Source organism: Serpula lacrymans, assembly GCF_000218685.1.
Source record: "Serpula lacrymans var. lacrymans S7.9 unplaced genomic scaffold SERLAscaffold_6, whole genome shotgun sequence".
NCBI lineage: Eukaryota > Fungi > Basidiomycota > Agaricomycetes > Boletales > Serpulaceae > Serpula > Serpula lacrymans.
This window is the reverse complement of record NW_006763295.1, coordinates 1-265,857: the sequence shown is the minus strand read 5'-3', so window position 1 is coordinate 265,857 and position 265,857 is coordinate 1. Positions and strand designations below refer to the sequence as shown.

General features: G+C 46.8%; 96 protein-coding genes across 96 annotated transcripts in view; 50 read left to right on the top strand and 46 right to left on the bottom strand.

Annotated features, from left to right (window-relative positions):
- Positions 1–2,030, bottom strand: part of SERLADRAFT_464956 (uncharacterized protein) — a gene marked incomplete at both ends in the record, with an annotated part of 2,982 nt that extends 952 nt beyond the window's left edge. The window contains 8 exons of the mRNA XM_007317243.1: positions 1–13; positions 75–193; positions 248–382; positions 436–629; positions 682–1,490; positions 1,552–1,616; positions 1,672–1,700; positions 1,760–2,030. The exon at positions 1–13 is cut by the window's left edge and continues 952 nt beyond it. Of these exons, the coding sequence (XP_007317305.1) occupies positions 1–13; positions 75–193; positions 248–382; positions 436–629; positions 682–1,490; positions 1,552–1,616; positions 1,672–1,700; positions 1,760–2,003 (1,608 nt within the window). The remainder of the gene's footprint in view (positions 14–74; positions 194–247; positions 383–435; positions 630–681; positions 1,491–1,551; positions 1,617–1,671; positions 1,701–1,759) is intronic.
- A 503-nt stretch (positions 2,031–2,533) lies between these two features.
- Positions 2,534–4,682, bottom strand: SERLADRAFT_464950 (uncharacterized protein; the record flags this gene model as incomplete). The annotated part of the gene is made up of 12 exons (XM_007317242.1): positions 2,534–2,838; positions 2,910–2,923; positions 2,985–3,112; positions 3,183–3,437; positions 3,516–3,564; positions 3,634–3,687; positions 3,746–3,867; positions 3,928–3,996; positions 4,052–4,070; positions 4,125–4,210; positions 4,264–4,310; positions 4,388–4,682. The coding sequence occupies 12 exons, from the start codon at positions 4,503–4,505 to the stop codon at positions 2,639–2,641; spliced, it is 1,161 nt and encodes a 386-aa protein (XP_007317304.1).
- Positions 4,683–4,824: 142 nt separating this feature from the next.
- SERLADRAFT_386684 (uncharacterized protein) lies at positions 4,825–6,801 on the top strand (the record flags this gene model as incomplete). Its single annotated transcript, XM_007317241.1, has 9 exons — positions 4,825–5,027; positions 5,097–5,246; positions 5,302–5,339; positions 5,447–5,554; positions 5,606–5,693; positions 5,752–5,834; positions 5,894–6,010; positions 6,065–6,141; positions 6,213–6,801. 9 exons carry the CDS (start codon positions 4,940–4,942, stop codon positions 6,508–6,510), a joined length of 1,047 nt encoding a protein of 348 aa, XP_007317303.1.
- A 360-nt stretch (positions 6,802–7,161) lies between these two features.
- Positions 7,162–8,066, top strand: SERLADRAFT_464941 (uncharacterized protein; the record flags this gene model as incomplete). The annotated part of the gene is made up of 2 exons (XM_007317240.1): positions 7,162–7,814; positions 7,871–8,066. 2 exons carry the CDS (start codon positions 7,239–7,241, stop codon positions 8,012–8,014), a joined length of 720 nt encoding a protein of 239 aa, XP_007317302.1.
- Positions 8,067–8,685: 619 nt separating this feature from the next.
- SERLADRAFT_464937 (uncharacterized protein) lies at positions 8,686–9,183 on the top strand (the record flags this gene model as incomplete). The annotated part of the gene is made up of 1 exon (XM_007317239.1): positions 8,686–9,183. The coding sequence occupies one exon, from the start codon at positions 8,797–8,799 to the stop codon at positions 9,079–9,081; it is 285 nt and encodes a 94-aa protein (XP_007317301.1).
- Positions 9,184–10,147: 964 nt separating this feature from the next.
- On the top strand, positions 10,148–13,683 carry SERLADRAFT_464936 (uncharacterized protein; the record flags this gene model as incomplete). Its single annotated transcript, XM_007317238.1, has 8 exons — positions 10,148–10,337; positions 10,395–10,503; positions 10,559–10,706; positions 10,769–11,073; positions 11,130–11,355; positions 11,405–11,952; positions 12,011–12,073; positions 12,099–13,683. 7 exons carry the CDS (start codon positions 10,409–10,411, stop codon positions 12,220–12,222), a joined length of 1,509 nt encoding a protein of 502 aa, XP_007317300.1.
- Positions 13,684–15,721: 2,038 nt separating this feature from the next.
- Positions 15,722–18,330, top strand: SERLADRAFT_464925 (uncharacterized protein; the record flags this gene model as incomplete). The annotated part of the gene is made up of 9 exons (XM_007317237.1): positions 15,722–16,097; positions 16,189–16,355; positions 16,693–16,756; positions 17,423–17,434; positions 17,502–17,650; positions 17,709–17,788; positions 17,844–17,910; positions 17,975–18,028; positions 18,078–18,330. 2 exons carry the CDS (start codon positions 15,728–15,730, stop codon positions 16,239–16,241), a joined length of 423 nt encoding a protein of 140 aa, XP_007317299.1.
- Positions 18,331–18,667: 337 nt separating this feature from the next.
- SERLADRAFT_464924 (uncharacterized protein) lies at positions 18,668–21,113 on the bottom strand (the record flags this gene model as incomplete). Its single annotated transcript, XM_007317236.1, has 12 exons — positions 18,668–18,713; positions 18,795–19,502; positions 19,555–19,606; positions 19,656–19,665; positions 19,724–19,779; positions 19,837–20,013; positions 20,075–20,109; positions 20,165–20,265; positions 20,319–20,532; positions 20,590–20,748; positions 20,805–20,924; positions 20,982–21,113. The coding sequence occupies 11 exons, from the start codon at positions 21,003–21,005 to the stop codon at positions 18,807–18,809; spliced, it is 1,644 nt and encodes a 547-aa protein (XP_007317298.1).
- Positions 21,114–21,843: 730 nt separating this feature from the next.
- On the bottom strand, positions 21,844–24,075 carry SERLADRAFT_368585 (uncharacterized protein; the record flags this gene model as incomplete). Its single annotated transcript, XM_007317235.1, has 11 exons — positions 21,844–22,064; positions 22,092–22,202; positions 22,260–22,413; positions 22,473–22,750; positions 22,815–22,895; positions 22,948–22,994; positions 23,061–23,151; positions 23,216–23,401; positions 23,462–23,686; positions 23,848–24,000; positions 24,060–24,075. 11 exons carry the CDS (start codon positions 24,073–24,075, stop codon positions 21,844–21,846), a joined length of 1,563 nt encoding a protein of 520 aa, XP_007317297.1.
- SERLADRAFT_386655 (uncharacterized protein) lies at positions 24,067–24,353 on the bottom strand (the record flags this gene model as incomplete). Its single annotated transcript, XM_007317234.1, has 1 exon — positions 24,067–24,353. A coding segment is annotated over one exon (219 nt), but the record flags the coding sequence as incomplete, so codon positions are not given.
- Positions 24,354–24,641: 288 nt separating this feature from the next.
- SERLADRAFT_436932 (uncharacterized protein) lies at positions 24,642–25,879 on the top strand (the record flags this gene model as incomplete). The annotated part of the gene is made up of 6 exons (XM_007317233.1): positions 24,642–24,894; positions 24,956–24,992; positions 25,051–25,247; positions 25,301–25,388; positions 25,457–25,766; positions 25,823–25,879. The coding sequence occupies 6 exons, from the start codon at positions 24,642–24,644 to the stop codon at positions 25,877–25,879; spliced, it is 942 nt and encodes a 313-aa protein (XP_007317295.1).
- Positions 25,880–26,115: 236 nt separating this feature from the next.
- On the bottom strand, positions 26,116–28,367 carry SERLADRAFT_436931 (uncharacterized protein; the record flags this gene model as incomplete). The annotated part of the gene is made up of 12 exons (XM_007317232.1): positions 26,116–26,808; positions 26,858–26,884; positions 26,938–26,962; positions 27,014–27,023; positions 27,078–27,133; positions 27,195–27,371; positions 27,436–27,470; positions 27,523–27,629; positions 27,681–27,875; positions 27,949–28,111; positions 28,165–28,284; positions 28,335–28,367. 12 exons carry the CDS (start codon positions 28,365–28,367, stop codon positions 26,116–26,118), a joined length of 1,641 nt encoding a protein of 546 aa, XP_007317294.1.
- A 545-nt stretch (positions 28,368–28,912) lies between these two features.
- On the bottom strand, positions 28,913–31,178 carry SERLADRAFT_436930 (uncharacterized protein; the record flags this gene model as incomplete). Its single annotated transcript, XM_007317231.1, has 12 exons — positions 28,913–29,614; positions 29,668–29,694; positions 29,749–29,773; positions 29,831–29,840; positions 29,894–29,949; positions 30,005–30,181; positions 30,234–30,268; positions 30,321–30,427; positions 30,490–30,703; positions 30,758–30,916; positions 30,972–31,091; positions 31,143–31,178. 12 exons carry the CDS (start codon positions 31,176–31,178, stop codon positions 28,913–28,915), a joined length of 1,668 nt encoding a protein of 555 aa, XP_007317293.1.
- Positions 31,179–32,143: 965 nt separating this feature from the next.
- SERLADRAFT_464914 (uncharacterized protein) lies at positions 32,144–34,427 on the bottom strand (the record flags this gene model as incomplete). Its single annotated transcript, XM_007317230.1, has 5 exons — positions 32,144–32,667; positions 32,734–32,823; positions 32,876–33,896; positions 34,093–34,182; positions 34,244–34,427. 5 exons carry the CDS (start codon positions 34,355–34,357, stop codon positions 32,477–32,479), a joined length of 1,506 nt encoding a protein of 501 aa, XP_007317292.1.
- A 154-nt stretch (positions 34,428–34,581) lies between these two features.
- Positions 34,582–35,845, bottom strand: SERLADRAFT_464909 (uncharacterized protein; the record flags this gene model as incomplete). Its single annotated transcript, XM_007317229.1, has 6 exons — positions 34,582–34,880; positions 34,945–35,088; positions 35,149–35,245; positions 35,299–35,397; positions 35,455–35,571; positions 35,639–35,845. The coding sequence occupies 6 exons, from the start codon at positions 35,828–35,830 to the stop codon at positions 34,774–34,776; spliced, it is 756 nt and encodes a 251-aa protein (XP_007317291.1).
- A 503-nt stretch (positions 35,846–36,348) lies between these two features.
- SERLADRAFT_436927 (uncharacterized protein) lies at positions 36,349–39,066 on the bottom strand (the record flags this gene model as incomplete). The annotated part of the gene is made up of 14 exons (XM_007317228.1): positions 36,349–36,605; positions 36,666–36,753; positions 36,808–36,887; positions 36,942–37,011; positions 37,077–37,135; positions 37,189–37,383; positions 37,447–37,734; positions 37,791–37,873; positions 37,930–38,041; positions 38,116–38,311; positions 38,366–38,471; positions 38,520–38,533; positions 38,592–38,684; positions 38,746–39,066. The coding sequence occupies 14 exons, from the start codon at positions 39,064–39,066 to the stop codon at positions 36,349–36,351; spliced, it is 1,962 nt and encodes a 653-aa protein (XP_007317290.1).
- Positions 39,067–39,878: 812 nt separating this feature from the next.
- On the bottom strand, positions 39,879–41,086 carry SERLADRAFT_348296 (uncharacterized protein; the record flags this gene model as incomplete). The annotated part of the gene is made up of 8 exons (XM_007317227.1): positions 39,879–40,035; positions 40,103–40,152; positions 40,217–40,345; positions 40,402–40,468; positions 40,526–40,649; positions 40,706–40,786; positions 40,858–40,949; positions 41,007–41,086. The coding sequence occupies 8 exons, from the start codon at positions 41,084–41,086 to the stop codon at positions 39,879–39,881; spliced, it is 780 nt and encodes a 259-aa protein (XP_007317289.1).
- Positions 41,087–41,867: 781 nt separating this feature from the next.
- SERLADRAFT_464899 (uncharacterized protein) lies at positions 41,868–43,299 on the bottom strand (the record flags this gene model as incomplete). The annotated part of the gene is made up of 5 exons (XM_007317226.1): positions 41,868–42,195; positions 42,260–42,409; positions 42,476–42,518; positions 42,589–43,140; positions 43,198–43,299. 5 exons carry the CDS (start codon positions 43,257–43,259, stop codon positions 42,031–42,033), a joined length of 972 nt encoding a protein of 323 aa, XP_007317288.1.
- Positions 43,300–43,401: 102 nt separating this feature from the next.
- Positions 43,402–43,965, top strand: SERLADRAFT_355573 (uncharacterized protein; the record flags this gene model as incomplete). The annotated part of the gene is made up of 3 exons (XM_007317225.1): positions 43,402–43,653; positions 43,714–43,833; positions 43,884–43,965. The coding sequence occupies 3 exons, from the start codon at positions 43,433–43,435 to the stop codon at positions 43,960–43,962; spliced, it is 420 nt and encodes a 139-aa protein (XP_007317287.1).
- A 410-nt stretch (positions 43,966–44,375) lies between these two features.
- On the top strand, positions 44,376–46,698 carry SERLADRAFT_355572 (uncharacterized protein; the record flags this gene model as incomplete). The annotated part of the gene is made up of 8 exons (XM_007317224.1): positions 44,376–44,574; positions 44,683–44,871; positions 45,156–45,244; positions 45,431–45,869; positions 45,955–46,094; positions 46,159–46,331; positions 46,391–46,589; positions 46,646–46,698. The coding sequence occupies 7 exons, from the start codon at positions 44,384–44,386 to the stop codon at positions 46,574–46,576; spliced, it is 1,407 nt and encodes a 468-aa protein (XP_007317286.1).
- An 810-nt stretch (positions 46,699–47,508) lies between these two features.
- On the top strand, positions 47,509–50,239 carry SERLADRAFT_464891 (uncharacterized protein; the record flags this gene model as incomplete). The annotated part of the gene is made up of 10 exons (XM_007317223.1): positions 47,509–47,686; positions 47,740–47,821; positions 47,875–48,315; positions 48,375–48,692; positions 48,743–48,815; positions 48,868–48,964; positions 49,018–49,037; positions 49,102–49,231; positions 49,289–49,363; positions 49,420–50,239. 7 exons carry the CDS (start codon positions 48,041–48,043, stop codon positions 49,297–49,299), a joined length of 924 nt encoding a protein of 307 aa, XP_007317285.1.
- A 2,283-nt stretch (positions 50,240–52,522) lies between these two features.
- Positions 52,523–53,974, bottom strand: ATG5 (autophagy-related protein; the record flags this gene model as incomplete). The annotated part of the gene is made up of 4 exons (XM_007317222.1): positions 52,523–52,824; positions 52,915–53,151; positions 53,238–53,530; positions 53,620–53,974. The coding sequence occupies 4 exons, from the start codon at positions 53,934–53,936 to the stop codon at positions 52,625–52,627; spliced, it is 1,047 nt and encodes a 348-aa protein (XP_007317284.1).
- Positions 53,975–54,221: 247 nt separating this feature from the next.
- Positions 54,222–56,859, bottom strand: SERLADRAFT_360995 (glycoside hydrolase family 89 protein; the record flags this gene model as incomplete). Its single annotated transcript, XM_007317221.1, has 2 exons — positions 54,222–56,467; positions 56,526–56,859. 2 exons carry the CDS (start codon positions 56,798–56,800, stop codon positions 54,457–54,459), a joined length of 2,286 nt encoding a protein of 761 aa, XP_007317283.1.
- A 239-nt stretch (positions 56,860–57,098) lies between these two features.
- On the top strand, positions 57,099–58,062 carry SERLADRAFT_386618 (uncharacterized protein; the record flags this gene model as incomplete). Its single annotated transcript, XM_007317220.1, has 3 exons — positions 57,099–57,215; positions 57,267–57,575; positions 57,635–58,062. 2 exons carry the CDS (start codon positions 57,483–57,485, stop codon positions 57,974–57,976), a joined length of 435 nt encoding a protein of 144 aa, XP_007317282.1.
- Positions 58,063–58,107: 45 nt separating this feature from the next.
- SERLADRAFT_464880 (uncharacterized protein) lies at positions 58,108–59,799 on the top strand (the record flags this gene model as incomplete). The annotated part of the gene is made up of 8 exons (XM_007317219.1): positions 58,108–58,207; positions 58,265–58,310; positions 58,360–58,438; positions 58,516–58,597; positions 58,666–58,674; positions 58,732–59,031; positions 59,090–59,186; positions 59,395–59,799. The coding sequence occupies 6 exons, from the start codon at positions 58,371–58,373 to the stop codon at positions 59,625–59,627; spliced, it is 789 nt and encodes a 262-aa protein (XP_007317281.1).
- Positions 59,800–60,063: 264 nt separating this feature from the next.
- SERLADRAFT_386609 (uncharacterized protein) lies at positions 60,064–62,419 on the top strand (the record flags this gene model as incomplete). The annotated part of the gene is made up of 8 exons (XM_007317218.1): positions 60,064–60,229; positions 60,280–60,400; positions 60,456–60,623; positions 60,683–61,201; positions 61,254–61,460; positions 61,516–61,995; positions 62,050–62,142; positions 62,198–62,419. The coding sequence occupies 8 exons, from the start codon at positions 60,129–60,131 to the stop codon at positions 62,246–62,248; spliced, it is 1,740 nt and encodes a 579-aa protein (XP_007317280.1).
- A 74-nt stretch (positions 62,420–62,493) lies between these two features.
- Positions 62,494–64,694, top strand: SERLADRAFT_464871 (uncharacterized protein; the record flags this gene model as incomplete). Its single annotated transcript, XM_007317217.1, has 11 exons — positions 62,494–62,825; positions 62,890–62,902; positions 62,967–63,090; positions 63,154–63,225; positions 63,296–63,350; positions 63,408–63,490; positions 63,544–63,693; positions 63,750–63,975; positions 64,030–64,129; positions 64,195–64,277; positions 64,327–64,694. 11 exons carry the CDS (start codon positions 62,559–62,561, stop codon positions 64,510–64,512), a joined length of 1,359 nt encoding a protein of 452 aa, XP_007317279.1.
- Positions 64,695–65,533: 839 nt separating this feature from the next.
- On the top strand, positions 65,534–65,831 carry SERLADRAFT_386605 (uncharacterized protein; the record flags this gene model as incomplete). Its single annotated transcript, XM_007317216.1, has 1 exon — positions 65,534–65,831. A coding segment is annotated over one exon (182 nt), but the record flags the coding sequence as incomplete, so codon positions are not given.
- Positions 65,832–66,487: 656 nt separating this feature from the next.
- SERLADRAFT_464869 (uncharacterized protein) lies at positions 66,488–67,680 on the top strand (the record flags this gene model as incomplete). Its single annotated transcript, XM_007317215.1, has 2 exons — positions 66,488–66,615; positions 66,678–67,680. One exon carries the CDS (start codon positions 66,834–66,836, stop codon positions 67,410–67,412), a length of 579 nt encoding a protein of 192 aa, XP_007317277.1.
- Positions 67,681–70,744: 3,064 nt separating this feature from the next.
- On the bottom strand, positions 70,745–73,108 carry SERLADRAFT_360991 (uncharacterized protein; the record flags this gene model as incomplete). Its single annotated transcript, XM_007317214.1, has 2 exons — positions 70,745–72,186; positions 72,241–73,108. 2 exons carry the CDS (start codon positions 72,956–72,958, stop codon positions 71,339–71,341), a joined length of 1,566 nt encoding a protein of 521 aa, XP_007317276.1.
- Positions 73,109–73,459: 351 nt separating this feature from the next.
- SERLADRAFT_464864 (uncharacterized protein) lies at positions 73,460–73,886 on the top strand (the record flags this gene model as incomplete). The annotated part of the gene is made up of 1 exon (XM_007317213.1): positions 73,460–73,886. One exon carries the CDS (start codon positions 73,724–73,726, stop codon positions 73,880–73,882), a length of 159 nt encoding a protein of 52 aa, XP_007317275.1.
- Positions 73,887–74,025: 139 nt separating this feature from the next.
- Positions 74,026–76,228, top strand: SERLADRAFT_436915 (uncharacterized protein; the record flags this gene model as incomplete). The annotated part of the gene is made up of 11 exons (XM_007317212.1): positions 74,026–74,058; positions 74,109–74,228; positions 74,288–74,446; positions 74,502–74,715; positions 74,770–74,870; positions 74,923–74,957; positions 75,020–75,193; positions 75,251–75,306; positions 75,365–75,374; positions 75,426–75,477; positions 75,530–76,228. The coding sequence occupies 11 exons, from the start codon at positions 74,026–74,028 to the stop codon at positions 76,226–76,228; spliced, it is 1,653 nt and encodes a 550-aa protein (XP_007317274.1).
- An 11,010-nt stretch (positions 76,229–87,238) lies between these two features.
- On the bottom strand, positions 87,239–88,357 carry SERLADRAFT_436910 (uncharacterized protein; the record flags this gene model as incomplete). Its single annotated transcript, XM_007317211.1, has 1 exon — positions 87,239–88,357. The coding sequence occupies one exon, from the start codon at positions 88,355–88,357 to the stop codon at positions 87,239–87,241; it is 1,119 nt and encodes a 372-aa protein (XP_007317273.1).
- Positions 88,358–90,181: 1,824 nt separating this feature from the next.
- SERLADRAFT_436909 (uncharacterized protein) lies at positions 90,182–91,024 on the bottom strand (the record flags this gene model as incomplete). Its single annotated transcript, XM_007317210.1, has 2 exons — positions 90,182–90,588; positions 90,655–91,024. The coding sequence occupies 2 exons, from the start codon at positions 91,022–91,024 to the stop codon at positions 90,182–90,184; spliced, it is 777 nt and encodes a 258-aa protein (XP_007317272.1).
- A 2,036-nt stretch (positions 91,025–93,060) lies between these two features.
- Positions 93,061–95,630, top strand: SERLADRAFT_355563 (uncharacterized protein; the record flags this gene model as incomplete). Its single annotated transcript, XM_007317209.1, has 11 exons — positions 93,061–93,366; positions 93,418–93,537; positions 93,594–93,752; positions 93,807–94,020; positions 94,075–94,172; positions 94,225–94,259; positions 94,322–94,498; positions 94,556–94,611; positions 94,670–94,679; positions 94,731–94,770; positions 94,819–95,630. 11 exons carry the CDS (start codon positions 93,334–93,336, stop codon positions 95,524–95,526), a joined length of 1,650 nt encoding a protein of 549 aa, XP_007317271.1.
- Positions 95,631–95,735: 105 nt separating this feature from the next.
- On the bottom strand, positions 95,736–96,795 carry SERLADRAFT_464859 (uncharacterized protein; the record flags this gene model as incomplete). The annotated part of the gene is made up of 3 exons (XM_007317208.1): positions 95,736–96,230; positions 96,293–96,478; positions 96,531–96,795. 3 exons carry the CDS (start codon positions 96,661–96,663, stop codon positions 95,989–95,991), a joined length of 561 nt encoding a protein of 186 aa, XP_007317270.1.
- Positions 96,796–97,364: 569 nt separating this feature from the next.
- Positions 97,365–100,309, top strand: SERLADRAFT_355562 (uncharacterized protein; the record flags this gene model as incomplete). The annotated part of the gene is made up of 9 exons (XM_007317207.1): positions 97,365–97,449; positions 97,509–97,769; positions 97,817–97,899; positions 97,949–98,014; positions 98,074–98,286; positions 98,345–98,862; positions 98,924–99,008; positions 99,063–100,185; positions 100,250–100,309. 8 exons carry the CDS (start codon positions 97,365–97,367, stop codon positions 99,441–99,443), a joined length of 1,692 nt encoding a protein of 563 aa, XP_007317269.1.
- Positions 100,269–101,198, bottom strand: SERLADRAFT_436907 (uncharacterized protein; the record flags this gene model as incomplete). The annotated part of the gene is made up of 6 exons (XM_007317206.1): positions 100,269–100,526; positions 100,576–100,706; positions 100,782–100,898; positions 100,958–101,014; positions 101,081–101,093; positions 101,145–101,198. 6 exons carry the CDS (start codon positions 101,196–101,198, stop codon positions 100,269–100,271), a joined length of 630 nt encoding a protein of 209 aa, XP_007317268.1.
- Positions 101,199–102,101: 903 nt separating this feature from the next.
- Positions 102,102–102,829, top strand: SERLADRAFT_414853 (uncharacterized protein; the record flags this gene model as incomplete). The annotated part of the gene is made up of 2 exons (XM_007317205.1): positions 102,102–102,252; positions 102,311–102,829. 2 exons carry the CDS (start codon positions 102,184–102,186, stop codon positions 102,827–102,829), a joined length of 588 nt encoding a protein of 195 aa, XP_007317267.1.
- An 821-nt stretch (positions 102,830–103,650) lies between these two features.
- On the bottom strand, positions 103,651–103,803 carry SERLADRAFT_386589 (uncharacterized protein; the record flags this gene model as incomplete). The annotated part of the gene is made up of 1 exon (XM_007317204.1): positions 103,651–103,803. A coding segment is annotated over one exon (153 nt), but the record flags the coding sequence as incomplete, so codon positions are not given.
- A 117-nt stretch (positions 103,804–103,920) lies between these two features.
- Positions 103,921–104,709, top strand: SERLADRAFT_436905 (uncharacterized protein; the record flags this gene model as incomplete). The annotated part of the gene is made up of 1 exon (XM_007317203.1): positions 103,921–104,709. The coding sequence occupies one exon, from the start codon at positions 103,921–103,923 to the stop codon at positions 104,707–104,709; it is 789 nt and encodes a 262-aa protein (XP_007317265.1).
- Positions 104,710–105,298: 589 nt separating this feature from the next.
- Positions 105,299–108,523, bottom strand: SERLADRAFT_448148 (uncharacterized protein; the record flags this gene model as incomplete). Its single annotated transcript, XM_007317202.1, has 9 exons — positions 105,299–105,390; positions 105,436–105,817; positions 105,850–105,930; positions 105,979–106,160; positions 106,189–106,757; positions 106,918–107,360; positions 107,437–107,699; positions 107,756–107,971; positions 108,217–108,523. The coding sequence occupies 9 exons, from the start codon at positions 108,521–108,523 to the stop codon at positions 105,299–105,301; spliced, it is 2,535 nt and encodes an 844-aa protein (XP_007317264.1).
- A 982-nt stretch (positions 108,524–109,505) lies between these two features.
- On the top strand, positions 109,506–111,456 carry SERLADRAFT_436903 (uncharacterized protein; the record flags this gene model as incomplete). The annotated part of the gene is made up of 5 exons (XM_007317201.1): positions 109,506–109,614; positions 109,666–110,201; positions 110,250–110,387; positions 110,439–110,616; positions 110,675–111,456. 5 exons carry the CDS (start codon positions 109,506–109,508, stop codon positions 111,454–111,456), a joined length of 1,743 nt encoding a protein of 580 aa, XP_007317263.1.
- Positions 111,152–116,355, bottom strand: SERLADRAFT_414850 (uncharacterized protein; the record flags this gene model as incomplete). Its single annotated transcript, XM_007317200.1, has 18 exons — positions 111,152–112,118; positions 112,180–112,595; positions 112,652–112,737; positions 112,789–113,249; positions 113,302–113,349; positions 113,409–113,751; positions 113,810–113,888; positions 113,943–114,145; positions 114,199–114,349; positions 114,412–114,724; positions 114,775–114,916; positions 115,017–115,202; positions 115,259–115,399; positions 115,458–115,590; positions 115,651–115,729; positions 115,788–115,879; positions 115,933–116,065; positions 116,126–116,355. 18 exons carry the CDS (start codon positions 116,353–116,355, stop codon positions 111,794–111,796), a joined length of 3,561 nt encoding a protein of 1,186 aa, XP_007317262.1.
- A 328-nt stretch (positions 116,356–116,683) lies between these two features.
- Positions 116,684–120,114, top strand: SERLADRAFT_436901 (uncharacterized protein; the record flags this gene model as incomplete). Its single annotated transcript, XM_007317199.1, has 14 exons — positions 116,684–116,821; positions 116,875–117,144; positions 117,201–117,347; positions 117,400–117,479; positions 117,528–117,866; positions 117,942–118,239; positions 118,291–118,365; positions 118,418–118,719; positions 118,781–118,853; positions 118,904–119,041; positions 119,096–119,453; positions 119,526–119,642; positions 119,694–119,995; positions 120,061–120,114. 14 exons carry the CDS (start codon positions 116,684–116,686, stop codon positions 120,112–120,114), a joined length of 2,691 nt encoding a protein of 896 aa, XP_007317261.1.
- An 814-nt stretch (positions 120,115–120,928) lies between these two features.
- Positions 120,929–121,451, bottom strand: SERLADRAFT_386581 (uncharacterized protein; the record flags this gene model as incomplete). The annotated part of the gene is made up of 1 exon (XM_007317198.1): positions 120,929–121,451. A coding segment is annotated over one exon (156 nt), but the record flags the coding sequence as incomplete, so codon positions are not given.
- Positions 121,452–127,163: 5,712 nt separating this feature from the next.
- Positions 127,164–127,756, top strand: SERLADRAFT_386580 (uncharacterized protein; the record flags this gene model as incomplete). The annotated part of the gene is made up of 1 exon (XM_007317197.1): positions 127,164–127,756. One exon carries the CDS (start codon positions 127,193–127,195, stop codon positions 127,427–127,429), a length of 237 nt encoding a protein of 78 aa, XP_007317259.1.
- A 4,980-nt stretch (positions 127,757–132,736) lies between these two features.
- On the top strand, positions 132,737–133,180 carry SERLADRAFT_436899 (uncharacterized protein; the record flags this gene model as incomplete). Its single annotated transcript, XM_007317196.1, has 1 exon — positions 132,737–133,180. One exon carries the CDS (start codon positions 132,737–132,739, stop codon positions 133,178–133,180), a length of 444 nt encoding a protein of 147 aa, XP_007317258.1.
- Positions 133,181–136,971: 3,791 nt separating this feature from the next.
- On the top strand, positions 136,972–138,746 carry SERLADRAFT_407639 (uncharacterized protein; the record flags this gene model as incomplete). Its single annotated transcript, XM_007317195.1, has 5 exons — positions 136,972–137,055; positions 137,120–137,538; positions 137,599–137,839; positions 137,904–138,644; positions 138,693–138,746. The coding sequence occupies 5 exons, from the start codon at positions 136,972–136,974 to the stop codon at positions 138,744–138,746; spliced, it is 1,539 nt and encodes a 512-aa protein (XP_007317257.1).
- A 1,158-nt stretch (positions 138,747–139,904) lies between these two features.
- On the bottom strand, positions 139,905–140,228 carry SERLADRAFT_386575 (uncharacterized protein; the record flags this gene model as incomplete). The annotated part of the gene is given in 2 exon segments (XM_007317194.1): positions 139,905–140,178; positions 140,192–140,228. 1 exon segment carries the CDS (start codon positions 140,142–140,144, stop codon positions 139,935–139,937), a length of 210 nt encoding a protein of 69 aa, XP_007317256.1.
- A 199-nt stretch (positions 140,229–140,427) lies between these two features.
- On the bottom strand, positions 140,428–141,095 carry SERLADRAFT_464843 (uncharacterized protein; the record flags this gene model as incomplete). The annotated part of the gene is made up of 5 exons (XM_007317193.1): positions 140,428–140,662; positions 140,713–140,731; positions 140,780–140,842; positions 140,906–140,977; positions 141,037–141,095. Coding segments are annotated over 5 exons (363 nt in total), but the record flags the coding sequence as incomplete, so codon positions are not given.
- A 760-nt stretch (positions 141,096–141,855) lies between these two features.
- SERLADRAFT_355557 (uncharacterized protein) lies at positions 141,856–145,417 on the bottom strand (the record flags this gene model as incomplete). Its single annotated transcript, XM_007317192.1, has 14 exons — positions 141,856–143,050; positions 143,105–143,124; positions 143,184–143,277; positions 143,340–143,549; positions 143,607–143,889; positions 143,943–144,102; positions 144,155–144,256; positions 144,308–144,348; positions 144,399–144,531; positions 144,588–144,655; positions 144,709–144,948; positions 145,012–145,048; positions 145,099–145,278; positions 145,334–145,417. 14 exons carry the CDS (start codon positions 145,403–145,405, stop codon positions 142,177–142,179), a joined length of 2,514 nt encoding a protein of 837 aa, XP_007317254.1.
- Positions 145,418–146,026: 609 nt separating this feature from the next.
- On the top strand, positions 146,027–146,484 carry SERLADRAFT_464840 (uncharacterized protein; the record flags this gene model as incomplete). Its single annotated transcript, XM_007317191.1, has 1 exon — positions 146,027–146,484. A coding segment is annotated over one exon (219 nt), but the record flags the coding sequence as incomplete, so codon positions are not given.
- An 830-nt stretch (positions 146,485–147,314) lies between these two features.
- Positions 147,315–151,630, top strand: SERLADRAFT_414844 (uncharacterized protein; the record flags this gene model as incomplete). Its single annotated transcript, XM_007317190.1, has 6 exons — positions 147,315–147,781; positions 147,845–147,899; positions 147,950–148,295; positions 148,549–149,144; positions 149,488–151,578; positions 151,625–151,630. The coding sequence occupies 6 exons, from the start codon at positions 147,720–147,722 to the stop codon at positions 151,628–151,630; spliced, it is 3,156 nt and encodes a 1,051-aa protein (XP_007317252.1).
- A 110-nt stretch (positions 151,631–151,740) lies between these two features.
- SERLADRAFT_464836 (uncharacterized protein) lies at positions 151,741–152,356 on the bottom strand (the record flags this gene model as incomplete). The annotated part of the gene is made up of 3 exons (XM_007317189.1): positions 151,741–151,770; positions 151,836–151,907; positions 151,961–152,356. One exon carries the CDS (start codon positions 152,344–152,346, stop codon positions 152,014–152,016), a length of 333 nt encoding a protein of 110 aa, XP_007317251.1.
- Positions 152,357–152,765: 409 nt separating this feature from the next.
- On the top strand, positions 152,766–155,079 carry SERLADRAFT_414842 (uncharacterized protein; the record flags this gene model as incomplete). The annotated part of the gene is made up of 5 exons (XM_007317188.1): positions 152,766–153,735; positions 154,172–154,241; positions 154,289–154,328; positions 154,725–154,882; positions 155,013–155,079. 5 exons carry the CDS (start codon positions 153,648–153,650, stop codon positions 155,077–155,079), a joined length of 423 nt encoding a protein of 140 aa, XP_007317250.1.
- Positions 155,080–156,217: 1,138 nt separating this feature from the next.
- Positions 156,218–157,891, top strand: SERLADRAFT_348624 (uncharacterized protein; the record flags this gene model as incomplete). Its single annotated transcript, XM_007317187.1, has 6 exons — positions 156,218–156,839; positions 156,893–156,991; positions 157,051–157,121; positions 157,177–157,239; positions 157,300–157,577; positions 157,630–157,891. The coding sequence occupies 6 exons, from the start codon at positions 156,218–156,220 to the stop codon at positions 157,889–157,891; spliced, it is 1,395 nt and encodes a 464-aa protein (XP_007317249.1).
- A 44-nt stretch (positions 157,892–157,935) lies between these two features.
- SERLADRAFT_464835 (uncharacterized protein) lies at positions 157,936–158,928 on the bottom strand (the record flags this gene model as incomplete). The annotated part of the gene is made up of 3 exons (XM_007317186.1): positions 157,936–158,352; positions 158,386–158,634; positions 158,726–158,928. The coding sequence occupies 3 exons, from the start codon at positions 158,819–158,821 to the stop codon at positions 158,005–158,007; spliced, it is 693 nt and encodes a 230-aa protein (XP_007317248.1).
- Positions 158,929–159,430: 502 nt separating this feature from the next.
- SERLADRAFT_464834 (uncharacterized protein) lies at positions 159,431–160,430 on the top strand (the record flags this gene model as incomplete). The annotated part of the gene is made up of 1 exon (XM_007317185.1): positions 159,431–160,430. A coding segment is annotated over one exon (825 nt), but the record flags the coding sequence as incomplete, so codon positions are not given.
- A 381-nt stretch (positions 160,431–160,811) lies between these two features.
- On the bottom strand, positions 160,812–161,805 carry SERLADRAFT_464832 (uncharacterized protein; the record flags this gene model as incomplete). The annotated part of the gene is made up of 5 exons (XM_007317184.1): positions 160,812–161,279; positions 161,339–161,441; positions 161,496–161,556; positions 161,619–161,716; positions 161,776–161,805. 5 exons carry the CDS (start codon positions 161,776–161,778, stop codon positions 161,254–161,256), a joined length of 291 nt encoding a protein of 96 aa, XP_007317246.1.
- Positions 161,806–166,123: 4,318 nt separating this feature from the next.
- SERLADRAFT_464830 (uncharacterized protein) lies at positions 166,124–167,680 on the top strand (the record flags this gene model as incomplete). The annotated part of the gene is made up of 2 exons (XM_007317183.1): positions 166,124–166,746; positions 166,795–167,680. The coding sequence occupies 2 exons, from the start codon at positions 166,186–166,188 to the stop codon at positions 167,221–167,223; spliced, it is 990 nt and encodes a 329-aa protein (XP_007317245.1).
- A 165-nt stretch (positions 167,681–167,845) lies between these two features.
- SERLADRAFT_464825 (uncharacterized protein) lies at positions 167,846–168,776 on the bottom strand (the record flags this gene model as incomplete). Its single annotated transcript, XM_007317182.1, has 4 exons — positions 167,846–167,877; positions 167,939–168,038; positions 168,108–168,421; positions 168,471–168,776. 4 exons carry the CDS (start codon positions 168,756–168,758, stop codon positions 167,851–167,853), a joined length of 729 nt encoding a protein of 242 aa, XP_007317244.1.
- A 506-nt stretch (positions 168,777–169,282) lies between these two features.
- On the bottom strand, positions 169,283–170,153 carry SERLADRAFT_360978 (uncharacterized protein; the record flags this gene model as incomplete). The annotated part of the gene is made up of 2 exons (XM_007317181.1): positions 169,283–169,973; positions 170,041–170,153. The coding sequence occupies 2 exons, from the start codon at positions 170,118–170,120 to the stop codon at positions 169,283–169,285; spliced, it is 771 nt and encodes a 256-aa protein (XP_007317243.1).
- Positions 170,154–171,105: 952 nt separating this feature from the next.
- On the top strand, positions 171,106–176,348 carry SERLADRAFT_448135 (superkiller protein 3; the record flags this gene model as incomplete). Its single annotated transcript, XM_007317180.1, has 15 exons — positions 171,106–171,227; positions 171,279–171,336; positions 171,394–171,444; positions 171,500–171,585; positions 171,639–171,714; positions 171,774–172,058; positions 172,111–172,596; positions 172,655–172,812; positions 172,862–173,199; positions 173,318–173,685; positions 173,738–174,643; positions 174,696–174,906; positions 175,015–175,564; positions 175,620–175,806; positions 175,884–176,348. The coding sequence occupies 15 exons, from the start codon at positions 171,106–171,108 to the stop codon at positions 176,235–176,237; spliced, it is 4,236 nt and encodes a 1,411-aa protein (XP_007317242.1).
- A 96-nt stretch (positions 176,349–176,444) lies between these two features.
- On the bottom strand, positions 176,445–178,264 carry SERLADRAFT_464816 (uncharacterized protein; the record flags this gene model as incomplete). The annotated part of the gene is made up of 5 exons (XM_007317179.1): positions 176,445–176,774; positions 176,829–177,254; positions 177,322–177,464; positions 177,650–178,094; positions 178,151–178,264. 5 exons carry the CDS (start codon positions 178,186–178,188, stop codon positions 176,624–176,626), a joined length of 1,203 nt encoding a protein of 400 aa, XP_007317241.1.
- Positions 178,265–178,699: 435 nt separating this feature from the next.
- slh9 (hydrophobin) lies at positions 178,700–179,675 on the bottom strand (the record flags this gene model as incomplete). Its single annotated transcript, XM_007317178.1, has 4 exons — positions 178,700–178,888; positions 178,944–179,105; positions 179,160–179,436; positions 179,492–179,675. 3 exons carry the CDS (start codon positions 179,298–179,300, stop codon positions 178,841–178,843), a joined length of 351 nt encoding a protein of 116 aa, XP_007317240.1.
- Positions 179,676–181,691: 2,016 nt separating this feature from the next.
- On the top strand, positions 181,692–182,665 carry SERLADRAFT_464808 (uncharacterized protein; the record flags this gene model as incomplete). Its single annotated transcript, XM_007317177.1, has 2 exons — positions 181,692–182,193; positions 182,302–182,665. The coding sequence occupies 2 exons, from the start codon at positions 181,744–181,746 to the stop codon at positions 182,575–182,577; spliced, it is 726 nt and encodes a 241-aa protein (XP_007317239.1).
- Positions 182,666–182,915: 250 nt separating this feature from the next.
- Positions 182,916–183,429, bottom strand: SERLADRAFT_386535 (uncharacterized protein; the record flags this gene model as incomplete). Its single annotated transcript, XM_007317176.1, has 2 exons — positions 182,916–182,977; positions 183,040–183,429. 2 exons carry the CDS (start codon positions 183,167–183,169, stop codon positions 182,949–182,951), a joined length of 159 nt encoding a protein of 52 aa, XP_007317238.1.
- Positions 183,430–183,678: 249 nt separating this feature from the next.
- SERLADRAFT_386532 (uncharacterized protein) lies at positions 183,679–184,871 on the top strand (the record flags this gene model as incomplete). Its single annotated transcript, XM_007317175.1, has 3 exons — positions 183,679–184,194; positions 184,286–184,390; positions 184,462–184,871. 3 exons carry the CDS (start codon positions 183,961–183,963, stop codon positions 184,768–184,770), a joined length of 648 nt encoding a protein of 215 aa, XP_007317237.1.
- Positions 184,872–186,152: 1,281 nt separating this feature from the next.
- SERLADRAFT_436880 (uncharacterized protein) lies at positions 186,153–186,401 on the top strand (the record flags this gene model as incomplete). The annotated part of the gene is made up of 2 exons (XM_007317174.1): positions 186,153–186,225; positions 186,280–186,401. The coding sequence occupies 2 exons, from the start codon at positions 186,153–186,155 to the stop codon at positions 186,399–186,401; spliced, it is 195 nt and encodes a 64-aa protein (XP_007317236.1).
- Positions 186,402–187,439: 1,038 nt separating this feature from the next.
- SERLADRAFT_339494 (uncharacterized protein) lies at positions 187,440–187,883 on the top strand (the record flags this gene model as incomplete). The annotated part of the gene is made up of 1 exon (XM_007317173.1): positions 187,440–187,883. A coding segment is annotated over one exon (444 nt), but the record flags the coding sequence as incomplete, so codon positions are not given.
- Positions 187,884–187,935: 52 nt separating this feature from the next.
- Positions 187,936–196,198, bottom strand: SERLADRAFT_360974 (uncharacterized protein; the record flags this gene model as incomplete). The annotated part of the gene is made up of 13 exons (XM_007317172.1): positions 187,936–189,613; positions 189,672–190,092; positions 190,151–190,377; positions 190,428–190,566; positions 190,622–190,700; positions 190,754–190,928; positions 190,977–191,051; positions 191,103–191,492; positions 191,549–191,680; positions 191,734–192,316; positions 192,372–194,177; positions 194,234–195,856; positions 195,930–196,198. The coding sequence occupies 13 exons, from the start codon at positions 196,196–196,198 to the stop codon at positions 188,975–188,977; spliced, it is 6,558 nt and encodes a 2,185-aa protein (XP_007317234.1).
- Positions 196,199–196,585: 387 nt separating this feature from the next.
- SERLADRAFT_464795 (uncharacterized protein) lies at positions 196,586–197,582 on the bottom strand (the record flags this gene model as incomplete). The annotated part of the gene is made up of 3 exons (XM_007317171.1): positions 196,586–196,885; positions 196,935–197,250; positions 197,442–197,582. 2 exons carry the CDS (start codon positions 197,071–197,073, stop codon positions 196,836–196,838), a joined length of 189 nt encoding a protein of 62 aa, XP_007317233.1.
- A 72-nt stretch (positions 197,583–197,654) lies between these two features.
- SERLADRAFT_414831 (uncharacterized protein) lies at positions 197,655–200,139 on the top strand (the record flags this gene model as incomplete). Its single annotated transcript, XM_007317170.1, has 7 exons — positions 197,655–197,969; positions 198,019–198,364; positions 198,472–198,580; positions 198,666–198,776; positions 198,828–199,439; positions 199,511–199,614; positions 199,663–200,139. 7 exons carry the CDS (start codon positions 197,882–197,884, stop codon positions 199,997–199,999), a joined length of 1,707 nt encoding a protein of 568 aa, XP_007317232.1.
- Positions 200,140–201,998: 1,859 nt separating this feature from the next.
- SERLADRAFT_464793 (uncharacterized protein) lies at positions 201,999–202,629 on the bottom strand (the record flags this gene model as incomplete). The annotated part of the gene is made up of 2 exons (XM_007317169.1): positions 201,999–202,265; positions 202,324–202,629. 2 exons carry the CDS (start codon positions 202,493–202,495, stop codon positions 202,246–202,248), a joined length of 192 nt encoding a protein of 63 aa, XP_007317231.1.
- Positions 202,630–203,254: 625 nt separating this feature from the next.
- On the top strand, positions 203,255–204,425 carry SERLADRAFT_464790 (uncharacterized protein; the record flags this gene model as incomplete). The annotated part of the gene is made up of 6 exons (XM_007317168.1): positions 203,255–203,380; positions 203,446–203,499; positions 203,575–203,776; positions 203,831–203,981; positions 204,037–204,219; positions 204,290–204,425. The coding sequence occupies 3 exons, from the start codon at positions 203,583–203,585 to the stop codon at positions 204,046–204,048; spliced, it is 357 nt and encodes a 118-aa protein (XP_007317230.1).
- Positions 204,426–204,845: 420 nt separating this feature from the next.
- SERLADRAFT_386516 (uncharacterized protein) lies at positions 204,846–205,682 on the top strand (the record flags this gene model as incomplete). Its single annotated transcript, XM_007317167.1, has 6 exons — positions 204,846–204,903; positions 205,004–205,005; positions 205,059–205,189; positions 205,244–205,304; positions 205,356–205,414; positions 205,466–205,682. The coding sequence occupies 6 exons, from the start codon at positions 204,846–204,848 to the stop codon at positions 205,680–205,682; spliced, it is 528 nt and encodes a 175-aa protein (XP_007317229.1).
- Positions 205,683–208,634: 2,952 nt separating this feature from the next.
- On the bottom strand, positions 208,635–209,269 carry SERLADRAFT_464788 (uncharacterized protein; the record flags this gene model as incomplete). The annotated part of the gene is made up of 1 exon (XM_007317166.1): positions 208,635–209,269. One exon carries the CDS (start codon positions 209,043–209,045, stop codon positions 208,845–208,847), a length of 201 nt encoding a protein of 66 aa, XP_007317228.1.
- A 397-nt stretch (positions 209,270–209,666) lies between these two features.
- On the top strand, positions 209,667–214,721 carry SERLADRAFT_414828 (uncharacterized protein; the record flags this gene model as incomplete). The annotated part of the gene is made up of 28 exons (XM_007317165.1): positions 209,667–209,864; positions 209,919–209,975; positions 210,025–210,321; positions 210,385–210,529; positions 210,578–210,827; positions 210,883–210,908; positions 210,957–211,024; positions 211,113–211,190; positions 211,245–211,328; positions 211,391–211,476; positions 211,530–211,698; positions 211,765–211,798; positions 211,857–211,900; positions 211,950–211,997; positions 212,049–212,114; positions 212,175–212,319; positions 212,371–212,427; positions 212,486–212,717; positions 212,768–212,789; positions 212,851–212,948; positions 212,999–213,086; positions 213,136–213,216; positions 213,518–213,686; positions 213,742–213,873; positions 213,931–213,944; positions 214,003–214,122; positions 214,181–214,468; positions 214,525–214,721. The coding sequence occupies 28 exons, from the start codon at positions 209,667–209,669 to the stop codon at positions 214,534–214,536; spliced, it is 3,108 nt and encodes a 1,035-aa protein (XP_007317227.1).
- A 533-nt stretch (positions 214,722–215,254) lies between these two features.
- On the top strand, positions 215,255–217,976 carry SERLADRAFT_491425 (uncharacterized protein; the record flags this gene model as incomplete). The annotated part of the gene is made up of 16 exons (XM_007318116.1): positions 215,255–215,300; positions 215,354–215,611; positions 215,659–215,762; positions 215,823–215,983; positions 216,042–216,080; positions 216,132–216,251; positions 216,307–216,533; positions 216,612–216,701; positions 216,766–216,805; positions 216,864–217,001; positions 217,084–217,144; positions 217,199–217,287; positions 217,346–217,589; positions 217,645–217,735; positions 217,792–217,823; positions 217,896–217,976. 16 exons carry the CDS (start codon positions 215,255–215,257, stop codon positions 217,974–217,976), a joined length of 1,821 nt encoding a protein of 606 aa, XP_007318178.1.
- A 1,112-nt stretch (positions 217,977–219,088) lies between these two features.
- On the top strand, positions 219,089–221,836 carry SERLADRAFT_464779 (uncharacterized protein; the record flags this gene model as incomplete). Its single annotated transcript, XM_007317164.1, has 12 exons — positions 219,089–219,401; positions 219,461–219,515; positions 219,579–219,777; positions 219,836–219,902; positions 219,984–220,082; positions 220,184–220,457; positions 220,512–220,609; positions 220,689–220,765; positions 220,829–220,866; positions 220,963–221,351; positions 221,432–221,574; positions 221,634–221,836. The coding sequence occupies 10 exons, from the start codon at positions 219,186–219,188 to the stop codon at positions 221,106–221,108; spliced, it is 1,269 nt and encodes a 422-aa protein (XP_007317226.1).
- Positions 221,837–223,847: 2,011 nt separating this feature from the next.
- Positions 223,848–225,530, top strand: SERLADRAFT_368530 (uncharacterized protein; the record flags this gene model as incomplete). Its single annotated transcript, XM_007317163.1, has 11 exons — positions 223,848–223,868; positions 223,916–223,981; positions 224,045–224,155; positions 224,208–224,302; positions 224,361–224,458; positions 224,534–224,715; positions 224,788–224,924; positions 224,983–225,151; positions 225,226–225,300; positions 225,353–225,430; positions 225,492–225,530. The coding sequence occupies 11 exons, from the start codon at positions 223,848–223,850 to the stop codon at positions 225,528–225,530; spliced, it is 1,071 nt and encodes a 356-aa protein (XP_007317225.1).
- Positions 225,531–225,825: 295 nt separating this feature from the next.
- Positions 225,826–227,793, bottom strand: SERLADRAFT_436868 (uncharacterized protein; the record flags this gene model as incomplete). Its single annotated transcript, XM_007317162.1, has 3 exons — positions 225,826–227,186; positions 227,236–227,407; positions 227,575–227,793. 3 exons carry the CDS (start codon positions 227,791–227,793, stop codon positions 225,826–225,828), a joined length of 1,752 nt encoding a protein of 583 aa, XP_007317224.1.
- Positions 227,794–228,009: 216 nt separating this feature from the next.
- Positions 228,010–229,492, top strand: SERLADRAFT_464773 (uncharacterized protein; the record flags this gene model as incomplete). Its single annotated transcript, XM_007317161.1, has 6 exons — positions 228,010–228,288; positions 228,390–228,544; positions 228,610–228,646; positions 228,705–228,862; positions 228,935–229,158; positions 229,218–229,492. The coding sequence occupies 6 exons, from the start codon at positions 228,071–228,073 to the stop codon at positions 229,368–229,370; spliced, it is 945 nt and encodes a 314-aa protein (XP_007317223.1).
- Positions 229,493–231,379: 1,887 nt separating this feature from the next.
- Positions 231,380–233,099, bottom strand: SERLADRAFT_414821 (uncharacterized protein; the record flags this gene model as incomplete). The annotated part of the gene is made up of 9 exons (XM_007317160.1): positions 231,380–231,487; positions 231,539–231,616; positions 231,842–231,933; positions 232,024–232,114; positions 232,164–232,188; positions 232,294–232,480; positions 232,623–232,657; positions 232,717–232,858; positions 232,965–233,099. The coding sequence occupies 6 exons, from the start codon at positions 233,097–233,099 to the stop codon at positions 232,030–232,032; spliced, it is 609 nt and encodes a 202-aa protein (XP_007317222.1).
- Positions 233,100–233,760: 661 nt separating this feature from the next.
- SERLADRAFT_436866 (uncharacterized protein) lies at positions 233,761–238,655 on the bottom strand (the record flags this gene model as incomplete). The annotated part of the gene is made up of 29 exons (XM_007317159.1): positions 233,761–234,117; positions 234,171–234,389; positions 234,438–234,479; positions 234,536–234,549; positions 234,605–234,649; positions 234,720–234,766; positions 234,833–234,865; positions 234,918–235,011; positions 235,074–235,141; positions 235,191–235,294; positions 235,346–235,389; positions 235,440–235,718; positions 235,770–235,842; positions 235,899–236,005; positions 236,063–236,260; positions 236,316–236,347; positions 236,398–236,418; positions 236,466–236,645; positions 236,701–236,726; positions 236,802–236,875; positions 236,931–236,958; positions 237,014–237,035; positions 237,085–237,160; positions 237,212–237,282; positions 237,344–237,418; positions 237,470–237,796; positions 237,849–237,947; positions 237,993–238,331; positions 238,384–238,655. The coding sequence occupies 29 exons, from the start codon at positions 238,653–238,655 to the stop codon at positions 233,761–233,763; spliced, it is 3,366 nt and encodes a 1,121-aa protein (XP_007317221.1).
- Positions 238,656–239,408: 753 nt separating this feature from the next.
- Positions 239,409–242,145, bottom strand: SERLADRAFT_464765 (uncharacterized protein; the record flags this gene model as incomplete). The annotated part of the gene is made up of 16 exons (XM_007317158.1): positions 239,409–239,710; positions 239,759–239,799; positions 239,860–240,032; positions 240,095–240,128; positions 240,194–240,221; positions 240,283–240,436; positions 240,496–240,603; positions 240,657–240,682; positions 240,738–240,861; positions 240,910–240,934; positions 240,985–241,147; positions 241,197–241,362; positions 241,420–241,544; positions 241,600–241,671; positions 241,728–241,826; positions 241,882–242,145. 16 exons carry the CDS (start codon positions 241,922–241,924, stop codon positions 239,526–239,528), a joined length of 1,566 nt encoding a protein of 521 aa, XP_007317220.1.
- A 3,649-nt stretch (positions 242,146–245,794) lies between these two features.
- SERLADRAFT_407608 (uncharacterized protein) lies at positions 245,795–246,613 on the bottom strand (the record flags this gene model as incomplete). Its single annotated transcript, XM_007317157.1, has 4 exons — positions 245,795–246,082; positions 246,172–246,270; positions 246,434–246,502; positions 246,557–246,613. The coding sequence occupies 4 exons, from the start codon at positions 246,611–246,613 to the stop codon at positions 245,795–245,797; spliced, it is 513 nt and encodes a 170-aa protein (XP_007317219.1).
- A 218-nt stretch (positions 246,614–246,831) lies between these two features.
- On the top strand, positions 246,832–249,536 carry SERLADRAFT_464751 (uncharacterized protein; the record flags this gene model as incomplete). The annotated part of the gene is made up of 9 exons (XM_007317156.1): positions 246,832–246,914; positions 246,963–247,114; positions 247,174–247,281; positions 247,587–248,153; positions 248,210–248,261; positions 248,322–248,896; positions 248,960–249,005; positions 249,069–249,132; positions 249,157–249,536. 4 exons carry the CDS (start codon positions 247,180–247,182, stop codon positions 248,855–248,857), a joined length of 1,257 nt encoding a protein of 418 aa, XP_007317218.1.
- A 311-nt stretch (positions 249,537–249,847) lies between these two features.
- On the top strand, positions 249,848–254,182 carry SERLADRAFT_448113 (uncharacterized protein; the record flags this gene model as incomplete). Its single annotated transcript, XM_007317155.1, has 10 exons — positions 249,848–250,451; positions 250,513–250,651; positions 250,707–250,950; positions 251,009–251,471; positions 251,528–251,604; positions 251,664–251,853; positions 251,910–253,414; positions 253,466–253,782; positions 253,843–254,062; positions 254,122–254,182. 7 exons carry the CDS (start codon positions 249,848–249,850, stop codon positions 252,818–252,820), a joined length of 2,628 nt encoding a protein of 875 aa, XP_007317217.1.
- A 257-nt stretch (positions 254,183–254,439) lies between these two features.
- Positions 254,440–254,591, bottom strand: SERLADRAFT_386471 (uncharacterized protein; the record flags this gene model as incomplete). The annotated part of the gene is made up of 1 exon (XM_007317154.1): positions 254,440–254,591. A coding segment is annotated over one exon (152 nt), but the record flags the coding sequence as incomplete, so codon positions are not given.
- An 821-nt stretch (positions 254,592–255,412) lies between these two features.
- Positions 255,413–255,679, bottom strand: SERLADRAFT_386469 (uncharacterized protein; the record flags this gene model as incomplete). The annotated part of the gene is made up of 1 exon (XM_007317153.1): positions 255,413–255,679. One exon carries the CDS (start codon positions 255,677–255,679, stop codon positions 255,413–255,415), a length of 267 nt encoding a protein of 88 aa, XP_007317215.1.
- A 193-nt stretch (positions 255,680–255,872) lies between these two features.
- On the top strand, positions 255,873–257,191 carry SERLADRAFT_464742 (uncharacterized protein; the record flags this gene model as incomplete). Its single annotated transcript, XM_007317152.1, has 3 exons — positions 255,873–255,950; positions 256,005–256,995; positions 257,072–257,191. One exon carries the CDS (start codon positions 256,103–256,105, stop codon positions 256,982–256,984), a length of 882 nt encoding a protein of 293 aa, XP_007317214.1.
- A 31-nt stretch (positions 257,192–257,222) lies between these two features.
- Positions 257,223–258,593, top strand: SERLADRAFT_386462 (uncharacterized protein; the record flags this gene model as incomplete). The annotated part of the gene is made up of 4 exons (XM_007317151.1): positions 257,223–257,638; positions 257,696–257,773; positions 257,827–257,894; positions 257,948–258,593. 4 exons carry the CDS (start codon positions 257,300–257,302, stop codon positions 258,363–258,365), a joined length of 903 nt encoding a protein of 300 aa, XP_007317213.1.
- SERLADRAFT_368519 (uncharacterized protein) lies at positions 258,569–264,368 on the bottom strand (the record flags this gene model as incomplete). Its single annotated transcript, XM_007317150.1, has 18 exons — positions 258,569–259,440; positions 259,499–259,574; positions 259,627–260,028; positions 260,081–260,312; positions 260,425–261,293; positions 261,348–261,614; positions 261,669–261,768; positions 261,837–261,960; positions 262,014–262,194; positions 262,258–262,665; positions 262,718–262,972; positions 263,035–263,100; positions 263,153–263,357; positions 263,410–263,615; positions 263,668–263,887; positions 263,940–264,076; positions 264,126–264,223; positions 264,275–264,368. The coding sequence occupies 18 exons, from the start codon at positions 264,366–264,368 to the stop codon at positions 258,569–258,571; spliced, it is 4,812 nt and encodes a 1,603-aa protein (XP_007317212.1).
- Positions 264,369–264,724: 356 nt separating this feature from the next.
- SERLADRAFT_386457 (uncharacterized protein) lies at positions 264,725–265,486 on the top strand (the record flags this gene model as incomplete). Its single annotated transcript, XM_007317149.1, has 3 exons — positions 264,725–264,959; positions 265,014–265,070; positions 265,120–265,486. The coding sequence occupies 3 exons, from the start codon at positions 264,755–264,757 to the stop codon at positions 265,236–265,238; spliced, it is 381 nt and encodes a 126-aa protein (XP_007317211.1).
- Positions 265,487–265,857: the final 371 nt, after the last annotated feature.

The window sequence follows — 265,857 nt, the reverse complement described above, 5'->3', positions numbered from 1 at the left end:
GAGTAAAAACCCCCTGTAATGTTAACGACGTAAATCATGATAGGTCAGATACATGAAGTAATGTGGTGACAAACCTTTTGGTTGCCTCATGACAAGTCCAATCTCTCCACTCTATGTCGTACATCGACGGGTTAGTTGCAATTGACGGTTCCCAGGAAGCATTCCTTGCAATGAGTCTTGAACGACGAATCATCTGCCACGGAACTGAATTAGAACACAAAGACGTGTTGTTGAATTTTGTACTAACCAGAATTAACATATCGTGGTAAAGGCCCGAACACGCCCGTTCTTCCGCATTCTGATGGAACAATCCAACGGCTTGTATGAGGACCACCGCCAGCACGAGATGTGTTTGCGCCCGAATATCCGTAGAACTTTTCGCCTGTGAGACTCAAGTTAGCTTTTGCATATGACCATATATAATTGTATACGCACAAACTCCTGGAACAACAACTCTCGAGCCTCGGCCAACGTTTTCATGATGAAGCTGGATGCCGTTCGAGTCTTCACGTAGAGGGCGCCACACACCTGCATAGCTTTCACTAGCACCGGCGATTTTGCTCCCATTGTGAAGGTATACGCATGAATCAAGGGCATCTGAACCAGGAAAGCCGAAAAGAACAAGTAAACTTCAATAGGCAGTGAGAACTGAAAGATATGGTGTAATTTGAAGGAACTCACGATAGTGTTGTTGTTCTACTAAAGCTGGCCCTTGAAGCCCTGTAAGGCTATCAATCACATTGGCGTAAGATCCATGCTGGAATTCGTCACGATCTTGTTGAGGCACAACGAACATAGAAGGTTCATCAAATACCGTGGTCCCATCTGCCGATGGGACCACGGGAGGTTGATTGGTGATGGATATATGGTGAGTTGAAAAGGGGAAAGTCTCTTCCACAGACGAAGAGGAATCCGGAGAAGGGGTGTTGTTGATATCACCCATGTGCGACGAGTCCACTCGATTTGGATGATAATTAGAGAAGATGTCGTTGAAGAATGGTGCAAGGACATCACTTGAGTACAGAGAATGCAAGTGACTCTGCACTGGAACTGGTCCAGAAACCACAGAAGAGCCGAAATTGGTTGTAGAATCTACCGTCTCTGTAACAGATGGCGAATAAACAGTGCTCCTTCGATTAAAATCGACGGGTTGGGGGATTTCTGGCTGAGAAGAATTCCATAAGAATGACTCCTGTGAAGTGGCTATGTCCTGAGCACGATCAGGTAAAAGGGTCGAACTTGAGCGACTCGGAGGCCCAGAAGCAGGAGCATCGCCAAATAAGTTCGATAGATCGTCTGTTTGATACCGATCATTGGCGATAGGGTTACCTGGTATTTTTGACCTCGTCGACAAGCGAGACGTTCGAGCGACGAAGACACACTCTTTTCCTCGTGATATACATTTCCCACAGGGTTGCTGAAGATCACACTTGATTTTGGAGTCAGCACAAGCTTGACATGATCGCCTTCGTGAACGATTTGTATGAGAACTACAGGAAAATCCCACCGTCAAACCTAGGTTTGGATATATTTAAGTATTGGGATACTCACGAGTCACCGCATGTCTTTTTGTGCCTCGTCAGGAGGTCACTGCGAGTGAATTGAGCATCGCATGTCTTGAAACGGGGTGTCAGTACAGGAACATCGAATCCACCATCATGCAAGACTCACATCACAACGATGGAGCCTCTCTCCTGTATCTGTAATATTTTGGATCTACATAAGCGATATTCTACAAAGCCAATAATTAGAAACGTACGAGTGCGTAAGTGACGATTCAAATGGGTAGTGCGCGTAAACTTGGCTGGACAATATGGGCAAAGTTTTGTCTGTGGGAGAACAGGGATGTTCCCTCTGTGTGCACGCATTTTGGATATGGCCCCATCCTTTCTATATTCAACCAAAGAAGCATGGCTCGCGTCAGTGGAAGATCCGGGATGGGTGTTATTTTTTTCAGGCTGATGGTCCTCGTAGTGTTGGATTGAGCTGGAGTTGGAAGTCATGGCGAAGCAATAGGCACGACCGGCGGTACCCAGAAATGGGACGCAGAAACATATCGCGTGCTTTTATACTGCTTACATTCTGGAGAACTCCTTTGGTAAGAGGTCGCGATATAGTAACGCCCGCCCTTGACGGAGCGTCTGACCTTCATGTACAGCTAACCTAAAATCTGCAAATTCCCAAGGATTGATAGAAATAGCCAAGAAAGGCAATGATAAGCGTTGTTTGCAGATCGATCATACAACAGCTTTTGGGACGAGAGGACCCATGAAATATCTTTTTTTCTGAGACAAAAGCAGCGGCCCATCATACGCTTTAGAGCCTCGCATCCTCGGACTTACAGGCCAAGATCATTTCCTGCTATACCAGTTCTGTATAGTTACGCGTTAGCTGCCGAAAGTACAGCTCATTCCCAGTGGGTACTCCGATTGCTGACTGAGCCCCCCGGGGAGGACGAATATTACGCCACGTGGCTGATCGATGCTCTTTCAAGATCCTACACCGCATTCAGATCTAAAGCTGCATAGCCGCCGCATGGCAAAATTGAGACACGATGCACACGCCTCCCCAGTTAATACGTCTAGAGCCTCGCTCAATTCTATCTACCGATGCGCTTCGTACGTCTGTAGGTAGGACGCTAACCAGTCCAAGCATCTGGCTTCCTGCCTGTCCCCAGCTCTTGATCGAGGGCCATATTAACAGCTTCTGCCACGTCCGAAGCTTCGTAAGTCGGTTTATGGCTAGGGGGGCCCATCTGTGGATCGTACACCCCTGTATGAACCAGAATGGATTTCCACCGAGCGGCGTTGGCCCCTGCTATGTCGGATTCTGGATTATCTGCGGAATAACGAGTTTCGACATCCAGTCAGGATCATCACATCCGAAGACCGATCCGTTCGCAAACTCACCTCCAATCATGTATCTGCCAGTATGTGAGATATCAAAAATTGTCACGAGGACGACAAAATGGAATTTATACAAACACCGACGGAAACTGCCTATGCCCCCACAGCTTCTGTGATTGATCTTGAAGCACGTTCTCTGCGAATGCGTATGTGGCCTCGGTGGGCTTTCCGAATTGAACGTGAGGATATGTCGATCCTGTCAACGACTGAAGTAAGTTTCAGTCAGGGGCGCCTAGAGGTTAGCTTCCATTTGACACATAGTCAATGTAATTTTACCTTGAAAACGGCCTGGAAGGCATCTTTAAAAGCCCCTTGACCCAGCCTCGGTCTCTCGAAATCAGAACGCCACACCAAATCAGGATTGCAGAATACCAGGTCAATTGGCTTTCGCCTGAGATAAGGAACATGGGGACCACCAATGATGCCTCCTGATTGAATCACGTCACAGATAATCTGAATATCAAGCGCCCAGTCGCGAGGGTCGTGAAAGACAAAAACGGCAGCGATCGGAACCTGAGCGAAATCTACTTCCTGGACGAAAATAATCAGAAAAAGGTCAAGTAATGGGACCAAAAGGATAGATTATGGAGCTGCTTTGAAACACCGAACCTTGGCCGATGCGCGTTCTTCCGGAGTCAGGTCATGAAAAGGCCAGGCCCTGAAAATTATAAACGCGGTGCCCATGAGTACCTCAGCACCATAATGAGAAATCGAGATATCAGCTCACGACGGTTTCCAGGCGAGAACGTCAAGAGTGTTGTAAACCTGCTTGAAACCGTACCTCCACATACCGTCAGCTGATCGGTTAATATGAAGTGCTGCGGAAATAATTGATTCACCCTTCAGCTACTTTACGCACTGCGTCGTTTTTGCCACCCAATACCAACACTGGTTGGTTGACGTATTTACTGACGATATTCTTGAGGACTGTATGGGCTTGAATGTATTGTTCTGGTTTTATCTTCAATGAAGCCAAGGAAGTTAGTCGATATCAATTTCATGATTTCGGTCGAGTATGAACCTGAAATCCAAGCTGTGCACTGAGTTTCTGACAGCGGGTTTCTTCACTAACACCACCGCCATTCGTTAACTAGTATGCACTGTTAGTGACGCAGGATAGAGAGAAATAACAGGTATGTTTTCACTAGGATAAATGGTATCTCACTTCAGGCAGACAATCAAAACCGTGGCTATGATGAACGAAACGGAACAACATACACTCCCAATGGATTGTCTCCATGCAAGACTGAGAATGCCTTTTTCGCGGCTGGCAAGGCTTCTTCGCCTCGTATGAGAACACCATCCTGAAGGCCGAACAGTTGAAGTCAAGCGAGATAACTCGGGAACCTTCACATACGATGTCAAAAGCAAACGCCAAGGGCAAGTTATTGGGCCGCTGTGAGTCTTCTCAAATTTAGGTATGTGATCAGCTGTCTGGTCGTAGAATACTGAAACATGCCAGACATCCTGACGACACTCACGAGTCTGGATGTATCGACGTGAGCACTGGGTAAATCCAGTGTTTGTGGTTGACTTGAGGCCTATTTGACCAGTACGATAGACATGGAATGCTAGTTTCAGTGTGCTTGCCCGGGCCATAGATTCAGCAGAGTGCCGTTTCACGTTTCTGTTCGTAAAAACACTTGATTGGAAGTGAAACCAATTGTTGCCAAAAGGACGAGCAGGCAAAATCCGCCGCTCTAGTAATAGAAACAAGCTTTCCGTTGCAAGTGTAGATTTTTTTTCTTCTGTGAGTGTACTAATCTCAGACTGCGCAAACCGCACTAAGGGTGGCTCCATTCAGCTGGCACGTGCGATGCCGGCGGTTGCCATCAAGGTACTTATGGACTCGACTGCTTAAAATAGTAAGTAACGTAGATGCTTGATGCGAGTGCCATAGCCACTCTATGATCCTCTTGATCCTGATGCGCGTTGCGCTATTTGACGCCTCGAGTTCGGCGTCTAACCGCTCACAATAGGTCTCCTTCTTTCTTTCCATCTTCTCTGGTTTGTATTCACTGTGTATCCATTGCATGGCCTCACCTGTATATCTACCTCCCGCTACCATCTCGCTCTTGCAGGCCACACAGGGAGATGCAGACGTTGTGAGATATTTGAGTGGTAGGTGACAAGCTGGCTTTATCAGTGGCGGGTTCGTCCTTTGCTGACGTAGGGCGCTTCATTTTGTAGCTGCAGGCCTTGTTATTCTGCTTTATGACCATTTACTTACGTTCGCAGATGAGGTGGCCCTCATCTGGACGAGTTCACGATCCTTTGCCAAGTACCTCTACCTAATGAATCGTTATCTTGTTCCGCAGGTTCTTATCGTTACCGCGTACCGTATGTTCAGTGTTTGTGGTCATGTTTCTGGATACTCATTTGGCTTTGTCGTTAGAAATGTGTGGCTTTTCCGGATATCAATTCACCGACGAAGTGAGTTCATGCCTAAAACTCTGTCAAACTTGCAATAACTGTTCGTAGGGGTACAGTGCTGTTTTAAATCATCGTTCATGTGTTTTCTTTACAATTTTTTTTTACGTAGATGTCGCGTACTCCTATCAATAAGCTCGATTTTGGCCATCATTTCCATTAGCATAGCCAACCTGCTCGTCCTTATCCGGGTGGCTATGCTCTGGGATAACGACCGTGTTCGTTTAGCTTTCTTTACCTTGTTTTACATATGGCTAAAACCTCTACAGAGTATCGTCTTTCTGTTGTCAGCCGGATTCCTCGCAAGTTTCAGTGTCACCATTTCAATGATGGCACTCACTCTGTATCGAACTTGGTGTAAGTAGGGGGTTCTCCGGACAGCCTGAGGTTCTGAAACATGTTTCGTTTTCAACAGATGGAATAGAGTATTCGACGATAGCGAAGATGTGTGCCGTCACTAATACTTCTCCTGCTCTCATCGCGGTTTGGGCCGCACCAGTACGTTTTCGGGTTGACCACGCTTATGCTTTATTTCCTGATGGCATCATCTATTGCAGTTACTTTTTGAGTTGGTTGTTCTCGCATTCACGGTCGTCAACGCTATCGCTCGTCCTAGGAGAGCCAACCTGATGCTGGTAAAGGCTCTTCGGAGAGATGGCATCATGTTTTTCATAGTAAGCGTCCGTCGTTATATCGCAAGTCGCCTCGGTCCTCATTTACTACCGTAGGCAATCGCATGTTTGAGAATACTGAATCTAGCTCTGGCTGCGACTCGAAAGTCTGCACTTGTGCTCCTTGCTGTTTAGTACGTCTCAGTGGTCTTTATATTCCTTATCATCTGCTTATCATATTGATCGACTGATATCGTTTGTACAGCTTTGTCTGGTCCATGGTCACGCTCATCCTCAACCGCTCGTTATTGAACCTGAGACGTGCTGATGTACTGGAAGCACTCAGGCAAGCACCACCCCTCGACCCTCGATCGATGTCACCGTTTGGCGCGCTCCCTAATGCCGATGAATTGCCTGACGTCGAATACGAGCTCGAGGAACGCAGGGTGCCAAAGGCGTCGTGGCTGGATTCCAAAAGAAAACCAAACCCACCCTCCCGAGGGCCTCAACGCACTCAATCCGACGACGCCCTTCAGTGGGATTGGAAAGCGAATTATACTTAGCATCTGTGATGTCCTTTTTTCTCTGTTGTAATGGTGTTTATGATGTTATTTATAAGTTACATTCTTTCGCAAGGTCTCTGTCATATATCCTTCATGCTTGGTAGCAGCACGCAAAGATAGACCCAAACATAACTTGTACCAAGCCAACCTAATAACTTACATAGCTGTTTATTTGCGCGCAGATTAGAATGTTTTCGATATCTCCTCTACCACTCCTATACCCCTCGTTTACGAGAATCCCCTGTTGTTTGTGCTAATATATACACGTCCTAACTATGCCTCGAAGTTTTTCTCGCTCGATGAAGTTTCCTTCTTGACAACAGCTGAGCCTGAGATCTAGTCGCAGTCGAGGTGAGCAGTTCCACTCAGGGTCACTCATCGGGCATTATAATCTCGATGGCAGACGGCATTTTCCGAGAGATCTATATCGGCGACTCGTAAGTAAGCAAGCACTCCAACTTCTTTGAACTTGACCCATACGGTTCCCTGAGCTCACTGGCAGTACTCCACACTCGTAAATGCTGTCATTATCATCTCAATACTGAAGCTGCACCTGAGTATTCGGTGTATTTCATGCATGGCCCAGTGCAATCGCTATACATAAACAAAACTTATCAGGTGGTTAAGATCATGATAGGTCCTGAAATAACCAAAACCGTGACCTTCATCAGTGGCACCTTATCTTTGGTGAACGACGATACGTATTCCCGACGTCTTCTTTAACTCTCATGTCGACTGCAGCGATACCTCGCATTGCTGTTGTAGCAGCAGGGGCCATGGGCTCTGCTGTCGCCAAAAGACTTACCAAGGCTGGTTGTACAGTCTACACCAACATGGACGGTCGGTCCGATGCCAGCCGCCAAAGGGCCCTCGACGCAGGGATGATTGACGTTCCTCTGTCCGACATCGTGCGCAAGGCCAGCTGGATACTGAGCATACTTCCGCCCCGCGATGCATTCTCATTCGCTGAGAAGATCCGCGCTGAAACAAACTCGCTAATCGGTGATAATGGACATCTCACCGAATCTCTTGTGTTCGCTGATTGCAACGCTGTAAGCCCGGCCACGGTTAAACGTATAGCTGGGCTTTTCGAATCGACGAGTATCAAGTTTATTGATGCTGGCATCATCGGGGGCCCACCAACCGAAAACTATAACCCCACTTTTTATGCATCAGTTGACCCCAAAGATGAGAAAGTGTTGGATGAATTTACTGCCCTATCAAAGTACGGGTTAAAGGTCGCGCCTTTGAAAGGTGAGGGTGCGGGCATAGGCGATGCCAGTGCGTTGAAGATGTCTTACGCCGTACGTGATTCATCTTAACGAGTTACTTCCCCACTTACCTTATATCGCTACTATAGGGAATATCAAAAGGCACGACTGGGCTTCTGACGGCCATGGTGTTGGGTGAGTTTTGCACTTTTGGTCTGCAAATTTACGAGATCGCCGACCATGGAGAACAGCTGCGCATGCGTCGTCGCCGGCAACGGCTGATGCGCTGCTAAATGAACTAAACATATCCCAGTCGGTTCTTCTAAACCGACTTGCGAAGAGTATACCTCCCATGCTTCCGAAGGCGTACCGCTGGGTTGGTGAGATGGAGGAGATTGGAGACTTTATGGGTGGAGAGGAAGGAGATATCTATCGAGGGATGGCGAAGTTGTACGACCGGATTGAGCGGTCCGTGAGCGGGGACCAGGAAGATGTGGACGTACTGAAGAAATTTGTGGACGGCGCCAAAGAATTGATCGAGAAGAAGTAATGCCGTGGTCGCCCTTTTCTCTATTCCTTACCCATTGATGTTTGTCTGCATAAACTTTGCAAGTGCACCTCAGCAGACGCAGCACGAATCATGGGCATGTCATATTGATAGGTTATATGTCTTGTCACGGTGAAACCCTGTAAAAACTGTATGATAAGAACGAGAAAGCACCCGATACGATGAGATCTTCTGGTACGATGACCTTTTACAGGTTCACAATAATGATTACGGCCTGTTTTGGTAAGCCGCGAGGGCCAAAGAGCCCTTACGGCGGATAGCACTTCGCTACAGTTTTTCCCCCAACAAACCTGCCAGTCTGCAAGGATCCCAGCTTTATTCTGCCTGAAAGCACTGCAAATACGCCCTGAAAGCATTCAAATCCATCTGATTGCAGGTTAATCCAAGCGCAGCCAGTGCCTTTGTATTCCTGGCATTCCCCTTTGTCTCGTTCCGCCACACGCCCTTCATTCACGCCAGACATCGATATAGACTTTAGGCTATCTTCCCTTTGTCGAAACCTAAACGATGTCCGTAACTATTGAAAACATTCCTGTCGATGCCAATTCCCGGTCACCTTTGCCTCGATCATCTGCTACACACGAGGAGCATCCACAGGCCTCTTCAGCTGACCCCAGTTCTCCAAAGCCCGACGAAAAGGCGTCGCCAACAACGACAGTGCCCGAGGTGAACGTCAATGGCGAGCCAATACACAGTCCAAGGCCTTCGACAGGCTCGAACGGGACAGATGATGAAACAGTGTGGGGATCCAACTTCTGGGTCACTTTGGTTGATCCACAGGTGCGCATATAGCCAGCTTATTTCTGAATGACAAAGAACTGAAGCTATCTATCAAAGACTAGCGCACTGTTCTTTGCATGTCCTGCAACTGGTCAAGTCAGTTGGGATCCCCCTGTTGGAACGTTTGTGTGAGTGATGTCAGCATTTCAAATATGTTTTTTCCACCATTTTTGACATCGATCGTTGTCCAGATTGCCCCCCAACGCGGAGGGAGAATGGTGGGAACTCAGCGACGAGTCTCGGGGCGGCATCCCATATTACTACCAAACAAAATCCGGTGAGACGGTTTGGGAGCGTCCAGAAGGATTTGTAATTCCTCTTGGAATAATACAAGCAAGTCTCCACTTCCTCAACTGAGACATGTCACTTCCATGGCGCGCTAATATTTCCTTATTTGCCTTTCCAGCAAACTGCTTTAGGACGTCGACTGTCGCAGACTGGAATGCGTAAAGATCCGGTGAATGGAAAAAAGTCTCTCCAGAACCCCGACTCGCCTGACAAACCAGGGTACAGACGTTCACGCTCATACACGAACGATAAGGACGCACGGAATGGTTCTCCTCGTCTTGGCGAACCAGAGCCGATCCAGCCACGGCATTCCCAATCATCCACACGCAGCTCGCCAGCTAGGATAGCTGATAAAGGTTCAAGTTCCCCTAAGAAACAATCACCTTCTGTAGTCCGACGATCTTTCACGAGTGACCAGTACGGCCCCCTGGCTTCTCCGCGAACTTGGTCAAACGGCCACCAGCTACCCACTATACCCGCATCTCCCCACGGAACAGAGGTATCTTCACCACCCTCACCTACATCTCGTCAATCCATGTCATCCACTCCCGCTAATGGAAGATCAAGTCACAAAGATAAAGAAAAACATGTTGGAAATGGGAAACTAGATGACGAGGATCCAGCACTTTCACGCACTCGGTCAAAGTCATCTTCGTACGTATCGCACAAATCTCCACCTCCTCAGAGTTTGAATGCTGCTGTGGAGCTACTATCCAAGTCAGAAAAGCGTCCAAAGTCTGATCACGGTCATGGAACGCAGTCATCTTCCCCTTTACAGCCCAAGAGCATAGATGTCTCCAGAGCTCGGCTGACCATCAACCCCTCGAGTCCTACCAAGGATAAATTCAGGAATAAGCTAGATGTACCATCTTCACCACGTAGGCCTTTGACTCCGGGTAGTGGGGGATTTTGGTCAGCGAGGAGTACCTCGGCGCCTAATATCTCGGGAAAGGAAATCGGCAGTCCAGTCTTGAATCAAGGTCTGATTCATCATTGGTGACGACGGATTGCATTCACTAACGCACGTCTCGCAACAGAGGCTACCTTCAGTATGAGTCCTGTCAAAAATAGAGCAGCTGGAAAACCTATACCGGTGAATCACAAGTCAAAACAACCGTCGAGCCCAACGGCAACTCTGGCCTCTGGGTATGCAATTAGCATTCGTAGGTCACGCTTAAACTAAGGGTAACTGTCTCTTTAGAACATACCCTGTCCTCCCGCAAGACTTGGCTTCAGACATTCAACAATTTGTCGAGTCTGACTATGCAAGGCAATACTTCTCAATTCATAGAACGGGCTTCATTTTCAGACGTAAGGTTCCAGTAGCGCAGATGATGACATGGCAAAAAGTGAGTGTTACTAGTAAGGGCTTATTATATGTTGCATGTATAGCTAATGTATCCAAACAAAGGCACCACTTAGTTCGCCACTACTCACATTGAACCGCTCTTTGAAGCAAGACGCGGTGAAGATCTTCCGAGTCATACAGCACATTATGGGCGATCGCGAACGAGACAGATCCATCGGGGTACGGGTGCAACACTCTGATTCTCACATCTCATCTATTGCAAATGGGTCGACGAGTTCTTTAATAGGCGGGACGGTTGGTTTACTAGAGGAAGAGCGTTGGCTTCTGAGCGAAGGATTGACTCACGGAGAATTGCGAGACGAAATATATTGCCAGCTGATGAAGCAGCTGAATAAGAATCCTAACCCGTACGTGATTACATATATCTGCGTTCGTTCGAGCTTTGATATGGAGGCTCGTTCAGTGAAAGTGTGTTCAAGGGCTGGCAGATGCTCTGCGTACTCTTGGTGGCCTTCCCTCCTTCCAAAAATTTCGAAACATATCTGCGTTCTTTCATGCAACAGCGATTGACTATGCAAGAGGGAAGAGTAGATGTCATGGCCAAACATTGTTTGCGTAGATTAGCAGCAATCTCAAAGAAAGGGCCGAGAGGCAAACCACCTACTATTGCTGAGATAGAGACAGCATCCGTGCGTCCTTTACTATATGCGAAGTTATTGATACTGACGGACAGCTCAGGACGCTGCTTTCAATCCTTCAACTTTCGGAGAGTCCCTCGACGCGACTGTTAGGTTACAAGAGAGGAACTACCCTCACGAGAAAGTTCCTATCATTCTACCTTTCCTTGCAGATGGTATTCTCGCTCTCGGTGGTACCAAAGCCGAAGGCATTTTTCGTGTGCCAGGAGACGGTGATTCCGTTTCGGAGCTTAAACTGCGAATCGACCGCGGTTACTACACCTTGGATGGCGTTGACGACCCACACGTTCTTGCCTCGTTGTTGAAGCTCTGGTTGAGGGAGCTATGTGATCCGCTCGTGCCAGAGGAGATGTATAATGACTGTATTACCAAATCAAAGGAGCCAGAGGCGTGCATTGAGCTAGTTCGCCGACTTCCCACCATCAATAGACGGGTCGTGCTGTTCATCATTAGCTTCCTGCAGCACTTCCTGGAAGATAAAGTTCAAGTAATCACGAAGATGACTTCCGCCAATCTAGCACTGGTCATGGCTCCCAATTTGCTGCGCTGTAATTCGGAGTCGATGGCAATCGTGTTCACGAACGCACAGTAAGTTTTGGTTTTTGAGTTTTGGTGGTTCTTACCTTCTGATCTCTGGTACTTCTAGGTATGAACAGATATTCGTGCATAATCTTCTTTTGCATCTCAAATGCAATGAACTGGATCCGGATTATATACCCATGCATGGTCTTGGTGCAAGTCCACCGACATCTCCCCATGCACGAACTTCCAAGTCTCGCACTCGTCGTCAAACCTGATAATCGGTGCTATTTCTCGTGCTCCACCGTTGTTCAAAAGTCTCGTCTTGGATATCACTGACTTCTCACTGCTATTCGTCCATCTCTTTTCTTGTACTGTTATGTATATGCCTGGATCTTTTACATGAACCTCAATCTGCTTATATTCCCCATTTCATAGTGCATTATATGGTCACCTTTTCACCTACTTTACGCATAAACATTAGACGTACGTTTGCTACAAGCCTGGAATAATTACAAAAACATATGCTTATTGTTCTATCTGAAATCAAGCTTATCCTCTGTCTGTTTCAAGTTCAGCCAACCGTCCATTCCCTGTTTACTAACATTGCTCGATGTTGTCGATAGTTGTTTGACTTGGTCAGAGTCCCACTGGTCAAATTCCCAACCGTCAGCTTTGTCTGGGTTCAAAGCAGCATTCTTCCAGGCTTCGTCGTCATTGACCCATTTCTTTCTCCTTAAGCTCTGTTTCGTCGCCCTCTTCTTTGATTCCCTGCGAACTAGCTGTTCGATCTTGCTGAGCATTGACCACATGCCTCCACTACCCAGGCTGCTCTCCTCTTCCCACAAATTACGCTCTCCCACTTCTCGTCGCAATGCTTCAACCAGTTTCCGTGTGCGGTTGTCAGGCTCAATACCGTTGACACGCATTTCTTCCAAAGCATCGTGGACGCCTTTCAAATCACGGAAACACGTCCACCGTGTCTCGATAAGCTCGTTGTAGGCTGGGGTAGTGCACCCAAAGACATAAGAGGGGATAGACAGATGACGGGCGTACTCAAATATAGATAGAGCAAGATGGGGGTCATGGTATTTGTCGCGGAAAGACCGTATGAGAAGAGCGACAAGATGAGGATATGTCGACGATTGTAGCATTGGTGGTGATTCCTGTTCTCCAGATGAGATAGCCTTTCGAGCGGCTTCCTCATACCTCTTAGACTCTCCAAACACTTCCGCCAAAGCCCACTCAAGAAGCTGATGGTCTGTGTCACACAGATCCATTTCTTCCTTTTTGCGGTCCAACTCCTCATCCGACTCCGAAGTCCATTTCAGCCGCTTCGAGTGTCGTCGAAGTTTCCCCAGCAAATCACCCATTTGGCCACTTTGTGGACTTCTTCCAATGCCAAAAGTCGACAGTGGATCCGGTGCCTTGCTTCCGTCGCCCGAGTGAGCTTTTTGCTCGGAAACGGCGTTGAAAATGGTGTTGAACATGTCGTCAAAGGCGCTGATTTCTCGAGCTGTCATGGCTTGGCGCCTTGTCCGACCTGATGCAGGTGACTCTGAGGCGTTTGCACGTAGAGGATTTCTTACAGTGGATGGGAGAAGGGGAGGCATTTCCTTGATGTCACTGAAGACATGGTCCCATGCAGATTCCGATTTTGAGAAAATTGAGTCTGGACGCTGCGAAGAACTGGGGATTCCGGAAGGTGCATTGGTAGAGCTTGCACGCTGAAAGGACCTTTCAAGGAAAGAAGTATATGGTAGGAGACGACGACAGGCAAGCATGGAAGGAGGTCGATACGAGAAAGTACTGCTCAAAAGTAAACTTTACCTATGTAACTTTAGTGACAATATTACGCTCTATATTTAACAAATTCATAAGGCGCTATAGCCAAGTGGTTACGGCGACAGATTAGAAATCTGTTCCTCTTTGAGGGCGCAGGTTCGAATCCTGCTGGCGTCGGTTTATTTTGCTCCATCCATCCTTGATGGCATTGTATATCTCACGATTTGAATATTATTTATTGGTCTGGAGTGAATAAAATATAGATATTATTTTTCGTCGGTTCAACATTCTGGTGGTGCAGATTTTCGCTGGAAGTAATTATAACCTCGCTTGTAACTGAACCATTTAGGATTTCTGTCAAGATTTCTGTAGTGACTTAACAGGACTTTTGCATCTACAACCTAATATATTGCTGAGGTGGTCAGTTTTCGATCTTCATCGCAAGCTGTGTACTGACATTGGAGAATCTTGCTTATGCCACAGAATACTTGTGTGTCTTATACTGTACGAAGAACTACATATCGGGGTTTGGGTTTCAAGTTGTACGCTCCGTCGTACACTATTGTTTGCCAGTGGTATCATGCACCAAGGCGTGTGCCATCTGTGAAATCGAACCAGTGAGTGCAGTGTGAGCGCTTGTTGGTGCCATGCATATGTCATTGTTATTTCGGTCGACTCCACTTCAAGTGGAGACGTTCATCGTCTCTTTCCCCCCACCATCCTCTTTCACCATCTCTAATGTCCACTAACGAGCAACCCAATTTCAATAACACACAGGTCTATAATAGCACTTCCAATACAACCTCGGGAGGTCTTCACCGTATCGCAGAACATGCCGCCCCCGCGCCTACTACTGGCATACTAAACAATGCCCATAACACCCAGGCTCAACATAGCAACTTTGCTGATTTTTCTGGGTGTGTTCTACCCTCTGTAAACCTGCATGCTAGTCACGTCGTCAACTATGGCGCGGTCGGCGGTGAGTGACTTTTATCAACCTTTTAACTTTAAAACACAATTATAGATGTTCGGCTATGCCGGGCTTATACGAGTTGCTGCGGCCAGTCAATGCCTCATACGAGAATCGCACTGGCAATGTTGCCCGTTGTTTGGTAGGCACTCGAAAGAAAGTGCTCAGAAAGATCAAAAAATGGGCCAATGGTTCTCGCCCAATTTGTTGGCTTAATGGTTCAGCTGGATCTGGAAAGTCGACTATTGCACAGACCATAGCGGAGTGGTGTGCAGAACGGGAGAGACTTGCCGCCAGTTTCTTCTTCTTCAGGGGAACAGGAGACCGAGAGGATATCTCCCACTTGATCCCCACGCTTGCCTTCCAGCTCTCGTCGACAGTCAAGGGAATGGAACTTTCGATAAAAGATGTCCTCCGAAAAGAATCATCCATCACCACCCAGAGTATTCACTATCAGTTAAAAAAACTAATCATAGAACCCATTCTCGCCGCTCCTCGTTCAAAGTCTATACAGGATCTTTTGAGGCCTAAACGTATGGTGATAGTCATAGATGCACTAGATGAGTGCGGATATGAGGACGGCGGTCCTTCTATGGACGATTTTATTTTATTGATGCTATTATTGATGAATGCGAGGCCAAGAAAGGCGAGATCCCGTTTCGTCTATTCATCACGAGTAGGATCGAAGAACACCTTCGCATCAGACTAGAAACGTCAAACGCCAGAAGGGTTACTCTTCAGTTGAAACTACAAAAATTCCAAGCTGCAAAGGACGTTCGCTTATTTTTCCGGTCCGAATTCAAAGGAATATATGATGCCCATCGCCTTTCCTTGACCGCTGAAGGCATACGAGAGCCTTGGCCTTCACCTGACGTCCTCAATATCCTCGTCGGAGAAGCTGCGGGATTTTACATTTACGCGTCCATGTTTGTGAACTTCGTTCGTCAAGCTGAGGGCATGCCGCATCAAAAACTTCTCGACGCGTTGAAGGCACATGGCTTGGACGATGTGTATACCCAGGTGTTCTCAAATTCCAAACCCCCAGCAGAAGTATCTGTATCTGGTGAGACGGTTGACCTCAAACTGATAATGGGCGTCCTCCTACCTCTCAAATATCCACTATCCATCAAGCATCTCGCTGCCTTGTTAAATCTTCCTCCACGAATCCTTGTGAAGTCTTTCCTTAGCATTCAGCCCATCCTCCTCATTCCTGAATCTGATGACGAACCCGTGCACGTGGTCCACACGTCTTTGCGTGATTTCCTGATAAATCCGACCCGTTCTGGAAGCTATTTTATTAACCCTCCTACTTGCCACCTCTCCATCGCCATCGCTTGTCTGCAAATCATGAAAAAAAATCAGGATGAGTTCTGGTTCATAGAAGATGAACCGCTGTCGTATGTCTGCCGAGAGTGGTGGGGTCATATTCACGAGGCGTTGTCTGACGGGAAGGCATATTGTATGGACGCATCTTTATTTGTCTCACTTAAAGATTCTCTGACTAACTTCGCTTCTAACTCATTTGATCCTTATCTGCATTCCATCATTAGGGCTGGCCATAAAAATTATGGTTATCTTGTATCACGCTTTTCACTACAAATAAGTTACAAATGCAGCACGAAATATATTTGACACAGCTCTACAGGATCTCTCGCAATATCCTCGAGATTTACGACCGACGCTAACCAGCCTAAATAATATGCAGGACCATTCAAATGTGCGAATTTTTCTCATCTTATATGGTACATGACTCAGAGACAAATCAAACCTTTGCCATATCGGGATTGAAATCAGAAAGTACGCACAGTCTTCATAAAGCATGAGTCTCACTCGAACTTTTTTTCATGTTAACAGCCGGTGCGTTATCATGGTTTGCAAAAGAAGGCTATTTAACCTTACGAATCTGTGTGATGGCACTTTGGTCAACAGAGAGTAAGTCGATTCAAAACAACATAGTCTAAAGTTGATCCCATGCATCTACCCATAAACATAGGAAGTACGTGTGATGATTATAGTTTGCCCTTGAAGATGTTGAAACTCACCTAGGATGTAAGTAATGAACTATCCTAGAGGCAATCTCTGAAAGACCGTTGATTGATCCAATCAATGGATCAGTTTGTGCGTTGCTTGTTCTTTCACCATACTACCTACTGGCTCATGAACTTCTGTGTCTTTTCTCCAAATTTCTTAGGATGTGAGTTCTTGAGACTTCTTACCACAGATCAATTGCTGAGGGTATCTTACTTCGTGTTTCTTCAGAGTGTAAGCTCATACGTCCCCACACCACTCTGCTAACTGCCTGCTGATACATTATTTTGGGAATCTGCTTTCTGATTACCGCAACTTTATTGCATACTCAGTATGTACGTCGCTCTCGTCCCTGTCTGCGCGAGACATCTGGCTGACTGTCATGACGTTACTGACATTTCAGAAAGTACGTTGCTCTCGTCCCTTTTTGCGCCAGACATTTGGCTGATTGCCATGTCCTTTGTAATATTCTTAGAGTGTATGTTGCTCTCATTCCTTGCATACCAGACTTTTAATCGACTGTCATACTTGCCGTGATATTGTCAGGATGTATGTCCTCCTGATCCTTTCGCATTTGCCACGTTTATTTTTGATCGATCTTGTATTCATATTTTAGGATGTTCGTCACTCTCATCCTTCTTATTGGCAATTTTTGACTAATTTTCCTGTTTATTTTACGTCTTCAACATGTTAGGCGCTACTATTATCCTTTATTATTTTGTCTACTGATCGTTGTACACCTTTTGCTTTTGCCAGGTACTACGTGAGGTATGTCTTATTGTTTTATGCTCTTTCCGTGACATACTTACAACACTCTTTGACTTTCCTTTACTAGAATGTAAGCATTTTCTTTGATCGCATGTTAATCTCTGATGTTCTATTCTTTCTGTTTGCATAATTATTCTTGTTGGAGTCGACTTGTGACCTTTTATGCGTTGTAGGAATTGAAATCTTTGCTGACCATGTTTAATTACATCGTAGGAAGTACGTGTGTCCTGCTAAAATACATTTTCCAACTACTCATTGTTCCATTCAATGTTAGTGGGTATGTTCCTACCGTCTAACCTAGAGGACAGTGGCTTAAAATTGCGCATGCTCTAATTTTTTCTCTATCACCAGCGAGTATGTGATCTACGAATTTTGTTTGATACATCCTTATACTTTTCTACCATTTCAGGCATATCTAAAGAAACGAGGACGAGATGTTGGTTTCTGTTTTCAGACGGAAGAATCAGCCATCCAAGGTTAGATCTAGTGTTAATCGTGCCATGTCCATGCTAAACGCAATATGTGGCGCCTTTTTCATAGAAGTGCCGTGAATCTCATGCGTTCGTCCTTTACATGCTCGGGTTTCTACACAAGGTGCATACTCAGTGTGGATGACAGTATCTGTTTTACGAGTTCTCTTTAGTCAGTTCCGGGTTACCTATTTTCAATGTCATGCTGGAGGTCGTCTGGTTTCCAGAAGTTTGTGCGAGATGGGCCGAGGTTAGATCGCGAGAGGGTGAAGAGGGAGGAGGAACGAGAGGACATATGTGAGAGCTGGAAGGAAGGAATCTCGTTTGGGGCGCAAATTCTCTCATGGGGTTCTGGGATCCTTTCACCATGCTTACTTGTATCTATTCTGATTATTGCCAATTTTGTCAAATGCTTGGACTCGAATATTGTCCTTGGTTTAGCGATAATAAGTGTCCGACAATCTCAACATTCAGGCCGTCTTTATCTTGTCTCAGAGGCGGCAAGTAGTATGTATAGAAGAAAAGAGAGTGAGGGATCATTGTGTCTTGTAAGCTTCAGCTTTCTTCGTCTTCCCAAGTTGGATGTCGTAGGACGCAGGTGCTGTATAATTCCAACCCAAGTCTCGTCACACTATCGCCTAACACTTGAGCTTGGGACGCTAAGGTTTGGTACTCGAGGAAGGGCCTTTAAATGGACGGAACAACATCAAGTACTTTACTCTCAAGTCGCTACTCTCGCCTGAGGCGTGGTGGCAGTGGTCCAGAGTTCTTACAGCCTAAGGATCATTCTGCACGTTCATAATGAAGACCTTGCAAGCAATGTAACACGATAGATTGAGTGGGGGGATGGGTATAATGACAAATACAAAAAATAAAAGATAAGTACTCACAAGTATACTACATTACGACCGAGAAACGAAAACTCCATCAAAGTACCGTACCATGCCTTCTGCGCCATGTACGATAGCGCCTACCACGCCGTCCGGCCTCACCACCACCACTCTCGTCTCATCCCCTACCAAATAATGTTTGTATGCATACCCCTCCTTGTCTTCTAGCACTATATCGGCCGCAGCAGAGTCTGCTTGGGCGGAAGACCCAGCAGGAAGCACGATGACAGAGCGCAAGACGCTCGGCTCATAGCGACTGAGCTCAGAAATAATCGGAGAAGCCTTGGCAGCGTCCGAAGCAAAGATGAGCACGGTATGATATCTTGGACGGAATATATCAAAGAACCGCGTCGCTTCGCCGCTCTTCACAGTTACCAAACCAGACGCTTCCGGCGCGCGATCACCAGCCTGCAGTGATCCATCCTGGATGAGCCCATATGCGTCTACAGGCACGGCCTCAGACGGCGGCACCACCTCGTCAATCACGATCGGGCTTCCACGGTAGTTGACGCCGAGCATAAATAGCTTCTGGCTGCGTTCGAACGCCTCTTCTACGCTGGCTTTGCCTGAGGTCGTTTTGTTGAGCAGCGTGGTAGTGATGTTGAGCATCTCGGCGATAACGGGGAGGCGCTCTGCGGTGTAGGTCTCGAGGAGCGACGCTGGAGCTAGGCCTTTTTGGACTAGTGCTAGTTTCCAGGCGAGGTTGAACTATAGAGTAATGAGCTATAGTTCATGGGGGGGTAAGAAGGTTTATGCTTACTGCGTCCTGAACACTTGAGTTGAGTCCCTGGCCACCAGCAGGGCTATGGACGCTGAAAAGGGATCAGAAGGCTACCAAAGATAGAGAAAAATAGCACAAACTGTGCGGCATCTGTAACAACAGAGTCATGTCAATAATTGAGTTTGGGATGCAACACCACATAACTGACCTCCCGAAACAAAGACTCTGCCTTCTCCAAACTTGTTCACCATCCGGATATTGGCCCTGGAGGAGCAATATCAATCAGCAAGGATATATGTAGAGCGCAGATCCAACACGAACCGGAATTCGGAAATCCAAATCAGCTCCTCAAAAGTCAGTTCGGTGGGGATCAGCGAAGCTATGTACTTGTAGACCTCCTCCTCACTTGACTGTATTTTTGCAAACCCGACGTTCGGCCCGGTTATGATAAACTGAAAGCCATTGGGGCCAACCTCCTCCGTGGGCCGCAAAGCAACGCTGCAAGGACCGTTGTAATCAGTTTGGTGGGTATAGTATGCACAAATGCATGGATACGCACCCATTTTTCCCCAGTTCGCCGAAGATATGCCAATGCTAGAGTGCACGGTCGTTTGAGTCAGGTATAAGGACAAAGACATAAAGTGCAAACCTCTCTGTCGAGACCCCCTATACGGATATCTCCGGTGATCAATCGTACGTCCTCCTTAGTTTCTCCAAGGAATGTCAATCCGAGTTGCTTGCGGACGACGCCTGTGAATCGGGTGTGAATAAAGGTTGGATTACAGTTATGAGGAGAAACATACCCTTTGCTCCATCGGCTCCGATGAGCCATTTTGCTTTGATAGTTTCTGGCACGTCTTCGCCGGTTTGTTTATTTACTACATGGGCTAATACATGGTCAGGGAACTGTTCAATTGAGCAAAGTTCGACGCCAGTCTCTACAAAACACGATAGCTCCTCGAGGTGGGCACGTAAGATCCCTTCGAGAGTTTGCTGTCCAAGTAAACGGGGGTTGAACTGTAGGACATGTATACATCAGAAGTCAAGTCTCAATTTGGCGTAAAGTGTACGCACGTAAGGAAAAGCAGGTTTTGGATCCTGGTATGGTGTCATCGGGAACGTGTTAAGGGGCTCCAGCGTTCCAGGCTTGTATGTACGGATGAATGGCAATGGCTTCGCTCTTTGATCGACTTCGGGGACGTCAAGGAAATTAAACAATTCCAACGAGCGGGGCTGAGCAAAGTCGCGGTTCAGACTATGCACTAGAGGGTGATTGATTCTCAACGTACGAATAATCCAGCACCACGCTGTCCAAGACGAAATTTGGTCTCTTTCTCGATGATGCGGACAGGTATATCATTGCGGAGAAGAGTGAGAGCCGCGACCAGCGCCGAAGGACCAGCACCGGCCTGTAAACAAGAGGTTTAGGGGCGAGGGTTATGCAATGGTTAATGACGGACACTCACTATGAGGACAGGGACTACAGCCATTATTGTAGACGGTATTCAACGATGAAACTATGCAAGTGTGATAATCTGATAGAGGCGATGGCTTTGTCTGGGTAAAGTCGGAGAGCTTTTATACGACAAGTATACACCGCCGTAATAACCTGAATGAGCATCACCAGCTCTAATACTAATACGTATACGGCCGACCTGGACTGAATCCGAGTCATAATCATGGACGCGATGGTGACGGAACACGCGTGTCTTCGGCACAACACGATTCTGGTGGGATTTCTGACATTTACATTCTGAAGCTGACATGTGTTTATAATGACATTGCATGGAAAACTCGTCAATGTTCGATCTTCCTCACAACCTGGATTTATCAGATGTATTTGCGTGTCTTATCGGCCAATTTTCAAGATGGCGTGGTGGGTGAAAGTGAGATATTAGCCCATAAGTTTGGGAAAGAATGGATGAATCTAAGAGATAGGAGAATGCGACAATGCGACAGGAAGATCCCGGCTCAGAGGCACCGGCTAACACTGGCTTGGCCCCGAAACTCCCCGGTCCTGACTCTTTGTCGGCGTTGCTAATCCGACTCCCCTCCAGCCAGCCTATGTTCGTACCCCTCAAAACCAACTCGCTGAAACATACGTCGGAACTGATAATATTATTGATACGTTGCACACCCCCTAAACTGAGTCATATTCCATACATCTTCATTCCAGCGCCATTCGAAGAAATAGTACACCGATAGTTTTCTCTAAGACTTTCCTAGACATGCTCGTTAGAAAACAATGATGCGCTCCTCCCATGAGACAAAATATACCCGATGATCAAACCGCAGCAGCGTGGCGGTCGGCACCATGGGAATGCTATATTATATGATCCAATAATACAATCTCCAAGCAAGCCCAGCTCTACTCCGCAGCCTTCTTTCCCTCTCTTCATCGTCAGCCCCTTCAACGGCCTCTTCTTCATATTCGTCTTTGAACAGGTCCACAGTCCGTACGTCGACCATGTCACTGTGCCACCACCGGATTCTTTGGCCTTGAGTACGTATTAGAGGAGTCCCTTCGTCGATGGAGTCACAGGCATTACCTGAGCTTGTCGGTACACATGTGGGACGTCTAGTCAGCATCCAAACAATATACATGACGACCATAACCGGTATCTCGACGTAGAACGACACGAAATCGACAGCTGAGAAGATAGGGAATATCGATGACCAGCCTTGGACTGGTGGTATTTGTTTTTTAATAGCAGTACTAGGCTTACACGGAGTAAGACACATACTGATGATTAAGGCAGTAACCGTCAATACTACAAACGGTGGTCCCCAGGGCCAGGTCCATGCTGCACGGAACTTGATCTCGTGCAGCGGACGTCCTTGCTTGATCCAAGCTTTCCTAAATCTCCAACTAGCTATCCCGATAGATAGCCAAGCAATCTTCGCCAGTCACACGTTATCAAAATTGGTTCTATCGAGAGGGAACAGCCAGCACCAACCTGATTAGACACACCAACAATATTTTGCAGCCAACCCCACAGGACACCGCTGCCAATAAAGCTACTGCCGAAACAGAGCGCGCTGATGCTACTTGTGGCGAGTAAAGCGGGCAATGGAACACCCGAAGCCGTGGTGCGCGAGAATATTCGTGGTGCTTGCGCACGGGGTTCAACTACAGAGAGACCGTACAGAACACGAGTTCCGGCGAAAAGAGCATGATTCCCTGCTGATAAAACCGATGTCAAGATGACGGTATTCATGAAAGATGCGGCCACAGCTAGATGCAGAAAAATGTTAAGTATGAAGCATGGCAAAATATTTCGTTATCGAATAGGACATACTAGATCCAGCTTCCTGGAAGACAATCGTGAACGGGGAAGTCGTAGTTTCTTTGTTTGACAAATTAGGATAGTCCCAAGGTACTACGGTCCTGTCAATCAGCCTTAGTTCTGAGACAAGAAATTATGAACTCACCATTCAAACCTATAAGTAGGATACTAAGGATATAAAAAAGTAGAATTCTATCGGTTCATCAAATATATGAGATACTAAATATTGGGGAAAGAGGAACACTGGAAGTGACACACCGCCAGAAAACGAATTTCACAACTCTAGGCATATTTCGTGAAGGATTTTTCGTTTCCCCCGCAGTGATACCCAAACTTTCAGTTCCACCATCTATAAGCAAGGTCAACCTAGGAATTAGCATACGTTCGATCAGCATAGAACTTGCGCTACTCACACGCAAAGCTAGCGGTAACAAACACTCTCGCGAATCCACCAAAGCCGCCCACGAAAGGAGCACCAGGTATATGCCAGTTGTGTGTACCAATGTACGTATGCGAACTGTTCACCCCCACGTTGACCAGGATACCGACAATGATGAAGACCAGAATTGTCGCCACTTTCAATGAAGAAAGCCAATATTCTATTTACGTGGATACTTGTCGGTAAATGGAGGACAGGCGACAGATAAGAAGGACCTCACCTAATTCTCCATACGCTTTGACATGAGTAGCATTGATTAGAACTAGGAATACCCAGAATACAACACTAATAACCCATGGGTTCCATGTTGTCCAATACTGAAGAACTAGCTGGGCAGCGGTGAGGTCGGAAGCGACAGACACGGCGTCGTTAAACCAATAGTTCCACGACAGTGCGAATCCATAAGACGGTGAGAAAAAACGCGTGGCGTAGGCGTTGAAAGATCCTGTCACACATGATTAAAGTCGTGTTAGAAGTGAAACGAGATGTGCATAATTGTGCGACTCGATGAGAATCGCACATCAACTTTTTTCTTGGGACAGGATGAAGTCATATATCCTGACACTGATAGTCCTTTGAGAAGGCGAATGATCGAAGTTTACTTACCTGCAACCGGATACTGCGTAGCCATCTCTCCAAGAAGTAAAAGCGTCACGTAGACCACGAAGGCAACAATGCCATAACAAATCAACATGCTAGCTGGGCCTCCCTGCGCCAGTGAGCGTCCCGTACCGAGGAACAAGCCAGTTCCAATGGTACCTATTAATATTAACACACGAGCGTAAGTAAAGCTGAATGTAACCGTAAACTTTACTTACCAGCTATTGCGATCATCTGGACCTGCCGAGCGGACAGCCCTCGATGGAGACGTCCATGCGAATCCACATGTATCTTATCTATTGGTGGGACGGGGAGAGCACCGTGAGGACTGTTAGATTGCACGTCCTCGCCTGGGCAGGCTGGTATGTTTCTAGTAGATCCATACGCTTTTGTAGCTGTTTGGGATGATGATTGCGGCTGGTCGTCAGAGCCTTGAATACTCATTGATTTGAATGCTTAACGCGCTGTCGAAAAGCGCGAAACGAGGATGGAGGCAAGAAGAAAGCGAGAATAGCATTGAGTGATGGCTTGCTGCATTACACACCTGAATTGCTTCTTCGGAGCATAGACAGACACTATTGCGCAATATTAGAAATGGCAGAATAGAGCCCATGGACCGTGTATTCACATGACCGTGGACCAACGGACCACCAAATCGGGTTTAAGCAGGCAATTATTATTTACCAAGTGACTGGCTTCAGCTTGAAATACTATTGCGTTTTTCTCAGACTCGCCATATGTTACTCAGGCAGCTGCTGAATTGTGCCAAAAGGAGCTCGTTATCCGTATCTACGAGATCGATGTCGTCCTCAACGCCTGCACCGTACTTGATATCCCCTTCACACCTTCGCGAACTCTTATCCTCCAATGGCGCCGTGTCAATCCTCGATGCAAGCTGGTTCATGCCCAATTCTCCTCGCAATCCTCAAGAAGAATTCTCAAAGAAACGTATCGCTGGCGCCAACTATCTTAGCCTTGATGAAGTAGCTAGCCCAAACGAGCTCGGTCTGAAGCACATGATGCCCACTGAGCGCATTTTCGCGGACGCATGTGGTATGATCTTGCTTCCGTACGAAAAGCCCAATTTCACAAGATACTGTACCTTGAACTACAGAACGTTTTGGAATTGACCCCTCGTCTCACGTCGTTATGTGCGCCGCTATACTGTATTTCCATTCATGAAATAAGGACACTGAATTATCTACTTAGCTATGACACACAAGGCGTATTTTCGTCTCCTCGCGCGCTTTTCATGTTCAGAGCATTTGGACATCAACGATCCAGCGTCCTTGACGGTGGCTTACCTCGCTGGGAGGCTGAAGGCTTCTCCGTGGAGAGTGCACCTCCCGCACAAGTCCCGAAATCGACATATCCTTCCCCCGTTTATGATAAGGACGTGATAAAGAGTAAGCCAATACTTTCGCGTCATGCCTTTTCTATCCTTATTGCTTTATTCCAGGCTACGACCAGATGGTTTCCAACTCAAATCTCACTCCTTCCTCAGACCCGAGTGCTGAGCTAGTGTTGGACGCACGATCTCGCGGAAGGTACGTGTATTTCGTGTATCTCGTATCAATCTGCCAGTGATAGCTTATAATTCAATTCACAAACACAGGTACCTTGGAACGGACCCCGAGCCCCGTCCTGGGCTCTCTTCAGGCCACATCCCACACTCATTCTCTCTCCCATTCAACACATTCCTACAAACTAACACCCCTCTCAACTCTTCTGCATCATACACCACCTTCCTCCCCATCCCCGAGCTGCGCCAAACTCTCGTGAACGCCGTAGGACCTGAAAACGCGGAACTGATCATCAACGGCGAGCGCCCGGTCACTACCTCTTGTGGGAGCGGTATGACCGCAGGTGTGTTGTGGCTCGGCTTGAAGTTGCTAGGAACACCAAAGGTCGCCATTTACGACGAAGTGAGTACCCTCGGCCCTAGGAAGTGCTGTGTACTCATGACTATATACTATGTCAGTCTTGGACTGGATATGCAGCTAGGGCATCGAGTAAAATTGAAAAGTCTGCAGATTAAATGTATATCAGTCATTGTAATTCTACCCATGTGGGCCTCTGGTGCGTCGTGGGCTCCGTAACTACTGATTTAAGAAGGGTGTCTGAAGGAACCATACCCAAGTCGATGGCTATGAATCTCTCCAACATGGATAAACCAAAACCTATATATTTGTGAGGCTATAATTACACTGTGGATCAACTGCAATCGAGCAAAAAGAAAGGAAAACCCAATAATCATACAGCACTATAATGCCACTAGGAAGTGAAAATGATACCAAAGTATCGCTTCACACCTTCCACTCCATGTACGATCGCACCTACTACGCTGTCTGGCCTTACGACTACAACTCTTGTTTCGCCTCCTATCAAATAATTCTTATACGCATGCCCTTCCTTATCCTCCAAAATAACATCAGCCGAAGTCGACTCTGCTTGTACAGATGCCCCAGCAGGGAGAACAATGATGGAGCGCACAACACTATTGTCGTAGTGACCAAGTTCAGATATGATGGGAGCAGCATCGGAAGCGTTCGAAGTAAAGATGAGGACGGTATGGTATCGCGGACGGAAAATGTCAAAGAACCGCGCGGCCTCACCACTCTTCACATCCACCAAACCGGGCGCATCGGGCGCACGATCACCAGCCTGCAACGACCCGTCCTGAATAGATCCATACGCGTCCACAGGTTCCGCCTCAGACGGCTGCACCACCTCATCGACCACAATCGGGCTGTTGCGGTAGTTCACGCCCAGCATATATAGCTTCTGACTACGCTTGAGTGCTGCCTCCGCCGTGGAAGTATTCGCAGCGTTCGTTCTCTTGAGCAGGGAAGAGGTGATGTCGAGCATCTCGGCGATGACGGGAAGACGTTCGGTGGTGTAGGTGTCGAGCAGTGAGGGCAGTGCAAGGCCTTTCTGAACGAGCGCTAGTTTCCAGCCGAGGTTGAACTGACAAGAACATGGTAAGATAGTAATGATGGGTGCTAGTAAAACTTACAGCATCTTGAACACTTGAATTGAGACCCTAAAAGAAAAGGTGAGAAAGTGAATGCTGACTGCAACAAGCTTCACCCGTACCTGGGCACCTGTAGGGCTATGAACACTGGCAAAAGGATTAGCAGGTTATACCGACGACAGAAGGAATTATGCGAACTGTGCAGCATCTGCAACCAAGTCAAAAACTGAGCTGTGTGATGAAAAAAAAACATGCAACGCACCTCCTGAAATGAAAACTCTGCCCTCTCCGAACTTATTCACCATCCGAACGTTGGCCCTGGAGAAGAAACCGCATGTTTAAAACAATGACATTTAGATATCGCAGATATAATGCGCACCGGTACTCGGAAGCCCAAATAAGCTCCTCAAATGTTAAATCCGCGTGAACCATAGAAGCAATGTACTTAAAGAGCTCATCTTTACTTGATTGTAGTTTTGGGATATCGACCCCTGGACCGAACATGACGAACTGATAACCATCAGGGGCAATCTCGTCTGTGGGCCGCAAGATAATCCTGTAATAGACCATTATTATTAAGCCAGAGCGTACAGCACGTTAAAATCTATCCAGATACGTACGCAGTAGCTCCCATCTCCCCAAATATGTGCCAATGCTAGAGCATGTAGCGGTTAGCTTCAAATTTCCGGACAGATTGTGACACGGACCTTTCTATCAATCCCTGGGCCTGTAAGACGGATGTCACCAGTGATCGAACACACATCATCTCGAGTCTCTCCTAAAAATGTGAGTCCTAATTCTTTCCGCACGACACCTACATAGGGAACATGAACAAGGACCAATTATCGAAGAAGACGGAACGTACTTTTAGACCCGTCAGCTCCGATGAGCCATTTGGCTTTGATTGTCTCTTGTACTTCTTCGCCATTACGCCTTCGCAGTACGCGTGCGACCACATAATCAGGAAATTGTTCGAGTGAGCGGAGCTCAGTCCCAGTTTCGACGAAACACGACAGGTTCTCAAGATGAGAGCGTAAAATCCCTTCTAGCTTCTGCTGCCCTAGTAGACGAGGGTTGAACTGTAGTTTAGATACACATGAGTGACTGGAGAGTTCAATCTAGGCGAGGTAGACGTGCATAAGGAAGCGCAGGAGTCGGATCCTGGTAAGGCGACATCATGAACGTTTTAAGAGGTTCGACACTTCCAGGCTTGTATAAGCGCATGGGGAACACTTCTGTGGCATTCTCATCCACTTCTGGGACATCGAGGAATCTGAAAAGCTCCAGCGAGCGAGGCTAAAGAGAGGATGAGTTCTGTACTAGGGTTGTAGTACTATGTATTAACGCACGATCAATCCAGAACCGCGTTGCCCAAGGCGATAGGTGTCCTCTTTCTCGATGACACGGACGGGTATTCCGTTACGCAGTAGGGTAAGAGCTGCAACTAGCGCTGAGGGACCAGCACCAACCTATGAATGCAAGGTCAGCAGATGATGCTCATATGAAGGTCAACGCTTACGATGAGGACAGGGATTGTATCTATTGCAGCCATTTGTTGATGATGATACTGATCTGAGACAACGTTATAGGATTGACCAAGACGATACCGGTACCGTTACTTCAACAGATAAAGCAACTTTTAGTAATTGTACCGCCACGTAGATCAAGCATAGCATCATCGTCTGTCAGTTGTGCGCGACACATTAATGGACTTGCTCAGAGTACAACTGCGTGTTTTGTGGACCAAAATTGATAGAGACCGCGACAAAGTGACTCGAGTTAGAAATTTTGAAAAAGTGAGTGCCGCGCCGGAACAATCGACATGGAGATATTGGTGTCAAAACTAAAAATCAAAAATATTTGATGAAAGTGAGATTCGAACTCACGCCCCCGAAGAGACCAGATTAACTTGTCATCTGATGACATGATCTCCTTAGTCTGGCGCCTTAGACCGCTCGGCCATTTCACCATATATGATGTTCGAATAAAATTAAATATGCTGGCCTCCTCCTTGCTGCCAATATATGCCCTGCCAACGTTCCAAATCAACCAAACTCTATATTTCTTACATCACATAGCTAATACTAACATGCTCCTTCAAACCCCAAAGACTCCTCCAAAGTATTTAACCATCCCTTCCGCTCCTCGCACGATAGCACCAACCACACCGTCCGGCCTAACAGCGACAACTTTAGTTTCTCCTTCGTTTACCAGGTAACCTTTGTACGCATGCCCATCCCGATCAACCAACAAATTATCGGCACTTGGGTTGGGTTGCAAAGAAGTTACAGAAGGAACTATAATAATAGAGCGCACAAGACCGGGTTGATAGCGCTCAAGGGCAGAAATAAACGAGGTTGACTTTTCAACGTCTGGGACGAAGATCAGGAGAGTGTGATACCACGGCCGAAAGATAGTGAAGAGACGTGTGGTTCCACTGGTTACGGTCGCCGCGTGATCAATGGCCATCAAGCCTGGAGCATCGGGAGCCCTATCACCAGCTTGGAGACAACCATCCTGAATATTCCCATAGGCATCCGCCGGCTTGAATTCCGTCACGAACTCGTCAACAACAATAGGACTGTTCCGGTAGTTCACGCCAAGCATGTACATCTTCTGGCCACGCTGAAAAGCCGATTCTGCAGTCGATCGTGTAGCAGCAGTTGTCTTGTCTAAGATGGTGGTGGTGATATTGAGCATCTCCGCGATAACGGGCAGGCGTTCAGCGGTGTATGTATCCATTAATGAGATCGGAGCAAAGCCTTTCTCCACCAGCGCGATCTTCCAACCTAAGTTGAACTGAATATGTGTAAATTAAGGGCAAATGCAACTACAAACGGCCGAATGCTCACAGAGTCCTGGATACTGGAATTAAGACCCTAGAAGTAGAGTTTAACTAAGTTTCAAAATATACGCCCAGAAATAGCACTTACTTGGCCACCAGTAGGACTATGGACACTATGAATGAACGTCAGTGAGAACAAAACTTGAGTATATCAATGTAACAAGACGAACTGTGCCGCATCTAATCCAAGATAAATCAACACCCAAAATATGCCCACTGAAAACCCTACTAACCTCCAGCAACAAAAACTCTGCCCTCTCCGAATGTATTCACCATGCGAATATTGGGTCTACATTAGATTATGTTAGATGTATTAGAAAACCAAACGTCGACAGAGGACGAACCGAAATTCGGAAACCCAACGAAGTTCGCCGAATGTAATGTCCGTGCCAACGATAGCAGACATACATTTAAAAAGTTCATCTTTATTCCCAGCCAAAAGAGTGGTATCGAGATCCGGGCCAGCCATGATGAATTGATATCCATCAGGACCAAATTCATCTGTAGGCCGTAAAATGACACTTCGGGGAAAGATAAGCCTAATCAATAGCAAGAGACGAAGAAAGCACGCACGCCCTTGTTCCCATTTCTCCAAAAACATGCCTATGCTATACCAAGCCATTAACCCAGTTTCCATCTCTCATACCCGACCCTACGCACTTCTCTGTCAACTCCTTTCGCCGCGAGATAGATATCTCCCGTGACTATGCGCATATCTTCTCGAGTTTCTCCTAAGAATGTCAGGCCCAAGTGCTTGCGTACAATACCTGCGCATATATACATATCAACGACGACGACGAGAGTGGTATAACTTTAGGATGGCACTTACCTTTGGCTCCATCAGCCCCAACTAGCCAGTTAGCTCTGATCGTTTCATGTACTACTTCACCATGTTTCTCTTTCGTGACATGGGCCACTACATGGTCAGAAAACTGCTCAAAAGAACAAAGCTCTGTGCCTAGTTCAACAGTGCAAGATAGTTTCTCGACATGAGAACGTAAAATGCCTTCAAGAGTTTCCTGGCCTATAACAACCAGATTATACTGAAAAAAAGCATAAGGAAAGAAAAAAGAACTGTAAAACAATGCAATCCGTACGTAGGGAATGGCGGGCGTAGGCTCTGTGTACGGTGACATGGGGAAGGTCTTGAGAAGTTCAACACCTCCTAATTTGTACGTTCGCATTTGAGGTGCCAGTTTCGCTGTCTGAGCAATTTCAGGGACTTCAAGATGGTGAAAAAGTTCCAATGCACGAGGCTACCACAGCCAAAGTTAATGACCACATCACTAGAAAGAAGCGCTCCGAACATACGAAAATTCCAGGACCTCGTTGACCCACACGATATTTTGCCTCCTTTTCGATAATCCGGACAGAAATACCATTCCGCAGGAGCGTTAAAGCTGCTACAAGGCCTGCAGGACCTGCACCTGCCTGAAACACGCATAAGCCAACACGTTGACATGTAAAGAGAAAAACGCTCACAATCAACACTGGAGTAGAGGTTGGAATATTAGACATTGTGCTTGTGCTTGTCGATCTTACAGGAAGAAAAGGATAGCTCAAAAATAGTGAAGATTAACCCATTATATAGACTTTTCCTCATAGGTACCGCAGCGTTTATCAGCCAGAAATAGTCCACTACTGACTCACATCCTTACAGCCGAATGGGAACGGCTTCGACTGACTCCAATACTGACTCCAACACACAAGCAACGCCCAGAACACCTCACAACCGCATGGTATACGCTTCACCGCAGCACCCTAACACTTGAGCGCCAAAAATAGCGGGGGGGAAAGATAGATAGCACCGAAGCCACGTACCAGTAGCCTGTTCTAAATTCAAGAACGGCTCCCTCAACTTAGCACTCTCAAACTCCCGATATTCGGACTCTCATTCCCTGATCACGCTATTCGACTATCTCATATATCTCCTGGAAGTACCTCGCTGGGTCCAAGGGAGCTAATTGGAAAAGAAGAAAGAAATGTGGGTCAAAAACAGAGTAGAGAGTTGGCGTTCGTGTAACTCGATTCAAATACCTTGGAAATCTGTATTCTGTATTGCTATCCAAGCATACCCTATTACACATCCTTATCTTTCGAACACATCGCTCATGTAATTTGTTGACTGGAAGACGCTGTGGAGCAGTTGTCATGTTCTTGCTGATGTTTCACCGCAAGTATTCATGATCCATGGACATCTTCATATATTGGTTGATTCTTAATTTGAAGAACAAGATACTCTGACTAGGGCAGACAGAAAAGGAGCATGGATGCTCGTTAGTCTACAGTTATTAGTCGACAACAAAAAGGACAGCTTACAAATTTGTACACCCCGTATTATGGGAGGCCCATCCAGCCCAGAATAACAACATGGCGATGAACAAGATGCACTTGTGACAGAAGATGTCGTTTCATCATGCGTTTCATGCAGTTATGTCTTGGTCGCCGGAATCAAGAAGAGGAGAAATCCGAAGATGCAAAGATAGAGGTGACCCTAACCCAGGTCCAGGATATATTACAGACATGGTCACAAATTGAAACAACTCGCAAGGCCAGTCCGAAAGTATCAGTACGAATAAATAATACGGACAGCAGGAAAGATAAAAGACAGAAGAAAGAACACTATCAGTATCACTAAGTCACCGGTATGTACGCTGCACGAATATCCAACCAACACCACCAGCTTGAAATTGAACCACACACGTTGGTATTGCAATTAAAAAAAGTCATTTGCCGCAACTCCAAGGAGAAAATATACAAATAAACCAATGTCTAGAAATCTTGTGGGGTTATCAAACGTACAATTGGATAAAGACTTATAGCAGCTCTTTCCAACCAGCATCCCGACACTTCTTGACCAGTCTCTTGACTTCTTGAGAACGTGCACGAGTTGTAACGAGGAGAGTATCAGGCATATCCACGATGACCAGATCGTCCACTCCCAGGCAGGTAATAAGTCGCCCCGATCCGGGCACCACGATCCCACCAGCCACTTGTTCGGTGAGGACTAGAAAGCCAAAGGACATCATCATCAGAAAAATTTTCACATCTCGAAACAGCACAAAGAACTAACCCAAATTGGTATCGCCCAGGACACGAGGTTGGTTGGACTCTGCAGGCAGAAGGTCTGCAAGCGATGAAAAATCACCAACATCATCCCAACCTGAAGATACGTTAGATCGCACCCTGATGTCGTCATACCGTCGTACACTTACCGAACGTAGCAGGGACAACAGCAACTTTTCCTTCGGCCGCAGCTGGCTCTGCTACAGCGTTGTCAATAGGAATCTTCTCCAAGCCAGGCCAAACTTCGTTCAAGGTTTTTTGACGTAAAGTCTCGTCATCCCAAGCAGCCGCAATCTTCTGTAAACCATCGTACAAGTCGGGTTTGTACTCTTTCAATAGTTCTATCAAGAATGTGGCCTTCGTGACGAACATTCCAGCGTTCCATCGGTAGTTACCCGTTCCGATATATGCAGCAGCAGTGCGTGCATCAGGCTTTTCCTTGAAGCTAGATACGAGCCTAGAGTTAGGCGCTTCCTTCAGTCCTAGTTTGTCTCCCAGGCGTATGTAACCGAACCCTGTCGAAGGGTGCGAAGGTGCGATTCCAATGGTGACGAGATAGTCCTTCTTCGCGACTTCGACTGCCTCAGCGACGGCAGAAAGGAAGGCATCATCGCCAGAAATCATATGATCCGCGGCAAAAGAGCCAATCACAGCATCGGGATCGCGGCGGGCAAGAACCGCCGCAGCCAGTCCAATGGCGGCCATAGAGTCCTTGGGACCGGGCTCGCAAAAAAGATTGTGAACGAGAAGATCCGGTAACTGGTCTCGAATCGACTTGATATGCCCAGGACCAGCGACAACAGTAGTTCGCGAGGCAGAAGACAAAGGAAGGAGACGATCCCATGTAGCCTGAATTAGAGAGCGACCTTTCAAAGTGAGGTCGAGGAGGAATTTCGGGTGCTCCTCGCGTGAAAGAGGCCACAAGCGGGTACCTGCACCTCCAGCAGGAATTACAACGTAGAAACCTGGTATATCACGTGTTCCAAAAGGAAAGGCAGTAAGGGCGTTGTCACCGAGTGGGGAGGGGACGTGGATAGATGGAGGCACTGCCAGAGCTGGAATACTATGCGGAGATAGGAAGGGAGATTTTGCGCGAAGTTGTGGGCTGCCTGGCGCTGGTGTTGTAAAACCTGGAGTCCCCATCCGAGAACTACCATAATAATTGCCATTCTGTCGAAAGAAGGAATGAGTACGAGTATCAAAGGAAGAAATGCTTATAGCGACTGTATCACAGAAAATGCAAATGCTTTTTTCTGTTTCATATGCCCAAAACAATCATGTCTCGCCACCAAAATCAAAAGCAAGCTAAAGCTTTGTGCTCTAAACGCTCATATTATAATGAGTGACTTTGACGGCAAACATTCACCTGGAGGCCTTCTCGTATCTGACGTTCCAAGCTGGAATTAGCCTGCCTCAGTTCTGAGCATTCCTGACGAAGATCAGCTATTTCTGATTGCTGTTATGTGGATCTATGAGTATATTCTTTATGTTTCGCGAAAAAGAAAAAAAAGACACACCGATTTCTGGACAGCATTCATGATCTGTGTAAACATGTACTCGACACCGAGCGCGTTTGGACCCTCACTAGCCTGCCCAGCAGACTTTGCGGCGAATCCAGCATTGTAGGTCATGGTGGAGGGAGAGATAGAAGTCCTGAGGCTATGTTGTTTCAAGGAGTTTGAAAGAGTGTCGTGTAAAGTGCAAACGTGTAACGGGGATGCTTATAATGAAGAAATTGCTATTACTATTTTTGGTGGGTCTCGGTCACTCGGATTCTAATTCTGGGTCTAATCCGAATCCTTCACACAAAGTCAAAGGCATGTGGCATCAAGGGCTGATGCAACGTTGATGCAGGAGCTATCTATACGAATAAGCCATATGTGTTACGCTCCATGTTTTTATGGACGCGAAATCCAGCCGAAATTACACTACTACCTTGGAGACAACTCGGGAGGATCTAGAGATAAACATCGGATCCAACCGACATGACAGTCATTAATCGACCTCGAGAAGAGCATTGTTACTATTATCAAGTCAACATGTAACTTTATTCTTCGTCGCTCTCAAATTCGAGGGCTTGGTACTTGCGTGCTTTCTTGTTTGGGTTTGCAAGTGATGCACCTTTCGGAGGCCGAACAGCTGTGGTAGAGGGTTCTACACAACGCCCAGATCGTGAGCAGACGATAGGAATTCAGATGCAAGAATATGTCAGACTTACTCGAACCGGATTCGTTGGGGGGAGACTTGCCCTTCTTTTCTTTACTGAGGGCCAGCTCGGTTTCTAATGTTTTAATTCTCCGTTGTGATTCCAGATCGGGTGACGAGGCCGCAGCGACTCGTGATCTACTCATGCTCACAGGTGCTATCGTCACGTTCACTCTTGGAAGACTGTTAGTGGTAGAAATAAATCAGGTATTCTTACCTGCAGTAGCCGTGTGAGATGCTTCTGAAACTGCGGATACAGATGCAAATGGAGAAGGATTTAAACGACACTTTCGCGATTGTGCTTCGAGGGCAATCTTGACGTTTCTTAAACATTTCAGCAGAAATATACGAAGGCCACTATTCCTACTTCAATGAAGATGGTGCTGGCAAAGACTGCCACCTCTTGTGGTTTTAGCTCGACGAGAGGAACTTGGAGAGGTGTCTTGGATTTAGCCCCGAATATGAGCTAACAAAGGAACCCATGGTTGGTTGTATACCAAGTCAGAAGATACGAGCAAATCACGTTTAAATTTGTAACTTTGTTGGAAGCCCAGTTCCCAATACTCAGGTCGCCCTGAATGAACGCTTGTGCAAGTTTATCCGCGAAGGCTTCTAATACAATGAGAGTCGAACCGGATCCCTGTCAGGAATTGACCAAACTAGATGCTTCATACGACTCCCAAGTAACTGGTAAAATGAACACGAACGGCAATATGCAAGATATCCTTTGCGGACCACGATCCTCGCCACCACGATCCTGAACCTTTAAGGCCCACATACGTCGTCCAGTTGGAATCATCTACTTTGGATAGAATAACAAAACGGTCAAATCCTTGGTAGATGACCTGTATCAAGTCGTCGAGTACTCCAAAATGTGATAGGACTTCGTCTGAGGACATGGTCAAGTTAAAGTCAGGCTGACCGCCACAGCTGAAACGGGCGATGCGAGGTTCTCACGCACGGGCCACCCAGGAAAAGTACATAAACCTCGCATCCTACACTCTTGTTTCCTCAGAACATACTCAGCTAGGATCTATTTTATAGAAACTAACTCGAGTCTCGCATGTTTACTCATGCCGCATCCTTCAAATCCAGTCGATGATATAAGCGCTACCTCGTTCAACAGAGAACATGGCCTTTTCTTTGCAAAGGGTCTCGAGGACGTTTGGTTTGTTCTGTTGTCTGACTGCTTTTGCAGTTTTGATAATGACAAGCCAGCGGGGATAGCGTCTGTCTGATGGATTAATTATAATACTATTTATGTAGCATGTTTGTAGTGTTAATACAAATTATTTGGATGTCTCAATCATCATTGTGATCATTCTTTTACAACTACAACTGAAAAACCTATAGAACGGTATGCATGTGGTGCAATGGGACAACAGCCCTATCGTCGATCTGTCACTATACTTACAATTTATAACAAGCCTGCTGCCGATGCTTTCCTTCGTAAACGCGTGAAAGGACCTTGCGTTGATTTGGATTCGTCCTTGGTGTCGATGGTTTCCAACGCAACATCCTCATGCTCAATGCCTCCTTTGTACTTCCTTGTCCATTGCCAGTCCACGAATCCTTGATCCCGAATTTGTTGCGAAGCCTTGAAAACGTTCCAAGACGTTGCATTGCTGAAGAAGTCATCAATCTGTTCCAAAGGTCTTCCAGAAGTTTCAGGGTCTGCAGAAGATTGCCGGTGTAGTTAGCCCAAGTTGAGAACGAAAGGCACCGAGAACTTACACATAAAGATGATGAAGGGAATCACGAAGATGTTCAACCCGAAAAGAAGCAACATGACACCATACCCAATGGCTTGGAATAGGAAAGGCTAAAGTTTCGGTCATGAGTAAAAACCGGACCATGCAAACCATCTCGTACTGACAGTAATCATGGTGACAACACCATTTCCTATCGACCAACCGACGACCGACCATGCACCACCTTTGGCACGCACATATGTGGCTGTCGGTATTGTTAACTTTGTGCTCTGCTAACCGAATCGAGGAGTGTACTCACGGAAAAGCTCCGTAGGGTATAACCATGGTGTGACCAGCCATGTCGCGCCGAAAGTACCGGTGTATAGGAACTGATCGTAGGTGTCGGGGGGAAACTTCAGCGAGAGCAATAGAAGCATTAGATAAAAAGAATTACCGTGAATGCAACAACTGCGCCACCAAACATTCTTTTATTGGGTCCCTCTGCTTGAGCATCTATACAAACGATGTTCAGGCTCAGTCTTACAATGCACTGATGCTTAACTCACATTTATCTAGGATACCTCCGATAAGCAGGAATAATGCCATGGCTACGGCACCCCAAACCATCGTACTTCGCCTACCGCAACGATCGAGTGTGAATACCGCAAAAAGAACACAAAACATATAGGATATATCGTTGAAGCCTGCAAGGAGCTTGGACTCTGACAAACTGAATCCAGCGCCTTGGATGAGGTCGATAGCTGACGAGAACGACTATAGGTCAATATACGGATTAACCACGGTAGTTGGCGATTGACACCTACCATATACTGTGATGACACCAATTCCAACCAACTCCTGCATGATCTGCAACCACACGCTAAGTACGACTCTCCATCGTAGTTCTCGCTGAGTCTTTGTTTTAGCGAAGATCATACTCGTGTAGTGATTGTCATGTGCATTCTGGCGGTCATGCATGACACTGCGAACGATTAGTCGAAGTTCGGCCTCCACATCACCAGAACGAGTAGCTTGAAGAACAGCTCGTGCTTCCGAAACACGGCCTACTTTGGCTAGATAACGGGGCGACTCGGGGAAGAATGGAATTAAAACTGCGAGTGAAACCTGGTTTAGCCTTTGTCAAGGGGCACGGAAGGCCGTTGCATACCGAGTATGGTGAGTAAAAATACAATCTGCAAAGCGATCGGAGTACGCCACGCCATTACTTTGTTAGAGTTCAAACCAGCGAAACTAGTGAAGTTGCCTGATCAGCGCGCAAATGCAAAGGCCAAAGACAAAACACATACATTTCTATCCAGTAGGCGAGTGCTAAACCCCCTATGTTGAGGAAGAACTCAACCGCAAGAAAGCTACCCCGAGCTTGATGGGATGAAACTTCGCTACTCCATACGGGAATGACTAAAATATTTGAAACATTAACGATGTTCTCACCACGCTACAGATAGAAGCCAGGATGGTCGCTATAAACATACCAGCATCAATAGCACCAACGCCTAGACCCGTAACTACCCGTGCACAGCACATCCATGTGATATTCATTGCTGACGACTGGAAAACAGCACCGATGATGGATGTGAGCACGCCTAGTATTATGGCGGTGATACGACCTGAACGGTCAGCGATAGTTCCGCCGATGAGGGCCCCGATAAGTGACCCTCCGTAGTAAACCTATAAATGTTTCGTGGGCAATTGCACATGTTATGTTGGGTATACTGGACGTACAGAAACTATGCCCCCAAGTGCAGCGAGGTTACGGGAGTTGCCTGTTGTGGGATAGATTCCCATTAACTGAAGATAGTTGTCGTTGAGATTGACTTGCGACATGACTCTATCATATTATGAGCAACCACGCCGCTCGGAAAACGTGGAACATTACCCTTGGTCATAGCCCTGTATATGAGTCAGAATGGTTTGTTTGACAGAAATTTCTCTTCATGTCATGACGTACATAAAACAATATCGCGAGACCTGCAAGCAGATTTATCGCCCAGTAGTATGTATGAGGTTTCTTGAACTTTAGCATCCTCTTGGATGAATAACCCTAAGCAACGTAGATTAGCATGGATATCGATGTCATAAGGCAGTAAACATCGTCGACGTACCGGAAGATATTTGCTTAACCACCATTCTGGCAATGGGGGGATCTCCTCTGTGTGTTCTATTTCGCCAGCTTCGTTAGCGAGGTCATTGTGAGCTTTCTCGTTGGGACGACTTGATGGTATCGTTATCGATCTAGAGGAATTGACAGACGAAAAATGTTCGCGATGCTCCGTATCCGTCTTCCCGGACAACTCTGACATGTCGATCTTTTCGTTCTGCGACATATCTTCCCCGGAGCGTGACGATGTGGAGGAGTGAGTAACTTGGAGGTTAGAGGGGAAGTTTGCGATAGGGATGATGGGTGGTAGTGGGGTTAAATGCATTAGCTAACCTTTACAAATTTCTTATATGATCCAAAACTTCGATCTCGCCGGGGGGCCGTTGGAGTTTGGACCGCGCATCGGTATCCGGCACTCCGAGCTTTGAGCTTCTATGATTGCGCTGGGCCATCGGAACGAAACCAGTTGCTGTGCGTTTGCGGGGGGGTCAGGCTGTGTCTCACACAATACCCTACAAACCGCGAGGAATGGGCGGTTGGAGTTGATGCTGAGAACTTCCCGGGGCGCCATGTCTTGGAGCCCCTATGACGCACCTTACGTGTTAATCCAGTACCGTCGCTTGAGACGAAACCTATGCCCCAAAGTCAGCGAAGAACTTCTAAGATTGATACTGATACTATCTATACCTTTGATTGGTGATAATGCATGCTCCTGCCATTATTGTCTCTCTCTCGCTGGAAAGTACTTGGCTGGTTCGAACTTGAAAACTGTCTGTATATGGGAGATCGCTGATCGGAGTGATCGGCTAACCACGTGCTTGCACATGACTAGTATGACGCGCCATGACGTCATTCCATCACCTCTTCTGTTCGATACCGTATTCACTGGTGGCTAGTGGTTGTCGTCGCAGCTGCAAGTGTCAGATGCCTGAGGCGTCTTCCACACCCGTGGCGCCACAAAAGAGTCCGCGAGCGAAACTAACCGAGAAAAAGTGCTCCGATGTGTGCTGCACTTTTTAGACCACTTATCAGTTCTGCCGCATCAGCATCATATGGCTCGGCTACATTTCTTACATGCGATGTACTTACAGTAATATGCTACATCACAGTATCATGTCTAGTACGATGACAGACAACCTAAAGATGGTTCACGGGGTTCCAGCTGATAGCACCTGTGTCTCCTTCATCTAAGGCATCAAGCTTGGCCATATCTTCTGCATCGAGTGCAAAGTCGTACAGCTGGGCATTGGATTCAATCCGAGATGGCGTGGCCGATTTCGGCAGCGGCACGAACCTAAAGTACCAGAGGGAACATCAGAGGGCGGTTGGAAAGGACAAAAAAGTAGGAAAGCTTGTCGCACTCATTCTGGAGGGACCAACGGAGAAGGACTTGAGCGGGGTCTCTGCCATGCTACGTCCAGCCATAAACCAGTCAGCTTGGTTCATCCTGGGAGAAAAGTGAGGCCTATTTATACCTTCCTAGACACAGCCTGAATAGCGGGGTGGTCCATTTTACCACGAATAATCGGGCAATACGCTTGCACGATGATTGAATTTTCACGGCAGTAATTAACTATGGGCTTTTGTTGACAAAGAGGATGCAACTTTGCGGTAATCGTTGTAGTTATTGAATGTTATCGAGAGGGATACTAGAACACACCTCTATTTGATTTACCGTTGGCAATTCAAGTCCAGCATTCTTGATTTCTTCGAGATGTTTGACCCCACTAATGGCACGGAAGGTTCAAGGTATACCGCCAGCCGCGAATGCAGTGCCGACTCACTAGTTGGAGACACCCACGGAACGTATCTTTCCGGCTTTCTGACATTCTAGAAGTGCCTTGTAGGTAGCCAATCGTTTCTCAGTTCCAGACATGGGGTCATGGATCAAAAATAAATCAATGTAATCTATTGGGGGGAGCAAATGGTAATACCGACGGGGGATTAGAAGGAACATAGCTCACCAAAGCCGAATTTGACGAGGGACTGATCGACTCCTTTCAGTGTGGTCTCGTAACCGTGATTTTGGCTGACACATTTGGAGGCTACAAATGAAGCCGGACGGCAAAGCACAACAGTGAGCGACGAGATCGCGCACCGTGCGTAGAAGACGCACTAATGAACAGTTCATGCCTATCGATGCCACTCTCTTTGACAGCTTCTCCCACCGCTGCCTCATTCCGGTAGACTTGTGCGGAGTCTACATGCCTGCATGTACGATTTGATGCATAAGGACCATATTTTAGTTATCGACGTGATGCTTACCTATAACCCGCTTTGAATGCTTCTAGGACAGACGCCTTGGCTGTGTAATTCTGATACACGCCGAAGCCAAGAAGGGGCATAGCATGACCTGGAGATAGGCCAGTTAGCTTCACTGACGCGATCATTCACATCTGTATACCTGAGGCTAAGCGAACAGTTGAGTTGATTGTGAAATTAGACATGACCGCCGAAGACAATGAGAACAAGGTCAAGTTGGATGACGGTGATTGATACGTGCCGATAGATCACGTTATAACGGCACCCGCTTGGTCACGTGCCAATCACGCACAAGGCGACTCGCAGAACGCAATGTTGCGTTACGGTAAACTGCGTAAAAGCATCGCCATTTGACTGAACTAAATTACACTTCAAGCTGTTTGCTGCCGACATTGTGCTGTAGGCCCCGCCAAGTCACCTATCTGAGATTGTCCGCTTTCGACACGGCTTTTTGACAGATTGATATTAATGTCAATAAAGGAAAAGATGCTGCCAGAGGCCAAAAAGGTGAAACTCACAAGGACCTTGATCAAACTGGATTTCCTTGTATGTGTTAGGCTGCCTAGACTATATCCCGGTCATTGGCAAGTGTCAATGGCTTTTCCGCGGAGGTGCTAGCCAGAGTTGACACACTGGCATGTCGTACAAGACAAGTGATGCTGTCCAGTGAGCTTAAATACAGTCAACAACGCCCCAACCAGAACTTCTGATCGAACCTGACAATCATGGCAACTGCGCTTCAAAAACATTTGTCAGTGCGCACGCAGCCCTTTCCCTGGACTGGTTGATCATTCTATTAACAGCAGGAACCAGTATAATGGAATCCTACTTCTGATAAATCTTTTCTGGAAGGCCACACCGGCGAAAGTCCAAAAAACAATTGTCCAGTTCATGCATGGGTACAAGGATAAATCCGACAGTTGTGTTTTTGTAATGAACATGGAGCGAAAGGGGTGACGAGCCACATCCAATAGGCCGATTTTAGCGCAACTGACCTGCTGAATAAATGAGTAATCTGCATTACATGCTAATCCTCATCCATGTCCCCAATCTCTTTGCGCCTTTCAATGCGGTCCTTCATTACCTGTTTCGCAACTTCCTTCGCAGAATCAAGTTTGCCAGCTTTGGCAAGAGCAACGAGCAACGCATGGGCCAAGCCAACGTGATTATGTCGACGAAGGCTGTTCTCGAACTGTCAAATGCACAATGACGTGAGTATCGGGCAACTGCCGATTCTTGATAATTATTCCACTCACCGCCCACCGCTCTCGTTTGGAAGTCTCGTTTGTGAGCTTTACAATGATCTCCGCAGCTTCAGATTCTCTTCTGGAATCCTGCAAGTGTTTCAGCTGCATTTGCATAGACGGCAATGGATCATTCCGAAGCGCGAGAAGACTGAATTCAAGCTGCATGAATGATCCTTCCTTAGTTCTGGTAACAAAATAGCCCGTTATAGAGAAAAAATAACATACTGCACCGGTTGGATAGGTGGCTATCCGGGATTCGATGACTTCCCTGTAGATCTTCGTAGTAAGTACCGTGTAAAACCATGGGACATTATGTGCCCTTTATAGAATCAGCGTACCTGGCTCGCTTGACCCACCCTTCACCGGATTCTTCGTAGGCGCCGTGCTGCACAGGACATCTCTTCAGTCCGTCCAGTTCGTACAGACTGCCCATTACTGGAAGATAGACGACAAAGTGGTAGGCCTCCTCAGATTTACTTGGCAAGCCCAGGCCATCCAATGAGATAGCACTGGGCGGTGACAGGGAGTTATGAGCCTCTCTAAGCCAATCGGCGCTTGTAATGGCCATCCCGCATGTCTGTGGATCCATCCCAGTGGTGAAACTAAGAAGGTCACTCAACTGAGACCCACAAGGGATCTCGGGGATATTTCCCAAGGCATTAATGACAGCGAGAGTTGCGCAAGCATTATTGACAGTTTGGTGAGCGAAAAAACCGGGAAATTCTGCGTCATAGTGGCCTGCGTTCACAGCAGGCTCATCTGAAGACGACGGAAGCCATTTAAAAAGAAATATCAGCGCATGCAAAGGCTGCAGAGAAGCAAGAGATTCGGGATCAAGGGAGTACAGATCGTCGACTATGTAAGGCACCCCAAGGGTTTTTAGCAGCTCACTGACACAAGTACATTTAATTCCAAGCTAACTGCAACAAAAGTTGACGGATACTCACGTAAATACACCTGGGTCAGACTCTGTCAGCTGCCAACCACTGGACTCATCGTCGCCAGACATTGATAGTTGATGGGAACGAGGACACGAAATGGATTAAAGCAGGAGCTGAGATGAACTGTAGTTCGGATTTAGAGCAGAACGCGTAACACGCCACGTGCCATTGTTTGGCAACAGCCTGGGATCCTAACAATACTCATTCTTTGCAAACTACCATTTCGTTTTTGCGCATTACCATGATGGCAGAAGCCACTCCAGCCATTCCAGCCGTTGATGCAGAGACAAGAGCCGCTAATCGTGCAAGGTTCGAACTAGAGCTTGAATTTGTACAGTCCCTTGCCAACCCGTACTATCTCCACTCGCTTGCACAACAAAATATTCTCGACCAACCCGCCTTTATCAACTACTTGAATTATCTGCAGTACTGGAAGGAGAAAGACTACGCTCGCTTTATTCAGTATGCTGTCCTTTATTTCTGAGATATTTCGGTGTGAGTGCGAATTCGATCCACCTGCAGTTATCCCCATGCCTTGCATCACCTGGAGCTGCTACAACATGCCCGGTTCAGGTCAGAGATGAAGAAGGACGAGTGGCGGGAGTACTTGAATCAAAAGCAATTTGATCACTGGCGGACATGGTGAGCTTATCCTTTCTTGGGCGCCCTGTCACTGAACCTATTCGTGTCAGGCGAAATCCACCGCCGGCCACATCGTCTGATACAGTTGCAGAGGACAGGCGCCAAGAACAGGAAACGAAAGGATCTTGACTTAGTGACAGTAAATCTGGCTTTCAAATGCTACCGTATCTGCCACGTATATCGTGACAATGCTGGCCTTTCATAAGGGGCATTCGAGGCGACGACGGTTCGCGAGGACGTTTCCGCAAGGGGTAAAGAAAGCTTAATAGTTTGTCCTGCGATCGCGATCCTGACTAGACTATGAATGGTATGACCCCATATACACCTACAATACGAAGTGTAGAGACTTGTCTAAACCGTTCTGACAACGCTGGTATGAATGAGGCATGGTAATGGATGATATTGCTTGATGGTGCTCTGGGTGGTGTGCGATAGTCAGCTTGGATTCGGTCAAGGCTCGGTCATGACAAAGATTTCCATATATGGTAGTGTTCCACGCCACTTCGTTGCTGGTGTTAGCCGTGACATGCGTTTCCTTCACTGGCACTTCATGGCTCCAGCTCATAACCTCGGTCCGGACGCAGATACCTTAGAGTCTGCTGAATACCAGCCTATACACAGAACAAACGACGACCAAGAGCACGAAGAAGATGTTCCACCAGCTCACATTGCGTCTTTCGCTGAGAAAAAGCGGATTTGGTGGCGAAACGCTGCCATAAATGCTCTTTTCATTGCTTCGTGGTACGTTTTAAAGTTTCCCTACGCGTTCCACAAGCTTACCGTGTTCTATTTTGTTTCATTCTTGACTTGTAATGAATTTGCTATTCCTTTGCTTGTTTGGGGTCACAGGTTCCTTTTTGCAACAGTTCTATCCGTATACAACAAGTGGATGTTCTCACCAGAACACTTTGGTTTTCCTTTCCCTCTTTTTGTGACCACCCTCCACATGATCGTGCAGTTTTTGTTAGCGGCATCTATCAGAGCACTCTTCCCGCGAACTTTTCGACCTGAACGGAGTCCGACGATGGCGGATTATGGGTGAGTTTTGCTGGTTCCATGATTGGTTCGATAGCAAGGAATCGCGGGGTCGGAAGATCATTTTGTGACATCGCTCGGAACACACTTACACGGCCCCCCTGGCCTTACACACTACAAACTTAGCATTGTATTACAAGCGTCTCGTGTTGACCGCTTGACAACATGCTTCTCGCAGGTGTCAAGTCATGGGGCACTCAGGTGCTAAAACGTGGTTATTGCCGCACCTCAAAACTAGTCATCATATCAGATTGTAGATTATGCTGACGAACTCCCCGCTTTTCTAGTAAGAAGGCAGTTCCAACTGCTATCACAACGGGACTTGACATTGGCCTGTCGAACCTGTCCCTCAAGACCATTACGTTATCGTTCTATAGTGAGTCTCAAATGTTCCTTCTAACAGCTCAAACCACGTCGTATGCCATTGTATCTTTATCCTTGAGTTGCCGAAATTAACAGGCACCCGACGTGGCTCATAGAGAGGTTATAGAATTACGGCGAACCACGAACTGACGACTTTGTCTAATTTCCTGATTCGTCTCGCTAATTGTTTCTTTCACAGCCATGTGCAAGTCATCTTCCCTCGTGTTTGTGCTTCTCTTTGCTTTCCTATTCAGACTTGAAGTCTACTCGTTCCGCCTTATCGGAGTCATCCTTCTCATATTTGGTGGGGTGCTTCTAATGGTGGCCACAGAAACATCCTTTGTCTTGTCTGGCTTCATCTTGGTGCTAACTGCCAGTGCGCTCGGTGGTCTTCGATGGAGTCTTACTCAGCTACTTCTCAAGAACAAGACCATGGGGATGGACAATCCTGCTGCAACTGTGTACTGGCTAGCGCCTATGATGGGCGTCACCCTCGCTGTCATCAGCGCAATTTGGGAGGGCTGGGGCAATGTCTTCAAGTCCTCTTACTTCCACGATACCGCCTCAAGTTTGAATACTGCGTTATTTCTGGTCTCTCCTGGTTTCCTGGCCTTTTGTATGGTTCTCAGTGAATTCTAGTACGTCGCGGGGACCGCTATTTCAGATGTGGTACAAAATTCGCATGACAGGCTGATCCTGAACGTGTTATTCTGGGCTCAACAGCATCATTCAACGTGCAGGTGTTGTGCCGATGTCCATTGCAGGAATTGCTAAAGAAGTCACAACTATTACTATCTCGGCGTGGTTCTTTGGTGATGAACTCACACCCCTAAACATCACCGGCGTCGGAATAACTGTTTGCGGTACGTCAGATATCGGCTCTTCCTATTCATCGATGCATTATTCACACCTAATATCCCTTTGTAGGAATCGCACTTTTTACGTATCACAAATACCGCAAGTCTGTTGATTCCAATGTGGCTCTCGACGCTCATGGAAATCCGATACCAATTCGTAATGACATCAATGGAGATTTCTCTGTTAACGACTATGATGGAGTAGAACTCGAAACAGACATACGCCGCGATGATCGCTCAGCAGTGAGCAACTTTTTTTATTAACATGTAGACGTGATGTGATCTAACGCCGCGCCACGAAGCCTCATCGGGATGATCAGTTAGTCAATCAACATCTACTCTTCTCTGCTGATGACCTTGAAGAAGGCGAAGAAGATGCGGAAGAGGTCCGAAGTGTGAGGTCTTCAAAGATTAGATGGATTGCCCAAGATGGTAATATGGAGGGAAGAAGGGAAAGTAACGAGGAGAGTACAGTACATCAATATTAATCGGATCGGAACAGTTGAGTTACTCTAGTCCTACAATCGTTAGTAGGTATGCTCTGACACTGCAGTCAGGCTAAAGCATTTCGAACGAAATGATTCAAATAGACACGAAAAGCTTCCCAGGGAAGCTTTCTTAGGCCGAAGGCCAGTCATGGCAATCGCTGAGCCAAAAATGAGAAGGGGCATGCAGTGCTACTGTCCCTTGGGAAGCACAATGGAATAGGGAATTTACGTGGGGGAAGTGACTGAGTATGCGATCGGGTATGATCGAAAGTTGATCCGAGGAAAACGCTTAGCATTGTTTGCTACAGTCCTTCGCCGTTATGGACGGAAGAACACGCTGCACCCACTTTCGTGGACAGACAAGAGTAAAGAAATACATAGACTGGAGCCAGGAAGAGTTCTTGAGGAAGGCCGGGATTAATAATGGTTTACCGAGCTCGGTATACGTAGTGGTAATGACATCGGCATGATGCTTGCCGAGAGTTAGAAAAGGACTTTAGTCAGCGCAGCGGGAGTGCAGCGGACAAGCGGGCAGATTATTGGGCGCTCTGAGGCGATGGCAACGGTGTGAATTTAGTGACAGATACGAACAGGTATCCACCTGCGGGGAAGGTGTTAAGCCTGTCTTTTCTGGAACTAGGCCAAGAAAAATATAGCTGGGATCGAAGAAGGTTGTCTACACGAGGATGCTACCTGTGACAACTTGGCAACACCGGTGTCGAATGGTCTACAGTAGTAGGACACAACTAAACATTGTCATATGTTTTCTGAACGCTTACCTAATTTTATAGGCCACACACCGCAGCAGAAGATCAGAGAGATTGGCCAGAAACTGTTTACGGCATGCATGAAACAGACAGATGCGATTCGGAAATTGACGGCTTGACCGGCGGCTTGGGAGAGTCAATGGGTGTTGCCCTGAGCCCTCGGTCACTTGTAGAACGGGTGCGACGGCAGGTTCTTTGGGTGTGATTTCCAACTCGCTGACCTCAACTTGAGATCGCATGTCTGACTCATTATTCGCGGCTTATTCTGCATTAGAATGTACATATCGTTACGCCGTGACCATACATACTACCGCCTCGAGGTGCAGCCTTGCGTAGTATAAAAGTCAGCCGATCGCTCCTTTCTCAGCTAATACTCTTACTTATCCCCCATGGAAGACTTTCAGTTCATCATCGAGTCCCCCCAATCCACCCAGGGCCATAAGAAGCGCCCTCGCCTTGTCACGTCCTGCGATAACTGGTACGTACTGTGGCACTCCCTTTCATCACACTACTTATCGCCCACTGATCCAGCCGTCTCAAGAAAATAAAATGTCTGCAGTCCACGCCCGAAACTCAATGTGAAGCTTGCAAAGTTGCTAAAATACCATGTCGCTTTCGCGATAGAGAACGATACTTTGCGGAGCGCAGTCGCGCTATTGCTGGCCCTTTGGCTGGCCCAACATCCCAGCCCTACGAAATGAACAAAGGCTTACCTGTACAGCACCTCAGTGATCGGCTACCAGGCTCCACTCCAGATCCGTATAAACGTCTTGAAGGCAGCATTTCATCGACCAGCAACTTTTCGCTTCCCCCTACACCATACAGTGCAACACCGTCATATCCACATCCACATCCTTCATTCCATCGTTCATCATCCTATTCTCCAGCATCTTCCGGTTATGAATCAGAAAACCATGCACGATATCAGACATACGCTTCAGAACAGCGTCGTACCATTCCAGCTCATCAAAGGTGTGCCTTTCTTTGCCTTTATGGCGTTCATCGTTAACTTGAAGCATCCAATTCTGCAGACACTCTCCTTCGGATTCTATTGTAAGCTCGGAAGACGACTCTCCTTATAGCAATTCATCCCCTGGATCAACAGTGTACCGGGCCTCTAACCATTCTACACCAATTAACGCCCACGTGCCTCGTCGATCACTTCAATTATTTGACCCAGCGCACCTCCAATGCCCTCATCGAAACCTAATGCCTCACTTCATCCAACTGTTCTTTCAACATATGGGAACGCAGTGTACTTTCATTGTCCACGACGAGATATTGGAGAAATTCACCAATGGGAGCTTGACGGCACTGTTATCGAGCTGCATAGCCAGCATAGCTGTGAGGTACGAATCTTCACCGTAGCTTTGATCCAACTTTCCAATGCGTAGATTAGGTTTTCAAATGTCCCAGAATTGACGTCAAGAGGACTTCATAGTATTGCCGAGGCTTACGGTGATAATGCCAAAGTACTGGCCTTTTTGGGTACCCGTGTCTACTAAATCTGACCCTTCCTGGTAGAACATACTTTCCGCAGTTGTCCATCAGCCATCTCTTGATAGCCTCCATGCTTTGATGGTCCTTGCCTGGTCTGAATATAAGAACGGTAGAGCTCTTGGTACGTTGCAATGGGTGATCAATCTCACATACGTTTCCTAATGATTTGTCCAGGTTTTCGTGGTTATTGCGAGGTCGGGCTTCCTGTTTTTGAGCGCTTGTGGTGTGCATGCATATACTAAAAAAAACTTTTCACAGATGGCCATGACGATGGCCGTTGATCTAGGATTATCCGAAGCAGGCGCTGTAAACTCATATGGTACTGACCAAGATCACTTGCGTGTGACATGGTCGAGCCTCGTTCAGCTTCATTACTACGCTTCTTCCAGTATGGACTACTATCTCCCAAAGAGGCACACCCAATAAACTGATAATCTATCTATAGTGAACCCATAGACTATTATAATATCCCTTCATATCAACATTAATAGTAATCGAGCACGATAGCGGACACTAGCACGTGAGTATACACGGCTTCGTTTATTGTTATTCCGTATGTCTTATGTGTGTATGTAGATGCCATCTACACACCCTGTATCTCATGCTGCTGCTTCACACCCTCAGCGGTCTTTAGACGTGAATGGAACATTCAGATGGAACCTACGCAGTGGAAACACCAAGGGCCTCGGTCTCGTCCTATATACAGAAATACAGAAAGCCGTCCGGCCATATGCAGGAACCGGTCGCAGAAGTTGCTACGGTTCATGTACATATGCAGTCTTCTCTGAATATACTGTTTCTGCCCGTTACGAGATCTAAGACTCCACTGGACTGGTTGCACCTCATCGAGGAAGAGAAAGCCGTGCTATCTGAATGTGCTGCGTTCCCCATTCAATGGGTTCTATTAGATACATATCGCTCGCAAGTTCTTTGTAACAGTGCTTTGAAGTTATCACTATCTATCCTGTGTCCGTGGTATCAAGTAAAGTTTTGGTCTTTAGGCATGTGGAGTGAGGAAACGGATCTTGTTATGATTATGCTGTGCTATGCAGTGAGTGATATTCAGGGCTTCGCGGTCCTCCCCGGGTTATTTTAGTGTCTTCGCCTATCAGGCTATCTTTCTATTGGCACTGTTTGCGGCTTCCGGGGAATGCACTCACGTTAAGTCTAGCTACTTAGTATTGGTTGTTCATTGCCACGATGCAGTACCGCCGCATCACGGACGAAAACTGTCATGAAACGCCCAGCGCCCCTAGACTCGTCATGATGGGGATGATCCTTAGAAGGTGAGATGTTCATTCCGGTACCGCAGCATCGTCTGTGAACGGTTCGTTCTTCTATGTGGGCCACGACACTCTCCTTGTGGGTCCATCCTGTAACATACCTCCAATTACCGAATGGCCGCATCCGAGTCGGTGCCATAATCCCAGAACACCTCTCCTCCAAGTGGCAACAAATCACTGTCAGACGACCATCCAAATACAGCACCGATTAAGGCCGTTAGTCAGGGGTTTGGTTGGTTATAGCAGTGCAAGTCCACACTACATTTCGAGCCACCTCGGGTTTGATAAGTTTAGTTATTGTGCTTGTTGTGTAGAGGCGTATTAACCAGTATTTGATGGACGACGAGCCATGGGGATTATCTGATCATCGGCCCTGCGTCCGAATCTCGTACATTTGAAGCAACTTCGAATTGTTCTTCTTTTTGGTATGCGTCCGTATGGCTAATACAGTCGAAAATACTTGCCCGGTGTGACTGACTGCCTATTGAAATTCCTTGGATTCGGCAATGAGCTGGCGAGGCATCGGCGGGTTTTGTGCGCTTCAAACGAAGGTAGCTTGATATCAGACAACGATGACAAGTAGGTCACGGTGTATAATTGCAGAGGCTTCGGGAGCCTGAAAGACGGTCATCGCCGGCAGTGATGGGCGCATTATCGACGGTCGACTCTCATGCCGCTAGCCTTCCTGTAAAAACTAGGCAAGAAAATCTCAAACACTGATTGATCGTTACCGTAGCTATTTTAGAGAGGTCAACATGTGGGAGGCATACATACTGAAACGAAGTAAGGCGTACCGTAACTTTCGGACGCCTGTCAGAAGTACCTTCGCAATTCAGTATCCTGTTTTCGCTTCTGACAGTTGAACCAGGGAGAACATAGTTCGTGAAAATGCATAGCCCAGCGTCCTCGTTGATTGGTGGACCAACGCAACTTTCCTATTCCCTTTTGCGAAGTTGGTAATCCTGGGTGAACTGGTTGAAATGTATCACTTGGCTCTCCATCACGATGCTGTATACATGTGATACAAGAAGGCAATTACGAAGAACACGCCATTCAATACAGTCTTGATACTCGTAACAAAAAAAAAAGCTCACTTGTAAGCCAGGTGTAAGTTGCGAATTGTGCTGTCATGGAAAGCGCTAAGCGCCCAGCATCGGAGTTGAATAAGGTGCTCGGTATCGTAGCCTGAGTCTAGCCTGAGAGCGTGGAGTTAATCCCATGTTCGACCTTTGATTCACCGCACTAACTTGTAAGAAAGATACCAGATACTTATCGACTTACCTGGATTAAATTCGCCGCTCTTTCAGTGCACGCAATGTTGAGTGCTGTCCACATATTATTTTTCCTTTGGGACTAGCTTCGCTAAGCATACCTAGGTCCTTATATAGAAATTCTTAAGGATCGCATATGGCACTGGCGTTTTCAGCGGTCCCTCGCAATTAAAAGATAACACTGCGACAGAACAGTGTTAGGTGCATAACAGCTATGGTAATGCAGAGAGCTGTCACTCTGTGCCATGGAAGTGATACGGTTCTCTAGTTCCAGTTTCCTTATGCTTGTCCTGGCATAGCGCCGATGACAGCCCTACTATCTTTTCATCAGGGGCAAATCGTAGGTACAGCTCTACTCATTTCGTAAATTTTCAGGGGGCTCTGCCAGATTTAACGTCAAGAACGAATACTTTGTTTTTGACCCTAAGATGGAATTTCGATGAACACCACCAGGATCCAGGAGGCTCAGTTCGGGTTCAGTTCTCACCGGCGCGCCCTCTTCTCCTTCAAGTTAGTCATTTCGGTGGCAAGCCTTGCGATTGGGATGCGCAGCTCCTACCAAGTTGCTGGATTCCTGAACCTTACCTCGCCAAGTGCAGGCGCCAAAAGTCCGAATCGTCAGGAGCCCCTTAAACTACTGGCATTGCTGTGAATTGGCTGTGAGCCTTACCAGCGTCTTCGCACCAGGCGGCCACGATCGTGATGGCACTAGATTGAAGCGCGCGTTCTTTGTTTTCTGCCCCTGCGCCTGCTCCAAATCGTACAATTTGAATTGGCACTCATCCGCTTGGTGGAGATATCTACAGCATTATCCATCGGTGGACAGTTTTAAGAGTCACCTTTGTCTTGACCCGTTCGACTCTAAGGCGGATATCTCAATGGACAAATAATTTTTCTTCATGTTGTTTCAGCATTATAGAAAGTAATTATCTTTATCTTTTAATATCATACGGATTTATATATTGCTGTGAAGGTGATATCTTTTTTGAACTCATACACAGGCTGGCTACAGCAGTATTTTATCGTTAGGGAATATCTTCATTTTCTCCAAGGCGTGCGGTCATTGTGTTTTAGTTATCGCGGTACTCCGGTCTGCGCAGCACGCACGGACCAATCAAGTCGAGAAAAACGGGTATACTTATCCATTAGAGTTATCAAAACAACACCACTATTATGAACAGCGAGAAGTAAACTAACTGGAGAGAACAAATATCTAAGATGTCCATCTTATTGAGCAATACCTACACAAACATTGATCCACCCGTCAGCTCCTGGCATGCAAGCCCCAAGCCATGCCATTTCAGCTTCAGATGGCGCGAGAACACCGTGAATCAGTGCGAAAGCGAGATCCGAGTCGGAAGAAGACGAAGGGGGGAAAAGCAGGGGAATGTGCGTGGATAAATAATGCCCGAGGGTATGCGGAGATCCTACGATTTATCAATTAGTATATAGATGACACGTAAGAAAAGGAAGATCGCGCGATAAAGCCTAAGGTACTGGGAAACACGAGCACATACCATCTTCGAGCATGGGTGGGACGAGATCCTGTAATACCGGACCATCAGGCAAGTATAGCCTTACCGGTACACTTCGGACATTGTAGGCGCCGTCTCTGTCAGGTGCCACCTGAGGGTCGGCGGAAGGAGGGCGAGTGTGCATGGATCCCGATGGCGGAGGTGGGGGCGAGTTCGGTCGAGCAGGTGCGATCGTCGGTGTTACTTTGGCTGCAACACGCCAGTAATCATCGAAATTATCTGCGGGAAAAAGTGAGATCAAAGCGGATCAGAGATAAGAGTAATATTGAAACAAAAAAAAGGTTAAACATAGCATTGAAACTCACGTTCTTTAACGCCTTCCCAAATACCGTCTTGCTCAGCCTTCCTTAAGCTGGTCATTCTCTTCGTGTTTCCCCACCTGAGGAAGTCGGCTTCCTTCAGCTGACCCATGAACGCCTGCTTACATGCCTCGGCACTAGGTGACAGGAGGAGCTTATCTGTAGGAGGCGATGCGAGATGCAGGATGAGTTTGAGGGGCGTGACCTGCATGTTCAAATAGGATGTAGACCCTTGAGCGGATGGTTTGATCGAAGATGAAATAATATGGTTATCATAAATGAGGCCTATCGGCCAGTGCCTATGTAAAACAAAACGCGGTTGGTGATATTTACCATATTAATGACCGCACGCGATGTGGATTGCACGGGCCAAGAGGAAAAAGCTCACCATTTGATCAATGTGCGCGATTCACTCTCAAACCACCAGTCCTCCTCCTTGAGCATCTTGGATGCAGCCTCGTCAAAGACGACATCCATCAGAAACCGACGTATTTCAGGCACCAAGAGAGGCAGATAGCTGACTCTTGGTGCTTGCATGTAGTAGCATTCGAGACCACGGTCTGAATTGGCTGGGAGTTCATTTGGATCGACACGAATCTCGAGAGGAACGGTGCCCTCCCATGTCAGACGACGATATAATGTTGTCGATGCTGAAGCTGAGAATGCTGAGGGCGAGTGATGTCGCGTAGTAGCGTATGCAGACATTTTTGTTAGCCAGAGTGCCCACTGACAACCTCACGCCCAATTCTGGCTGCCTCACGGAAACTAAAGTAAAGCCACGTGCTCTTGCACCACGTGCGGAGGCTGTAATACATCCAAGTGCCTATGCGCTAGAACATGACTGGCAACACACATATAAGTATACTATGGACCAGAGAAGTCCGTATGAAATCCAGAAAAGATAACAACTGAAAAAAAATGGAAGCAGACGTCGCATTACCCATCCTCCGTCTTCGAGGGACTCGGCAAGGAACAATACATCATCGTGGCAAGCTAAATCATAATTTATTATAGGGTACAAGGTCCACTACTTTGAGCGCAAAAACAGAGTTAAATAACACTATAACAAGTTAGGGTCATCAATCGGTATGAAAACGATCCCGAATGGATTGCAACGAGTCATGTCAAGAATGTTGTAAGCCACAAGAGGGGCGATTAGAATGACTTCTGTTCCACACGTAAAATCACAACGCGTGGTTGATGAACTTGTGATTACATCATAGAATCAAATGTACTTGTCCACGAGTTGCTGTACGACATCCCAGGTATTACCCACAGTCCCCCAGGTCTCGTTCGCCGCTTGCCCCCATGTCTCGTTGTCCCAGGCAAGGCCAATATTGAACATCACATCGGCGACGGCAGTGCCATTGTACGCTGTCCCGTTTGCTTTGCTCCCTGAGAGATACGACACGAATTCCTCCCAGCGCTGGACATAATACGTGCCAACGAGCCCACCCCATTGCTTAGATGCGTAGTCGTGGACCTCTCCTCTTGGGCCCCAGAGTGTGATCTGATTGCGGGCGTTGTACTCGAGGTATGCAGCGTAGGTTGAGTTATCGTGTGCCCAGTTCCGAGCGGCACTGATCCAATTTGAGAGGAGAAAATGTGTATCTGTGAGCAGAACCGAGTCAACGTCCTTCAAGAGTGTGATGAGTGGTGCACCAGCTGTGGAAACATCAGAGCTGCTTGAGGTCGTCGAATTATATGTATCAACGAGTGAGGTATAGAGATCGATGAAACGATTTGCAAGCAGCTGACGGATAATGTAAACAACGTCGTACTGGAATTCCGGGACCTCATCGAGCGCGCTACTCTCTTGGCGTGCCTGCAACAATGATTGAAGAGCGGGGACAATAGTCGTATTCGTGTCATAAAAAAGCCCAGTTGGAATCCCCTGCAGGACCGTGAGATTGACGAGTCCGTTGATCGCGGGCTCAAGCTCGAATATACTTTTAATTGTAGCCTGAAGCAACGGGTCTTGATTGTTGTAAACGGTCGAAGCAAGGATCTCCCATGCTTCAGTAGCAGCGGTAGGAAGATTGGGGACATTGTACCGACGCGACGTCCATGCTGAGACATACGATGTTCTGTTGATTGGCGTGGGTGACCACGCCTGGTCAAAGAGGACATCATACATGATCTCGTTCCCTTCTTGACCCTCCATCGTCAACCCCATGCCGACCATCGTGTTCCCAGGTGTAGCCAGAGCCTTGACGGGCTGCGTGGTGACATTCTCAAAGTTCCCTTCGAATCCCATGTTACCACCAAAGTCGTGCAGCTCGCACCATATCCACTGTTTGCCAAAGTACGAGTTCAGACGTTGCCATTGAGGGTATGCCTCGCTGAACAGGTCAAGGATGATCATGCTGTCGTTCCCTGGAACGCCTCCCAGGTAAGCCTCTACACGCTCGTCGGTCCAGAACGAAGCATAAATGTAGAACAGCCAGCCTTGCATCATCCACACCGCTTCGGGGTCAGTTGCGCGCAAGCTGGCGAACGTAGCTGACGAGATGCTTGAAAGGTATGATGTGTTTCCACTATAAGGCATCATTTCGTTGTACTGATCGAGGGTATAGATGTGAGATACGTTTCCGTATGCAGCCGCATATTTAGTCATGAAAGACGTTTGTAGGGTGCTGAACAAAGGATCGAACGGTTCAAGGAAAGAATCGTTGGTATGCTGTATCGTAAAGGTACTCCACTGACTTCCGTTAACAATGGAAGCGTTGGGGTAGAGGGTGTGCATAGCACGGGGAACGAAGCCGGTAAAGGAGGGCAAGACAGGCGTCATGCCAAGCTCAACCATTCGCGCGAGGATCTGCTTTTGCAGAACGAATTGATCATTGATCCATTGTTCGGGCAAGTCGCCACCCCAGCTGCCTTGAATGTTTCCAAACCTGTTCCACGCCTGGAACGCTGGGCCGGAGAGGAAAGTCGCGATATCCGCGTCGGTGAGACCTGCCTCGCGGAAGACTTGGACGAGAACGTACTCGTTCCCGACCCATGCTAGGGGCAGGTTCACACCACGCAGGGCGAGCCAATCGAGTAGAAAAGACCAGTCGTCGAAATCATAGAAGGACGCGGTGTAGCTGAAGGTGACTGTGTTGAAATGATAGCGATATGGCACGAGCGATGTGCGAGTGACTGGCTCTCCGATTTCTGGAAGCTGAGATGGCAGCTCATTGAGCCGCGAGCCTGTCCACCAGATGTCTACGCCTCCAAACTCGGTCACGTAGCTGTTCTCATGGCAGATGAGATGGCTGCAGGTACGATGAACGAGGATGGGAGACTTACGTGTATAATCCACGAGCACAAGCACTGATTGTAGAGCACTCGATGAGTATCGTGGCATTCCCTGTAGCATTTTTTCCGATATCACTCAAAGTGAATGTATCTGTAGCATTCGTGGTATTTGCAGCAGAGAGTTCGAAGGTGAAGGCGCCTGCGTGAGCTGGAATTTGTCTCTTGACAAGACTGTAGAGACCCTCGAGCTGGCTTGAAGCTGCAGCTGCACCAGCGACATTCGCTACGACTGCGACAGCCAATCCTACGAAACCGAACAACATCATGGTTAGTTACACACCACTCGAGCCCAAGATTGTTTGTTCATCTTGGCTTTCACATCATCAATGATGGTCTATGTAGTTGCGGCGAAGCTATACCGTATTATGTGCGAACCATGCCGAACCACGCGAACCACTTGTGTCGGCTCGGTATGGGCACGCACGTGACCTGTGAGACGGTGTGTTCACGTGACATGACCCGACGTCATAGCCGTACACCTGTCGTCATTGAAGCAGCAAGTTATAAGAAACACACCTCAAGAGTCTGTAATATAAAAGCCAGTCGCATCTGAACACGCTGTAATCAAAACCCACTTATCAATTTCTTATTCCCATAAAACATACAATGTTCCGCTCACAAGCATTTCGCCTCACCGCACTCTCCAGACCAAGCTCAGTGTCTAGACTCTCCGTGCCAGTCGTCAGTACACGTTTTATCCATGATGCATCTCACCCTCACCATTTTATACAGGCATCTCGCACATTTGCAACCGTACCTCCCCCTCCGTCAGGTCAAAGCGCCCCAAACCCACAATCGAAGTTAGGTTCCACTCCACCAGGTGGAAGCAGCAGCAACAATGTATGGCTCATAACAGGAGGTCTCGCTGCTGCCATCGGCGGGGTGTATTATTACTATTCTCGTGCAGATGTGGATCTCAATGAACGAAAGAAGAGGGAGGAGCGAGAAATGAAACAGAAGGCGCGAGAAGTCACCGATGCAGGCAAGTCCAGAGCAGAAGAGGCTCTCAAAGAGGGTCAGAAAACATATGATGAAACCAAGGTAGGTTTCGTCCGCTGTACGAAACACAATGAACGATTGTTGAAACGATCATATTGCAGGCCTCTGCGCAGGAGAAATATGCTGCCTCAAAGGGGCGCGCCGAAGATACTACCAATGAGCTATCCGAACGAGCTCGTTCGGCTGCCAATGAAGCACAAGGAAAACTTGGCAGTTACAAGAGTGCTGCAGAACAGTCCATAGCAGATGCAAGAAACAAGTCGGAGAAAACGTACGAAGAAACCAAGGACTCGATGGCTGAAAGAGCAGAGCAGGCGAAGAACTCTGGATGGAATGTGTTAGGGTGGGGAAAGAATAAGGCTGACGAGTCCAAGAGAAACGGAGCAGAGAAAGTTGCAGAAACAGCAGACGATGTAAAGAAGAGAGCAGAGAAACATACATGACCGCACAAATAATTGCATGACCACGTATTCTTATCTCCTGTACGTTGATTCGATTATCTGTCAACATATCCCGATATTTCAGGCTGCAGTCGCGATAAACCTCACAGAAAACTCGTAAAAGCTTGGGTTTCGCCCATTCGAGAGTTTGGTCGACATCCTGTCTGAAGAAGTCGACATCGATGAAGAGAACATGAAGAAATGGAGAGTGGCGCGGAGTTTGCGCAAATTTCCGTCGGTCTTATCTTATCTCAGTACTGTCACGGTGACTAACTTGAAAGAGCTCTAAAGAGTCATCTCTCCTTGTCTTCCTGTGTAGACTCGCACGAGCGTTAATGTAAGTCCCAGACCACTTCAGAGACGCCTAAAACCAACTCGATAATCAGAGAATATACAAATGGCAGGAGACGTGGCGAGTGAGCAAGCTGAAAACAAAAAAACTAGAGTCATCCTTGTTGGGGTTGGGTAAGAAATATTTCTGCGGTGTATCATGATCATGGGTGTCCCACAGGCAATTTTAACGCTTATCTTCTTATCATCAGAGGGGCCTCATGTTCTGGGAAGACGACTCTGGCAAAACATTTGAAACGAATATTACCCAATAGCGTGATCATACACCAGGACGTGCGTAACGAAGTTTACTCTGCTTTCACGCGATGCTTTTGTGTATTGATAGTGGTTTTTGAAAATAGGATTTTGCTGTCAGTGAGATAACTTTCCTGAAAAATAATTGATCAGGTTTGACAAGCACGCACCAGCCTCAACAAGGCTCGCTTCCCATTCACCCCATATATCAAGTTGAAGATTGGGATTCTGCCGCAGGAGCAATCGAATGGCCAAGACTCGCTTCTGTTCTAAAAGAAGTCAAACGTTCAGGGAAGATCCCGCCCGATTACCAGAGTCACGATCACTTGAACGAACAGCGGGACGTATCTGTTTCGGACGAGACGTTCTCCAAGTGGAAGAAAGTCTTCGAGAATGTACAAAATCAGAAGGAAGCAGAAGGCGAGGAAGTAGTTTGGGGATTAGTAGATGGATTTCTACTGTATTGGGATCAAGTAAGATCAAAGGACTCGGATTCAATTGACGGCGAGCTGCTGAACTGTTCGATTGCAGGACGTGATAGATCAATTCGATATTCGTTTCATGTTACGGGTTCCACGTGACTTACTGAAAAGCCGTAGAGAAGAGCGCTCTGGGTACTTCACTGCAGGTGAGAATGATCAAAAAACATTTACTTGCTCCGCTCTATTTTCGAATATCATTCGACGGCTGACTCGCTCTCCTCTCCGTTCCCTCCATGTTCACTGTGCACTTCTAATTCCCTTGCTCCACCAATTGAATTGTTGCGTACCCACCTTAACCCCACAACGCCCACTCTTTGTCCACACGCCCATCTCTCCACGGCTGCCCGCTTGGAGAGTCACTTGTTACACTAGAGGGTACGCTCTGGAAGGATCCGCCATTTTACTGGGACGGCATCGCCTACCCGGCGTATGTGGATGCTCACCAGCACATTTTCGAGAATGGGGACGTGGAAAAAGGAAAGCTAAAGGGGACGGTGGATAAACTAATCCTGTTAGAAGGTGCTCAGATGTCTATGTCTGAAATTGTAGAAAGATGCCTCGAAGAATTACTGGCATACGGAGTGTAGTTTTTGGCTGTGGTCGAAATAGACCTCGAGAGCGGATCAGGGGAAAGAGCCTTTGAGAAAGCTCTTCTCACACGCACTGTGTAATTACTGCATTATACCATTCATGTCCTGTGGAGTACCACCAACAAGCTCTATACATGGGGAAGCTAATAGAAAGTATATTTCCTTGATGTAGCTTTTGAGACATTGAAGTGAATAACATATGGTAAAGACAGTGAACACCAAATACGGACGGACGGAGCGGGGGGACATTGACGGCAAGACTAACGGAGGACAGCGATTCCACCCCGCGAACGCCGGCCGAGCAGGTGGGATAACCGGCGATGTCCGGTGCCGTCCCAAGCGGCGTGATAAAGATATCACATGCCTAAGTCCGGCAACCCTAACCTTGTGATTGGCTGTCGGTATAAGTATTTCTCTCGGGAGACGCTCGCCCGACGCGGTCCCATCTTCCTTCCTTACCTCCACTACTTCCCAATCTTTGTTTTCTATCATACCCAAATGGCTCAGGTCATCGTCGTAGGTGGCGGTCTCGCCGGTCTCTCTGCTGCTCACACCCTTCTTGAGCGTGGTGCAAATGTTTTGCTCCTAGACAAACAAGGGTGCGTGGCAATGTGGTCGAGTGATATCAGTTTCTAATCTCCGTCTTCAGTTTCATGGGCGGTAACTCCACAAAGGCTACCTCTGGTATTAACGGTGCCGGAACCCAAACTCAGGTAGAGAATGGCATCCCAGACAATGCCAAAATCTTCTTCGAAGATACAAAGAAATCTGTATGTGACTGCGCTCATTTATGACACACTTGTGATATTCATCTCATTTCCACAGGCTCGTGATCTCGCTCGGGATGATCTCATTCGTGTATTGACCGGTCGCTCCGGTGATGCCGTCAACTGGCTGCAAGACAAGTTTGGTCTTGATCTTTCCAAGGTTGCTCGTCTTGGTGGTCACAGCCAACCTCGTACGCATCGTGGTAATGCCCAATTCCCGGGTATGGTACGTGTCTGGAGATAATATATCTGTAAGGTATACTTACAATGTACAACGACTTCTAGGTTATCACCTACGCTCAGATGGAGCGTCTTGAGGATTTGTCCGTTAGCGACCCCGAGCGCGTAAAGATTTACAAGAAGTCTCGTGTCACCAAGCTCGTGAAAGATGAGAGCGGCGGCGTTATTGGTGCTGAGTACGAGCGTAATGGAAAGATTGAGACTGCTTACGGTCCCGTCATCCTTGCTACCGGTGGTTATGCTGCCGACTTCACCTCTGATTCCCTATTGAAGAAACATCGTCCTGAATACTACGCGCTTCCCACCACTAACGGTGACCATTGTACCGGTGATGGCCAAAAGATGGCCATGGCCATTGGTGCTAGCGCAATCGATCTGGAGAAGGTTCAGGTTCACCCTACCGGTCTCGTGGACCCCAACGAGCCAGATGCAAAGGTCAAGTTCTTGGCTGCAGAGGCACTCCGTGGTGTCGGTGGTCTGCTTCTCGATAACGAAGGCCAGCGTTTCGTTGACGAGTTGCAGCACCGTGACTTCGTCACTGGAAAGATCTGGGAGAACGGCAAGGTAAGGTTTACAATCTTTGCCATTGTAGTTTGTGTATTGACTTTGCGCCTAGTACCCCGTCAGACTTATCTTGAACGGTCAAGCTTCGAGCGAGATTGAATGGCACTGCAAGCACTACGTTGGCCGTGGTCTCATGAAGAGGTTTGAGAGCGGTGAAGCTTTGGCGAAGGATATGGGCTTGAAGCCAGAAGTTCTTAAGAAAACCTTCGACACCTACAATGCCGGCGTCAAGGCTAAGAAAGATCCTTTCGGAAAGAAGGTAATATATCTTGTTCTATATACTCGATCCAGGAATTTAAGTCTATTGCGTTTAGTTCTTCTCATCAGGAGAGTGGAGTATGAACGACTACTTCAACGTTGCCGTGATGACCCCTGTACTCCATTACACCATGGGTGGTCTTGAAATTGACCCAGAATCCCGAGTCGTTGACTCGAAGGGCAAGCCTATACCTGGTCTTTTCGCTTCTGGCGAGGTTGCTGGTGGTGTACATGGTGCCAACCGTCTTGGAGGATCATCACTATTGGGTTGTGTAGTATTTGGACGAGTATCAGGCGATTCTGCTGCTGCATACCTCCTGCAAACAACTGCCGCTGCTGTCGAAAAGGCGGGAGGCCGCTTGGGTTCTCTTGCTGGTCACCTGGAGTCGAAGCCAGCATCTTCACAACCAGCGCCGAAACCAGCCAGCAGTTCTTCCGCACCATCGAAGGAGTTCACGTCAGCTGATGTTGCTAAGCACAACAAGAAGGAGGATATCTGGGTCATTGTTAACGGCCAGGTGTTAGATGTCACCAACGTAAGTTGTGCATCCTCCAGCTCAAAAGAGACTTTGTCTCACCTTCATGTTTAGTTCTTGCCAGACCACCCTGGAGGAGAGAAAGCTATCATCCTCTATGCCGGTCGTGATGCTACCGAGGAATTCAACATGTTGCACGATCCTAAGGTGAGCATTATGGAGCGTGCTCAATCGTATCATTCTGAAATATACCACGTTACAGGTCATCCCAAGATATGCACCAGATGCTGTCATTGGCACGCTGAAGAAGTAGACCACTTCCCGTGTACGTACCTCGGGCGCCAAAAGTAGGAAGTTGTACAGCATTGATTCATTTTCGCATATCTATATATCTCATTACCTACCTGTTGTGTTCGGCGTGTTTGTGAACCATGTATTGTAATTCTTCTCTCTAGGCAATTCAAATACTGGAGGTTTCCTCTGCGCCAGGCAGCAAGCTTAAAAGCCGCACTAACGTGATCATGAGCCTACGCGCAAGGGCTCCGATTCCCGATTTGTAAGGACGCAGAGACCTCCTGAAGTCAACCACCATAGTCTCAGCTGGCTCTTCGCTATCAGCTAACATGGAAAGCGAAACAGACCCGCTTATTCAAAATGGTAGCCAACGGAACTATGCTCACGACGACGACGAACATGAAGCGTACAAAACACGTTCTCGTGCTCTGATAGTCCGTGCCACGGTTTGGAGTGTGTTGATACTTCTCTTCGTGGCCGGTCTCGTGCTTGTCTTCGCATTCAGTGACTTCCTTTCGCACTTCCCGTGGTCAGGAGGATTGCCCAAGGATCCGGAGCTGGCTGCCAGGAGAATCATGAGGTCCGCTCCGGTTATTGTACGTCGACCCTATCACCTTGATATCTTTGTGTTCTTTAATCAACTCCCCCCTTTTTTTCTAGGATGGTCACATTGGTATGTTGTATCGAAATGAGGTCTATTCTAGTAGTTGTAATTTCATGCTGTTGCTTCTTTGCAGATTTACCCTATGTCGTTCGCCTCGGTTACCGCAACAATGTTTCTGCCGTAGACCTCGAAGCCCCTATGCCTTTGCAAGTCGACATTCCACGTTTGAGAAAAGGCATGGTCGGGGGATTTTTCTGGTTAGCTTTTTGTTGCTTCGCTAGTGCTTACAATCAAGTTAATCTGTGTGTTCATGATTACAGGTCAGTATTTGTTGAATGTCCAAAAGATAGCAAGGACGACGACGACTTCCTTACTTCCAGTTGGCGTGTTCGGTGCGTATTGTCCCGACGAATAATAAGGTATAGTATTCTGCAACTGACATACATATATGCCATACTCTAGGGACACACTCGAGCAAATCGATTCTGCTAAGCTCCTAATCCAAAAATATCCCGATGTTAGTCTTTGGACTGGATTCATGTGTTGTATTGTTAACTTTGTAATTCGATTTCAGACATTCCAGTTCGCGACAGGCACGGAGGACATCAGGTCGTCTATCCGCGATGGCAAGATTGCCAGTCTCATGGGTGTTGAAGGGTAAGAGATCGAACCAGCTATTGCATCAAGGTCGCTCTGACCAGTATATTCAGGGGCCATCAACTGGGTAATTCTATCGCTGTGCTTCGCCAGTACCATGCCCTGGGGGTTCGCTACGTCACTCTGACTCACAGCTGCCACAATGCGTTTGCCGACTCGTGTGGGATGATGGACGGTATAGAGCCTCTACACTGGGGTCTAAGGTCTGTATCTCCTGTAAACAGTATCATATGTGACCTGATCACCGGTCAATTTGCAGTGCTTTAGGGAGAAAATTGATTGACGAGATGAACCGACTTGGTGTCCTGGTTGATCTCTCGCATACATCGGACGACACTGCTGCCCAGGCCCTGACGTATTCTAAAGCTCCTGTTATCTGGTCCCATTCTTCCGCGCGAGCTGTTCATAACGTCCCTCGTAATGTCCCTGATTATGTACTGAGGCTTATCGGTACAGGGAAAGGTCAACGGGATGGTGTTGTCATGGTCTGTATCTGATAGCCATTTCCTGACGTATTCTGACATTATAATTTGGTGCAGGTCAACTTTGCTCCCGGTTTTGTCGCTCCTGAAGGAAAAGCAACCGTGAAGGCTGTCGCCAACCATGTTGAACATATAGCGAATGTTGCCGGGAAGAAACAGTCAGTCAGACCACGCAGCGTACCTTGATCAAATTTAACCTTTTTACTTTTCCTCCGTGCGACAGCGTTGGCATTGGAAGCGACTATGATGGAATTGGTACCGAAGTGCCGAAGGGCTTGGAAGATGTGTCAAAGTATCCAGCACTGGTAATTCATTTGATTTCGTTTAGGGGTTCCGGGTACTAACGCCTCGTAGATCGCCGAATTGTACAGTCGTGGGTGGAACAAGTATGAGCTTGCGGGCCTTACTGGAGGGAACCTCTTGCGGGTCTTTGCTGGTGCCGAGCAAGTGTCGAGAGAACTACAAGAGTCCGGGGCTGCTCCGGTGTATGACTTGTATGACCAGAGAAAGGACATTCCTCCTTGGAGGCAAGAGCTGTAGTTGCTGAGCTAGGCCAGAGTTTCATTCACGACAATCTTTCATTGTTTTTCTACTAGCCACTTTGTTGTTCTTATCCGCATTGCTGTACACATGTAGGGCTACCAGCATATGTTATATTTTGTTTGTTTTAGTATGTTAGGGACCTAACCCTAATCAGGGGTATATGCCGTACAACACAAGTTCGGATTTGTATGTAACGTAACTGGGAAGATTCACTTTTCTCCCATTGTATGGGCTTTTGAGTCAAGGCCATTCTTCAGAAAGCATTTCAGTCTGGAGAACTGTCTGTTCTCTTTCTATTATAACCCACCGCATTCCGGAAACTGTAGGGGGATAATACCAGCAGGACTGTCTTTTTCTTAGATATTTTGTGTATTACGTCTGATCCTCCATTCTCACCGCATCAATCAAGAAGACACTGGTGAGTGCGATACTCGTGTCCTACGCATTCCAGGGTATTAATGTTCCCAGCTGCAAGCGCTGAGAACACATGGATGTCTCTGACTCACCCTCTAGTCCTCCGCCTTTACCAAAGGCTGCCCACGATTCAGATCTAGCGGATAGCCCGCTAGAGAGTCCGTTAGATGGCCCTTTGGATAAGGCCTCCGTCAGGTCTTCGGTCCGTCGTTCCAAAGCTCGCGAACGCGATGCCACAGCGACCTCAAGTCGGGAGCTGGCACGCCTCTTGTTACTCGAAGAATCTCAGACAAAAGAACTCCAGCGGATGTTGTACAACGCGACAGACCAGCTTCACAGCGAAAGAAGACGTGCAGACGATGCTGAACGCAAAGCCCTCGAAGCGACGGCCCGCTTCAAGGACGCCAACGACGCTAGAATAGTAGCGCAGCAGGACTGCACACGTGTAAAGGGAGAGCTTGAGTTGTACAAGATTGCGCTGGAGAATGCACAGAAGGAGATTTTTAGGGCTCAGACGGTCTTGGATGCGGTCGAGGGGAGGAGGCGCGAAGCTGAGGAGGATGCTGCTAAAGCGCGGAGCAAAACACGGAAATTGACTGAGGAGAAGAGGCTCAACTTGGCGCGTGAGGAGGGTCGGAAGATGGGTATGCAGGAGGGTCTTGAGATGGGCAAAGATATCGGTTATCTGCATGGTCGCTCGAAGGGTTATGCCCAAGGCCGAACAAGTGCAGATCGAGTTTTGGACAAGATTCTTCAGCATGAAGACATTGAAGTGGAAGAATACATAGATAGTCGGGGTCCTTCACCCGAAATTCGGGGTAGAGGTAGAGGTACGCAACGCTACCGTGATTCATCTCTTGAGTCAAGTGGCTTGGCTCCTGGGGCGTCGTCTTCTGCAGATGAACGCCCACCTCCTACGCGCAGTTCTGCGTTCTCTCCTCATCGTAGCTCAGTCGATCTTGTTACTGATGGTTGGATACCAGAGGCAGATCATAGCTTACGGATACATCTCCCTGCTCCTCACGAGCTGTCACGCCCACCACCAACGCCGGATGCTCGCTCACCGGTTTCGACGACTACGCCAACGCCCCCTCTGCCCCCTCTGCCCATGGAAAGCGTTCTCATGGTACCACCGCCGAGGCCCCAGGAAGAGGTTTTCAGTGATGGGTACGCTTCGGGCACCCCTCGTCGTCCGCCCCGCGTTCGTCGCAGGTCATCGAATGATTCTGTGAACTCTAGCCGAACTTCAGAATTAGAACTTCTCAGCGCGCCAGAGTATACCCCTGCCTCACGAGGAAGCAGGGCAAGTGGCTTGAGTGTTATCCCGGAAGTGGTTAGTGCGCAGGGAACACCCAGTCAGGTGATAAACGGTAGTATCATTACCGACCCGGAACAGCACACGGTCGATGTGAGTGTCATTGGTTGTGCTATTCCAGTGACCGGAGGACCTATACTGATGCTTTATTTTAGCACGGCGCTTTCCATATACCAGTGCCTACCAGGGCCGCACTTGATACACGTGGACTAGAAAACAGAGCGAGGCAAGATATCTATCAGCGGCCAAGGTCACCATCTGATTCGCTTCCATCTACTCGTAAGCAAAATGCCAAAAGAGCATCTGATCAAAGAGCCCATCGTGCCAGTGTCGTATCGAACGGTTCGGTTCACATAACTGTCGTGCCCCCGGTGCGGTACCTTTTCATTTCCAGCGCTGTTTGAACAATCAACTTATGTACATCTTATCATAGTCTCGACCAGCATCTAACAATTCCCAGGATACGACTCCTCATTCGAGTTTGCTCAGCCCAGCGGATGCTAATCGTCCTATACCCCTACCTTCTACGTCCGCAGGTCCAACGACGCCTTCTAAGGTTCCCCTACCTGCGACATCTAGTACAATTCCAATGAGTCTGCCAGAAGGAGGGCTACCGTTGGGATTCGTTCCCTCGGGACCACCTGTTTCCCCATATTCGCGCGGTGGTGATACAGCGTACACTGCCGCGGGAGTACCACTGCCACCATCGACGATTGGGTCACACCATCATCGATTACCATCAAATGGCAAATATACTGGAAGTACGGCCACTGTACCCATGCCTGGGGGTTACAATGATGTATTTGCATCGGGGTCAAGCGATCATCCTGCTGTTATACCTCCTCGTTCTGCCAAGTACGCTGACTCTGAAGATGAATCGGTGTCTTCCAGCATATCCAGTTCACTGACGACACCTCCTGCACGGAAGATCAATATGGTGAAAGCCTCGGGGGACCCTTACTATCGCACGCCAGGGTCTGTGCGGTCGACTGCTTCTCGACTGACAGGTGCTGGCGTGCCTTTGCCGCCATCGACTGTGGCTGGTACGCCGCGAACGTCTCACTCGCATACTCCAGATATTCGGCATCTTCACGCGGGAGTGACGCCTGCTAATCTTCACAGGACGATGTCCTTTTCGACAGAACGGAACGCATCAGTGCGAGGGTGATATTGACGGTGATGATATGATAGATCATAGTTTGATCTAAGCGAGAGGAGCCTTGTTCTGTGGACAAGAAAGCAGGGCTGATGGAGATGGATGTTGGCTGGTCGATGATGACGGCTGGGAAGGGCTCGCACGGTCAGGGGTCCACGCTGAGGATGATTGTTTTTTTGAATGAATGACGACCCGTATGATTGATTGCTGTTGGATGGTTGCATAGTGTGCTCTGGGTGTTAATGACCGGTTAAAATTAATTTTCTGAATGGTTGAAGCTATTTGAGATGCGAAAGGATAATTATGCATGGATAGCCACCAGGGGTACCAACAAAAGAGCGGTACGGATAAGGCAGGTTAGGTAATGGCGAGCGTCTGTGGCGGGCGTCCTTGGGCTTTGTCGTCGTCTGAGGCGACACTGGCTCTTCGAAAGTAACCACCATCAGCATCAACACTGCTTTTCCCTGTTCATTTCCTTGTTCCTAATGGGCTCTGTCGCTTCTCTCTTGTTTGCATAATCTGCTGTGTTCTATCACCCATCCACCGCCTCAGCGCTACACTTTTCATCCATCCGTTATCTCCTTCGGCTGCCTTTTCGTGTCCTTGCCTTTCTTGCTTTCACTCTTCGAAAGCCCACCTGGTTTACCAAAAATCAGGTTTATAAAATGCCTACTCACTCGCGTATACATCGCGCAGAAGCAAAGTACAATGTCACCACAGAATGTATGTCATCGCATCCTATTGTTTACACATCGTCCTAAGCACTTTGGTTTCATCATTCTAGTCCCCCATCTCGGTTTACACGCCGCCGCCGCGACAGGCAACGTTGGTCTCGTCAAATACGCCCTTTCTCATGGCCAACCAGTCAACTCAGTCCTCGACGGCGTTCTTCCTCTACATGCTGCATGCTCGGGCGGCAATGACTTTGTTGTCAGACTTCTCATAGAACAAGGTGCCGATGTCAATGCGCCCAGGTAGGCTTGATCCTATCCTTATCTGCCCACTCTGAATTTCTCATTGTCCTCCTATTTCCTAATTGTGACCATCAGGCTTCCAAGACGATATTCTGATCGTAATCGAGACACCGCAGCGCCCATAGTTGGCACATCCGGCTCAACACCGCTACATTTCGCAGCTGCAAACGGCCATTCTATGGTCATCCGCACTCTACTCCTCAACGGCGCACACGCAGATCAGCCCGACAAACACGGGGTTACTCCACAGACGCTTGCACGGCAAAACGGTTGGGTGGAATGTGCGGACGTTTTACAGGAATGGTTGGCAAATCAGGAAAGGAGTCTCAGAGAACGAGGCGAATCGCCCGCTAGTGGTGAGGCGCAGCAATTTAGGGGTAGGAGTTCTTCGAGTGGCGCAATGGAATGCATCGAGACCTCAATACGCAAGCGACTCCATCTTAAGCGCTCAATCGACCACGCTCTCAATGTCCTCAGGCCCTCGGGAACTCCAGATCCCGAAATAAACCCTCTCCCAATGCAAATATCTTTGTCAGAAGATTTCTCCTCAAATCACGCCCACTCGAGTTCGCTTGAGCAATATGCCTTGCATAACGCCTCTCCATCTTTTCCTGAAGACTCCTCGTCTCCCCGACGACCCTCCTTTCCTCATGTATTCGACGAAAGTCTTCGGCGGCCATCTACTTCGTCCTTGCACACTCGTGTCAGTCGGCCAAGATCTGCAGGGACTGGCGCGGAGTCCGCACCACCCATTCGCAAACTCAATTCCAAATTATCATTGCTGAGCCTGTTTAAGAAATCTAATGCTGATGGCTCAAGTTCAAGCGTCACTTCAGAGCATAACTCATCCGCCTCTTCCATACCTCTTCCTACACCATCTCCTGCATCTGGTTCGATTCCCTTGCCTGTATCACCCAGGAGTATTACGGCGCCATTATCGTCCTCTCCTAAAGATTTTCCATCAATTGAACAGCATAGACGCAGGATAGGCAGTAATTCTAGTGCGCGGAGTCATCTGCCGATCGCTATGGAGCTTTACCCGGGCCAGCAGTCGAGGAACCGCTCTGCATCAGGAGGCAGTAGGGCATCCATGACGCCCAATGAGGACTTACAATCCGAGGCTGCTAGTCCTCCTATAAGACCAGGGATCTTGCGGCTCCACAATCGTTCTTCATCATCTGGTCAGTCGCAAGGTCAGGCATCTACGCCACAGAGCTCTTCACGCATTATTCGCTTTGACCCTTCGTCGAGTACTTCTTCGCTCTCGGGCAGAACGAGAAGTCCGGGTTCGCGCTACGTTGGGACTAATCAGACATTGGAAACAAGATATCGGTCGAATACCTTGGAAGCTGCAGAAGATCGGTTTGGAATAGCACCTACTCCCATCGAAGAACATTCTATCATGCTTGACCCACAACCTCCAAATTCAGCGCCTCCAATTATAGTGGGCATGGCCGATGACGATGCGGACGATGATGCAGAAGATTTTGGTGTACCCATTAACCGTCAAACTGACTCCCAAAGACCAAAGGAGCCGCGAGGACGAAAAATCTCTGCATCTTTATCTCCACCCCTCTTTCAATCCTCGAAACCCCTTCACGTGCATAATTCCGATTTCCCTTTCAACATAAATGAGCCACCTCCCAGTGATGACATTACCGCCACGCATCCTCCCCACGAATCTCCCAGGCAGCGCGAAAATAGGCTGCGAGGAGAGTCTGTAAGTAGCACGAGCACAGATAGTTATAACCCTCAGTCTAGTGGTAGCAGTGCGACGTGGACTAGCAATGGTGGGAGCGTGACTACGCCCAATACACCATATTTGACTCTTTCTAGTCCTTACATCGCCTCGAATAGCTTGGGACGTCTAGGGCCTGATAGTCCCCGTTCTCCGAAACCACCAATGTCTCCTGGGCGACAGGTCAAGTCTCCCCTTGAAATTGACATTCAATCCATCTCTTCGCATGCACAGGCCGAAGAACTCGTACAACGTACTCAGCAGTCGATATTAAGCATGGACGATTTTGTTGCTGATGTTCCAAAGCCTAAAGGTGCTGGTCGGACGCTACTTAGTAGTAAGCTTTTGGCGTACGGTGAAAGTCTGGCTATCGAACGGCGGCTCAAGGAGCAAGAAGATGCAAAGACGTCGCTCTCTATACCTAGTCCCAGTATAGATCAGTTTTCTGCAGGCCGCACCCCTACGAGTGGTTACGACTCGACGCAGTTTGTCAGAGGTCATTCTGCTAGAGCGATGTCTAGAAGTCAGTCGGCTGGAAAATTACGTGTTGGTTCTCGGGGCAGCAGTGGAAGTGGTAAGCTTAGACATTATGGTTCTACGTTTACTGTTTTGTTAATTTGTATGATTTTTCAGATTCATCCAGCGAAACCGCGTCACGCTTAATTGTTGTACCTGGTCTGAGGCGCCCAAGTCGTTCCGCCTCGGATGAACTTCACTCAATGGATCGACCTACTGGTCAGGTCTTTTCATCAGGGAATGCTTTCCTCGCGCCCCGTTCCCGCACTCCAGACCCGGAGTCGAGCCCACTTGAAACAGAAGGACCGATTATGCATGTGCCGCTATCTCGAGTGGCGACCGCTCCTGTGCAAGTGTCGCTGAGTGCTCATATACCGTCCAGAAGAAGAGGAAATGATCAAGCGAAACATATCATGAGCGCCAATAAACTGACGAGGATGGGGTTCTCGACTAGCGATGGGTGGCAGCCACCCCCTAGTGGAGGACCCACTCGTCCACCTACGAAACATAAGTTTGGTGGAATAAGAACATTAATGCAAACATTCCAGGGTAAATAGTGTAAACCGGTATATGCTTTCGCGTTTTCGACATGTGTTTCTGACTCTACTGTATCGTGTTTTTTTTTTGTTCTCATTATTATTGTGTTTTGTTGTCGATGTATCTATTATATTTTTGCATGTTGTACCCCTTTTTGACGTACCGTGATCAGCTCACGCAACCAATGCCCCAACTCTTTTCTTGACATCTACTGTTCTGCCTGAGCCTCTTCCTTTTTGCTTTCCAAAGACCACGACTTTGCCCTGCTCGCCAGCCCTTCCAGATCGTCCAGCGCGGTGTAGGAAGTCGATCATGTTTCTAGGTTCGTCAACAATGAAGACATGTCGGATAGATGGAGAGAAGTCAAGGCCTCGCGAGAGAAGTGAAGTGGTGATCATGACGTGTGCCGTCTCCTTCGGGTTATGTGATCCTGAGGGTGCAGGGCCTGCTTCGAGTGAGGGAGTCGATTCGGACTTCTTGCGGAGGAAACCGTCAAGGTGATGATTAGAACCTCTTTTACGGTCCCCAGCTGTGCTTGACAATGCCACGTTCTTGATCTTCTTTTCCTCCAAGTACGAACTGAGGTCTTCGACTTTACTTCTTCTGTTACAGAACACCAAGATCTTTGACAACTCTGCTGCGCGCCCGGCTTTTGCGGAAGCAAGTGCGTCCTCTGCCCAGACACGACGAATGCGTCGTTCGATATCTGCATTACGGTTTCCGCCTGTCCAGTTAGCGTGCTCTGTTTTCAGCGTGCTCGGTAGGCGATGAAGGTTGGGAGAAGCGAGACGCGTAAGGAGGGGGTGGTGGGTTTCAATATAGGATGAAAGAGAGGAAGGAATGGTCGCTGAGGTAAGGAGGAAGTTAAATGGGTAGTCAACGGCAGCCGGTTTTGGAGCAGGCTCGTTCTTGGGGGCTGTAGACGTAAGAAGGGGCATCTCTGGGGAGAAGTTGACAGGGTATCCCCGAGCAGCACTGATATCTGCCAGAAGCATCCGTGTCGACTCCTGGAAATCGGGGTCTAAAGAAAGATAAGTATAAGACCGCCATGAATCAGCTATTTAATTGTGCATACCAAATAGCACGTCGGCTTCGTCAACTACGACCCATTCGATATTGGCAAGGCTCATCTCGGGTTCATCTACCCAGAATTTGCGCAGAGGCTGCTGTGGATCCGTGACTTCTTCTTTCATAGCATTCTTCTCATCATCTAATCTTCTCTTGCGCTCCCTTTCCTCCCAGTCCCAGCCTTTTCCTCTGGCCATCTCTAGAGCCTTGGCCGGTGTACTGACAAGAACATCGACGGGATGGGCTTTTACGCCCCTGCGCATATCAAGCTCTGTCCCTGAGCCCATCTCAGCAAATTCTTCCGACATTTTTGAAGCTGTACTGCTTCTCTTGCGTATGCTAGGAATATTAGCGCGCGAGGCACAGAGAACACGTAGTTTGATGTTGTGTAGGAGGGATTTAGCGAAGGAGGAGAGTTGACGTGAGAGTTCGTGAGTAGGAGCTAGGACAAGCGCGCGAGGATTGATGGCCCGCTGAGGTTGAGACCCTGTGCCTTGTGATACGGAGGACGAAAGATGTGCTTCTGATTGTTTGAGGTCTTGAAGCATAGGCAAAAGATATGCTATCGACTTCCCTGAGCCTGTTTCAGATGCAAGTAGAAACTGTCGCCAAGGCTTTGAGATATCTCTTTGTTCGAAAAGATGTTTGAGTGACAACGCCTGGATAGGTGTCGGACGAGCAGCAGAGGGAAGATATTCTCTCAGTGAGGCGAGCAGACCTTCCATGAGCGGCGGCGAGTTGAACGTCTGAGGTAATCCTCGCGAATCTTCCGTCTTGCTCGACAGATCAAATTCGTCTTGAAGGGGGTTCTCTATCCTAGCACGCTGTCGCACCGCTGCAGCACGCTTGTCTACACGCTCTGAATGGGCGCGAATGGCCCAGTGTTTTGTCTCGGGTTCAGGGACGGCGGGAGGAAAGGGCTTGTGGCTTGTGGGTGGGCGTTCCGGACGTACCTTTCGCTCTCCAAATCCTGGTTTACGGGGCTGGAGACCTTCGTGGGGGACGCCATCTCGTACGAAAGCAAGACGGGATGGTTTTGGAAGCTCTCGAACTGGCTTTCCGCCCCTACGTGGTCTTTTTTTCGCAGGTGACGATAGTACAGCTGATGTATGGATGCGTGAAGCGCGTATGCAGGATAATGGGACACTGTGGACCACAATTAAAGCAGACATCCTGCAAACCATTTCACCCTCCAAAAGTTCTGAAAAAGCAGATTTTAGTCACATGACAACAGACACGTCACGCGTTACGAGCTACGCGTCAGACCATCGCTGATCTTGCTCAATAATCGTTCACTGGTTCAGTTTCACAGACATGACCCTTGCAGAGCGCACAAAAACTTGGATATGTCATATTCTGCTTCTTCGTGCAATATGACAAACGCCAGACACGTCGATACTCTGTGGCAGAAGCAAGATCAATCATGATTGTCATATGTCCGATGTTAGGGCCCAGGTCGCGATGAAGATCGGAAACTGACCAGCTCAGCAATGCCGCATTGCAGACACGTCAGCCTTGGATGTAAAATTCATCAGCAGTCGTTCAGAAATCCCAATTTCAAGTGGTCACAAGCGAGCGGTCTGCCGAAGACGACGCGTATGTGGTGCAAGCTTCGAACCTCGGAAGCTGACTCGAGTCATCGGCCGTAGTACTACCCTCGAATGCACTTTCCTTGTAAAATATCATGGCGACACACTTTTTGTATAAAAGCTCTCCATTATCATCCGACAAACACATCGTTTTCCTGAGTTCATCAAATATCGCACTTGCTTGATTCATACCATCAACAATAATGACTGCAGCAGATTCGGTCCCTGTCCTCATCGTGAGTGTTGATCTTCGTATAAGCTTTTACCCTAAACTTTTTATTTAAAGGCCGGTGCTGGTCCTTCAGCGCTAGTCGCAGCTCTCACCCTGCTCCAAAATGGCATATCTATCCGCATCATCGAGAAAGAGGATAAATATCGTCTTGGGCAACGAGGTGCCGGATTATTCGTATGTTTACAATCAATCACAATCTAGTGCGCATTCTCACCCACAACTTTTCTTCTTAGCCCCGCTCGCTGGAATTGTTTCATTTCCTCGATGTCCCCGAAGTCGACCAGAGAGCGAAGCCATTGCCGTCAATGCGCACCTACAAACCTGGCACTGTCGAACCCCTCAAGACGTTTTCCATGACACCGTACCAAGATCCAACGCCTGCTTTTCCTTATGTGCGTACGTCTCTATGTAATCACCTTCAGCTCTAATGAAAAACACGATCTGTAGTTCAACCCTTGTATGCTAGGACAGCAAACTCTCGAAGGGATCTTGCGCGCACATCTCGAGAAGCTGTCGTGCTTTGTAGAAACTGGCACGGAGCTCCGCTCATTCGAACAGTTCCCCGATCATGTGGTCGCACATGTAGTGAAGAAACGAGATGGCGAAGAAATACAAGAGACGATCAAAGCGACATGGCTGATCGGAGCTGATGGGGCGAAAAGTACGTGTCTCCTTACGACTTTGTATCAAGCCTATATTTACATTTGATTTGCAGGCGTCGTCCGCAAACAACTTGGATTGACATTCCTTGGAGAAACCAAGGACGACTTGCGATTGATCACTGGAGACATTCGTTTAAAAGGCCTTGACCATGAGGTTTGTGCTATATTTATTTGTCCTGATATTTGATTTGAGCATTGGACGCCAGCACTGGCATCTTTTTGGCGAAATGAAAACCAATCTGTGCGTATTCACTAGGTTTCTGATATTGTAGACACCAAGCCAATAATAATGGACTGTTTCAGCCTTGTCTTGCGACCCACAGAGGAAGTCGGCCTCGACGGTTATCAATTTTCTATGTTTGGGTCGGCTGTTAACTTTTCAATAGTGAAATCAAGCGCGGACGTCTACAAACATATTGCCTCGATTGTCCCAACTAATCTCACCTTCGAGGAGCTGATCTGGGTTTCTGAATTCCGGTTTGTATTGGATCTGCACTCCATATATATCATGTTCCTGATCGCTGTTTATTCTAGGGCTAATACCCGAATGGTGAACAAGTTTGGAGAAGGCAGGGTTTTCGTATCAGGAGGTAAGTTGTATGATCCTGTATAGCGAGCTTGGCTGTTAATATAACCTCGTTGCTGCAGATGCTGCACAGTTCGTGCCATCTTTCTTTATCGTAAATGTAATTTTCTGACATTTATCCAGTGTCCATAGCCCTGCTGGTGGCCAGGGACTCAACTCAAGTGTCCAGGACGCCGTAAGCATTACCAACTTACCTTGCACCAGATGTATCTCATCAAACACTGCAGTTCAACCTCGCTTGGAAAATATCACTCGTCCAAAAAGGCCTCTCTCCAGACTCTCTCCTCGACTCCTACACCGGCGAGCGCCTCCCCGTTATCGCCGAGATGATCAACATCGCTACCGCCCTGTTCAACAAGTCCACTACTGCGAACAGCTCGAACGCAGAAGAGGCGTTTGAGCGCAATGAGAGGCTATACATGCTCGGTGTGAATTACCGCAGCAGCCCGATCGTCCTCGACGAAGTAGTACCGCCATCCGATGCTAGGCCTGTAGATGCGTACGGGCTCATCCGGGACGGATCGCTGCAGGCTGGTGATCGCGCACCGGATGCACCTGGTTTGTTGGATGTGAAGGGTGCCGGGAACGTGCGGCTTTTTGATATTTTCCGTCCGCACCTTCATACGGTCCTTGTCTTTACTTCGGACGCTTCCAAGGCTGCTCGCATTATTTCTGAGCTTCGCCGCTACGAGCAGAGCGTTTTGCGCTCCGTCATCGTGTTACCTGCTGGGTCATCTACCCAAACAGACTCTGCTGCGGCTGACATTGTTTTGGAAGACAAGGAGGGGTATGCATATAAGCATTACCTGGTAGGAGACGAGACGAGAGTCGTGGTGGTGAGACCGGATGGTGTGGCGGGGGCTATCGTACATGGAGCAGAAGGTATGGTGCGTTACTTCGATAAAGTCTTCGTGTCTCGGTCCTAGAGTAGTGTAAATCTTATTTATCCGACTCCCCTTTTACATACACGTGTCTCCATTCAGCATATCCTATCACTGTAAATTTATCAATCCAATTATCTTCGAGCCCGTTCGGGTGCGCGCCTTTTCGCAAAAGGCGCCTCAAGATATATTGTAATGGTCCTCAAAGCTCGCTTGGCGCTGTCCTGAAGGTTCACTTAAGGTGCTCCTTAAGAGCACCTTAAGGAAAAAGAGACGCCCCGGCATCACATCGGAATCCGCAGATGCAACACATGTGGCTGAGGCATGTTCAGTGGGAGAAAGAGCCAGTTAGGACTCAGAGGCTTGTTGACTACCTGAATGTGCATGAAGAGCATCAGGCTGCACTGTTTTCAGATTCCACCAAGGAGGCAAAGTCCCAAGGATGTCATAAAGTTGTGAATAAGAGTACTTACAGCAAGTCAGATGTTCATGCACTAATTGTTCACCACATCTTTTCTGTCGATGAACACTGTGAGCACACCGGGATTACCCTGACAACCTACAGATGTTACAACCAAAGTTTGAATACTCTGGTGCACACAGTGACAAGAGAAGAGGAGGAAGGAGGAGTGGATAAATCAATCCCTTATGATAGGACCAAGTTAGTTGTGGGTATACAACAGGAGGACTCGCTGAGGAGTCTCCTGGATCTATTGGGGTTTATATACTAATACAGGGTGTTTGTACTTATGTACTATACAGTTGATGAAAGAAGTAGCTGATGATGTCATGGGGCACAGCCCGTGTAACCAGCTCCACTGCATGAGAGAGTTGTATCTAAAAATAAGGGAAAGCAGTGCAGCACGAGAAAATGGAGTTTGAACAAAAAGGAAAGTGCCGCATGGCACGAGTGTGTGAATACTAAGAAAGAAGGTTGAAGCGGAGAAAGAAGGTGTAAGTCTGAAAATTGTGTATTGTAACACTACCCCCCTTCTAAGGCTCGACTCCAAGTACCAGAGGTAGTAGTTAGATTTTTGGGCATAGGTTGAAAAAGGGAATTAAAAAGGTTTGAATCTATGCCTCTAAGCTTCCTAGGAGCTGAGGGATTCTTAATTTGCAAACAGAAATTGTCCAGATGGGCTTTTGGTTCCCACATTCTGTCCCCGTCTCCATAGCCCTTCCATAGGACCAGGAACTCTAGTTTCCCATGCTTTAAGCGTGCATCCACCACTTGTTCAATTTCAAACTCTTCTTCACCTTCCTGGGTGAATACAACCAGTTTGGGCCGGTCTATGCGCTGTCCTGGCAGCGGCCCTTTGTAGGGTTTCACACAGCTAATATTGACTGTGGGTACTACCCTCATTCATTTTGGGAGTTCTAGCTCCACTGCATTTGGTTTGACGTCCTTAACCTGGTAAGGGCCAATCCACTTTTTGGTCAGTTTTCTAGACTGCCGATCTTTTAATTTTAAGTGGTCGGTATCTAACCAGACCAGGTTTCCGACCTTGTAGTCAGGGGCCTTAGAGCATCTAGTAGCCGTCTATGCTCTGCCTGTCTTTCATCTGCTCTGCAGTTTGGAATAACGCCCTGCGTGTTACGTCTAAGACAGTCTTCATGTCTTTTACCATGTTCCCAGCAGCCTTGTTCTTGCTTTTGCCAGGTTCTACACCCATTCTGGGGAGGTACAATCTCGTCACCTTGACTGGTGCCTTCCCTGTAGCCGATGACTGTTTGATATTGTATGAGAACTAGGCTATCTTTAGCCACTTGGCCCAATCTGTCTGTCTGTCATTAATAAATATCCGGAGATATTGTTTCAACTCCTGGTTGAGTCTCTCCGTTTGTCCATTGGTCTGCGGATGGAACACCATTGATAACTTAGGTTTGATGCCCAGCATCCGGCATAATTCTTTTGTAAATTTGCTAGCAAATTGCGGTCCCCTATCGGAGATAACCGTTTCAGGTAACCCATGGATAGACCATATAAAACCTTTAAATAAGCCTGCTGTACCAGCGGCGGTAATAGTTTTGTTGGTGGGAATGAATACCACTTCTTTGGAGAAGCGATCTACCACCACCATTACTGAATCATACTCATTTGATTTGGGTAGATCTGTTGTGAAATCAACCAATATATCTTGCCAGGGACCAGCTGGTATCGGGTTTGGCATGAGTTTACTGGCCGGCGGTTGATGTGAGTTTTTTGCCATGGCACATCTCAGACAGGATTTTAAGTATTCCTGTATGTCTTTAACCATGCCAGGCCAAATGTAGTTCTGGAGATCAACTCCATGGTTCATTGCCACCCAGGATGCCCAGCTACTGGTGTGTCATGATGTTGGTCTTATGTCTTGATCCTTGCGGACTCAGGCACATAGATTTTGTCTTTAAAACAGAAGAGCCCGTCTTCCCATAAATATTTTTCATTGCCGTCAAGGCGCGCCTTCTCTTCTGAGGAGATTTCTTTCTTGAAGACTTCCAAAAGATCTGAATCTTGCCCAATTCTAACATTGGCAACCCTGGATTGATCTATCAGGGTGACACCTTTGTTGTTATCTTCAATGCTATTGGCATGATCCTCTCTTCTAGATAAAGCATCTGCTTTTCCCATAGAAGTTCCTGGCTTATGAATTAATTTATAGTTAAATCTTGACAAGTATACTGTGTAGCGGGCTTGTCTTTGGTTTAAGTCTCGGGCCATCATAAAATACTCCAGATTTTTATGATCAGTCCAGATTTTGAATTGATGCCTAGCACCTTCTAAGTAGTGCTGCCAGTGCTCTAGAGCTCTAATGATGGCCAGCATTTCTTTATTATAAATTTGATAGTTGTGCTCTGTAGGCAACAAACTATGCCATAAATCAGAAGAGTTCGTTTCTAGCCGGAACTCTTTGTCTAATTCTGGAAATGCTAATATGGGTGCTGTTGTAAATGCCTGCTTAAGCATATCAAAAGCTTCTTGTTCTTTGGCGCCCCAGTGCCAGACAATGTCCTTTTTAGTGAGATCATTCAACAGTCTCATTATTTTTGTGAAGTTTTTGACAAATCTTTGGTAGAAGTTTCCTAAGCCAAAGAAGGCCCTAACTCCTTTGACACAAGTAGGTTCTGGCCAGTCCAATATGGCTTGAACTTTCTCAGGATCCATCCTGATTCCGTTCTGGCCTATGATCATACCGAGGAAGTCTACTTCCTTCACTTTAAAATTACATTTTTTGGGTTTGACGAATAGGTCCTGTTCCTGTAAGCGTCGAAGGACTTCTTGCACAATCCTGTCATGCTCAGCCTCATCGTCCGACTTTGTAAATATCAGCAAATTGTCAATGTAAATGACGACACAGTTTTCCATATCCGCAAAGATCTTGTTCATCATGCTCTGGAAGGTTGCCGGTGAATTGGTCAACCCAAAGAACATAACAAGGGGTTCAAAGGATCCTCGGTGGCACGTGAACGTGGCCTTCCAAGCATCTGCTTCTTTGATTTGTACGTTATTGTACCCCCATCTGAGATCCATCTTTGTCAAGATCTTGGCACCAGCCAATTTGTCTACTAGCTGACTGATCAAAGGCAGCGGATACGCATTTTTAACTGTGTGCTCATTCACGTAACGATAGTCCATAATCATACACTTCTTACCATCCTTTTTAGGAATGAAGAACACCGGGGACGTCATAGGGCTTTTGGAAGGTCTGATGTAACCCTTCCTAAGCTGTTCGTCTATGAAACTTAATACCTCATCTCTTTCTGGAGCAGAGAGGGGAATCATGTGCCCTGTTCTCAGTTTGAAGGAGTCCTTCAAATCTATAGCATGGTCCCAAGGCTTAGCCTTTGGGAAGCGCTCTGATTTATGTTTTGAAAAGACTTTCCAGAAGTCATGGTACTCTGGAGGTACCAGCCTCTTAATCTCTTCCACGGGTTTTACCTTGTCATCTAAAGATCTGAGCTGGGCATAAACATGACCAGTGTTTATCCTTTCATCTTGCTCAGTTTGACGGACTTGACTCGGCTTACCCAAGTCATCACGCTCCTGAGGGCAACATGACAATGTGACAACCCCTGTCTGCCAGTTGATCTCAGGATTGTGTTTAAATAGCCAAGTCCAGCCTAAGATTAAATTTATCTTCCCTAGTTGGGTAGCTTCGGCGGTGACTCGTTCTCTGTGTCCTTGGTACTTGACAACAAAAGAACATTTGTGTGTTATGCAGCCACCCGCATTAAGATACCGTCAATGTTATAGACGGGAATAAATACATCTAATTTTACAAGGGGGAGTCCGACTTGCTCCACCCAGACCTGATCTATGAAGATGCCATTAGCGCCTGAATCAAGCAGTGTGACAACACCAACAAGACACAGTCTTGGGGCACTGGAGCACAATTAAAACAACACTCAAAAGAAGAGGAAGAGGTGGGAGTGGTTACCCATTAGGTTTCAACAAGTTAGTTGTTGGTAGACAACAGAAGGACTTTGAGTCCTTCCCCATGTATTGCTCCTGTATATATACTAAAATACATGAGGTACTGTACAGTTGTAAATAAAGTTTAAAGTCCAATGTCTAGCATGTGACTGGTTACATGATGAGTCTAGACACTGGTCAGGTGATGTGTCATATGATGGTCATGTGACTATGAAAAGTCCGAAAATGTAAAGTAAAGTAAATGGTCACATGATCAGTCATGTGACTTGGAAAATGAAAAGTAAAAGTACAAAAAGTGAAGCATAAGTAGGTGCTGGTATGTCAATTGTAACGAGCAGTGCGCTGGTTGGGTGTATTATGCCCCGGGCAAGGTTTTCCACACCAACATCTAAACGAATCTCCTTTTGAAATACATATGTGCACTGTTGATGATGAGAACTGCTGTTAGGAAACCACACACAAAAACAAACTAACACACAATCCTCCCAGATTCCACGGAACTTGTTTATGGGCTTTGCCTCCTAGAACAGTGGAGTGGTCTGGTTGTTTGTGGGGTGGTACGTATAAAGATCCTTCAAAGTAAAACCCAGAGGTGTATGAGTGTGGGTTTTGAGGAGGAGGGATAGTTGAATTTATAGAAGATAGGGGCTTAGTGACGAGTATAGATGAGCACTACCTTGCTAATCGTAGCACAAGGTAGGTTTGAGAATGACGAGATAACGAGGTTCCCAGTGATAGCAGGCTCCTGACGCACAAACTGTAGTGCTCAGAAGGACTCTAATTGAAGGGGATGACAATCACTTTCAAAAAGTGACGAGTGACGATGACAGCAGTTAACAGTGGTAGAAGTGGAAAGTGTTGTGACCACACTGGATCACAAGTAGTAGTGAGTAGTGAACTTGAGATTAGAGAAGAAGTCTGGATTCGAGTTCTTGTTTTTTTTTACAAGGTAAAATACAGGGGTTTATATAGTAAAAGAAAAGTAGGCTATGCACAGTATAGCTGTGCAAAAAGAATGAGAAAGAACATGAAGGAAGGAATGTACGCTGACAAATCCTGCGTAGGTAGTACAGGATAAGATTGTCAAAAAAAGGAAAAGAAAGGGATAGAACAATGAATGCTGTGAGTAATGTCACAGGTTTGTACAGCCATAAAGTAAAGTCCAATAGCAAAAAGAGAGCAGGAAAATCATGATGTCATGGGAAGATGCAGTAAAAAAAGGGCAAGGCAAAACACTATCAGTATCAACACAGTTCCTTTATTGTCAGTCAGGCATTCTAAAAAAATATGTGTCCATAAAAATGATTCAACAATCAAAAATAATCGCACTGTAAATGAATGTTCTGCTGAAGAAAAAGAAACTGGAGCCACCGGTCCACCACCTAGTCCAAAACCGACAGTTTCATGGCCTTACCAATGGACTGGTTGTGTTGGACCACCTGATCAAACGAGGGAGGGAGAGGAGTAGTTCCAATTTGGAACAAGTGAGTCCCAGGCAGCGTGTGGTAGGTGTAGCTGTAGTGAAGACAATGGACAAAAGATAAGTGTACCCAAGTGAATGGGACAGCGATGAACATGGGCGACGCAAGGGGATGAACCTTCTCCAGCTCAAAAACTACCCACCCATGCTCCAACCAGGCAAGACGAGCGACCGATGTTTTGATAGTATATGATGGTAGATCAACGTCATAAAGATGGACCTGTTGCCCTATTTGAACCGGCCGCCGGGGCTTTGCTGATATCAGCAGTGGCACGTGGTAGTCAACGGATCGGCAACGGAAGCGGATAGGAAGTGGTGACATCAGAAATGGTGGGGGTGCAAATAAGATGAGGAGGAGGAGGGTGGAGGTGACGAAAAAGTGGATTAGAATGGGGATCCAGAAACGACCGTCAGGTGAGAATAAAAAGGAGAGGAAGGGGCCCATGGTGGGGCTAGGCAAAGGAAGGGGAGTAAGGGAAACAACAAAAGCGAGGGCGCAATGCAATGTGTAGCCAGTGGCGACGCAAAAATTTGCCAAAATGCCGAAACGCGGAAAGTACCGAATTGTAAAGCCCTATCCCCTTTACCGAACTAACAGAGGGATAAGTCTTAAATCAAACAAGTAGTGTCAAGTATCAATGTTAAGAGGTAATCAACAACTAAAGAAAAGTATGTACATGAGTGTTCAGTATATATATGTTTCTGAAGGTCAGCCATGAGGTGCTGACTGATATAACATGCAGTAGCCATGAGGCGCTGACTGATGTTCTACGTCATGGTCTAGATTCTGTCACGTGATTGTCACGTGATTGGATCTAACTAGGTACTTGTGTTATCCGCGCTAATAGCAGCAGCTTAACAACTTATGTCTGTCATGTGATCAGATAACAAAGAAAATGAAAATGAAATTAGCGCTCTAACTAGCGCTCTGGCTCAAGTCGTGACATTACCCCCTCTTTAAGACTTTCGTCTCGAAAGTAGGGGTCCATCTTTCCGTTTTCCCAATTGAACAATTGTTTCCTGACTCTTGTTGTTGTGAAGTTTTCAAAAGGTTGGAATTGTAGTTGAAATCGTATTCGTCGAGGTGCGCTAGGGTTGTTATCGTGGAATGTTTTTACTTTATCTGGTGAGTTGGTTAGGTGTTGTTCGGGTTCCCACGTGCGTTCCTCTTTTGGATAATTCTTCCAATGTACTAAGTATTCCAATTTTCCTCTTTTTAGACGCGAGTCTAGAACTTCTTCGACTTCATATTCTTCTTGTCCGTCTACTATTACCGGCGGTATCGGTTTAGGTTTTTGTTGAGAAGGGAATTGTGGTTCTTTGTACGGTGTGAGTTTTATCTCATTGAAGACTGGGTGAATAGGTTGCCATGTCGGTGGCAGTGCAAGTTTATAGGCCGATTCGCCTATTTTTTCCAGTATCTCGAACGGACCATGTCTCTTATCGTCTAGTTTCTTGGCTGGTCGATCTGTCGAGATATTGGTTGCTTCTACATACACCTTATCTCCTACTCTATATTCCACTGCTTCTCTCTTTTTCTTATCATACTGCTTCTTCATCTGTTCGGCTGCTTTTTGCAACGACTTCTCTGCTTTCTTCCTCGTTTCTGTCATCCTTTTTACAAAATCCTCCGCTTTTTCGTTCTTTACTTCCACTCTCACTACTTCCTGTGTTCTTGGATGGTGTCCTTGATTCAAGTAGAACGGGCTGTATCCCGTCGCAGAATGTTGTTTGTTGTTATAAGAGAATTCTGCTAGGGTAAGCCATTCTGCCCAATCATCTTGTTTGTGGTTTACGAAGATTCTGAGATACTGCTCTATCTCTTGGTTGATCCTCTCTGTTTGTCCATCCATTTGTGGGTGCCATGCCGTTGATGGGTTTGCCTTTATCTGAAGAAGTGTGTGTAGATCTTTCATAAATTTAGAAACGAACTGCGGTCCCCGATCCGAGATGATCTTTTTGGGTATGCCGTGGTTTCTAAATATGTGATCTCTAAACAGTTGTGCTACTCCTTCTGATGTGATTTTCATCTGCGTGGGAATTACCTTGATCATTTTTGTAAATCAATCTACTACTACCATTATCATGTTATACCCATTTGATTCTGGTAGTGGTCCGATCAGATCTACCGATATGATCTGCCAAGGTTTATCCGGGATCTCGTTCGGATGGAGCGGTGCTGCTTTCTTTTTATGGTCTGTCTTGGTTCTTTGGCAGACCTCGCATCCATCGACGTATCTCGTGATATCTCTGTCCATATAGGGCCACCAGTATTGTCGAGTGATTAGCTCTTTCGTTTTATATCTTCCTGGATGGCCTGCAACGGTAGAGTCATGGTTTCGTCTAATAATTTCTTCCCTTAACGCATAGATCCTGCCTTTGAATACTATGCAACCGTCTTCGTCAAACCATCCATCTTCTCTCCTCTCTATCTTTCCTTTCATCTTTTTTATCAAGTCATCCACGTTTCCTCTCCTCTTTGAGATCCATTTTGAAATCTCCAGCTCTCGTTCCTGACTGTCTGCAATTTTTTGCCTCTGTTCTGATGAGAGAGTCATCCTCACAAACAATTTCTCGTCTAGCAGTACGACGTCTTCATTGTCGTTTTCCCCTTTGTTGTGATCTGATCGTCTCGAAAGTAAATCTGCTTTTATATGCTTTCTCCCCGGCATATGATGTATCGTGAAATGATACTGACTCAACTCCGTCATCCACCGTGCCTGTCTCCTGTTCAACTTCCTTGGTTCTTTGAAATATAACAGATTTTGATGATCTGTCCATATCTCAAACTCTTCTTCCGCATCTATCAAATAGTGTCTCCATTCATTAAGTGCCGTCATGATGGCAAGAAGTTCTTTGTCATAGATCTCGTAATTGCGTTCTGTGGGATTCAACACTTTGGAGAGGTATGCAATTGGCTTCCAGTCATCCTTTTGTCTTTGTGATAAGACAGCACCCATAGCGAAGTCACTACTGTCTGCTTCTACTTTGTATTGGCCATGTGGTACTAGGAGAGCTAACACCGGGGCTGAAGCTACGCGTTGTTTCAATGTGTCAAATGCTTCGCGTTGTTCATTTCCCCAAATGAAGTCCTCTTTTCCCGTTAACTTGGTCAACGGTTTGGCTACTTCCCCGAAGCCTTCTATGAACCTCCTATAGAAATTTACAAAGCCTAAGAACGCCTGTATGTCTTTTTTATTTTTGCATTCTGGCCATTTGCTAATTCCTTCTACTTTCACCGGGTCCATGCGAATTTCGTTTTCTGAGATGATCAGTCCCAGGTATTCTACTTCTGTTTGTTCGAAATCGCATTTTTCTGGTTTAAGATAGAGATGGTTCTTTCTAAGGATTTCTAATACACGTCGCGTTGTTGCTCTGTGCATTTCTATATCCTTTGTAAATATCATAATATCATCCAGATATATGATCACCAGTCCCTCGTCTATCAATTCCTTAAAAAGGGTGTTCATCATTGTTTGGAATGTGGCGGGGGAATTTGTCAGTCCGAAGAACATGACTAATGGTTCAAATAACCCCCGATTTGTTCTGAACACCGCTTTATGCTCATCCCCTTCTCTCATTCGGATATTGTTATACCCCCATCTTACGTCTAGTTTCGTGAAGTATCTAGCTCCACTTAATTTGTCTACTAGTTCTCCGATTAACGGAAGCGGATATCTATTTTTGATAGTAATATCGTTTAGCTTCCTATAATCTTGAACCGGTCTTAACTTTCCGTCTTTCTTTTTTATGAAGAAGAAGGGTGATGCAAATGGGGACTTCGATGGTCTTATCCATCCTGATTTCAGATTTTCTTTTAGGAATGCATCTAGTTCCTCTTGTTCTCCCCTTGCTAATGGGTAGATCTTGCAATCTAGGGAGTGATCTCCTGGTACTAGTTCAATTGCGTGATCCCATTGTCTCCTTTCAGGCAAGGTGTCAAATTCCTTTTTATCAAATACATCTTTGTATTGATGAAGGTGTCTTGGCACTATCTTTTCGAATCCTCCTTCTTTTTGATCTTTGCCTGCGGCTTCTGCTAGTTTCTGTGCCATTGTGCCTTGGGCTCTAATGTGATAGTACTGATCGTCGATCGTGGCATCTTCGAAATTCTGGAGATTTACTTGTATCATCCTCTCGTCTTCTCCCAGTTCTTCGAAGAATATTTCCGGATCCTCCTCTGGGTCAGAGATTCGGATTCTTGGTCTGCATTCTTTGGGACATCTTTCAAAGGTTAACTTTGACTCCTTCCAGTCTATTTTTGGATTGTGTTTGTTCAACCACTCATGTCCTAGGAACATTCTCCCGTTACCCAGATTGGTTACGGCGAGATGTATCTTTTCGATGTGACCGTCGATGTCCATGAGTAGTATTACAAATTCATTGATGGCTCCGTTCTTATTAAGAGTTCCATCTGCATTATAAACTGGAATAGGTATCGGTATCTTCCTTGTCTCATATCCTTTGTCTTTAACAAATTGGGAGTCGATGCAACTCCCCGTGCATCCACTATCCAATAGTGCTTCGACTGTTTCTGTTTGGAGAGTGTCTAATGTAGTAAGCTTACATTTTACGTTCATTTGATTGCCTTGGGTGCCCCTAATGTACTTTTTAGGGGAGGCAATCTCTATGATTGCTTGTATAGCTTCTATTTTTGGTAACCGGTTGATTTCATTTATCGTTTCCCGGGTTACTTCTCTAGTTCTCTTTTTGTGTGTCCAGGCACTCAGAATCCCAATGGATCTTTCTTCCTTTTGGTCTCTTAGTCTGTCTACTACCCACTCTGGGGTCCAAACTTCTGTTCTAGGTTTTTTTAAAGGGGTTCCTGACCTTTCTTCTACAGTCTCTGCTGCGTTTTCCTCCGTAGAGTTCACCGCATCGGGTGTAGGATTTTTAGTATCTATCGTAAATGCTGCACTTTTTAATGATTTGCCCGCCGTCGGAACTGCGGATGTCTTATCATTCTGCGCCGCATTTACTTTGGTTGCATCTTTTTCGTTTCTGATTTCTTTCTTTGTCTGGGTGGAAATAATTTTATTGTTATCCGTGCTAAAGCTGCAGCTTAACAATTCTGGTTCGTACATATCTACAGATAAAGGAAGAAATCGATTTGAAACGTCTCTTTTAGGCTCAGCCGGTTGATGCGGTACCGCTGGCCTCTTTAAAAACCCTCTAGGAGTTTTTCTCTTTCCTCTTTCGTCATCTTCTCTAGGAATTCACGGACATTAAATTGCGGCTTCTTTTTTTGTGCGTCTTTGCACTCAAAGCTTCTATGTCCTTTCTCTCCGCATCGGTAGCATCGTCCCTCAGTGCGGAATTTCGCTTTATCTACCTCCATTTGTTCTCCGTTACCGGTATAAGTATATCCGGTTCCATCTTTCTTCTTTTCTCCTTCTTTCTTTTGTTCTGAATAAGGTTTCCTTCCGGTTTCGGAACCTTTCTTCTCTTTTTCTCTTTCTCTCCAAATGTAGTCCATTCTGATGAGTTTTTTCTTCCATTCCTGGTAATCTTTAGGAATGTGTCCACCATAGATCACCCTGTCTACTAGCGGTTTATTCATGTTTCTCCTTAATAGGGAGATTAAGAACTCTTCATTCATTTGGTTTGTATATCCCGCCCATCTTTTCTTTTCTTCAAACCTTTCAAAAAAGGCTTGGGCGGTTTCATTGCCTTGTTTTAAGGTCAATATTTCGTTCTTTGCAGTTTCTTTTTCAAAACTGTCTTTGAATCTCTGTTCCATTTTATCGGCAAAGTACGGCCAACTTCCGTATGTGTGCGTAATGTTGAACCCTAACTGTTGGGCATCAACCCTATTCTCTAGCCAATCGGTCTGAAAGGCCACGGCTTCTCCTTCTTTCATGAAAGACAGCACGAAGCTGATCTTTTTTCTGTCATCCTCAAAATAAACGGCATCGTCTTCGAAGTGAAGAAGTAAGGATTCTTTAAAGGCCCTGTACTTTTTCTTATCTCCGGAGAAATTCTCTGGTTTTTCTAATGCTGTTCTACTTCTTTCCACCTTTTCCGGAGGTGGCAATGCCTTCTTTTTGAGCCTTCTTTCTAAGACGCTCACTTCTTCAAGTGCCTCGTCGAGTTGGGATTGATATAGAAGCCTCGTTTCTTTGATTGCTTTTTCTACTTCTCGTTTTACGTATGCTTCTAATGATGCTTCTCTCGGCGGGGGAGTTTCTATTCTGGGTAATGAGTCCATCATTTCCCTGGTAAAGGCGCTGTCCGTGCTGTTGGATGGCTCGGGCAGATCTCGATATTCTAGGTTTGACATTGAATGTGAGTTGGGGAGGAGGGGGAGTTTCTTGTTTGATCACGGGAGATGGGATTCTGAGTTGTGTTATTTCTGGCAGAGGAAATTGTCCTCTAAATACGTAATCTCTGGAGTAGACGCGTTGTTCTCCTATCCAGATATACAATTCTCTACTTAGCATAGAAAGGAATTCCCCAGTGATAAGCTGGATCAATACACCTTTTTCTAAGTTCTAAGTAGTCTATCTTCCTCTTTGAATCAAGGTGGTCCTCTTCTGTCCACCACTGATTGTGTACGTAACTAGGTAATGTGTGTCTAAGAATGTAGGTAAAAGGTATTCATAATAAATTGGGGTCCGAACGGTTGTCCCAATGTAACCCGCTTGTTAAGCTGTCAGTTCCTCTCCAACTGGTGGACACAAATGTGCGGCCTGGTTAGAGGTATGCGAAATAGAAACTAGGTAAAAACGAGAAAATCTCCCTGGTTCCACACCAGAGAAATTATAGTGATATAATGTAGCTAGAGGGGAATTGTGACAAAGGAGTCTTGGGAGGAGGAGGGTGATACGTTGGCAGGGAAGAAGGATAGAATGGTATCAGGGCGAGTGGGGATGTGGTGGAGTGGGATAGTGGTAGCGGTTTGGTGAGGGTGTTTGAACAAGGTTAGGATTATGAAGATGATGATGATGAAGATGATAATGGTGATGAGGATAGTCGTTGTTACGTTCATAGACGGTACTCGTGTTAGTTGTTGATTGTGTAAAGCCCTATCCCTTTTACCGAACTAACGGAGGGATAAGTCTTAAATCAAACAAGTAGCGTCAAGTATCAATGTTAAGAGGTAATCAACAACTAAAGAAAAGTATGTACATGAGTGTTCAGTATATATATGTTTCTGAAGGTCAGCCATGAGGTGCTGACTGATATAACATGCAGTAGCCATGAGGCGCTGACTGATGTTCTACGTCATGGTCTAGATCACGTGATTGTCAAGTGATTGGATCTAACTAGGTACTTGTGTTATCCGCGCTAATAGCAGCAGCTTAACAACTTATGTCTGTCATGTGATCAGATAACAAAGAAAATGAAAATGAAATTAGCGCTCTAACTAGTGCTCTGGCTCAAGTCGTGACACGAATGGAAAAGCAAAGGTGAGCGTGACTGGATTGCTATTCCACGTGGCACTGTGCCTGTGTGGCGCAAAGGCGAGTCTTTTTGAATATTCGCTTTGTTATTGACACCTGTCCATGCTACAATAAACTTTGGTGCATGACACCGACATTATTTTGGATTACTAACTCCATAGCAGTGTTAGTTTTTGCAAAAATCCAAGTTTCATGTATGTAGTTGATTAATAGCTCCGGTTGATCAATTGTGATATTGTGAATTTTGGATTGGTTGGAGTGGGATCAGATTGTGTGAATGGCATGTTGGGTATCCACGCTCTTGGATGTCCAGGCTATAGTAGGGTTGACCTTGTGAAGCCATGGGTATCCAAGGAGAATGTCTTCTCCTCCTAATCCGGTGACAAGGAATTTACACATGGTGTTCCTTCCTCCTGCTTCTATCCGTTGATAGGTGTAGTGGGTGATCTTTCCTCCGTTGCTGATGGTTCCATTTACATTCTTGCATGTGATGGGTACGTCGAGTTCGTTAAGGGGTAGGCAGTGTTTAATTGCAAACTTTGTATCCATAAAGTTGTCTGTCGCCCCTGAGTCTATGAGTGCTTTGGTTCCAATGGTTTTTTGTTGTAACGTGGTGTCAGTTTGTAATGAGTTTGAATTAATCGTGGCTATGGTTACAACAGCTATTTTGGACGGTACCAACATTGGGGTGGATCATCCTTTCAAAAACCCTTGTTTTCTAATTTGTCAATGGCAGTGGCGCAATCTTCTTCTCCGAGTTCTTTCCACATTCTGAGGATGTGGGAAATTCCTTTTCCATCCTCCACCACAGTTTCTGTTTTGTCCTTTCCTGTAATTTCTGCGGTACAAATTTTCCGTTCCGGTTGTTTCCCTTTCTTCTTTTCCGGGCAGGACCGCAAGATTTGTCCCTGTTCTTTGCATATAAAGCATTGCCCTTCTCGTTTGAGTGCGTCTTCTTTGTCCTTGGTTAAACATTTTGCCGAGGATGATTGACTTCTTCTGCTCTTCTCTTCTCTCTTCTTTTCTCCTTTCTTTCCCCATTTCCTTTCGCTGATACTGTTTGAGTTCGTCCAGTTGGTGTCTAGGCCTGTGACAGTGCTCATCCATCCTGCGATATTTTTGGGTTATGTGGAGGAGTTAAGTACATTTTGAAGGAGGTATGGGCGTATAGAACTCTTGTAGACCATGATTAGTCCTTCGTCATTTAAGCCGCTTTTCCCCGCTTCTACCATGGAACGGGCATTGAATTTTACTGCCGTTTCTCCTGTCTCCAATTTAATTGTCATGAGGGCCGCACCGGCCGCGCCTTTTACGTCTGCAGTAATAAATGTTCCATTAAAGTCGGTTTCAAAGTCCGTCCATTTTGGGTATTTGCCCGATCCTGTGTATTCCGTTAATTTGGTTTCTTTCCACGCAAGGGCTACTCCTTCTTTCATGTGGGAGAGTGCTTCAAAGACCTTCTTTTTGTCAGATTCATAGATGGCATCATTTACGTCAAAGTATGCTTTGGCTGACAACATCCATCCATTGGCCTGGTCCGGCATTCCATTGAAATCATCTATTTGTCAAAACTTGGTGGGTTTGGGTGCAGCAGTGTTGGACATGGTGCTTGTTGGTGGGACGGGAGATGGATTAGGTGCTGTGGGAAGTATCTGTGGCATGGGAGGTGGTATTAGTTGGTTGTCTGCTGTAAATTCTTCAAAATTGTTTTCGTCGTAGATTTCTGATTCTGTTACTGGGGATCGTGTTGGGTTCTGGGTATTAGCTGTGGGTGGCTTCTTGCATAATACTGTAACCAATGTGCTCTGGTTTTGTAGAATGTGTCTACTTGTTCTCTGGTATGGAGTCTGGTGACGTCGGGTTGGGCAAAGGGGGGTGGTGCTGCTGTTCTTCCCTGTCTTGACGATACTGGGGGTGTTGCCATTTGAGTAGGTTCTGCTCTGGTCTGTGCCCTGGTAGTGGGCCTTCTTCCTTGCAATATTTTGTCATCTTTTTCATCCCTTCGCTAAATAGTGTGGGATGATGATATGGAATACAATCATTTTGTTACGCTTGGAATGTACAAGCCTGGTAACAAGGGGGTTTCTAGCAGTGGTTTATGGGTTTGAGACATATTCTGATGATGAGGATTTACTGATGAATACCAAGCTGCACTGTTGAAGCGTACAATCGTATTGGAGATGTAACTACAATACAGGCATGTATATATACTGTCTACTTTAGGGTAGGTGTTTGTGTTGAGCAAACAATGATGGGTGAGACCATAATAGGTAACAAGTGTGGGAAGATATGAATGAGTAGTGGTAGGTAGCTACTCTGAGAAGAAATAAAGTCTATAGGGAACATAGTTTGTAACAGAAGCAAGCTTTGCACGAAGAGGAGAAGTGGCAAAATTGCCAAACTAGGTAGGCCTAGTATATGAAGTGGCCTGTGCGCCATCAGATACCAATATCTTATATGGTTCCGTCCTCAGATATATAGTAACTTTTTTTGCTGATAGGGCACCTCAGAGCTTCCTCCAAACTCTGAGGTGAGATACCCATTATTATAATATTGTTGTACCTAGCTTACATTAGTATTTAGCCTTCTCGTTATTTGCTAGGTACTTACCGTCTTTATAAACTCATCAGAGCTTCCTCTGAACTCTGAGCCTTCTCGTTATTTGCTAGATCCTCTAAAATCTGTTGACCTCAAACTCATAGTACCTCTTACTCCCTGCAAGTGCAGTTGGAGACGGGTATTGTTTTTGTTATAGTTTAATGTTGCCTCACGGTGCCTCAAGACTGTGTCTTGTTGGTGTTGTCACATCATCTGCCAAAGCTAAGTTACATATATTAAGTGATTGGATCCTAGCAACTGGCAAACACTCACGAAAATGTTTGTGCTGATGCTTCCCCTTAGGATTGGGAACAAAAGATGCCACAGCATCAGTATCTGCCACTGAGAGCATTTCTGCCACTCCCTTGCCATCAGCCATGAGGGTAAAGACTGAAGGCAACAATGGAGCTATGTGGCAAGCAAGAATGGAGCCGAACCTTGGATATGTGACCTAACGAACCCAGGTTTAGTGCAACCGAGGAATCCTTAAAACCCCAAACCTTGAAATGGCAACCTGATCCTTCTTGCCCACCATACTTGGGGACTTTGTTGTAGGGCTTAAAAAGTGTAAAAAAAATAGGTGTTTAAGTTAGTATACAGAAAATAATTTTTGTAACAAGCAGAGCAAATTTTGTATATATATATATTTCACAAATATTCAGCTCAAAGTTGTCATTGCCATCAAACACCAAAATTTTCACAAAAAGTTGTCTATATGAAAAGTGATGTACTAGTAACATTTTTCAAGCCCTACAACTAAGTCCCCTAGTCATCTTTCGTGTGGATTTCATCCACCTCACAAAAGGGGGATGAGTGATCCCAGCCTGTTGAGACTGTGACGGCGGTGTAGTGAAATTAAACCCAGCGATATGGCTGGGTACGAGCCTAGTAAAACCTGGTAACCTACAGGAACAAACGCCAGATACACGCACAGATTTTGTGACATAAGCAGGATTGTCCAATGCACCAGTTTGCGATACTGACCAGCGCAACAATGCGGCATGGCAGATACATCAGCTTTGGATGTAAAAGTCACTACAGAAATCTTGTCGGCACGAATACAAGTGTGCTCGAGTCACATCGGCCATAGTACCTCCGAATGTACTCCTCTCGTGCTAACAATGTTTATGACTCGGATGTCGTGGCGACACACTTTGTATAAAGGCTCTCAAAGACTCCATTATCGTCCGATAAAGATATCGTTTACCTGGGTTCACCAAATATCGCACTTGCTTGATTCACATCATCAATAACAATGACTGCAACTGATGCAGTCCCTGTCCTCATCGTGAGTGTTGATCTTCGTACAGGCTCTCCACCCTAAAGCTTTCATTTGAAGGCCGGTGCTGGTCCTTCAGCGCTAGTCGCAGCTCTCACCCTGCTCCAAAATGGCATATCTATCCGCATCATCGAGAAAGAGGATGAACATCGCCTTGGACAACGAGGTGCCGGATTATTCGTATGTTTACAACCAGTCACAATCTAGCGCACGTCCTAAACCATAATTCCTCTAAGCCTCGCTCGCTGGAATTGTTTCATTTCCTTGATGTCCCCGAAGTCGACCAGACCGCGAAGCCAATGCCCTTCATGCGCACCTACAAACCTGGCACTGTCGAACCTCTCAAGACTTTCCCCATGTCACCGTACCAGGATCCAACTCCTGCTTTTCCTTATGTGCGTATGTCTCTATGTAATCACCTTCAACTCTAATGAAAACACGATCTGTAGTTCAACCCTTGTATGCTAGGACAGCAAACTCTCGAAGGGATCTTGCGCGCACATCTCGAGAAGCTGTCGTGCTTTGTAGAAACTGGCACGGAGCTCCGCTCATTCGAACAGTTCCCCGATCATGTGGTCGCACATGTAGTGAAGAAACGAGATGGCGAAGAAATACAAGAGACGATCAAAGCGAAATGGCTCATCGGAGCTGATGGGGCGAAAGGTACGTGTCTCTTTACGGCTTTGAATTAAGTCTATATTTACACTTGATTTGCAGGCGTCGTCCGTAAACAACTTGGATTGACATTCCTTGGAGAAACCAAGGACATGCGATTGATCACTGGAGACATCCGTTTAAAAGGCCTTGACCATGAGGTTTGTGCTATATTTATTTGTCCTGATATTTGACTTGAGCGTTGAACGATAGCACTGGCATGTTTTTGGCGAGTCGCAAACAAATTTGTGCGTATTCATTAGGTTTTAAACATTGTAGGCACCATACCAATAACAATGGACTGTTTCAGTATTATCATACGACCCACAGAGGAGATCGACCCCGACGGTTATCAATTTACTATGTCTGAGTCGACTGTCGACTATCCCGTAGTGAAATCAAGCGCGGACGAAGTCTACAAACATATCGCTTCGTTGGTCCCAACTAATCTCACCTTCGAGGAGCTGATCTGGGTTTCTGAATTCCGGTTTGTATTGGATCTGCACTCCATATATATCATGTTCCTGATCGCTGTTTATATTAGGGCTAATATCCGAATGGTGAACAGGTTTGGAGAAGGCAGGGTTTTCGTATCAGGAGGTAAGGTGTATGATCTTGCATCACGAGCTTGGCTGTTAATATAACCTCGTTGCTGCAGATGCTGCACAGTTCGTGCCATCTTTCTCTATCGTTAATATAACTTTCTGACATTTATCCAGTGTCCATAGCCCTACCGGTGGCCAGGGACTCAACTCAAGTGTTCAGGATGCTGCAAGTATAAGTTACTTACTCCCGTATGACCTATAGCTCACAACTCTACAGCTCAACCTCGCCTGGAAACTCGCACTGGTCCACAAAGGCCTCGCTCCAGCCTCGCTCCTCGACTCCTACACCACAGAGCGCCTCCCCGTCATCGCCGAAATGCTCGACATCACTACCGCCCTGCTGAAGAAAACAATGGCGCGTGATTCCAACAAGGAAGAGGTATTTGAGCGCAATCAGAGGCTATACATGCTCGGTGTGAATTACCGCAGCAGCCCAATCGTCCTTGACGAAGTGATACCTCCATCTGATGTTAAGCCTATAGATGCGTACGGGCTCATCCAGGATGGGTCGCTGCAGGCTGGTGATCGCGCACCGGATGCACCTGGTCTGGTGGATGTGAACAGTGGCAGGAATGTGCGGTTTTTTGATATTTTCCGTCCGCACCTCCATACGATCCTTGTCTTTACTTCGGACGCTGCCAAGGCGGCTCACATTATCTCGGAGCTTCGCCGCTACGAGCAGAACGTTTTGCGCTCCGTCATCGTGCTCCCTGCTGGGTTGTCCACCCAAGCGGACTCTGCTGCAGACGTCGTTTTGGAAGACAAGGAGGGGTATGCATACAAGCACTACCTGGTAGGAGACGAGACGAGAGTCGTGGTGGTGAGACCGGATGGTGTGGCGGGGGCTATCGTACATGGAGCAGAAGGTATGGTGCGTTACTTCGATAAAGTCTTCGTGTCCCAGTCCTAGAGTAGTGTAACTATTATTCTTATTTATTTCTGATTCCCCTTTTACCTATACCCATCTCCACTGAGCTTATCCTGTCATTGTAAATTTATCAGGATAATTATCTTCGTATACATGCCTGAGCTATGAGATCGAGAACCGGGATGTTATCGTGTCAGGTGTGTTTGAACTAGCCTCTGGTGGGGCAGCCGTCACGGCGGGCCGGGCAGTTGAGTGATATGAATATCGACGTTGAGTCGGAACATACAGGAGATGGTAGAAGGTGTTCTTAGCATGAGGAATAATTTCGATGTAAATTATGCTTACGATTAAGGGTTGCCGTTTCGCAGGGCAGGGAGGTTATCGTAGGAGGATTGTGGATAAGAATATGTCGTTTGCTTGTGATAGATCAGGAGCGATCCCATGGCCTGGCATGGTATGCAGTCCTAGCAAATGGGAATCTTTCGAGAGAGATGTGGATTATTTTCACCGGTATCGTGTTTCGCGCCCAATAAAGAATATCACGGTATCACCGCTGTAGAGCTGAATGCGAACATGCCTATAGGTGAATGTCAAGTTCACTGCTAACGCCGGTCGAGACGACGGCTCTTGAAGGCGAGTGTAACCCGATGATTGACAGTAGGGGTACCGGAGCTTGATCCTTGCGGTTGGAGAACAGTAACGTCGGCTGTACATGAACAAGCACTTGAACAAGCACTGGCTATATGCTATGTGTTCAACATCAGAACACCCCAAATCATGATATGGACAGGGCGAAATGCAACTGTACTTGAAACAGATACGGTGCCTGGATTGCGATCGACCTGTGTCGTGATATGAGATGCTTCGACTGGAGAACATTTGAACAATCCAAGGGTGATTCTTGAAGCGGTGAGATCGAGGCACTCGGCAACAGTGTAAAGTATATGGTCAGATGGTACGTTGGCAGTAAGCGAGTTACGGTATGATTTACCACCTGTGCAGTCATTCGATACTACATATTAAATTTAAAGCATTTGTAGACTCACTTTCATGCATGTATGCGCATGTACTATGTCGTTTCCTCAGTTGTGACCATCGTAGTTGGATGCCGAGCATCAGGTCCAGCTCCTGTATGTTGTAGCCATGTGATAAACCCAGAATAGCAGGTTGGAGATGCATGCCCCAGAACGAGTGGCCGCCGGACCCAGTGGACGCATGAGAGTCAATCGCAGCTGGCAAGGGTTTGCTCACAGGCGATTGCAGTGGACTGTATTGCTTGTCTCCTGCGTCCTCCAGCCAGTTCCTGTGCCCGACAGCCCACTCCAAGGCGTCAGATCAGACAGCAGTAAAGCCACCCATTACTCTATTTGTTCCGTTCGGTGTCCCGCAAACGGGGTATCGGAGTGAACCGGTGGGAGGCCACGAGATAGCAAAAGAGTGTGATTCTGTATCCAGTGTTGGTCTCTCGCTCCATTCGAAAAAAACTATAATGACGTTTGGTGAAGCAGAAACCGTTGACAGAGGAACCGGAAAGTATATACGGACGTGAGCTATCGGGAGATTATGGGATGCTACGGCAGTGGCTTGCCGCTAGTATAAAACAACACAATACCAACCTTCATTCCATTCCACATCTTTTCCCCTCACATCCTCTTTCTCTTTCTCTCCATCATCCTCGTCGCCCAAGGGTACGTTATATGCGTCCGTTCTCGTCGTAGCTACCTTTCTGCACTTTTGTGACTCGACCAGTGCAGGGTCGCACCATAGCCACCCCTCATTTTTTCTATTTCACTCGGATCTTGTCCCTGCCCCACATTTCTCAGTTCTTAAAAACCTTACTTCTTGATTTCTGACTCTTCCTTCCCCAGACCCCACATAAAATGGTTCTTCCTCACCAAACTCCCTATGTCACACCCCACATCCTCCACAGAAACTATGCCCAGGAGTACGATGCAGACGCTTTCGGTCATCGTGTGTTCTCTTCCTCTTTGCTCTATGTAGAGATACTTATGGGCATTTCCAAGTAGTCATAGGTCGTGATCTTGAGTACTTCTCCCAGGCGGGCTTTGACATGGACAAGATCCATCTCAAACGCAACGCACCCGTCGCTCAGCTCTACGAAGACGCCGTCAGAAACGAAGGCGCTATCATCTCGTCCTCGGGAGCACTCATCAACTTTTCGGGCAAGAAGACTGGCAGAAGTCCCAAGGACAAGCGAATCGTTTACGAAGAAACGAGCAAGGATGATATTTGGTGGGGCTCCGTAAACATCAAGATGGACGAACGTAGGTATTATCCCTGCTATAACACCATCTCAACTTATCGCTTGCAGACACTTTTGAAATCAACCGTGAACGTGCAATCGATTACCTGAATACCCGCGATAACGTTTACGTTTTCGACGGCTTCGCCGGCGTAAGTTTCTTCATCGCCTGTCAGTTGATCCCATATTGATTTTGTGTAGTGGGACCCAAAATACCGTATTAAGGTCCGAGTAATCTGTGCCAGGGCTTACCATGCTCTTTTCATGGTGTGTACCGTTATTTTACATCCGTGATTCTCCAATGACTCACCTTGATCTATTTACAGAACAACATGCTTATCCGTCCTACCGAAGAGGAGCTCGCAAACTTTGGTGAACCCGATTTCATCATTTACAATGCCGGCCAGTTCCCTGCCAATCGGTTTACCAAGGGCATGAGCTCGACGACGTCCGTCGAGATCAACTTCAAGCGGATGGAAATGGTCATCCTCGGAACAGAGTACGCTGGAGAGATGAAGAAGGGCGTCTTCTCGGTGATGGTATGTCTCCCATTCAGGTCATTGATGCAATCTGTACTAATTCGTTGGCTTGCCATAGCACTATCTTCAGCCTGTGAAGTTCGGCCAGCTGTCACTCCACTCTTCGGCAAATGTGGGTATGGACAAGGGTGACGTCACACTCTTCTTTGGTCTTTCCGGAACAGGGAAGACGACTCTATCCGCGGACCCACACCGACTTCTCATCGGCGACGACGAACACGTCTGGTCCGACACTGGTGTGTTTAACATCGAAGGTGGCTGCTATGCCAAGTGCATAAACCTTTCCGCGGAAAAGGAACCAGAGATTTACAATGCCATCCGTTTCGGTTCGATCCTTGAGAACGTCGTGTATAACCCTGCTACGCGTGTCCCAGACTATGACGATGTTGGCATTACGGAGAACACTCGCTGTGCATACCCCATCGAGTATATCCCCAATGCGAAAATTCCGTGCATGGTTGATCAGCAGCCGAGTAACATTATTATGCTCACGTGCGACGCATTTGGTGTTCTGCCGCCAGTGAGCAAGTTGACGCCTGACCAGGCCAGCTATCACTTCCTCGCGGGATACACTTCGTAAGTAGTCTTGATTGCAATCACGCGTCTTGGATCTAGGCTAACGGGTTGGTTGATGTAGGAAAACTCCTGGGACTGAAGATGGTGTTTTGGAGCCTATTCCTACTTTTTCGACTTGCTACAGTGCACCTTTCATTGTCCTACACGTGAGTTTTTCCTATAATCCTTCTGATGCCTTTTTGCTAAATCATACCATTCAGCCTGGACGTTATGCCGAGATGTTGGCAGACCGGATGTCGAAGCATAATGTTAACTGCTGGTTGATCAACACCGGATGGACAGGTGGCAAATTTGGCACGGGTAAGCGATGCCCACTCGCATACACCCGCCGCATCGTCGATGCTGTCCATTCTGGCGAGCTCCTCAAAGCCGATTTCGAGTCGTTTGATGTATTCGGACTGTCGATTCCCACTGGGCTGGAAGGTGTCCCTCGTGAGGTGCTCAACCCGAGCTTGGCGTGGGCGGACAAGGAAGCATTTGGGAGGGAGGTGAGGAAGCTTGCTGGTATGTTCCAGAAGGCGTTTAGATTGTACGAGGGCGACGTCCAGGAGAGCGTTAGGATGGCTGGTCCCAAGGTCTGATGATGGCATTAGCGGACTAAATGTAAAGACGGGGAAGGAATTTGAACAACTGAATTGTTGAAGGAGCTGGGTAGATATAGGGTGGCGTTAGAGGGGCATTATGTCAATGGTCGATCGTCAAGTGTTTTGTTTCCCTCGAGTATTTTTTGATTTGTTTTTATAACTGTCTTATCTCCACAGTAGAATTGTAGGCCAGGGAAATATGTATCGAGATAATTAATAAACGTTGTACAAATAGATATCTTTGGATGAATAAGTGCGCATCTAACAACTGTAACTTGGGCACTGCCAAAACTATTGATAGTGAATTCAGACAGACTTGCCAATAAAGCCAAAAGCAGGTGTATCTCAGAGTATTTAACACTATGGTATGCTATATGGTCCAGTGATACATTTCTCAGGCCCAGCACCTCCTTCCCTTCTTCATATTCGGCCTTACGCATGTCGCTGTGCCACCACCAGGTCCTTTGGCCTTGACTGCGTACCAAAGGTGTTCCCTCGTCGATGGAGCCGCGGCGAGTTTGTCGGTACTCTCTTCAACATCTATATAACATACTCGACAAGCATGGCTGGTATCTTGATGAAAGGCAGGGAATATTAATGATTAGCCTTGAACTGACGAAACCTGGATAGCGATAGCAAGAGTATAATGACCGATGCGACTGTGAGTGACTACCGGTCAAATACGTCAACAATCTCATTCAGTAGAAACCAAGTCGAAAGGACTGTAACCGCATATGACAACTGATATTAGTAGAAGAGAGTTGTCAGCTTGGCTATACCACAAAGTGTCAACGTACACGCACTGATAATGATAATCGTACTTCATGAGCCGGTGGTAGTGTCTTGTAAAACCTCTATGTGAGGCCTTCGTGTAGTCCTACTGGGAAGAGGTTTAACGGGCCTTGACGATGCATTGTCATCTTCATCTGAGCTGCTATCCGAGAGTTCTTCGTCCGATGACGATGACGAAGTCGACGTAGACGACGTGTCAGACGTACCGTCTTCTTCACTGGAGCTGCTCTGCGTCTCAGACTCCCCTGGTCGTTTACTTCGGTCTTCAAATACTCCCAGACCGAGGTTCTGCGTTGAAGAGATTACGAGAGGAAGCGGTGGGGGTGGGGGGACGTACCATCTCGATGTATCGGTCTGAGTCTTCTACATTCTCGATATCGACACTTTCAGGATCAGCTTGGGCGCGCTGGGCGAGGATAGCATTTTCTGCTTCAAGACGAGGTAAGAAGTCTTTGATTCGTGCTAGAACTGTTCGGGTGACATGAGTGTTGATATGAGGATCCAGCGCCAGGAATCAGAAAAGAAAAAGAGAACAGAACGCACGCTCGTCTGGAGGGTCGACTTGGAAAGTCTTGCGTTCGCCAAAATCAAAAGACAAGGGTGGTTCTGAGCGCGGTGTTGTGGAATGGGGGGATGTGTTTAATCTTTCGAGGAGGTTGCCTGGGTTTGGATGGTTAAAAATTGGGGCTGGCCGGATAGATTGTGTTTTTAAATGCTACCTATTCTGCGCTCCCTCTCTTCGTCGTCTTCGATGTCGAGCATTTCCTGGGTGTCGACTGAAGAGACTCAGAGGATTGACAATATTGACATCCCTTAATGAACATGGATCTCCCACGCCTCACGTGGTGTTCCGTACTAGTGCCGTCACGGTCAATGAAGTGCACTCTGCAGGCCTTTGGCCTCAACATCCACAGTCAAGTTGAAACCATGAGCGGCTTTCCCGTCGTCTGTTTCAGCCATGAGCTTGAAGATGATGTTCTAGATTTCTATCAGTCCTCTAACGACCGTGGAGACGCAGTCAAGTCTACTCCGTGTCGTCGAGTCGGAAACAACTTGAAGCAGACCACCGTTCGCTAAGACCACTACAGGGGCCAAACACACAATTCAATTTCGTCTGCTGCTTTGAGGATTTCAGCGATCGGGCCTGCTCTTCGAAAGAGATTGACGCCCTCCAGAACTTTTTCGCGTGCCAATAAGGGTCAAGGTTAGATCTAGAAAGGAGCTGGAACGCAAGCTCTCCCCCATTGCGATCATGATGGTAAACTCGTACTAGCCCAGGTGGGAAGACTCGGGTCTACACATGTGCCTTGATAGTGTACGTTTGTTTCGCTGCCTTGATTTTCATTCGATTATGAAGCTTTCTTAGGCAGTTACTGGCGTCGTTATCTCAAACAGCGAGGACACACCTCCAGCATCACCTGAGTTATAATGGATGCAGGCCGTTGTCGCTTTTCCTGAGTATGCGTCCGGTTCTTCAACTAGCTTACAGCGATATCAAACGCTTCACGATTTCCTTTTCTAATTTCCTTGTACGACCTTGGCACGACCTCCAGTTCGATTCCTTTTCTGTCATCAAAGTACCTCCAGCCACAATGAGGCCAAGGTCACGAGGATTATCACAGCAGCATGGCGCAGTGGAAGCGCGCAGGGCTCATAACCCTGAGGTCACTTGATCGAAACAAGTTGCTGCTAGTTTTGTTTTTTGGCATTTCCAGTACCCGATCGATAGCCATCGAAATCTTCTTTTTGGTCGCTCGGGCAAAAAAAGCGGATGTTCGGGACAACCCGACAATGTGCTATCGATAGACTTTTCAAAGTCAGCGGCTCGTTGCGTTGTGTACCCCCTCAATCACCCGAAACCGTGATATTCGGGTCTTCCATAGACTTGCTCTATCTATTTCATGGTCGGAATGCCCGGGACCACCTAGCTTAACTCCCCGTTCTAATGTCTTCTCCAGATATACAGATACGAGCTTTGAAAGCTTCTGACATCCCTCAGTTATGCCAGCTTCATGTAAGTAGCGACCACACGACCAGCTAGATATACATCTTGTACTGACGGATCCGCCCAGTCTGCTCTTCTGCCCGTTAAATACCCTCCTGCTTTTTTTCTCCAACTCCTAGTTAACTCTACACGCCTATGCCTCATCGCCCATTCTACGACCTCTCCAAACACGCCCATCGCATTCGTCTCCGCCGCCATTCAGCGCGCTACAGAAGACCTCCCACTCCCCTCTTTGCACAAATGTCCCGTCTCTCCTGACAAAGAAACGCCCGCTCCTCTTGTCACTATCCTAACTCTGGGAGTCTCCCCTTCTCATCAGCGTCAGGGTATCGCGCGCGCCCTCGTCCGCTCGGTCACCTCCCGTCTCTGCTCGTCCTCAGCTCACTCCTCGCCCCCCAACGTCTTTCCCCGCTCAATCCCCGCAGCAACCGTCATAGTCGCGCAGGTCGCGACAAGTAATACGGCAGGACAGGAATTTTACCATCGCCTCGGTTTACGGACTGAGAAAGAGCTACGAGGCGCGTACAAGACTCTTGGGTCAGGGCAGAAAGATGCATACCTCGTCGTCGGACAAATTACTGTCTGATAACATATATCTTCACCGTTAAATTATTGAGGTGCGTAGTTTAATCTGCTCGTTGCTTTCTCGTTTCACTAAACAGTTTACATCAGTGCTGAGAATAGACCGACTATAATAGACAAATCTAAATTTGCAAATGATACCATTTTTGAAACGATCTCCCGGAATCTTCTGAGTCTGGGTGATCGCCGTGCACGAATAACGCTCCTACTACCATAGCAATACCAGCATCAACTGGAATACATCACACCAGTGCTTCTCGTCATCACATTGATTGACAGGATTCGTGAAAGACGTCATTAAACCAAGCCACAGCATTAAATTCTTCACTCATACCTGCTGAATATGCAATTAACCCAGGTGCTAACCAAACACAATTCACGTACGGATTATCTCCCCCATCAAACCCAAATCTGAATATCCCTCGTTGGCGATCGTGCTATCTGTGCCCTACTACCTACCTTTTCATTATAACAACGTTCGTGCATCTATACCCTTGGGAGGTTTCCGTATCTTTTTTTGCATGGGTATGTTTTCTTAATCATGCCAAACCCTTCAGCTTGATGAATTTGCGAAGTGAACTTCATGTACTTGGATGTAGGAGACTCGTGTATTCCTGACACCGCTGGGTTGGGAAACATGGGTCGGAGTTCGGAACGTTCAGGTTGTTGCGCCCTTCGATTCTCTTTTCTCTGTTCTCTCACTGGCATTTAGCAACCTTACTAGGCCTTGGTGAGGACCAGAATTACGTCCTCACTGGGTCGGACGTTCCACGGTCATACAGATTACAGATAACCATGCGCTGAACGGTGCAGCTAAGAGATTTATTAAGAGTCTCTGGCGAGTGTTTGAACTTGAAGCTTGAAGGACACTACCGCGCCATTTCTTCTGTTGGGCGTGTTAGTCGACGGATGGTAGTGTCCAAGCTTTATCCCGAATTCTGGGTCCAGTGGTCGCGTTTTTCCCTCTGGTATGTGCGGACTATTCTTTCAGTGGACATCGGCTGGAAGTGTGGAACTGGAAAGAATCAGGAGATACAGGGGTAAGTGCCCTCGATAATTATCTCCACCCCCAGCTAACCAACTATTTTCTTCGTGATGAAACAGCGTACACTAGTTAATCCTGAAATGCTAGATTTTTGCTTTTTGGCTGTCGATGCTATTCTTGTACTCCTTGCAACTGGCGTGCTTGAAGTGTATTCTTTTAACGAGCGGGGTTTCACGTGTATCGCGAGATATGCATTACCAAATGTGCGCCCGGAATTCGTTTGCTCCGCTGAAGGCGGTGGCACCATATCTTGCAATACTCCATATCTCCCTACCCCTCCCTGGAACGCCAGTTGGTTCGAGTCGCACCCTTTACCATTCTACCCCAATTCGCAGGAACGAACATGTGCGATCACATTCGGTCACATCTTCTTTATTGATATGCGAATCTTCTTCTCTTCAAGCGGGGTATATTCGACCCAACCGAACGCTTTTGGTGCATCAATACGTCCTTGGGCTTCCTGGGGCCCACAAAACTCGCGGTGCTTTCTCAGCGATTGGCGGTTTGGAGTTTTCGGCAGTAAGACCGTCTCGGTCTATCGTGTAGGCTACAGTCCTGCCTCGTTTCGACTGAGACTGCGTGAATTCAATCCCTATCTTCTACAGCAGAACAATTCAGGAGCGAGAAGTCGTGGCTGGGTTGTAACAACCCCCTCAACTATATCAGCGGGAAATGCATTTACAGAGGATGTGACAACCTATCTTCCATACCGCGAGGTTATCGGCGAGGTTGAACACAGGGTTAACCTTGACGAGTTGTCAGAAATATTAGTAGATGATTTGAGAGTTGTAATCATACGGGTGAGCTATTACGAGAGTTTGCACGCCATGCACAGCTAATTGAAATGAATCACAGGAAGGTCCTTCTATCCACTATATTACTGCCACAATAATCACACTCTAATCCGCCGATCAGTGTTCTGCGATGTGCAGCTAGCTCTGTCGTTCTTCTTCCCGGTCCCTACTTTAGCTCCAGCTTGCATCGTAGCGGTATTGCAAGAATGAATGAACAGACGTCGTTTCTTGTGGTGTGTGATGCGATGTTATGGGTCTTTTAAGACTTTGGAGCTGTGAATTTACAATGATAGACCTTTTCTTGACCAGCCGTTTTTTCAGAAGGTCGAGTTGTGTAAAAAGTAAGGGCCAGAGACCTCCTCAGATAGAATTGGGGGGTCAGACTTGCAAGTCTCCCTGTCAGTGGGTTCAAACTTCGCCCATTAAATTGCTCAAAGTACTTCTCGACCCAATTATAGAAATAGACTTGGGTCTGCAGTGAAAACCTGACGCAAATTACACGAATTCGTCTGACATGGATATAATTGACATTGAAACTCAAGCCAACAAACTTACAAAACTGGGGGGCACCGTCTAACACCTCTGGCCGTGTAAACATTAGCATCGTTCGGGAAGCTGGAGACATGCATATAATTCAAGTCTCTTCGCCATGGTCAGCCACATCGTCAGCGGCCAATGCATCAGTGTCCTCCATGGAGCCCGCAATGACGAAGCCCTCTACTCGATCTACCTCACCAGCGTCCACTTCCTCAACAGGGTTCAACAGGTCACTTTGAAGCCAGTGATAACTCGCTCTTCCAGCACTCCAAAACGGCTTCATGTTTCGAACAGCGTCGAGTGATCTTGAGTCCTCGCGAGGATGCTCCGCAAGGAAACTAGGAGTATGAAGAAGTCTAATCAAGGCATATCTGATTGATTCATTAACTTTTTTGTAAACGGTACTCGAGCAGCCGTAAGCAAAGATGTTGTAACGAGGATGAAGGTCGTGGTAATAGCGAGCCTCCCGTCCTTTGTCTGTGGATATCTTTGAAGGGGCATCTAAATGGTCCGGTTTGAACTTTTTAGTGGGAGGAGAACGTGGGTCTCCCTCTTCAGTACTCTGAGCCGACTGTCCTGTCCTTGAAACAGTCTTTCTGGTAAGATTGCTGTGAATCTTGGGCTTAGCAGCATATCCCCAACTTGAACGCGCGGCGGCGGCTCTAAAGCCAGCTCCAGGATTAGACTAATGTAAGGACGCACTGGCTCACAAGACTTCTCCCTAGGTGTCTCCAAGGTGAATTCGAAGTAGGGATCGGATCGAACATCACTCTGAACTTCTTTGGAAATACAGTCTTCAGGAAATAAGTTGATGTCTCGCTGGTCAATCGAGTATGCGTTGAGATCTCCTGTGCGGATGCGTTGCTTGACTTGGATACATATGGCAGTCATGACATATTCGCAAAGCTCTTTGTTCCACATGAGGACAGGAATCATGATGTCCACGTCTTGGCGATCATCTTGCATCATGATCGCCATGCCACGCACGCTCTGTCGTCGTGCCAGTCTCGTCTGTCACCTTGCCGAAATGCGTGAAACGAACGTAGGAATCCTTGAACATGTCTTCTAAGGTGACTTTACTAGACACATTGTCTGGGGTGCACCGCATGATTGCGTCGATCCAGGTTTCGCAGAATAATGCCTTTAGGAAGTCGATTAACCTGACGCCCCGACTATAGTGTGGCCTACCGCTGGGCTTGGGGTAAATATCCCTAATAGCTCGATCATACGCAAAGGTGAGCAGCAAGCGTGCGACAAGTCCAACCATTGCTCCCTTGTCTAGCAGACCCGATTGATGTGCCTCCTGTAGGGCGTCCAGAATCACTTCAAATTCCTCGCTATACTTCTCCAAGTTTTTAGCGGCTGCCTCTGCCAGGATAGGTTCGGATGAATAGCTGGAGCGAAGGTAGTCTCGAGTGTTTGGGATACAGTAAATCATACGCATGTGGTTCGCCACCAGGTTGTCCTCGTGACGGATAGTGATGTCACGGTGTTGTTGGTAATTAAGCAAGAGCCGCACATCCAACAGTATAATTATTTCTTTCGACTGCTCAGTTCTGGGCGGTAGTACTGTTGGAACATAGCGGCGGATAAGCTTGGATTGAATGAAGTACAACATGTCTTGCGCATCCGCCGATTCGTCTGCTAAAGCCCAGTAGCTGGTTACAAGCAGCAAAAATCAATTGATGCTTCACCCGTGAACGGAGAGAAGCTCACAGGGGTCTACCGAATTGAGCCATAAACCTATCTTTTGAAAGATCGTCTAACTTGTAAAGGTAAGGATAGATTGGCAAGTTCGGAGAACAGTCAAACGGCAGCTCTGTTATCGGTGCCTGGAGCACACCTGGCCCTCGAGTACGTGCAGAACTGGGCAAGCGTAAGATAGGTGCAAATTCACCGAGCTGGGACACTGTCGACAAGAACAAGACAAAAAGTTGCCTTGTATACGTGCTAACCAGACATGACTGTAGTGCTTCAAGGACATTTATCTCTGGCTGCCACCTATCAGATGAAGGTATTAATCTGTGGGCATCATCAAAGTACAGTATAACCTTCACGTGATTATCATCTGGAGCTTCATCGGTTGTGTGTTCCGTGATGGTTTTGAGCAGTTCAGTAAACATGTTCATCGTTACTTGCGTGCCACCCCCCATACCATTCTTGTAGGAGGATATCATCACCAATATCAGGTATTTAATTCAAAGAACTGGCATCTGAGTGAGCGAAGAAACACACCGAGCCCAGGGATTCCTTGGTAGCGTCAATAGCATCTTGATAAAATGTTGAACGCACTCCTTCAACCTGAAGGTAGTCGTGCCAACACTCTGCAATTTCTTGGCGCTTCATTCGGCCACCGTTCAGCAACGAACCAAGTCGTTTGGCGGCCAACTCATATATTTTGCCTAGAAAAACGATTATGTTATTCCTGGCGTTTGAATCATCTTGGAAACCGATGAGGAATTGGCGGACATTGTTGTCGGGCTCAGGATAGGGGGTAACTAAGCACAGGATTATAATCAGTAGATCCATCTACATATCATAAATAAAACATTACCGAACAACTCGTCGTATCCCTCATTGCGCAAATTGAAAGGGAGAGTGAATACGAGCTTAGCCTGTTCGTGGACCATCCTCGACTTCCCAGTGCCCGAACTCTGGACAATCGCTGCAAAGCCAGCGTAATCACGATGTTGAGTCATGGCATTGATATTGTCGAGGAGAAGTCTGTGCATTCCTCCCGTATATTCCCTATTCCAAGCCGACTTGACCACTGGTGATAGAAACACAAGTGACATGATATGTAGCAGAGACGTGGTAAGTACCTACTATTGTCTACCAATCCAGCAGCATTTGTGAGACACTGTGAATGTTTGAAGCACCAAGTGTAGCTTACCAAATGACATGTACTTATGCGTATCATCGTGAAACTGAGATTTCCCTTTCGTTGGAAGGCGTAATATATCTGGGAGGAAAGTTGCTAGATCGGCGAAGCAAGCGGGCATGGAATAAACTTACTTTGATTCCTTACATCCTTGAACTCTTTCTTCATCCACGCTTCTTCCAACGTGATCTTCAACTCTGGGTCATTTTCTAGCAGATCTCTTGCGATGTCGAGATGGTGGAATTTGGGGTTGAGCCTGCCCCTGGCATTGTACACAAGGTAACTGAGAGCAAGGCTTAGACTGTAGATGGACTTTTTGGAAGGACCAAAATCTCCAATAACTTCAAGGAGTTGCGCATCCTGGGTACGATGGTAGTAGGCCTCCTCCTCCTCCTCCTCCTCCTTAGAGACTAGTTGAGGCTTGTCATTTGTAGCATCCATCGCGAAATCGATTGATTCCTGCTGGCCACAGTGACAAACTCGGACATATAGAGATAGCCAGACAATTAAATACGTACAAATAACAGTAACGTCCAGATGGGCACGAGTGTCGCCCGCTCTTTCCAGCAAGGACCGACCAGGAGTGTCTCCTTTATTCTTAGTCGTTTTGTCGATATTGGCACCACCACAATGACTTTCAAACTGGCTGGTTTTCATGCTCCTAGTATGGACTACAGTTAGGGCACTCGTCAGTACGTGCAACTCATCACATACCATTTGGTTCTAATCCTTCCAACGCATTCTTGTGCCAGCTAGATCCCTGGCCCTACCTTTATCTCCTCTGTCGTCCTCTGCGCTATCTCGCTCTGAATCCCGCTTCTCAGCCAGTGTCCTACTGAAGGAAAAGAAAAGGTTCGCGACGCGTCTCGTCACGTGACATATTATTCCCTTCGGTACGCTTGCTTTTCTTTCACCTGGGACCAACTATGTCGAGAGCATGTTTCACTTATTCCGCCCAAGGGACACAATCATGGAGCTCTTTTACTGGGCGGTAGAAAGAATGGGTTCAATGTCAAAAATGGTGTTTGGATGATGCCCTGATCGTTATACCTTCCCACCTCGTGAAAAAAGCAAATTTAAAGGCACAAACGTCTGTACCTGGTAGGTAGCCTCACTGTGTCTATCCGACTCTGTTTCTATCGTGAAGGTAGGTTGCATTATCTACGGCAACGTCGACAAGTTACTCGCAGATATCCTGTGAATGGAAGTATTCTAGAAGAATTCAAATGTCTTTTGTCCACGTACGATAGTATGCTGTCTCAAATGCGGGCACTATCTGTAACGTTTATTATCTGTATGTACTATAGCTAGTTGATATAAGTGAATCCGTATTTTTGGTGAAGAAACTATATCTTGAAGCCGTAATGGAGCTAGCATTGCTATTGCCCGCCCACAGCGACTCGGGTACTGTTCATAACTCTTAATGACATTTATTTCTCCAAAAGCTGCCCTCCCAATAAGCAGCAATGAATTCTGGCAGATGTTCACAAAATGTTCGCCTCCTTCGGGGTGGAATCCCAAGCTTCAAATCGGTGTGTCTTTTCCTTGATTCTATACAACCCATCTAAAGATATTTCTATCAGCCGTAGGAAACTCTGGAGGCCCAGATTCGACATGTTTACTTTTCCTTATCAACCGTCTTCTCAACGAACGCAAATCCAGCCGTGACTCTGCCAAACTCCCTCCGTCCGTCGTCTCGTTAACCGTCGACCATGGCCTCCAGGAGGCTTCCGCTACCATGGCCGCACACTCCGCCAACACCGCTGCATCTCTAGGCGTCAAGCACCACTCCCTACCCATTCCGTGGTCAACATCGCCCTTTCCCCCCAAACCGCTCGCAGCCTTTGAAGAAACAGCGCGCGACGCCAGGTTTCACGTCCTTTTCCAAGCCATGACCCGTACCGGGGCAAACGTCCTCGCGTTTGGTCATCACGCCGACGATCAGGTCGAGACATCACTCATGCGTCTTGCTCGTGGGACGACAGAGGTTGGCGCTGCGGGCATGCGACGTTGTCGGCGGTGGGGTATGGGTATAGGTGCGGAAGAAGGCGAGCTGGGTTGGGCTGGGCTGGAAGGGATGAACAGGTGGATCGTAAGGCCATTGCTAGAAGTTCGAAAGGTGAGTGTGACGCTTGCTATACCCGACATGCACCTAATATATAGGTAGGATAGAATATTGGCCACTTGCCATGAACATGGGTTAGAGTATGTTACAGACCAAACCAATTTTCAGCCTGAAATCACTCTTCGCAACGCCATTCGGCGTATGCTTGCAGAAGAAGAAGCTACAGGAAAGGATACAAAGGTATGTATCTTCTGCATCTCCATGCACTCAAAGCCCAATCCAAATATGTAGCTAGAACTTGACCAAGCCCCTCAAGAAATGCCACCAGAATTTAAGGAGGCTCTGCAGAAAGTAAAGAGTGCGTCCGCGAATTTCCAGACAACCATCTTGGATATATCAGGAGGAAAAGAACAACTGCGAGGTGCTGTCAAGTACCTTTCCTCGCATGTGGAAGATATCGACCATCAAGGTCCACTTTTTCACGGCATTCCCGTATATAATTTACTCACATTAACTGTGAAACGCAGCTACTACTCACCTAAAACAACAATCCCTCCAGTCTCCTATAAGCACGTTTCTCCTCTCGACTCACAACCTGTCAAGCATCACCGATAACGCCATTCAACGTGCCATGGTCCTTCGCATCATGCGCTACGTCTCATTCCACCCATGGGGCTCCATCCGAGCTGACGGGAATCGCCGCAGGAGCAGTATCGAGCGTATCATCAACGTTATCTGGTCACGACAACCTTCGAATACAAGACCAGCGTCCTTTACCGCAGGCGGCGGCGTGCTATGGTCACCTACGATTTTGGCACCGGACGGAAGACTGAAAAAGATCGGGAACCGTACCCAAACGTATCTCATGAAACCCGGTGACAGGTTTGCATGGCTAGCATCGAGGCTGCCGGCAGTTCCTATCCAGGCGTTTCGGGAGAGTATCGATGTCCTCCCTCCGCAGCTGAATGTCGATATCACCCTTCCTCTCTTCGAGCTCCTGGAGCAGGTTAGTGCTGGGACGGCCAAGGAGCCATTCCTTGACATGTTGTATGATTGCCGTTTTTCGCTACGTTTCGATGCAAGCAAGATGCCCGAGAACGTTGCAACGGCACTAGCTAATCATACAGAGACAGGGCAAAGGCTTCGCGTTGTGCCTGATAAGAGATTCTATTGGCCTCGAGTGATGCTCCAGACACCATTGCACCCCAATCGAGTGCTGGCGACATATTCACCAATCGCTCGGTCTCCAGTGGAAGATAGGGAACATTGGGTGACTATGGAGTGGATACGTTTGTTGGATGCAACGTAACTTTATCTATTCAATCCGACTTTTTCGTGGTTGCGACGACTCCTAGAGGGTGGAGTAACACCCTGACTGAGGTAGCCATCGATTATTGTATATGCAAGGTATCATCGGCGCGGTCTAATTGAAGTCCTTTGTTGGTTAAATAGTTTACTCCTGCTAAATAGTACCCCAACACAGCGCCCAAGCCAGCGGACTGTTATAATCGATTTACACAGCTAATGCTTGGAGTGTCGCAGGAATCAGTCCACTCCTGAACTGAAAAAAAAAAAACCCCACACTTCTCTCATCATATGGACAAAGTAGCATAGATTGATGTATCTACAGTTATCCACAAAAATACTCAACTATACTCTCCCTGAAGCTTCTTGAGTATGCGCTCATGCAGTGCGCGTGCTACAGCTCCAACAGCACCAGTGTTACACACTATACCGACGTCTATAGGCGCGATCTTTCCTAATGATAGTCCCCCGCTTGCACTCCGGACAGAATGTACCGCTGCTTGGATGAGTGAAGGTAAGTCGGGTATTGCCTGCAGCCCAAGCAAATCCGGTGAAGACGTCGAAGAAACAGATGCTGAGCCGGATACATCACTACCAAAAAGTGAATGTGATCCATCTATGATGGCAACCCGCTGATTATTCATTAACCGGAAGTCAAGAGCGTGTCTGTCCAAAATGATCAGGAACGGTTGGGGATAGGCTACTGATCTGTTAAATTTGGACGTACCTCAAGTCGCCGTAAAGCACCCTGTACCACCCTAGGCCTTTCACAAATGTTTCTACCCAGGGTTCATTCTCCCATCCAACTACTGCTTTGCCCTTGCCCTTGCCCCTTCCACGGTTAGGGCTCATGCTACTACTACTACCAGGTTCAAGGCGCATGCGTTCGATCTCGACGACTATGGGTAACGTATCCCGTAAAAGCTCCACTAGGCGATGGAGAGAAGACGTTAGGGGGCCATGTCGTAAAATTTGTTGTAGAAACGGCTCTACATCTTCGTGTGGGTTCTTTCGATCCTGAAATGGTGGTGGAGATGTAGCACGCGCTTGAGGGTCGGAAGGGGGACATCGAGAAAAGCGGAGGTCGAATGAACCGCCAGTTGGTGAGAGTTGGTCCATACATCGTATGGAGACCGTGTAGTCCTGATGTGACACCGTGTAAGTTAAAATGGCCAAGTCAGCTTTACAGGTAAGCTTACATGCGCATAAGCGAATTCGACAGTTTGTAGGTCAAACGATAGGAGCCGTACATCTGGCCATTTCCCGTCTTCGGCCATCTGTGCGACTGCAGAGCACATAGTTAGTATCAGTAAGTACGCACTATGTTTACACATACCTTCTCGTGCAATTACTACCATCTTTGATACACGGGCCCATTCTTCCAAGAACTCATCCACGCACATATCAACCTCCTCCGACAGAAATGATACTACCGCTTCTGTTGTATCGTATATAATGCGTTTTGACGGACGGATGATGCTACTACCCCCATTGGCACGTCTCCCCACAGGTTGTTGAACATACTTGAGTTTCACGCATGTCACAACCTGGACCTTCTTGTTAGACCACCAATTTAGAGGAATGACCCGGATATTGGGCATGGCAGCCTCTGCAGCCGGCGCCCCTGATAGTATATCGGATGATTGCACACATAAAGCGGGAACAGATCGTGCAAGAGAAGATTGTATTTGACTGAGTTCGCTTGGGAGAGGGTATCCGCTAGTCGGATTGACATGAGAATAAGGGATACCCCGAATCTTGAATTGTTGTTCGACCTTAGTATATGCCACGCGAGCGCTATTCGTATGGTTTGAATGAATTGGCACAGATATTTTTGGGTGGTACTTACCAGCAATAGGCATACAGCTCGCGTAAGACCTGTGTCTCTAGGTTGAAGCTTCGCGGGAATTACGATCGTTATTTGGAAAAAACAAGGTGAATATACGGTATGCATACCTTCCCTCACGTCTCTCCTTTCCCTTTTCTTCTTTCACGATATCATCTTCAGCATTCCTTTTTCTTTTGTGTCCCATCTGCAGCTCCGACCCGTCCATTGGTGCTGATAATCCGCCAGTTATATCGAATATGGCGTTGTTATCCCCGCGTATCCTTTGAACGTCCAGCCACGCGATGTCTTCCATTATCAGGTTGGCATACATCGTGTCGGTAAGGACTCTGACTGAAATGAGCGCATAGCGGAACTCTTCGTCAGTGATAACCAGGACAAGATAGTGGTTGGGAAAGTTTGATAGCTGGATGTACAACATGCCCCGTGCGCTGGGTCCAAGTTTGTGAAGTTCTGCATAGAGGGAAAGATATGTAATCTACTTAAGGCTTGAGATTTGCAAATGACTCACCTTCCCTGGAAAAATTGCGTTGACGGTAACTATGCAGACCGAGGTAGTTGGCTTTTTGTTCCGCCAGATCTGTAATAGTCTGTGAGATGTGATGAGTATCCTTCCCTAAAATACAAAGAACGCTGCGGCTTACATTCAATCGAAGCCTGACAAGAGCGTCCAACAGTAGAGAAGGGTCTTGATTAAGTCTTTCGGATATGGCGGTAAAGCGTGGACCACGACCTGCAGCTGCAAGGTCGCCCGTATCTCGTAAATTTAGTCGCCCGGTTCTTGTATCAATGGAGATGACAACAACTTCGTCCGCGCAAAGATGAATACGAAGGGCGTATGAGCCACCTGAGACAAATAATAGTTATTTTCTGACCGACTAAAGGCGGGGCGGCACAAACCTTCTTCTGTTAACACTACTTCTCCGGGAGGTGAGAAAACCGTTCTCGTTGGGCCACGTTGAAGCTGTGTTTGGAAGACATTGAGAATAGCTTTAGTATGCTGTTTTATGACCTTTCGTAGCAACGACTCGAAGTCAAGGTTGTACGGATTCTGAAAAAAACCATCATGAGCTTCGACCTTAAAGAAGCTTATGTAGAGAAGAAAATACTGACTACCACCAACAGATCATTTGCCATCACTGCATCTACAGCAGCTATCACCACCCCGAAGGCACCTTTGATTGGTTCCCAAACAACCTGGAATTTCAATCCTTCGGCTTCATCTGACGGCCGTAGGTTCCCGAGTTTTGACTTTTGCTGCAATTCAGCCAACACTCGTGCTATGGGAGAGCGTATAGGACCACCACCGACTTGAGGTGGAGCTCGAGACTCAACTATGGATATTGTAAGTGTACCGCCCGTGAGAGGTAGTTTGGAACGATTTGGAGGCTGAGGGCGACCTGGAATGCTTGGTGGTAGTTGGCGGCTGGATAAAGTTGGTCAGAATGAGCGCTTTGGCCAGAGGCCGAGACTTACACCCAATATGAAACTGTAAGCGTCTTACGACCATTACTCATCTCAACCTTCAGATAGTCTGCCCAGCCGAGAGAGCGCATCCTTTGGGCCTGGACATAATCAGCAGCTCCTCGCATGAAACAGTGCACAAATATGATTTTACCTGGTACCATAATATCTCTAGTTGATACGATAGCGACATTACCTCTGTAATTTATCTAAGTACGAGTACAGATGTAGATACGTCAGGAGAGATGACTCACGGAGGAAGTTGAAGACGCGAACTAGGGGTGCATCGGCCGTGCCTTCTGGTAGTTGAGGTCTTGGAGGAACTTCGACGCCAGGAACAGGCTCTTCCTCTTGGGGAAGAGGAATATAATAGGCTAGTCGTGCATCAGCTTCATCAGCTATATGACGCTTCAACATGCCTGTAGGCATCTGGGGAAATTCTGAGTGAAAAGAGGAATAAGCTCCATCAGCCAAAACAATTAGTGGGTTTACCTACCTTGCATGCCTGTAAGGTCTCCTCCTACCGTGATGAGGAACTTCACGCCGACAAAGAACCACCCATCGTTCCTTTCGGCACCGCGAAGGCAAAGTGAAACTTCGAAGAGTTTAGGAACGGTGAAATGAGCTCGTCCATCAGCTATAGCGCAAATAACTATTTAACACAAGCCTTGTAACTCAAACAAAAGGGAAAGTACCGATACGATGCTGAGACATTTCAACGGGTATTATCTCATGCATGCGCAAGCGTAGACGAATTGCGTCTTCCATGTCCGTCAGTGTCTTCGCAACTTCTGCATCCATCAATGGTGTTGGAGGGACGATCAGTTTCTGCATGAGGTATCCATAAGTCCCATTCCAGCATTAACAAGAAAATAAGCATTGAAAGACCTTGATTACAGACGGAAGTCTCCGATATGAGCCAGTCGTCAGAACATCCAATGAAGTGAGTAAATCGTGGTTGCGAAGCCTGGGCGCACAAGGGCACATTGGTTGCACTGTAATATACAGCACTATTTGGGACAAACCTTGCTGGATCTAAACTTTCTTTAGCATAGGTTAAGCCTCTCATGACGTCCTCAAACTGCTGGTTTTGATTCATTAGAAAAGCTGTAATATTCTGAGAATAGTAGGTTGGTCAATCTGTAAACTAGAAAGTGTGTCAGAAAGTACCATGCATTTCTGTACAGTTTGAGCGTCTCGGGCCCACTTAGTTATTGCGTAGAGCTTGACGACCTGTTTCTTCGTCTTGACTACCCAGTCTGCCAATGTACGCTTTCGTGCGGTATCAGACATATTTGGGAGGCTGAAGACGAAACATGAGGATGCAACTGTGCAAGACGCAATTGAAACTACGAATACTCACGTTTCAGCCAACTCTGAAAGTTCTGCATAGATAGCCTGCACGACTCTCGATAAAACCTCTCCAAGAGCCACCTGGCCATCGTAAACGACAGGGAGTTCTCGTTCGAGTTCTTCTGGAGTGTGTTCGTGTACGCCATTTACGTGGAATCCATTAGCCAGAGGTGAAGGAGGGTTTTGTATTCGGGTATCTAGCTCCACGACGCCATTTGCTCCGTTCCTTGCGTGATCCATGAGAGAGCACTCTCCACCTTCTCAGTTGCAGAAAATACTGCAGCTTTGCATTAACTTCCCTTGCCTTCACGCAAACCTGAAACACAAAGCAAAGGACAAGAGCAAACGGCAAGAACGCAAGTTGAAAGTAAAACGAAAGGGCGGTCCCATTATTGACGCCACATGGTTGTCGGTGGCTATTGCACTCTGGCGTAACGTCCGAGCCAATATCACTACCACGTACAACTTTACTTTGAACTGCGGCACAGTCTGCTTTGCAGACGTGTCCCTGGCTATATACGCCTTTCTTAAATAAAGTCCACATACAAGCCCAAATTCATATCTTGCTATGGACTATCTCAGGAACTTGGGTTCTGCAGCTGTTTCATCTTTGGTTCAAAAGTCCGGTATTAACCTTCCGTTCTCCTTGGGGCAGAAAGTCACGTCGTTCGAGACTTTCTGGAATCTATATGATGCTACTAAAAGGGTACGGCAATAAAATCTCGCGTTCCCTGCACAAATCGTTAACAACAGCCATAGGATGATGGAAGCCCCGTATCGGTTTTTGAGTATGATTTCAATCATCCCTTGAACAAGCCTACGATTCCTCTTGCTCGAAATGCCCTGCGCAAACTGCGCACAATACGTCACCCTGATGTCCTCAAGTTTATGGACGTTGTCGAAACTGATACGGTCATCTATATCATGACGGAACGTGTGCGACCGCTCCCGCTGGCTTTGAAATCCTGGTCCACCAAAAGTGCAGAGGAGCGGGAAGATTGGCTGCTATGGGGTCTGCATCGAATATCGGTTTGCTGGCATCCCAAAGTTCCTACCATCTACTCTCACCCATCATGTCTCTTTAGGTAGCCTTGGCTTTCGTCAACGAATCATGTTCGTCTACTCATGGCAACGTTCGGACCAACTCGATCTTCATATCACCTTCCGGGGAATGGAAGCTGGGAGGATTTGAAGTGCTAAGTAGTCCGAAGGATGATATGGCTGTTATATATGTTTGTTCCCATTACCATGTTACATACGCGTCCGCCTCTCACCTATCGCTAGACTATGGGTGGCCTTTTGCCCGATGCAATGTCTTACGCTCCTCCAGAAGTCAAGAAGAGCGGTTGGCACAACTTGAAAGAGTAAATGTTTATGTCTTTTTATATTTCATACGCTCAGCTTTTGCTCAGGCAGGATGTTGCCCCCGCCGACGCATATTCACTTGGTCTACTGCTTCACTCGGTCTTTAACCCAACACATCCCCCTCCCGCGACAGCTCAGCCACCACACCCTCCCCCCCAACCATCTACCAGAGGAGCGATTCCTGTCGCTCTATTCCCATCCTTCAAGAAGTTGCTTAATCCGAATCCAAAGGCACGTATGTCTCCCAAATTGTTTCTGGATATCGGTATGGCCGAGACCGCAGGAGAAGGCTCCGGTTTCTTCTCCAACAACCGGCTGGTGAAGGTATGTACTGGTTTGGATAATTTCAGCCTCGGAAGTGAGGCAGAAAAAACAAGTTTGCTTCGGTGAGTGTCGTGGCATTTCTACCTCATAACCGAGCGTACAGGATTCTCGGGTGGCCGCTCATTCAAGCTCATCAGGACTCTCAAAGAATCGGCGTCGTCTTTCCCTCCGGAGTTTGCATCATTTCGCGTGCTACCATCGCTTATATCTGCGCTGGAGTATGGGGGTGCATCAGCAGCAACGATTCTTCCTCTGGTGCTACAATTCGGGAAAAATGTCTCTCCAGAAGATTATTCTAGTGTCATTCTCGCTCCCTTGATAAAGTTATACGCCAGTCCAGATCGCGGTACTCGTATGGCATTGCTAGACCACCTTCCTGAGTACGCTGAAAAGCTAGACAAAAAGGTAGTCGTAGACAAGATCTGGCCTCACTTGGTATGCGAGGCGTACACTCCCTTTTGTTATCGTGCTAAGTATTTATGTCAGCAAACGGGATTCACAGATACCGTCGCTGTGATAAGGGAAGCCACCGTTAGAGCTGTCGTCCTCCTCTCGCTCAAGGTTAGCTTAGATGTTGGCAGGAAAACTATTACTATCTTACCCTCATGCTCAGCTCAACGACCGAATACTGAATAACGACCTATTACGACACCTGGCCAAAATGCAAAATGACATTGAACCTTCAATTCGAACGAATACCTGCATTCTTATCGGGCGATTAGGTCCTACTCTGGGGTACAACACTAAACGCAAAGTCCTTGTCCCTGCCTTTTCTCGCGCTCTTAAGGACCCGTTCGTCCATGCACGCGTGGCTGGGCTGATGGCATTTATGGCCACGATTGACTGTTTTGATGTAGAAGATATGGCTGGCAAAGTCATTCCCGGTATTTCATCTACTATGCTAGATAAAGAAAAGTAGGTGTCCCCAGTCTTTCTAAAAATTTGATTAGGTATACTGATATCAATTTTGCTCCAGGCTAGTTCGCGATCAAGCATTCAAAGCCATCGACTTGTTTGTAAAGAAGCTTGAGGCGCACGCTGCCTCCATGGTACGTATACCTTCTTGTCGCAAATTACGTATCTTCAGACTTCTTGTCAGCCCGAAACAGCTCAAACCGAAGATGGCTCTCTGGAGCCCGTAGTGCCAGGTGGTTATAGCCAAACTGCTATCGTCAACTCAGCTACTGGCGCTGCAGGAGCGCTTGCAGGTTGGGCTATATCATCGATTGGGAAAAAGGTATTTTCTAACAGTGTACGTCATGTATAGCTTTCTCACTAGTTTTTCCCGCAGCTTGCACCAGCAGATATGCAGACTTCGATGGGTTCTCCTGCAATCAATACCCTCGAGCGGCCAACTTCCGCACCACCTCCTCTCGCCAACACTGGCTCCTCAGTGCGTCCAAATCAGCTCCTCTCCGTACCTTCTGCCGTATCCGCCGCAAATTCAACAGTCTCTTCGCCTGCATTCCCCGTCAGCCAAGGGCCCAAGGCTCGGGGGCTTCAGCTCGGTGCAAACAAGGTTCCTGCGAGCGTGGCTTCTGCAGCCCTGGCTGCACAACTTGCTGAGGAGGCTGCTACCGAAGAGGGTGGGAGCTATCCATGGACTAGTGAAGATTTGATAGATATCAACGCCGACGAGGATGATTGGAGTGAGTGTTCTACTCTTTCTTTCAAACCAGTAACGCTCTTTCAGATTTGCTGACCATGAACTATCTCTGAAGGCGCGTTTGAGAGTGCACCAGCGGTCTTACCAACTGTCATCGAGCCCAAACCCATTTCGGCTGTCGGTTTGGGGCTTGGAATCTCATTAGAGAACGGACATACTGTTCAAGAGAACTGTAAGTTCCTTTGCTTTGGTTGTTTGTAAGCTTTGACTCGATAGATTCCAGCTGATAATCCATGGGGAGAAATGGAGTCTCTGTCTACTACTACCGATAGCTATGCTAACCCATGGAGTTCTCCATCTCGACCGAGCTTCTCTTCCCTCTCTACGCAACCTCGTAAAGCTTCCACCCCACTTGCCAGACTTACGAGTGCCTCCCCTGTGTCGAGCATACGGTCTACTCCAGTATCGTCACCACCACCTCCAGACCCGGATATCGACAAAAAGAACATCACAGTGAGTTTGGCAAGCATGACTAAGGAGGAGAAAGCCGCAGAGATGGCGCGCAGAAAGGAAGAAAGGAGACAGGTGTGATATCGTCCATCATTATTCTTGTAATTGGTATGTTCACTAATTGATATCTCCGCCTATAGCGTATCGAGAAGCTCAAGGAGCAAAAGAAGAACGCAGCCGGAGCGAAATCGTAATATCCGAGAGACTGTCGTGTTATACATATACCCTACGTTACACATCTTAGACGGTAATGCAGACCTGGATGCTAACTATTGTGTGATGGTAGTTAACTACATGGGTTTTACTTTTGTAGGCCGACCAGTAGCTCATCCAATGGAAGCCGTATAAACCTGGCTTTCACCAGGTCCAGACGAAGATGTTGAGGGCTCTTCTGTGCCATCACTTTGCTGTTCGCAATTGGTCACTTAACTACAGTGTCAGATGATATATAAGTATAAGTGGAGTAGATGATACTGATGTTTCCCAAGCATATTTGTGTAAGGCAACACACGATGTTTATGTGACCCATGCTGGTGCCGTCGCGAGCTATGAAGTAGAGAAGGTCGTAGTTAACGGGAATACAGATTCACTACTTGTAACAACTAAAGTTTTTGTACTCTTGCACACAACTAACACAAGCAGAGAGTGTAGATGAAGGAATGGGTAAAATCCCCTAGAGTAGGACCAAGTTAGTTGTTGGTAGACAACAGGAGGACTCACTGAGGAGTCTCCTTGATCTATTGGGGCATCTATACTACTACAATGTATTTGTACATGTATGTACAGTTGATAGATCAGTGGTGGCTGATGATGTCATAGGGCACAGCCATTGTGACAAGCCCCACCATGTGAAAGATTTGAGGAATTGATTTTTCTAATCACACTCCTGCTATGTCTGTCAGGCAACAAATACGAAGCTATATAACAAAGCTCAATGTCTGGTCAAGTCCTTCCTTGAAGGCGGTGAATCAGAGTATGAGAATGAAGAGTATCGGTAAGAGCGCAAATCCAAACTAATATTGAACTAGAGAACAATACATTGAGTATATACTTCTCTATATAGTGAACGGCGATGGTCAGACCGAGAAAGGGAACTACTGAGAAAGTGGTCTGACCAGCTAACTAACCAATAAGAAAAAAGGGAGGAAGTGGTCCGATCTATCGTGTTTACTAATCGTATCAGAAAACGTATTGGTAAGGGATATGCGATTGGCTGTATCAGTAAGCCCATGAGAAGGCGCTGATTCACTACCTTCTTCGCTTATCAATATTCCTCCGAAGTATTCCCAGACATAGCACTGAATCGTGGCTATGTCATCTGGATATCTTCTTGAGGGTCGACAACGAGTCTACCTCGTTGTAGGTACGATAGAACGTGAGTGTGAAGAGAGAATAAGAAGAAAAATGATAAAAGTAATAAGACACCAGCTGTAATCTCTAGTCCAAGGGCAAGAGGAGTGATGGGGATCGAATCTGCTAACCACGACATGACGGGAATGCGATAAGAAAAATCGATTCCTCACATTAGCTCCCCTTTTATAAGACTCGTGTCCTCATGAGTCCGGATGCGGCACTTTGGAACTTGTTACTAATCCAATCAAAAAGCATCGGCGGTTTAGAAGTGGCGGTGTAGTTTTCGTAAGGACGGAAATGAAGAGAAGCGGTAATAATACGAGGGGCGGCGGGATTTGTTTTGTGGAAGGTGGCGAGTAAATCAGCGACATGCGTAAGATTGGTGTCGGGTTCCCAAGTGCGTTCGGAGACTGGATAACCATGCCAGTGAATTAGGTAGTCGAGCTTACTACCTTTCAGTTTAGTCGGTCTGGAAGCGATTATACTCTCTACTTCGTATTCGTCTATTCCTTCCACAATCTCGGGTGGTGGCCGCGAGGAAATTGGTTGATTGAGGAATTCGGGAGGGTGGTATGGTGAGAGGATGGCTTCGTTGAATATGGGGTGAATGGACTTCCAACTTTTAGGGATGTCGAGTTGATATGCGGAAGGTCCGACCTTTTGGGTGACTTTGAAAGGTCCGAAGCGTTTATCATCTAATTTCTTCATTGGTCTATCCGTTGTGATATTATGCCCTTCTAACCAGACTTTGTCGCCAGCTTGGTACTCCCGGGAGGGGGATTTCTTACGGTCGTAATACTTCTTCAGATTCTCGTTTGCTACAAGAAGGGAGGATTTCGTGATATCATGGAGTTTTTTCATTTGTTCGCTAAATTCTGCTGCAGAAGCGGAGCGAGGGGACAACGTGGTGGTGATATTTGTTCTTGGGTGTAACCCATAGTTCAAAAAGAAGGGTGTTTGATTCGTTGCGGTATGGAGGTGGTTGTTGTATGTAAACTCAGCAATGGAGAGCCAGTCTGCCCAGTCATCTTGTCGATGATTTATAAAAACGCGGAGGTAGTGCTCTAGATCCTGGTTGATCCGTTCGGATTGTCCGTCTGTTTGAGGGTGATAGCCTGTAGAGAGGCCTGGTGCTATCCCCATTAGGTCGTAGAAGTCTTTTGTGAATCGAGACATGAATTGAGGACCTCGATCGGAGACGATCTTTTCAGGAATTCCGTGGAGTCGTATTACATTATCTCGGAGTTGACGTGCATAACCGGCCGAGTCGAGAGTGACGAAGGTGGGGACGAAATGGGCCATTTTACTAAATCGGTCAACAAAGACCTGAACGGCGGTGTAGCCCTTGGATTCCGGTAATGCGCCTATGAGATCGGTGGTGATAACCTGCCAAGGCCGATCTGGTATCGGGTTCGGGTGTAGAGGGGCGTTAGTCTTTGTCCGATGTGCCTTGGTGCGTTGACAACTCTCGCATCCTTGTACATACCGTCTGATATCTGTACGAAGACTTGGCCACCAGAGCTCTCGGTTTACTCGTTCAAACATCGTTCTTTCTCCTGGGTGCCCGGCTAGGGCTTCGTCGTGATGATCTTTCAATATTCGCGCCCTTAGTTCGTGATTTCGGGGAACGTATACTCGGTCAGCTAAAGGGATCGGGTAGGAACTCGTCGCGGACTCTCTCTTGATCCAGACGATCCTATCCTTCATCTTCCAGGTATCCGGCTTCTCTTTCAAGTTCTTCTTTACTACTTCGTCTTGTTTCTGGAAGCTTTGACGTATATCTGGTAGGTATCCTTCGTTGGTGTCAAATAATTCGAAATGTACGTCTGGGAGAAGTATCTGATCTTCGTTATCGTTTGTGCCTTTAGGATGATCGATCCGTCTGCTTAACAGGTCGGCCTTCGTATTCTGATTTCCTTTGACGTGTTCCATCTTAAAATTATAATCTGCAAGCTGGGATGACCATCGAGCTTGGCGTCGATTGTATTTCTGAGGTTGACGGAAGTAGAGGAGGTTTTGGTGATCTGTGAAGATGGTGAAGGGGTGTTTCGATCCTACAAGGTGATGTCGCCATTCATCTAACGCCGTCATGACTGCGAGCATCTCTTTGTCGTAAATTTCATAGTTCCGTTCTGCAGGGGTAAGGGCTTTCGAGAGGAATGCTATGGGTCTGAATTTGTCGTTTTGTTTCTGGGATAGGACGGCTCCTACAGCGAAGTCAGAGGCGTCGGTCTCTAGTTTGAATGGGTCGTCGTCGTTTGGTATAGCAAGGGTGGGGTCAGTAGTGAGCGTTTTCTTCAATGTTTCAAAGGACGTTTCTTGTTCGTCTTTCCAGGTCCAGTCAACTTTTCCGGTGAGCACAGTGAGTGGTTTCGCAATTCGTCCGTAGTCTTTGACAAATCGTCGATAGAAATTGGAGAACCCTAAGAATGATTGGAGTTCTCTTTTATTCTTTGGTGCGGGCCAGTCAGCGACCGCTGCGACTTTTAACGGGTCCATACGGATAGTGTCTTTGGAGATGATCATGCCTAAATACTCGACTTCCTGTTTCTCGAATTCGCACTTTTCTGGTTTAAGATACAACTGATTTTGTTGCAGGATATGGAGGACTTTGGTGACTATTTGACGATGTTCTTCGAGTGTTTCCGTGAAGATCATAATATCGTCTAAATATACAATAACTTTTCCTTCCGTGATCAGTTCTCTTAGGAGGTGGTCCATCATGGTCTGGAAGGTTGCTGGCGAGTTGGTAAGTCCGAAAAACATGACGAGGGGTTCGAACAGGCCGCGATTGGTCCTGAAAGCGGCTTTGTGTTCGTCTCCTTCTTGGATTCGGACGTTGTTGTATCCCCATCGTACGTCTAGTTTCGTGAAGTAATTGGCACCTTTGAGTTTATCGATGAGTTCGGATATGAGGGGGAGGGTGTAGCGATTCTTTATGGTAAGCTCATTCAGCTTGCGATAATCTTGGACAGGGCGTAGTGAGCCATCTTTCTTTTTGATAAAGAAGAATGGTGATGCGTAAGGTGATTTGGATACTCGAATCCGTCCACTTGTTAGATTTTCGTTAAGGAATTCGTCTAGATGGTGTTGTTCGTCTCGGCTAAGAGGGTACGTTTTGCAGTCAAGACCATTAGCCTCTGGTATTAACTCAATTGCATGGTCCCAAGGACGTTTCGGGGGAAGTTTGTCAAATGATTCTTTGGTGAAAACGGGTTCGAATTCATGGTAGATTGGAGGAACGACATCTCGGAAAGTAAGCTTTGACTTTGCCTTTTCGGAGGATTCGGCGATTTGTTGACTTTTAGTGGCAAATGCGTTCAATTCTAGCTGTGTTATCTCCATAATTCGTGTTTCAAGATCGACGGCTAGAACTTTATCCCCTTCTTCAGGATGATACTCCGGATCATCAGCAGGGAAGGTAATCTTGTTGGTCCGCCAATCAATTGTTGGATTCGTCAGTATCAACCAGTCGTATCCAAGCAGTATGCGTGGTGAAAGTAGAGATGCTACGATGACGTCTATCAAATGTTCTTTCCCTTTCACATTGATGTGAAGAGTGACATAGTGTGTTACTTTCTGGGATCGACCATCGGCTCCTGCAGCGTCAAGAGGGACGGGCAGAGGCGTAGTATTGAGGGTATACTTGTCAACCAGGCTTCGATCGATAACCGAGTTGGTGCAACCAGAGTCGATAAGGGTTGGGACGGTGAATGTCTGTCTGTCGTCTATGGTAGTGACTTGAGAAATGATATGGAGGCTTCGTTTTGACGTAGGGTGGTGCGGCGAGGTGTAAGCATGGATGCGTTCTATAATGTTCTCTTCGTCGTGGTTCCTTAGCATCTGTATCGCCTGCAGGGTGATATGCTCGTAGTGATCTTTATGGGCCCAGTTTCGTAACAGAGCTCTTGCTCTTTCTGGTTTCTGGTCTTTGATTCGTCTGGCCAACCATTCCGGTGAATGTGGCTTCGCGTAGGTTTCGGTTACAGCACGTAGATGTTGATCAACTCGTTTTATTGCAGTCGTTGGTAATGTACGAGGGTTAAATACAACATTCCGGGTCAGAGAGTCCGTGCTTACTCCTGACCTTTCTGAAAATCCTTCGGGGGTGCTTCGATTTCTTTTAATGACGATGTAGTGGGAGTGTCTTTGGTTTCCTCCGTTTCCATATATCGTATTGCCATCTTTCCATGTGGGCAATTTCTAGCAATGTGGCCTCGTTCGCCACAATTGTAACAAGTAACATTCGGGTTGGGCCGATGTTGTCTTTGCGTGTTGGAACTCCCAATCTCCATAGGTACACCTGATCCTCCAAACGTTCCTGCTGTGTTTGGATGGACTGCATTCTGGGGCGGTGGTTTATGAGATAGAGTATAATACGGTCGCTGTTGGATATATCGTGGTCTTCGCGTCTCTGTTCGCGGTACTGTCTGTTGATGCTGTGGTGGAGGGTAGCCTTGGTTCTGCTGATAGCGCGGTTGATATCGTTGGTACTGAGTTGGCAGCCTTTGTTGAGGTGGTTTATCTCTCCTCCTTTCCAGATTAAGCTCTTCATTTCGCTGTTCCCATTTCCTTGCCGCTGCCCTCCACTCTAAGTACGTGGTGGGTAGGTTTTCCTGTTGCGAGATACGATCACGAAGGAACTAGGAGAGGTTGCGGCGAAGAATACTGTGAATGAACGGATAACTTTCATCTGCGTCTGGTGGTAATCCCGCTTCCATAAGTTTGGATTCGAGTCCTCCGAAATATGCGTCTACCGTCATCTCTCGTTGTTCGTAATCGTGAAGGGCAATCTCTGCTTTCAACTTGAGATGGGGGTCCAGGAATTCGTTATCTAATTCCTTGATGAATTCTGAGATAGTTCCCCAATTTCGCGGTGCAAATAAGTCTCCTAGCACTGCGGTTTTGTTGTTGAAGTTCGCCTTCCATGTATGACAGGCGTCATTGGCTTTATCGGACGAGATTCGGGATAGTGCAAAGAGGATTTTGGAGGAGTTGGTTTGGAAACTTCTGGGATAGGCGAAAAAGTAATTTGCTAAAGCGTTCTTCCAGTCAACGTATGTTTCCTTTTTACCGATGAATTCGAATGGAGGGGTGGCAAGGACAGCTTTGCTTCCTTGATTTGTTTCGTCGGCCATTGCTGCCGCTAGATCAGGTTCAAGGTCTAAAGATTCCTGATCGAACCAATCGTCGGGTTGGTTTTCGGGTTCTGGAGTCGGAGGCGGGGGAGGAAAGTCTTCCGGTCCTGTTGACTGATACAGATCGTCGGGTTCTAGAGCTTCTGCAGCAGCTCCTAGAGATTGTGGGGGAGGTGTGTCGGGAGTGACCAGAGGACGGGGTTCTCGATAGGGCTCCAGATTTTCAACGGGTTAGATAACGAGTCCTTTTTATTTACTCAAAGTCTGGGTCAAACGTAAAGTTACTAGGGAAGTCTCCTCCTTCTGCTTCTCGGGGTCTCCAGTATTCTACGTTTTGAGTAGACTCTTCACTTTCCGACTCGGTTTCGCTGCTAGATTCTCCCCCGAGTATATCTGTTAATGAACTTCCTGTTTCTCGTTCTATCCTTTCTGCACAAGGTGCAAAAAGTTGTTCAACCGACGGGATGAGCGGTGCTTCTCCTCTCCGACCTTGGTAGGTGTAAGAGTACTGCGAATAGATACGAGTTCGTGAGCTATGGTTGATAACGGCCCAGAAATCGCTTTGGAGTACTGTAACAATGAAACGTTCGGGGTGATCAGATTGTTGGTTAACAACAAATGGAGTGAGGATTTCTAGGATCCAGTAATATTCGTCGACGTATTCTGAAACGTGTCGAATGTTGTCGATTTCGGTCGTGTAGTCTTCTCCGTCACGGGATTTCCTCTGAGCAGTCGCGATGAGCTGATCAAATCGTGCTAATGCAGCAACAACTCGTCGAATATGATCTTTAGTAGAGGGCGTGACGATTATAATAGAAGTGCTGTGTTGAAGACCAAACCGCGGCCCGAATGCGTCAAGATCTTGGACTTCTGGGAGGTAGAGAGTTCGGCGAAGTCGTGTCAGATATTGGACAATAGAAAGGTGGTCCAGATGATTGCCGATGCAGAAGTACTGGATGGGTTGGTAACTGACAGGAGAGGCGGAGTAGGTGTCGTAGTAGTCCGATGTAAAAAATGAGGACGGGATATCGTAGGTAGGTTCCTCGTTAGGCCTCTTCCTTAACACAATGCCGCAAAGCAAGGTGTGTTCGAAGTCGTAAGGGAGGAGGCGGCTGGGTATGTCTGGAAAAATGAGAGGGCGGATTCGATAAAGATCGAGGAGATCTGGGATGTGGCTCTGCGAAATAAGTTGCAGGTTTCGTTCCTGTACGTTGGCTATTCCTTTCAAAAGCTTAACCCTCTGAGTGTTCTCGTAACTCGGGCGTACTAGGCTCTCGAAGTAGTCTATCAACGGAATTTGTTCGTGCCGCAGGGATATGAAGATTAAAAGTTCTCTCCGTGCTCTGTCGGAGATGTTGGAGTATCTCCTCGAGACTGCGAGAATTTCTCCTACAGATGGCGGAATGGTAAAAGATGGATTGGGTGAGAGCGAGTGCGTCGTTTATGTCGAGGATGATATCCTCGATCGGATCAATTGGTGAAGACGAAGCAGAGGAGTCTTGATACAACTCAGTGATCTGTTCGACCGTTCCTTCCACGTCTGGAGTATGGGCTTCGGTAGGGACGGGGAGGACCGGGAGCGGTTTGTTGAGAGCTGCGAGGAAATCTCTCTGGTGTCTGCGGTCCGCTTCTGATACCCACTCTTCTGAGAGCTGTTGGGAGGTAGACACGATGGAGGTATACAACGTCGCTGACGAGTCCGGTTTGTAGGTATCTGATGATGGCAAAGAACGCGAAGAATTGGACGAGAGCGGTGATGGTAGAGAAGGCGTCCAGTTTGAGAAGACTGAACGACAATAGGTGTAGTGGGGTGGATAGTGAGGAGAACGATAGGGATGGTAGAGAGGTGGAGAAGGTGATGATGAAGTTTTTAGACCGGTGCAGTGGCAACGACAGTCTTTTTCAGGGTGTAAGGAAACGGTTTTCCAAAGAGGGGCTCTGGAAAAGGATTCGAGGTAGGTGAGTTCAATATTTTGTCAGGCAACAAATACGAAGCTATATAACAAAGCTCAATGTCTGGTCAAGTCCTTCCTTGAAGGCGGTGAATCAGAGTATGAGAATGAAGAGTATCGGTAAGAGCGCAAATCCAAACTAATATTGAACTAGAGAACAATACATTGAGTATATACTTCTCTATATAGTGAACGGCGATGGTCAGACCGAGAAAGGGAACTACTGAGAAAGTGGTCTGACCAGCTAACTAACCAATAAGAAAAAAGGGAGGAAGTGGTCCGATCTATCGTGTTTACTAATCGTATCAGAAAACGTATTGGTAAGGGATATGCGATTGGCTGTATCAGTAAGCCCATGAGAAGGCGCTGATTCACTACCTTCTTCGCTTATCAATATTCCTCCGAAGTATTCCCAGACATAGCACTGAATCGTGGCTATGTCATCTGGATATCTTCTTGAGGGTCGACAACGAGTCTACCTCGTTGTAGGTACGATAGAACGTGAGTGTGAAGAGAGAATAAGAAGAAAAATGATAAAAGTAATAAGACACCAGCTGTAATCTCTAGTCCAAGGGCAAGAGGAGTGATGGGGATCGAATCTGCTAACCACGACATGACGGGAATGCGATAAGAAAAATCGATTCCTCACAATGTCTTGGCTCTCTCAATCATTCCCAGTTACTCCTCTGGCTATCAGATTGGAAGTTACTGCAGGAACTCTCCTACTCATTTCATTTTACTTTCCTTGTGTACTTGCATTCTATTATACTTACAACATAGGAGGTTCTTCTCTTGTTCATAAGAAGATATTCCAATAGCATAGCTCTGATCGTGAGCTGTGTGTGGGAATACATTGGTGAAAGATTAATTAGCAATATAGACTGTGACTCAGCACCTTCCCATGGGGTTACTGATCCAGCCAATTGCACATCCTTTACCAAGAACCTTTCCCACATGTTCAGTAATTACAATAGATCACACCACTTCTTCCTCTTTTTCTTATTGATTAGTTATATGGTCAGACCACTTTTCTTATCTTTTTTTCTTTTGGTCTGACCATCACTGTTCACTATATAAAGGGTAGATACTTGATATATTCATTCCTTAGTTAAATAGTTAAATATTAGTTTGGATTCATGTTTATACTCATACTCTTCAGCAACTCTCTACTTAGCTCCATTGTCTTATCTTCAAGAACCTGGCCTGACATTAGTTGTTGTAATATAGCTTCATATTCATTGCCTGACAAGAGAGTTGTAACTAATAATACAAGGAAGAAAAGTGTTGCATGGCACAAGTGTCCAACATGAGAAAGGAAGTTAAGTAGGAGAATGAAAGTTGAAGGTCCGAACATTGTGTATCATAGCACTACCCCTTCCTAAGGCTTGACTTCCAGGCTTGACCAAATGATGCACTAGACAATGTCTTTCAAATGAAAGACTCAGTCTATTATTATAAAGACTAGTTCTATTGAATGAACGACTGTAAGGTATTTGTTAGTGATTGATATAAATCTGTAGTGAATGTTATGCATACTTCAGTCTATTATTGTCAAGACTGAGGTGTTGAGAAAGACATGTCCAACTTTTTGTGCCAGTGTTTCAAAGTCTGATGTTTATGTGATGTTTAGAAAAGCGCAAAGTGTAAGTATAAATGAAGATAATGGAAGTTGTGCAAAGGAAACATTGTAAAGTATTAGTAGTTCAACATATAGTGTAGATATAACTTCTTACTATGTCAAGACATCCCCTCAAACCAAACTCAACCCCATGACCTTAATAAAAATTTGAAGTTCCGGATGAGCAAGAGGTTTTGTGGAAGTGTTGGTGTGTGAAGCAAAATCAGTGTCAGTAAAGCCAACAAGTCCTTCGATGTTACTGCCCATGACTAAGTGGAAGTCTCACATCCCTGTGGGATACCGTAGTACTTGTTTTACTGCTTCCCAATGTATCTGTTTAGGATTTTGTAGGAAACAATAGAGTGACAATACAATACTGCAAATAAAAGGTCAGGTCTCATGCATAAAGCAGGATACATGAGTGATCCTATTGCTTCTCGGTACAGAAATTGTTGTGTATTATCCAAATTTTGAGATGTTAGATTGTCAAATAGAAGTCCAGGCTCCATGGGTGTTGTGACCGGTTTTCAATCTGACATTTTGAATTTTGTGAGAATCGAATCAATAAAGACCTGCTGGCAGAGTGTGGTAGTTTGCATTTTTTGATCTCGAATAATTTCTACGCCTAATAACCAGTGAACATCACCTAGGTCAGAAATTTCATATTCATGTTTGATACCAGCCTTGAATGCTTCAATAGCAGCTTTATTACTAGTGGCAATAAGCATATCATCAACAGAAACTGCCAGTGCAACAATAATGTGATGGCCAGGTTTGTGGCGGTGTCATGCACCAAAGTTGATTGGTAGCATGGACAGGTGTCAATAACGAAGCGAATATTCAAAAAGACTCGCCTTTGCGCCACACAGGCACAGTGCCACATGGAATAGTAATTAATATTGCCTTTTTCAAACTTGTGGCTGATCAGCACCACCTCTATTAGGCAATCCAGTCACGCTTACCTTTGCTTTTCCATTCGGTACTTTCCGCATTTCGGCATTTCGGCAAATTTTTGCGTCGCCACTGGCTACACATTGCATTGTGCCCTCGCTTTTGTCGTTTCCTTCACTTCCCTTCCTTTGCCTAGCCCCACCATGGGTCCCTTACTCTCGTCTTTATTCTCACCCGACGGTCATTTCTGGATCCCCATTTTAGTTTACCTCCTCGTCACCTCCACCCTCCTCCTCCTCGTCTTCTTTGCTCCCCCACCATTTCTGATGTCACCACTTCCTATCCGCTTCCGTTGCCGATCCGTTGACTACCATGTGCCACTGCTGATATCAGCAAAGCCCCGGCGGCCGGTTCAAATAGGGCAACAGGTCCATCTTTATGACATCAATCTACCACCATATACTATCAAAACATCGGTCGCTCGCCTTGCCTGGTTGGAGCGTGGGTGGGTAGTTTTTGAGCTGGAGAAGGTTCATCCCCTTGCGTCGCCCATGTTCATCGCTGTCCCATTCTTATCTTTTGTCCATTGTCTTCACTACAGCTACACCTACCACACGCTGCCTGGGACTCACTTGTTCCAAATTGGGACTACTCCTCTCCCTCCCTCGTTTAACCAGGTGGTCCAACACAACCAGTCCGTTGGTAAGGCCATGGAACTGTCGGATTTGGACTAGGTGGTGGACCGGTGGCTCCAGTTTCTTCTTTTTTCAGCAGAACATTCATTTACAGTGCGATTATTTTTGATTTTTGAATCATTTTTATGGACACATGCCTGACTGACAATAAAGGAACTGTGTTGATACTGATAGTGTTTTGCCTTGCCCTTTTTTTACTGTATCTTCCCATGACATCATGATTTTCCTGCTCTCTTTTTGCTATTGGACTTTACTTTATGGCTGTACAAACCTGTGACATTACTCACAGCATTCATTGTTCTATCCCTTTTTTCCCTTTTGTTGACAATCTTATCCTGTACTACCTACACAGGATTTGTCAGCGTACATTCCTTCCTTCATGTTCTTTCTCATTCTTTTTGCACAGCTATACTGTGCATAGCCTACTTCTTTTTCACTATATAAACCCCTGTATTTTACCTTGTAAAAAAAATACAACAAGAACTCGAATCCAGACTTCTTCTCTAACTAATGCTAAGATCACGCTCAGAAAGCTATCTCAAGTTCACTACTCTGCTACTTGTGATCCAGTGTGGTCACAACACTTCCCACTGCTACCACTGTTAACTGCTGTCATCATCACTTCCCACTTTTGAAGTCATTGTTATCCCTTTCGATTAGAGTCCTTCTGAGCACTACAGTTTGTGCGTCAGGAGCCTGCTATCACTGGGAACCTTGTCACCTCATCATCCTCGTCGTTCTCAAACCTACCTTGTGCTACGATTAGCAAGGTAGTGCTCGTCTATACTCGCCACAAAGTCCCTATCTTTCTATATTCCAACTATCCCTCCTCCTCAAAACCCACACCCATACATCTCTGGGTTTTACTTTGAAGGATCATTATATGTACCACCCCACGAACAACCAGACCACTCCACTATTCTAGGAGGCAAAGCCCATAAACAAGTTCCGTGGAATCTGGGAGGATTGTGTGTTAGTTTGTTTTTATGTGTGGTTTCTAACAGCAGTTCTCATTATCGACATCGTTGAAACAGCAAACTGTCGGAACCAAAGCCCTGATAGATTCAGGAGCTACTGATGACTTCATGGACACAAAATTCGCCATCAGACACTGACTCCCCCTCCAAAAACTCCCAACTCCTATAACGTGTAAAAATGTTGACGGAACCATGAACAAAAATGGAAAAATTACACATTACACCTATCAGAGGATAGATGCAGGAGGACAAAACAGGTTCACAAAGTTCCTATTAACCGGACTAGACAGAGAAGACGTATTACTGGGATTTCCCTGGTTACGAAAAGTCAATCCTGTCATTAACTGGAAAGACAAAGAATTACCAAACTTGGACAAACACTCCATCAGGATGAACCAAACAACCACGGAAACAAAAATTAGGACAACCGCAGTAAACGAGGATGTGTACGAAACCATTCATAGATACGTATCCGACCAAACACCCTATCCTCGAACCACGATTCGATTAAAGGTCAACTCGGCAATGGAACACGCACAAATACACGGAGAAAAGAAGGAGCATAACCTCCTGGATGAATATAAAGGGTATTCAGACGTCTTTGACAAAAAGAAGTCGGAAAGACTCCCCAAGTGACGGGAATATGATCATGCAATCAACATGAAACCAGATTTTGTACCAACAGATTGCAAGTTGTACCCATTGGCACCAAAGGAAGACAAAGCGTTAATGGAATTTCTAACGGAAAACTACAGAAAGGGATACATCAGGCCGAGCAAGTCGCCACAGGTGTCCCCCTTCTTCTTCATCGGCAAAAAGGACGGATCACTCCGACCGTGCCAAGATTACAGAAAACTAAACGCATATACCGTGAAAGACCCCTATCCACTACCCCTGATACCCGACCTCATTGAAAAATTGAAAGGAGCCACCATCTTCACGAAACTAGATCTATGTTGGGGATACAACAACGTAAGGATAAAAGAAGGAGACAAATGGAAAGCTGCGTTTAAAACCAGCAAAGGAGTGTTCGAACCAACGGTCATGTTCTTCGGCATGTGCAATTCACCGGCAACATTCCAAAGGCTAATGAACGACAAATTCAAAGACTACATCAATGAAGGTTGGATGATCATATACATGGATGACATCCTCATCTTTGACACCAACATCGAAAGACTCCAAATCCGAATGAAACAGGTTCTACAAAGACTACGCGATAATGACCTATTCCTAAAACTAGAAAAATGCACCTTCAAAGCAGAAACCATTGAATACTTGGGAATGATCGTTTCCCACAATCAGGTATCAATGGATCCGTGATTGGCCAATCCCGAAAGACACCAAAGGCGTAAGAAAGTTTTTAGGTTACGGAAACTTCTACAGGAAGTTTATCGGTCATTACTCTGACCTTGCCAGGCCCTTGGATGCCTTACTAGAAAAGGATAGGAAGTGGAACTGGACCCAAACTGAAGACAACACTTTCAAATTGATGAAACAAAAATTCCTCGAATCCCCCGTAACACAAATTCCCGACTCCTCAAAACCGTCAAAGATTTCTGCAGACACCAGCAAACACGCCACAGAAGCTGTATTAATGCAACCCGATGACCAAGGACAATGGCACCCATGTGCATTTTTCTCCAAAACTCTATCCCTCGCTGAAAAGAACTACCAGATCTACGACAAAGAGTTATTAGTGGTAATGAGAGCTTTAAAAGAGTGGAAACACCTACTTTTGGGAAGCCCCCACACAATCCAAATCCTGACAGATCACAAGAACCTGACGTACTGGCAAGAAGCCAGGAAACTGACACCGCGACAAAGAAGATGGCAGCTGGAACTGTCACAATACAATTACACCTTGGAGCACGTACCAGGAACCCACATGGTAGTACCCGACGCACTCTCAAGAAGACCTGATTTATACGTCGAAACAGAAGGAGACGACGATGACACACCAATGATACCCGCCTCAGCATTCCTGTATCACACACAAACAATTAAAAACACAATCGAGCAAGCCATGCTCACAAACGATAATTATCCAGGAAGAACGAAGAAAGACGATTGGAGAAAAGAAGAAGGACAGTTCTTTTATCAGAATAAATTACTGATTGACGAAGTAGAAGAACAAAAGACGATCATCAAAGATCACCACGATTCCCTGTCCACAGGACACCCAGGAAGGCTCAAAACCTACCAGTTGATCAAAAAGGCCTATTGGTGGCCAGGAATGATGAAACAAGTGGAAAAATATGTGAAAGGATGCACAACTTGTCAACAAGCAAAAGTAAACACGCATCCCACCACCGTACCATTAATCCCAAACCATATTAAGAACAAAGCTTGAAGGAAGTGTCTAGCCACTTGCTGAGAGCAATCAGGGACTGGAACTAGAGTCCAATGTGAGTAACTAGAGAATAGGAAGCATTGGACTCTGCAGTACTGTCCGAAGTTTTGTAAACAAAGGTAAACAAAGCAGCCATAAAGGCGAAATAATAGAGAACACAATCAATAGTGAATGATAGAAGAATAGATAGAGAAAGGAATGAAAATATATAGGTAGCACAAAGGTGCAGAATCACCAAAACTAACAGCCAAGTGTCTCAAGAGAATATCTGCACGAGATGGGAACCAGGGCCTTTTGGGATCTTTCATATCCATAGCCCACACTGACAAACCAATAGACAACCATCAAAATCAATAGTAGAGTAAGTATAGCAGGACTTACTGTCTCTTTCTAAAATGTCCTGTGTTTGTACTTCAACTCTCATTCCATTTGCCAGTTCCTGTTCATTCGCATCCTGGAATTTTGCCTTCAATACAGGCTAGCATGCATTACATGCAACCTTGGCTCTTTTGCCATCTTTGCTAGCAAATGATACTGGATCTTTTGCTTTATATCTAGGATAATCAGTAAATGCTTCAACTCACCACCATTCACGTCCCATTTTGGAAGAGAAGCTGATAACTGCAAGATGTGGTTTTCCGAGAGGGGAGAAACCAAGTGGATGGGTGTCAGTGGTGCTGAGTTGTTGACATTCTAGATTATATATGTAGAATGTGGATGGTGGGCATGCAGCAAATGTGATACAGGCATTTTTAGCTATGAAAACCATGTTTTACTTCTCAGGCAATTAGGATGCAAGTTACAACACACATGCTTGATGCAAGGCCTCTATCATACTGACACATATGTGCTTACTCATTTCTAGTGCCTTCAGTGCCGTCTCTAGTGCCATATCACATGATATGGTTCCTGGGAGTACCATGGTGGTGCCCAAGGCCAGTCTCCTACCCACCCCCTATTTTGAGAGAGGAGGGATCTATCCTAGTGCTTTGATGTTGAGATGATATGCAAAAATTAAATTAAAATAAAACACATCACATGACTCAAAAATTTGAATGTCCCTCGCTCTCTCTCCATAATGGCTGGAACATAACATCAGTAAACAATGGCTTGCCACAGTGACGGTGACGAGGATGATGACAGCGGACTCCCAATAAAATATGAATATAAAAAAAGGATTGATTATATCATCATCTACTACATTCGGACACACACGCCTCAAGGTTGGACATTTGATGTGACCACACAGAGCCAACTAGGTCTATATCGTTCCTTGAATTTTTGACTGCGTAGCGAAGGACCGCTCACTATATTGTTCACAATGCCCTCCAAATCTAACCCCTCTGTTTGCGCCTAGTATTCCTCCTCCTCCTCAACATTGATTTCGGCCATTGTGACATCCTCAGTCCCCCTTGAGCTACATCTTGGATTTGAACTGAGCAAGTCACCAACTTGAGACCATAACCTTGGTGCGAGGTCTTGAAATTTGGACGCCATGTCCCGAACGCAGAACTCCTCAATCAAGATCGTTCATTGAGCCACTCAACCTAGTTGCCTGAAATAGAATAAACATTATATTAGAATATTGATCTGTATTACTTAAGAAAAGGTATTTTATTGGGAGTCCGCTGTCATCATCCCCGTCACCGTCACTGTGGCAAACCATTGCTTACTGATGTTATGTTCCAGCCGTTATGGAGAGAGAGCGAGGGACGTTCAAATTTTCGAGTCATGTGATGTGTTTTATTTTTGTTTTATTTTTGTATATCATCTCAACATCAAAGCACTAGGATAAATCCCTCCTCTCTCAAAATAGAGGGTGGGTAGGAGACTGGCCCAAGGCTCTCTAAATGGCACGGCACCAGAGGGCACGGCTCGCCCAACGCTGCTTAGTAACCCATTGTTGATACTTACATACACCAAAACAGATTTTTCCATATGCGACTCGACCAAAGACGGAAAATAGCCTGTCTCGCATAAGCAAGCGCCCGCCTTCTTACTGAAATAGGCGCCCACACTAGTTGGCAGACATTACCGAAAGTTCGAAACCGTATTTGCTGCAACCTGACCGGAAATGTCAACCATCCATATACCTGAAGACATTTTATGCCACATATTTAGCTTCCTCGATTTCAAAGATTTACTACGTTGCAGTGCGGTGAGTATTACTCCCTCCTCCTTTGTCCACTTCACCTAAATTTTATTCTGAACATATCATATAGGCCTGCGAAATTTACAAAGACACCATTGATGATTCGTCGCTCTTGCAATGTAAAATCGAGCTTGGTGCACAGCGCATGGTGTCGCTCCCAGGTGCCTCAAAGATACCCGCCAGCGAGCTGTACGAGCTACTGTGGAAGAGAGAACAAGTTTGGTACTACTTTGGCTGGCGCCGCTTCTCATCGCACACAGTGGGTCTTCCCCCTGGGCGTATACCTTTTGTTTCTACTGCAGGTGGGCTGATAAGCCTTTGGGACGGACGTCTGGGTGAGGTGTACGAGCTTCCTGCAGATTTATCTGAGAGGTCGACCGAACTCCAGTTGAGAAGGACCCATACACATCCAGGTCATCTCGACGTCAGGGGAGTTGCTATCGATCCGTCACAAGATCTTTCGGTCCTTGTCACATTTGCACCTCCAACGTAATGCGCATCCCTCTCCTGCGAGATATAAAGTATGCCTGACGCCCATATAATTATCAGTGCGAACTATACCTACGACCTTCATCTCAAAACTATAAACACAAACGAGCCCCATCCCCTTGCGGGAAAATCACATCTAGCGTCCGCAACGAGATTACAGGATTGGCCTTACCGTGTTCGAGTCCGAATTCTGGGTCCAGTGATCGCGTTTCTCCCTCTGGTACTCTCCGAAGTACCAGAACGCTGTTTCAGCGGACATGTGCTACAGACTTGGAACTGGAAAGAGCCAGGTGCTACAGGGGTAAGTGCCCTCAATAGTTATTTCCAACCCAAACTAACTAATCATCGTCTTCGCAACGAAACAGCGTAAATTAGTTAACCCAAAAATGCTAGATTTTTGCTTCTTGACCGTGGACGCTATACTTGTACTTCTTGCGACCGGCGTGATCGAAGTATATTCTTCTAATGAGCTAGAGTTCACGTGTATCGCAAGATACGCATTACCAAAGGTGCGCCAGGGATTCGTCTGCTCCCCTGGAGGAGGTGGCACCATATCTTGCAACGCTCCATATCTCTCCACCCTTCCCTGGACCACTAGCCTGGCCGAGTCATACCCTTTACCATTCTACCCCGATTCGCAGGAACGGATATGTGCGATCACGTTCGGTCACGTCTTCTTTATCGATATGCGAGTATTCTTCTCTTCACACGGGGTATATTCGACCCAACTCGGCGTATCTGGCGCATTGACACGCCCTTGGGCTTCCTGGGGCCCACAAAACTCACGGTGCTTTCCTAGCGATTGGCCGTTTGGAGTTTTTGGCAGTAAGGCCGTTGGCATCTATCGTGTAGGCCACAAAACCGCCCCGTTTCGCCTGAAACTGCGTGAATTCAATCCCTATCTCCTGCGGCGCAACGATTCAGGAGAGAGCGGTCGTAGTTGGGTCGTAACATCACCATCAACCATCTCAGCGAATCATGCATTTGCAGAAGATGTGACGACCTGTCTTCCATACCGCGAGGCCATCGGCGGATGGGAATGGTTCGATGACCTTGAGGACACATTTGAAATGTCAGTGGATGATTCGAGGGTTGTGATTGTGAAGGTAAGCTGTTGCGAAGCGACACTCCACAAGCTACTCAATGACTTGCAGGCAGAAGGGTCGGGTCCTCAGATCACGACCATCCTCGCAACGTTCACATTCTGATCCACTGATTATCGATCATCATTCTGCCATGCGCAGCGCTGTAGTTCTGTTGCTCCTTCGCTGTTATTTTCCTTAGTTTTTACGTAAGTTCCAGCAGTATCAGGACTTCAAACAGTACTTTTATAGTCAAGCCAGTATACACCCAATAGAACAGGTACATACAGACCAATCGTTACAGAACAAGCGAGAACAACCCCATGATGAAATGTGGGTCAAGATTCAAAATAAGATGCAGCATAGTTTTTATGGCTTTTACGACGAGGGAACACGAGCCAACAGACTCGTTATGCGTAGAGCCTGCTGGAACAGAGAACGCGAAAGTGACTGGACGCAATGTGCGCATTCAGCGTCCCAAGCATATCTCGTCCCTGATTGAAAAAGATTACAACGCTCAGTAACCTCCACCTCCACCGTAGCCTCCTCCTCCACCACCGTATCCTCCACCTCCGCTGCTGTAACCTCCTCCTCCACCGCGGTATCCTCCACCTCCTCCACCGCCGTAACCTCCACCGCCTCCTCCACCAGAGGGCCTGGCGTTGGCAAGGTTAACTTTGATCCTTCTGCCATCAAGGTCTTGTTCGTGGAGGCTGTTGATAGCGGCCTCGGCCTCCTGTTCTGAGGAGAAGGTTACGAATCCGAACCCACGGGAACGACCCGTCTCTCGGTCACGCATGACAATGGACTGAAACATATTTAGCCAGCGATACTACATCTCGACATGACGTGGAGACGTCTCGGTGAGACAGCGCACATCAACGACTTGGCCATATTCGGAAAATGCCTATGAGAAGAGGGGTGCAAAAGCCATAGTGTCAAGACAAGATTCGCGAGGAAAACCCGCATCGCTGCGACATCAGGGTAACACTGACTTCTCGTAAGGTATCATCGGTGGTACTCCAGCTCAGATTTCTGCAAGCAACATCGAAAACGAAGTATCAGCGTCGAGAGATCGTGCGTGCTTGAGGGGTTGTTGATGGATTGGACACGTACCCCACATAGACTTTGGTGGACATGATGGATATTGTCACGCAAAATCAGAACAACGACAAAAAATTTTGGAAAGGTATGGGGGCAGGAAGCAGGAGCTGAAGAGATGCAACGACTGTGAAGACCAGTTTATATAGTGGAAAGACGACTTTCAAACTCCTTCCACCCAATCTGGGACGAGCGTGAAAGGAAGCTGAAAGTTCATCGATAAGGGTTCGATTTCACCAGACCTCGGCATATCCCACATCTGCCATCGGAGAGATCACCCTGAGTCTCAAGATAGCTGCGATCCATAGGTTCTGGTTGGCTTTCCTCCCCTAATCCGAACGTCGCATCTCTTGGGCAAGCGTCGCCACTAAAGGACAAGAATCCAATGCGGAGAACCAGCATCTGCATGGGAACGAGCCCCATTTCACTGATGGGGCACCACAGAACATCCTTGATTGCTCAGATCACAATCAAATGGCGTTCAATCCTTTCAGTCACATCCCCGGCGTCTAGGGCCCGCGAACTCCAAGAACTTGGCTGGGGAACGTACTTGAGGCGTTGCTAGAACGTTGAAGCCTGCTGATCTTCTGAATGTTTTTGTTTAGCAAGTATGGTATGGGCGAAAAATGGAGCATGAAAGGATGCACTTACAGCGCCATCATGATATTCAGAGCCAGTGCGCATCAAAAGTACGGATTCATTCGTTCAAATAATACAATGATAATAAGAGATGACACACCCACCCACGGCGAACGGAGTGGAGACAGATGAGGAAACAGCGGATATCAGAATCATACAAGTACAAGCCGGATTGTGGTAAAACCGAGACTGGGAACGCAAGCCAAGGACAAAAACGACAAGTGCTCAGAGAGAAACGAGAGACAGTGGTGGTACGAATCTTGTGTGGATGAGTGAGTCAGGAAAACAAAGATCACAAGAAACTAAAAAAGATCAATAAGTGAAGAATAGGTGAAGTGCATGACTGCAATACAATGATAGGTAGCTGCAAACTATGTACGTTTAGCATGAATAAAACAAGCATGATTGGATCAACTTACTGGCAAGGACATTTTAGTAACCTCCACCGCCGTAACCACCTTGCGCCTGGTAGCCATAACCTGCTGTAATTGGGAGAGGAGAAGTAAGTGAATGCAAATCAATGCAATGGGGTAAAGAATGCTTGCCCTGACCGCCGAATCCGGCGCCACCGCCATAACCGCCTTGGGCGTAACCACCCCGACCGCCATAACCACCACCTACAATGAGGCAATTGCTTAACGAAGATTGCTGATTATTGCAAGTTAGATCGACATACCACCGTAGCTTCCGCCACCGTAGCCTCCTCCTCCACCAGACTGGTAGCCGCCTCCACCTCCGCCTCCGCCAGTTCCACCTTTGGCGTTGGCAATGTTAACTTTGATTCTTCTGCCATCGACTTCCTGCTCATTCAAGCCCATGATGGCAGCCTCAGCTTCTTCATTTGAACTGTAGGTCACAAAACCAAAGCCACGAGAACGACCAGTGTCACGGTCGCGCATAACGATTGACTATACAATATTCAGCCACGAGATCTCGAATCATGACGAGAAGCTCTCGGTAAGATAGCGTACATCAAGGACCTGCCCAAAGTTGCCGAATGCCTATAATCGGAAAAAGCAAGACAATATATCGTCAAAAAATTCCGTAACCATTACAAGATTGTAGCGCAGACTCGTGGTCATCGCAAGAACAACTGCACACAAAATCACACTGACTTGGCGTAAAGTGTCATCGGTCGTGTTCCAACTCAAATTGCTACACCAAGTAATCAAAGCAAACCACTATCAGTTCCGCTCCCCCTCGGAGACAGGAGAAGCGTGGCTAGACATAAACACGCAAGCACAGACTGACCCAACATAAATCTTTGCAGACATGATAACCACAGAGATAATACAATAATTCTTGAATCCTGGTACACGAGACTGAACGAAACCGAGACCGAAACTCAGAACGAAGGGACGTGAGGGGTTAAGAAGAGGGTGAAAAGGAGTGCCTGCGATCGCAACTGCGACTTTTATATCTCCAAGTGTTTCAAACTCCGCGATGAACTCTAAAGCACAGACCCTTCTGGACTACCCCTTTCTTTGCCACCCATCTAAGCATCTAAGCATATAAACAAAACCGAAACCGAATGAGATCCTATTTTCTAGACAGATGTAATGTCATGTTAGAGAGAAGTATGCAGGAATTGCCTCTGATAAATTGAAATATGAAACAAGGTGTGCAGGTAGCAGATGGAAACGGGAAAATGGAGATGGCACGAGATTCACTACTAAAGTAAACAAAGTGAAGACAGTGGAAGCATGAGGAGTCGTAACAGGTCGTGAAAAGAGGAAAAATGAATAGCAAAGAAACCATTCGTAAATAAGTGTATATACCAGGAACATGGATCCAAACAGCAAACACAGAGCTTCGTCTAGATAAAGCTCATCCTCTTCTTATCTTTCTTCTCCTTTTTCTTCTTACCCGCTTGTGGGTCACTGGATATGCTGCCTGCTGGACTGTCGTTCGAGTTACGTGCGCTGCTCTCTGCCCCTTCATCTTTCGCTGCTGAGCTGGCAGACACAGTGGAAGCATCTCGTTTAAGACCAGGCAAGAACGGGATATTAGACACAGTTCCTGAACGAGCCGTTACTGATATCCGTCGCGCTAATCGTTGGAAGTTCTGAGATCCAATACGTCTGCGCTTAGGTTCCCCTTCGGGGTCAGGAGTACCAGTACGCGATGGTGGGGATCCAACACTAGCGCCGAAAGTCACACCAGGAGCATGAGGCTGTGAGGGAGCGCGTTCCGAGTGGGCCTGTTGTGATCCCGAATCATTTGAAATAGGGAATGCCAGGGGTGCTGGTGAAGCAGATACTTCAGGTTCAGTGGAGGGGAAAGCGGTAGGTGCATCTGAAGATGGGAAAGAAATAGTTGCTTCGGTATCTTTCAAGGGTACCACTGGAGGTTCTTCAGGGGCGGGTACGCCTTCCGATTCAACTGCAGGGACATCATCGACATTCTCCAGAGGTACCGAGATCACCTGAGGAGAGTCAACAATGGTCGATTGTTCTGCACCCTCATTTTGTGCGGCGGGCTGTGTCTCAGTTTCGGCTGCTTGTCTTTCAGCCTCAATTTGCCCAACATCATATCCATCTGCTACGTCCTTGTCCGGTTGAGTAATGAAAACAGGGTCTTCCGAAGAAGATATCTGATCGGCCCACATCGAGGCAAAGATACCATCCAAAGCGAGCAATTCCTTGTGACTTCCTTGTTCGGCGATTTGTCCATCCTTGAGAACTAGAATGCTACAGATGTCGTCAGTTTAATTACGTTGATATCCAGTTACTGTGGCTACATACATGTCTGCAGAAGCAATGGTCTATAGCAATATATGTTAGTCCACCTGCGAAGGGTAAGATATATAGGTGTAAGACTCACGGAGAGACGATGAGCAATCGACAACGATGATCTTCCACGCTGTAAGTTCTGTAAAGCTTTCTGGATATCTTTTTCAGTCGAGGTATCGAGTGCGCTGTGATGGCCAATGGTTTTAGTGATTCCTTGAAAACAATCAAATAAGATTCTGATACGAACCTGGTAGCTTCATCAAGGAGTAAAATAGGCGGATTCTTCAATAACGTCCTTGCAATCGCCACTCGCTGCTTCTCGCCTCCACTCAACCGCACACCACGTTCGCCAACTTTCGTGTCATAGCCATCAGGGAAGCTCAGAATGCGTTCATGCATTTGCGCAGCTTGAGCGGCGATTTCAATTTCATCTTGTAATGCACCGAACTTGCCGTATCTATCCATACAAGATGAGATACCTCGTGTTGGCGCGGCGGAAATAGTATGGACGTACCCAATGTTATAACCAATGCTGGAATTGAAGAGGACAGAATCTTGAGGTACCACACCAATGGCCTTCCTCAAGCTTCCCTGGGTAACATCACGGATATCCTGGCCATCTATCAAAATACGCCCTTCACCCGGCTTCAAATCATAAAACCTATACAGAAGACGAAGGACTGTAGACTTTCCAGCACCAGATTCGCCAACGAGGGCAACAGAAGAGCCCTTGGGAACCTTGAAGGAGACTCCGTTGAGGGCGGTGGTGCGACCATCGTAAGAAAAGCTGACGTTTTCTACAGATAATAATTGATTTATGTATACCTTATAATACCTCGTGACCACTTACCAAACTCGACCTCACCGTTGTCAACAATGAGATCTGGAGCATCTGGACTATCATTGACATCAGAAGGCTCGTTAAGAAGTTTAAGCAAGCGTTCAGTATCAACGAGCGATTGGTTGACCGAGCGATAAACAAATCCGAGGTTATTGAGGGGACCATAGAGCTATAAGAGGTAAGCCGTTACATAACAAAAAGAGAGAAGAAGCATCGCTCACTTGGGAGAGGTAGGTGATGAAGATTACAAAATCACTTGTAGAAGACTGACCGCGAGTAACGCGGAGGGCAACGATCATAGATCCGACAAGCAGCCCAAGAGTCTATCCGTTCCATTAGTCAGCGCTCAATGAACAGTCAAGGACACAACTAACGATAATAAAGTTCTGCACGAGGTTCAGAAGATTGAGCGAAACTGAAAATACATGTCAGTACATTTTTCACCAGAAGATTTCCTATACTTACCCATGACCTTGTATTCAAGAGATTGATACTGTCTGATAGCGTCGCGGTATCGTTCACCTTCATGTTGCTCACCACCGAAATATTTGACCGTCTCGTAGTTGAGCAGGCAATCAGTGTGAATACCGCGAGTTACCTGTGATTGTGTTGTATTAAATGGACAGTCACGAAAACATTATCCAAGACACATACAACATCACGATCGTTCATTTCCCTACGCAGTTTTGTGCGATATCTGGTGAGGACGACACTGGCAGCCACTGGAGTAAAATATTAATGAACAATATAACTTTATGAATACGAAAGAGCTTACCATACGCAAACATCACCACAAAAATTACGGCGGAAAGCGTCCAATCGAACATTACACAAAAGACGACAAGAGCAATGATTATATCGAAGAATGTCGGGATGATGTTGAACAAGATAAGTTCAAAGGTGCGATTTACTGCAGAACCACGGTCAAGAATTCGCAAGATTTCACCAGTCTTACGACGCATGTGGAAAGCGAAAGAGAGATTCAGCAAGTGGTCGAACGACAGTTGTGACATTTCTGCACTCAGTAGATATCAGCATCAGATACTACATCGCACGAGTGATAGCGAATTCGACATACCACGGTCGGAGTATTGCATGACGGGAGCCCAAAGGCTCTGCAAATGCATGTGAGCACTATAGACATTAAGTACGCCACCACACTTACATCACGCAGAGCCGCGATACCTCCACCACTTTGCAAGAATCTCAAACCAACATATCCGAAAAGATAGAACCAGGGAGACCGACCACTTTTATCCTCGAAGGTGCGTACTAACTCTCCAAGGGACAATGGCAAGAGCACGTTAACAGCACGACCGAGGATCAAAAGTATAATGCATAAACCCTAGAATGAAATATATAAACATATATCAGGTAGGTTTAGTAATGAATGATCTCACAGCAAGAAGTTGCAGAGGTGCGCTCTTCGTAGGCCAGAGGTATGGGGCAAGACGTCCAATGCGTTGGACCATTTCGGTCCAAGAAGGATCGAGCACGATTTCCGGCTTGACAAGCTATTTTCAAAAGAAGCGGTTAATAGATTGATAAATCAAACGGAAGTACCAAAGACCTTTTGAGGTTCTCCAGGAGCAGGAGAGTGAGCACGTGTGGTTGGTCCTGAGGTAGGTCCAGTTGACTGTGTGCTACTGAATGTGCCATACTTGCTAACCTCGCCCGCTGCGGAGCTGAAAGGCGAAAGCCCGGCAGATGCCTGCGCACCGTCCTCGGAAGAAAGTAGGAGAGTCGAGTCAGTAGGAGCAGCAGCCTCGACGATTTCTTCGGTATATGTAGGTTGATACACAACTCGGGGAATGAGCAGTGCGACGAAAAGGGGTAGGAGGATAAGGACACGGAGAGCTGGGAGTACAAGGTGCAAGAGGTCTGGGACGCAAATAGAGTATGGAATTTTGCAAATGGGGTGAGGTCCTATGGAGAACAATAAGTGATTTAGTGGTGAAGCGGTTGACGGAGTATATACCTCGTCTAGCGACAGTGATACCTAAGAGGACCACTTGGGCAATATCTAAAACCAATGTGAGACCTATGCTGGACTTGACCCTTTTGCGCGACCAGAATTCAACGCCGCTGATGTCTTTCCATGCGCCGAGAGCAGCAAGACCAGCAAACCCAGCGAGGCCAAGGATGGCATTGATTTCAAGACCGGTACCCTGCGGCCAAGTCTTGTTCAGCACTGCGTAGGCGACGTAAGCAAGACCGTCGAGCAGGTAGGTGAGAGAGGTAAGAGAGAGAAAAGTAAGAATAAAAGCACGACGGGGGATACGAGTAGCGACGACGACGGAAGTTATTGGTGAGGGCGATTGCGGTTCGGGAGGACGGGTGGATATGAGCGATAGAGTGGCAAGAAACACAAGTGCAGGAGAAGCGATGCGAATGGCGAAGATCGCGACAGGCAGCACCGCGCTTGTGTCGGGCAGCATCGTTGTCGTCGTCGTTGAGAACGTTGTCGTCGCTGTCGTCGTCGCTGAGCTCGTCGTCGGCGTTGGGAGAAAAAGAGAGGAAGGTCGTGAAAAGCGAATCGTCCGCGCTGAGACGCGTGTGAAACAAAATCGGAACTGATGCTGCCTTATGAGCTCCCGCTAAAATACATAATAGAAGTAAATCTTTCATATCACGCTTGCCATGCTTCATCACACCGCCACCACATACATCCTCTTATGGCACCTTTTCGTACCAAACTTTCACTAAACGGTCCCTATATGCGCTTTTCATCCCGTACCATCATGCCGCAGGTCGTAAATCTTCTCTACAGTCACGTCTGAAATAGCTTTCCACGGCCTGTTACCTATAAGAGCCCTATCTGCGGCTTTACTCGGATGCGGCTTGTTCTCTTCCCAATGTTCTTGTGCAAGTGCAACTTGAAGATAACGACCAGCTAACAGCCGAAATTGAAACTGGATGGCTATCAAATTGATCCCGAATGTATCGGCTCAACACAACTGGCTCTGCTACCGTGACTTGGGTCCCAATGATGCTATACATTTATACATAAAAAGGTAGGTTGGACGAATGTTTTCATATTGCTCCAGAAACTAGCAGGAGGCACGGATCATTGCAAACGTTGGCATCGAGGCAAGTCACGCAGCTGCCTACACGTGTAGGGTCCAACCACTTGGGCTTCACCTTAGACTAAACAGGCTACGCCTCGCCGTAGTTTCCCAATTTGAATATCTTTCATCAAACAAGGATCTCGTGCCAAGCTTCAAGGACAGAAAGGAGTTCTATCATAATCCTTGCGTCTTACACGTTGCAGAAGGTACAGGCACTTGCAAGCAAGTTTGGTCATATTCTGTTATAGACAGCGCTAGATCGATCTGGCATCAAATACTCCCTAAACTTTGTATACACGCAAGGTCCTAGTCGTCTTCAATGCCTTGTTCTCCAGGATGAACAACGTTGACTACCCTCGCCATTACCGCCTCTTGTATTCACCATTTCCTTGTCAATCACCCGATATATTCAAGCTGACACACCTTCCGACGGTATCACTTACGATGATGGCAGCTTACGTGGTTCATCTTCTTTTTCGAGCTCTACTGAATGCAAGATCACGTTGTGGATAAGAATATAGTCCACTGCCTTTCTCAGTTCTTTGACTGCGCCTTCCTGGTGCTTTATACATGCTGTATGCCATGCCTCTAAGGCGTGCTCTCGCATTCCTACGCTCCTGCCACATCCACGACTTTGGGGTTTGTTTAGGGAACGCCGAATGCAAACATCCTGGGCAATAGCATTGGCTTGTGGGAACACTTATATCGTCTTCATGCTATGGGCATCGAAATTGACGCCCTCAACTCCAAGTCTTCTCGCATCGATAAATCTCCAGCAGGGTACGTAGTGCTGTTGTAACCACAATATTAGCGAATTCATGGATTCCCACTTTATATGTTCAGGTGTCAGTCTTCTTTTTGCGTAAAAACTACAAAGACATATTGTACAAAAATAAAAGTGCGTCTGGTCTCATCTCTACTGCGTAAACTCATTATAGAACGTTATAGCCAAAACTCAGCGATATCCTCATACACCAGCCTATCTGTTCACGCCAGTTAAAGGCAAGAAAAAATCCGCGCTTTGTTCGCCGTTGGTCGCATGGTTCATCCGACGATGCATTTCTCAACATGCAATACAATGATCCTCGCATTGGCCTCGACAAAGCGATTCAGAACTTCATTCAAGTGCTAGAACGATACTCAGAAAAGCATCACCTCTACAGCGCTGCTGTTAGGACATTAAATTTCGCTTTGGGTGCTTTCCTGGGGAAAAAAGAACTTGCAATAGACTATGATCTCGCTATCAATTGCGACGATGCAGAGCAAAAAAGGCATGCTTTTCGCGTGATCGACTGTTCGTCGTTGATTACACAGCTTGCTGATTTCGCTTGGGTTGGTTTCAAGCAAAATGATAATCTATCTGATCTCAACCTAGCAATACAGCGGCATAACGAGGCTCTGGTGATGAGAGCTGTCAGCCACCCCGACCGCCCGTTGTCATTATACCATCTATCTCTTGCGTTATGGCATCGCTTCAATCGGTGATGTCGCAATCATACATTCCAGTGAATCCCTTTCATTGGGGTATACTGATCGCGCAACATTAGTCAAAGACATAGCTGGCCTTCTCCAGGCCCGATATCGGAAACAGGACCAAGTTGCAGACTTGGAACTGGCTGTTAAATATCTCAACGAAGCTGTAACATTGTTTCCGCGGGGCACTGACACACACTTGAGCCTACTGAAAGACCTGGGATTAGCATCGTATAATCTATTCGCAAAAAGCAATAATATCAATGACCTTGAATCTGCTATTAATGTCTTCACCGACGCCATGTGTTTAACCCACCCACACCACTCTGATCGTATCACTCTTCTCACAAACCTTTGTGCTGCCTTCTGGAGTCGGTATAATCATGGCGATGAGACTGCAGAATATGCAGATCTCGAATTGGCTATTAAACATCTCGCTGATGCTCTGCGACTTTCCAGTCCTGATCAGTCCGACTATGCTGGCGTGCTAAACAATCTTGGTGGTGCTTTGTTCACTCGTTCTAGAAGGCAGATCGACAGTCAGGATTTGAAGCTCGCAATTGTCTACCTATCGGAAGCAGTCTCTCTCCCCCATCATCCCGATCGTCTCAGCTCTTTCATAAACCTTAGTGGTGCTCTAGAAACACGTTGGCCGAGGGCGACATTGAAGGTCTGAATATGGCTATTGAGTATCTCAAGCAAGCTCTAACATTATGTTCACCAACATATACTCATCGTTACGCTGTTCTCAAAGACCTTTGTGTTTATATGAGCAATCGCTTTGATAACTATGGCGATATGGGGGATCTTGATTTATCCATTTCTTACGGAGACGAAGCTCTTTCGCTCTGTCCTCCTGGCCATCCCTATCGTGGTGGCTTACTCAAAGAGCTTGGACTTGATCGAGGAAATCGTTTTCGTAGTCGTGGTGATGTAGCAGATCTTGACTTGGCCGTTAAGCTGCACGTCGAAGCATTAATGCATTGGAACTACGCCCCCCGGGTCACCTCCAGCGTTCTACTTCGCTTAACAGTCTAGGACTCGTAGTGAGAGACCTTTATTACGAGTTTGGTGATGCGAAGGACCTTAATCTAGCTATTACGTACTTCGAGCAAGCTCTACAAGCACGACAATTCTCACCTAATAACACAGAGGGAGACACGCTACTTAAGAATCTTGCTGTAGCTTTCTCGGATCGCTTCAATCTATCCAAAGACGAAGAAGACCTCGAACTAGCTATCAAGTACTTCTACGATGCTCTTGCTGTTTCTCCTCCAGGGCACCGGGATCATGCCAGTTCGTATAACAATCTCGGTGGTACGTTCCACAGTCGCTATGGCCATTCCCATAACATGGTCGATTTGAACATGGCCATCGACTATATGACCAATGCCGTGGAGCTGTGCCCATCTGGTCATCCTCGTCGCCCTTCGTTTATCCTTAACCTTGCTAACGTCCTACTATTGCGTTTCGAGTCTCTCCATGATCCTGCCGACTTCAATCTCATTTTGACTCATCTCGATTGTGCAAAAGTCCTTCTGCCACTCGACCATCCTGGATTGTACATCGCATACCTCACTTATAAGTCAGCGTATTTCCAGAAGTACTTCATGCACCACAGAGAAGATGATCGAGAAGAAGGTCTTCGGTATTGCCACAAAGCCGTTAATCATCCCACTGCCAGTACGAAGCTCCGATTATCGTCTTCGTTGGAATGGATCTCTTTGGCGCGAGGACATGCATCTCAGCTAACGGCATACGCAACTTCATTACGTTTGCTTGATCTCCATGTTGTACTTGCGCCCTCCCTTGCCTCCCGTCATCAAATCCGTGGAACTGCTGTTTCTCCGACGTTAGCTTCAGATGCGGCATCTTGTGCAATTGAAAGAGGGTTGTCGCATGTAGCAATAGAGCTCCTAGAGCAAGGAAGAGCATTGCTTTGGGCGCAACTAGCACGATTTCGTACGCCTCTCGACAGACTTCGTGCTCTTGGTGTTAAAGAAAGGGATCTTGCTAACAGGTTCGACTATCTAAGCCGGCTTCTTGAACGAGGTGGGGCTTCTCCCAATAAAGTTTTCCATGCGTCAACGAATGAAGAGGCATACACACATCGAGGATTGAGACGAGAATGGGACAGTGTAGTCAACGAGATTAGGCAGATTGATGGTTTTAGCAATTTTTTGCAGCCTACTCCATTTGCTGAACTTCAAAAAGCGGCTAGTCACGGACCTGTCATTATTGTCAACACTAGCCAATATCGTTGCGACGCCATTATCGTCTTCGAGATTGGACCAATCAAACTCGTCCCATTAGGCATAACTAGCCAAGCCGTTGCATCGCTGTCAGCAGTGTTTGCAGAAGCCCTCAGACACACAGTAGGACTAGGTGAAGAAAAACAGAGGGAGCAGCAAATAACCCCCATATTGCGTGATCTATGGGAATTCATTGTTCATCCCATCGTGCAAGCATTACAGGACATTGTGCCCAGAGGCTCGCGAATTTGGTGGTGCCCAACTTCTCGACTGACTTCCTTGCCTTTGCATGCTGCGGGGCCGTACCCGAAAGGACAGCCAAACTTGTCATCTATTTACATATCATCCTATACTCCTACCTTATCCGCATTGATCAGGTCAAGGCATGAACTTGTCATCTCCAAGACTCAGTCCTTTCTTGCCATTGGGCAGGCAAGGCCGAGTAGGAATAACGAGCAGGGTGAGCTCAAGTCCGTCGAGAAGGAGCTAGAAGCCGTCAGGAAATTAATCTTTCCATCGATGCCTTTTCGCCAGCTCAAAGGCGAAGAGGCAACCGGGGAAGCTGCAATATGCGGGTTTCGAGATCATAGCTGGATTCATCTTGCATGTCACGGAAAACAGGACACGTTAAATCCATATGATTCCTACTTTGCCATGCATGAAAACCCACTACGCCTGGAGATCATTATTCAAGCCGATCTTGTGCATAGAGAATTCGCATTTTTATCAGCTTGCTACACGGCTGTGGGTGACGAGAATATGCCTGATGAAGTCATACACTTAGCGGCTGGAATGCAGTTTTCAGGCTTTCGTAGTGTCATCGGGACGATGTGGGCTGTTGATGATGAAGTGGTAGGCTGCATGGTAGAGAGATTCTATGGTAATCTTCTCAAACTAGGTATAAGCGCAACAAATGCTGCGAGAGCTTTAAACCGGGCTTCCAAAGAGCTGGTGAAGAAGGGAGTTCCACTGGACCAGAGAATAGTATTCATTCATATTGGTGCCTGAGACTATGAAACATACATATGATGCTTCAACAATTGGCTGATGAATAAGATACAACGTTGGATCAAACTTTGCGTGATGATATGCATAGACACTGTACTTACTAGATCCGACCATATAGCAGATGTTCCTTGGGGCTTGATATGTGCGATAACCTTATGACTGATAGCGATAATCTGTCAAAGTGGTTGAGCAGAGTTCAAGATCACTAGATGATAATAATAACTACTTTGGTTGGAACCGAGCAGCGAATGGTGATGTGGGGAGCGGCGCATTCTTTGCCTAAGGTCTCAAACTAGATAAATCCTTGATCACCTCTTCTAACTTGCTTTGAATTTCCTCTATCTTCTTGCCTTGCGCCTCCGGATCACCTCTATTGAACGCATCCAGTACCGCCCGTGTTTCCTTTACAAACTCATATGAACGCTCGGTGGATACCCTGATAGCCTCCGCCTCAACAGCGTCAGCACCCTCGCTGGGACGTGTTTCTTTATTAATTTCATCAGGAATAAGCTTCGAGAGATCTATGTCAGATGCACGAAAAATGGCGAGATCCCGCAGGATTTCGTTCTTCTGCAGCGACTGGGTGAATGCTGGATTTGGTTCGCGGTACATGGTCGTGGTTAAACTTGAAGAGAGTCCAGTTCTAGTCGTAAGTTATTTCCGTCACGTGCTATTCACGTGATGTGTGAAGATTGGCGCGACGCGTTCCTCTGAATATCTTTGTATGCAAGACATATATATGCCCAGCCATAGTCTTATACAACGTGTAGATCACAATTCGATCACACGTCGATATATGGTGTGATGCTGTCCATGCATTGACATTTCAGTAGCTCCGACATGCTGGAAAGAAACAGGTCACGTATTCTACATCTCGAGATAACCAATATATCAGACTGATAGCATGTCCGTTAACATATATTCACATCAACTCTAGACTGACACATATTGGTCACAACAGGTATAGATACAATTATGAAGATATGCAAAAACACAACAAAACCACAAGAATGTAAGATATGGCCGGAAATGATAATCAGTGATCATACATGTGTAGGCGATGAGGTAGCGTATGCAAAAAGGTCCAGTGAATCGTCAGATGGAAGTATAATAGGAGTAGAAGGTTCCCTCCGCGGTGCCGAGATAGAGGGACCTACGCGGCGAAAGGGTGTTTGAAATCCGGCGGTGACTTTTCGTAATGAAATAGAATTTCCTGATATAACATGTGCTGAATTTAGTTTGGGGTGTAGAACTGTACGATTGATCTGTGCATCTGCAAGGATGGATGCGAAGTTGGATACCCGTCTTTTGGGTAAGGCATGAGGACCTGTTGAAGGGCAAAACGTAACAGCATTATCTGTGTCGTCATCGGTATCTGATATGACATCCGAGTGCTCTGTGAGGGTGGCGGAGGATTGAGTGGACGGGGAACGAGAGAATATGGTTGTAGAGGCAGAGGAAAAAATCGAAGATGCAGAAGTGGACCTCTCAGGCCTTGAAACTATGGGCGCCGTAGCGCGTTTTCGTAGCAGACGTCTCAAGAAAATGGGACTTTCGTGGCCTTTTCTTTGTTTCTTCTGAGGAGGCGATTTCCGTATCCAACACCCTACCATTTCTTCCCATTCCCATTCGTTGTCTTGACCTCCACGCTTCTCGATGTTCCCCTGTCGCGTCATATCTGGGGTGGAGGACCCAATTGTTGGCCTTTGAGAACCAAAACACCTCTCCTCCGCCTCATCAACGGCCTGTATTAAAATTTTCCTGTACACTCCAACATCCTGGCTAGTCCCATGCTTACCCACAACCACTACATTCTCGAAATGATTGAGAGCACAAGCCCAAAATGATGCGTCGAGATTTAGTAAACAATATGATTGAAGCATGATCGAAAAAGTTCGTAGCTGGGATACAAAATGACTCAAAAAGTTTTGAGTGGGTATTTCAATTTCGCAGGACGACAACCAGGCAATGAGCTTGGAAAACGTGGCGGTAATTGGCGAGGTTTGTTGAAGGAGCTCTAGGAGTGCTTGTAAATTAGCAACAGCGGTTGGGAATGTGAACAAAGCATATGTCGAAATGGTAATGATAGAATCGGGGACGTCCAGCTGAGGCGAGATAGTCGTTTTGCGGGTAGCGTGTAATCTACCCTCACGCATGATGCGCAGGAGCGCTATTGTTGCATCGTAGCTGTCACTCAGAACTTCGCCCGCGGACAGACAGTCGGCGCGACTCGACAAAGCATCAAAGAGTTGATTCGTCCACGTCATTAGACGCTGCCGTAGGCCATCGGTATTTTCGTTGTTGGTATCCTTGTTTTTTTCTGACTTTCTCCGATCCTTCGTTTCCAGCTTCATGATGGTCTGAGCTAATCCCATGACCAAATAAACAAAGGATGGAAAATGTTGAGTTTTGAGCTTTTTGGCTAATTTGTTAACAGCTTTGCATGTCCAGAATCCGCTTGTTTCAGAAACAAGAAAGACTTCGATAAGCGACTTGACAAACGCAAGGTCAGGAAATAATTTCACAGTCTCCGGATGAGAAGGTTTCTTGTTAGGACCAACCCACAGAAGGTGGAGGTCCGTAAGAAATCCAATGTGAGCAGGATGACTCAAGGGAATTCCAAGCCTAGACGGGCGTAATGCCACGACAAAAATGGATCTAAGTAGAATGTGGGATTCGTGAACGAGGCCGTAAGAAAGGCAGACGTCTAGGAGTATGTTGAGCAGAGTATGATGGTGAGGGCAGCAGTCTAGTATCAGTGAGAGTGCATGAGAAGCAATCGACCACCTTGGAAATGGAAGGTAAGTAAACATAATACAACATTTGATGAAAAAGTCCAATTACTTTCGATAATGCAAAGGAACCGACTCATAAATCTCGTCTACAAGCTTCATAACCTCATCTTCATCCATTGATTCTTCATCACCACTGCATTCAGCCAGATCTTCTTCTTTCAGAGGCATGAGCTGCCCGACAACTACAGAACATAGAGCTGCGAGACTTGGTATTTGCTCGGAGCATGGCCTGCAGTGTGCCACTTGAAGGACGTTCCGAAAAGAGTCGCGTACTGCGTATATCCTGCGCGAGAGTTCAAATTCATGTGCTGGACCGGAATCGAGACGAGCTTTGACACCGCGACCCGCGGAAGGTAAGAGCAAGGCAAGCGGAGGCTGGTCGTCAGGTGACCAACCAGATGAACGCAAGGAGTATGTAGCTTGAGCTGAGTTACTAGAAGATGGAATAGATAGAGATGCGAGACTCGTGCATTTGCTTCGCAGGGGACGAAGGAGACGGTTTATCCGGGAGGTTGTCAAATGCGAACCTGTACCGGTAGAGGACATGTAAACGAGGACGTCTGGTACCAAACGCGGCTAGAAAAAAGTATAATTCAATATCAGTACAATGAAACCAGAATAAAGCGCACCACGATATGACTACTGACAAAACTACAGCAGTGTAATGGAATAAAAGCCTGGTTTCAGAATACTAAGGACAGAGAGGTTCGATATTACGCGACAGTCACGTGGACGAAAGGTTTGTTTCCGCTGCAAAGTTCGTCACTGCATGAATTTCTAGTTCACTTTCCCCCGCATGCAGAACCTTGGCTTGAAGCATTTCATCCTGCAGAAAAGGGCTCTTAATCTTTATCGCTATGTCATACGAACTTCAAGATGTATGTGTGTTTTATCACTCTTGTTTTTCTGATATCTGAACGTGGGACAGCCATTCCGGATCCAACGGCAAGGTCAGAGACTATCGCTTGGTTTCGTGGCGAGTTCGAGCGAACCCGGTATTTGACTGACTTGGTGAATTATATTCTCTGTTATGTGATAAACCAAGTTAAATTATATCTTGTAGGCTGTAATTGAGGATAAACTTGCTGCTGTCCGACGGGATATTCGACAAATTTTTCCAGCGTCGAATCAGCCACCGCAATGATTAGGAACTAACTGAATCTGACTCATACCCGCTGGCACTCAGTGCTCAATTCAGGTACAACAATCGTGCCTCGATGGCGGCGAATACGACTGAGTTGATATGGAAGTCGTTACTTCTTGCATCGGGCGTGTCACACCCAATCCTCTGCATCATAGAACGCCGCATATATCAAGTTCAGTCGTCATGGGGAGTCTTTTACAGTACGTAATCCTGCAATTCTTCCATCTTCACACACCCCTATAACACCCCTATTTCAAGATTAAATCATCAATCTGGAATATCTAGCTGGAGAGTAGTTGTTTCTATGTTCGACGTCGCAATACAGTGATGCCCTTTATGCTCCCTTCGTGCTTGGAAGACATTTATACTACGAGTGATGGATATCTTAATCACCGCGAAGTGGCGCCAATCTGTCAAAAGCAAAGAACGGAGAGGCCCGCAGTATGGTTAGGCTGCGGTATCCTTTGACTCATAACCACGGACCCGCTTTCCTTAAACTACGTTAAGGTTGAGGGGTGCACTTCCATCGCCCCATTCAACCACTATGTCCTTCAAAGAAACACTCGACTCAGCATTCGCCGCTCCGGCCACGAACGAAAAGCTCAAACTCTTGAAATGTCTCAAGGATGTCTTTCCCAACTCACAGCATGTCGCTCACGTGGGCCGTGGTGACTTGCTTCTGGCAGCTTATTTGAAATCTGTTGCCATACATGTTGAGGTTGCTCACGACGAACCTACCCACAGCTTCTTTGAATGGGATGTCTTGGGCCAAGGACTAAACTCCCAGATCTATTGTGGCGCCATCAAATTCACGTACAATGGAACGGACTTCACTGTGTATAAGGTTACCTTTACTAAAGATCGCACAATATGGCAGTTCTTCGATTTTGTGTTTAACGCTGCAGACGACGGAGCTGGAAGGGCTCTTTTACGCGCAGTTTATATGTGGGCTGGTAGTCTCAAGGATGAAATATGGGTGTTTCAAAACGGGGGCTGGGAGAAGAATGCGCCACTGTACCAGTCGATACAATTGTCGAACTGGGAAAACATTGTGCTGGAAAACTCGTTCAGGGAGGGTCTCAGAAGGGATACAAAGACATTCTTCGCTAACAAGGAAATTTACGACTCCTTGGACATCGCGTGGAAGCGCGGGATTTTGCTTTTGGGTACGTATGGAGTGGCCGCATTTTATATTAACTAACTGATGAATCGTCTCTAGGACCTCCTGGTAATGGGAAGACAGAAACCATCAAGGCGCTCCTCAGCGAGTCTCAGCAAACTACGCTTTACGTGAAGTCATTCACAGCTGGCTTCGTAAGTCAAGTCATTCATTCTGACGCTGTCCTTTAAATCAGCTCGAATACATTTGATTCCAAGGACCCGAAAATAGCATCCGTGCTATATTTGGACACGCCAGACGTCACTCACCTTGCATTCTTGTACTTGAGGTATTTTTATTTTTTCCTTCTTACAAGGGGAGTTCTTACTCAAGCCATGCGCCAGGATCTGGACACTATGATCACGCCACAAGTCCGATCATACTTCCTGAACGAAATGGATGGATTGGTGTGTATCAAATTCCATAGACTCAATGCTCATGAGTTAATGTACATTTTTTAATCTTAGGCACTCAACAATGGTATCCTCACCATCGCCACTACTAACCATCCAGAAGACATAGATGACGCTATCATCAACCGCCCTTCTCGCTTCGACGTAAAATACACGTTTGATCTCCCAAACGCAACCTTGCGCAGAGACTTTGCACTTAAATGGCTCTCGAAAATCCGAGCACGCCAAGAGAGTGGTGTTGCCAAGGATAGTATACTTACAAATGACGAAGAGGTGGCGCGGAAAGTGTCGGAAAAGACAGAGGGATGGTCTTTTGCGTTTCTGAAAGAGCTGTACGTATCAGATATTTCACTGTGCGTTCAGCCCCTGACATGTTTTCTGTAGTTTTGTTTCCTATCTCCTCCGCCTTGCGCATGACGAATCACTCAATAATGGCGAAACAAAAATGCCTGCAGAGGATATCTTCTTCCAGCAGGTGGATGCACTTTCAACCCAGGTACTGAAGCAGAACAGCGAAGAAGGTAAGAAGGCGGGTGTAGACGGGGCTGGAGGGCCAAGGATGAGACGCGCTATCACACCCGCATTGTCACCCTTGGGTTATACTATTCCGCCCCAATTCGTCGATTCTGCTGGGGTGAATTTCTAGTCATCAACAGCAGACAAAGTAGCTTTGTAAACACAAGGAGAAAGATCACAATCATCACCGTGTTATCGACATGGTTTAGAAACACATCGTGTGGAGAATATCATCAAATTTAACTATCTTTGCACCCGATCATTGACCTTTTCGCGTTCTGTCAACCAGTCGTCCCAGCAAATGGCGAGAACTACCGTGTTTCTGCCAAGCATGCCAGTCAATGGATCGCCCTCCCTTATTTCCTGCCCATTGGATACCTTCCCCCTCCCTCTAGGTACGGCTCTATCCCATCTGATAACAGCTTCTTTTTTGAACCCCATTTTCTCTGCAACTCGTATGGAAGCAGCATTCAACTCATTGGCCTGCCATTGAAGCCTACGAAGACCTAATCCACTCTCGCTTGGCAAATCTAGAGCATAAAACATAAGCAGTCCCACTGCATTCGACGTGACATGCGTGCGCTGAAACTGCGGCAGCGTGACGACGAAGCCAATCTCCGTGCTGAGGTATTTTGTTGATGTATTGAGAAGGCCAATGATTCCAGCAAGCTCATCCTTCCCGTCATTGTCGCCAGGGCTGCTCGCTTTACTGATGACTGCAAAGAGAATGAAAGTCGGGTTGTGGTGAATGCGTGGCTCGATGAAGTCGTTTACAAGTTCTTTCGCGGAAGCAAAAGGTCCAAATGGAACGTATTTGAATAACTCTGGATAGGGCAACGATGCTGCAACGAAACTTTCGGCGTATAGGGAAGGCTATCATGAGGGTGGATTATTGCAACCACATGCCATACAGATCGCCCGAAGAGGTCAGTAAATAATGGCTACGATGCGCAAAGCAACTTACAACGAAGGGGGTTAACCTGACCCTGTCATTCTCGAGGTCATGTACTGGGAAACAAAAGTTCACGTCATAGGGAACGGCATCAGAGTCCAGTTGCATGTGTATGTCAATAGCAAGTGTCGCTCAAGGAGATGTAACAGAGCAGATAAGATAGCTGTAAGGGAGAACAGTGAAAAACTATTGATGATAAGCTTGCAATCCGAGTCATAGTAATGTTTTGTGAGTCTGTATGACTCGAAGTCAATAAACTCCCTTGAGGCGCCTAATTAGGCTAATTGGCGTTCGGATTCTATAGCAGTAGCATCCTTGGCATACCCCCGCACTGCTCCCACGGCCTTTCAAGTTATAACCTTTCTATATCAACTTACTGCGTTCCAGCAAAAACCAATCTCTCTCTTTGCTTTAGCTTTGACAGTGTCATATAGGTATGTTACCTGATATTCTTGCGGATTCTGCAGTCAACAACAGCTCTGGCTCTCGTCAAACAACAACCCGAAGTCGGGACCGGAACCCTCGGCGTTGCTGCAATATGTGTCTAACTTAGCTCCTTCGCGCTTTCTTGATTCTTTTTTCGCGGGCCAAGAGATAATGAGGCTTGATTGACGTACGTTCGTGCATGTTAGCACTACCGGCATTATGAAACTTACTCAATAATCAACGCGTGAAGACCTAGCGTCGGGCAATCAGCCCACGATGCATCCTGCCTTGCATGTATAAATACTTGTTATTTGTCTGTCTATCTGTTCACTTGTAACTACCTTTCAAGCTCAAGAATATACTGTTCTACTCGTCGGTAAGTCCGCTTCACTGACTTGTATCCGTGGTTTCATTTTGAAAGAAATACCGCTCACTTCCCATCAAGTGATTCGTTTCCCTATCTGCATGTCTATCTTGGACATATGCGAGCCCTTTCCAGCCGAGTGCTACCCAAGCATATTCGACTTACTCCGTCCAACCAACTTCCCAATGCATTCAAGTTTAACGACCGATGACACGGCACTTTTCGACGAGGTCAACGTCTCCCATACGCGACACATGCTTCATCGAGATATCGATGAACTTGAGCGTTTAAACAGTGGTGTTGAGTTGTTGAACGCAGAGATGTCTCGGATCCAGACTCTTATAGCACGGTTCGACGAAAGGAGGAGTCATCTACAGAACAACATCTTCGTTCGTAAGGCCAAAATTCACCCTCTGCGTACGTACCCTGTCGAGTTACTCCAAGAAATATTCAAACACTGTCTCCCCGAGGACCGATCCATCAGACCCAACGCTCGTACAGCACCCCTGCTTCTTGGACAAGTCTGCCGCAGGTGGAGGGCGATTTCGTATGCTACCTCTGAGCTTTGGGCAGGTGTCGCATTGGAGGATCCAGGATACTGGATATCGGCGCTCGAGATCTCTATGACCCAAGCATGGTTGAATCGCTCCAAAAACCGGCCATTGACGGTCAAGATACACAGTTATAGCAAATCAGGTCATGCCATTGGCTATGCGTCTCCGTTGATGTCATTATTGATGTCCCACGAATCGCACCTCGGTCACCTTTCCTTGACAGGCCAATGGGACTATTTGTCGAGCCTCCTCCGCTACTCGAATTCCCTTCCCATGCTACAATCGCTCATCCTGAATCTCACGGTGGATCGTCCTGGCTCGTTCATCGTTGGCCTGTCACAGTTTGCAACCAGCTCTCTGCCGCTCTTCCCTCAATTGACACACCTCACATTAATGCCTCAGGCACAATCAGATATCACTCTTCAGATACTGGCTCAATGCCCAGCTCTTCGTCACTTAACTATGAAGTCGTACTCAAACCCTTCATATATCACGATGCCGTCGGACTTTATCCACGTTGACCCTTTCGTACTCGAAAGACTGGAGACCTTGGACATATCTTCTGACGGGCCTCGTTCTCCCCAGACCGAACTTATCGAGTGTGCTTCACTCTTCACAAAGCTGATACTGCCGTCCTTGTGCCATCTGACTATATCGATGGGAGAAAGCTCATTTTTCCCCGTGAATATAGAGATGTGGGATCTCTTTCCACAGCTTTTATCTCTTATTCGCCGTTCTTCGTGCCCCTTCGAGCAAGTTGTGTTTCGCAATTGTCGCATCGACGCTGGGAGTAGTGCTCTATCTGACCTCTTACAGTACACGCCCTTGGTTGTTGCCAGTTCGGTCCACTACGTCGAGGAATTCCGGCTTGAACCCGAGAGTACCCAATCGCGTGTTTGATAAATTTTGAACAGGTGTCGGTGCCGACACCGATTGCAAAAGTGAATAATTGTGGAAAAAAGGTCAATTTCCGTGTGTTTGAAAGTTTATTTGATGGGATAATCACAACTGGGCGAGCAGTATACTGTACAGATATGACATTAATTCGAGTAGACGCTATCCTACATGAATACTAGTGCACGTTTATGGGTCTTGAAGCTTGAAGGAGCATAACATAACACTAGCAATGCCAGCCAGTGCCTGTTTCACATTTTAACTCGCAGTAATAACCTGAAATCAGAAAACAACCAGTCTCATCAACGCTTGGCTTGATTTGCGGCTTCTATAGACAAAATAGGCGTTCAGCAGGTAAAACGTTGATATAAGAGTAATGAAGGTGACCTCTTCGTGTAGCATCTTCCAATAATTGTGTATCAACGTGTTCAGCGGGAAGTTGGACGTATCTGACGACAGATCCCCGAATAAAGCAGTTCTTGATGGCCATCTAAAGGAACGCAATGAAGATTAACCTGCATGCGTGTGTGCGATAAAAACATACCATGTGTGGATGCCTAGCCTCATCCAAGACCTTGATCGCGTCCAAACGGATGTTCAAGAACCTAATTCATTCCTCTGCTCGACATTTCACAATGCGCGCAAGTAACTTCATTTTTAAACGCACTGATCAACGGATTTCAAGACACCTGTGATGCAAAGATCATTCTTGAGCTCGACGGTGACTCGCTGGTCGGTGAGCGTTTTGAATACGGAGAATATAAGCTTTTTGAGGGGAATATTAGTGTTGTGTTTTCTGTCACATATGTTGAGCGGAGACTTGCCATGGTGGTCAGACAAGAAAGTGGCTGCTTAGAATACGTACTGCGATCATCGCGCGTGGCGTCTTGGGCGCTACGCTCATGATCAGTTTATCATCACGGTGTACACTCAGAATGCAGCCTCATGCATCGTGTTGGGGCTATATCATGTGGCCATTGATGTCATCCACCACGAAGCTTATAAGAATGTTGGAGCTGCCCTCACTTGCTTTTGTCCCAACCACAACTTCCAAGTGGCCCAGGCAAGTAGTGTTGTCAGTACTAGTGGTCCTTTTCGTTATTGACGATTTTTAAAGCTAGGTTTTACTATTCTGTTATATCTGATACATCATGAAGACACCCTTTTCTCAACTTTTTGAAGATGTCTATGACTTTCCACTACCCCTACGAAAGCAGACAATAGCCGCATTTTGGCTAAGACTGTCGTCAGATGAACAAGCAGCGCTCAGATCTGAGCTCGATTCCAAACTCTCCAGTCTTGAGATTACACCCTATGACTATGGTCTCCTACTACGGATCTCCAAGTCAGTCGATTGGTCGTTGTATGCCATCAAAACATATGATCATAAAGCTATTCTTCAGAGTGGAATATCTACGCTCGTTTCGGCTTGGGAAAAGGATCATCGTGCGTTGGAGGCTGTTTTTGGAGGAAACGATGTAGAAGGAATGGTCCATCTTATCAACACAGATCTTCCACGATACATCGCATCTCGCCTGTTTCGCCTTCTTGCCAGTGCATCGTCACAGAGCCCACAGCATTTTCATCTCATCGACGGCATCCTTAAAGCCATCTTTCCATTTGTTACAGATGGCTTGCCTACTCCTATCGCACGATATGCGAAATGTGCGCTCTTATCTCTTTTCACGGCTGCGTCACCATCGGTTCTGTTTTCCATTGTAAAACACTGCGCCGCAGACTGGTTTGATCAAAATACTTGGCCGCGACTTGCGAGAAGACGCCCAGAATTAGTGGCCGATTTGTTACTTCACAACGTTGATGCATCCAGTATCACCTTGGATTTCAAAGTCCATTCGCTCAAGGACTTGTCCTCTACGATGGGCATCGTCATTAGATACACAGAGCCAAGGGGCAAGTTGTTCTTCACCCAATTCGTCTCTCATTACGTGACGTTTGTTGAGGAAAAGTCGGAAAGTAAAGATGAAACACTTTGCTCAAATCGTATGCCTTTAGCAGACCTAGCTAAGCATATGGGCTACGTCATTGGCAGAGAAAAAGAATCAGCGACTATCATACGCGTTTCCCTCGTTCAGTGTGATATTTTGACCAGGGTTGGGAAGGCATATGGTCAACTGGAATGGGCTTATGAGGTTGTTAAACCATTGCTAGACGTCGCAGTTGATCAATTTGGAAAGGCCGATGGAGAGTGGTCGCTGTTATCAGCAAAGGACGCATTACTCTTATCCGGATCGCAGTCAGCTACGGGACTGTTGCTGACTATTTTCAAACAGCTGAAATACCTCGCCAGCAGCCTATCGTATCCGGATACACTCATTATCAAGGCCTTAAGGCGTTTACCACGTCCAGCCCGCTTCCCATTCTTGAATTATTTGCACATTGCCAAGACAGGAGAAGACCTACATCATGCTCCTTCCGTACTCAAATCATTTCCACAATGTTCAGCTTACATTCTTTCCCTGATCCACCCAGATCATATTCGTATCTTACTAGATGTAGGAACTGCGTGTTGGCCTAATGACTTCGTCACCGACCCTGGAACAAGTACTCCAGCTACTTGTGCACTGAATACGCTTTGGGTATATCTGCGTACTGCTGATGCTATACCGGCTGGACTTCATGCGATGCAAATCGGGAGTGCTCGCACCATTCTGTATAAATTCAAGTTAGACCAGGAGGATTCAAGATGTTTGAATGATATCGAAGAATACAAGCAAAACGCGTCTCGCAGTCGCGACTCACGACCTGCAAATGTTAATGCCGCTCTCACGCTGTGTATTCTATCTCGGTCTCCATCGCTTTTCGTTGATACCCTATCTTGGGCGGTCAAACGTTTCGGGAAAGACGTACAAGTTTCTCCTCAGTTGTTCGAATGGATAGTTAGTCATATCGATCAAGATAGCATGCTATGCTTTTTATCAGGTCCACTGGGGCTATATGTTAGCCACCGAACCAAGGTTGCTTTCGATCTACGGCTACTGGCTGATTGGTGCCAAAAGACCAATGTAACTATTCGATGCATGATAGATCTGCTCCGGGTGTGGGTTAACGAGCCTGATCACGCGGTCTCCATAGTTCGACATTACGACATGATGGGCGACATGTTCCGCTACTTAATTCAGAGCCGAGTAGGTGAGTAAACGGAACTCGATGTTTTCAAACAAAGTAACTGAAGTTGTGTATTATTATTAGACATGATTAACGCAATTTTTCCCGTCTTGGCTGACGATCTTAGGGAGTTGCGTGGGCTTTTATTGGATCCACTTATTGGTTTGTGGGTGCAGTGGGAGCGAATGAAAGTCTTTGATTATCCAGAGTTGCTTGGCTTTGACTCCGTCAACAACGTTCCATGTTTGGTTTCGTTCTTTGACTATCTTGCCGAACTCGTGGTAGATGTAAGGGTCCTGCCTGCAGTTCTCCCCTTTTTAGAATCCCTAGGAGAAGAACGCGAGAGGCTTTATAAAGAAGGTCGAGCTGGCTTTCCAAAAAAGTTGGATGCTGCTACAATCGAGTCGAGGCGAAATGACCTCAAGGTAGCATCCATTAGGTACTTCCTCCCTTTCAGACTTTGCCTCCGCGGGAACTCCCAGAAGCACGAAGCTCATCTCGATCTGACTGGTCCCTTGGGCTCCTACCTTGAAGCGGTACTGCTAGGTAGCCAGACACATCTGGAAGACCACGAAGATTGCTATGACTGGCATCCACTGCAATTCGGAGAAGCTTTGGAGACATACCTTACGTTTTCTAAGAAGGGCCAACATAAGGTATCAAAAATTCGTGCACTTTTACAGACCTGTCAAACAATGGACCATGGAGATTGCTTGGTGATGCAAGTCTTGAGGTCAACTACCGTCCAAGGATTAGTATGGCAAAACGGGGAGCTTTGCGGCTATTTGCAAACTTTTCTACCTGATTACCCGCCTCAAAATACAGAAAAATTCGATTTCGATTTCGATCCCGTATCCCTAATACGTCCTCGCGTCGATTTCCAGACAGCTGCATCCGACTTGCTTTTAGCGTTGAGAGTTTCAGACATAGAAGATGCTGAATTGATCAATATTTTACTTGCCTTCCGGCGTAGGTCGGGGCCTCGTTCGATCCGTGGTGTCTCACTCAAATTTATCCACCAACTCAGCGTTTTCACTTTCGCGTGGATCTTTACGATGTTGGACATCCCCCGTAGCAATAATGATGCTTTACCTAAAGGGCCAGTGGGTTATGCACTGAAATACGTTCGAATGACACCATCATTCATGGAGCTATATAAACGTGCAAATGCAAGTTACCATTATAACTATGGCTTACTCGATCCATCTTCACTACTTGATTCCCTACTACCCATGGTCTCTCCCTCAGAAATCGACCAACTTCTTGAAACCATCTTCTCTTCTCCCATGAACCCAAATAACCGGCGCGTGGTGATGTCTATCATGTCAGCCATCCGCCGCCTTTCGATGCCTAATTTGCAGCGAAAACAGGCTTTCAGTATCCTGGAGGATACGGATGCTTCAAGCTGGCACCGTCAAGTTGTTACCAGTGGTATGATTGCGTCTTTCAGGCCCCCACAGGCTAGAGAGTATACCTATCAACTTTTCGAGTTCAACAAGGATCGACGTGCTCACCAGAAATCCCAGACACAAAGCGTCGTTGGCCAGCAATCTGATGGTGCATCTTCAGGACCTGCGATCAAGATGTCTACTCAGAAGATGCTTCTTCAGCTATTGGTGCCATCATTCAGAACCGGGGCGCTCGACTACCAACTTATCAACGACCTTTCCCAAGCCGAACTTTTGGAGACTCCTCCTGCCATTATTTCGTATCTGGTGGATGCGTTCATAGAATCTGCTACCACCTCATTTGTGTTATCCGGCAACCGGGATGTATCTCAAGACGTCCAAAACTTGCTAGCGCCATTCATAGAAATAGCCCAGCGCCTCAATGAAGCGGTCTCGGTTTCTGAAGAGGACTGGGCTGCAGCACGACGCGGAGATGGACCAATGCCACAAAACGTTGAAATACGACCTGTAGCAGAAGCTCTCCTTAAATGCGGTTTCAATTTCAAGTCATCTGTCAAGCAGTTCTTTGCCAGATATGTCGTGAAACCCATCCTAGAAGGCCATATCGATGTGAGGACGAGATGGCTCAAGACAGCTGTAGTTCGTGAACATGGATCAGGTGATCTCGAGGAGTCTATAACAGCTTCCTGGGGAGAGGGAATGGAGTTCACTTCCATCTATGAGAAGTTTGCATTCCATCTCAGTTCACCTCACGACGACGGTGAGGGAAAGATATTGCAAGTCTTGTCACGTCATGCCCTTGCCTTCTTAGAGAGAGAAACTTCCCTAAAACTACATCGACTCATGGCTGCGAATCATCCAAAAGGCTGGGAGCATCAGCCATACGGCAAGACGCTTATATCTCTGACAACGTATGATAGCTCAGACACAGCTTTGAGAACGCTGTCGGTTCTCTTGAATTGTATGCGGGATCCTTTTATGCCTGCAGCCCTCGCCGAAAGGCACTTGTCTTGTCTCATGCGTATTGGAGGTATATTACTCTCACCTGAGAACACGATTGTGCAGGTGCATGGCTTGGATCAATATCCTTTCTTTACTGTCCAACATACAGTCCAGTATCACGCAATGGGATATATCGACACGAGAACTGATAGACTTTTGGCATATTTATTGGAGATCGCAGAGGGCCACGAACGCCAACAATCACAAGAGAAAGCTAACGGTGGAGCGATCTATTGGCAGCTCATTTTAAGCCTGAAGGTATGTGAAGCTTTTGATTGATTACCGTTCAGTGCTGAGTTTCTTCAGCTCGTACTGTTACATCATACTATGGCAAGTTCCACAGCGTCAAGACCAGGATATCAATATGCGGAAAGCCTCGCCTCCCTAGTGAACTATGTATCACAGAACAAATGGTACCACGCCGGTTTTCCTCACAGATATGCTGATTATCTGGTGTGCACGACCGACAACAAGATGCATATCGAAGACTTTATCCTCGCTTGTCGCACGTTATCGCAACCTCCACTCTGTCCAAGTGAATTAGGCACTATGGATCGGACATTGTGCTTGGAAACAGCGGTCGCAGTGCTGCAGGCGCATCGTCGGGAAATCGATTTGTCTACTGCAGGAACAAAATTAGTGGAAGAGCTTATGAGCGAGTGGGTAGAGGATCCTGATGGTGCTCTGCGCTGGCTCGCGTTGACTTGGCGCAAAAATTTAGCTACTCGGGGGTGATGATGTGATTTGCATCGTAATAGTTGAAATGCTTCAATATCATGATATTAATTCTCGACGCAAGCTATATTATTCCGTTTGACCCGACAGGGGGTGGCTGCTGTCTGTCATTCTCCCGGATTTAGAATCCCTGAAGGATGAGCGCGAGAAACTTTACCGTCAAGGCGGCAGAGATGCTTTCCAAAGGTGCTGGATGGCGCTGCTGTCCAGTCAAGGCGGGAAGAGACTGGAAAACAGGACATTTCCCCCTTTTTGACCTTCATCGGAACCTCAAGAAACATGAAGATGCTCTTAGCTTGGACGGCCCGGTAGATTCCTATCTAGAATTGACGTTACTACACGTCCAGACACATCTGGAACTTGAAGATCACGATGATTATTATGACTGGCACCCACTCGGCTGCAGGAACGAAGTTGGTTGAAGAATCACTGAACGAGTGGAAGGGAGAGTCTGACATTGCTTTGCGCTGGCTTGCCCTTACTTGGGAAGGAAAATAATTGTTGGGAGACATCACTGCCACCTTGAGGATGCTATTTCGAGCTCCTGAATGGACTAGGACGTTGATGCTCAATGGCTGAGATCAAGACTCCTTTGCTGACACACACCCCTGCTGGTATTTGTATTCTTTACAACGCTATTGGCGGTTTACGATCCTGATTATCGAAGGTGAGGAGATAGATCTACATTAAATATAAATATACGAGAGCAACTTACTCTAACCATCATGCTCAAGCGCTGGCCGCCTCCGACGTTAAGTCCACGAAACTCGCCCTTGAACAGGATGGAGTGCTTATATCCGAAACGTACAGCATCTCTGCAGCCCAAACCAACGTATGTATAGTTAGAGCGCGAAGAAAGCGCAGCAAACAGAGACGAAACGAACCTCTGTATATAAACGGAACCGGATGGCAACAAAGTGTCAAACGTATCTTGCGGATCTTCTGTCGACTCCATATGCATAATTCTCTCAGCTCCCAAACTGATCCCAAGGATCCAGGATCCACTGGCTTCGACATTATCTACATGGGGTAGGATCTTTCCGGTGGACGAAAGATGTAGCAAATGTGTCTGAGTGTCTTGGCTCGGATATATTTCCTGTAGTCGATCGAATATCAAAGAGAGACCGAGATTTTCTTCGACGGGCCAGGACGAGACATGCATTTCACGATAACCATGAATGACATTGTCATAATGTCCCTATCAAACCGTTAGTGCGAATACGCAATCTGAATACGTGCGGACGGACCTGCTCGAAAGTGTAATGGTCATCGGGTAGAAACATATCCTGTATGGATGATGCTTCCCCCAAAGGCTTTCTCTGCTTTTCGAAGGCTTTCTGGCGCTTTCGAACGTGTCGGCTCTCACTTGAGTTGAGTTTTTGCAAAGCAGCGGCCAGTAGGATACGTTGTTCGGCGAGGTTGAAGAAATCTGGAAGCATCTCAAAGCCGCGGGGACGACCCATTCCCTTTACTTGTAAAAAGAAAGCTGTAGGTACCATGGGCATATAATGCCTAGGAATCATGGTATTGAGCATACGAATGTCTTCCGGATTGCTAGACTATCGAGTACTTGTTGACTATAACAGTCACGGTAAAAGCAGTGCTGCCACGGTCTTGCTTAGTCATTGCGTTCTCCTCACAACTTATACTGTCAGTATTAGTTATTATACTGGTCGTAAAACTTCGCATGTATGGCATTAACTTGGGACTATTCTCTTCAAGGCTGATAGTGCACGCACCCAAGGGCTTGAGTTGGAATGACGCCAACAGTCACGCTGGTTCGTTATTTCGGATGTGCCAGACGAAATTCAAGAAATCATTCCTTGTTGTCAATGGCTTCACATACTTAGACTATCTTTTGCTCGGTTTCGTCTCCTAATATGTTCACTTTACACTGTCACCCTGAACGATAGGTGCTGAGAAATCAGGATGGTATAATGAAGGTTGGTGTAGCACCTAATCTACCAACTGATCGGTACAACATTTACACCCGTGACATTGGGTTATTGTAAAATGTCTCGACACCGTGGCGCAGAGGTGAGGTAGATTCATTGGTTAATCACAGAACTCTTTTTTCATTCACTAGTCCAGATTGATTGAGATACTTGTTAGTCTCCTCAGCTATTTTGCCCCAGCGTCCATCATGCCAAGACCTCATTTCCTCCCATTTTTCCCCTTCGAACACCCCATTGAAGCACCTCACCCACGCACCCACGATGATATCTGCATAAGAAAATGTATCTCTCATTATATGTTTACCATCGCTCTTCGAATACCATCCATCAATGATCCCAAGAACCTCCTTTACGTTTTTCCAATCCTGTTCGCGTCGTGGACCTTCGGGCGAAATATCCTCCCACTTGGCACCGAGTCTCTTCGCAGTATCTTTCTTGAAATGTTCTGCACTTATGGGGTTTAACTTCGCGGAGACAATAACAGCTATTATCTGTAACATCGGGACCAGAGATTTCATGAGGGCAGAGTCAAAGACGCTGATAAGAGCCACGCTATCGTGAGGAAACAATGTGGGTTTGGACGGATAGGTCTTCTCGAGATATTCTGCGATAGCGAAAGAATCGGAGACAACAACACCTGTAGAAGGGTCCTGGATGACGGGGAGGGTATACGAATCGCTTCCGTCAGGCTTATGCCCAGTAGGCTTTGCGTCGATGGCTTTCATCCGCTTCGCGATGTCAGGTAATTCAATCCAGACGGTTTTGAAGGCCAAGCCTTTGTAGGCAAGTGTGTACCTGCAACAGCGAATGTAAGTCATCTGTACTCGGTGGGTAAAATGGTGATGTTGCTTGCGTTACTTACCTTGCTTTCAATGTGTTGCCAGACAATGGTTTTCCGGCCACTTGATTTGGGATATCGTATAGTATAATTGGTTGAGACATGAGTAGAGGATCGGGATCGAGTATTGCTTGTCCGATGTCTGCCAGAACACATCCAATTAAATATGTGCGGAGAAACTGCCGACCTAAGCGGGTTATGACGCGTTCCTCACTCTCAAACTCCAATTGATCTGAACCCCTCGAGTCATTCGGAAGATAGCATCAGTGACTAGATTACTGTTGTGGCGAATCAGTTGGTGCCATGTGTATTTCCCGGCGAGAATGTATAGTTATAGTAGCAAGTCGTGCCTTAAGATGGAAGTCATTTGTTCAAGTATGTTGTATAATCAAAGAATGTCCCCTGTCCCTGGTTGGCGAGCAAGTATTGCGGATACAGAGTCATCATTTGTGGACGAACGTGTTTGCGTATTGGGCATTCCTCCGTCGTTCGGCTATACATTTAGTAGAATGTGTATAACGAGGAAAATACATGGATAAAACAAGAAGCAAAGCTCAAAGCTTATTCCTGATTCAATGGAAGTTCGGTATCACCGTCCGGGGTTCTTACCGTAGCTTTACATTGCTCTTTCACTTGATCCATGTTGCCGCCCTGGACCTTTTTCAATGACTGGTTGAAAGAGTCGAAACGATCGGCCCAAAAGGCCAAGTCGTCAGTTACGTGGATAGGATCCCATTTATACATAAGTATCGCGCAGTAGCTGCAGAGTCGATTAGTCTTATAATACTGTTGGTTTCAACCACATGCTTACAGGGTTCCAAATTTCCAGACCGTCGACGGGCCTCACCAAAGGTTGAGTATTCTGGAAAGTATAGAGGGTGAACTAACCCAGCGGGAATACCTGGACGGGGTGTGAATATGAAAGGTCGGAAGACAGTCGGAGATCGGCAGTTCTTACATGGAATTTCGTTAAGCATCATTGGAGTCTTACTGTCATCCGTCGAACGTTACCTTTCTGTACAATATTGATATTGTCTGCTTTAACCGGAAAGCTTGAGCTCGAAAGCTTATCGTTGTCGCTCCAAAGTGATGTCCTCGTTTGCCAAAGCAAAACTAAAGGCGGCAAGGGAAGCTTTAGGGAAGAAACAATATGAAATAGCCCGCGAAGCTGCTAGTCAGGTTCTTGATTATGAACCTGACAATTATAATGCGTACGTCCATCAGAAGGTTGTCTGGGATTGGCTGATATACTTGTGACACAGACATGTATTCTTAGGTCTCGCATCACTGGAGCTAAACCAGTATGAAAAGAGCGAGCAAGTAAACTTGGGTCGATAAAGATGAAGTTCGTAAAGGCGCTGACCTTTCCCGTTATAGTTCTATCGCAAGGCAATTGAATTGAACTCGGACCAGATTCTAGCCTGGCAGGTCAGTGTCCAGATACCATTCAAATATCTGCTATGATTCAAACGGATCATACTAGGGCATATCTAGACTGTACGAACGCCATGAGCAGTGGAGTAAATTAACAGATACCCTTCTGAATTTGATGGACCGGTTTGCGCGTAGGTGTGTGAGAACTGAAACAATGATAGCAATGGGGTACTCACTCCGTTATACAGTAATGACGCCACGAAGTGCGCTGAGACTTTACAGAAATACATCGAGCTGTGTCGCGACCAAGGTACTCGAGAGCAGGTATGATGCGTACATGCCCTCAGTCGTGATTGTTCTAAATCTTACATCTTATCATACAGATCATTAGTTCACTATCACTCCTACTCCCTGAGTCGCCGTATTATCCTGTTTTGTCGGCTTTGCCTCCACCTGATCCCACCAGTCCCACCGCATCTTCGACGCATGTCACTCAAATCGCACTCCTTGATTCGTTGCCTACCTTACAAGAAATTATCACACTGACAGAGAAACAGGAAGAAACAACAATCAAGAGTGAATTTGACAAGCGGCGCACACGATTAGGCGCCCCTCCTCCAGACCAGCTGAAGAAAGAAGTCGAGAGAGAAGTTTGGGGGGTTTCTAAAGCAAGGATCATCTGCCTGGTACTCACGAACCCGTATCTCATCTTATTTTCAGCTGTTGACCCTGTATAACGAAGTCCTCAACCACCCTAACACACCGGATGAGCTACGGCGCGATGTCGAATCTAGGCTTATCCGTCATAAGCAACAGTACTTTTATGCGCTCTCTCTTTCAGGAGCATCAGCAGCAAAGAAAGCGGAAGTAGGCGCTGAATTGGATGGTTTGGTAGGCGGTATCGTCGCTATCAGCGTTCCTGACGAATTGGCCTGGTCACTGTTCCTAGAAGGGAAAGATAGCAGTACCTTGGGCAAGTTTATCGCGTTTTCTTTTACAATTTACATAAGGTTGCTGATATTCCTGGCAGAGGGATACGGTTACGAGTATCTGAAAACATACATACAATTATTTGCGGGTAAACCTCTAGCACGATTACTGGAAGGATATTTTGCCTATAACTTAATAAATCTATCCAATGAGGAAGATGATGAAGTAGAAGATACTGGCGACGATAGTGAAGAAGATCCGTACGATACCATTCTTGTAGGTCCTTCATTGCCTGTCATTCGATGAGAAAGTGGACTTAACTTGACTTCTTCAGGATGCGTTTACACTTCTTCCAGATTCTATCGTCGCAAATCGAATAGTAGCGGATACTTATCTGCAAGAACTCGATTATACAAGTGCAATCCGAGTGGCCGAGAGTGGTCTGGAGCTTGTCCAGAGGCATGAATCAAATACAGGAAGGAAATTAGTACAGTAAGCTTTCAAGTGTTGTTCTGAGATCCTTACCTCACAATCATGTCAGAGTTCGGAAAGCATTTAATGTAATATTAGGTACATCCCTAGTGCACCTCTTCCCACCCAAGCATCACTCTCGTGCTCTCTCTATTCTGGATGACGTCCTTGCGCAAGATCCTAACGATCTCGATTGTTTAATGGGGAGGGGTTATATATTGGAGTTTGCTGAGAGATGGGATGAAGCTGGTGAACTGTTTGCAAAAGCAGACGAACTAAGTCCAGATGACTTGGCGAAGGGACTTCGGGCTAAGGAAGAGCATGCTTGGTGTTTGAGGAAGAATGATTTGGATCATAGCACAGTTTCTCTCAAAGGGGTTCTCGATACGCTCGAAAGCCTAGAAGGGCGTGATCAAGACAAGGCTCGATGTTTGTGGAGAATAGGACAATGTTATTGGGCCATGGGAGGTAGGCCCTTTCTTCTATGTTGCTCGTGGATTCAGATCATGTTAAACCAAAAAGTCAGACCACCACCGCGAAGAAGCGTACACATACTTCATCACGTCTCTCAAACGCGATAGTGTCTATGCTCCATCATATACTTCCCTTGGCATTTACTATTCTGAGTTTGTATCTCCTCCTGATCCTACTCGAGCCTCAAAATGTTTTCAAAAAGCCTTCGAGCTTGATCCACGTGAAGCAGACGCTGCTAGGAGACTTGCAGAGGGCTTTGCTGACGAGCGGGAGTGGGATCTTGTTGAGGTGGTCGCTCGGCGAACAATCGAAGGGGAGGGTGGTTTGGATGCTGGCATGAAGTCAGATGATGCAGTAATCGCAGGTAGATACCTTCCCACCAACGCATGGGCGTGGAAAGCGGTTGGCTCTGTTGAGTTGGTGAGAGACTTTTTTTTTGTGTGTTGCTCCTTGTGTTCAGTAATTGTACCAGGCACGTAGGAACTACTCTGCTGCTATTCAGGCATTCCAGGTGGCTCTAAGGGCCATACCGGACGACCAGCTTTCGTGGGTTCGCCTAGGTGAAGCATATAGCAAGGCCGGTCGGCATGCTGCAGCTCTTAGAGCTCTTATCCATGCACGGGAACTGCGAGAAGATGATTGGATATGCACTTATCTCATTGGTGAAGTCCAGCGCCAGACTGCACAGTTCCAAGATGCTCTTCTATCATTCCAGTCAATTCTTGATGAACGGCCTTCTGAAATAGTAGTCTTGATGGCCGTTGCACAAACTCATCTTGATCTTGGCCGCGAAGAACGCACTACCGGTTTTTTATCAAGGGCTGAGGAATCCTTCGTGGCTTGCATTTGGGTGGCCTTACGAGCTGTAGAAGAAAGTTCAGGATACCGAAGCGTAGCTTGGAAGACTGCTGCGGATGCTATCTTTTCCCTGTCCAAACATACATCTTTTACGGATGTGGAAAGCGTCCGTGATGTTTTGAATGAAGTTCTTCTCTCAGTTAAGCCTCATACAAGTTCTCGTCTTACTGGTATCCTGGTCCCCGCCTCCATCGAACTTGACGTCCCCCTTAATGGACTACGCGCCCTAGAAGTTGCGATCGCTGCTTATGATTATCGCCTAAGCCTTGGTTCGACTGAAGGGGCTGCAGCAGGCAGCTCGTGGTTTGATCTAGGTATCGCTTTGAATTGCTGGTCGGTTCATTGTCCTTCTGAAGCACAAGAAAAAGTGACCGTGCAAGCAAACACGTGTCTAATGCAAGCTTTACAAGAAGAGCCAGCAAATCCTACTTACTGGAATACTCTGGGAGCTCTGAATTTCATTGCAAAACCGAAGACGGCACAACACGCTTATATCAAGTCTCTTGAAATCGATTCCAAGGTCAGATGATGCAAACAAAAATAAATGTCATGCTCATACCATACTGCTATAGAGTGTTATTACTTGGACGAATCTTGGCTTACTCTATTTATATCGCAATGACCTAGAGCTGGCCAACGAAGCTTTATACAGAGCTCAAACCTTAGACCCTGACTACACAACTGCTTGGGTGGGCCAGGCGCTTGTAGCCACGGCTAATGGACATGAAACGGATGCGCGAGCCTTACTTGAACATACAGTTACTCTTACTACCGACCTTGTAAGTCATTCTTTTTGTGCATGCCTGTACAATTTCTGATATGCCTTCCAGCCTGAAGCTGATCTTCTTTATGCGACGCGCGTATTCTCAGCTACTAATAATGCATCCTCAGTCCCTTCTTATGACACCTTCTCTCCTGTGTTCTTTGTTCTCGATCGATATACCAAACGTCGCACGGATGACGTCTCTGCACAGCACCTTTTTGGTCTTGTGTGTGAACGCCTCGGTCAGCTTGAACTGGGAGCAGACCTGCTAGGACGCGCAATAACCCTTCTCGAGGCGGCTTACGAAGAATCAGAAGATCAAGTTGTTGAACGGCAGTTCGTCATAGCACATTCAAACCTTGCGCGAATAAGGCTTGGGCTGCATGATGCCAGCGGGGCACTAGAATCATTCGAGAGTGCGTTGGGCTTGTTGCCTGAGGACGACGCCGGCCAAGGTGAAACGATGATTCTCCGTGTACACGCGCAGTTTGGCTGTGGACTAGCACGTTTTGCAATGGGCGAGCTGCAAGAAGCACTAGAAGCATTCCAGGGAGCCCTAGATACAGCAGGGGAAGATGCTCTGCTGCGTGGGCATGTGAGCGTATTGCTGGCACAGACGATGTGGGCGATCGGAACGGATGAATTCAAAGAGTCAGCGAAAGCATTATTACTGGAATGGTGCGTCTTATATCCCCTGCCATACTAGAGAACAGTCTGATTCAGTGTTTTTTAGTATCTCTGCAGACCCAGAAAATTTGATGGCTATCAACACTCTTGCGGGTATGGGCATCCTCACGGCCGACGACGGGCTTGTTGATGCTGCCCTTTCTGAGATTCTTGCTCTCCCCCTCGAGCAGCGGCAAACCCTTGACCCGCGAAGGGACGTAGGATATCTTCTTATCAGGCACCATTTGGGTCAGGTATGTGCCGTGGTTTACCAAACCTATGAAACGGGTTTTTCGGTTGTGCTTACACAAACGATTTTTGTAATTAATAGGGTGAGACTGTGCAAGCGCTTCAACAGGCACAAAAATCTTTATTCATAGAACCTGCACGGAACCAACTTAGACGTGACCTTGCTACTCTGACTATTCAGACGGGTATGCCAACCTCTGCGCATGCATTACTATCTGGTGCTGCGGCAGACACGTCGATAACAGACCTTCGTGAGACGCTGGCCTTAACCGCAGTTGCTGAAGCGATGGTTATAACCGAAAGAGAGAACGGAACACCAGAAGGCAAAAGGCAACTGGAGAAAGTGTCGAAAATAGCACAAAAAAACATCATGTTGACTCCTTGGAGGAGGAGAAACTGGGAAGTATTGGCATATGTGCGAGCCAGCATGCAATAATGCCTGTAGTTAAAAGCCACGTCTCGATTGTACAGTAAATAGGTGTACGATGTGACGCGTTGGTCAGATCTTGACGAATGATGACACTCAGGTTGCCCGCACGCCGTAAAACTCCTCCGAGGAGTGCGTTTGACATCGGCTTAGACAAGAGTACAAGTATTTCCCGTAATTCGCTAGGGCATTCTCTTCCGTTTGGGAACTGGAAGATAATACAGTATACCACGAGGTGAGGAGTGATGAAAATAACATATATGCTTGTAAGATACAAATGGAGCCAGGTAATCCGGTCGCATCCAGTTCTATAATAGTATTATTACCCCCAAAACCAATGGCCCCACCACATCAACCACAGTATTAATAGCTTTAGCAGAAAATAGAGCAGATGGTTACCAAGACCGACGTGCACCAACTAATGCAACAGCGAGGATTCGTCTGGTCACAGCATCCGTAGCCTCATCACGATGTTCACCCTCGCAGAAGGTCAACCACCACTTTAAGCGGACTTCCATGTCTTCGCGAGTAAGAGTTTGCGTAAGGCTGACGGTTCAAATGAGTTGAGGGTTATCAATAGAAATGATGGAGCACACTCACATTCCCCGTTCGTACAATGCATCGCTCAGTTCTGGCATAGTGAGATCTTTTCCGAGGCCTTCTTTATGGAGCAACGCGTCATCCATCGACAGGTATCGCAAATGCCGACGTAGTCGCCACATAGAAAGACTCGAAGGGCCCCACTGCGGTAGGCCTAGAAGCCCACACATAGCATTTACAATGCCGTTCTGCCCAATCGATACTACTTCAGTTTGACTTCCTTCGGCCTTTTGTATAGCGCGAATGAAGAGCTCGCCGTTCCCGGCCTGCTTCCACACGTCGAGTTGTCTTTCTCTTGCCGCGACACGGATACGATCGTGCTGTGCTGGGAGGGAGCACGTTGAAGGTAACATGCGAGGAGCATATAGCGCTACGAGGGGAATGAGCTCTTCTAGAGTGAGAAGGAGAAAAGTGAATGGAACGAGTCTTTAGAAACATGGGGAAGGCGGGAGGCGTAAGTTTTGGGTGCAAGAAAAGATACAGCACGACTCACTTCAAAGCATCTTGCTTATACGTCCTTATGAACCGTGCCTCTGCACGAGATATAGCGGGACCACCGGATCGAACACGCGCATGGATAGCGGCTGTTTGCTTGCGGTGAGTGTTGATAGCTTTCAGACCACGGAAGTAGAATTTCTAGGAATAAGCAGATAGCGTTAGTTATAAAGAATGAGAGAAAATGGTGCAAACAAGGTAGGAGTATCGTGTATAGCTACTGGCAGTAGAGATAGAAGCAGGAGGAATCATTTGGAGAAAAGAAGGGAGAACGACAAATGGACAAGCCATAGTCAAGGCATACAGAAAAGAAAGTGGGTACTCACCAAAAGCTGTATAGCCTGGTGTGTAAACCGCTTGAACGAGCTTGCGTCTTTGGGAGGTGCCTCTAGTACACCTTGGGCAGTAGCAAGCGCAATATCGTATTTTGCAAGTTCAATAACCGAAGCCCCAGGCGGCGGAGTGGTGTCTGCCTTAACGGCGACAGGCGAAGGCTTAGGTTTAGATGAGTGGGGCAAAGGAGTGGATTTCGTTGGATTGGTTGTCGAATGAAAGGACGGGGGCAAGGAAGATGCTTTTATTGGGGCAGGTTTGAGGTCTATCTTCTGTTTTCGCGTTTGCGACGGAAGGGGGTGGGAAGTATCGGTTTGATTGGCAGTTTTCTGTGCAGACGGCGTAGTCACAAACCGTGCAAAAGAAGTGTTCGGATACAAGACGAGAGTATCGATATTACACTTCGTATTTGACCAGTGAGTCCTCAGGACTATAGATCTAGAAAGTATTGCGTCGTAGCTTTTTCTTGAGAACATCAACGACCGAGCACGCACCTTTCCACCGCAACATTTCTTCCCAATAAACGTAGCATAAACCCAGAACAAAAACTCAGATATTCAGTTTTGGCGGTGTTTCTAAGACTGGCGCTTTCTTTTGCTTGTGGTGGCGGAAGACACTGGCAGAACTCGGCTGGCTTTCGGAGTGGGAACTGTCACACAAAGTCACAGTCATCACGATGATCTTGTCACAACCAGTAACGTCGTTCACCGGTGGTCTTTGTGTTATAATAGACATTCGTATACCACCACGGCCATGTTCCCAACAAAACAAATTACAAACAGCAAGATTCTTTCCAGACTAAGCTCAGATTGGTATTTAATGATCAATCGTAAGGCTCCTATTTCCATCAAGCGGCCGGAAATGAATGCTCGCAATAACATTCACAAGGGCAACCGTGACAAGCGTGCAACTTCACAAAATTCTTCCAAGCAAGCTCTCGACTTCAGGTTTCCGACGCCGCCAAACCCTGAGTACGTTTTTATTTCACATCATCCGCACGATCAAATGATACGACACTGACGAGTTTCTTACGATCCAGAAATAAACGACTCAAACCCTTTATTATTATGGAAATCGCAGCCCAAAAAAACCAACTATCGGCAGTGCGAACAACTGTAAACTATATGGTACCTATAACACTGTCCATCCGCTAATTTTAGTCTTACGACTAATAGCTAATCCTTTTAGAGGTTGAGGTTGATGGGCGAGCAACCGAGGTTGATCAAGCCGTTCTGAACAAGAAGATCAGACCTTCCCTCCCTTATGACATTGAAAGGGAGAACTTACGAATTGGTTGTTGGTGCAGCAGACAGGTTCGGCGTTGCAAGAGCTTGCACCGCCGACTCCGATAACGCTGAGAGGAGAGCAGCTCAAGCCAACTTGACCAACGATGCCCTCGAGGCTGACGCCGAGGAGACCCAAGAGACCCGTCACCGCAGTGGAGTTGGACTGGTCGAACCATCAGCAATGATGGTCACCATTAATTACCATGAAAAGACTCACGTCTTGGACGCTGTTGCAGCAAGAAATAGAACCAGTGTTGCACTGGTTAACAGTGCTGCCGGTACGCTCAACGATAGGGCTGGCGATAGCCATGAGAGCGAAGAGGAGGGTGAACAAGAGAGTGGAGATGCGAGCGAACATTTTGTTAATGAGCTGGCTTTGGAGAGTAATGAGTGTCTGGGTAAGAGTGTTGGACTCGAGAGTAAAGCAGGTAGAAGTGCTGGATGATGATTATACAGCGCAGTGGAACGGGTCTTTATAGGTTTTTGACATGCCGGTAAGCCTATATTCGTTCTGAATTTTTTCCTGCCCTTCACCGCTCTGGAGCCTAGGAAAACATGGCTTTATTGATGCCGGCATAGTACCTAATTATGGTGAGTAATAAGCGCGCCTGAAGGTCACCGAGATTGCCCTATTGGACAAGCCCTTTCGCCCCGTGATGAACCTGGTTGAGGCCCAGGTATCTCATCAGTCCTCGGCCTTTCGAGACCGAAACGTGTTTATCCGTTTCTTCATGATTTTTCCAGTGTGCCTTTCTTTTGACAAACGCCCAACAAATTATTTTTTCACTCTCGACACCGTTCAAGATGATCACGACGGCCTTTTCCAGAGAAGTCTATTGGTTGAAATTTTACTGAGCGTTGATGCCACGAAGTACAGGAATACAAGACTTCGACGCCCGTTACCTACGTTTACGAGGTATGTCATTTTCTGACAGCTGGGACTGAATCAACTGACCGTAGTAAGCATAGAAGATCAGAAGCTCTGTCAGAATGGTAGCATACCGACGCGACAACGAATGAAAATTCTGTTGGCGTCTATCGATTCTGAGAATCCAGGCAATCAGATTCCGCTCCTACGGAGAACCTATTAGTATGTACCGCCCTGGGGTTGTATGCTAATTTTCTTTCAAATTGTCAAACCCTCTTTGCATACCAGCCAAAGTGGCAGCATATCGACGTAACAGCAAATGAGGATTCTGTTGTGTTCGTTGATTATGAGAATACAGGCAATCGACTTCCACTCCAACGAAGGACTTCCATCTACTATTTACTGCTCTGGGATGGTGTGTGAATTGTGTTTGAAGTTATCAAACCCTATTCGCATACCAGCCTGGGGTGGTAGCCTGATTGTGATGTGAGCCTTTGAGGCTTTTCGCCCATCTGAAGTCGGTTCCCTTTTTCTCTTCCATGATACCTCTCGTTCCCCTCTCTTCACCTTTTCTCCCACTACACTGATCTCGGTTGTTCTTGATTCAGCAGTGTCGCTAGATGCAGAACTTGTGGTCTTGCTGCAGCAGAGGTTAGTAATGTCCAATGATATTTTTTTATGACTGACTGTGACCCGTTGCGAATGCGAGCGGACGTGCGGGTTGGCTTCTCTGGGATTAGCCAAGGTCGTTTTCGTCTTGTGTAAGACCTTGACCGGATTGTCCTATCGTCTTCGCTTGCCTTCGCCTCCTTGGGCCTCTCCTCTTTTGTCGGGACCTCCTCTGCCCTACGACTGGAATCCAATTCTGCTACGAAAATGAATTCGAGTATTTGTCAACACAATGTATACTAATCAGGCAATACAGTAGACTGACCTTTCTCCTCATCTATGGAAGACACTCGACGTATCTTGCACGGTACGTCTTGGCTATCTCGCCTGAATCTTTGACGTTGATATTCCCAATGTAGATGCTCCAACTTAGCTCCCTGTTTTTTTCCTTTTACTGGGCCTACTTGTTCCCCCCGAGTTACTTTGGTTTGCGGCGCTTGTGAACTGAAATTGTCCGCGAGGGCGTTCATCGGGGGGGCCGAAGAAGTGCCCCGAGCGCTTGAAAGACCTGAATTATTACGCGATACATGAGTATGGGCGTTGAGGGTATTGTTGACCTCGGTGGCACTGGTGGCATCGTTGAGAATGAAGTGCAGGGACATACGAGAAAGCGGTGTCTCCTGAACGGAGAGATGGATGAGAGCTTGCGCTGCGATTAGCTCGTTATGGGAATGCACGTAGGCGTCTGCCATCATTCAATATATCGGATGCGATGGTGTATGGGATGAGTGGTGTATGAGATGAAGTGTGAGGGGGTGGTGCAAGAAGAAGGAGACGCGAGACGCGTCTGTGGACGAGCTGAAATACCTGTGAACAATCGCTTTGTCGCGCACCGAATTCAAGCAATCGAACGGCCTGTCCTTTCGGTGGTTTTATTTTGTAAATGTGTGAGCTTTTGGTTGCTTGGTATGGTACGGATATCTAACGGCTTAAAGCGTAGTTTCTTGTTTAATCTATTAGTTTCACGTATGCCTCGATAATACGTTTCCACTGAATTGAGGTTGTATATACTTCTGAGCCGTGTATGTACCAAACACTCTAAGGTATACAGACACTAATTTTCGAGTTGTACTAAGGATATTTATCCTGGTATCGAAGACGTTCTCTCTATTGGAATGAATGGCTTAGTATACGCGCATCACGTGAAATGCACATGACCGATATCTTGGAGAGGGGTAATGATCTCAGTGACTCCAACGCATCGCTGATCTCGTACGACCTGTTACTTTCACTTTCATACTCTGCATATCATCAGAACTGAAAAATGGCCACCATTAGACTTGATCTCGATACCCTCAAAAACCAGAGAGACTTTATCCAAACCATCCAAAGCCATTACCCTTCATCAGAATCGTCTTCGTCTGCAGTGGTCTCAACTCTAGCAGCTCTTCTTCAGATTGAGACCGAATCGCAAGCTCAGCTTACCGCCGGAGCATCCAGTCCTGCGCTGAAATTCCTCCCTTCGCGTCTATCGGTCCTCGCCTCTGGAACCCACCCGCCAGATGCGCCCGCTCAGGAGTTCGTCTCGCGTCTGACGCACGCAGCACATGGGGCGGCTGAGTCGCTGACCTGCGGGAGTATTGTCGCCGGGCATACGAGTGAGAGTGACGAGCATGCCGATGTCGGTGTGTGGCTTGGCGAGGGTGACTATGGGAGAGGGAAGGAGCGAGAGGTGCTCCGTGCACTGGGACTCGATGGGTGGTCTGTAAAGCAGGTGTGTTTAGATCCCTTCTTTGCATATTTTTTGGGGGGACTTTCATAACCGTAACTCTATCTACACGTACATCACCCCTTTCTGATGCTCTCACCAATAAACATGTAGATCGAGAACATCGAACTTCGTCCGCCCCTAGGTCTTCCTTCCAGCATAAACATCGCCACCCAAACCAATGCACAGGGGCCGGAGATGGATGCGTTTATAGCGGCTTTCGAGCAGCTTGAAGAGCGGTACTGTTTCTTCGCTTTTGGTGGACCCGGCTCGGGGGGTTTGATTGCCTGCTTATTGCTGGGGAAATTCAAGGCTACTGGTGGGCATAGTATGGCTGGGAATGTAGGGTGGTGTGGGCTTGTTGGAATTTCTGTTGCCGCCGACGACTAAATGAGTACAAGACGGGTAGAGCATTTAGCCCTGGTGGGCCGTGTTCATTGATTCATTCATTCAACACAAACCTGCAAGGTCACATATTGTATCGTCAAAACTGTAGCAAAGAGAAGCTGTACTTTAGTTCTTTTGGTCATTCTCACATGAACACAGAATAGTGCTATATTATCGCAGTGACTTTCGCCAGTGTGTTTTACTTGAAGCAAACTAACTTGCACACTGAAACCGAAATGATCGAGGAAAACTCCGATCACGTGACGTAGGCGCTTTTCGTGGATCACGTTGTTACTACTATGACCAGTCTCACTAACAAACGCACTAAGTTACAGTTGGGTCACTTCACACTGGAAACTACGTTAAAGAGTTCACTATCCAAGCTGGAATTGAAGCAAAAGTCGTGAGTTATCACAGAGCATTACCCAAGGGTATCCTTGTTAATCTTCTTATGATGTGTCGCAGGAGCTTCCTCAGAGACACTTGGTCGGAGGACTTGCCAACAGTCACGATTCAAAACAGGAGCAGGCAGCATTCTCTGGCACACCATTTGTCTCACTTGGTTCACACTTAGTTTCTGAGTGTACGCTTCCATGCTTTCAGTCATACCACCACCGAGATTTTGAAATTTATGATGACAGAGTAGCGGCAGGTAGCGGCACGGGATCAGGTTCAACGATCGTCCTGCTCTTCAGCAAGAGAGATCGTTTATATCCCCTTAATTGCATTGCACCGCCTACTTTCTATCTTGTATACACGATGCAGAGCGACTCACCACGCGATCAAACGCTGGTCACACTCCAATCCCATATCCAGACCCTCACCGATTTTCACGCCCGCCTCCAATCCATCCGCCAAATCCCCACCCTCCTTCTCCACCCACCAACCTCTGCAGATGCCTTCTCGTCTGCCGTATTCTCGCCCGCCGCGTTCTCCTCTTCTGTCGTTGTTTCTGGGGTTCCTGGTGCTCTGAAGCAACAGTTCCAAGTGCTAAGCGAGGTGACGGAGGAGCTGCGGGCGGATAAGGTGCAGGATGCGCTTACGGCTGCGCAGAAGGTGGATGCGACTGGGCTTGGAGTTGGATTTTTCAAGGAGAGAGAGAGGAAGAGGAGACGGTATGTTTTTTTCTGGCCACGTCCGTATCTATTAGTTTGCGAGATGCCACTCTGTATACACCCATGAGATTTATTTCCGTGTGGTTACTGGACATAAGCAACGAACTATTGTAGCTATCTACTCACGCTGAATTAATACAGGCGTACGCCCACCCCGGAATCTCTCTCTCCCCAGCCGCAGTCATATTCGATCTCACAAAAGGACCCGTCTCCATCGCTGTTTCCGCCTCCCAGTGAGGATGACCAGGGACCACTAGGGGCTGATAGTTTGATGGACTACATTCGAACGTTCAACGGCGGTGGGTCGGGATCGCTGTGCAAGCTGCATATTTGGGAGCGGACTGGAGCACCTCCATCGCAACGGCAGGCTACTCCTATCGGCGCTGTTGTATTGCGGTTCACGATCTACGACGTCCTCACAACGTATATATCGCTCGCGCCTAGTTGCGAGGGGGACTCGACTTTCGTTGTTGAGAGTGTCACGGCGTTTGGGCCGAGGGAAAAGGTGGGCGTTTTTTTTTCTCTTCCCGAATCTGGTTAAATTTTTTCTGCGCCGCTCTCTCGGGCTCATTATTATGTCGTTGTGACTCGTGCAGAAATTACCACATATGCAATCGGATTATTTAGCCTTTCAGAGCCTCTCACAGCAGCTTGCAAAGATGGTGCAGTCCGATCCCAAGGTGTCAATCCAAGCTCTCGTGGTAAGCTTTTGCATTGTTGCTTTCATTCAAAGAATGCTTTTGTAAGTGCTAACAACATGACCACTCTGTAGGACCTGCTCTGTTCGTATCAGGGTTTATTCGTGGACCGCTGTTCGACTTGCGAACGCGTACTCTCGGCCGAGGGGCATGTTCCGCCCGTGGGACGAATTTGGGTGAGTGATCGCGGCGGCGGTGTTGGTATTGAGAATAGTACGGATGATAATTCCGAGGGGAATGGCTCCACTCGTGGTGGGACTGGGAGTGAGATAACGATTGAGGGCGCTAGTCGCAATGAGGATACGGGCCATGGAAGGACGAGGTGGAAGAAGAAGATTGGGGGTCGATGGGATCCCCGCCATGTCACTTGCATGCATGGCTGACCCACATTGCAATTGCCTTGTTCTAGAGCCCCTAATATAGTTTGATAATACGTTTTCGGTGCTTATGAGTACTATTTAATTATTTGATTATTTGACGATTCTCTTGGGGTGGCATTGTTAACATAATTTGACGGCGGGAGATAGTTCTAGGAGATTGATATGTTGGTCCAATGATTGACAGTTGTGACCAGCTTGGCGGTACCGGGCAATTTGTCGCTGGCGAGTTTGTGCTACCATTTTGAGATGAAAGCAAGGTTGAGGAGGATATGGTCCTGATTAGTATTAGTTCGAGTCCTAAGCTCCCTCGAGCATGTTCGCAGGCCGAGACATATTAGGCCTGCCGTGTGGGTGTTCTTCGTCGAGGGCATGGTGATTAGCACTAGTAGTAGCAGAAAGATGTGATGGGGACGGTGTTAAAATAATGCCTAACGTCTAGATCGGTCAAGAAGAAGATAATTAATTTAATTAATATCAATATGTCGAGAAATGAGCGGGGCACAAGGACATCAAGAACAATGGAGGGAGTGACATTGGACAGTTCTGTGTAGGCTTGGCTTTAGCGAGCAGAGTAGCTCGCCGCGGCAGCGTGAGCGTTACGGCACATGTCCTTACTATATCGGGAAATAAGCGGAGTATGAATACGGGTGTGCCGGCATTGTGCCACCTTCGGGATATTGTCTAATATTCAGAGTCCGATATGTAGGCCTAGAATTGATGGTAATTTAGGGTGCTCGATTTGAACTCCGCGAAGACAGATTGTGCCATCGTGATTTACCACGTTTCTCCTAATGGCCACAGTATGCTTTAGACTTAGACTGCCATTAGGCCAACATTATGGTAACACTATGGCTATGCAACATCCTGGCCGCCGTACTCTAGCAGCTGCAACACAGAATTTTGTAGAATATTCAATGTATATATGAGGCTGCGCTTGCACTCCCAGGTACAATTCCCGTTCTCTTGTCATTGCACCCAGCACGGTGACATGGCATATTCATATATTCATCCAAGATTGTGTTCACAGATCGCTCTTGTCTTGTCCCAAAAGGCACTTGGGCCCAACACGAGGCTACCAAACGCCCAGCCAGGCGGCGGGTGGCCAGCCCATGCCACATGGCCCTAGCTACCTTTGCCGAAGAGGGTGCATGTCTGCCAGGGCTATGCCCATCCGCATTTGTTTTTATTTTCATCATTGCCATAGATCTCTGTCCACAGCACTTCCTTCCTTCCTTTATACTAGTCCGATCTCGCCAATTATGCAGACAATGGCCAGATGACGCCCTCTATCCGAAAGCGCAGTTTCCTTTAGAGGGGTAGCCCATGGCCACTCCCCCGTCGGAGTCCTTATCACTATTATTATCAATAAAGGTACCATTGTTCCTATGTCCACTGCGCTCTCCCCTATACGCTTTTCGCCCGTGCCTTCTTTGTCCATTCGTCGATATATCCATTCTCGTCTGCTTTTAAAAGCCAAATATTCCTTACAAACCCTCTTTTTTTCCTTTTTAGCCCAAGCACCTGGCGGTTTCAAACATTCCTCTTCCGAGTTTAAGTACCATCCTGGTCACCGAGGCTTCTTAAGACCCCCTCGCACTAGCATCCCACCTTCCATTGCTGTCAGCCTCCTCTGAATCGTACTAGTAAGTTTCTGTCAGCCACTTCCAACATTCTTAAACCGACCGGCGTCCGCTTCTTTCTATCTTCGAAGCTTCATCTTCATAGCCACATCGTCAACTTTCGTTCTTATCAGGACCCGGTAAGCCTCGTTTTTTTTCCTGCGTGCTCATCTATCACCCCCACCTCCCAACGTTCATCATGCTCTTCCAGCAGATGTCTCCTCGCGCTGTGCGGTCAAGTGCCATGTTCCCTGCTGCAATCAACCCCACCGTCATCGACGGCCGTAGCAACATGAGCCGCGGTGGTGTTGTCCCTCCTCGCCATCAACCTCGGTCTATCGTTGACCCACGCCCCCGCACCATGGCCTCCACGGGGGGTCTCATCCAAGTCATCGGTTATACGCCTTCGGAGGGCGAGCAAGACGTTACTATCACCGTTAACTTCCACATGTTTGACGGTCCTGTTCTAACTTCCGACGTCCATGCCAGGTTACTCGTCGGCAGGGACGCACTTCGTACAGATGTCCGCCGACTCACCTCTGTTGTGTGGCAGGCAAAGGCCATTATTCCCCCCGTTCATGAGAAAAACACGACGCCTACTAGAGTGTCCCTGGCGTTGCAGATGCTCGATAACCAAGGCGCGACCGTTGACACGGTCACGTTTGGCGACTTTACCTATTGGGATTCCGGTAAGTGTCTTCTATCATGTCCTTGACTCGAGTCCACTGCTCACCTTTTCCTCTAGTTTGCTCATGCCAAGGACAGTGTGGAAAGACAAGGGCGAATTCTGAAACCTACAGAAGTGCTCAGCAGCCGTACCAGATCCAGTCAAAGCGCAGGACGAATCGCACCACCTCCAACAGGAATGTCACCCCAACCTCGCCAGTTGATTCCGACTACACTGTACCCGCCCGCTCTCGCCAAGTAACAAGGGCTAGAGCGTCATCCACCAGAATTAATCCCAGAGGCGCACGCGAGCTTCGTCGCCCGCGCAATGCCCAAGATCCTGCAGATGACTCGTCTCAGAGTGCGGTGCTGGAGTTGCTGACACCCCTCGACGATCTTTCTCGCGGCTGGGACGAGGATGAACTTGCGGCAGGCAGGCGTCTCGTGCGTTTTTACCGTGTCCAGGACGGCAACAAGTTGATCGTGACCGCTGAACACATGGCGCCACAGATGGAGTACGATGAGACGGATATCATCGTCTCTTGCATATACTTTGATGAAGTAGACAGGTGTTGCATCACTTCGGTTGACATCATCCATTTGTTGGAGCGCCTTGTCGATCTGGACTTTGAGGTGGACGAGAGGAATCGTATTAGGAGAAATTTGGAGCATCTGAAGCCGACGACTATCGCCAAGTTGTCAAAGTACAGCCGCTTCTTCCAGAAACTTGTTGACTTCCCTGACCCCAAGCCCCGGAAGATTGAGAAAGATATCAAGGTGTTCAACTGGGTGGAGTTGCCTAGAGCGTTGAATAAGATTATCTCGAAATATGTGAGTATCTTGATCTCGATATAATGTTTTGTTGCTCATGAATGTTTCACAGACTCTTACAAGTAATACAACCAAGACATCATACGACGTCCATCACGGCGGCGGCGGGCTACCACTCTCAAGCTCTCATAAAATGTCGAGGTCCCCCAGCCTTCCAGGCCTCTCGTTGGACTTGCCTCCGGCCTCTTCGTCTTACAGAAATGATTTCGAGGGGGATGTCAACCAGCAGTCTTTATCCTCATTTGTCGACTCCAACATGATGAACGTATACCTACCCACACCCGACTCGCAACAGATGTTGTACAGTGTACCCAACAGCAATTCGTGCATTGACCTCTACACCCCTGTGTCCTCGGACTCATCGTCCTCTTCGCCAGTCTCCCAGACTTTCCTGTCCGACTATCCTCTTCAGGACAATGTAGACTTATCGCATGGTGTATGGGACATGAATACGGTTGGGATGGCCGTCCCAAATATTCAACAGGATGATTTCAGTAGTTCTCAGCCTTCAAAATATGAACCAGCGTGTTTCCCCCAGGATCCTCTCGACATGTACGGTGTAAACTACCCCCTCAATACCTACGATTCGCTCGATTTTCAGACGCTCCGTGAACACAATATGCATGATGAATTCGTCGATCAAGCAGCTTGAAGAAGCTTTCGTATTTATCGCATTGTCTTCGTCTGTCTCAGTTTCCGATCCCCGCTGCCCTTCCGTATCTCTCCTCAACCCCCCATATGTTATTTTTAATTTGCCTGTTGTATGTATGTATCATTTCCTCATTCTTTGTCACGGACTTGCGCTACTCTGATTGTTTCATTATTCGTATATATATATATGACCATATGTAACCTTGTTATACCTAGTTCATCCATATATTTCTCTGTATTACAATTCCCGCCCCCCTTTTGGCATTTCTTTTCATCTTGGGTATCCTCCTCTTACGGAAAAATTGTTATTAGCAAGTATGCAAATATAGTGTTGTAAAAAAAGAAAGTGTGAAAGCTACAGCGAGTCATTCAGATCATCCAGCATATCATCGAACCTGTAATGTAGAAACACACTAAAAAGAAAGTAAATTCTGAAAAGATTATGAACCACCACGACGACTAAAGTTTAGACTTCCAAATCTGGAGAGGCGCCCTTTGATAGAGCCTAGGCTACCTACATTAGAGGCAGCTACTGATGCACCTGATAGTCCGACAGCTGAAGCGCCGTTACCTACGGTGATCAGAGAGTCATGAAGCGATTCTGCTTCTCCATCACTTCCGCTGGTTTCGCGAGGCCCAGAAGAGACGCCGGTCAAGCCGTGCCGAGTAAGATGAGCGAGATGTTGCTGAAGCGGCGTTTGCTTAGTCCTCATAGGGTTCTCCAGGGGCAAAAAGTTACGGGGTGATTGGGGTGTCAGGAGGGGTGAGGTGAGAGTCTGAATGCCTAACTGTAACGGGGGAATCACGAACGGAGATCGTGTGGATGAGGCGTTTGACATCGAGCGCTGAAGTGAAGATTGATCTTGCGTTGACCCCTGGTATTGTGATGGCGCAGAGGGAAGGTACGATCTTGACGTGGGTGATACGGGGACTTGTTCGGAACCTGTGTCCATGGCTAAGCGGCGGATTTCTTCCTGGAAGTTTTTCCGGAAGAACTTCTCGAGGGTTTCGTGGAAAGGAAGCATCTCAGGGGGACAAAGCTGACCATGTAGCTTTAGACAGCTATCAATGATGCGGACCTACGGTAGGGAGCTTAATTAGTTTCTTTCGAGCGTTGAGAGCCGAGGCCGCACTTACCTGATCGTCTATGGCAATGCGTAACTTTTCAACTAGCTCTGCCCTTTCCGGGTATTTGGTGACGTAAGTAGGATCAAAGAAGGTTTCTCGGTATGTTGATATGCCACCCTCTACCGGTGCATCCACTGCACTGTTCAAGCTCATAGATAACGGATTCGTCGGTATTGTTTGAGTCGTTTTTGCAAGTGACGAGTACCTGAGATTGAGGGCAGCGAGTTCTCTGGTCTTCTGCTCTATCTCGTTCAAGGCGTTTTCAACGGGAGAGATATCAAGCATCTCCAAAGCTACGACTTCTGATCTCCGAAGAACAGTAGGAAAGGCTTCCTCTGTAGTGAAGTACGCCTTTTCTAACCACACTTCTTCGTCACCATCACGTCCAGCTTTGACGACCTTGTTAGAACAGCTGAACAAATCGATGGCGCTGCGGATTACGTACACCAATAAGATATGACAGACGCCCGATAGTTGATTTGACATACCAATGCTCATAATAATTCCGAACTGCAAGCGGAACATCAGGACTAGTAAAGATGGGGGACAAACGATTTGGTTCTGGTGCCACTGCAGTGCATTGTATATATTGGGTGTTCCCAAATCGTATGTCTACCGGCGGATCTCCCATCGTTTTAAGCAGTTGGGCTCCGGGATGTTTGTTGAGCATGCGTTCGCAGAAGGCACCATATTTTTCCCATTCATATCCACGATACTAGAAAGTATATCTAGTGAATTGTCTCGGCCTGATAATGTGCTACGCACGATAAATTGCTTATTTCGTATAGCATCTGGAAAGTCGCCATAGAATGATACACGGAAATAGTCAGAATAATATCGCTGGTCAGTAATGATATGTTCGAGAAGAGCGGCTTGATGGCGCAAAATCTCTGACAACCGAGCACTAGTAAATCGGGTGAGCTGCATGTATCGAAAATGGTGACCGAAACTAGACGTACTAGTTGAAGGTAACTTCGGCATGCTGCTTTGCCAGTTCCTTGCATATCTCGATCGCGTTTTCATATGCCTTCCCCTTGCCTGTTTAAGGAAATGAGCGATTATCACGGATACCGAAAAAGAACCATCCTTACCTAGGTAATCTAAAATCAATAAGCAGAGCGTCTCTTTACGATGGAATTGTGATTGCTGCGGCAACCCTAGATCTTCCATAGGGTCAACAAAAGTGTGTAGATCCCACTCGTGCAGATCAGAATGTAGCTTCAGTGTAAGAGCAGCTTCCACGTAATTTTGAGATTGGAGATGCATCTACTTTATCATTAACGGGATATGAAAATTTAAGAACTGAGCACATACATTAACTAGCTGGTGGACGTATTTGATGTAAATCTCATCACGTCCAATTCGCCGAATGAAATTCATCAGACGGAGCTGTTCAAGCGCTTCAGTCATGGTAGCCCTAAGTAATGGCACTCTGCTCACCGTAGCAATGACACGGTCATCCGCATACTCGTCACCATCAGGTAGCTGACGCACGCTCAACAGTAGTTTAAGGAAAAGGTCTACCGAATCAAGGAAAAGTGCTACACGTTCCCGGAGCTGCTCGTCAACATCGGAGGTCTCGAAAAGGTGCCTAAGCTGCGCAATGAAGAAAGCACGAGATATGTCGTCGCCTTTACTATCCGACATAAACAAAGAGTCCAGCTTGTTGACAAGCTCATTCTCGATTTGGTCGAAGTTATTGTATTGTTGATATTCGGAAACGATCATACCAAACAGTATTTGAACGGCGTTATTGCGCAGCTGATCATGATGGCTAAGACAGAGATTAACCACATGCCCGACCAGTGGACTTAAAGGAGCTTGATATTCCTGCATAATGAAATTGACAGTTAAGTGGAAGAATGACATTGAGGGTGTCAGCTTACGCCAAAAGTCAGAGCTAATTCCGAATCAGGAGTGGAGTTTTCTGGCCATCCGAGCGCTATCCAAAGACGTAACAAGATATCAGCCCCTTCTCCCCGAATATCGCCACCAAGACGCCACACGGCACGACGTTTCTTAACCATCCATTAGTATAGGAGAATCATGGAAAGCCTTTTTTTAAACGTACCTGCGGACTAAACTCCTCGATAACCAGTTGATCCGAAGACAAAAGTCGGAGGAGCATGTAAAACGCCTCTTTCCATAAGTTGGCATTGAATTTTTGAAATGACAATTTCGATGGTATGAAGTCTCTCTTCAACAGTGTTGCGACAGGATCCATCATTTTGATAAGAACTTTATGCGCTAAGATATTAACGTTGAGCCAACTACCAGGGAAAGCATCGTTCTCCAGTATCGACGCTGAGACCTTGAAGAACTGAGATAGCAAGGATGCAAAGTTGTCTCTACCCTCGATTTCAAAACTAGATTCCAGGAAGTTGTATATATGCTTGGTGGGCGCAGACAAAACCAGCACCAAGAAGACAATGGCGGTTTCACCGAGGCCGGGGTTGAACACAGAGTTATTCTCGCAAAGGAGCGATGCACTTGTAGCATTCCGAGGCGCATTAGGAAGGAGTGCCATTAGCGAAAAGGGATAAGACTCTGGGAATGTAACCGGAACTGTCGCAATGGACATTGTAGGCGACCGAGTACGCTCAACAGCACGATGATTGGCGGGATCCTGGAATTCGCGATACGAGTCTAACAACCTACAGACACATTAGTAAGAGCTCGGAATAATAAAAATTAACATTAACAACTCACCTCGGCATAAGCGTCAAAAGGTATTCGACATTATCTTGTTCCTGGCGTAAAAGATTGCGATCGGCAGTGATAGCAGGGGATACCAGCTGTTGTTGCAGTTTATCTAACATTACCGCCGTAACCGTGACACATAGCCTGATACTTTCCAACCAACTGACGCGTGCAGAATCACGAGCATTGTCCGAATCATTCAGATGAGTTTGTGTGTACTCATCAAACCGACCAAAGTGGGGCTTAATCCAGATAACGACAGCTTCCACTAAAAGTGCACGAGACTGTGGATGGTCAAACAAGAAACTCTTGACGATCTGGAGGTACATGATGAGTTTCCAGATCACAATCTTGCCTTTTCCAGATGAAACTGCTTTGGCAAAGTTGCTTGCTATGGTCACGAGCTCTACGGTGGAGAATACACTGGATAGGTCTGGCAGTATCGACGTGAAGTGTTGAAGGGCAATTGTTTGGGTCCCGATAATGGATAGAGGAGACGATGTGGCCATCATCCGGTTAACCTCGTTAAGATGATTGCGTATCTCACGCTTGAAAGTCGATTCCAAGTATTCCGCTGTAGGCCCGATTCCCATACCAAGTTCTGTGGCTTTCTGTAGTTCGCGAGAGCGTGTAATGAACTTGAAGATATAGTGCCAGACCTTGAGGGCAGCGCGCAACGGCGAGGCAGTATCGTTCCCGGTGGGATTCCGGAGAAGACGGTCCATTGAGTGTATCATGTGAGAGGAGGCTGCTGCACAGTTGAAGTGTTTCTCGATGTAAACATCTAGCACTGGCTGGAAGTTGCTGAAACGGCGGTCTTGGACAATACGCAGTACAGTCACCAGCGCATTGAAAACCAAATGATCTATCTCTCCAGACTGATTGTTATGAGAGACCAAAATCCCAAAAAGCGAATCGAAGATATCACGAAGGAACTTGACGATCTCGCCCTCCCCAACAAAAGTGAACTTGGTCAAAACAGTAGAGAGCAGCTCTGTATTCGTTATCTGTTCCCAATTCAAAAGGCTCAATAGGACGGGGTTTTGTGTGAACTTGGTAGAACATAGAGACGATCGGATGGTGACGGTATCCCGCATGGGAAGTGCTACCCTCTGCAGATCGGGAGGGACATAAACTTGTTCTGGCCTCTGATTTGGGAGCAACCATGGTGTCAAACCAAGATATAAATCTGGTGTTATGTGGCTCAACCGGTCAGCCTTATAAAGAACTAGTGTGTGGCTACCATCTTCGAGAAAGGCTCCCTGGGCTGGGTACAGTGGCTGGAAAGCAAACGCAAACGGTCGATCCACGACCTCTGTCGTTTTCGCGTACAATTTTTCTCTCCCAGTTCTGTGGCGGAAAGTGAAGAACAAATGCCAGTTGGGCACGCCCTGGAGCGGGAGCTGTAGCTTAATGAGTTCTCCAAATGTTGGCTGATTGTTGCGCGTGAAAACTATGGAGTGGAACTGTGTCACTTCGGGTTCACCGCTCCCTTGCGATATGGCTTTCTCGATTGCTCGCCCATCCTGATCCCTGATTTCGATGGTCATTTGCACGTTGTTGTTGTTGACGGGCCCTGGACGCGCAAAGTTTAGATTAGCCATACTAAGGCGTGATGAGCCCGTATGGGTGGATGAGAAATCTCCACTCCATAGTTTAATATAAAGTTCGTTTCGAACATCTCCCGGGAACACGACGTCAGGAAAGCCCAGGCGCAGAGTGAGTGGTATGTCCTGCAATAAAGACATGTTCTCGCGAACAATGGTTGCTGCATCGCCGTGGAAAATCTTGATGGAAACAGCCAGCATTTCAGCCCTATAGATTACACCAGTCAATTGAGGTTTCTTTTTGACAGCTTTATTGCGACAGACCTAGGTGACTTCTCATACTCTTTGGTATTTTTGGCGATGATATCTTGATGTAGCATGGAAAATAGGGCTTCGTTAGTTGGTACGTAAATAGGCATCGTATACTCCTTCGTGGGAGATACATCAACTTGCTCCGACATCATCTTATTAAGCTGCGTAAGTTCTAGGACTGCGCATCCAAACGGACGTCGGAAAAATAAAGGAGGATCGGCCGCGAATCCTCGTGCACTGACTGGGGTCGTCGGGCTCAAGGTCACCTCCTCCCTGATAGAAGCCTCTGAAGTTCGTCTGCCATTATCACCAGGAAGCCCTGAACCCATACTGGTCCCCATCTTCATCGCACCGTTCCTGACAATGCGACATACAAGGAACATCGGATCTTGCGCATCCGAGATGGAAATGTCAGTAAACAGTGTCCGTATACGTGCTGCAGGATCGCGCGCCAGTACTCCATTGTGGTTCAGTATGACACAGCGGTCTTCGGTAACGAATCGGGGATATTCCGAATTTTTGCACAACGAGAAGTATAGCTCTGCAGTCTCGCCTGGCGCACATGGGGACGCGACAAAAGCGCGCAAGTCGAGGAATATGTGGTAAAATTTGGCTGTTGCTTGCCTCTCAGGTTGAGGCGGTGCAAGAGAGCCCATGAGGCGAGAGTTTGTCCTGAGACGCGACAATTCTGGGAAGGCAGAATGCGCAGGTGTAGGTATGGGGGCCGAGGAGTAATCGATCGATGGGCCGAGGTTGTGTCTGGAGGAATTGAGGTGCTCATTGGGAACATTCATATATGCCAATGATGTCTGCATAGCATACATCCTCACAGCACTCATCCAGCTTTGAATGTCGAGCTCGCCCTCGACGTCGACACTCACCAGCGCGCCCCAGCTTGGGTGACGTACAATGATGTCGAGACCTTGTACTACATTCCCACTCACGAGCTGTGCAACACAGTCCCGTCGGAGACTAGCCGTCTCCTCCGAACTAAGCGTCTGCGCAAGGAGCTGCCGCCGCCCAAGGTGGAGGGCTTCTATATGTTCACGCACGGTATGAAAGAGCTTGTAATCGCGCCGGGCAAGGTACTGGAACATTAAGTTGTGCCATTCGCGAAGTGCGGACGCAATCTCATCGATGATGGGCTGACTGCTTCCTGACGCGGTGTCGTCGCCCGATTTGAGAGAAGGGCGTGGAGGAAGTGGTTTTAGTGCTTGAGAGTCATGGGAGGAAGAATGTATGCTTGCAGGGTAGACTGTCAGGCCTGCTCGTGAAGACTTGGCTTGATCGGGAGGAGGGCCGAGTTTGAACGACTTTCTCTCGTCTTCCATGTCTCCCTTGGCTGAGTCGGGGACGGTGGTAGTTCTATCCTGTTTGAGCTGAGGCGACATGTCTGATGGCGTATTTACTAAACCATTCGTGGAGGCAGTATTGGGGGTGAGTGCGGTAGCGAGGTCAGGTAAGCGTCCTTCTGCATCTGAGAGTTCGTCGCGGACGTATATATGAGAGGCGGGGAAGATGCCAATGAAGACCTGTTGGGGCTCTTCCGTTTTGACTGGCGTCTTGTTCGAACATGAAGGGTCAAGTGACGCAGCCCAAGTGACAGGTGGACGACGGGTCGTACAGACGACATATCTGCAGATGTACAAAGCACATAAACAATTCGCAACTGTGCCAAGGTGAAGCAAAAGTAAGGATGAGAACGTACCCTCTGTACCAGATGCCTTCGACCTCTTTCCCGCGTGGAGTATACTTTTCGAAAGCATAGACCTCGTCGCCGACTTCGAGGGAGACGACGTCCCTGTGTACGCCATTCTCGTCGTTGGATGCTTCTGTGACAGTGGAGAGTCTGGTGCGATTGGAGATGCGAGTGTCTCTTCGGGATTGGGACAGGGCATGGACGGCGTAACCGTAGACAATGAGAGGTAATGGTTCCCAGACGCCCTTGCGTTGTCCAGGTGCTGGGCTCGTTGCCATCGCGGATGACTATGGCTTGCACGAGCGATTGTAGATAGCCCAAGAAGATATAACCGAAGGCTCGAAAGTATAGGTACAAAATGTCACTAATGACTGGTGTTAGGTGGGCCTTTCCGGTGCAAAATGAACGAGTACGGAATAGATAGCGAGCGATATTGCGTTGATAGAAAGGTTGAAAGGGAAAAGAAAAGCTCGAAGCTGGACTGACCACGAATGATGACTGTCGACAAGCAAGCAGGCGCGTTTGCAGTTGGAAGTATGAGAAACAGAGGACACTCGTGTAATGATACCTTGGGTAAAGACGCACAAAAAAAAGCGCCTCGGCTTCGCGTCTCCATCAATTGATCATTTTTTACCTCATTTTGGCATTTTTTCTTTCAAAGATCGACGATTCATACCTCGCACAATTAAATTCAAAGATACTTTGTACCCAACATGTAATTATAACATATCATTACCTGGGGTAAGCACCAGCAAAGTGTCTCAGATGCTTCACTGGGTGGACTGGCTGCGTTATCATACAGCAAGTTCCGACGGACTCCATCATGGTTACCATGACTAGGATATCCGCTCCCTTGGATGATTGAATGACAACCAGTCGACGTGCTAATGATTCACCGTGAAAATCCATTTAGGTTCAACGAGACTCGAGCATGAAGCCAATCCCACGAGTATACGACACGTAAACTGTGGGGAAGAACCTTTAGTAATGCACAAACTGAAGACAAAGACTTACCGATTACCAAACCGGGAGCCGAAGTAACGAAACAGACATGGATATCGACGAAGGTGCCACGCACTGACTGGAGGCTTTGCTTCAGGGACAAGAATAGATGGACATTAATCATGTCGCGATGAAAAGTAATTCCGATCATTCACAGCGGCGCCATACAATCACCGGCAGAAAGCCTGGGGGCAGTACTTTTGAAACGCTAGTCGCTGATAGGGATCATGGTAGCATTGTTTGCACGCCAACCAATGTTTTGACATGATCAAAGAACAGGTCGCGAAGAGATAAGATCATGCATGGAGAGCAACATCCTGGAGGAGACCTATAGAATAGCAGAAAGCAGTGCAGGTCAGTTCGCTACATTCGCGGGTACAACAAACAGAGAAGAATCAGAGGGGATGCCCGATGTTAAGCTGTGACGGGCAGTGTCGTCATCATAGATACGAAGACCGTCGTGATAGCGCATATTTTGCTGCAACCCATCAATACTGCATGCTGCCAAGATGTGCTTACCTGGCCAAAGCTATCCCAGCAACAAGGATACATGTCGGTCAATACTGGGAATCCTATCACCTAATATCCTTGTTGCTTCAAATTGATCTTTCGTAGTGACTTTGTTCGTTTGATACCCAAGCCGACGACGATGCAAACCGTGGCATGGTTCAGCTCAAGGGGCAGCCACAGGGTTAGGGTTATTGGCGTTAGGGCAGGTCCACACGCGTACGCGACGTTTCCAGTTTCCAGCCAACCCGCCATCCTTACATTCATCCTTTTGCATGTGTCTGGTTCTATTGAGGGCGTCTTCGGTGGACAATAGCGCAAGAGTACCTGAATCCGTATATAAAGTCATCGCAAACGGCAATAAAACTGAAGAAGCTATCCAGTCAACCCAGGACGACACTGAAAGGACATTCACCTCATAATCAGACCTGTACAGCGCGCATATAGCTAGCATGCCTTCACTTTTAGATCAGATCGACCACCTCACATCGACAGCTAAAGCAATTCGCTCATCTGCATCTTCCATCTCTCCAGGCCAAGGTGTGCTGTTCCCTTTCCGCCTTTAATGCACCAACTCAAACACACCCAGGGCCCTTTACCACCGCCGTCCTTTCCACTCCCCTCGGCAACCTCATCCGTGACATCGACGCATCCGAGTTGGGTCTCTTCACTCTCGTTCCACCCCCAGGCCATCCTATTTCTGATGCTAATACGAAATCAAACCCCAAAGCTAATACGAAGGGTAAACTAGCACGCGTCGAGTTTCCTGGAGCTACTCCCCTGAAACGCCCTCCTAGGAGGGTGGCAGAGAATGTGCCCACGCCTGCGAGGTTGCGGAAGGGCACACATGAGAGAGAAACAGGCAAGGACAAGGTCGTAGCAGATTATGACCCAGAGGTGTACGCACAGGCGGCGTTGAAGTACCTAGATCGCTAGTATGTATCTGCACGGTATTGTTTACTCTCTACGTACTTCTTGTGCTTCTTTCATCAAATTTGTTACCTCCTCTGATTACTAAACTGATCCGGTTTGCGATATCTAGTCAGTCGATCCGCCCAATGCCTCGTGCTCGTGCCGAAGTGACTTCTCTCCTCGAACAACTTGCAGAGACGCGAGAGAGGATCCAAACGCTTACTGATACCCTCCAAAAGGTGCACCTATCTTTTCTTCCCCCCCCCCCCCTTCTTTGACTGACTGATAACGGTAACGAATAATTATCTTGGTACTTTTGTGTAGATAGCAAATGCCGGACTCCCTCCTGCCCATCCACCTTTATCCCAGTCCGCTGCTGAGGAAGAAAAACGCGCACTGGAGCTCCAAGACCGTTTGACAGAGCTTCGCAAACGGGTATGTCCTGATCTTTCTTCTACATTTATAATATATGCTCATATATTGCAGAAAGCGGCCCTCATGCGACCTACGCAAGTTTCTCGCATCTCACCTGTATCTCATTCTCCACCAAAACTGAGTCTTCAAACTCAAAAACTAGGCAACTCGCTCGCTCGTTCACAATCGCAAGACCACGACCAAGAATCCACCTTTTGGACGACTCCCGGACCGGGGCCATCTGCACGCACACTGCGCTTCACGGAGAACCTACTGCATGAACCTGAGCCTGAGACGCATCTCGACTTCGGAGACGTATCGAACGTGTCGTTTTCTAGCCCTGTGCAGGGGGACATATTGTCTAGCATCATCTTTGTTAAAGACCAAGATAAAAGCATTGAAAGGATGGAGGATCAGGAGAATTCGACTTCAAACGACCAGGTTGACCAAGAGTCAATGATGCAGGAATCAGATGCAGAAGAAATCATGGATGACGAGCAGACAGTTGTTCTCCCAAAGGTGCCTCTATCGACTACCACACTGGAAGACGTGCCACGATATGTATCCCAGAACAAGCCTATGGAGGATTCCACAGCGCCGGGTCCGTCATCTAAAGACCCACCTCCCGAGTCTGCGAAGAAGAAGGCAAAAATGCGTATCAATAGCGAGACGGAGCGCATTGTTGTAAGTCGTACAGCTATACAACTAGCATATATGCGGATGCTGCCTCTAAAAAGCTGACTGCTCCATACTAGGCGAAAATATGGTCAACAGTGGCCGAGATCATTATGCCTGGCCATCCATTTGACATTGGTCCAAACGCCACCGTGAACAAACCTCCAAGGGCCAAGGAAACACTGTAAGTTTCATGGCCTGCTCCAGAACAAATGCTAACTGAAATCTGAAGCGCATACCTGCAAACTCTCACCACCCTGACGCCAACCTCAAACCTCGATTCGCCTTCCACTTCTTCACTCTCATCGCATAGTTTGTCCTCACAGACGGATGGCACTCAGACAACTGTACAGCAGATCCTGATCGCACATCTCTTGCTGGCGCTGTTAAGCGCGCCACCAGGATACTCGATGTCACTGGGGAGGCTAAAAGAGGTGGTGGCGGAACGAAGTAGTACGGGTAGTGGAGCGGGTGCTGGTGCAACGAGGGCTTTGTACGGGTGTGTTGCGAAGAAGTTGATCAAGATTCAAAGGGGAAGTGGGGAGCAGGTTGTCAAGTTCGATGTTTGAGCTTGACAAGATTCGTTATGCTCCGTGCTGCCATTGTGAATGATTATCTCTGGGCTAATTTTGGTGATCTTCTCCAGATTGGATGACTGTGCAGTGGCTCTACGCAAGCTTGAAACGATAAGCAAAATGATTAATGCTGTCCTTATCGCTTTCATATTTTGTGACGCAAGTCGAGAATGTCCCATTAGATGGGGACCCCTGCTGTGTCAGTATGATGGATAAGCTAATTTAAGGACCAACTTGAGTTTGCCGGTGAGTAACGATGCTGTTTATAACACTGGCACAGTAATACGGAAACATGGACTTGAACCCTTTGTACTCGTGATTGAAAGATGCAGATAAGTAAGCCAATGAACACCAATGTTTGTTTTATTAGGAGAGAACCGTACAACAATCAAGACTGTCATTATAACTTGTGAGACGGTTCTGTGCTAGGCAAAGTAGACGAATTAGAATACCTGCCTATGTAACTCGCCTCTACGATCACTACTCTCATGAACTCAAAGTATGGAGATGCTTCTGAGGCCCACTCCATAAACTTTAGCGCTATGCACAAGGTTGGGATGGCCATGTCATCATTCAACTTTCTACCCTTGGTATCAATCTAGGAAACCTCGAGAAAGAAGAGGGCGACCGGGCTATTATGCTCACCGCTTTCCAAGGTTGTTGCCAGACCAGCTTGAACACCAGCGTGTTATGGCAGCCTAGGCATAATTTTGTCCAGTATCGTGTAGTTGTTATGCATTAGCATCCATTCCAGGTCTGTCTCCCGGTATTCTTCCCCCAGATTTCGAAGGGATAAAAGTGGACATGAATATATGAGCGCAGTAGTGTGATCGGAGGAATTCTGCTGAAGATCGATTCTTACCGTAAGTGTATTCAACGCTGATCATCCCCAAACAAAGTCTCGAACTCTCGATGACAACACATGACATCACCATACCTCTCTTTCTGTCTCGACGTCATTAGCATGCCAACTTGCCAGCCCGCCTCTCGAGAAGTATAAGTACCAGCCCTCTCCATGTTCTCTTTTCTCATCCTCCCCTTCACCCACATCCTACTCTCTCTCCTGTCTTTTACAGTTTCTTCAGCGTCCAACGTTTAACAACATCAACGCCTTCAGAAACAATGGTTCAACTCAGCCTCCGCTTCGCAGTGCTCCTTGCGCTCTCTCTCGTCGTTGTAGCGTCCCCAGCGCCCCAATTGCCCAACGGGGCTCCATGGGTACAAAACGGTACCCCTGCCGCTTCTGTGAGTCATTCTTGATAGCTCTTGGACTCTTGCCTACTAATATGTTCACTGGTTATTAGCCCGCGCGTTTGGGAGCCAGGAATATGTTTGGTGCCGCAGTTCGTAGATTCGATGACGGGAAGTACCACCCTGACTCCAAGTTTGACGACGGCCAATACCACCCAGGCAAAAAGCATGCAGTGAAATCATCCCAATCATCCCATCGACGTCGCCAAGACACTACCGATGATACCGCAGACAGCACTGACGACTCCACCGACGACTCCACCGACGACGCTGGCGATGATAACACCGATGGTTCTGGTGACGATTCGACCGACGAAGCTACCGCCATGGCACGCCGTCAGACAGACGATGATGCCCCCATTGGTAGTTCCACCGACGGAGCTGCCGACGATTCTACCGATAGTGCTGATGACGGTACTACCGACGACGCCGCTGGTGACGATTCTGCAGACGATGCCGCTGAAGACGATTCTACAGACGATGGCACTACCGACGATTCTACAGACGATGGCACTACCGATGATTCTGCAGACGATAGCACTACCGACGACTCCACCGACGACGCTAGTGACGACTCTACTGACGACGCTACCACCGTGGCACGTCGTCAAGACGCCACTGACAATACTACCGACGACGCTGGCGATGATTCGACCACTGATGATGGCTCTGACGACGCTAGTGACGCTTCTACCGATGATACCACGGATGGGGATGATACCGACGCGGCAACCGCATAGATGGACATTCGCAGCGGAGTATTTTTTTCTTAGGATTGATGTTTGTAACAAACTAGATTGATGCAATTTTCATACAAAGTGAAGGATTAAATAAATGCCTGAACTCGCAAGTGAGTCGTCTGACTTGCAAACTACACACTTACAGTAGATGGGTCCTTTTCAAAATGAGTTTTCCCATTGAAATGGGTGTACAATGATTATGTGACGAACACTTGTTATTATCAAAGGAGTTTGGACAGTATTGCGAACTCACGTACTAAGCTCCTGAGCTGGACATCAAGTTGTGTCAGGCGAATGACGATATAAGAAAACTGAGGAGTGGCGCACACTGTTGTATAATCGCTGTCAAACATGTGGATTGCATGATTGTTTGCCATCGTAACGCTAATGTCTGACTGGAAGTAATCGTAGTTTCCTTTGCAATATATTCTATTTTATGTGTGCTGACATTGTGTCTTTCGTGCATGACATGAGTAATGAGGTAATCTTGCAGAACCATACCAACGACAGCGGTTTGACGATTCCACGTTGTCAAGGATGGTAATTCAGAAATTACATTGATAGATGCTGTATGGCGCACAAGTGTGTTTTCATTACGATGACCATCTAGTCCCTTGCATGTTTGGAAGAGATTGCCAATGGGACCTGTATGACTCGGTTATCGTATTATGTCCATGAGTACTTGGTGATTAAACACAGGAACGCCCGACTCGCTCACCCGGGTGGCTGGCTTGTGCTCATTGAGATCTACAGCCTCGCAAAATGAATTTGCAATGACAGGACTAGAGAGACGATGAGCTGAGGCCGCTTGCGACTATATGAACAGTCCTTCAAAGGGCGACACCTAAAAACACCACGTCAAGTCTGCAGGAGTCCCATAGCCTAGTCGAATAAGGTATTCGTATTCCTCTCATGGTTAGGCTCCTCGGTAAACTCCAAAAATCCAGTGAGAGTCGTTTGCATGGCTAGAAGAGTGCGGAGATGTTACGGTGGTTGTAAACTGGTGGATTGTATTCTTGTCAAAACTTTGGCAAATTGTGCGACAAATGCAAGAGGTAAACAATATTGAGCAAGTCGTTGGCGAATGTTACAGTTATAAGCGCGAATATTCGTGCTTTCATTATGATCGTGAAATTTGAGATTCTTGTGTGTTGGGTGTTTGAAGCTTGACTCGGAAGACTAGAGTCGATACCAAGTCTAAGTTTCCCACGGGAGGACCTTCCCCCGATATCAACTTGAAGCAAGTCCGAGTCAATCCGGGCCTGTCTTTCAGTAACAATATAACGAACAAGGACTCTGATCCACATTAATGATCTATGGGTCGAGAATTCTGAATCCCATGATGATATTGCCTTGAGTCCCTTCTACATACCCGAATTGACTGGTACCGTAGCCTATGCGTTTAAACATCTAGACAGTCAAAACCTAACAGACGATTGCAATTTCTAGATCACCGCTTCCAACCTCGTGTCCAAACGATTTCGAAGTCGATCTTTGCTGGCGGTACGCATGCACATTTCAGCTTCATCGATGTCGGTCCCTTATCCCGCACTCATTCTCGACTATAATTCATACTAGGTGACCTCATGACGTCTCATTGCCGCCAACCCTTCGCTCAAGATTCTCATCTTGGAAGGGGGACAACACACATACAACCAGAATGCACATATCCAGCCGGTGCGCTTCGCCACACATTTTGCTCCGACGAGCACAACTGTGTCATCCTCGCCAATCCCAGCCAAGATGTGGGCGAACGTACAATGTTATTTCCCAGTGGTAGGTGTGTTGGGGGTGGAGTGTGAATTGCGAGCCGTCATAATGTTTCTTGGTACAGAAATAGTCATTATGAGCGCATATATGCATATTGTCACTTTATTGTAGTTGTGGCCTATGCTCGAACTTCGGCGTCTGACTACGATGACTGGGAGGCAGTCCACCAGAACACAGGATGGGGCTCTACAGTACTGATTCCGCTTCTGAAGAAGGTTCACTCCTCCACTAACTTCCTTTTTCTGTGCATCATCCTCTCACTCTTCACAGACAGAGACATAACAGATCAAGGACATCCAACCTACCCACGGATACAGCGAGCCTCTCAAGGTCTCTTGGTAAGGCGCAGTCGAGTGTCGGTAAATAATTCTTGGGTGTAGCAGACTAATACCACAAAGAACGGCGATGTGGATGATGACCACAAATTATCTAGTGTCAATGCATATAGTGTGAGTGAGTTACTTTTTCTGAGTTCCTTTCGAATTGTGTGTAATGATGATAAATTGTTGGTGGAATGCTACAGCCTTCGCCAAAACGAGTCAAGGAAATCCTGTGACTCGTAGCTATTTACCTCAATATATCTCCAGTTAGATTAGTGCGCAAACTGGACCGTGGTCCGACACGGCTCATCATTTCATCTACAATCAACAGAGCAACAAGAATTTTCATGTTCTCACTGGAAAAAAGGTAATACGGGTCATCATTGAGTATGCCAGCTCAATAACTCACATGAAGATAGCCATCACTTACCTTCGCGCATAGGGATAACCGCGCGAGGGGTGTAGAGGACACGAGTGATCTTCTTACCTGTCCCAGCGACGACCAAACCCCTTATTTTGCAAGGGGTCTCGCTTGGTTGTCACATCTGCAGACGCTTTCGGATCCCCATTGATACCGGGGCGCTCTGTGATTGGAGCGCCTGACGTTCCTGGAGAGCAAGTTGTCGATCTTCCTGGAGTGGGCGAGAACTATCAAGGCATGCTTTAATTACTTTATGATAAACAAGATTGTCGTGGGGGGGAGATCGCTAATCTTTAATCCAGATCACCCAGGCTTTTTTGTGCCCTATGTAGCTTCTGATGAAGCCGAAATTCTGGACGCACTGTCAAGTACAAGGAGAGAAAGATGTAGTCGAAAGTAAGTATACAAATATGTCCGTCTGTAAGGAGTGATACTATAGTTGTCCCTATAGCATCATGCACAATGAGAAAACAATGGAGCTGACATAGTTGCGCAGACGTCTGTAATCTTGCTTCATCTGTGCCCTCTCACTTCTCATATGTCATATATAGTGTAGATGCAACTATGAAGCTCCGATCCACTCCCAGCGAGCTCAGGGCCATGCGATCCGAGTTCCAAGAAAGGTGGAATACTACGAGAATAGCCCTGATAAAGCGATCGTGATTATCGCCGAGATAGCTGAGTGAGTTCATGATTCATTTATTTTGTCACTTTGCCTTGTCCCTGACTAGATTAGATTTGCCAGAGATCTATCTCAAATGCCCAAGCGGAACTATACCGCAGCATGTTATTTTACGGTAGGTCTTTAGTATACTTTGCATTCCGATTTGGCTCTGATCGCCTGCCAGTTCTATTCCATCTCAATAGGTCAAATGCACATCGGGCCCGGGGCCTATCCACACATGCAGTAGGGTGGCCTTATTTTTCGTTTCCTCCTGCGGAGTTAATATATTGCTAGTCCTGTTGGCATCGCCACGTTGCGACTGGGCTACAAGAAAACGCGCGAATTGTTCCAACGTATGCTAGCCCTCAGAGGAGAATACGTCTCACTCCATCCCGCTTGTTCAAGCAATAGTCAGGCTTCGTGTGGGGAGGCATCTGGTCCAGTGCATACGATCGCTCCGGAGGCTGCATACAACAAAGAGGACGACGCAGCTATAGATACCTTTCATTGAATTTTCGGTAAGTTTTGGTCGCTCTAACAGCTACTATATATACCGCTCACTAACATAAATGTGTTCCCTCACACCCCGTTCAATGCGGTAGGTCTGAGCACTTGTATCTAATGTACAAAGTAGCTCGGTACTTGTGCAATGAAGCCTCGCGAAAAATGCGGTGCCGTTGACGAACATCTGGATGTACACGGTGTGTAGGGACGAAATTGCAAATTTCACTTAGATTTATCCATCGCCCCTTTAAATGTTGGCGCAGTAAGCCACTCAGCTATTTATTTAGCTTCACGAGTACTGAACAACGTGATTTAGAATTCTTATTCTTATTCTATCGCTTTGGTCATTGGCGAAAAAGCTGTGATGATTGGGGAAGGGTTGAGCCTCACAGGTGTTTGGGGGGGATGCACGACCTGGCACGTAGAGGCTTCTCGTCAAGCTGGCTTAGGTCGCTCATCCTGTTTAAGATCGAAGCAAAGGCGTACGACATTGGATATACTCTACTAGCCGTTTACAGTGGATACGCTGGGTGTTGGTTCTGACACGGCTTTATGGATGGCATTCTTGGTACCTATGCGATCAAGAATCGACGTGCAAATGGAAGTTGGCATTATGACATGGCCTTTTATGTTTCCACTTCGAGGTAACCGAATTGACAAAGATGTCAAGATACCATATCTATGACATAAGTAGGTTCGGTTCTTGTTCGGATACTGAAATAACTTTCGCCGAACCGAGTTGACTGAAGAAGGTCGGTGCGTAAACAATTGTGGCTTATCGCCTTACTTATCATGATCGCGGGACGACTTTTCCACCGCCGACCCCCTCTTTGAAGATACTGATTCAAATTCCAGAGATGCGGCTCCACATTGGCATGAACAGTAAAATGGTCTTCTTCTGGCCTGCGCTCTGAAAGATTGTTGATACATCAACTTCTGCAGTTATGGCATATATTCTGACTCCAAAGTCTTGAGCCCAGTCTTGCGTACGGTGAACTTGTCGATTCTTGTTCCATGACAATGGCTTTTGTAACGGAGACGTACACGTACCAAGTCGAAGACTACCGACGTAATAAGTTGGTGTTCACCGATTGTCAATGTAGGCTTGAGCAACATGAAAGTAAGCTAAACTTTTCATGGGCCAACGTAGATAAACGATAACTCGACACTGATACAACCACCCACAGATTGCGGGTAAAACGAGTCGTAATGGAGTAAGGTTATCTTATTCAATGAGGCGACGATGACTCACTTCCATCTATTGAGACAATCGTGCAGCGAGCGTAGGATATACGGTCGACCTCGTCGCGTAGTTGAGAGTTGTGATGTTTTCTTGAGTTTACCCAGGCTAGACTCGCACCATCTTCTTACTCCAAGACTCCGATGTACGGTGCAGTAGAAGAGCCACGGCAAAGGAGCTATCATGGAAAGGTCAGTTACAAATGTTGACTTTCCTTTTTCACTTTTTTTCTCTCTATAATAGCCCACACCAGCTATCTTGGACCAGGGATCAAAAGAGCCGGGCTCTTGGATTCGAAAACAGATGCGACGGGATACTTTGAAATTAACCCCAACAAGATTGTGATGGTTATTACCTCCGTGCCTGCGCACCCACGCACCTGCTAATAATAATCAAACTCATGGCGAATTTATATGAGCGCCACCATGGAACTAAGTACTTCTCGGCTTCTTACTTCTTAGAATGTTAACAATAACAAGGAATCTACCATATCAAGTACAAACCAAGTCTGGTGACGACTGTATGTAGCGCCAGAATTCATCTTGAAGATTTTACAGCCAGAAGGATAGATACCCCGTCTCTGGTCCAGTCCTGCGGATTCCATAGTACATAGACCGGCTCGGGGGATTAACCCCCTGATTCATTCAGATGGGCAGTTCAACTGTTGTTGGAGAGACCCTCTCAGATATTAGGACGACATAGTAATCAACACTTACCATCGATTTGTGGTCGGTTCATTCCATTTGCAGTCGGCTTTTGCAGTGGCCCGGCCGTGCATTGCAATCAGCATGGCACACCAATGTCGATGCAGTAGGCCAGCATCAAAATCCAACAATGATAATCAGAAATGATGTCGTAGAATACATAAGTACTCGACTCTGATGATGGAGAGAAGATCGTCCCTAGAAATTGAGGATTCATGGGGTGTGAGCGGCGCTATGGAATGAACTACTAGAGTGATGTGACGGGTGGGCGCAATTGCAGGTTCTATGACGAATGTCAAAAGAAGTAATCTGGACATATTAACTGGTCTCGCGTGACCCTTCGTCGCCTGAATTGGATACTAGTACCCATCTCCGGTCAGAATCTGGGTGATAAAAATGAGCTCTCCGTCTCACGGACACGGCATTTGATAGAGGGATAGATAAAAGGGCAGTCAATTGAAATGTCGACCCAAAAGGCCGTGTAGGTACTGTGTAAAGACATGGAAAAGCAAATCTAGGTACCAGGTTCAAAGATTGCCACATATTCTGTGCCAAGATAAACAAGCGCCACTTACCAACCATAACATGCAACATATACACGATATTTCCAGAAAAATCAAGTTTGACAGCAGTTTCCACTCCAGACATTTTAGGGAACGAATCAAAAAATATGAGCCTATCTCCACTTACTAGGAAACCCACCTGGTTTTTTTGACAGTAAAATCAACACTTTCAGGTTTAACACGGCGACCGATGTCGAAGGATCAGTCCGTAAAGAGACCGGCCATTACTAGTAGCGTCCCAATCGTTACGGTAATGCCCTATCACAGCGAGGACCGTCGGTGTTGTGTCGTTTGATTATGCAATTGCAGCTAATGCGAACTTCAACGGCTGTTCGTAGACAGATGGCCCGACAACAAACGAACCGCGCATAATGCATAAGCAACTTGGAGTACTTAGGTGGTGCAGCGGCTGTGTCCGGAAAAACACTGAGCATGTTACTCCGATGGCACGGACTCATCCTGACATAACTCACTACCCATGACTTTAGCCACAGGAACCTGCCAGCATTCGGATTCCCTGTCATGGAGCTTCGGAAACGAACAGCTTACAATTGGGCATGGTCTGTGTCATATTTGGTTGAATGTACGTGTATCATATCAGATATTAGGCGTCCTTTATTCTTAGGGTCTACTGGACGAGGAGTCTTCGTGGGACAATGGAGTCATGATGGGTGAATACTTGTAGTAAGTGCCGAAGAAAAACTTAGAGCAAGGTGACCTTTGCTCACCGCCTTTCTCTTGTGTTTATACAAATTCGTCGAGTCCAATTTCTTCGGTTGCAGTTTTCTCGGCCCTTCGTTCTGACTGCAATTTGCGATGCAAATTCTGGGGAGAGGTGCAACTGTAACATAAGCAAAAGTCATGTCAATTGGTGGATGACGGAGGGAAGAGTGTAGTAGAAATCATGATCCACAGAAGTGCTACTAACCATACCCATTGACCCTACACCGCGGTGTCCCAGCTGGCATAAACATATACATAGTGTAGTGAGTACGCGTACAAATGTTCAAGCTTTGAAGCTCTATCTCTCAATGGCACAGCGAGTCACTCACTACCTTGTAGTCAGTTTATAGTCAGACGTAATAGCACTTCTGCTCACTGGCACTCTGTCGCTGTTCGTGATAGGAACAGACATAACAGTAGTCGGCACGAAGGCCCATCTCATATTCTTAACATGTGCACACGTCACATCACCGACCTTACAAACTTGGTATTAGGCCTTATTATCCGATCAGGGTTTTAACTGAAGACGTTCTTCGAGTTCTAGTGATCACTTCACTTCCATCAACCTCAGCTTCTTGTCGGTCCAAGTTAGTTCTCCTGATGCGGTGCCAGCTGCACCGAAATGAATTTCCACCAGTTCAGCGGAACTTCCGCACTCCTTATGATCTAACGTTATCTCGTCACGCGGCCAGGTATAAGATGGAACACTATTTAGTTGCCATAACCCAACCCACTCCCTACCTCTTTACATCACTGGAATTATGTCTCGCATTTGGGATCTTAGTCGTGCCCGTCAGGACCCACCTGTTGCACCTGATGGTTATTATGACTGGCAAGTTAATGGTGGCGCTAGCTTTTCGGACACGCACCAGCAATCTGCCATCGTCAGCACCGCTAGTAAGGTCTTGACCTTCGTCAAGAAGAGCGAGGACCTCCACCTAGCAAGCCCAGCTAAGCTTGTATGTTTCTAGATTGCGCTAATGGCTTGAGCTATATTGACAACCCTTTTTTAGGTTGCCTTCACCGACAAAGTTGTCAATAGTTCAGCAGAGAACGATCGTTTGGGTGCCGTAAGCTCAGTCTTCTACAATTGGTGAACCCAACCTCACCAGTTTGCAGTTCCAAGACGGCCTAGATGTCCTATCCAAGATTCCAGCAGGTACCAAGATAGGAACAGACTTGGCAAATACGGCTGTTGGCCTTCTCTACAATACGATTCCGCATCCCATAGCTACTTTTGTGGGCAATGAATTCGCATATCGTCAAGCTGACGGAAGTCTCAACAACGTTCACGATGCTAATGTGGGCAAATCCGGTGTTCCATACGCGCGGAGCGTTCAGCCAAAGAAAAGTATTCACCCAAGTGCTCTTCCAGACCCAGAGCTGATATACGAAACCTTGCTAAGAGCAAGAGACGTGAGTGTTCAAGGTGTGACTGTCCTACTTTTGAAGCTGATTTCGGTATCCTTTGATTTTCAGCGTGTGGATCATTTAGGAGGAAATTCTGGTCTGACTTTTGCCTTCGCTTCTCTTGTCACCCATTCACTGTTCAGGACTCGTCGAAATGATATGAACATGAACGATGCGGATTCTTACCTCGACCTCAGTCCTTTGTATGGTGATAGTATGTGATGCCTCTAGTCTTTTCTCTCATATGTTGACCTTTCACTAGACCAAGCTATTCAAGATAGTGTTCGTAACAAGGATGCTGGACGTGGTCTTTTATGGCCAGATACATTTGCAGAAGAACGACTGCTATTTCTCCCACCCCCAGCTAGTGCTCTATTAGTTCTGTTCAGCAGAAACCACAATCATATCGCGGAGACGCTCTTCAAACTCAATGAGAGGAAACGTTGGAGTGATAATCCAACTGACGTTCTTCAACAGGATGAGGAAATCTTCCAGACAGCTCGCCTTGTTAAGTAAGGGATTTTATTTTATTTTTTCAACTTCTCCGATGCTGATTTTGCGCACTAGCTGTGGACACTTCATGGCGATGATCAGTGAGTACTTGCCATTTTTGAGATATCAGTATTTTAATGTCCTTTCAGTGGGCGACTACGTGTCTGGTTTCCTAGGTCTTTCAGAAGGCAATGCCTGGAATATGAATGCCTTTGATGTACGTAGTTTTCATTATTTTCATTTATCATTTTTTTATTTTTTATTTTTACAACGATATCACATGTACTGATATTTATCGTATCAAGCCTATCAAGACGTCGAGTGGTGAAGTTACTCGTGGCCAAGGTAATCATGTTAGCGTGGAGTTCAATTTACTTTATCGCGTCAGTCATTTATTTGTCTCGTATGCTGCACGTTTCAACTCACGTATCATTCAGTGGCACACGACCCTCTCTGCTGCAGATGAAAAATGGACGAATGATTTCCTTGCACAGTCCTTTGGCGGTAGAACTCTGGAGCAGGTCAGACTGATTTCGTAATCCATATTTTTTGACCTGACGAATGTGCGCACACGATTTATTAGGTAACATGGCAAGATTTTGTGAGAGGTTTAGGAGGAGTCATTCAAGGAGCATTAGCGACGCCGCCAAAGGAGCGTGTTTTTGGAGGGTATGTCATTTTCTCCCACAGATATCACTTCACATTATTGACTTCGGAAACAGAATGAGCCGTGGTAAAGATGGGAAATTCCCCGATGACCAATTAGCGCAGATATTCCATGATGCAACAGAGGCACCAGCTGGCCAATACCGTGCTAGGGGGTGCCCTGCAGCCCTGAAATATATCGAAATTCTTGGGATCCAGCAAGGACGACAGTGGGGAGTGTGCACGGTATGTCCTCTCCCTTGCATCCATTGCATGTTATCAGAAGGTTTATCACTGACTTTGTACTTCCAGATGAACGAATTTAGGAAATGGTTGGGCCTTAAGGGTAAGGATGCTGTCAGTATCATTTTAACGAAGAAATATCTGAACCGTATTATTTTCAGAGTTTGAAAGCTTCGAGGAATGGAACCCAGATCCCGTGATTGCCGTGCGTATCCTCTTGTATGTTTTTGTGCATAATTCAACTATCACTGTAGAATGCTGCCCGTCGGCTTTACCAACATATCGACAACCTTGAACTCTATGTCAGTGTGCAAATCGTTTCAAAATTCATGATGTACTGACGTCATTATCAGACTGGCTTGCAATGCGAGCAACATATGCCTCTCAGTGATGGCTTAAGGTTTTCGTGTGGTTATACAGTGAGTGTCATTGATAGTTGAAAAATACGAAGAGGTTTAACATTGTTTCTCCATCAACAGATGACGAGGGCTGTTTTGAGTGATGCTATCGCCTTGATTCGAGGAGATAGGTTCTATACTACAGACTACACACCCCTCGCAATGACTTCATGGGGCTTCCAAGACTGTCAGCGTGATCCTAACAATGGGGGTTGGGGTGGTGCCTGTAAGTTTTATCTCTCTTCAACCATAGCTTTTGTACTGAAATAGTCGTTAGTGCCCAAACTCTTGATGCGACACTTCCCTGCTTACTATCCAAACGACAATGTGTATGGTTAGTGTATTGAAGATATTTGATCTGTACTCCCACACAAACAACTTTTGCTCTGCAGGCATATTCCCATTCTTCACTCCAGAGAAGATGAAGTCCAGTCTTACGAGGCAAGGAATCGCATCGCAATACAAATTCGATCGCCCTATTCCTGCTGTGATTCCAAAGTATATCGACACGTTTGAGGCTATCAACTATGTCTTTAAAGACCCTACGCGTTTCAAGTCTGGATATGACATGTCAGGCCTGGGTCAAGGCTACGGATTCATGTTAGCGATCGATGACCGTACTCAGTCAGTGCTGACCTTGATTGCAAGATTGACTGCTGACTTAGGTGATACAGACATGATAAGGATCGTGCTTTGGTTTGTTCCTTTTATTATAGTTTCAAATCGAATATGAAATTGACCACAACAAATATGACAGGCTCTACACAGCCTATTCCCTGACAAAGACGCGGTCACCAAATATGTCAAGTGGTGGAACGAAACGACAGCGGCGGAAGTTAACAAACAGTCGTGGAAGTGAGCTCCGTTATCTTAAATGCTCCCAGACTTTTTCTCAAACCATTTAGGTATGACTCTGACTACATCCCTGGAAATTACGTGGATATCGTGAATGTTATCAAGACCGTCGGGGTACACTGGGCGGCAGATACATTGGTTTGTCGGATACTACTCATCTTTGTCCAGGCACTAAACAAGCGTATAGTGCGGGATTTCCCTCAAGACGAAAGAGAATCCAAAAGGACAGTATACAGTTCAGGAAGTTTTTGATCTTCTTGCTACACTGGTAGGTTACACTGTTTGTCCTTGTTTAATTGATTATTAACCTTGCTTGTGACAGTTCACGTAGGAATTCTCTTACGACATGATTACTTTTGGCTTCTAAACTATTTTTCACAGGTATTCGTTTGTCGCGCTTGATGACCAGGAACACCTTTGGTCTCTCCGACTGAGGACTATCGATGCTGGTACTACTATTCAAGAGATAGTCCTGAAAAGTCTTTTAGACGTTGCACCAGGGACTGCTCCCGGCAAGGCAAGTAGTCAACTTTAGCACAGACGGAATCCTTCTCATGTCCGTATTACAGCTATTCGTGGTTGGTGTACTTGGCAGGATTAAAAACCTGGTATGGGCCCCAACCGACAAGCCTTATTACGATTTCCTTTCTCGTTTGGGCCAATCTGGACGTCCCTTGAATGAGTTGGTTGCAATGGTCGTTGGTCTTGCTGTTGGATCTTCCGTGAATCTGGCACATGGTAATTCAATACTCGTTCACCCATGAGCAGCACTTATCGACGAGTTACGTGGCAGCTGCAATCAACGTAGTTGATTTCTACCTCGACGAAGAACGGGCAAAGGAGCGTGCTCAGATCATTGCCCTTGTGCAGAAGACCGATGCGACCAGTGACAACTTGCTGCAAGGTTATGTCCGGGAGGCAATGCGTAAGCACTCAATCCTTCGATGTTATTATAACTTGTGTTAATGAGAATTTGGTGCAGGTTTTAATCCACAAGTATGTTTTCATGTACCTTTGGCATGTTTTGGAGGCTCAATGATACTCATGTCCACAGTTTACTGGTCTCTACCGAATTGCGGCAGCCGACGCTGAGGTCCCTATTGACGACAAGCATACTCTCAATATTAAGTCAGGAGATCGTATCTTCGCTAGCTTCCGAAATGCATACATAAATGTAAGTGGTTTTACTTTATTTTTCGATGATCTGCTTAGTCTCTTGCTTACCTACCTAGCCGGTGAACTTCCCGAACCCCGATAAAGTTGACCCTACACGGCCTGCTGCGTCATATAACATGAATGGTTCTGGATTCCATCAATGTGCAGGTGTTTCGCAAGCAGAGAGGGCTGTCGCAGAGGTCCTGAGGGTTGTCTTCAAGTTGAAGAACATTCGCAGGGCAACGGGAGACGCTGGAGTGCTGAACCAGAGCACAAGAACGCCGAATTTCACGCATACGCCACTGAACGTATATCCCAAACCCGATGGCACGTTGTCTGATTGGCCTGTTTCGATGCACCTCGTCGTAAGTATCTTAAATGGTTTCATGCTATACTTTCTCTGATCATGTGGTTGTTTCAGTACGATTCCTGAACATCTTGGCTTTAAGGCAGCAGTGTTGTTTATCTACCTGACAGTCCATGAATTCTTGCGTTGACGATTTTGTCCATCCTGTAACGTACTTGTGCCCTGGATATCTAGCCTCATCTTGAAGTATTCCATACCATAATTGTACTTATACACATTATATATATAACTTTGAACGCCTTTCTGACGGGCTCTTTTGATGTCTTTGTGTCTCCCTGGTTTAGTGGGTCAGGCAGACCGGGAGGAGTGAGGTATGTTAGTATTTTCTCCTATCTGCGCCATGCATTCCGAGACTGCATCGTCAAATGTGTTCCCTCCTCAACTAGCAATAAATAAGTATAAAATTGTGTCATCGAGTAGCATGTAATCAATAACTGCAGTAACCCACTTTTATAAACCGCGACCATGGCATCACTCTGAATCAGCCACCCCGCCGAACATTCTTGGAGATTTGTTTTTTATCACGACCAACGCCTACTATACATATTGAACTGGTACCTTGCAATATTCATTACAGCGCTAAACGCCAAAAATTGCGTACCAGATGGACGAGATACCCCATAAACGGTATGTTTCCTATATAAATCGGGACGTCATTCGTACACCGGCTTCACAGGACCTTGTCGCTGCCGTCGTGTTGGTCTCCCATGCCATATAATTAGCAAGGTGAGCAGCCAGTATGCGGTATCTCTTCAGTTCTTGAATTTCTAAAGAATCCGCTATCATGTCTCCTCAGTCACATAATGAATACGATATTATTTTTGCCGGAGGTATGCTCCATCTTGAAGGGCTCAGACTCGGATATAATGTGTTTTTCATATAGGTGGAACCACGGCTTGTATAGTTGCTGGTCGTCTTGCTGCCGCAGACCCGAACCTAAGGATCCTGATCTTAGAGGCTGGCCCACATACCAAAGATGTTGATAAACATACGCAACCAGCTCGTTACCTGTCGAACATAAAGACGCAGACCAATAGTGAGACGACGTGGTTTCACAAGGCTGAACCCTCTCCTTATCTCGACGGACGCGCGCTCGGCATACACTGTGGACGATGTGTCGGGGGTGGTTCCAATGTTAACTGTGTGTTCATTCTATGCGTGGTGAAATTCCACTAATCCTTCCGACAGTTATGATGTACACTCGAGCTTCTGTGTCGGACTATGATGAATGGGAAAAGAATCATCACAATCCCGGGTGGAGTTCCAAGGATCTAATTCCTTTAATGAAAAAGGTCCGTTATACTAGAAAAGGATCTATTTGAGCCAGCCCTTTACTCTTCAACGTCCCACAGTCCGAGACTTATCAAGTTAAACCTGGCGAACCAACTCACGGATATTCGGGACCGTTGAAAGTCTCTTATGGGGGCCTCTTCACCAATGTTGGAAAACAATGCCTCGAAGCCGCTCTCGGATACGACAAAGGACGTGTTGCGGCAGAAGACAGCAACGACTTGTCGACTTGTAATGCATACAGTGCAAGTTTTTCGATGAATTTTTCACACATGAGCTAGATCTAACCCAAATGGACTGAACAGAGATGGGCGAAGTGAGTTTGCAGTGTAAAAATAAATGAAAAAGAATATTGAATAACAATGGCCTAGATGGATCGATGGAGAAACAGGAAAGCGTTCCGATACAGCACACTGCTACATTTACAACCAAGAAGGCAACAAGAATATGCATGTTCTCGCAGGGAAAGTGGTAAAACGAGTGGTTATAGAGTAAGAATCTCATTTTACCTGTTACATATCATTGCGTTGAAAATCGACGAATAAGGAACGGCCGTGCAGTGGGAGTGGAGTACACTGATGATCTTATCACAAATCCAGATGGTGACCAAATGACTCACCTTGCACGAGCTTCTCGTCTCGTCGTTGTTTCTGGTGGTGCATTTGGCTCTCCGGCGATTCTCGAGAGATCTGGAATAGGTGCCAAGGAAGTCTTATATAAGCACGGCGTAGAGCAAATTGTGAATCTCCCTTGTGTGGGTGAGAACTATCAAGGTGTGTGAACTGTAACGAGCTGCTAGAAAATAAACTTTAGTATTCGGTCTCGTCTCACGTATGAAAATGAACCCACAGATCACCCTGTTACGTTCCCTGTGTTCCTCGCAGGGAATGACGCTCAAACTCTAGACTTGATATATCGCGGCGATGAAGATTCCATCACAAGTGAGTTATCCCCGTTTTTAACCCACCAATTGCTTTATGACTGATGGTGGCCGAGAACACGTAGCTCAATGGAAAAGCAAGGGTAATGGGATTCTTGCTCACAAGTTTGTTTATACATGATTAATGGCTTCACTTGAAATCAAAATTCTTGTTTTATTTTAGTGGATATGATATAGCTATAAAACTCCGACCTAATGCGGCAGAGCTGAAAGAGCTCGGCCCTGGGTTTGAAGCCCGATGGAAAGCGAATTTCGAGGATAAGCCAGATAAGCCAGCTGTCCTCATAGTTCCTTGCTCCGGGTGAGTCTTTGCAACGTTTTGATGCCTTTCCCATTATGAAAAAGGAATGAGGACATCTCATTTTATGTTAATTTGGGTGTAGATTCATCGGGGACCATAGTGACATACCAAAGCGCGAGTATATAGGAGCATGCTATTATATCGTAAGGACTACCCTACCCCTCTCTATTTCTTTTTCAGCTTAAGTGTGTGCTCAGTGCTATCCCTCTTCTATTGGCCGCGTTCACATCGGCTCTGGACAAGACCCCAATGCGCCACCCGAATTTCACTCTGGTTTCCTAGAAGAGTGAGTTTTTATCGTGTTATTCCCGTTTTCCAATCTCATACGATATTGTGTGGCACAGCCCGCGCGACATCGCAGCATTCCGCCTCGCTTACAAGAAAGTGCGTGAGATAGTACGGCGGATCCCTCTTTATCGTGGGGAATACCAGCCTCGACAGCCTGTATTTCCGGAAGGAAGCGCAGCAGCATGTAAGGAGGTTGAGGGACCTGTTCCAATCGATGCTCCCGATATTGTATACACTCCAGAGGATGACAAGGCTATTGAGATGTTCCATCGCCAGATGGCTGGGAGTGCACGTCATTCCGTAAGTAGTATTTGTTTGATGCTTCGAGGCTGTGACATGATGTTTTATTCATTAGCTGGGTACATGTGCGATGAAACCACGGGAAAATGGAGGGGTAGTCGATCCTCGGCTCAATGTGTATGGTGTAGAAAGACTGAAGGTAGTAGGTAAAGCCTCACAATCGCATGTTCTCCTGTTATACGCCACTTATGTCTCCCACTAGATCTATCAATCGTTCCATCTAATATCGCTTCGGTAGGTCGCATCTAACCCATCTCACTCTAATCACTTCGTTTTGGGCTGCTCTGAATTTGTATTCGTGTGCAGAATACCTATTCCACTGCGGTAGTAATTGGAGAAAAGGCTGCTATGCTCATCGCCGAGGACCTGGGGATTAAGGGTGTTTGAAAAGGTGGAATGTCTATGACGCGCTCAAAGGTTACGTAGTTATGCTGTATGTGAACTTGTTAATGTGTATGTTTCTACATTTATGCAAACATTGAAATGAATATTGACGTGATTGCACTCGTTACCTGTCGTGCCTTGATATCAGAGATATATGTTTTTCGTATACAAGTTGTGTGCAGTCCACCATTACTACCTTCCTATTCTGGATTCATTAGCTAAGCTGTCCCCAATCTTGTTCCCATGTCTGAAAAACCACTTTGCCATTCCCTTATACCGAATCGTAAGCCCACAAAATGTCCTTCGAAACTGACTTACACATATTGATATAGGTTTGTACTACATCCAGGATTTGTGATGGGAAGATTTGAATACTTCGAGGGTTTGAGTCCACGGATGACACAGTCACTCCCGTTAGGACTTCGGTTCACTGGGATGTCATAAAATCTTCAACAAAAAGAAGAATTGAGCCAGAGTCCCCTGTTGCAATTATGGACGATAAGAAGGTAACATTCGCAAGATCACACCAAGGCCGAAGTCTATGTGCTATCTTTTTGAGGTCTATGATGGAGAGCTCCCAAGTCTGTTTGATGTTCTTGGAGTGACCACAGTATCGTCGCTTCCCTCATAGTCTGCAATACGCATTCTATTTCTTTTGTGCCAGTGACACTGTCCCAATACCAGGCTACAAATGTCTTCAACATGTTTTGCAGAAGAGCGGCAAAGTCGTCCATACTCTTTTGACTATACTCCCTTGTGTCACTCGGGTTCTCTTGGGGCCTACTATATCTGCCTGTTCTCGAGCCCAAGTCCTGTGCCAGCTTGTAGCATGCCTTCGTCAGCGATCGTTTATCATTGATTCTGCTTCAAGAGAGCGCGAGCTTTAAGCGATCCAGATGTAGACTTTATTCGATGAAGGCTGTAACAAGAATAAGGCGTTGACATATACATGCTATTCGACATTCAATATTCAATGTTGGAATATTATTTGCTCATCGTGGAGACCATTGACACTATACAGCAAAGCTTGGAATTGATCGTGAAAGTGTGGTGTCCGGTCACGAACATGCCCGGTACCGGCTACATAAAAGGAGACTGTTACGTGAAGATAGACCATTCCAAGGTTCAACTAGTTAGATTTGGTATGTGCGACTCTACGGTCTTCCGTACCAGCAGAACCATCCCAGTACCACTTGAACATACTTTGCTTTAATGTTAACGTCCATCATACGTTCTAGGTTCTCTCCAGCCATCATGCAAGCATCAAGAGCTGCTTCGACCCACACCGCGAGTGGTCGTGCTGCACTCCTACAAAAGAATCCGGACGACGTCGTGATTACCTTCGCCAAGCGCACTGCTATGGGGAAGATGAAGAAGGGACAGTTTAAAGACGTGCCAGTCGATGAGATGATGCAGGCTCTCTTCAAGGTGCGTGTGCTCCCTGTCGTTGTAGCTTACATTGATGTTTGACTATCACAATGGGACAGGCAACACTTGAAAAGACGAAGCTCGACCCGTCAAAGATTGAGGATATTTGCGTAGGTGAGTTATTCTCTAAATATCACGTGGAGATTCCTCATTATCATGATAATACTATTCCTACAGGGACATGTCATCCGCCATCCCCCACCTACGTTTCCCGCGCAGCTGCACTTGCTGCTGGCATCCCACACACCGTCCCCATCTCGTCCGTGAACAGACTATGCTCATCAGGGCTCATGGCAATAAAGCATATAGCCCAGGCTATCCAGGCTGGTGAAATCTCCCTCGGTCTTGCTGTAGGTATCGAGAACATGACACTTAAGTACGTCTCATCTTGCTGCACCGTTTCGCCTAACTGAGCTTCTCCTTAAATTCCTTAGTCCACGCCCAACGCCCATCGTCACAGAGGCAGTAGACCAGCATGGTCAGGCTCATGATTGCATTCAGGTAGGTGCGTTTGGTGCTCAACACGCCCGAGTTTGCGTGAGTCTGTCGTAGTCATGTACTGATTAACTGACGCTATCACAGCCCATGGGTTGGACGTCCGAGATGGTAGCTCAGACTTACAACGTCTCTCGCCAAAAGCAGGATGAATATGCTCTGATATCACATACCAGGGCCAGTGAGGTACGGTTATTTATTGCCTATCACCCATTCTCTACACCTCCGTTTTTCATCTGTACTACCGTTACGCCTGGGTACTATACTCACTATGTAATTTTCTCTAGGCTCTCGTTCGTGGAACGTTCGCCTCGGAAATCATCCCCGTTGAGATTAGAGGGGCTGTCATCTCAGTCGACGACACAGTCCGACCAGGTGTTACTCTTTCCTCTCTTGGTGCACTCAAACCCGTCTTCCCAGACTGGGGCGATGCTTCCACAACTGCAGGGAACGCAAGCGGAATCGGCGACGGTGCCGCCATCTGCATGCTTACCACGCGGGAAAGGGCAGAGAGGGAGGGAATGGAGGTGCTGGGGAAATGGGTAGGAGCCTCTGTAGTAGGTCAGTTTGTCTTATTTATCGAGGGAACGGGATGGAGTCTGATGGACAGCTTAGGTGTTGAACCTCGCTATATGGGTATAGGCCCTATCGCTGCTATCCCGAAGGTCCTCGCCCAGCATGGTCTTTCGAAAGAGGACATTGATGTCTATGAGGTGCGTAAGCCACCATCCACCGAAAGGGGGGAAACGTGGACTACATCGTTTATATTGACATGGACTCGCGCGCCAACAGATTAACGAAGCCTTTGCGTCCCAGTTCGCCTACTGCGTCGAGGAATTACAAATCCCAATTGAAAAGATTAACCCAAAGTAAACCGCCTAATGAACTCTTATATTTTTACTTGTCTAACAGATATACTTCTTACACTGCAGTGGTGGCTCTATCGCCCTCACACATCCTCTCGGAATGAGTAAGTCTGATTAGCCTTGCCTTGACTTCCTTCCTTCTGCTTTTACTTGGGGTTTCTCGTCCTCGTCAACTCTGGAGCTGATTTTTGAATTCACAGCCGGTGTTCGACAAGTCGTCACAGGTCTCGCCGAACTCCAAAGGCGCAACGCAAAGTTACTATGCACGAGCATGTGCGTGGGCAGTGGGATGGGAGCCGCAGGCATCTTTGTCAATGAGGCCCAGGGGATCACAGCCAAGTTATAAAAAGACTCGAACAATTCACAATATAGTAGTTATGTATGTTCCGCGTGTCATGGTGTCATGTTTCATAATGTTTTCTGTATGTATACTACTAACCACACAATCACAATTTGGAAGCGATTTGTGATTTGACGGCATCCAGTGCGTTGCTCACGATCTCCGTCATTGCAATAACCGCTTCTTCCTCTAGCGTTCGTCCGATGAGCTGTAGAGAGATGGGCGCGTCCTTGAATGTCTCGGGCTCGTCTAAACCAGGGGTGAAAACGCGAATATATCAACAAACGATTCAAACACAAGAAAAAGCAGCCATGAAGAATGAAACGTACACATTTCATAGTAAACCTTATCAGTGTCGTTGAGGAAAGTCTTCCGCGGTTGCTTGGCATCGATTGCCGTGTCGACGGCCGAGACGGGGAAAATCGAAGCAGTATAGTCCAGTGCGTTCCAAACTGTGGTGTATGCAGTGTAGCTAGAGTAAAAAGGAAAACTCAGATCTGCAGAGTGACAGAGTAGTGGGCAAATGCTAACGTGTTCAATCCGTGAGGTGGTGCAGCATATGGTGCAGCAGGTCCTATGATGGCGTCCACAGGCCTACCTGTGCCCGTCTCTCCAACAGTCGCCTCCCACATATCCATGTACTCCTTCCGCATGTCTCGTCTGCCTTTCTGGATCTGCCAGAGCTTGTACGAGGAGATGCCAGGTTGGTGTGCAGGGCATGATTCTACCGGGGGAAGAGTGGGGGGTCGCATGGAGGTGAAAAGTGGTTCAGAAGAGGGAGTAGTCACGACGGTGAAGTCTTCAAACGAGGCGGAGTGCCACATTCCACGCTGAATTGCTGTAATTGGCTCTCATGTAAAAATGAGGAAAATGTGAGACTCACTGCCGCATCGCAGAGTTCCTTGTGTTTGAGTGGTTTCCAGTTGATCACTACGCATTAGTCAACGTTAGTCGTGACGCTTTTGCGAATAATAAAGAGAAAGAACAGGGATATTTACCTTTATGCCCCGCTTTCAGAAGGGCTGCCTTTACCAACTCTAAACTTCGCGTTATCGGCGGGTGTGGGACGACAGTTCCATCATGCCACATGATAGCAAAACATAGACCCTTTCCCCGTCCGTGGTCAGCGAGCTCATATTCATCCTCGTCCCACTTTTTCCGCGCCGCGAGAGGGTCTTTGAACCATGGCTTCAGCTCGACAACGGCTTTGGTGAAAGCTTTAAGACCTGCGAGGCTGGTGGTGATGGGCCCGAGCACGGAAGGGAGGGAGTCTTGGCCCTCGAGAGAGTTCAGTGCACCAGAATAGGGAATGCGGCCGTAGGAGGGACGAAGGCCGTAAAGGCCACAGAGTGCAGAGGGGATACGAACAGAACTAGGGAAATATGAAGGTAAGGATAGGTGATATAATGATATGGTGCTATGATGGTACAATACGTACCCTCCGATATCAGAGCCCACACCGAGGGGACTTCCCTTGAGCGCGATGAGAGCTCCTTCACCTCCAGATGACCCTCCCGATGTCAATGAGCGGTTATACGGGTTTGTAGTCCTTCCAAAGACATGATTACATGTTTCAGGAAACTGCAATACGTTATGGGTTGAAGTTTCCGGTTGCGGTAGTTGATTTGATGACTCACCATGAGCGTCTGGGGTACGTTCGTTCGCACGTACAGAACTGCGCCGGCTTCCAAGAGGATATCGACGAGGACAGCATTCTTGTCAGCATATTTACCTACCCAGGACGCGTATCCTAAAGTAAAGAAATGCGTACAGTAGACTATTAATTGATAGTCTATATAAGCTTACCCATGACTGTCTCCAAGCCTTCGATAGAAAGTTGATCCTTGAGTGAGATTGGCAGCCCATGGAGAGGCCCAACTGGTGTACCAGTTTTCTTGAGATGCTCATCGAGCTCTGCAGCACGAACAAGGGCGCGGTCGATGAAAATCTCAGTAAGGCAGTTTACCTAAATGTCAAATTAGCGCTGTCGGATAGGACGAAACGCAAAAAAGGGTCAAACTCACGAGTTGGTGAGCGATGATAGCCCTCTTGGAGAATGCTGTAGTGACTGCGACAGCTGACCATTGGCCACTGGCTAGCTTTGGGAGTAGGACATCGATAGTTGCGTTGGTTATCTCGAGCTCGTGAGTGGTTAGCAGGCCACATTTTTCCGGATAAGAAGTCACATTGAGGACCGAGTCAGGAGGCGAGGTAATGAGCCATTCTTTGGGGATGAGTTCTTGTTGGCGTTTTCGTTTGTCGGCTACGAGGTCGGACCAGAGTGGCATTACGAAGCTAGAATTCGGATGAGGCGGTGAGGATGGATGCTGAAAGCGCTATGGACGTTAAGATAAGGATAGCGAAGATATAAGCGGAGGTGCAGCGAACCTTGGCTGGGAATTCGAATGCTTGCATTAGAATTGTATGCCTGGTTTGGCAACGATAAGAACATAGTTCTCATGCATGGCAGGTGTGGCAGCGACGGCCATGGCATATTGATATGAATGCGTTTGGGCGTATCACTATCATTCTCGTGTTCTTGGTCGCTAAAGAAAGATAAGCAAGTCATAAGACTTGAATGCTGAATTCAGTCACGAGAACGCGTGAGGTCACGTTATCGTCACATGGTCACGTCGCTCCCTCCGACGCGTCAATGACCTTTCAAGGATTCTAGCATTTACCACCACAGGCCCTGCAACCGTGATTCTGCATCACAGGCTCTAAATATCGTCCTTATTTTGTGCAATGTCTCTCTGGGTTGACAAAGTATGTTTTGCAGCTGTCGTTCGGTGTCCACATTAACTATTTTCTAGTTCCGTCCAAAAACACTGGACGACTTGCATTACCATGAAGGTCTATCCGCCCGGCTCAAGTCGCTAGTAAGTATTTACCACAATCAAAAGAGTCCTGCATATTCTGAAGTCTAGCTTACTTACTCATAGGCCGCTTCTGGCGATTTTCCCCACATGTTATTCTACGGCCCTTCAGGAGCAGGAAAAAAGACCCGCATAAGCTGTACTCTGAGACAATTGTTTGGAAGTGGCGTCGAAAGGGTGAGTGGGCTACCTTTCTGCTCCCCAGAGACTACGGTAAACGGTCAAGTAGCTGAAAATCGATCAACGAGTGTTTCTATCACCGTCAAAACGGAAACTGGAGATAAATATTGTTCAGAGCAACTACCACATCGAGATTACTCCAAGGTGTGCATTCGTGTCAAATCATACATTTTTTATTAAAAACCACTCGCTCAAAATACAGTGAAGCTGGAAACTATGACAGAGTGGTCATACAAGAACTGCTCAAAGAAATAGCACAGACCCAGCAAGTTGATCTAAACGCAAAACAAAGATTTAAAGGTGACTTCAAACCTCTTCTTCCTTTTTCAATTGTGAATAGTCCCGTCTTATCATACGATTATACAACTCCAACAGTGGTCGTTATCAATGAAGCAGACTCACTTTCTCGAGATGCACAAGCCGCACTTCGTCGTACCATGGAAAAGTACATGTCCAATATGCGGATCATACTATGTGCCAACAGCACGAGCAGACTAATCGCCCCCATAAAAAGTCGGTGTCTGCTGATGCGAGTGGCCGCGCCCACCCCTGAAGAAGTCTGTTCCAAGTTTCACTTCAATGCACTTCGAATTCCGTGGACACTTTTTTAATTTTATTTACTTTTTTAGATGCAAACTGTATTACACCACGTCGCGAAGAAACTCAAATTTGATCTTCCGGACGATGCATCTAAACAGATTGTTGACGATTCAGGAGGCAACCTACGAAAAGCCCTGCTCGTGTTCGAAGCCCTCAAGATGCAATCGTAAGTTCTTTTCACGTACCCAACTAAACACCGTTCACCCAGATATTATGCACAACAGTCCAGATCTCTCAGGCTCCCTCGCGATAGCCAAGCCCGACTGGGAAACATATTGTCATAAGGTCGCTGATCTGATCGTGCAAGAACAGTCCCCTGCTCGGGTAATGGAAGTGCGAGCCAAGTTCTACGAGTTGCTGAGCCACTGTATACCTCCTACTATTGTTCTGAAGGTGAGCACTCCATACCTTCTTTCATGAGGTTGGTTTTTTCTGAGCGGGGATTTCCGCTACGAACCAACTTGAAGACGGTGGCGGAAAGAGTTGTGGAAAGAGTGGACGAGAGCTTAAAAGCTGATATTATGCACTGGGCTGCGTTCTATGTACGTTTTCAGCATGTCGCTACCTTAGTGCTAAACAACAAAACGCATTCAGGAGGGACGCATGAGAATAGGCAACAAAAAGATATATCACCTCGAAGCATGGGTAGTCAAAGTGATGAGTCTGTACAAGGCGAGTTTTTACATGTTAACATACATGTCCACGGTCAATGATCACCATTTTTGTCATATAGCATTTTGTTTATAATTTCGATATGTCGGAATTTGAGTAATGGAAGGGAGCGGTCGAGCTCACTGTAATATCGGTCTAATATGGCGTGTCCCTGCTCCAAGGACCCGGACCCTCGTACAAGTTATGGAAGACGGCCAATAAAGACCTCAAGGCCCTACCTTTAACTTTGTCATTGCAGAAGCTCTGGAGTAACGTGCTCGAGTAAAGCCGCACGAGATTACTGAAAAGTATCGATATCCCAAAACCTGGTTAGTACAGTAGTATAGTATCAGTGTTCTGTCTAATCTCTGTACCTACAAACGTCCGAGGTAAATAGGAAGTATGATATGTACTTCTCATACATCGAATCTCCGAAGCTCGACACCTCTCACACCAGCACTAACTATCCTTCGTTCATCAAATACTACCGTCCCTTTCTCAACTAGCTCTGATTCCTCCATATTGAGACTGATAGGGGAAGCAACCACTGCTCCTCCAGTATCAGATCCTTCAAGATCCCAAACCCAGATGCCTCCGTTTACACCAAGGCTCACACATCTCCCATCTGCGAGGGCGAGAGCACTGACAGGTCCTATGGGACCGTGCAGCGTGCGCACAAAAGATAGCTTGGGTGTATGTGAAACGCCACTAGACGAGGGGAGATGTAAGCGGTAGAGTTGAAGATGTGTTGGAGAGTGATGTGCTGTGGCAATAGTGGAGTGAGCTGTGGGTTGCGGGCTTGTATGAGGGTTGCTAGACGAAGAAGGCGGGGAGGTATGGGGTGTATCTCCTGGTGCGAGTACAACCCATTTTCCGTCTGTCTGTGTGTCTGCGACTTGTGTCACCTTGCGACCCCACTGCTCACGGATCGTTTCAAGCTTTCGCTCGTCGATCCAACCTTGTGGAACGTCAAAAGCCCGCGCGGTCCGAGTTGTGCTGACCTCCAGGGGACCAGACGGTGCTGTAAGCCCTGACGTGGTGGAGTCAAACGGGTGTGACGAACTTGGTGACATAGTGTTAGAGTGCGATATTATAAGTTCGGTAGCACCAACGCTCCAGTGGGCGGGGTAGACTGGTACTGCGTACGCAAGTACGAGTTTATACGTTCCTAAAGTAGGCATGGCGGATAGTACCAACGAACTGGGTGGATGGCTCGTGAACGACGTGAGTGTTTGCACGAGTGAGACACTGTCATTGCTGAGATCATAAATGGTTAGCACGAACGAATCGGAGAGTGTGACGAGAACGGGGTGGTGGTAGGCTGCGTGTGTTATCGGTGCGCTGAGGGAACGGGTAGTGCTGGATGGGACGTATGCGAGCTTTGGAGAAGAGTTAGAGGAGGGCGTGGTGTAATCTAGGTTGAAGACACTAAACTCGCCGGTGGAGAGCAAGGCGACAAGGCGGATGTGGTGAGAGGGGCGGAGGGAAGGTTGACAGGGTTTATTTGGGGGAGATTGGTCGAGTGCGAGAGCTGTGATTCTGGTGAGGGTGTTGTGAAATGTGGATCTGCAGACTAGTTTGTGGGTAGCGACTGCTCCGCCATGAACATATAATGACGGTCGAAGGCAGCTGTCGGACTGAGCTACGATAGTCAGACTTCCTGCTAGTAGTACGTGTGTTTTGTCTGTTCGGGTCCTAGGCAAAGATCGGGGTACTTCTGATGTTTGCGACAGGGCCAAGTCGACTGGAGTGTTCATGTTTTCGACAGAGCAGCGACCTAATTTCGACATGAGATTATACCGAATGGCAAGAGAAGAAGGACAAACCACTTCTCCAGTTAGAGCTTATACGGTACATCCATTTCCAGTCTTTCAGATTGTCGGGTTTTGCTCTTCCAGGTAAAGGCTTGACTTCTCTCCCGTCTGCACGGCCAACAAAACCTCTACCACCTCTCAGTCTGGGGCGCCCGTAGTCTCGAAGGTACAAAGCTTTCCATAGCTGTGTGAAAGCCGACGCCGTGACAATATCGCAATTTTATGCAAATGTTTGTATCCAGCATGGTGCAGTGCATGGTGCAGTAGAGGGGGTATTGATATAGAGAACAATAATCCGGTAAGTTCAACATTCTGCTGCTTGCGTAAAAAAAAAATGAATCAAGTATGTACCTGATTATCGCTCGCAAGCCTCGCCCAATTGCTATTTGTTGCCTGGATCGCGCACAGGTCCGTGCTGCCTAGAAATGAGAATATGGATAGTATGAGTTCGTCGTAGAAGGCATCGTCAAACGTTGTCGAGACCGGTGCTGAAGATGACGACGAGGGCTGTAGAAAATGAGCTCGTTTGAGCGGAGGGACTGGTGCAGACGGAAGACGATGCTTGGACATGGTGGTTACAGTAAAGAGATAACGGGGGGACCACAGGCTTCCCCCGTCCGGACCGGCATCGGCCATAAATGTGGGTATATAGCCAAATATATCTATTTCCTACGTTCAACTATGTAGGAATTACATGGTAATACACTATATAAGGTGATAATGTCCTATATTTGCGAGGTTTGCACAATTAATCGCATAAAAGTACGATGGCGTGGAAACGCACATGCCCCGGTCACCTTGCGGTACTCCGTGTTCAGCTCCGCCTCGTCTCTATCGCTCACATATAATGGCCCCTTCTCGAGGTCCCCAATCTCTCGCTCGTAACCTCCACACAACGCTCGACGGTCATCGGGGACCTGTTCACGTTGTACGATATGCCAAAGGAACCTCAAAATACGTCCTCAGTGGAGGACAGGACCGCACCGTTCGGCTATGGAACCCACAGCTGGGTACACAAATCAAAGTTTTCCAAGCGCACGGATACGAAGTTCTCTCGATAACTGTGTGCGTATATGCGCCTAGGATCTCCCCGGGTGACATGCAAAATGTAACCATAAGTAAGGACGTGAACTAATTCCTTACGTTTGATTCTTGTGGTATCACAGGAGCCATGACAATGCTAAATTTGCATCTTCTGGCGGAGACCGCTCAGTATTTTTATGGGACGTCGCGTCAGGGGTAACGACGAGGAGACTTTCTGGTCATATGGGCAAAGTACACGTCGTCGAGTTCAATGCAGACGCGTCTGTCCTTGCTAGCGGTTAGTTTAGTTGTCGTTGAACTGTTGGCATGCTTAGCTAGCACGATTGATATTGTCATCGATAGGTTCATTTGATGCTACAGTAAGACTATGGGACCTTCGGTATGTTTGCACAAGCAGTTGTCAAGCTATCTGCTCACTTGGTTTGCTACGCCAAAAGCGCTCAACCACGAGCTCCCATTCAAGTCCTCGAAGAAGCTCGAGATGCTGTACAAACCATTCATATCGACTCCACTACTATAATAGCAGGATCCATCGATGGCCACGTCCGTACTTATGACCTCCGCAAAGGCGAGCTTCGGTCTGATTACATTGGTCGTATGTATGCATGGTTTTATTGTCTTAAATCTCATTGAGCTTCTCTTCTTTTGTTCTTGTCGAATAATATAGAGCCTGTCACGTCGGTAGTGCCAACGGCTGATGGGACTACATTACTTGTCACGACGTTAGATTCGCACATTCGACTATTCGACATGCTCACTGGTAAACTGTTAAATGACTTTACTGGCCACAAACACGCCTCATATCGCTGCCGTGCGTGTTTCGGACACGGTGAAGCAAGTGTTGTGTGTGGAGACGAGGATGGGCGTATATGGGCATGGGATTTGGTTGATGTGCGTAAAGTTTCTTTTTCATTCCTAAATTTCTCCCAAGCAATAATGATACTTTGCAGGCAGGAATCCTCCAGCCGAATCCTCCGCCAAAGGTACACGAAAAGGTTATAACATGGACAGAACATCACCCCACTGACCCCAGTGAAATGATTACCGCCAGTGCTGATGGCACAGTCAAGGTATGGCGACATCCTAACTTAAACCCTGATTAGTATCATGCATTCGTCATCGTGTCTTCTGCCTCTTGATAATCCCTTCAAAAATTATTACACCATGGTGGTCATTTTCATGTAGAAATGTGGTTATGCATTTTCTTTTGACTTTCTGGCCCACGCAGTGTCGTGTTTATGAGGAGTCAGTACGATTATAATCACACCTCCCGAGTCGCTCTCGTAAACTTGCCTTCGGTCACCACGCTGTGTATGGAAGGTGGTGTAATTTACTCCGCTCTCCCGGCGCTTCCCCACTCCTTGCTATCACATGCAGACGATGTTTTTTCTCATTCTGGTTGACGCCTTTTTCTCAATGGGACTAGGAAATTGTAATTTTCGCGGTGGGTTAAAAAGGTACGTGATGCTGAACAAATTAGGCCTCTGAGGTATGTGTAACTTGTGCTAGGTACTGGAACTCTCGGTCCTACTCATCTCACAGCTCTTCATTCAAAAGTCGTATCTGTTCTTGAATTGCAGCCTAGCGAGACGAAACTTGGTTATCGAAAATATGTCTCGTACGTCTATTGATCTATTAAGTTCCTGATAATTATTACCGGTCATCAAGGAGTCTCTGGCTCTATATTAGAAACCGAGCAAACAACGAAATTTGCGTTACAGTCGAAATGATCTATAAAGTATAACTCTAATATCAATCTAGTTACTGTTCTCACTCACCGAAAAAAACAGGTGGAAGCTGAGGGAGACGATCCCCAGTTTCCACGGCCAATCAGTTCGTGTTCCCTATGGACTGCCCATTTATATTGCAAACGCAATTTAGCTAAATACTCCCTTTGCATATCCAACTTCACACCCGCCCCACAGATGAACGTCTGCGTACCCCTGCACAAAGCTCGTATGTATCACGGAACTTGAGCGGTCATTGTCTCGGGATCATTAATATCCATAACCTTCTAGGGATAAATTTTTACCACTGAAGTGCTTGATTCAGGGGGTGATGTGGCCGACATACTAGAGAACAGTATCACAGTATGAGTTCGATTGCTCAAGCTCATTGCTGCGCTATATCGCTGCCGTAACAACCTAGCCTTGCATTACATCCCGCGGGTCATAGCAACCGTCCTGAGTCTCTCACCAGATTAAGGTCAGTTACCCTATCGCTCACTTCTGCCAGATTCGCAGCTCACAATTCAGACGTACGGGAAGATCTTGATATAATACCCAAAGGAACTCCAAATTACTCGACTATTTTGGAAAGCTTCATCTATGCTTCAAAAATCAGACTTTTTGTTGAGCAGTGGGTTGACGCAGACGCAGACGCAGAGCTAGCTGTCAAATAATATAGTGGAGTCCTCCAATCATGTCTCCCTGGACATCTACTGCTGCCCGAGCCCTGACTAAAGCGATGATAACGCTCTCGAGGAAGGGGATACCTTTGAATCAGCGTATCATCTTCATCCACATTGGAGCTTGAGAGCACAACACTTAGTGGGTTGTTAAATATTCCTGCCCTGGATTCATCTCTCTCGCTTGATCTTTTGCTTATGTATGGTTTCGTGGTGCACCCGCATCCGCTAGGATGCAAGCGTCCAGAATCGGATAGCGAGTCGATTAAGCAAAGAAAAGAGTCGAAGTCTGTATAAGATGTAGTATGCAATATACAATCAATACATAATTACACAAACGGATGGAGAGGACCGGTCACATCTTCATATATTAAATAAATGAAATTAGAGATGAGTTGTGCCAGGTCTATGAACGCGCCTTTCCAGTAGCTGAACCGAGTCCATTTTCTTGGGAAAAAAGCGTTCCAGATCAAATCGTCTATCGCTGATTGTCTGCGTTGCTTTAATATCGAGCATGGAAATATGTGATGTGACTTCGTTCCTGCCAAGCGATAGGAAAATGGTTTCATCATCAGAATCGCTGTGAGCGGAGGCATATTATTGGAAGTCCCAGATAAGGCGCCCAATTACATGTTCCGTGTTTGAATTGGGTAGGACTGCGATAGGTAGAACCTTTAATTTCACCCCCTAGCATCATCCGAGTGGTTATGGGGGACAACAATGTCCATGGCGCTGAACACCGAGGGGCGTGGTCTTTGCTTGAGGAGTTGACCGCGGACGAGATCCGTTCCCGTACAGGCACCTTCGGCAGTCCTATGTATGACTCATGCTGATCTGATTGAAAATTCTATCAAAGCGACTGACTGGCGCGTTAATATCCAGACCTTCCTCGTCGTTTAAAGATACACCTTCGCAATCGAGGGAGTTCAGGATTGTTAGTATCTGGCAATGAAAACGAAAAACAAACGTCCGCGTTGGCGGGTGTACGAGCCAGTCCAGAAGAATAAATAGTTCCATTAGTCCTATATAGTTATTCACGGTGGGGTCTTGCGATCTCATCTTTTCAGGGGAAGTAGACGACCGTGAGAAGGCACTATGTCGCTATCTGTTGTTTTAGGCTCCCTGAAATTCTCCCCGTTTGTTTTCCTTGGGCGACTACGAACATACCTTTTGACTGATACTATCGTTGGACACCGGATGCAACCGGTAAGAGATATGCACTTGGGCCTCCAGAGGCTCAACGATCACTGCACAGGTAGCTAGAAAATTGTCAGATGTAGAATATAGTATAGAGAATATAATTGTGAAAGAATTTAGTGAATAGCTTATCTGTAGCAACAACGACAGACCCGACACTATGCTCTTAAACTCCAGAAGTGTGAATTTTGAGGGAAAGATGGCCAGATTTGACCAGATCTCGTGCTGGGAATATTGCAATATCTTTCTAGAAAACGTCAATAGGTAGACCCCTACAATGCCAGATACTTACTGAGCTGATTGGGGCCTCAAAGCGTCTGGAGAAACGAAAACAATGATGGAGTCGTGACTAGGCGACCGAAACAGGCAATCACACACCAAGATAATCAATCAAGGACCGCTAGCTCCGCTTCGGTACGTACCGCACATACCACCAGCGTCAGGACTTGGTGTGACCTGGCGGAATTTGACTTGTAAGCTCCGCCTGATTTGGTCTGTGAGTGCCGCTGTGACCCAGTGTGACCAGAAATTGCAGAACCATTCCAAAACATGTGTCGTCTTTTCGGTTTTGTTCCGCTGCTCCAATGCTTCAAGTTCTTGCTTATTTTTCTACATAGACAGCTAGAAAACTAAAAACTATATCTACTGGTCAAGTTCCGACAGTCTAAAGCTCAACGACTGGTGAGTTATTCAACTTCTCCCCAGACCAATTGCACCTATTGTCCAACGATAGTACGGGAGCGCCAAATACAAAAGCGTCAACGATGATGCCGGTCATTTCTGGGCCTATGACGGCGGTTTAATCGGGACGCCCAAGTTCAGCTTCGGTACGGCCTAGAACGAACTCGCTCGGTTGTATATGCGGCCCAAATCGACAGAAATCCATTCACCAAGGTCCCTCAGTCTTTCAATAAGGCCCACGGGTCCAGCTTTTCCCTGTTTTACTCCCACATTTGTTTTTCGCCCCCCTCTTCTATCGAAGACGAACTAGAGTAGTGATGACAGTTCTTCTAATGATTGAAAACAATAAAATAGGAGGCGCAGCTATGGGTTCTCACCTCCTTTACTAATTTATAGAAGTGATACTATATACTTGCACCGTTGTCGACCCTACAGGCGCGTCCAAGTTCCCCGAATTTGATTCCAAACTCTCAATATCAACGAGGTTGTGGTCAAAGCCAGAGACGGCCGAACATAAAAAGGTCAAAACGATTTTGCCAAAATACATGTCATATAACTTACATCGCCATGATTTGAGCCTGGCAAAGGCGACATTTACGTAACGTCGCGTAAGGTCACAGTCATCGTTATTGTGACTGTGACACCACGTCTGGTTAATTAATAGCTCGACACAGCAAACTCGCAGTCAGCAGTGAACACAGCAGTAGTGGAATCTGGTACTGTCGTTGGCTGTGACTGCATCCGCTGATAATGTTTGCGGAGTGCAGAGCTGTCATGAGAATATCAGAAATCTCGATATCCACTTTCCATTCCGACCCTCAGCCGCCACCATAAAAGAAGCGTCTTGAAATCGCTCCTTGTTATCGATCTGGATACTGAGGCACAGGGGGCACAGGGCTATCCTCTGATACCTGGGTAAAACGGGGCCGTCAGGGGCGTGCATTTGTTAGGTCATACCAAAGTACTTTTGTCAAGAAGTCATACACGTGCCACAACGATGAGGGAAAAGTTATTATTATTTATACTAAGACTCATAGCTATAGTATATGTGCTAAGAAGCCAAGATGTAAACATATTTTTTCAAGGTAAATCAAGAACGCTTACATGACTGTCCGTGTGATACGGACGATTCCATGCTTCCTTGGACTCCGATGCAAGCTAAATACTGGTTGAGGCGTAACCTTTGAGAATTCTACCGCATTTGTTAATCACGCATTTGCCCCCTCGGGTTCCTGGAAGTCTGCACCACCATCGTCCAGTTTTGAGGTCGAAGTCTTTTCAAAGAGGAAGGATACGGTTCCCCCCGGGACATCTCTGACAGTCAGCTCCGCTGTTTCCTTCTCCAGTGCCGTGACATTATCTATATCAACAGCTGAGAGGAGCGAATCGAGCCTTGTCTGTTGCTTTATGTATTCTTCGTTCTTGTCCATGTCCTCAGGCTCCAAAGTATAGATGAGCCTGCGGAGGATATCATCACGAATATCATCTCGAGCCAACGAACGCAAACAGTTGACATGTTTCCACTCCCCAAGCGCAGCTAATTCGGCTTTCTTCTTTCTGAGATACTGTGCAGGGCATTTTCAGTCAGTCCCCATTTGTCATTACAGATACGCCTCACCGCCTTATCCATCTTGTCCAACTTCTCTGGTTTGACCTGGGAGGCAGTGACAAAACCCATTTCGGATCCACTATCTTCACCCAGATCGCCAGCTTGTGAACAGTCGATCGTGTTTCTAACTTCCGTGAGAACCTCTTTGTTGCTGGTACCACATGGACATTCGAGAAGATCGTGTGTATTACAAGCTGTGTTTGGATGAATACGGAAAATATCTCGAAGCTGATATTTATTAGGATAGTCCACTAACATGATTGTAACACGACTCACATCTTTTCGAGAAAATGAGTCTGATTTGGACCCTGAAGTTCCCTGTAGATTAATATACTTCAGCTGAACACGACGCATGCTTTGTACCAAATACATACAGAACCCATGAGAGCTGTCATATGCCATTTTATGAGCGTCAAGCAAATAACGATAGCCTAGCTACTTACAATTACTCAGCCCGATCTTAGTCACCTGGCGCTGATAGATTTTTTCTAGAAGTATGGAATCATTAAGTTGTATGAACCACACTAATTGCCGAAGAATACTCGCCATCGATAGTACCTGCCGTGAGGAATCGGTAGATGAAAACTGGGCGCTTTTGACCATCACTGTGATACCCCGCATCACAAAATACATCATGAGATACGGCCCATCATAAGTCCCCTGGAACATACCGATGTATCCTTGCCATAGATTGCAGATCATGACTGGGCACGGATAATCGATGTCAAGTTCGGAAGAATAGATAAGTTGAATCACCTCGGATTCCAATCTGAATCAATCAAGCATAACCTTGAAGCACCGATCAAGTTGAGCCCGACACCACCGGCTTTGGAGCTTAGCAGAAATAGGACTGAATTTATATGGATCGTTTATCTCATCAGTACACAGGCGAGATCCAAGATGATTACTCACAACGACTGTATTGAGATGATTTGTTGAATATGTTCACATATTCCTGCCTCTTGGCTGCAGGCGTTTGTCTGGTTTGGAGATAAGAGATAAATCTGCCATAGGACGAACTGTATTTACCCGTCAAGACGAAAGTATGTATATGATTTCTTCATACAGAACGCTTCGATGATATTCAGGGTAGAAGTGTAATGAGAAACAATTATACATTTTTCGTCCGTATACTGAAAACAACCATCATCCCATGTCTGGCTTACCAAAAAGATAATACGCACCTCTCGAATGGTCTTAAGGAGGTTTGACAACGCCGACAGTTTTCCTCATGGAATGGTCTGAGGACCAACTTAATGAAGAGATAAAGTGACTCACCACTAAGGGAGAAGTCTTCTATTTGTGCGTGCCCAGGAAGTAACTTCAATGCCTCTTCGATTCCACGTTGTTTGAATGAATTATTTCCCAATGCCTTTGCCTTGTCGGCTGTGGCCTTCAGCAGTATGGGGCTATTACTAACTTTCGTTAGTACATTGATCAAGGCAAGTGATTCGGCTGTTGAGCTCTGTATAATATTGTCCAACTTGTCCGCGTTAAGGATGGTAGAGAAGATGGAGAGCTGTAACCGCGTGGGCGTCACGAAGACGACATATTCATCTGTGATACAAAGTTACTAGCAGAGTGGGGAGACAGGCGGATACAACTTACGTTTAGGTGGAAGGTAATTCTTAAGAATTGTAGCTTCACGCCTCAGAACAAAGCTCTTCGCAATGGTAGACAGCTGTTGACCAGTACATGCTCATACCAAGTGATATACATATGATGATAACTACACACCTGTGAAGAGCGAGCTTCTCCGATTTCAGTGTCCTTATCCGTGCAGTCAGGAGCACGGCTTCTGAGGATTGGCACCTCATAGACCCGACGGAACGTTGTATAATCGTCTACATGGATAATCCCGCGGTCTATTATCCGCTCTACGGTATCCTAAAGCCACTTACCGAGGAGTCCAGGATTGCAGAAATCTGCCTGCGCCTTGTCTAGTAAAAAGAATTCCGAGGAGAAAATAAATCTCACCATGGCATGAAATTCGCTCAGATCGTTTTGTATTGGAGTCCCGGAGAGAATAATCCGTCGCGGCGTTCGAAGGGCTCTGAACATAGTTGACGTCTTATTGTTGGCGGACTTTAATCGATGTCCTACGTAGTTATGAAAGACCGCTGGTTACATTATTCATGAATTGAATTTATTTACCTTCATCGCATATAATAAGTCCAATGGGTGGGCTGAAATTGCTTCAGTGGATGACAAAAGTTGCTCAATGAAAGTCACGTACTTGCAGTAAGCCAGGTCAGCACTGCGGCTAGTTCAGTATTTACAGTAAAGGAAATACTAATCACATACATGACCGTCCGCAAACGCTCGTATCCAATAATCAATACCTGGTGAATTCTCCTGTAATGCGCCCTTCGGTTTTTTATCGGCGAAAGCCAAAGTAGTAATTTGACGCACGAATTGATAAATTGTTTGATGACCGCCTTATCTTTGTCCCCTGTAAAGACGCCTACGCGATCCCTACCAAGCCTGTACCATCGCTGTTCATGTGTTACAAAACAAGCAGGCCAAGGAGTATACTGACCATTTATGAAACTCAGCACGCCAGTTCTGGGTTTTCGAGTCATGCAAACATCAGCATATAAACACGAGCATATAAACATCGTATGTCAGAGATGGACTGACATTGACTAAAGAAACTGGGCAGACGATCAAAGCCTTGCCGATAACAGGCCCAACACCCGCATATGGATTTTGTTCTTGACAATATATTTCTATCAGGACCCATGCGTAAAAAGTAAGATATCTCCTCACTCAGAAGAGTCCACACAAGCATAATCGTCTGTTGAACATGTACCTCAGGGAAAATTCTCGGCCGCATGAAAAGCGAAGTATACCTGTAGCGTCTTTCCTAACCCCCTGCAATTGGATCAGCGTGGAAAGAGCGGACCAAGCAAAGAACACGAACATTTCGTCAGCAAGAATACATCCTTGGCCTTCATGTTTCCGCAATCCCATGACGCAATCGTAGAGGAACCTAACGCCTGTTGCAAAATGTTATCATGAAACTTTAGTCAATTTCAAAACGGAAGCACCTTCTACTTGATGGGGTCTCAGGTATCGCGCGATGATAGGATCTAGTACTACCGGGACAATGGGTAGATTCCTGTGAAGCGAATGTATTTTCAGCTACATAGTTAAGGCACTCGACCGCGATGTTAATGAACTTTTTATTATACTTGTTCGAGTGCTCTTTGGTTGGAGCTTTCATAACTATAGCACCCTCAACTTCAGGGTCATGCCTGCAATATTGAATTCATAAGGAGAACATTGATAGGACAAATTCCACATACAACGGCCCTTGCAGTTTCAACTTCTTTGGCGCCTGCCCATAGAATGACGTGGGAGGCACGAAGCCTTTTGAGGGCTCCACATTGGCAATGTCGTCTGATTCATTTTCATTTTTCACGGTCGTATTCGCTACCCGAAATGAGAAGGCAGGATTTGATGAAAGTTGTGAACTTTCCGGAACGTCGTGTTCGGCTTCAGTCACCATAGTTCCGGTAATGGCAGGCATCTGCGAAGCATTTACTTGAGAATCAAGCTCGATCTCTTTCCCACCTGCCCTGAAGCTATAACCACTGTATAACGGGAGACCGTCCCAATCCCTATGGCCAAGGCTGGAGCCCAGGTAAGATATTTGTGGTGAAATAAGAGAGGAAACATTCTTACATTTTTCCGCGGTCAGATATTACAGTCAACTTCTCGCCTGCAAAGCTAACAAATGCATCACCATCCCACGTCTTGTGTTTCTTGGCTTGGGGTTTACGCCTTAAAATATGAGTACGACCACTCTAGTTGAGTAGCAACACTTACCAGTTGGCTGTCCAGTGTGAGCTCTGGCCTTGAGTTTTCGTGGAACTTGACTTTGTAGAGACAAGATCAACAGGATGGAGAGGTATACCTTTCTTGCCAACGAGTGGTGTTTTATACGGAGTACCCAACCCACCAGGCTTTAATGGTGTAAACTGTTTGGAAGGTTTAGACGAGCTCGGTTGGGGCTGTATCGACGATATGACAGCTCCCCGACCAAAGCATGACCCTGAGAAGTAGTCCGCTCGAGATATGGCATGGTCTATCCCAATTTCTTTCCCACCCAAAGTGTATTCTCCTCCCTCCACAGCTTTTGGGGCATTCAGGCTACCAGCACCCATGCTATGACAGAGCCGATCAATGACTTTCGTTTGTAAAGCAAATTAACGCATACAATTTGCCTTCCAAGTCGTACAGTGTGCCCTTTATGCCGTTCAGTACCAGCACAGCATCCCCATCCCAAGTTTTGTGCTTTTTGTACTGGGGTGCTCTCCATTGTATCATCCAATATTCTGGTCCTTTATTGCTAATTCCTTCAGAATTACTGAAATCTACACCACTTTGACGTGCTGGCGAATTTAATTGGCTGCCTTTATCCAAGGCGATTCTTTTTCTGCTGGATGATTCTTGTTCAAACTTGCGTTTTTCTCCTGCCGCTGACGACATATTTGCTGGCATATATGCACTTGAATGATATGCCTCGTGACAGTCAAACGACAGTAGTGGAAAGACGGAGCTAGCTGCCGCGCGACGACTCTGCCAGAAGTTGCGAACCGACAAAGAAATACAAGACGTAAGTAGTGGTGGTCGACGCGACAGGACGCGACTAATAATATCAAGCGCGTCGTCGTATTGCCGGAGGATGCCGATGGATACGTCTCACACACAAACAACATAAATTCAGCCTAGTTTTTAAAGAACCAGCAACATGTCAGTCTCAAACTCGTCAAAACTGGGTACAAACCATCCCTCTAAAATTGACAAAATTTCAGCCTTTCATAAAAATCTATATCTATAAAGTAGCTTAGCCAGGTCGCCGGATAGGCTGAAATTATGCTATTTGTGAGAGTCACCCCTCTCGAGCTCCCGACATGGCTGTTCATGCCCGCGGTGTACCATTACTTAACCCACAGTCAACTGATACCTCCTAAGATTGAACAATACGATAACAATACATTTATACATTGCACACCTACACTTAGACCGATGAAGTGGATGGAACTAAACTAATATTAGTGAACGCCTGCTATGAGCACGCTAGTCCCCGTCCCTCCCCCGAATTGGATACGGCACCAAAAACGATGAAGGGAATGGAACTAAACTAATACTAGTGTACGCCTACTATGAGCACGCTAGTCCCCGCCCCTCCCCCGATATGGATATGGCACCAGAAAGAATTCAAAAGAAAAAAGCAGAAAGAAGCGTGAAAGAAGAAGCATATACTAAAGCACAACAGCATAAAACACAATTCAGACAATAGCACGCATATGGTCAGACAAAAATAGTAATTGCGAAGCTCTACACCTCCTGGTCACTTTAGATTTCACCGAACACAGGTCGACCGTCGATGGCAGTCGCAAAGACTTTCGTGTCGAGGATCTGTCCTACTGGGACAGTCATGATATCCTGTGACAGAACCACATAGTCGGCACGCTTCCCCGGAACCAAAGAACCGACTTCGCTGTCGGTGAAAGATGCATATGCTGCGTCGATCGTCATACCTGAAATGGCGTGAGCATATCTTCCAGAAAAGGATACTCGGAGCTTACCCCTCAGCGCTTCTTGACGAGTCAGCCTTTGATCTGGGAACCTAGAGGGAAGTTTGAGTTGCTGTATAAGTGTATAAGACGTAATTTGACTCCACACTCACCAGCCTGCAGTACCATGAGGAGAGCGCCCATCAAATGATAACCTTGTCACAGCGGAATAGAACCCAGAAAGTGGATTCATGTCCTCGACAGGGAAGTCTGAGCCCAATGCAAGCCTTGCACCATGATTGATCAACGATCGGAAGGCGTAAAGCCCTTTCACACGTTCAGGTCCCTAAGATTGAGATAAGGGGGGAAATTTGGCGCCTACTATGTAACAAGTTTTGATATACTCACAAGACGATCCTCGGCATACCACATATCGCTGATACTGCATCGTATCACGTTGTCAATACCCAGAGAACACGATATTAATATGTAAAGAAAATAACTTACGCATGTGTGGGCTGGATGCTGGCAATTACTACGATAAATTGTCCAATGTCAGTCTATTCAGTTTTGAAAGAAGAAAAATCGTTCCATACCTCCGAGTTTTCCGACACGGGCCATATCAGCTTCCGTCAATATTTGAGCATGTTCTAAACGCGGTCTTAAAGCAGTAACATTGACATTCTTTAGGGTAGATTCAAAGGCATCCAAGACGATGGAATTTGCGCGGTCTCCGATAGCGTGGACATTCTGTACCAAGACCTTATCTTAACTCCTGATCGAAGCAGCAATAGCGCATCTTTACTCACAACTTGCCAACCATCGCTTAAAAACCGAGGGATAACGTCATACAAGACCGCAGGATCCAATCGCATAAACCCATTAGTCTCTGGGTTATCGTGATAAGGTTCGAACAACTGCAAATGCTGATTAAGTGAGACGTTGGGAAAAGATCAGGGAAGGGAATTACCGCAGCGCCGCCCGATCGCAAAGCTCCTGCGAAAGATCGTCATAGGCTATTCAAGAAACAAGATATATAAGTAAAACTTGCCATCCGCGAAAATTTTCACACTGCGCGCGCTGAAACGGCCATTGCTAGCTCCAATGATAGGTTTGGACAAATTCCCCCAGTATGGACCGTTTTCTTCAAAAAACGTCATGCCATAAATACGAATCTATTCGCCATCAGAAGTCACTTGGAGGTTCGATTAACAAGTACTCACAGGCATGTTCCCTGCCGCAACTTGTCTGCATTGTAATAAGTAGCATAAAGTGCCCACGTGAGACTCAGAACATACCTTTTAAAGAAAGCAAGCGAAAGAGGGTTGAGACCTGCATCGTGGACCGAAGTGAGACCATTTGCGAGGGCATCCTTGACCGTGGCTGCAAAGCGTTTAAGGAGATCATCTTCAGTTAGTGGTGGTTTTTGGATCAATTCTTGTGCATTGTCGAGTAAAACACCTGTTTCTCGGCATCAGAAGCGTGTCAGAGAATTTGCTATAATGCAAACCAGTCGGGTTTCTAAATTCATCGCGGACAATCACACCTCCTTCTACTTCATTGGGAAAAGGCAAGCTAGTGTTGAGAACGTGAGGGGAAATCCAGAGTGCATGACCATCTTTGCTCTGTAGAATGATGGAACGTCCTCTGACAATGGGGTCCTTCTCAAAGTCATCCTGTTATTGTAGCTTGATAAGAATGAAAAATCCCTAATAGTCATGCTTGCACCGTACCATGTGTGGCCATTGTTCGACGGGCCAAGACGTGTGATCCCAACCCCAGCCTTCGATGACTCTGGACCTGTCCTTTTGCACATCAGCGTTTTCCAGGATGTACCTCTTGACAAGAGCAACAGTATCTGTTATTTTATGCTATCAAAGAGCGAACACAGATGAAGCCGCCACGAATCAAACCTTTGATGGTTTTGCCTCCTTCCAGTGAGAGCTGGCGACTGGCACCATACTCCAGAATATGAGCATGGGAATCTAAATGTTCATATTAAAAATGCTCCTGATTGGTACGAGACGTTTCGTCAACCCACCACTTAAGCCGGGTAAGACGATAGATCCATCTTTGATGTACCGAATATGCAAAGGTGAACTAGACGCATTAAGGATGCCCCAACGACTCTTTATGTCCTCTGACGTCATAATTCCAAGTTATTGCAGTGCGTATAATTATGTCAAGCGACTCACCCAAGGAGCCCGTATCCATGATGTGCGAATCACTCACCACCATACATTGGACGACAGAATTCGCGTCATCGACAGTGTAGATACCAGAAGCCTCACGTGAACAAAGAGCATACGCTTCGGGTAAGACCGTTGTTCCCGAGTTATGGATGAACCATGCGGCAGACAGTGCGCAAGAGCCTAGCAGAAGGAAAGCACGGAGTCGAAAGGAGGTGGGGGAGGGCGTCGGCGCCTTTTTCTGGACGTGTTCAACCTTTCCGTTGGTCTGAGAAACTTTCCCCTCTGAGCTTTGCCTCTTGCGCAAGTCAGACATTCTCACGAGCCTGTCAAGGGACTGTTCAGAGAGTGGACGGTAGACGAGGTAGAGAGACGCGCACCTGAAACTATGGCAGTAGTAGTAGAAAATTACTGGCAAGAGCTGTGGTCTTTTATATCTGCCGACACGTTTTTTTTTTTGATCGAAGGTTCTGTAAAGGCGGATATTTACATCCATCCTAAATCGTTAGATCTTTTACAGCGCGCCTATGAGGGCGCTTGTTTATGTGTTCTAATGGGAAGAACCATTTGATCATGTAAGTGGGAGGTTTTCCGATTCAGAATATGGTGTGGTACCAATGGTGAGTGTCCCATGCATTCGAAACTCTTTCATGATTGTGAGCGGTGAACGGGGCCCTTGAAGAATAGAGACATGAGTGGTTGCACCAAGCCTTTGCTGGTACGTTAGTAAACCCGATAGTGCCAGCCGTAGTAATCTGACATAACACGCCCGTGGGAATGACACGTTGGCTTGGTGTTACCTGAGCGCCTATTAGCGATAGCAGTGCATCCGGACGTCTTGAAGCTTGAGCGAATGCCCTTGAACGACGTGTTTCGCCAACGGGTGCGGCCTTTGGCATCGTCCTTGGTCGCACACAGAGTTCTTCTGTACTCTCTCATATCCACCTTAGCAATTTCTGCAACAATCACAAATGCCCTCAGGAATCACAGCAACTTTTACTCCGTGGCCATCTATCTTTCTAAGAGCAGTCGCAGTGTTCTGGTAACTTCATGTCCTCATATCACTAGCCTTGCGCCCTTACCAGAATCACAGATACTCGCCAACTATGGCGCATTAATCGCTCTTCTAGGTGGCCGCATCGTGCAACACATATTCTTTGGTGCTCTTCGACCCGCCGAAGTTGAGGTATGTTCTTGGGTCTCCATCTGGCAGCCTCTAATCACGCTTATATCCATGCTCCTCTCATAGCGCCTTTATGACCGCCTTTGGTTCTTCATTACCGAGTCTTTGTTAGCTTTTACGATATTCCGGGACGATTTTGATATTCCTTTTGCCCTCATGTTTGGCTTCCTGCTATTTGTGAAATCGTTCCACTGGCTGGCTTCAGATCGTATCGAATGGGTAAGCTTTCTTCACCATTCTTTAGGATGCCACATAAATCCTGGGCGCAGATGGATCAGCGACCATATCCTGGTCCTTCTACCCTATTCCATATCCGAATGAGCAGCCTTTTCACTATCTTGTGGCTCATCGATATCGTTATGTTACTCTTTGCCGTGGAAAGCACCGTGAGAAATGGTATAGGAGGCATGATTTTGTTTGCGAATGAGGTGCGCACTCCATAACTCTTTTGGGACAGGATTGACCCACCCTCCTTTAGTATGCTATCCTCATGGCTAGCGCCCTCAATATCACTGCCAAGTATACACTTTCTCTCATCGACTTTCGACGAGCCCGACAAAGAGGAGGAGAAAATGCTCCTCCCTGGGAGAATAAGAGCATGTGGATCTTCTACATCGAATTAGCAACTGGTATGGGGTTTTCCTTTATAATGATCCCGGCTGTCATTGATATGTCTTGTGGCAGACTTCTTAAAGTTAGCTACATATCTTCTTTTCTTCCTACTCATCATCACCTTTTACGGACTGCCGCTCAACATTGTTCGCGATGTCTATCTTACCGCGCGTTCGTTCATTACACGACTGCGAGCCCTACACCGATACCAGGCTGCCACTCGTAACATGGATCAGCGCTATCCCGATGCCACTGACGAGGAAATGGCCGCAATGAGCGATCGCACCTGCATAATCTGTAGAGAAGAAATGGTCTTACGCGGACCGCCAGAAAACGGTCCGGGAGGTGTACCCTCGGCTACACCAGGGCCTTCAGATGGGCCTAACACAACTCCGAAAAAACTTCCTTGTGGTCATATCTTCCACTTTTACTGCCTTCGTTCGTGGCTTGAGCGCCAACAAAGTTGCCCTACATGGTTTGCCTATTAGTCTTATCAATTTGGGATATGTGCTAACCTTTTCTATAGTCGTCGGACTGTACTTGACCCTGTGGCCCGCGATCACCGTACAGGTGCTGGGGGTAGAATTCAAGCAGGCGCTGGTCCTCGAGGCCCGAATCCTTTTGGAAATCCAGGTGCCCAGGGCGCTCAGGCTGGTGCTCAGGGAATGAATAATCCCCTCGGAGGCATGCTTGGGCGTTTGTTCGGTAATCAACTGCCTGTCGTTCCAGGACAGTTTGCCAATGGTCCGCTACCCCCAATACCCGCCGGTCAGGGTGGGATTCCGGGACACATGCCAGGTGTCATTATTCAATATAATATTCAATATCAACTCCCACGCGAGGGGCAGGCACATCCTAACTTACCACAGCCTTTCCCTCCACTTGCTGGGTTTTATGGTCCTGGCGGTGTGTGGCGCCCGTGGGGCATGGATCATCGATGGTTCAATCCACAGGACCATAATGCACCTCCTGCACAACCAACGCCAAATACTAATGCAACGCCTACTCCCACTACTCCACACATTCCAGTCAGCACGCCAAATGGCACACTAACTCCGCAGGGTAACACACCGCCTTCAACTGAAGATTCACAGTCTTCAAGTGCCACCGGATCCTCAACCCCGCGAGAGGCGGCTGCTAAAGCGGCCCTGCAACGTTTTGGCGCGCAAGCTGGTACGAGTTCACGAGATGTTTCACAGATCGGGTCTAGTGGGGTGAACAGCACCTCCACAGGTGACCCAAGTTCATCAGTTGCATCTTCTGGTTCTCCCAATTCATCTCCCATATCGGCAGCGGTTCCTCCTTCTGCTGAAGGCTCTACAAACAGTGGAAATGCACGCCTTCAAGTTCCTGGTCTGATTCCACTTGATGAATTTGGCGCTAATCGACCGGAAAGACTAGCTTCTGGCGCCCCATTATTCTCGATGACAGGATCCCATGGCTTGCCTCGTGCTTCACCCCAGTCCCAAGTAGAAGGCCAGGGCCACACTAGCCAAGCGCCTGAGTCAATACCGCAGCTGAATCACGCATCTACCCTAGCTTCTGGTCCACCACTATCTAGCTCCGGAGATGCCCCTGAGAGTTCGCGGACCTCATCATCTGAGTTGCCCACAATCATGACTGATACACAGTTAGCGCTCATGGATCAGCTCACCAGAGAAGCTATAGATGAGAGGCTTCGAATTCTCGAGGGCGTCTCTAGCGCTGTGTCTCGCTGTGTGGAGGATCTCATGCGAGTGAGAAGCACCCTTCCCCAACTCACGTCTACGACATCTGTTGATCCTGGTCCAGTACACTCGGAGTCTGGTGACACATCTACTCCGCTGCAATCTGTACAGGAAGCCTTGGACGAAGCGATTTCTGATGCACGAAAAGTTACAGATAGCGGTCCAAAAATGGACGAATCGTCTCCCAGCCATGGCTCAGGAACTTTTGACTCAAATTCGTCCATTATACACGATCAGAGTCAGGATGTTGCCGAATCGTCGGAGCTCGAGCAAACCCATTAGGATTAATAAACAAATGTCACTTCCTGTGCACGTACTACATAAACCTTGCATTGTATTGATGAATCATGAGTTGATATTTATATATAAATGCAGTATTAAATATATCGATGCGTAATCAACTCGAGTCGAAGGTCATAAGCACCTCTGCTCTACGCTTCACAGCGTCAGTGTCCACCATAGATTTGTCCACCTTCGAATAAAAAGATTTGTAGACTCTGCCGAGATTCTTGCGCGAATCGGTCTGCGAAGGGGGTAGTTCAGCGAGAACCTCTGTCAATATGCTGTCAATGGCGTCTTCAGACAATACCGGGGGCAAAAATGCCGAGATAATGGCTGCCTCATTTTCTTCCTTATCGGCCAAATCTGGGCGTGATGCTTGTATGAACTGAGCGGCAGAATCTTTCTACAGAGGCCGTCAATACAGCAAGTAGACAAATTTGAATTAACAATGAACTTGAGGAAAGCCAAGAAAGGCGTTAGTGGGGGACTTACACGACGAAGAGCAGCTTTCCGCAAAATTGATATTATGGAAGAAGACGGCGCCTTGGGAGGAGAGATCTTATCCGCTGCATAGACTTCTGATAGAATAGACTGCAGGTAGACCAGATTTAATCGCATCATTCACGTTAACGCCCGCCGAAAAAGCTATAGTGAACCGAGACCCACACGTAGTGTAGTTGATGTGACGGTATCCTTATTCTAGTATCGATAGTTGATTTATTCGGCAGATAGTTTGGCCAAAAAATCAACATACCTTCATAGCAGTTTTTACACCTGACAGGAGACGTTGACGGATATCTAAGATCGATAAAATGAAGATGGTCTGACACGAGGCGAAAAAAATGATCTAAATGTGAATACTGACTGACCATCATACCCGGTGGGCGCTGTGGAGAGGAGCCGGCGCCCTATCAAACCCGTTGTGCGTCCACATGTTCTGATAGCGAGATACATTCGGTAAGGTTGGAGTTACCTTGAAAAAAATGAACAATGAAAAGTACTAGTAGACTTGAACTACAAAAAAGTGACGCGACTACGTAAATGCACGCCACGTGCATTTTATAATGACTTAACGTGACCCAGTCTGGTGGCACCATGAGTCAATGACTCAAGTTGACTTGGACCAAATAAGTGCAGACATACCTGGACAGCGCATTTCGATATCTGATCACGTCTATCATTATCATCCTTGTATCCCAGCTGTTTATCATTAGAGCTCTTGGATCACTTCAAACGTACGCCTCATTTCTATGCATGGTGTGGCTATGGAAAGAACATTCTAGGTACTACAAGACTCCTCCGTGACAGGCATATTCACCGCATCTGAACTACGGATAAGCTCCATCCGATAAATTTCAAGGGTAGTGGATACTTGTACCTTTGCGATCTATACGAGAAGTCTTGTTCGCCATATAAGTAGCAGGCTCCGTGCTTTGTACGCATCTGGGCTCCGCTTTTTTTGCAAATTCTGGCTGATGATGGAAGTCTCATCAGAGCATTATGCCTTCGCTGGAAATCGTACCAGAATTTCCGCCTAGTGGAGGATTTACTTCAGCGGTCAAATCTTCCTGCTCACTGCTGCGCCAGAGGGCAAATATATCCGTGAGTACTATCTCTGTTATCATAGTTCCACGGAGAGGGGAACGTCAGAATCGGAGTACACAGTACTTTTTGCATTAATAGAAGCCCGTCCAATGCCTTTCCCTGCCTAGTCTTTTCAGTACCGTGTATAACTTCGCACTCAGTCCAGTCAAAACGGACTATGTGTCTTATTCATTTTCTGTTCATGTGTTTTCACGACTAGTGTTTCACGGCCATATGCTGTCAGAATTTGGGCGTTTCTATTTTCAGGGCATGGACCCCTCTTTCGATGGTCTTATCTTGGCTAACCCGTTGTCCCACTGTAGATCGAACCTGAATCCATCAGGCGCCTTTTGTTTTCCCCCGCTTTTCTAACTTCCTTCCGGCGTGTATCAAAATCTCATGGCCTCGTGTTCCCCCTCAATTTTCCCTCTATACTATCCGAACTAAACTTCCTTTCAATTGTATGTCTCCTCAACTTTGCTTCTGGCTATCGCGTACCTCTGCATTTACAAACGGGGCGGGGAGCATGGGATAACATTCGTGCATTTTCATTTTCTTTGTATCTCACTTCGTCCACGGGAGAAGGCGACCTGCTATCCGCCCGAGGAATGCAGAATATCGGTGAACAAAAAGTTGCAGAATTAATGGGTGTCAATGTTCATGTAGAACGACCTCACGATGAAATCCCCGGTGTCACAGTCGGGGAACTTCGTGGCCCCATCTATGACTTAGTCAAACTTGTCAGTGCGACATTAACGGAGACCGGACAAGTACTTCAGGAAAATGGTTACACAGACTTGGGCAGTTTCGTACTTGAAGCCCTGAAAGACGGCGAAGTTTCTCAGCGTGTCAACGGGACAGGTGCGGGTCTCAATACCACCCTCGAGAAGGTACGTACGACTTGTACTTTTGTGAATACATACAGTTTACATCAACATTGCATCAGCTCGTTCGTGCTATCCCAGCCTTTCGAGATATGGCTGTTGTCGATGGACAACGTGCGTCATCATCCACCCCTTTTTGTCTTTCTCGTTCCAATAATACGTCGATTTTTCTAGCTGTGTATTGCTTTAAGAAGGCTCTATTATTGATTTACGCTGTGACGATTCGATTCGGTGCCGGCCGCTCCCCGACGTTACCTATTCCGGATATATCGCAAACACCCATCTTCACCGATAATGTCATTCCATCTATGCTAGTGCACCTTGGCGTAGTCGATCTGTCAAATGCTTCGCATGCATTGTCTTCAATCTTCCCTGAGGCCAATTCTGCTGAGAAGCTGAACGCGTTACTTGGAGAGGCACCAACAAAAGATGCTTCCGAGGTCAAGTTACCTCCCATCGAAGGTCCGATCTTGATACCTGATCAGGCCTACATCTTACGAGCGGCTGCTGTGGACGCTTGCGAGCTTATTGTGCAATATGCTCGATCGTTGGACCCAACCTTTTTGACAAGCTATCAGGGGAAGGATCTGAGTTGGATCAAAGACATCAAGGTGCCAGATTTGAACACGTGGTTGTGGGCTGGTGCCAAAGACAGGACTGATTATCGCGAACTGGAAAGATTTGTTTTACGGGATACAGCTTTCTTTTGATGGCAACCCCGGTAATTCACGAGTTTCGTATCCGTGTAGGTGAGTGCATGAACTATAGAACGATACCCAGCTGTTTCCCAGCGCTGATGTAAGGTGTGCTAGTCCTATAGAGGCCCAATGGATGTCGATAATTGGATTAAGATTTCTTGTATGTCTGCCGTGTTAGGTATAATTATAGTGATGAAACAGATTGACGTTCATCACTTTGTAGCTCTGATAAGATACATAAGTTACGGTGCCTCGGACTTCTGTGGTGGCAAGCAACCACGACTTTTAGTCAAAGTTTGCTGCGATGCCCATCCAACTTCATGGACCTTGTGACTTTTATCGATTAGGCTAAAATATCCCGGATGCCCATTGGTCCGAGTCACTTGACCATGGAATCGAGCGGAATGTTCTCACTGACTGGTCTTGAGATTTTCAGTCCCTGCAACTGTTCGTCTTCAGCAAGAAATCAATCGCACTCAGAGATTGAAGATGGCCCATCAAGATTTAGGAGTATGAAGTGTCAGTTCAGGCTGTTATCAGATAGATGTGACCTGTCGGTGTAACCGTTGCGTGAGGAACCATCTTTGTTGACTTTTTCCGGATAGTTGCTTGTGAAAACTGTGCCGTGGAGGCAACGTACTAGGGCACGAACCACGTTTGTCGTGATAATGATGAGTCGTGACCAATCAAATGGCTAGATACAGAATATATCTGAGAATTGAGGAATAAATTTGGGAAGGATGCCTCCGTCTGGGGTAACATAACCGGGTCCGTCTACGTCGCCTGGGTGACTGTGTAGGACAGGTGGCAAGACGGCAGTCCCACATAGTATAAAGCTTGCAGCTGCGATGAAGCAACACAAGAGCAAGTTATTACACGTCAGACATCGTTAGCTTTCATCGATTCCATCAGTCATCCGGGTGACATTCCAAATTCCAAAGAAAGCATAAGATGTCGGCCGAAGTTGAAGTTTATTCCACGCCGCCCACCACCCCCAACATCATGACCGAGGCGCCCAGTAGCATTGAGGGGCTACGGCCGTCGCTGTCGAGGAGAAACAGCAAGCCGTCGTCGTTGCGCATAGATCACAGCCAGGCTGCATGGAATGGCGACATCGTGGTAGAGGAGCAATCGCCAGTGCGCTCCAAGACTCCACGGGTGAATGGGCATCGAGAAGAGCATGACCGCGCCTCGTTGCGGCCACCGCCCAATCAGGACAGAACTGCTACAGCTGCCCATTTCTTAGTCCCATCATCATCCAGCTCGCCAACTGACATGGATAACAACGATTCAAGGATGATGCCAATGAAGTCGCCGTGCTTCGTGCATTCCCACCTTGATAAAGGCGCATCGCTATCAGATTGGCTTCATGCGAAACAAACCGAGGTCCCACATCTTGACGCAGACGTAGGCGTAGCAAAATCTCTCCAGCGGCACAATGCACCTCTGCATAGGAAGATACCAGCGCCAGCACTCGAACTGCCTAATCCTGACGGATCAGCCGACATGCTAACCGGGGACGACGACGAGGGATCTTTCGGCGGTAGCTTGACGAAACAGCTCGCAGAAACAGCTGTGGGTGTCAGGGAAATGAGCAAGCAGCTTGGTATGTGTCTTAGACACTCCAAGGGTCCTCCGCTGAGGCTCTTTTCATGATATTCCGTTAGGTCGTGCTCGCATTCGCTCTAACATCCAGCATGTATTGATCGTTACCAAAGCCAGAGACAACAGATTGATCAAGTTGACTCGAGAACTTGCTCTCTATCTCATGCTTAAGCATCGTAATGGTCATCGCGGTCTTGTTGTGTTCGTGGTCTATTCATTTCCGCGCATATATCCCATGCTAACCGGCTATGTATAGTTATGTAGACCATCAGCTTCGTCACTCCAGGCGGTTTGATGCTGATGGCATTGAACGTGATCATCCTGAACTGTTTATACCACTACCCAGACGGCGATCTTCGAGTAGCAATTCGTTATCTTCGTTATCTTCGTCCTCCGCGTCTCAGCCAGACGATTATGTCGGATCCCATGAAGGTCAGTTACGATACTGGACAAGTGAAATGTGCAGTAAAAGTCCGCATCTATTCGATTTCGTCGTTACAGTCAGTGAACCATACTAACCGTTGTTGATACATTGTCCAACTAATTTATCTCTTTCAGTTAGGAGGGGATGGAACCGTTCTTTTCACTTCCTGGTTATTTCAACGCATCGTGCCTCCAGTGTTGCCATTTGCTTTAGGTTCTCTTGGTTTTCTCACTAATTTTGATTTTGCCGATTATCAAGCTGTAATGGACTCTGCCATTGACGCTGGTATTCGCGTGAACCTTCGCATGAGGTTCACATGCACTGTTTATAGAGCTGTTTTTGAGAAGGGCAAAGGTCGGAAAGCAGTCAAGAAAGGTGAAACTGGAGAGATCATGATGAAAAACATGGAGAAAGGAGGGTGGGAGGCTCTAGAGGGTGGCTGGTCCGGAGGTTTCTCTATGCCGGATGGAGAGAAGTCTACCAAGGATAAGGAGATTATGTGCTTCACGACTAGGCCAGTGGAGACATTCGAGGTACTCAATGACCTTGTTGTGGATCGGGGGCCCAGCCCTTACGTCAGTTTGTTGGAACTATTTGGTATGTCTTCCCTATAACACCGAACATGTTCCTTTAACGAAGTTTGCGTGTATAAGGCGACGAGCACCACATGACAACTGTTCAGGCTGATGGGCTCACTGTTTCCACTCCAACAGGGTCAACTGCCTATTCCGTGCGTTGCCTCTCACGCTGCCTATGCCTGGCTTCTAAATTCTATAAATTTGTTTCTAGTTATCCGCTGGCGGTTCTCTCGTTCATCCAGAAATTCCAGCCCTTCTTATAACTCCAATATGTCCTCATACGCTTTCATTCAGGCCCATGCTTCTGCCTGATAGCATGGAGTTGCGCATATGCGTGCCGTATAATTCCCGTAGCACTGCTTGGGCGTCTTTTGATGGCCGTGGTCGTGTCGAGTTGAAACGTAAGTGCAACTCTGATGATCATATAAAACGAGATATAAATCATATGCATTCCCAGAGGGCGACCATATTAAAGTAACGGCATCGAAATATCCGTTCCCCACCGTTTGCGCAGATAAGCAGTCGACGGACTGGTTTCACGCAATTTCCCGGACGCTCAAATGGAATGAACGTGAACGCCAGAAGTCATTTGTTGTTGTTGAGGAAGGGCCATCAAAGAAGAATGTCAAACGCAACGGGTCTTTCAAGAGTAGTTCAGATCACATACCCCCCGAGCAACCCTTAGAGGAGGCCCTAGAAGACGAGGATGAGGATGAAGTTGCGGAAGACGATGATAAATTCGACATCGACGATTCCTCACCTGAGGCTTCAACAAGCAGTGCATCTGTGCATATCCCCAACGAACAGAATATGCGTGACGTTCAGGTTGGAGTAGCGAAAGCTAAAGAGCAGGCACTTGACTCGACGAATGAAGAATTAACCTCTACACCTGAGATGGCTGCCTTAGCTTTAAGTCAAGGCAACAGATTTATGCGCTCTGCGAAATCACGGTCACGGTCGCGATCATCAGGGCTGAGATCTGGGGTCGATACACCTGGTCGATTTGCTGGTCCCACTCACCATCCACCACCCATAAGCGCTCGTCGAGTTGAATTCGTATCACAAATCCCTTCTCCTACATCCTCTCACTCTTCAAATGATTCACTATCGACTATGGACCTCGCTCAGCGGGGTACACGAGATGACATCCATTCTCGCGACCAGTATTTCAGCGCGAAGAGCAGGATTCCGAAAGACAGAGATTTTGATGCGGAGACTATACAGACTCCAACGATGCCCCACTTGTCAGGCGACAGAAGGGGTCACCATCGAGTAAACTCTAAAGACTACGAACACCACCAGCACCGTGCATTCGCTGTTTGGGGCCACGATGAAAGTGATAGCAATGCGAGCGATAGCGACGCATGATAGATGTCGAATTTTTGACGGGCTATCTCGATCAACAGTAATTGTCCAATTATCTTGTCTGTGGTTTTCAAATCTAAGGAAATGTCTAATTGTATCATAATTTTGTACCGGAAAGTTCACCAAGTAGATCTGGATATAGACACTGACACTTTCATTCTTCTGTTCTGTAGTGATTGTACTTGCGGAGAGCAGTATTGAACGCCCGATTACTGAGCGTGTTTCAATCGTGATATATTTCTGTCTTTATTGCATGTACTACATCGATATAGAACCAATAAAGCTCTTGATAAGTGCATAAATGTCTTCCGTCAACGCGTCTGCGTTATTCATACATTGAGGACCAAGAAAACAAGGTGTGTGGGGGGGCTAGAACTAAAGAAAAAATAATATACCACCAAGGGTATTCATATTCATACCCATGCATCAGGGTCTGCAATGTTTTTCCACGGAGAGGGAACTGAACTGGGTGGAGCAGCTAAAGTTTGCTCGCTGTTGTTCAAGTTCAGAGATTCAATGGCAGCAGCATATGAAAGGTCTAAAACATCATGACTCGACGCTGATGTCGAAGACTGAGGAAACTTGGGGAGTGTAAAATCTGAAAAGAACTGAGCCAGAGTATCGTCAAACCGTACAAGAGACGCATACCTTCCCTGTAAGGCCCTACGCGTTCGTCGTCACTTGAATCGTCAACATCAACATCTTCCCTGACCCTTTCTTGATGAGCCTGCTCAATGAGTGGTACAAATTGGCGAACAGCCTCCTCCAAACATTGCCTGACAAAAGAAATTCTAGGACGTTTCCGCCATTCTGCCTGCCAACACATCTCCATCAGGTCCCAAACAATATCGGATAGTCCGAGAGTCAAAGTATCAATCGGCCTTGTAGGCCTTATGCCCAAAGTCACCTTGAATACCACAGCTGCTTCACGGGCTTGTTCGTGAAATGGTACCTTTCCGGAAAACACCTGCTTGTAAAGATATTTACGACGTGGCAAAATGTGTCAGCAAATAATATACTGACCTCATACATAACCATGGAAAAGGCAAAGATATCACTCTCCGCAGATAGAGGTTTATCGAGATCTGATTGCGCGGGATGGAGCATCTCGGGCGCCATCCACCTGATTGAACCGTGCACGGCAGAAGAAGTTGTGATTGCGTTGACAGTGTTCGGATCATAAGTAACGGCAGTGAGACCGAAATCAGACAGGCATGCACGGCAGTCATCGCTGATTAAGATGTTTGCCTGAAAGACACCAGTGAACATCTTCGACCCTACTGAGAGAAGAAAAAGGGCACATACTCCTTTGACGTCGCCATAAAGCACGCCGATTGAATGGAGGTAGAATAGCCCCTTAGAGATGTCAACTAGCTGAAAATATTCAAGACAAAATCAGCAAATTCCGAAGTCATCGCAATTGAACAGGCACACCAAGCCTAGTCTGTTAACTTTTGGATAACGCTTCAGGTAGGTAACTATATTACCGTTCTCCATCCAAGGGCAAACCATACAAAGCGGGAATAGTTTAGTAGATGCGCCAAGAAAAGGAACAATATTAGGATGTGAAAGTGTTTTCCAAAGCACAGCTTCCCGACAAAAAGCCTGAGTATCCAACAAACTCTGAGCCAATATTTTTCTCATAAAGCGCGCGCATATAGTTTACCTTTTTAACTTTACTGAGATTGTCAGAACCATAAACGCGCAGGACCTTCAGTCCCACTGAGCGACCTTTATACCTTCCTAGCCAGATGTCAGCAAAGCCGCCTGACATCTGAGGTACGTCGCTTTGCCGTTCGAGACCATCGCGTATATTACATGATACAGGAAACAGCAACGTCCTACCGCATAGTTTTCGTAAGCAGTGCAAGCACTGAGTATGTATTCGACTCTTTGGTTCGGCATTGTCCATTGCCTAGCCAGAGAATAAGAAATTGGAATGGAAAGTCAGCATGACGGAGAAATAGGCTTGCCTGGTCAAGAAGGTCAATAAAGCCCTGAGCCTCGAGACCTTGTAACTTCATGATCTTTTGAACTTCATCCTTCGATGACAGTGCTACTCTGAGCGCTCCTAAGGTCTCATCAAAGTCTAGATGCTTTTGTGATGCTGGTTGAATGTCGACTATTTGAGATTCGGGTAGACTTCCTATTTTCGAATTGGTGAGTGTTTTGTTTGCTGTGTGGGTTGATGCGGATGTGTCCTGCAAAGTCTATTCCACAAAGTATGACTACTTGTGTATAGTAGTAAAAAAGCAAATGCTATTTCATACCAGGTCCCTGACACTTTCTGGGATGAATTGGAAAAGCCTCTTCAGTGTATCCCTGATGTCTTTCCATTTTGCTAGGAGCGATGCAAGATCCAAAGACGACCACTGTATAAAATGTCCAAGTACTTTCGAAAAATACCTATATTTACGCTTTTGTCAGACACACAAAATAAATAGTTGATAGGCTTCCCCCCCTCACAAGCCTTCTGGAGCATGCTTGAAACAATCAAATTGCAAGTCCAGTGAATACCGCGCGAACGGTTCAATGACAGACAAGAGTCGCGCTGATGTTTTCTGCAGATAATGATCATCCATGTCATTGTTTATTTCAAAAGGAACAAAATACCTGATATATCTGTAATTTCTTCTGCGGTTCTTGCATTCGGATATAAACTCTGTATAGCCAGAGATTGTCGTTATGATTGCCACATGGTAATGCGCTACTATCCCATCCGTCGCGCACCTGGGGCACAATGGTGCCCTCTCCTTTCCAGTTGGTGAGCTCCGATAACGAATATGAGTCTGTTAGTACTGGGTTTTGAGACGGGCTGCTGTCCTCGAGCCATTGATCACGATGCAGTACCAAACCAGACATGACGATGACAAGAAAGGGCTTCCTTCAATTGACCGTCGATGGAAAGCATCTTATAAGTATGGCTGGGCGTCAACGTTTCGAAGTCACAGTATTCAGATTCAAAATGGCGATGCTATCCAAGACAATGATCATAGCAACGGATCCAAATTGCTGACCTTAACCATAGATTAGGTGCCAAATTTTGGTATCGTTTGTTGCTTATTGTGACTACATGAGCGCTGAATCCTGTAACTCGATTTTCTTTTCTTTAACTAGTCTTCACGATTACGAGGTAAGTAATCCATGAAATGACCTCCCTATGATAGTATTTCCATTTATCACCCAGGCAATCCATTCCGAGCTTCAGGTCATTGTACAACTCTGGCAGCACGATTTTGCATTGGTCTTGGATTGTATCACCACTAGTACTGAGCGCGCATCACGATGCAAGCGGAGGATGAGGTCTTAGAATATCAGCCCGTGAACGAAGAGACATTCCATCCGTTTTTCTCATCTCCCGATGGAGACGTTATTCTAGGTGCCAAAGACCGAAGTCTGTTCCGCGTTCATTCTTACACTTTGAAAACAACGTCTGGCTGGTTTCGCTCTTTGTTTTCAATGCCTCAAAGAAACGCATCCACAAATCCAGAAGTAATACATCTCGACGAAGACACCGATACCCTTGAAAAGATTCTTCGCATGATTTGTGGACTACCTATAATACCTCTAAGTTCTTATGACGAAGTCGACGCTTTACTATTCGCGGCCGAGAAATACGATATGCCAGGCCCAATGTCGCTCGTCCGTATTTTTGTTATGACACCTCCCCTCCTTGACCAGCCACTTCGCCTCTACGCTGTAGCCAGCCGCTATGGATGGGAAAGTGAGACAAAGCACGCCTCGACTCAGACGCTGACCATCAATGTCCACGCCCTTGAATACCGCTCTATTCTACGCAAACTCGGAACAGATGCTATCCTTGATCTGTTCCAGCTACACCGTGATCGACGCGAAGGAATTCGGCAACGCCTTGATCAGCATCCTTTCGTGGGAGGATCAGCCGCGAACGTGGCTCATTGTCCTAGGTGCAGGCGCCAGATCGATCACCATACTTGGAGAGAGTTAAAATACAGAGTGATTCTGGAAATGGATGTTCGACCTCTGGGCGATACCGTCATTAATCATGGGTTGACAGAGTGGGCAGAGGCTCGAGCCTGCTGGGAAGCCAAGTGCCCCAACCCAGACTGTATGTGTGTTTTGTACGACAAGGGAGAGACTTTGCGCCTGATTCGCGAATGTATTGATGGGTTACCGAGTACGATATAACTATATTTATGGTGAGTACTGATTTTCAGTGGCTTCGGTAGTTGACTGGATACTAACAAAACGTCACACTTATTCCTGGGATCAAAGGGAGTGGATATTATCGGCTGATTCAATGTAAGTGGTCTATATACGAGCGAAGATTATGTATCTACTAGCCCATCGTCGAGTAATATATAACTTTGCAATAAATCACGTGACCAAACGCCACTTCGTTTCGTTTCGTTTTGCTTTCAGATTCAAACCAAATCATTAGTGTCTTAGTCTTTCCTTTAATCTTCAGCGTCTCGACTACACTTATACCCATTACTCTCAAATATGCCTGCAACACGTTCATCCAGCAGGCAGCCCCAGTCTGCGGTGCTTCCGTACATAAATATGAAGAAACGCCCTGTAGCAACTACTACCAGCCACCCCGACATCATTATTGTATCCTCAGACGACGACGAACCTCTTGCCAAGAGAGCTGGCCCCTCCAAGAAGTCGTACACCGACAAGTCACGCAAGACTAAGAGCAAAAAACCACTCCCTGTGATTGACCCCGACGACATTGTGGAACTGACCTCGGGCGACGAGCAGACCCCTCCGAAGAAGCCTGCCCAGCCTGCAGACAAGCAGATCGTGAGGCTGCAGAAAGAAATAAGGAAGCTAAAGCAGGTGTGTGGTTTAACCATCCGTTTGTGTTCTACTTTCCGAAACTAACGTGTCACTCAGTCTAACGCAGAGTATCAGAGAGACCTGTCCCGTGTCAGCCAAACTTCGGCTGTGACAAAGAAAGAACGGAAATTTATTGTTAGTTTTTAATACATAACCGTACAAACCGACCAACTAAAACAATCTTAAAGGACGTTAACAAACTCGAAGATAGCATCTCCTGTGAAGTTTGCACCCTTAAGATGTGGACCCCTTATATGTAAATATGCTTTATTATCTTCTTATTCTTTCTCAGGACTGATTTTGTTTTAGTCTCTCCGAATGTGGTCACTCATTTTGTCAATCCTGTCTACAGGATTGGTTCAGCGCGACATTCACGCACCACATGGCTGTCCATCCCAATTTTATTCAAGGTCAGACGATCCCTCACCAAGCGCGAGCGCTTTTACTGCATCCCAGCATTCTATTCGATGCAAAGTTACAGCAACAAGTGCAATTGATGCTCGCGCAATATCAATCACTCCAACCACCATACACCTGCCCAAAGTGTCGTCACGGCGTTTATACGAGGCCTGTGGAGGACTTCAAACTGAAGGCTATAGTACAGCAAATGGCTGAAGCTTTGGGAGAGTTGAGTCCTCGAAAAGAAGTTTGTAGATCAAAAGGCTCGCGCAACGAAGGACCATTCGATGGATTTTTCCCCCACACAGTCATACAATCGATCCGTTAAATTATTTACAGTTCGAACGATTCCGTTATTCTGGATATCTACCAAGAATCTCCACCACGAGATGTCTAATTTCCTCTCCAATTACCAGCGAAACCTAACCTACACACACCAGCGTTCTTTGTTTTGCTACAGTTCTCCGCTGTAATTCGAAACCACGACATTGTATTAGGAGCTACAAGTTTAAATACACATTACACCAGTCTTCATCGTTTTTTTGTTTTAGCTTTGGTTGTGGCTGTCTTGACTTTGGCTTTTTTCATGCGTGAAGTATTGGGCAACGGACCCTCTATAATCTCGACCTCATCATCAGTTGAAACCTTCCGTTTGTGGGATATCTTGACGATTGAGCTCGAAGTACCAGCACTGTCCACTTCGATGGACTCACTCATTGTGGATGTGGAGGCGCGGTGATAAGACAGCTGCCCAGGACTTTGTCGCAGTGAACCATGAGCAGAACCACGAGATTTGACTGATGAGGCGGGAGAAGTCCTACGTGATGGCGCCCTTCCCTGCGTCGCGAATACATGCAGTGCCCCGACCTCGTCCCCCTCCTCTCCTTTGAAAACATTCCCACTGGCTTTAAGTTCCCGTTGGAACTCTAAGCGGCTTTCCCTCCAGTCTCGTCGATATATGCTCTCCGACGACACATTATCCTCGAACAATCGAATGTCACTTTCTGTACGCGGCTCCTCTACAACCCCGGAGCTGCGGATAATACGTCCACCTGCGTGGCGCGCAGCGAAGAGTTCGAGCGAGAGCGAGGCAGAGTTTTTCACCTGTTCCTCCCTCTCCTTGTGTTCTTCGTCGGAGTTCATAGGTGCAGCAGGTTCACCTAAATTTTCGGTCCATTCCCAGGGTCTATTTAAGACAGGTGACCCGTGAACAAGGTGGCCAGAGGGGTCACGATAGGCGTTCGAAAGGTTGATCACGACTGGATTGGCCGGGAGTTGTGGGAGTAAGGTGCAAAGTTGTTGTCGGTACTCAATAGGTATGTCGTGTGATAAATCAGACTCGGTAAGATTGGGATAATATCTAAAATAATCGAGAGTTCCACTTTTCGCTTGCGTTGAGAGCTCTAGATGCATGCATTAGGTGAGTCTTGAGAGTTGACCGATCAGAGTCATGAGACCTACCGTCGATGAGATAAAACAAAGTATCCAATAGTAAAGGATACGCTACAAGACCAAAAAATGGACCTGAGGCATGAAGCTGTGGTTTATGGTAAATATTTGTTTGATTAAAGGGACAAAGAGCTGCCTACCAAGACAAGGCGAAATAAAGTTGTACATAAATTACTTGCAGCTTCTCGAAACTTCGAGGTCCACATCCCGGCAAAACCAAGATCAAATTGCAAGAGACGAGCGAGAAAAACCAGTGTATGAGTTGCTTGTGATGCCGTCTCTGAGTCGTCCGCTGCGCTAGTCAACAATGATTCCACAGTGTTAAACATTCCATATATAACAGTGACCAGCATTTCTTGCGTTGGAATATCGACCTGTAGATGTGCGAATCGAGCGGCCTCCCGTAGTGGCTCAGCAACATGCGATAGAACTCGAACCACTTCGCCAGCTCTTTCAACACGGTCTAACAGGACGGCGGATTGAGCTGGCTGAGGGATATTGCTGAAGACTTCGATGATGTATTGAAAACCGTTGTTTATGAACTAGGTAGGTTGTATGGGAATAACGCCCGCATATATCAATTTGAGGACTTGCCTTAACAGCGACTGGTCCGTCAACACCTTTTGCCATTTCAGCAATAAAGTAAGCTTCTTCAGAAGTCATAGAGTGATGGAACAGTGTTGATGTCATCTTGTCGAGAGACTCGCCTGCCGCATTACTAGTCAGCTCATTACCTAGTGCACGCCCTAGTTGTCTAAGAGCAAACTGCATTTGGATGGCAGTCGCAGCGAGCCTCCAAGGACTTAGCACCGTAGACATATCGCGACTAAGAAAAGAGTGGACATTTGAACCTCCTATTGTTCGTCAGTAGTCGAGTTCCCAAAAAAAAAAAAGGCTACAGCGATAACGAACCTGAACTCAAATCGCTCAAGATCAACTTGAGAGCATTCACCAACGGTTCACACAGAGGTTCCGCTATCGCGTCCGACTGCAATGGGTGTTCAAAACTCGCACGAACAATCTCTAAATTCCGATAACATGACTGTCTGAAGTCATCATTCTCACATGCCGAACATCGCAATGAAGCCGCTAGTTGACGAAAGTCATCGGAAAGGACCATGTTTTTTTCGATAAATACGAGAGTGGGGATGTTGCTGACAAATAGTGAGAAATGGGGTTCCCGGAATACATCCTGCCTTCGGGTGCGAATTCGTTGTAAATCTAAAAGCTCGACAGGTAATGTGCTCGTGATGCTGCCACCCTCCTGTAGTAGAAGCAAGTCAAAAAGACGATTTGCAGCTTCTAAGTATCTGCGTAGTGATTGAGCTTCATGGTCTGAACTTACATTGGCAGCGAGCTGCCATGCAGGATAGACGAGGCCTCTCAGAATTGAGGTCGTTGATAAAGCACCCTGGATACAGAGATAAAGTAAGACCACTGTTAGGACGTCCCACGCCTCGGCGCATAGCCCAGACACCTCGTTCTTGCCAGTACCTAAAAACCACTGGAGTACCTGGTCATCGAAACCCCCTGGAAGATGCTTGTCGATATGCAAAAGAAAATGGCCATATCGAAGAGCGATAGAATGTCGGTTTGTCGTCTCATTGGTCATATTTGGAATTAGGCGAAGGCTTGCGACAGTGTTATCCCAGACCTTCCAGGCCCAATCAAAGGCTGTCCGGTATTTGTACCAAAGGCTGTTGGCAAGTATCGAAGGACCCTCTGGATTTGGATCCTCTGCAAGAAGGAGGATCTCAGGGAGGCGGGAAGGAACTGGATTCGGATGGTCTGTCTCAGGATTGAGAGCCTGTAGTGAATTTTTCAATAGGAGTTTGTCTAATTGTAGAGAGAAAACTCTAACATGCGTAAAAGAGGCGATGTCAGCAGCCACATGCTCTCGAGACGTCACATCTAAATGCCTGCCGTTGTCCATTTCTACCAACAAGGCGAGTAATGACCGCATCTGTATTCCACGGGTTCTCCACACTAGATGGGCGGCATGCAGTGCAGCAGTGATGGTGCCAGTGACATTCATGGATGTCCAGATGGTCGCGAATCTGTGAAATGTTTCGTTGACTGCTGTCAATAAGTCTACACTTGATGCGTGTTCCAATATAATAAGACTAAGCTGCAATTAAACGAAGTTTGTAAAATGTAAGAAATATTTTCGGCTTGTACCTACCTCTAACATGGATCCGAAACATTTTGTCATGTCCAAGAGCTCTACTGCCGTACAATATGATTTGAGGAGATTTTCTTGGTTGACAGATCCTTGCGCGTGACTAATCCTCGGACGTGAGTAGCGAGCACCATTTCATAGCAGAATATTAATGCTAACCCTCCGATATACTTGCGAAAATTGGGCAAAAACCACTGCTTGTAAGTTCTCACCTGCTCAAAGCGAGGCGCAACGAGTAAAGTCGGACAACTTTCCCGAAAAGCGGCTATGGAGTCAAATTGCGGATGGGAGACTCCTAAACACTTGTGAGCTACATATATATCACCAAGAAAAGTAAGCAGGCAAGACCTCCAAACACAATGGGAAGGACGGCTCTAATCTCGCGACGAATTTCACGTTCGCTGAGATCTTCTGGGGTCTCTCGGGCCCTCGCACCATGAAGAGTGACTTTGCGTTGGTTGACTAGTGACGGCGTGAGTTCATGTATGGGAATCCATCGGAGGAAGTCACGATGACGGGATCCAGGCTCCTGTTAATAGCAAGAGCTAATCAAATCTGCGAGAAGTAAAGAAATCGGAGTATGCGAACTAACCTGCGTGTAGGACAGCGAAGGTTCACCACGAGCTATTAGCCGCGTCACGTAATTTGCATACGAGAACAACTCGTGTTTGACAAACTTTCCGAAGAGTACTGCTACTGACCTCAAGTTCCCTGGCTCACCAGCTATATCGGATGAATCAAGCCAGTCAAAGAGTTGATCTTGCAGGAAAGCTTCAGGAGAAGAGACGTCTCGTCGAATAGCGCGATTTCCATTACGCTCACGCCAGCGGCGAAGAAGGGTAATGGCAGCATAAGGCCGATGTTCGCCGTACTGAAGCGGAGTGACACTCCAAGTGAGCAGTATGTCGAGCTTCTCTCCAAATGTGGAGGCGGCGTCGGATGCATCATCGAAGAAGGCCACGCTCTCAAGATCTGTAGTGCTGGATATGGAATTGAGAACCTTTGTAACGAAGTCAGTTGAAATGCATATAATGAATGGGTGTTGTGAGAACCTGGATGTCGGCAACAACAGATCCCATTCGCGCCAGAGCGCGAGGTGGAAGATTGCGGAAGAGCATTGCTTCATTACGACGCTTTATGTCGGTCAAGTTGTCGAGAAGAATAGATAAAACATCTTTGTGACTTTGTAGTTGATCGCCTCCAGGCTGCCCAGCGAGGTTGGATGACAAAGCTTCTGTTATGAGAGAGGAGTGTGCTGTCCACACGCTTGGACTAACGAAGGCATCCGAGAGTGTCATACATATTCGCTATATATTCGACAGATCAGGAAGGATGTCTCACTAATCAAAACATTGGAAGACGTGCTGACTTGCAAAAGGGTCTTTAAAAGTCCTTCCAGGTCCATAAGATGATTTTGAGCAAAAGTGGTGTGGATCTTTTGAATTGTCTAGAAGTTTGACAATACGATGGGTTGAACACGAACGTACCTCTGATAGCTTTGTGAGACAGGCTTCAACAAAGGGTCGGGCCAAAGCTCGATTGCCAAGCAAACCATCCAGATATTCGTCGGCGAGTCGAGCGACGAAACCGGCTTGAGCGAGGTTGCAGGAGGACATTTGCTGTACGAGCCAAACTAGAAATATTCGATTATCGACTAATCCTTCAGAATAAAAAGTCTTCAATAGTTTGAGACTGCGTTGTCTTTCAGTAAAGATGGTGTACATATTATTGCAGTAACCCATACCAGTAAGTGAAACGCGAAATCCAGCGTTCTTTTGTGTCAGCATCTGACAATACGCCTTTGAATGTCTGCTTGATGTTCAAACCGGGTCGTGGAGCACTCGGCAATGCGATGTCAGCTAGTTGTTTCTTCAAGTAACTCGTCACCACAATCGCCCAGTCGACACTATACTGCGTTGGATTGTACGATGGCTTGTTACGTAGGCCAGCCTATGTCTATAGTGAGCTGACTGGGGTCATATCATCAGGGGTATTCATGTACCGTTTCATTAGCGCCAAAAACACGGAGGAACCAAACAGCCCTATGAATGGCTACATTGTTTGTGTGAAGTAAATCTAGGAGATCATGTCCTTTGGCGCCATGCGGTACACTTTTTCCTAACTTATAAAGTGGCACATCGGGGTTAGCGAGGTCAGCGAACCATGCTTGACGCTTGGCGTCGTTTGCAGTTACTCTGGAAGGAATTTTGAACGTTGAAGGTCTAGTACAGCTTAAGCGCTATAAGTGCTGAGAGATAATGAGAAGGAACTGACGGTATGAGGGGTATATTTTCTACACGCCTGGAGAAGATTTCGTTCATCAGATTTTCTAAGTCCATTACCGCGTTCTCGTCAAAAATGTTTTTGGTAACATCCTGCTTGATTGTATCTGTAGTGGTCGAATATTCGGACTGCAATTGCGTTAAAGCAAGTAAGCGTTTAAAGCAGGTATGACTTCACCTGGACTGACGCAGCCAACACAAATCCATTTTTCACATTCGCTTCTGATAGGATGTCTTCATCTTGGCCAGGTCTAGGAGGATAGAATCCAGGATACCCTGCAAACCTCTCAGACAAGACACAGGGCACGAATATTCATATACTCTCACCGACGTCTGCTGACTTATGTGTCCTTGGAAGCCATTGAGGGGGATGTGACTCATATATCGGTAGCGGCTCCTTATCCTTCTTACCTTCTCGCATGTCTCCCAACTATCTCTGTAGTTTGCTGAATGGGTTCACTCGTATCCTCATGCCAGGAAACGTCGAAAGCCACGATATGAATGGAAGCTGCCCCAGATTCGTCCCTGCCACATCCGGTGTCTTGCGTGAGAACGTTATTCCTACGACCTCACCTATGATTTAATTATGACTACTAGTATTTCTCATTCATGTCGGCGTCCTTTCTTGCGTTCAGCAGCTCAGCAGTATCGTTGATAATAACACCAACAGCCAGAAGAACGCGTGCTCGTCTTTCAGAACATTGAGCAACTGAGTGGCGTGCTTTGTGAAAACACAGCCAAACGTGATCAACACAGCGATGGCGGCTACTAATGCTCACTGGCACCCTCACCACCCAACACCAAGACATGCGCCAGTCCGTAGCCCCAAACCGCATGTCCCATGCAGCTTCACTGGCATCACACGCCAATAATACCGCTGCGATGGCGAGATTACAAGAGAAAAAGAAAGAATTCGAGGCAGTGGCAGCTCTTGAACGAGCGAGCGCGCTATTTGTAAAGCGTGTCGAAGGGCTCGGTGAGGATTGCGAGGTTATGGCAGATGCAGGATTAGGTGTGTCCTGCCTATGTATATAATTTGACAATCTCTCATCTATAACGCCGCTAGTTCATGGCCAAGTGCTCGAGCAGTGGCCAAATATGTTTCGAATACTGAGCTTGTTCCGTCAGTTCCATCTACTCCACTAATATTATCATCTGACATCTTAATCAAGTGGCCAATCGCGAACAGCAAAATGATGGCGCAGAAGAGCCCTCAACAACTTCGTCTGGACCTGGTGAACGTCTTGTACGGCTTCCAGTGGATGAGTTACAGGTCGACCTACAAAAGTAAAACCCATGTAGTTAAGTAGTATCACACAATAGTTAGCATCCAGGTGTGCATCACTGTTTGAAGTATGTAATGTAGGGTATATGTATAACACGATTCGCTCCGACTGTGTTCTTTGCTCCTTCCCGCGTTTGGAAAGTGAAGTGGAAGCTTTGAAAGGTTGCGTAGAGGGAAAAAAGGATGGTCGAGATGGAGCGAGCTATCGGTAGTAGTAGATATCCTTTTACGGACATGAAGGTGCTTATCTAGTATCAGAAAGGAAAAGCTGGGTTTAAGAAAACGCTGTACGACCAGAGCTATGTCACATAGCCAGTTATACCCGCTCGAAATCAACTCGGCCACTGGCGAACCTTTCTTTCGACTACCTAGTCCCAACGATAACATCATCATTACACCCCCTCGTGCCAAGGACGAGCAGGCTGTTGTTCCCATCCTCAATGACCCTGGTGTGTACCAATGGCTTGAAAGGTCCACCGTTTCCATACACTCCTGAGCATGCTGCATCGTGGATACCCTTGATAGTGAACGCGGCAAAAGCAGTCCTAGATGAGCTGAAAGAAGAGGAGTGGTGTCAATCCTGGAGTCCGCTAAAGCGGTCGGGGATTGTCCGGTTAGGATGATC